At 47.2% G+C, this 288,358-nt stretch overlaps 1 protein-coding gene across 1 annotated transcript; it reads left to right on the plus strand.

Annotated features, from left to right (window-relative positions):
• The first annotated feature begins 56,049 nt into the window (after positions 1–56,049).
• On the plus strand, positions 56,050–240,480 carry BIN3 (bridging integrator 3). The gene is made up of 9 exons (XM_078666276.1): positions 56,050–56,162; positions 136,418–136,466; positions 140,049–140,089; positions 147,413–147,474; positions 161,895–162,031; positions 180,038–180,078; positions 180,884–181,025; positions 190,618–190,752; positions 237,461–240,480. Exons 1-9 carry the CDS (start codon positions 56,155–56,157, stop codon positions 237,605–237,607), a joined length of 762 nt encoding a protein of 253 aa, XP_078522402.1. The 5' UTR covers positions 56,050–56,154; the 3' UTR covers positions 237,608–240,480.
• Positions 240,481–288,358: the final 47,878 nt, after the last annotated feature.

Consider the following 288,358-nt stretch of genomic DNA (forward strand, 5'->3'; position numbering starts at 1 on the left):
AGTCTACCTGAGCCCACTAAAGAGGACTTGCTAGTGGTCCTCCCTATCCACTAGACATTAGTTGTGACCTCATATCACCCGCTCTCTATGCTCAACATGGACAAAAAAATCCGGAGTAAGATTGTGGTCTCCAAAGAGTTTAGACTCTTGCCGACCTTTGTGCATCGTGATCAATCGGGATTTGGGCATAAACAAAATACATCCCTTAACTTAAAATTGCTGCTTCACATAAGAAGGTGCAAAAACTACAGTTAATGGATAGAATGCAGAACAATGTCACACATTCACCCCAGTACAGCGATCTGGGCCTAAATCAATTGTTTTTGCTCACCATGCCATTCCAGTTTAACCCAGCCATATCCAAATCTGTCTTGACCCTGTGCCTCATGGGAACAGTCCAGCCAGAACTGCCAAGCCAGGTCCTCCCTAGACTGGAAACAAGCATCCTAGGACCAGTTTCGGGGTTTTCTTCAGCCAGGACAGATTGATTCCAGTGGCATGGAGAGCACCGGACCCACGCCTGGGCATACCCGTACCACTCGGGGTGACAAATGCAACAACAACAGTTGATGGACAGAATGCAGAACAATGTCATACATTCACCCCAGTAAAGAGATCTGGCCCTAAATCCATCGTTTTTTTGCTCACCATGCCTTTCCAGTTTGAACCCAGCCATATGCAAATCAGTTGTGACCCTGTGCCTAATGGGAACAGTCCAGCCCGAACTGCCAAGCCAGGTCTTCCCTGGACTGGAAAAAAGAATCCTAGGACCGGTTTCATCCCCTTTGGTTTTGCTTGTTCGCCCTAAGTTGGCAGGGTATGCCCAGACGTGGGTCCCTTGCTCACTTTGCCACTGGGTTCAAGCTAGCCTGGCTGATGACGGCTGATCAGCCAGAACCCGGTCCCAGGATGCTTATTTCCTGTACAGGGAAGACATGGCTTGGCAGTTCGGGATGGGCTGTTCCCATGAGGCACAGGGTCAGACTGATTTGCAGATGGCCATGTCTGAACTTGGGTGGCGGAGTGAGCTAAAGAATGAGAATGGATTAAACCCAGATCAGTTGACTGGGGGTGAGTGCTTGCAATGTTCAACACTCCGTCCATCATCCCCTTCGGTTTTGCTTGTTCGCCCCAAGTTGGCAGGGTATGCCCAGACGTGGGTCCCTCGCTCACTTTGCCACTGGATTCAAGCTAGCCTGGCTGATGACGGCTGATTAGCCATAAACCGGTCCCAGGATGCCTGTTTCCGGTCCAGGGAAGACATGGCTTGGCAGTTCGGGCTGGACTGTTCCCATGAGGCACAGGGTCCGACTGATTTGCATATGGCCATGTCTGAACTGGGGCGGCGGAGTGAGCTAAAGAATGATGATGTATTAAACCCAGATCAGTTGACTGGGGGTGAGTTCTTGAAATGTTCAACACTCCGTCCATCATCCCCTTTGGTTTTGCTCACATAAGAAGGTGGCAGTGTATCTGTTGTTGCATCAATAGACATAGAGAAAGTATTCAAACCTTTTGGCTGGAACTTCATCTATACCACCCTGACCTACATGTCCGAAATGATGTCCTACATGATAAATCAACGTAAAAGGTCAATTTTCAGGTCCCAACTACTCATACTGATAGTCACAACTAGTAATAGGCTGGGTCGTCATGACAAAAATAATAGTAATCACGAAATTCCAACGTTACTTTGCTGATATACCTATGATTCTACTTATTTAAAAAGTTGATATATTAGTCAGCATAATGTGGGGTAAGGGGAAAACAGTCGCCCTATAACAACTGATGATTCCAGTGGTGGAAAGCAGGGGTGTAGCTTGGGCAGAAAGTTTGGGGGGGGGTGGAGGGGGGGGGGGGGGGAGTGTGTGCTTCAGATTTTCCAACAATGGCGCTGGCATATAATTTTAAAATACATTATACGGCAAGCAGGGCTCATGAGAGGGGCTAAAGGGGCAATGGAAAGGGAGACTAATGCGGGTTTGTAGGCGTACTAAGTGAGATAAAACACATTATTTTGTGAAGTAACCAACATTGTTGAAGACTTTCAAAACAGAGAGGGAAAAGTGTGTGCGCGTTTTTGTCAGTGTGTAGGCAAAAATTGCTGTTGAAATCAGACAGACACCGCACTATACCCGCCTGAAATCACCCGTACCCAACTATTTAGCAGAAAATACATTTAATAGGAGGGTGCAACACCCCAAGTGCCCCCCTCCCCCTCCCCATTAAAGCTACACCTCAGGTGGAAAGAAAATGCCAGTTTCTGACTTAGAAATCTACTACCTGGCGGCACAATTGTCGTGGTTAGCCAAACAACTGCCAAAATCTATCACTGTCATAAACATACATAACCATCTCACTTTCCATGGCGATTTGGAGGACAATTGACATGAAAAGGAAACTGCTATTGTTGGTTAGACTTGCAAGATTCTGTTACTCTGTGTGTGTTTAAAAAACAAGCTGGACAGACCAATGCAGCAGAAGAACATTGGGCAGATGGCGACGAGAATAGCTTAGATAGAGATTTGGCAAGCTATATAAGGCTGGGAAAATGAAGTCATTTAGGGACATTATGGAAGAATACGGACTATCAACGTGGGAATTCATCATTTCCAATAGGCTAACACATGATATATGCCAGAACTGGAACACTGAGTCAAATGAACGCCCAACAGATAAGGCGGAGCAATTGCTGCTCACACTAGGAATGGAATATAAAATGCTTCAGACAGGAATTGAACTGACCACACCAAATCGAGATGGGAAACACGAATGAATAAGACATTCACAGAAAAATAATGACATAGAATCAAAACTTGCCCAAAGGTGGCATCTAGTAAGAGCAGATTTAGTCAGTCAGCTATTATTCTTTATTCGGCTGAAACACCATAAAATTAATACATCACATAACAAAATATAACCACCAATGTGTGAGGGCCAGCATAGTACCAGGGATTACTCTCAATGTGCTATTGCCAGCATGTTACCAGGAATGACCTACACTGTGCCAGGGCCACCATATTGCCAGGGTTGTCACCATTGTACCAAGCTCATCATGCTGCCAGAGATTACTACCATTGTGCTAGAATTTTACTAGGAATTATCTATGTTGTGGGAGGTCCACCATGCTTCCAGGAATTGCCAAAATTGTGCCAAGACCAAGATGTTGCCAGGGAATACCACCATTGTTCCAGGCACCACGTTCCAGGTCCATCATGTTGGCATGGATTCTCATCATTGTGCCAAGGCGAGTACTTTATCAGGAATTACCACCATTATCGCAGGGCCAGCATGTTGCTAGGGATTACCACCATAGTGCCAGGACCAGTATTTTACCAGGAATTATTACCTATGTAATAGGGCCAGCAGCATTTTTTTGTTCAAATTGGTTTATTGATTTTAGTGTTTACAGATCTTTCAAACAGGTATGCAGGGATAACAAATTTCAAGGTATAACTTTACATTTAGAATTAGCTTGTGAATATTGTAATTGTTCATTTTCAGTTCTTGTGCTACCTGCGTGATGTACGGAATTGTGCCATGTAACCGGGGAACTAAGGGAAAGGTGGTGGGAGGGGGTGAATAGGTATGTGTGCTATTGACGCTTGTGCCATACAGTGTTCCCAACTACTTGTCATCACGCCACCTTGTCTTCAATTCTTGAGTAATCTGGTTTGCCCGTGTGTTGTCGGTGATGCCTTACATGACAGGAGGATTGCGATATATTTTGGGTGCGCGCACAGGGCAGTGTAGGTTTCTTCATTGTTCATGGCCTTTGGCATGTAGTGCTGTTTATTGTGTGGTCTGTTCGCCGTGTGCTCTTATGTTTCGTCCGTACCTTGGGAGGTCTTGGTTGTGCTTGTGCTTGCTTGCCAGGATGTGCGAAGCTCTGCTAAAATGGTGTCTTATGCTGCCACCATTGGCAGTTTTCTCAGGCCTAGTGTATTTTCTCGATGAAGTGCTACGCTTTCCGCATGGGACCATCATACTAGTGATTGGAACCAGGCTCTCTTAACAGGTGGTTCTGGAGATTTCCAGATTTCCAGTGTCTAGTGATTAAGCGTTTCGCTACTATCAACCCGAGGTCTATGAATCTAGTTGTTGCCTTGTGTTTTTTGGATCATTGGAACAGCCCAAGCGGTACACCTCCCAGACCTGCTCCAAGGTGTGGCTCGTGCATGACATTAACTGTGTTGTTACTATGCCCTAGTATGTGGGGAGGGTAGAGTAGGTCCGTAACATATGTAGCAGGTCTCCATCTGTCAGCCCGCATCCGATATACTTGTGGATCTTGGCAGGCGTCATATAGGGCCTTGTACTATGAAGTATTGCGTTAGGCGGAACCTAGCGTTCCTCTGAACATATTTTGGTCCCCTGAGTATGGCTGCCCCCTTGGTGTCTGTGCTTTGTCTCTGTAAGTCAGCGTCCCAGTGGTGTCATAGTGGTGCCAGTGTGTGTGCCGTGTGAGTCCTTTGTGAGTCCGCAAGACATTTTGTGAGGTACCTACCGGTGCCTATTATGTGTAAGTATTGGATCGTGAGGTGCATTGTGGATTCTTGGGTTACATCTCCCCATAGAGTACGCAGTGACCGCGTCAATGAGGCGTGTAATAAGACCTGTCCTCGTGGTAGATCACGCACTGCTACTAGTGTGTCAAAGAGTATGAGCTGACGCTCATGGTATTGGTCTCCTAGGGATTGTATGTCTGCTTCTTCCCATAAAATAAGTTCTGTGGTGGTGATCGCAGTATGCTGTCTGGGTGCTCTGAGTATTGGTAAAGAAGGTGCGTACGGGACCGTAGTTTTTGTGAGTCGCAAGCTTTGGCGGAAGCATTTGTAAGCTACTGTCAGCATTGGTTGGGTGGGTGCTGCTCCACTACTGTTAGGGTGGAACAGTGTTATGATTTGGGTATGTGTATACCCCAGCAGGTGTGTAGCAGTGTCAGCTAAGTACATTTTGCTGATCCAGCAGGTCACCCACTGTAACTCTGCCGCCAGGTAGTAGTGCTCCGTGTAAGGCACAGCCAGTCCTCCTTCTCCTGCGGGTAGATACACTTTGGAAAGAGCCACCCTGTTACGCGAACCATGCCAGATGAAGTGCCGCATATCTTGTTCGAGCGAGTGGAAGACTGAGGGCTTAATATGAGGGTAAGTTCAAGAAGTGATAAAGCAGCCGTGGGAGTACCACCATTTTCAGGAACCCGATTCGAGGGCCAGTAGCATGTTATGCAGAATTACCACCATTGTGCCAGTGACAACACTATACCAGGAATTACCAGTATATTGCTAGGGATTACTGCAGACGCCAGGAGCAGCAGTTTGCCAGGGTTATGACTATTGTGGGAATGCCAGGATGGTGCCAGGGATTGCCAAAACTGTGGCAGTGCCAACTTTTTACCAGTGATTATCACCATTATGGCAGGGCCAGCATGTTACCAAGTATTACCACATTGAGCCAGACAATCTTTTCCCCCAATATTACTACTATTGTTTCCAGGCCAGTATGTTGGTAAGGGATTAGCACCATTGTGCGAGGGTCAGAAGACTGTCAGGAATTGGAACTATTGTGCTAGTGCCTGCATGATGGCAGGAAATATCACCATGGTGCCATGAGCAGCAGATTACAAAGAATTATCACATATGTACCAGGCTCAGCATTTCATAGCAAGGTAGTGGGTAAAAAATCACCCCTAACAAACACACAAATATGGACATCGTACCCAAAATATCACGAGACAGTAATCTTGTGGTTTAATTACTGGGATTTCAAAAGTATTATGGGACAAAATCTTGTTTTCATGTTTATAAAAGTATCAATGTTCAAAGTATTAGATACTTAAATAATGTATACAATTGGATTTTTATATAATTGTGTATTCAAATGTGTAAATGAATATATGTTAAATTGTTTTTATGTATGTTTGTTGGGTTTGTTGAGGGAGTGTGTGGATAATGGAATGTTTATATTTTTGTATATGTAATCTGTTAGTAGCCAAGCAATTATTGGGGGGGATTTAATTGCTCATTGAATGCATATAAACACTTATTAGTTTTACCTTTGTTATAAGTTGTAGAGTTCCCTCAGTGATTGGGTTATTAGCGCTGTATAATAATTTGTGCAATCAATTTAATAATGATTAAATAATTCTTAAAATATATTTTTTTTTTCAATAACATTTATATGGGATATCGGATAATTTACATACCTATTTGGGTATATATGATGATTTACCTAAAAACATATTGTGTTATATATTTTAATTTTTCATTGCAAATCTTAATATTAATTGGGTTCTGAAGTGGTATCCTGGTCTGACAGGGACTCGTTACAACACATTCCGCCATTACAACAGGTAAGCCATTCACTCTCTGTCTGCCTATAGGTGTTAACCTACTATGTTCATTTTACTTCAGACTTCTAACAGTCTCTGAGGATGGGTGTTTAAATAGTTTTGCCTTCTGAATCCCGGGTGCAAACTGTCTTTATGGTGGAGATTTAGACAAAACCACTGTCAGTTCTAGGCTTTGTAATCAGAGTTTTCAATAGACACCTCTTGCAACCCCCTGATGTTTTCCTTCTTCCTTCTTTTTTCTCCCTCTAAGCCGGTGGTCCCTGGAACAAACAACAACAAAAAACACCCTGGTAAGTATGTTAAAGGAAGAAAAAATATATATATTACTTCTACTATAATTGAGTGATTCATTTATTTCTCTCTCTGGTGTCTTTTGACTTCTCACAGGTATGTATTGACAAAGCATCATAGTAATAAAAATGCATGACTCTCCACCGTGTTACTTGCCCGTTTTTCCTAGATACATTCCTCCACCTTCTGTTTTTGGATATTGGGGTTTTTATTATTCCATCTCGCGCTCCACTAAACTGGTAAATAATAAAGGAGAATAGACTCATAATTGACTGGATTATTGTGGCTACTTTCCCTTCTGACACATTCATTTGTATGGAAAGTGACCCTCAAACAGTGAAAGTCCTTTCAATGGATTCCTCTGAGGTTTTTTACCTCCTGCCCTTTACCCCCAAACACCCAATATTCTTTTGGTAGTCTGACCTTCGGACAGCATTCCTTTTTTCTTGTGATCCCCACCTGGCACTGCCACAGCCCTCCTGGACTGTGGCAGGCTTAGGCTTGACCGAAGTGGTGGTGCCTGCAGATGACACCCGCCACTCTTCGATCCAGTCCTCTGCATCCTCCAGGTCCTCGGGATGAGTGGTATGTCTACTCCTGGCTGCAGAAATTGACCCTCTCTTCCTCGCCTCTGGTACTGCTTCTTGCTTTCCTTGATGATTCAACAGTTGTCTCCTTCCTCTGTCTCCCTAAATCTCACGTTCTCCTGACCTGCCTTGGAAAAATTCCTTTTATTTGTCCTTTATATTGGTCCTTCTTTTCTGTCTGTTCTTTCTGCATCTCTGCTCAATATTCTTTGTAGCCTTTTTTCAATTTTACTTTCTTGTGTTGTCCTTTTTCGGCACACTGCGGGATCCCTTTGTCATGTAAGTTGACACAGTTTCAATGTCACCTTCTCCTTAAATATAGCAGGTACCCAATTCCTCAATATCTCTGAAGCTCTGGCACCACCATCTAAGACTAATCCACCTAGAGAGCGTATCCAGTTCTGGTTTTCTGATACTTCTTTCCCTTTTTTGTCCCAGTTTCCTCCAATGGCTCTAGCCGCAAACTGATACCCTGGGCATGGACTTAGGGACATCAAGTCTTGGAGGGCCTGATCTTTTTGTACCCTGAAAGTTTCCCAGGCCACATGAACTTGTCCAAAATCCTTCAAGCCATAGGGCCAGTCATTAATAAAATTGAGATGAGTTACATACTGCCAATAAAGGGCTTTTATGTGTAAATCAAATGGTCGCTTTGCAAATTACTACAATCAACCTTAGTAGAGCCACTAACACTGCCCCTGCTGCAATCATTTGTAATCTTCCTCAACAGAATGTTATGATAGGAGTAATAGAAAATACAACCCCAGCACAAAAAAGGATAACTGCGTATCACTAAAGATTTTGAATTGACTACAATCAACACATCTGGCTGATTAATAATTACGCTTGGAAAGTCTTTTCTATTTGATATTTGTTTTTATTACTAAACATTACTTGCACTACATTGGCTATATATACAAAAATACGATTTTCTCGGGTGCAGGGTCAGTTTGGAATTTATGTTTCAAAGACCTGGACTGGACTCTTTGAGTTACTGGATGACCCAGCATCAAAGTAGCAAGTTAAGGAGCACATCTTATCTGTCAAGATAGAAAGACAGAACCCAGTATGCATATGGTGATAAAAGGTTTCTCAAATAATAAAGATTCATCATGAAGGCCAGGAACCCTTACCCTTTGAACCGAGGAGCTACACTGAAAATAGCCTTCAGAAAACCTGAAATATTGCCTGACAACTAAAGTTGGGAAGACGTCCATAGCACTGTGAAACAACATTGAGCTAGATACACAGAAGGGATCCCAAAGCAAGAGCACAACACACTGGTTAAATAAAAAGGGCTCCATAAATTGAGAAAGAGAAACATGGGGAGACTGAGGAAGCTGACAAGGGAAAAACAACAAAGGTGAGGGTCATAAATACAGGTGTAAACTGGTACGATATGCATAGTCGAAACAACCAATGTTACTAGACAATAGTCTCTGGGTCAGCTGAACCTTTTTAGGGCTCTGCCTCATGTGATCCTGGCAGTCAAATTCTAGCCCTTAGTGGCTGGGGCCGCGTGCCTTGAACCCACCTTAGGAAGTTACTGTCCTCCATGATTGAACATTCCATTGCTCTGTCCACCACCTCTTCCAGGTATGATGTTTCTGAACTCCTTGATGAATGTTTTCCCAGAGACCAGAGAACATCCAGTACAGAATTTCACAATGTGTTCAGTAAAAAGGAAGCAGGCGCTCTTCCTCTTCAAAGAGAGTAATTGACATAGTTCCTGTGAAGCCCATGCCACATGGAAGAATATGCCCGCTAACAATGAAAGAGGATGAGTTGAAATCTCAATATCTGAAGGAAAACTTTGACAAAGGCTTTATATGGCTTTCTACATTGCTAGCAGGGGGGAACAATGTTCTTTATACTGAAATTGAATGGGGAATTTTGACTGTGTATTAACTATCAAGATATTAGTGCAATCACCAGCCGAAACAAGTACCCTCTTGTCCTCATCTCAGCGGTGTTGGACCAGTTTGAAATCTCCAAAGATCGGACCAGTATGGATGCTTCTAAATAAGAGCTGTCCTTGAATGGCCTTCCCCGGGCTCAATAAAAGAAGTATAGTGGTTTCTAAAATATGCCATATTTATGTAGACAATTCAAACAAGATTTTTCAATCCTAACGCTAGCCAAGTAAGGAAAACCATTTCTTTGGGATCAATTACATGTTTTTCAAAGGTTGAAGATTGCATTCACTGTAGATTGTGACAGACATCCTAACATTATGTTAGCATTCATAGTCAAGATAGATGCCTCTTCATTTTCCATTGGAGTAGTTTTGTCCCAGCGAGATGGGCAAACTCGAGCATTGTATTTGATGGCCTACTTCGCCAGGACTCTCTCAGAAACAGAACATGATCTATGATAGAGAATGAATGCTTATAAAGGAGGCTTTACTTGGAAGGAGCACATTACCAGATCACAATATTGGCTGATCACAAGAACCTAACCTACTAACATCTATGAAATGTGCAAATGTTCGGCATATTAGATGGACATTATCCTTCTTTAGGTGTAACTACTCAGTCAGTCAAGAATCTTTATTCGATTTAGTTAAAAATCATACAAAGAGATAAAAACATTAATATAGAAATAAAGACTATTTACAATATCATACAGATCAGTGCATACAATGGGGTACAGTTCCGGGCTATATATGAAAAGGGCGAATTAATTCATTTTATACAAAGTTTAAAAATAATAAAACTCATTTAGGGGGGCCCATTACTATGTTGCATTTTTTTTAGTTCTAACTGCCGCCACCAAGAAATTTGCCATGCAAAATGTAATACGGATGTTGTTCAGTGATTGAAGATAGAGTAGAGCTGGTCTCACCTACGTGAAGCCAGCCTCCTTTAAAACACGCAACAGATATTTTTTCCTAGGCTCTAAAAAGAAACCACAAAACATAACGAAATGCATGGTATCTTGAACAGAAAAATTATCACACCAACAAGGAGGGGCTAATTCTGGTTTTTCCCAAGTTTTGAAGTTACCCAAATAAAAATGTAACAAATTGAACCTACTCAATCACTATTGAATTGGTACAGACTGAAGTCACCGATGTTCCCGTTGCTCCTTTAAACATTCTGTCTGCTACAACAGTGAAAGTTAATGAATTTGCCACATTCTTAAACTTCGTAAAAAATTACCCAATCTTTTATAAACAAGAACCAGATTACAGGATTGTGCAGAATCAGCTATGCTATTAAAAATAAAGCCCTCTACATTCCTAACACTGAAATGCAACAAAAAGTAATGAAGTGGTGGAATCAGGACACCCAGGATTGAGGAAAATGCAATAAATAATCAGTAGACACTTTTGTTGACCACACTTAAGTTCAGCGGTGTGCAGCAATGTTCAGTATGTGCACAAGCCAAAGCCAGCTGGCCTACTTCCGCCTTTACCGACTCCCAAAAAGCCATGCAGTATATCTCTTAGTTTTACTGTATGCCTATCATCCTCAAATGGGTACACCACATTGCTAGTACTTTATTTTACACTTATGCTTTACTAAGTAGGCTACTTTACTAAAATGGGACACGTAATTCCAATCCGAAGTTACCTGAAGTGGTGGAATTAGCAGGAATATTTTTAGGCTACATCTGCTGTTTGCATGGATTCTCTGACACCCTTATAACACACTAGCACATCCATTTTAGAGCTTTATTCTTAAATGAAATATTGAATAGACTAGGTATAGAAAGCTGGTTCTTTATATAGCGAACAAAATTAGGTACCCTGTGTAAAGAGTCCAGGCAAACCCCAATTTGCTGACAGAGGCACAAATGATAACCTAAATGCTCTCTTTTGTGGTAGTATGGGCTAGCAGGTATACTTATTAGAGGGTAGTGCTAAGCATTTATTGCACACACAAAGGTGAGTAAGTGAGACAGACACTCAATAATGAAATCCAACACCAATTTATAAAAATTCCACTTCTTTTTTATATGAATTTAGATAGCAAGATTATAGGAATCAGGTAAGTACTTTTCGAGTTATGAATTTTTATACATTTCAAAAGCTGACAGTGCAATTTCTGGAGCGGTATGGTATCCTATGGGGGAAAACATATTGCATTCGGGCACATGTCAGCGACTTACGGGACCCTTCTTCTGGACTTAAGGTGAGTATCTGGCAAGGTCCAAGGCCACACCAACAGGTCACCTTGGGAGGCTCTGGGGCATCCAGGGGCAGAGGTGTGTTTTGGAGTCGGGTCCCCTGTTCACCTCAATAGGGAACAGTCCAATCAGATAGAGCCTACAAGCTCGGACTGGGGCAGTCCGAGTGAACCCACAGGGGGGCTCGAACCTTCAGAGGCTTGGGCACATAGCAACACCATTGGCCCACGTCTCCTCATGATTTGGGGCTTGGGTGCAGTGGTATCTTTTGGCGTCGGGCCAAGTGCTGGAATCACTCACGTTTGGAGCGGATCTGCAGAAAGAGGCTACAGGAGGCGACTGGAAGTCCACCCTGGCCAGACACAAGGTTGATGCTTGACTTTCTCAAAGGTTGCTCTGGCGTACATTTATCCCTGTTTTGTCACTACGAGGGCGCTAGTAGAATTAGAAATGTATTTTGTGAATATCAATTATCTTTAGACATTATGGAACTTAAGAATGCTATAAATGTGAAAGGTATAGTTTCAATTGTATATGTTATCAATAGGGTGAGACTGTTTTTAACTGACATACTTACATTTTCTTTGCCTTTTTCAGAAGTTAAATGTCGTCTATTACCAATTTTGGATATTTTCACTAAATTTAATTAGACGTGTTGCAATTTTCTTTTGTAGGAGTCTGCATTGGGAGTATAATATGTATACATAACTATTTATGAATATTTGTATCAATGGACTTCATGTGTTTATTTGACTTTTAAATAATTGTAACGTTTGTGTGCTTACTTTTTAGTGAGATGGAGGTAGAATGATGCTCTCCTTTTACCTTAGGCAGCCACACAACAGTTTGTTTGCCGCGTCCGCTATTTTTACCTATTATTATTTAGTTGCCATTTTCTGTTTGTTAACTATTTTGCTTTTAAATTTCATTGGTTAATGTTTGATTTTTTAATGTATTTTTGTGGCTTACCCTTTTATGGTACTACATTAATTAATATAAAATATGGATTTTAATGTATAAGCATACGTTTATTTTTACGACTTTATGTAAGAAAACGTTTTGGGTGAATGTTTATGTGTTCATTTATTTATTTTATTTTTCTTAGATATGTAAAATATTGATCATTTTGTTGAGCTTATTTTGCCTATTTTATTTTCAACTTCACAATATTTCCAATTTCTACACTTTTCACAATATTTCCGAATTCTAGATTTTTGCAGTTGATGTTTTTTGAACAATAGAGTACATAGCACTTTTTGTCAATATTATTGCCTTATACAAAGAGTATTTAAAAAGTCAATGTTTTTCTAGCTGTATGCTTGCAGCAATATTTTTGCACCACAATATTTTTCTGGCTAGTATTGTGAAATATAATCCAGAGATGGACTAACACACACATATACACACACACACACACACGCACGTGCACACAAACATAAACGTACACAGAAAGGCACACATGCACTTGTGTACACACACATACAAAGCTTTCTTCTTAGCTTACCTCTCTTTGCTGCTCTTGCAGGACTTTTTCTTCTCTGCTCTTTCTCACACACATCCTGATTGTCTCCCCCAGGAGGGAGAGAGAAGTGCTACGAACACCTCAGGCAGTGTGCAGTGGCTATGAATGTGTAGCAGGGCTGAGGGTAGGGAGCAATGGGAACCCAACTGGAATGTGGGGTGGGGGGCAGGGAATTAAATACAGGAATGTGAGGAGAGTGAGCAGGTAGGAGGGTAAGAGAGTGTCTGGCTGGGCCCAGGGAGCCAACAGAAGTGAAAAGGTAGGTTAATAAAGTGGGGGTGAGGGAATAGGAGAGGGGAATGGACGATTTTCGTTGTAAATTCATGCATGGTAAGCACATAATCTTGGTAAAGGTTATTCCCCCACCCCTAAACCCTTCTTACAAATACCCCTCCCCTGCCCTTAACCCTAAAATCGGACCCCTGCGTTCTTTTTTAAAATCTAAAATTCCCCTTACCTCTCCACGTCTTCTTGCCTCCATGATCTTCCGAGTTGACGTTTCCAGCGTAAAGAGGAAACGGAAGTGTCTTTCCGTTTCCTCTAACAACGCTGATTGCCTCCACAGCGCTACTTAAGCAGGTGCCCCTTTTTTTTGCACACATTTTTTGGGGGGGGTGACCCCCCTAGCCTCCTTTTTTAATTGTAGCCTTTAACACACATGCCTTTACTATGTATCTCGTAGTAAAGGTATGCATGGTTAAGGCTATTCGTGGTAACCACGCATGCGTTGTAATGCATGCGTGGTTAAGTTATGCGTGGAAACGGCCGCGTTGTAGTTACCGTTTCCCCTCTCTGCTATGCAAGCAGAAGAATACACTTTCTGATGGATGCTTTTTACCGCAGAGTCCACACCATGAGAATATTCCCTGGGCCTCAGACTGGATCCAGAAGGCTTAACAGCGTTGCTCCCACATGCCGCCACGATGTGCAGCTCCGGGTTGGCCTAATTCTGCCCCAAAAGTGATGGAGCAGAGCTACATGTAAGCACCACCTATACCCGCTGACATCCGTGCCTTACTTTCTTGCCATCAAAGGTGGATCCAGAGCTCGGCTCCTGTTTTTTCACCAGTTGATGAATTCTTCCAAATTACTTTTCCAATGTGCAGGGGAATGATGTCCGAACCGCAGACTACAGGGCTCAAACTGTGCCGTGGCTGTCAGAAATAGATGTCGGTGGAGGACCTGCCTGAGATGTACATTTGGTGTTTGTGCTCGGGACATGACACCAAGTTGTATAAAGAATGTGACCTCAAGCACAAGAAGGTGATCTGGGATGGTGAAGCAAAGCTCTATGTTGCGGAACACTGAAAAAATTAATAGGTCTCACATAAATCCTCCTCTAAGCTGAGGGTGTGGACCCATTCCCGCTCACAAGACCGCTCTTGCAATAGGTCTTCTTTGCTGTCGAAGTCGTCCAGTAAGTCGAAGTTCAACTCAAAGAAGCATAAGGAATCAAGGTGGGACTCAACCACATCCCATCACTCTCTGCCCAAAGAAAAGCCGGAGGGTATCGGGGTGCCAATAGATCTCACTCTGGATCTCCAATCAAGGGGCCTGTTATACAACTGGTCCCGCTGTGTGCTGAAGTTTCTAGGTGATCAGCAACACATGCAGCAGGTCGTGGCCTTTAAGGAGGCCACCCTGCTTAGTTTTGTTACTCTATGGCTCCCTCTGGCACGCATTTGGGCTCCAGGGATTCACAGGAAACTTTAGTCAGGTTACCGCTGTGCTGGCGGATCTGCCCTCTGAGCCCCTACACCCCATTTCAGGTTCTGTACCGATGCAGGTGACTTCAAGACCTGCATCCTGAACAAGCCTCACCTGAGCCCTTACTTCCATTTAATGAAGGCCTGACCTACATCCTTCTGGGACTTTGTGCTAAGTCTGCTTTGCTCTGGACCATCAATAATGAAATGAAATGAAAATTATTTTTGTAAAGCGCACGTAGCTGCCCTGAGGCGTCCAAGTGCTGAGACTGAAACAAAAGAATACAGTTTAGATGAGAGTCGTATAGGCCAGAGGCAGTCCTATTTATTGAACAAAAACGTTTTTAATTGCTTACGGATAAACAACATCCTACCCCTGAGAGTTTGGTGGTCCGGTCTTCCACCAGTAAAGTGAATCCTAAGTCATTCCCCAAGGCTCCTCCAGATAGTGAGTCGAAAAGGATTAATGCATTCGGGAAGCAAATATTCCCTTCAGCCAGTTTGGCATTGAGGTCCGTCAATGCAGAATGCCTATTTGCCATTACATGCATGCACTCTTGGACTTGGCTGCAAGATCTTGCCTGGCTCAAACCATTCAAGAGGACCAGGATCCAACCAAAGACCTAATTTAGACTGGCCTGGAGGCTATTGTTTGTTTTGGGACTAGCAGTCAGCATTAGTGTGGTGATCCCCTCTCACACATGAATGCAATCCACACGCTTTTGCAGAGTCATGCAGATATCCCTCATGGATATATCCTTTGATGGGTATCTCCTAAAGGATGATGCTGCTCAAAACACTTTAAGAAAAGCAGGACCAAAGCACGTTTGTTGGGCCTTTCTATCCCTGTCAGACAGTTCCCTCATCAGTTTCGACCCTCCCATGGCTACTCCAAAGCATTGGTGTATAAACAATGGCAAGCCCCACTACCAGTACAAAAGTCACCCCCAGTCCTTTTGGGATCGGGGACGGGTATTAAGCTAGCATAGCATAGGTTATCAGGGACAACATTCTTCTCAGTTTCCCTCCCCTGCAGCATCTGCAACCAAGCTTTTAGAGGCACACAACACCCTGGGTGGCAGTCTGTCACGTCCAACCAATGAGTCCTGCAGATCGCCCAGCAGAGTTATGTCCTGTTTCTTTCTGATCCCCTGTAGCTTCCTTCCACATCTGAGCTACTTTCAGATGAGGCCCTATCCAGCTTTCTGCAAGAGGTTCAAGCTCCACTGGCCAAAGGGGCCAATGAGAGGGAGTTGGCCTTGGAAGTAGGTACGGTTGTTACACCTGCTTTTTCCTTGTGCCAAAGAAGTATTGAGGACTTCATCCTATTTTAGATTTTCACCCTCTGAATTCCCTGCTACATAAGGATAAATTCAAAATGTTCAGACTGGCCAAACTTCTGTCTGCCCTGGATCCAGGTGACTGGTGGTAGTCTTGGACTTACAGGAGTCATACATTAATGTACCTAGCCTGCAGTCCCAAAGACACTGCCTGAGGTTCAAGGTTGACCAGGAACATTTCAGTTTGCTGTGTTCCCTTCGGCATTACCAATGGTCCTCAGGTGTTCATGAACATTATTGTGGTGGTTGCTGCAGATCTTCAGACAATGTGGATACCAGTTTTTCCTTACCTCGACAACTGGCTGTTGAAGGTGTGCTCGCCACAGTTGGTCATAGACCTCTCCCAGGCCCCACCAAAACTTGTGACCTTGTTGTGTTGTTTGTCAATGTACCAACGTCACCTAACTCCTTTGGAAAAACTACCTTTTATAGGAACTGTCTTGGACACAGTGCTGTTCAGTGTCTATCCTCCTTCATGACGAGTCCAGGACATTTCAGCTAAAATCCCAATGTTTCAACCTCGATACTGATCTTGGTGAGAGCAGCTCTGAGACTTCTTGGCCTTACGCATACTGCTACTCCACTTTGCCAGGTGGCATATGTGTTCTCTGCAGTGATAGCTGAAGTTTCTGTGGGCCTGGCACCAAGGAAATGTGCTGGATATCATCCAGGTGTAGGATGAGACTGCACAGAATCTGAAGTGGCGGATGCTGAACCGCAACCTAACCATCTGCAGATCCCTCTCTTTTCCCCACCCAGACCTAACTGTGGGGATAGATTTGTTACTACTGGGAGGCCATCACGAGGAGGTGAACATCAGAACACTGTGATCTGTAGTGGAAACCTGGCTCCGCACCAGCTTGTTGGAGTTGAGGGCCATTTGCCTACAATCCATCAATGGAAAGCTGGTGCAGGTCCTTGCAGACAACAATGCTGCTATGTACTATTGCAGCTAGCAGGGCGGAGTGAGTTACTGCCTCCTGGTCTAAGACCTACTGCTCCTCTGGAATTGGTTAAAACGTCAGGGCATTTTCCGAATCATAAAACCACCTGGTGAGAATGTTCGACACAAGGGCAGATGAGCTCAGCTAATGACACCTGGGAGATCACAAAGGTAGTTGCACCCCAAGGTAGTGCATGGTATCTTCCAACAGTTGGGAGAATCCTGGATGGATCTTTTCAGCACTGTAGAATACACAGTGTCAAAATGTGTGCACACGCGTGTTTCCAAGAACGCTTTCTCTCAGTGACACATTAAGGCTAGAGTGAGGCAGGGGATTCCTGTATTCCTTTCCGCTTATGCCTCTCCTGCCCTGAGTTCTGAAGAGGGTCAGGAATAACTGGGCCCCAGTCATCCTTGTGGCACTGGATTGTGCCAGGAGAGTGTGGTGTCAGAAATTCTGGGCATGAGCATCTGTCCTCTGATCAGGCTGCCACTTCAGGAGGATCTTCTGTCACAGCAGCAGGACAGGGCTCTGCACCTGACCTACGCAATCTACACTTTCATGATTGAAGATTGAAAGATGGAAGTTGACTGCGTTCGATCTAACACCCGAGGTTGTGGATGTCATCCTTGCTTCCAGGTGAGCATCTACCAAGTCTGTTTATGCCAGGTACTGGGAAAATTTGTGGCCGGATGTGGTCTTCTCAAAGCAGACACTTTGAAGGCCAAACTGTTAAAGATGTTATTGTTAATTTTGTCCTTGGCCAAGCAAGGCCTTGCAGTTGGCACTATTAAAAGCTATTTGTTGGCCCTATTGACCTTTCTGTGTTTGCCAGGCCAACCATCTTAAATTCCCTGTTGTGATGTGGTTTATTAAAGGTTTGACACACGCCTGCTTCCTTCCTCACTGTCCACGATGTCACTGGGGAACTTAATTTGGTCCTGATCTTCCTCATGTGCATCCACTTTGAGCCAATGCACAGCTGCTCATTACTTCTTTTGACTCCTAAAACTGCCTTCCTCATTGACATCACTTTGGCTTGAGCTTCAGGCTCTCTGTGTGCAGCGCCCTTCATCACTTTTCCCCCAGACAATCTGGTATTGAGGACTAGGACAGCCTTTTTACTGAAAGTCATGACTCCATTTCACTACAGTCCATCACCCTCCCAATTTTCTTTGTTCCACTGAACTACTCCAAAGAGGAGGTGAGACTCCATTGGTTGGACCCCAAAAGAGCCTTAAGTGTTTACATCAATTGCACCAAGATCAGCGGGTGGACACTTAGCTTTTTGTGGGGTTCTTGGGCGCAAGATAATGTAAAGCTATGCAGTAAAGGACTTTGTCAAGGTGGATAGTCCTTTGCATTATAGTCTGCTGTGCACTGACCAAGAAGAGAAATCCAGATGAACTGAGGGTTTATTCCACCAGGGCCAAGGTTGCTACTGCTGTATTTGCACACAGAGTGCCTGTTCTTGCCCTCTGCCATGAGTGCCAGTGCACACATTAACAAAACACTATTGCCTTGACAGCCAGGTATGATGAGAAGGGCATTTCACCAATTCAGTCCTGCAGGATTTTTGGTATGAGTCCACTTCACAAACCCTCCACCTTTTGGAGGTATCTATTCTAAAGGTGAGGAACCTGTGGCTAGAAGTATCCATCATAAGAACAAATTACTAACCTTTGGTAACGCTCTTTTTGGTGGATACTCTATCTAACCACAGAGTCCTTGATGCCCTCCTGCCTCCACGTTCTCTGGAGTAGCCTCCTCTTTATCATCTAAAAAGGTCCCAAATTAGAGATCTGAACACTGGTACAGACCATTCTTTTGTGCACCATGTCCGGGGAGCGGACAGAGTCAAGCAAGAAACTGAAGTCTGACACTGACGTCATTCGCTTATATGCTGCTCCACTTCGTCACTTCCGGGGTGGAATGAAGCCAATGCGAAGGCACACAACACAACTTGCGGCACACTGGAGCACTTCTGTAACAGCTTCCAAATTCACTCTGTGGCCTGGGGAATATTCTAAAAGCAAAGAATGTGTGGTTAGATAGGGTATCCACCAGAAAGCGTATTACAAAAGCTAAGTAACTTTTTCTTTCAGCCCGCAATGCAACAAGCTTTGTGGTATGCCTAGCTATGTGCCAAATTCATGGATGTCATTTACGGATCTCCAGGGATTGCAGATGCAACCCCTGGCTTTCTGCTTGTGACCCCTAGCACTTTATTTGCGACCCCTGGCCTCGGAGGTGGCAAAATTAAAACCAACAATCAAGGGGCATTAAAGATTCGCTCTCCCTTTTTCGCTTCCTATTTGTTATTATACTAATAGCAAATACTTTTTTACTATTCACTATTAGTGTAATTTGAAAAACTAGATCACACTTAGCTGTAACAGAACATTTATTGGCAGCTGAGGTTAGTAACAAATATTTTAAATGTATGGTGTGTGCATGTTTGTGGGTGAGAATGTATTTACGAGAGACAACTTGTGTTTGAGTGAGCATGGTGTCTCTGTGTAGGCATGTGTGTGTGGCTCAGAGTGAGCAGTAGTGAGAGAGAATCAGTGAAACTGAGTGTCGACAGGCAACATGTTGTATTAGGAGGTCACAGGGAGTAGAATGAGTTAGTTAAAGTTATAGAGTGACCGCAAGTGAGTGAGAATAAATAAGAATGAGTCTGAGTGACAGTAAATATATAATGGAATGAGAATAAGTGAGTCAGTGAGAATTATTGAGGAGAGTTAGTGACTGCAAGTGAGAAAGTGCAAGTGAGAGAGTAAATGAATTAGTGAGAAAGAGAGAGTGGCAATAAGTGAGATTGAGGGAGTGAGTAAGAGTGAGTGTAAGTGCGTATGAGTGAATGAGAAACTTTAAGTTAGTGCAGAGTAAGAATTATTGAGAGTGAATGTGAGCAAGTGAATGAGTGTAAGAGAGTGAGTGAGAATGAATAAAATGCTTCCCTGCACATAAAGAGGACATTTGTGGCAAAGGATCACCCTTGGTATGTGGACAGCATTCACAGCAAAATTCTGGCACTGGCATATTGTATGTATGCATGGGGGGGCATCTATGATTAAATGATGGCCCAGGCACAATCAGAGTAATTTTAACAGGGGGGAACCCATAGCACATTTTGATAAAATGGGACCAAGTCCTGGAAAGGGTCAAGTAACAGGTGGTTTCACTGGCTTGTCATGCCATGAAAGGACTTGAATAGCTAATATGTGTTATTTCTGATAGAGACTTCTAGCTGTAGGTTCCTCACCTTCTGAATATTGGCCAGGCTTCAAACTGGATCCCGAAATGTTTCTGTAGTACCTCTGCATGCCGGAAGGTGGCGCTTTGCGGTTCCCCACTGATGTTGTTCCGCTGCAGAAATGACTTGCGGGCCTATATGAGCGCCACCCCATGTACTGATGTCTGTTGATCTAACACCAGAGGTTGTGGATGTCAACCTTGCTGTCAGGTGAACTTCTACCAAGTCTGTTTATGCCAGGCACTGGGGGAAAAAGTCCTGCAGGGACTGTTGCAAACAGATTTCGGTGACGGACCCCATCAGGTGTACCGGTGGTGCCTGGGGTTGAGCCATGGCTCCAAGTTCTGGAGGGACTCATCATCTAACCTAAATGCCATCAGGCAAGGCAAGGTGAAACACTATGTTGCCAAGCATAAGAAGACTCTGCGACTGGACTGTTCCAAGTTCTGCTCCATGTCCAAAGTTTGCTCTTGGTCCTATTCCTGGAGTCGTCTGAGCCGCTCCCGAGATAGGTCTTACTCGTGCTCCAAGTCCTCAGGGAAGAGTAAAAAACACAAATAGTCAAGGCAGGATTTTTCTCCCTCGCGCCACTAACATTTGCCTGAACTGGCGTATGGGGTTGCGTCACCCTTCTCGATCTCAATTCAGAGTCGATTCCTCAGCTGTTTCCAGCACAACAAGAGCTTCCTGGGACTTCAGCCATGCCACATCAGATCGAAGAGTAAAGTGCAGCAGATTGTTGGGAAGATACTTACTCCCTTTGAGATTCAGTGGCACAAGTCCTCTCTGGTGTATATTCTTAGGCAATCAACACTGGTGTGGATGCTGCCAAGTTCATGATTAATTGTGGCTTGGACACCACTGATTCCATCGGGCGGGCCACAGGAATCAGCATTGAAATTCGCTGTGATCAGCTGGGTTCTCGGGTGATGTCCAGTCAACCTTGATGGATGTACCCTTTGATGGGACTCGCCTATTCAGGGAAAAAGCTGATTCTGCTCTTGAGCGCTTTAAGGATATCAGGGCTGCTATTTGCTCTCTGGACCTTTCCAGGCAGTATCGCCAACCACAAGACTTCCACAATTCCTTTTGCACCTTTGAACGAGGCTTCCTTTACCATCCAGCCCCCAAATGGAAACCCAGTGGTTTAGCCACAGTGGCCGTGGGGCTTACGGCTTCAGCAGCCAAGATGAGCAGCTGACCTGCCCAGCTCACCGCCCGCCCCTGCAGTCCAACTGCCAAACCTCTTTAGAATGCCTCTTCAAGGACACAGCCACTTGGCAGTAGGTAGGATCCACTCATTCTTACTGGGCTGGCAGATGATCATGTGGGAAAGGTGGGTCCTACAGATTGTTCGCATAGGGTACACCTTGCCATCTCTCTCTTCTCTGTCACACCATCCACCTTTCCCTCAGTGATGGAGGTTACTTCTCCACTTTGCAGCAGGATGTGCAAGCCAATATAGTTGTCAAGATGGTGCTGATGCCAGAAGTAGGGAGTGGTTGGTATTCTTGTAACTTTCTGCGGCCCAAGAAAGATGGAGGTCTTCAGCCCATTATAGATATGAACCCTAACAGCGCCTTCCACCAGAAGGAGAATTTCAAAATGTTTACCATGGCCCAAGTCTTGCCTGCCTCTACCCTGAGGACTGGATGGTAGTGTTGGACCAGCAGGACAGTGATTTCCATATTCCTGTCCTGCCGGAGCACTGGTGCTACCTGTGGTTTGTGGTGGTAGATTAATATTTTCAGTTCACTGTGCTCCCCTTTGGTCTCACCAGTGCCCCTCGGGTGTTCACAAAAGTGATCGCGGGGATGGCATCACACCTTTACAGGTCAGTGGTGCTAGTCTTCCCCTTCCTTGATGACTGGCTGTTGAAGACAGGCTAACCCCCAGGCAGTCATCAACCACCTCCAGACTACGGCTGACTTCCTGTCATCTTTGGGGTTAACTATAAACATTCCGAAGTCACACCTAACTCCTTCTCAGATGCTCCCCTTCATCTGAGCCATTCTGGACATTGTTCAGTTTCATGCCTTTTCCACAGGAAAGAGAGTCCAGGACATTCAGGCTATGATCCCGATCTTTCAGTCTTGGTCCTGGATTTCAGTGAGTAAGACTCTGAGGCTGAGCAAAAGATCTGCAGTGGTGGTTACAGGACCACGATTGGGTCAGCAGCAGGCCTCTCTCTGTACCCCACCCAGAGCTCAACGTGATGACTGATGCATCACTTCTGAGCTGGAGCAGCCTTCTGGGAGAGGTGGAGATTACCGACAACACCACAGTCACGTGGCCGATAGGAACATTGTGAACATCGCTAAGTTAGCATGAGCCCGGCAGCCATGATGCAGCTTTTGCGCATGTAAATACATGGCTTTACTTTGGTAAGTGTCTGTTTATGCAAAAACAACAATTGATGGACGGAATGTTGCACAATGGCAAAACATTCACCCCCAGTCACAGATCTGGGTTTAATCCATTGTTATTTTGCTCACCACACCACCCCAGTTCAGACATGGCCATATGCAAATCAGTCTTGACCCTGTGCCTCATGGGAACAGTCCAGCCCGAACTGCCAAGCCGGTGTCTGTTTATGCCTTTCACGTGAGAACCGCCTGCTTTGTTCGTTCTCTGCCTGTTCCTGGAGTTTAGTCTGAACACTGTGAGCAAGGTCGATAAATAATGCTCATTGTTATTCTGTTCTGGTCAGTCCCTAGCACCTGGACAAAACATGCTAATGCAGCTGCAGCTGGAAACTCGTACTGTGATGTTATGGGGATGTATGTTTAGGTGAAACACACTTGGAGAGGGAGGTTTCCATGGAGAAGAGCAATGTTCCTATGATGTAGATATACCATCTAATCACTAAGGTATGGGGTCTGCTGACAAAACCCAGAGATCTTCTATTATATCATAATACTTCTTACCAAGGGGAGGGTGGTTAGGCTGCAAAGTCCATTTTCCATTGTCCTTATAAGATGACATCTCCCTGTATGATATATGGCCTAGCGTTAATGCTAACTGTATTAGCTTTATGCGTTTTTCTGCTATTTGTGGCTCGTATACTGCATTTTAGAGCAGAATACTTATAATAAACATTTTAAACTATACTTGTGTTTCAGTCAGTTCTTATTGTGCAACACCACTGCCACGTGGTACAACAAGCAAACACAGCAAGGTTGGGTCACGGAACCTGCGCCAGTAGGTCTTGTACCTCTGGAAATGGCTGGACCAACAGGGAATTTTCCTGGTGGTAAACAAGCTGGCTGGCTCTTTGAATGTCTAGGCAGACAAACTCAACTGCTGATCATAAACGGCAGCTTCACCCAGAGTTGGTGCAAAGTCTCTTCTGTGAGTGGGGAGAACCATGGCTCAAACTTTTTGCCAATGCCAAGAACACACAATGTCATCGCTTCTGTGCGTTGGAGTTTCCAAGGCATCTTTGGCTCAGAGATGCATTCCACCTCAATTGGAATTCAGCACTCTTGTATGCCTTACCTCCGATACCACTCCAGCCCCAAGTTCTCAAGGAGATCAGGACGGACCAAGCCCAAGTCATTCTAGTGGCTCCAGACTGGGTACGATGAGTATGGTTGGTATCTAAAACTCCTTGGCTTGAGCATATGTCCTTTTAATCAAGCTGCTTCTCTCAGAGGACCTATTGTCACAGCAACAAGGCAGGTTCTGCACTCGGGCCTTCACAATCTCCACCTTTGTGCTTGGAGATTGAGCGCCTATAGCTGACCACCTTCAACCTTACTCCGGAGGGGGTTTATGTCATGCTGGCTGCTAGGCATTGCTCAACGTAGACTGTATGCGCCTGTTGTTCAGATAAATGTGTGGCTTGGTGCTGCACACTGTAAAAACCAAAGGGTAACTGTGGGTCTAAACACGCTATCCGTTGAACAGTGTCTGACATACAACTCAAAACTAAATGTAACTGTAAATCAAAACCGATGTGATTCAAGCACAACAAGATACCTCCATGTTATGAAAGTACCCATCAGTTATCGTCCTGTACCGCCCTTGTCATCATCTGGGCCTCCTCACACAAAGGAGAGCATTCTTGCAACCACTTGAGAACTATAAGGTGGATGCCCCAGTGTGTTGAAGGTGTACGGCAGGTGACCGTGAAAAGATAACTGAAAAAGCAGTGCGTGAAGAGAAAGGATGACGAGTGTGTGAATAAAGTGAGGAATGTAAAATTGGAGAACCAGGAGGAAAATAATTTATTAGGTACCTCCCATGTTTCCAAGATTTAAAAATCAGTGCGGGAATATAGTAGGTTAAAACAACTAGCTACTATTTAGATCGTAACGGTTGACATGTTTGTGCAGTCTATGGACCCAACCAGGTGCCCGCTGCTTTAATCAGGACCACATCTCGCTACTGCTTCAAATCAAAAGTGAGTAAAAAAGTGTTTTTACTTTACGTGATATTAATGTAACCAGGACGTCCCTTGATAAGTACAGGTCCTCCTTGGTGCTGCACACACCAAATTGAACCCCTCCAGGGCAAGTTATATGACGTTCAGCTATTTGTTCTGTCTCTTGCCAGGCAAGGATTTACTTTAGGTGCAGTTAAGGGTTATCTTTCAGCCCTTTCGGCCTTCCTATGGTTGCCAGATCAGCCCTTATTGTTTAAGTCACCAGCTGTGATGCCGTTTTTGAAAGGGCTACAACATATGTTTACCCCTTCTCCCTTTGTCACAGACCAATGGGACCTTAATCTAGTCCTGACTTATCTGACGTGCACTTCATTTGAGCCGCTTCACAGCTGCCCCTTACAACTCTTCAATATCAAGACTGTGTTCCTCATTGCCATCGCTTCAGTATGTGAGCTTCAGGCTCTGTGTGTTAATCTACCATACACTTCCTTCTTCCCAGACAAACTGGTACTGCGGCCTTAGGCATCCTTCCTGCTGAAAGTTGTGATGCCGTTCCATGTTGATCAAACCATCACCCTGCTGGTGTGCTATGCTCCACCTCACCCCTTAAAAGGAGGAGGAGAGTCTTTATTACAGACTCCAAGAGAGAGCTGGGCTTTTAAATAGATCATACCAGAGACCACCGGGTGGCCAATCAGCTCTTTGTGGGCTTCTCTGGAGCAAAAAAAGGCAAGGCAGTGCAGCAGAGAGTCATCTCCTGCTGGGTCATGCTCTGCATTAAGATCTGCTATGGATTGGCCAAAAAGTAGCCTCTGGAAGGACTGTGTGCTCATTCTACCAGGGCCAAAGCTCCTACCATTGCATTGGCAAGTCCCGGTCCTAGAGATTTGTCAGGCGGCTACGTGGACGTCTCACCATATGTTCACAAAGTATTAATGCCTGGACAGCCGGGTTCACTAAGAGGGGCATTTCGCCTGATGAGTCCGGCAGGACTTTCTGTTTTGAGTCCATTGACAGACCCGGCTCGAAATAGGTATTGCTTTGTGTAGGAGAGTAGGGTCTGCTATCCTATGGTCACCCCAAATTTTTGCTTTTTGCTTCACTGGTTTTCGACTACTGAGGCTGTGGGCCTGCTGATCAGACCCCCAGCCTGCTGTTCTCTCACTAAATTAATGACACATGTGCTATAGGCACATACCAATTGGAAATGGACTCCTTGTCAGCCCCTGTAGAATGCACTATAGGTGCACAGGGCATAGGGGCCACCAAGGCCTACCAGGGGCTGCAGCATATCTTTTGCCACCCCTGGCTGATTCTTAAATTGACACAACTGGCTGATCACTCAGCTGGGGTAAGGTGGTGTACACACCCCTTGCTTAGATATAGTATACCTATGTCTAAACCTATATCTGGACACGTGTAAACCTGTGAGCCACTCCTATAGTCAGGCCTCACCAATCCTGGAGGCTGGGTGCATGGTTTTATGTGAGATGGAGCTCTAGCATGAGCTGAGCCTGTCTGCAGCCGTCGGGAACAAATCCCTAAGCTGTTTCAGGATAATGCCATACCATATACTATTAAGTGCCTTATAATCCTCGCGGTTATTTAGCAACTTTGGTTTGGCTTTATCAAAACATGTCGTGTAAGGTGTCATACGCTTTGGAATACCATCCCCTCGCCAGTTCTGGCGACGGGGATGGCATTCCACCCCTCTAGAGGGGTAAGACATGTTCCTTTACTAAATGCGGTTAATTTCTCCAAAGACCTTAAGATCCACAAAATGGATGCCTCTGCCACAGACAAATGTCTGGACCCCTGCAGTTGACCGAAACTCGACCAAATGGGTCCTGGACAAAGGGTTTCCTGTCACAGGAGGGTGTCACCGCCCTCCAGACAGGAGATAGTGTATTGTAGCAGGGAGGTTTGAAAGAAACCAGACACTGCCTGGGGCGCACAAGGCTGCCCCTTGCATAATCCGGCCAAACCGGTTCTGGGGCACTCCAGCCCTCGTGCCAGGGCGGCCTGGATCAAAGGAAGGGGGTGTATCCACCCACTTCCTGGGTCCCACCCATAGGAGGGGACCTAGCAGGTAATCACGCCCCCCAGATTGGAATAAGAGTGGGAGCAGTGCCAATGCACATCAGATTTCCTGGAAGAAACATTTGAAACGAAACTCTGGACCCTTGGACCTCCATCTCATCGTGGAAGCCCGAAGAATCTCCCTTGTGGTCAAGGAGTGACCACCCTGCAGCAGCAGGCACCATCCAGCCCTCGACGTCTACTTAGTTGCAGTTCCCGCCGGAACTCGAGCGACTGAGATCGACGAGATCAAGCTTGCCTGCCTTCCAACAGCCCGATCCACAGTCCCTGCAGAGCTGAGACCCGTGGAGGCGACCGGAAGCGTGGGGCACGCCATCTTGAATTGACCACGAGACGCTGACCGTGCAGCCCACGAGTGATCCTCGAAGCTGTGCACCGGGGTTTGAGAAGCCCCCACCCTGAGCTACTCCTGAGCCGAAGTTCAGCCCTCCACACTCGACGAGTGCTGCGTGGGGCCCTTTGGCACTATTTGGCTCAACGCGTTGGCCCGGTCACTTGCCAGCTGGCTAGTGGTCCCTGTGCCGACGAACTACCTAAGAAGACTCGTGAATCTGGTTGCTCCAGATCCACACCAGCTCCCCTGAAAAGGAGCCCCGACTCTGACCTTCCTGGTCCGAGTGAGAAGCAATCTTCCGATCCTGCGTGGATTGCTCTTACCAAGGCTTGTTTGCTCCAAACTTGAAGCCGACTGCACCAACGGTGAGAGTCTGCGTGGGACAGATCGTGACCTGCTCCTGGACGTCGCAGATGCCCCAGAGCCCACGTGACAGCGGAGAGAAGCTCCTCGACGACCACCTGATTGCGCCCGACATTGCCTGGTTCCGTCCTGGTTCCACCCTGGTCACTGCTGAGTGACCCAGACTCTGTCCCCTCTGCTTTCAGGTACTCTACAACTTGAGTCCACCCTTGGACTCCACCGGACACTTCATCTTTAACCCGCCTGCAGCCCTTTCAGCTTCAAGCACCAAGAGCCTGCGTGTCAAAACCCAACGCCACTTCGACCCTGTGCACCCACTTCCTGTGGGTGAGGTAACTTTGCTCCGCCGGTGTTCCCACACTGGTGCACACCTCTAGGGTCTGTGTGTTAAGTTTTGTTCCTCTAGGTTCAGCGGAAGTGTCCTTAAACTTTAACTCTATGACTTTTACGCACCATTGGTTAACATTGGTGCATGCGTGCGCTTTCCGCACATCTCCCGAATCCCGAGGGCCATTCCCGACTTCAGCATTGCTTGTCCTGACTGCTCCCAGCGATTCCCTAGGCCCTAGGCCTAACCACTGCTCGAGTGGCCTCTCTTATACCACTTGTTTAGTATATGGTTTGAGTGGCCACCCGCCCTCATCCATAATTGTGCAACTTGTATGTTTAAACAGTGCTTTTGATTTAACGCTTGTGCCCCTTTATTCATAAAGAATACTGGGGATTGTTTTTAGTAATAAACACATATATTTTTATAATATATACTTGTGTGGTGTCCTTTCATTTGGTATTACAGGATTGTATGTGGTAAAACAGCTCGCTTAACACGACCTCTTAAGTTAAGCCTTTAGGCTGCTTAGTCCATGCTACCCCTAGGATAGCTTGTCTAATAAGGTTGACTTACAACCAGACACCATAAGGGATTGTTTGGTCAGGTAGTAGGTGGTTCCAGAATTGGAAACATCCCCTACCAGGCCAACTTCTCACATTGGTGGCAGCGGTGGGATTTGAGCTTGCTGTTGTTTTACCATTGCAATCTTTATATCAAATTGAAAGATCACATCAAGTACCTATAGGTACATATAAATCAAAAGCTTAGCATATTAAGTTCTACTGAACTTAGTAGTTGTAGGTTGAAGGGATTAGCACGCCCTGACTACAACTAACTAGCAAGGTACAGTAGGAAAACACTTAGTGTAGGTAAGTGCACCACTTACACCTCACTAGTAACCATGTCTGACACAGGAAAAGCCTCAGGGTCTGCTCCTGTGACAGTTGACCCTACCCAGGCAACTTTTGGATATGACAAACTAACCCGCAGAGACTTGATTGCCTTGTGCAAAGCAAGAGGGTTAAAAAGGGGCAGAAGCCCCACCTGCCTAATCCTGGTAGAAATCCTAGAACAGGATGACTTAGAGAAGGCAAAAGCAGCTTCCCTAGACACAGGAAATGGAGAGAACCCCCCTGTAGTTGATCCCCCTGAAGAGGAGGATGATGATGACTTGGATGAGGACTCAGATGTTGAGGACTTAGAAGTACAGGATCAGGGTAGCCAGGTTCCAGTTGGTAGGCTTAGCCAGGCCAACTTGGACCTACTGGGGAATGGAGAGGGCCAGCACCTCCCCAGAACCCAACATGTTATTCTCCCAGGCAACAGAAGAGTGAGATCTCCCTCAGGGGACTCTCATATTTCTAGTGCCTCCAGAGAATCACAGAGAGGCATGAATGCTTCTCAAAAGCTAGAACATAGGGCCAGAATGAGGGCTGTCAAACTCCAGATAGAGAGGGAGGAGGTAGCCTTGGCTCAAGCTAGACTTGCCTTGGCAAGAGAGCAGAAATTAAGTGGCTTAGATGTCACTGGTGGCAGCAATTTTCCAAGAGAAAAAGACAGGGCCTATGATAATAGAAACCTGACCAAAATTGTGCCCCCCTTTAAAGAAGGGGATGACATCCACAAATGGATGACTGCTCTTGAGAGAGCCTGCATGGTACAGCAGGTTCCTGAGAATCAGTGGGCTGCAATTTTGTGGTACTCCTTTTCTGAGAAAGGGAGAGACAGGCTCCTCACAGTTAGACCTGAGGATGCCAAAAACTACTCTGTTTTGAAGAGTGCTCTTATTGAAGGGTATGGCCTAACCACTGAGCAATACAGGTTGTTGTTCAGAGACACCCAAAAAGCACAGACTCAAGACTGGACTGATTTTGTGGAGTGTGCCACTAAGGCTTTGGAGGGTTGGTTACAGGGAAGTAAAGTTTCAGACTATACAGGATTGTACAATCTTATGATGAGAGAACAGATCCTTAATAACTGTACAAACCAGCTGTTGCATCAATACCTTATTGACTCTGATCTGACCTCTCCCCAAGAATTGGGAAAGAAGGCAGACAAATGGGTCAGAACAAGGATTAAGCAGAAACCCCAGAACCAAGGTGGTGACCAGAAGAAAACAGACCAGAAGGGTGGTAACCAGAATCAGAAAGATAAAGAAAAAGACCAGAAGTCTTCAGGCCCCCAAACTAATAGTAAGGAGGGTGGTTCCCAAAATGGTAACAAGAAGAAGAAGAACAAAGGTCCAAAGACACCTTGGTGTAATACCTGCAAATCAGTTTCACACTGGGGCAGTGAGTGCACCAAGGCAAATCCAGTTCCCACCACTACAGCTCCTAAAGCAACTGCAACCCCAAGTACAGTAAGCAGTGGTGGAACACAGTCCAAGGGTGTAGCTGGGTTGACCCTGGGTATTGAAGTAGGATCTGGCCTAGTCAGAGTCCCTACACAGGCAGTTCTCCTGTATGATGTGGACATTGAGTTGCCCACTGCAGTAAGCCCCACTAACCTGGGCAAATACAGGCAGACTCCCTTAATTAATGAGAAACTGGCTCAAGCATACAGGGACACATGTGCCAGTGTCACCATGGTGACACCTGACTTTGTGGACCCTGGACAGATTGTACTAGGAGAGAGCTACCTAGTAACCAACGCCAGCAACTCCACTACCTCCCATAGTGTGGCAGTTGTGAACTTCTCCTGGGGAGGGGTTGATGGCCTAAAGAAAGTTGTGGTGAGTGCAGACCTACCAGTAGACTGTCTGTTAGGCAATGACCTTGAAAGCTCAGCATGGTCAGAAGTGGAGTACAGGACTCATGCAGAAATGCTAGGGATTTCAGAGCATGTCCTTGCCATGACAAGGGCTCAGGCTAAGAAGTGCCTTCCTGAACCAGTGGTGGATCTTGAGACAATAGACCAGCCACAACCCAAGAGAAGGAGCAAGAGAGGAAAGGCCCAGCCTTCCACCTTGCCCCAGGTTGAGGATCAAGTTTCAGAGGAAACTGATTCTGCAGTCCAAGAGGAGACTGTCTCTGAGGAGCTTGAACCTGACCAGGTTGAGTTTCTGGGGACAGGGGGACCCTCAAGGGCAGACCTGAGGCAGGCTCAATTAGATTGCCCTTCCCTTGAACCCCTCAGACAGCAGGCTGCTGCTGAGGCTGCTGGGGATGCCAAAGGTACCCATACTGTGTATTGGGATGAGGGACTCCTTTACTCAGAGGCTAGAGACCCCAAGCCTGGCATGACCAGGAGGTTGGTCATACCTCTGCAGTTTAGGGGGTTCCTTCTTACCTTGGCCCATGATATTCCCCTTGCAGGACACTTAGGCCAGAACAAGACGTGGGACAGGCTTGTTCCACACTTTCACTGGCCTCACATGTCAGAGGATGTCAAGGAGTTTTGTCGCTCCTGTGTCACTTGCCAAGCCAGTGGTAAGTCAGGTGGCACAACAAAGGCCCCCCTAATACCACTACCTGTGGTGGGGGTCCCCTTTGAGAGAGTTGGAATTGATATTGTGGGTCCAATGGACCCCCAAACAGCATCTGGGAACAGATTCATACTGGTGGTAGTGGATCATGCCACCAGGTATCCAGAGGCTATTCCCCTAAGGACCACCACAGCACCTGTGGTGGCAAAAGCCCTCATTGCAGTTTTCTCAAGAGTGGGCTTTCCTAAGGAGGTACTATCAGATAGAGGGACGAATTTTATGTCCAGCTATCTGAAAGCAATGTGGAAGGAATGTGGAGTAAACTATAAGTTTACCACCCCATATCATCCACAATGCAATGGGCTTGTGGAGAGATTTAACAAGACCCTTAAAGGCATGATAAAAGGATTACCAGAGAAGCTCAGGCGGAAATGGGACATTCTTTTACCCTGCCTGCTCTTTGCTTACAGAGAGGTCCCACAGAAGGGGGTTGGCTACAGCCCTTTTGAACTTTTGTTTGGCCACCCTGTGAGAGGTCCATTGTGTTTGGTGAAGGAAGGATGGGAGTTACCTCTCAAAAAGCCCAAACTAGACATAGTGGACTATGTACTTGGTCTCCGCTCCAGGATGGCTGAGTACATGGAAAGAGCATCCAAAAACCTGGAGGCCAGCCAAGAATTACAGAAAGCTTGGCATGACCAAAAGGCTGTGCTGGTAGAGTTCCAACCAGGACAGAAGGTATGGGTACTGGAGCCAGTGGCTCCAGCAGCACTCCAAGACAAATGGAGTGGACCCTATCCTATTATTGAGAAGAAGGGGGAAGTCACCTACTTGGTAGACTTTGGAACACCCAGGAGCCCTCACAGGGTAATCCATGTGAATCGCTTGAAAGCATTTGTGGACAGGGAGGACATGAGCTTGCTCATGGCCACAGATGGGGAACAGGAGGAAGAGAGTGACCCTCTCCCAGACCTGCTTTCTCAGAACCCTGATGATGGTTCAGTTGATGGAGTAGCCTTGGCAGGCAGCCTCACTGACCAAAAACAGAGGGACTGCAGACAAGTTTTGCAGGCTCACAGGCAAATGTTTTCACTCACACCCAGCCAGACTGACTGGTGTACCCATGTTGTGGACACTGGTGACAGTCTGCCTGTCAAGAATAAGATCTACAGGCAACCTGATCATGTCAGGGATTGCATCAAGGCTGAGGTGCAAAAGATGTTGGAGCTTGGAGTGATTGAGCCATCAGAGAGCCCATGGGCCAGCCCAGTAGTCCTGGTGCCAAAACCTCATACCCAAGATGGAAAGAGAGAAATGAGGTTTTGCGTGGATTACAGGGGTCTCAATGCTGTCACTAGGACAGATGCTCACCTGTTGCAGGGTTTCTGTACTCACACAGAACTGTGCACAGAGGAGTGGAACCTCGGCAAATTAGGGTGTCCCAAAACTTACCTTAGCAACCAACTCACCCCTTACCGAGCTAGCTACAGTGTCTCATTGGACATATCAAACACCCAATGTTTAGACAAACCAGAACATGAACTTACAGTACCTCAGGGTACGTGGGACTCATGAACACTCTTTCGTTATATTATCATTACAAACCAGAACATGGAGTAAAGAAGACACATGTGCATTTGAAATGTTTATTTACTAATGCCGTCTTCTCAGGCGCAGTATCTTAGATAATACAAGTACACTTATTATCAGTAGCAAAATTATCAGCATAGTTACTAAGACATAAAAAGCGAATGGTGACAGCATGTTAACATGCTGTAATGAATAAGAGTTAACAACACTTATATCTCACCCTCCCTAACACATATATTATATTATTATCTAAGAAGGTCTCTTTGGGTTGTTTTAGGGCGGGCCCATACCTTAGTGTCCTAGCATGAAGGAATCACATCAGCATACACCAGCTCTCTCTGCATGTGCACCGCATCAAGTGTGTTAACAATTCTCGTGCAAAGCAATATCAATCCCGCCTCAAGCCCAAGTTGGCAAAGGCTGCACTTGTGTTATGACTATGAAGGCGTGGAGATCAGACCTCATAACAATTCCATATCGTGTTGCTCCTGAAACTTCAGCACTCTCCGTGCAGACATGGTTTATTAAACAAAACTGATATCAGAGCAATAACATATTATTCTCACATACACCACGGCAAACCACTAGGTTGAAAGCTAAGTCAACAATTAAGGGTCGTGTGCAGAAGTTGCAAGAAAGGAAAAATGGCGTTTAAATCCGAAATGTACCTATGCTAACTTAACACGATATAAGGATATATAGGAGCTATACAACACCCCCCCATGATCCGAGAACGGACTAAATAAGGTAACAGAAGTGCCATCACATGAGAGCAGAATCCATGTATAAACGAGCATGAATAAAAATTCAATTATAAAAATTAATGCCAAAAAATAGCCCACAAATATAATGTGGCTCAAGCCAATAGGCAAGCAAAAAATAAAATGTCTTGACCAAAAGTCAATAAAATCAAGGAAATGCTATCAATCAGCATGTCAATTTGAGGCAGTGTCTATGATAAGACTGTATATGAAAAGTAAGCTGCAACAGCCTCCAGGAGGAAGTCACTGTCCTCATCCGAAAACAGTTCAGCCATCCAATTTAAAAGATGAAAGGAACATACGTGATCTTCCAGCACCGCATCCTCTATAACCATCAGAGGACAGCTCGGTGGGTTGTCAAGAAAACTCCGTTCCAAGAAATTTTGCGCTGCCGACAACACATCCCAGGGACCCATTAGTCCATGTGCCACCGCCAAGGCCATAATCCTTTCGTCAGAACAAACCAACTCGTGAGCAATGATAGGACTCATCAGTTGATCAAAATCGACGTCAGAAGATATTGGTCCGCAGAGACACAAATCAATGGCCCAAAGGAAATCACAGGTCAGGCAGTGAAATACAGGCTGGACACAGGTGAAATAGGAGAACCGAAAAGATAATCCAAACGCCGTGCTTAGAGTCGCCAACGGCAGTGTGCCATAATAATCAAGCATGCGGTTGCGAAACCGCGTCAGTAGTAACTGTGCGTGGTCTTGCACAGGAAGGGCATCCATACTTAAAAAGGCAGAAAACCACCAATGCGCCAGCCGCTAATGCAAGCAAAAACGGGAACCCTCCAAACAAGGATGAAAAAATAGAATGGAAGAAAGCAGGGATGACTCCAAAAATCTTCTCAAAGGAAGTCACGAGACCACCGCTAACAACTTTAAAAAAATGTGCTAGGCCCGTTGTGGAGGATGCGTTAAAGATAGAACGGACCATGGCTCCGAAATGCAAGGGCAAATCAGTGTTTAAAAGAGCCTGAACCTCCGTGCGGGTGTTAGCAATGTGAAGCACGAAAGTTTCACGGGCCGAGCTCAAGGCCACCTCTTTCTGGGACAATAGAGCTCTTATTCTAGCCATGCCGCTGAATTCTGCTCCCAAGGTCGGTATCTGTGGCCAAATGGAAGACTCCCTATGTTCACGTGTGGGAGGATAAAGAACATTTCTGCAGCAAATAACTCGCTCACTAACCGTTACTATGAAAGCTATACCTTTAATTAAACCACAGCAGTTTTCATTATTGAGCATTAAATAACTACCATTCTCTAACAATTTAAACGTGGGGATGATAGCAGGAACTGGCGTGCCCTGTAAAACGCAAGCCATATTCGGTCGGTCCTTGTTACATGAACCGTGTAACTGTATGTGTCTGCACATTAAAGAATGATCTGGCGTCTCAGTACACTCATCCCCTGTTAGATAAACCTCTTGTTCATCCTTGAAACATCTGTATGTGTATGGGAGTGACCAGACCTCATGAAGAAAACCGCTACCTAAGGGTTCAAAACGACCTATTGGCACATATTTCATACAATTTGAAAACTTATATAAAGCAAAAGGCAGCGTTATTAAACCGTGGATAAGCCACGTAGCAGCAGTGGTCTCTGCCACAGAAAAAGGTAAAGATTCCAATCTTTCAATATGGAGCATAGAAAAGGAAGCATCACGCATTGAAAGCAAGCGTTGTTTGTCTGTCAAATTAAATGGTGCAAATAAAGAGGAAACGTTCATGTATCCCCAGGGAACTTTACCCATTTTTAGAGTCTGTAGTGTCCATGCAAACTGCATGATTGAACGTAATTGATTTTGACCATGGTATAATACAGACACTTCATCATGCACAATATCAACAACAGACGACACAATATTATCTAATGTGTAAATTCTAGAGGAAAGCACGTTAATGCTATTGTCAACCACTGCAAGCACTTTCTCAAGATTTGCCTGATCAATAGCCCTAAGGCGTGAAGCAGCCTCAATCTGTGAGAGTTTCCAAATTTCATTGTAAACACCATATAACCACCTTTTCGACCTGCCACTAGCTGGGCCCTTAATGAAATCATTCAAATCCACGTCTGCATTCAGTTTGGAAAGGTGATACTTAACCGCAGGTAAAGTTGAATGTTTCAGCCAAGCTTGACACAACTTGCCAACAGAGTAAGAGGTGACAGTATGACTCAAATCAAAACGGGGATCAGATCTAACAGTCTTAAACCCGTCAGTTATATTTAAAAATCTTTTTTGGCAAGAATCAGCACTACGGTGCCAAAGCAGCCAACCCTTGGGAGTCATACTGGAAATGTCAAAGGAGGAATTCAGAAGCAGAGCCTGTATATCTCTAATGGACAATTTAGTAAAATTACTCCAATTCTCATATTCCTCCAACTCCGGGAAAGACGGGGTGTTTAACCTTTTAGATGTAGCCAATCCAAAGCACGTGGTCTGGGAAATGGTTTCATTTAAAAACCACATATGATTTGGGATGAGACATGCACGGTGCAAAGCCTCAGTGCCTTGTACCTGCCAGGCCCTTGAGCCCCAAACTGATTTAAGGTCTATGGTATCCTTCCATAACTCATACCCTCCAGTAACTAATTGATCCAGGAAGGCCTTTGAAAATAACAATTTTGTATTTGTAAGTCGAACCTTGGACAGTGGCTGTTTGTGAAATTTAAAATAAAAGGACCCCGGATTGGACTGATTAAAGTCAGTGAAATAAGTATACTTTTTAAGAAACGTTTCTGAACTCCCTTGTGTTGGTGCTGGGCAATGTTCCCACTGAGTAAAATTAACCGCATCCCTTCGGGAAGATGTCTTGTGTAAGAAGTGATTGCCATAATGTTGGTAACAGAACAATTCACCATAATTAGCAGATTCTAAATATAAATCCTCAGCATCAAAAGCAGCATAATATTTCAAATCAGAAAACAAACTTTCCACAGCATTAACATCCCAATCATCAGAACGAATGTTTTGTTTCACCACATCCCCCATATTAACTCTTAGTACATTAGGGACATTAACGACTTCCGTTGGACCATGAATCTGAAAACGAACTGCATCCCACGCGATTCCATCCAGAACAGGCCACGCTGTGATGTTAACCAAAGTCAAGTCTCTTTTTAATCTGTGTGTAGAATGTGAAGAGGAAAGTGGGGCCAAAGTTCCATTCAAATGAGTAATGCAAGTTCTCTCCTCGACATAGTGTCCATTCATAATCCGAAAAAAATAAAACACAAAACCAATTGACATAAAAAGGTAAACTGAAAAAAGGACCAGCCAAATGTATATCCAAGGAGGTATCAAAAAATGTTTTTTAAACAGGCTAGCATATAATGCAATTTTAGAGGGTTTTTTCGAGGCAAGGGAAGCAGAGTCAAATGAAAACCTGGATTCCGTGGCTAAACGAGCTTGCAGGTCAGGCATGGATAAATCAGTGGGGTATGTATAGTCTGTCTCATCAAGGTTAGTTCCTGGTAAAGTATTCAATAATGGAGTGGAAACAGCAGGTAATTCGATGGCCACCTCAGGTTCATTATTAGAAGCAGTGGGCATAATTGAATTTCTCACAATGGAAGGACAGGAAACAGCCGGTGTCATGCTAAGAAGAATCGGCCACTCTGTGTATCTTGACATTGTCAATAGAAATAAACCTGTTTTCCTTACGACCTGGAAGTGGTGGTAAAATGACTGTTCTTGTGCCCTTCACTCCAAGCACTGGGACCGGAGCGCGATAGGAGGGACCAAACTCTTTCTTGTTGTCGATCTTCTCTCGAACCAGTTCTCCAACTTGGGGTAGCCAGCCAACTACCGGGATCTGCAACGCATCATCCGATGTGGAGGGCAAATGTTCCTTTGCAAGAGTGTCTCTCGTCTTTTGTAGATTCTGTAAAACATTGCAATGTTCATCTGCGTCAAAGGAAGTGGCGCGAACCACCGAGTCTAGACCGTCAAGGTCAGGGACGAACATCTTGATGCCAAAGAGCATTTCGTATGGGGTCCGCCCACCCAGAGACCTTCTAGGGAGATTATTAAGAGCACGCTGCACGCCATAGAGGTGAGCCAGCCAATTTCTGCCAGTGCCTATAACTCGGGCTGTCAAAGATTGCTTTAAATCACGGTTCATTCGTTCAACTACACTATTACCCTCGGGTCTGTAGGGTGACGAAAACTTGACTTGGACCCCCATCGAAGTCATGGCATCCTTATACGCCTTAGAGGCGAAAGCCGGACCCTGATCCGAATGGAAGGTACCACAGGCAAAAATCCCTATAAAGATACGCAAATCTCTGATGACAGTCCGGGAATCAGCGCTGCGATGTGGCCATAACCACACAAAGCGTGTGCATGAGTCAACTGCTACTAAGATGTATTTATACGCAGTATCAGATGAAAATGGACCGCAGTGATCTAAATAAACACAGCCTAGTGGTTTATTAGAAATGTACAACTGAGTCTGAGGCGGACGCGTAGCAGTCGAAGGTTTAATCTGCTGGCATATGTCACAAAGAAGGACATAATCACGCGTCTGTTTGTACAGTCCCCGCCACCAGAAACGTTGTTGTAGTTGCGTTACAGTGGCTGAGACGCCCGCATGCGCAGACGCCACACCTTCATGAGCCGCTGTAATCAAGTCTGTTCTGCGATCAGAGTTGGGAATCAGCCGTTCCCCAACATCAGGTATTGTCACAAAAGGAACCTTTTCGGGACTTAAGTGGTATTTATACTTCGAAGGGAATCCCGAAGGATGTTTACTTCCCTTCTCAGAGGCAGCAATCGCTGCCAAGATGTCGCTATCAATCTTGGTTTTCGACCTAGTAACTGCTGCAACTAAGTATGTAGATACTGCTGATTTCGCTGCTTCATCAGCAAGCGAGTTGCCAACAGCGTGAACTCCCACGCGCTGATGACCGAGAGTATGAATCACATAAACGAGTGGCAACACAGCCTTAAGCTCTGCCACTCGAACCCAGATCTTTTTATGTTTTATTGTGCTACCCTTGGAATCATGAAAATCATTTTGAATCCAAAAGAACAAGTTTTCATTGTAAGACTGGACACAGTAGTAAGAATCACTTACAATTAGAGTAGTAACACTTGGATCTGCGTACTCCAAAGCTAGTAAGAGAGCACGAAGCTCTGCTAATTGTGCGGTGCAATCGCCCAGGGGCAACGTGTGTACCTCCCTGGAAATGAACTCATCATTCAACATAGCACCGACCACAATGGCGCAAGCGGAAACGTAGGCATGTTTAGAGCCATGCGCAACCTGCGCCGACCCATCAGTGTAAATGATGCAATGGAAGTCCTCCAAAGGTCGCATCGCCAGAGGAGCAGGGTGAACGAATTCATACTGCAAGAACTCCTGCGACCGTAAGGAAGCGTCAAAAATAAACATGACATCCGAGGATGACAATGACGCAGCCCACTGAATCCACCGAGGGTGCAAAGCTTTTGAATTTGGTACACTCGCTTTCGTGACTGCCTCCAAATGAGGACAGGGTGTTACCACTAGCATGCGTTTCCCCTGTGACAGAGCACGTTCCTTTAGAATAGCCATCTGTACAGCAGTTAAAACCTTTTCTATGGTGGGAAACCGCATCTCAGCCGAGGTGTACAAGTGTGACTTGCAAGCAATAGGTACTGTGTCACCTTCATTAAAAGTGAGGTAAGTGAAACCCACCGTCCCAGGAATTATTCTTATGACCAGGTTGGTGTGGTTATCACGAGTCAGTAAATATTTAGAAGCGAGCAGATCAGCCTGCAAGGATTGCAAAATGGCTGAATGCTCAGGCAGCCAGCAAGATTTTGAGAAAGTTGGTTGTATCAAAGCATACAAAGGCTTGATACGCTGGGCATATTCCGGAATGTAAGTTCTGCCGAAATTCAAAAAGCCCAGTAAGGATTGTAATTTTTTCAGAGTTGTTGGTGCGCGCAAATGTGCGCACTTCTCCAAGAAGTGAGGAGCCAAACCTCTACCTTCATTGTTGAGCTCATAGCCCAAAAACAACACTGTGTGTTCAGCAATGTGCGATTTTGCAAAGTTGAATTTGTAACCCATGTCTGCGAAGTTGCAAACAAGAGAATTTACTCGACACAGATGCTCCCAAATATCGTCGTCTGTGAGATATATGTCATCCACATACGAAAAAGCATCAGGGTCGAGTGCCTCCAGAATAGAGACAATTCGAGCGGTAAATACACCAGGACTATTCTTGTAGCCCATTGGAAGACGCCGGAATTGCTTTTGGACTCCAGCGCTTGTAAAACTGGTCCATTGGGAGCTAAAGCTGTCCAATCTGTGGGCATAAAAACCATTGGATATGTCAAGCGTTGTCTTGAAACGCTTACGCACGAGACTATCCACTAGGGCAGAGCCGTGGGTATTCTGTACTGCACAGTTACGGCAATGCGAGTTTAAATGCCGGTAATCCAAAACCAAACGATATGATCCGTCAGGTTTATTCACAGTAAAAAGGGGATTATTCATCGGTGACACACACGTTTCAATAACTCCCTGATATTCCAATTGTTCAAGGATTTCCGCGACGGAAGATTTTGCTTCACGCCGAATGGGATATTGAGGTTGAGGCTGCGGCTGAGACCGCAACGGAATTTCGTGGCAAGGCGACAATTTATCCCAACCACATTGGTTACGGTACAGAGCCGGCGCGAGAGCCCGAGCCCACTCCTCTGCAAAATGCTGCGCATGCTCTTTCGAGACAGTGTTCGCGAAACTGGGTAGGATTACCTCCTCCCCTCGCGGCGCCGCGAGCACAAAAGGTGGGGGCCAGTCAGCCTCCGAAAGTAAAATATCATATGTAGAAGACAGATTCTCCCAAAATACACCTTTAACGGTACGCTGTATGTCACCTTCAATTAACAGGACAATTTCATATAGTCTTTCAGGGGGAGCAAGTCTCGTATCCGCTGTTTCTATCACAACGTAGACATCAGTCGCTGTCACCCTCAGTAGTGGACGCAGCGCCTCTCTGACTATGGTTATCTCCGCCGCGCTGTCCAGCAAGGTCAGAGCCCACGTCAGATTCCGAAGCCGCGTTCTCACTATCTGTGGCATATCGATGCGCTGTTAAGGCTGCGACTTTCTTTTTCGCAAACTGCGGACGCCTAGGCGTAGAATCCTCCTGCTTCACTGCGCCGTCCGTCTGGCGGGACTGGCCACGTCCCTGTTGGCCACCACGTCCACGTCCACCCCCTCCTCCTCCACCGGTCTTCGGGGCCGATGTGTCCTGAAAGGAACGAGGAGAGCGTTGATCAGAACCCTGAAAACGATCAGGCGATTTAATCATCGCGCGGTCGCGCAAATCATAAACTTTTTCGGGTGGCGCAGGAGCTTGTATTGCAGGAAAAGTACCCTGAGTCTGCGTTGTCTGCTTCCCCTGTGTCTGTTTTTTAGGCCAATTTTGTTTCTTGGACTTGGGCTGGGCATCTGTCACTGCAGATTGTCCCTGTGGTTGTTTTTTCTCCTTCACTGGAAAATATTTCAGACCCCTACTTGTGCGGCCAATCGTTTTATAAGCGGCCACCACAATTTTTGCTAACTGGCGGGGTTTGTCGGCATCGGGCAGAGCAGCCAAAGCATTCGACACCTGAAAGTTAACTGCATCTCCTTTAACATTGGAGAGAATGAGATCACTTACAATCTCAAAAGAACCACACAGGCGCATACCCAATTCAACCGCTGCCTCTGGACCGTGATCATTCTGAACACGTCTAACGATTTCAGGCAGGGCAGTCATAGACGGGGTGCCGAAACACCTTGTATAAACTGCCGCAAATGTTTTTCCCCAGCTGTCACAGTCAGCAAGTTCAGGAGTAATATCCTTCGGTAGAGTAATCGTTAACATTCTATGTTTATCAGCAGGAGTAGAATTCGGAAAAACCGCCTCCAGTTGATCAAACTTCTCTGCTAGCCAGAATGGGAAGTCATCGTTGTCAACAGGACGCGCACCAAAAACCGAATTTACCATCACTGGATTGAGACGCATACCGCCTCGTTCCATGGGAGCGGCCGCACCCCCCTGGGGACCACCAGGAAGATGTCGACCGATGTATTGCACTAAAGCACGAATCACGGAAATGGAAACTACATGCAGCCTGCGAATTTCAGCCAGGGTGCAAGCCCCGTGATTCGGGTGCGGGGTAAAGCCACCCAACGCAGGCCAATTAGTACCTGGAATTGAGAGTGGACCTAACCTCGCAGGGGACATAGAGTGGGGGAGGGCGCCATCAAACCAAACTCGATGCTGCCAATGATCAATAGGTATTTCCAATGCCCTGTACGGCGTATATTCAGCTGGGACATCTGAGGCGGTGTAGGAGTGGAACAAACCAGAATTAGCGTCCACAGCCGGAAACGTAACCCAAGAGTAAAACAACTCGTAAGGAAACGCCGGATCTGCACATACCACGAAAATCACAGCCATCCCATCTACTGGGACCTGGTACGTCTGAAGATGGTTGCGTACCGCTACGCGACTATGCTGCGCAATAGCCACCGCTGCCGCCATTACAGAACTGGAAACAAGAAAAAACAAAGAATACTTTGTAGCACAACTGGGTAGTAATCCAAAGAAACCGTTTAGGTAAGAATCAAGCTTGAATAAAGACCTATTCCAAGAAATAGGTAGGTTTCACCAACACCCCGTTTTCCGGAAACGGAAGTGAAGGGGTTAAGGCATGAACGATAAACTACTCGAGTGTCATGATATAAGACCACCGAAACCGTTGGGCGCCATGTTGCAGGGTTTCTGTACTCACACAGAACTGTGCACAGAGGAGTGGAACCTCGGCAAATTAGGGTGTCCCAAAACTTACCTTAGCAACCAACTCACCCCTTACCGAGCTAGCTACAGTGTCTCATTGGACATATCAAACACCCAATGTTTAGACAAACCAGAACATGAACTTACAGTACCTCAGGGTACGTGGGACTCATGAACACTCTTTCGTTATATTATCATTACAAACCAGAACATGGAGTAAAGAAGACACATGTGCATTTGAAATGTTTATTTACTAATGCCGTCTTCTCAGGCGCAGTATCTTAGATAATACAAGTACACTTATTATCAGTAGCAAAATTATCAGCATAGTTACTAAGACATAAAAAGCGAATGGTGACAGCATGTTAACATGCTGTAATGAATAAGAGTTAACAACACTTATATCTCACCCTCCCTAACACATATATTATATTATTATCTAAGAAGGTCTCTTTGGGTTGTTTTAGGGCGGGCCCATACCTTAGTGTCCTAGCATGAAGGAATCACATCAGCATACACCAGCTCTCTCTGCATGTGCACCGCATCAAGTGTGTTAACAATTCTCGTGCAAAGCAATATCAATCCCGCCTCAAGCCCAAGTTGGCAAAGGCTGCACTTGTGTTATGACTATGAAGGCGTGGAGATCAGACCTCATAACAATTCCATATCGTGTTGCTCCTGAAACTTCAGCACTCTCCGTGCAGACATGGTTTATTAAACAAAACTGATATCAGAGCAATAACATATTATTCTCACATACACCACGGCAAACCACTAGGTTGAAAGCTAAGTCAACAATTAAGGGTCGTGTGCAGAAGTTGCAAGAAAGGAAAAATGGCGTTTAAATCCGAAATGTACCTATGCTAACTTAACACGATATAAGGATATATAGGAGCTATACAACACACCCCATTCCAAGAGCAGATGAGCTCATTGACAGATTGGCTTCTGCCAAGTTTCTGAGCACATTTGATCTGACAGCTGGCTACTGGCAAATCAGACTAGCTGAGGAGTCAAAAGCCAAAACAGCATTCTCTACCCCTAGTGGACATTATCAGTTTGTGGTAATGCCCTTTGGTTTGAAGAATGCACCTGCCACTTTCCAAAGGTTGGTGAACCAAGTCCTTACTGGGTTGGATGACTTTTGTGCAGCTTATCTAGATGATATTGCTGTCTTTAGCTCCACCTGGGAGGATCACCTGATCCACCTGAAGAAAGTTTTGGAGGCCCTGCAAAAGGCAGGCCTAACTATCAAGGCCACTAAGTGCCAGATAGGGCAGAGTAAGGTTGTATACCTGGGCCACCTAGTAGGTGGAGGCCAGGTTCAGCCACTGGAAAGCAAAATCCAGGCCATACAGGACTGGGCTCCTCCAGTTACCCAGACACAAGTCAGAGCCTTCTTGGGCCTGACTGGGTATTACAGGAAGTTTGTGAAGAACTATGGGTCTATAGTGACACCATTAAATGACTTGACATCCAAGAAGATGCCAAAAAAGGTTCAGTGGACAGTTAGCTGTCAGAAGGCATTTGAAGACCTGAAGAAGGCCATGTGCTCTGCACCTATCCTAAAGAGTCCTGACTACTCCAAACAGTTCATTGTTCAGACAGATGCTTCTGAGTTGGGGGTGGGAGCTGTGCTCTCACAACTTAATCAAGATGGTCAAGACCAGCCTATTGCTTTCATTAGCAGGAGGCTGACTCCCAGAGAGAAACGTTGGTCAGCCATTGAGAGGGAGGCCTTTGCTGTGGTTTGGGCATTAAAGAAGTTGAGGTCCTACTTGTTTGGAACTCACTTCCTGGTGCAGACAGACCATAAGCCCCTCTTATGGCTTAATCAGATGAAGGGTGAAAATCCCAAACTACTCAGGTGGTCCATTTCCCTACAGGGGATGGACTTTACAGTGGAGCACCGCCCAGGGACTGACCATGGTAATGCAGATGGTCTCTCCAGGTACTTCCACTTAGAACATGAAGACTTATCTGGTCAAGGTTAGTTTAATGTCCCTGCGTTTGGGGGGGGGGTTGTGTAGGAGAGTAGGGTCTGCTATCCTATGGTCACCCCAAATTTTTGCTTTTTGCTTCACTGGTTTTTGACTACTGAGGCTGTGGGCCTGCTGATCAGACCCCCAGCCTGCTGTTCTCTCACTAAATTAATGACACATGTGCTATATGCACATACCAATTGGAAATGGACTCCTTGTCAGCCCCTGTAGAATGCACTATAGGTGCACAGGGCATAGGGGCCACCAAGGCCTACCAGGGGCTGCAGCATATCTTTTGCCACCCCTGGCTGGTTCTTAAATTGACACAACTGGCTGATCACTCAGCTGGGGTAAGGTGGTGTACACACCCCTTGCTTAGATATAGTATACCTATGTCTAAACCTATATCTGGACACGTGTAAACCTGTGAGCCACTCCTATAGTCAGGCCTCACCAATCCTGGAGGCTGGGTGCATGGTTTTATGTGAGATGGAGCTCTAGCATGAGCTGAGCCTGTCTGCAGCCGTCGGGAACAAATCCCTAAGCTGTTTCAGGATAATGCCATACCATATACTATTAAGTGCCTTATAATCCTCGCGGTTATTTAGCAACTTTGGTTTGGCTTTATCAAAACATGTCGTGTAAGGTGTCATACGCTTTGGAATACCATCCCCTCGCCAGTTCTGGCGACGGGGATGGCATTCCACCCCTCTAGAGGGGTAAGACATGTTCCTTTACTAAATGCGGTTAATTTCTCCAAAGACCTTAAGATCCACAAAATGGATGCCTCTGCCACAGACAAATTTCTGGACCCCTGCAGTTGACCGAAACTCGACCAAATGGGTCCTGGACAAAGGGTTTCCTGTCACAGGAGGGTGTCACCGCCCTCCAGACAGGAGATAGTGTATTGTAGCAGGGAGGTTTGAAAGAAACCAGACCCTGCCTGGGGCGCACAAGGCTGCCCCTTGCATAATCCGGCCAAACCGGTTCTGGGGCACTCCAGCCCTCGTGCCAGGGCGGCCTGGATCAAAGGAAGGGGGTGTATCCACCCACTTCCTGGGTCCCACCCATAGGAGGGGACCTAGCAGGTAATCACGCCCCCCAGATTGGAATAAGAGTGGGAGCAGTGCCAATGCACATCAGATTTCCTGGAAGAAACATTTGAAACGAAACTCTGGACCCTTGGACCTCCATCTCATCGTGGAAGCCCGAAGAATCTCCCTTGTGGTCAAGGAGTGACCACCCTGCAGCAGCAGGCACCATCCAGCCCTCGACGTCTACTTAGTTGCAGTTCCCGCCGGAACTCGAGCGACTGAGATCGACGAGATCAAGCTTGCCTGCCTTCCAACAGCCCGATCCACAGTCCCTGCAGAGCTGAGACCCGTGGAGGCGACCGGAAGCGTGGGGCACGCCATCTTGAATTGACCACGAGACGCTGACCGTGCAGCCCACGAGTGATCCTCGAAGCTGTGCACCGGGGTTTGAGAAGCCCCCACCCTGAGCTACTCCTGAGCCGAAGTTCAGCCCTCCACACTCGACGAGTGCTGCGTGGGGCCCTTTGGCACTATTTGGCTCAACGCGTTGGCCCGGTCACTTGCCAGCTGGCTAGTGGTCCCTGTGCCGACGAACTACCTAAGAAGACTCGTGAATCTGGTTGCTCCAGATCCACACCAGCTCCCCTGAAAAGGAGCCCCGACTCTGACCTTCCTGGTCCGAGTGAGAAGCAATCTTCCGATCCTGCGTGGATTGCTCTTACCAAGGCTTGTTTGCTCCAAACTTGAAGCCGACTGCACCGACGGTGAGAGCCTGCGTGGGACAGATCGTGACCTGCTCCTGGACGTCGCAGATGCCCCAGAGCCCACGTGACAGCGGAGAGAAGCTCCTCGACGACCACCTGATTGCGCCCGACATTGCCTGGTTCCGTCCTGGTTCCACCCTGGTCACTGCTGAGTGACCCAGACTCTGTCCCCTCTGCTTTCAGGTACCCTACAACTTGAGTCCACCCTTGGACTCCACCGGACACTTCATCTTTAACCCGCCTGCAGCCCTTTCAGCTTCAAGCACCAAGAGCCTGCGTGTCAAAACCCAACGCCACTTCGACCCTGTGCACCCACTTCCTGTGGGTGAGGTAACTTTGCTCCGCCGGTGTTCCCACACTGGTGCACACCTCTAGGGTCTGTGTGTTAAGTTTTGTTCCTCTAGGTTCAGCGGAAGTGTCCTTAAACTTTAACTCTATGACTTTTACGCACCATTGGTTAACATTGGTGCATGCGTGCGCTTTCCGCACATCTCCCGAATCCCGAGGGCCATTCCCGACTTCAGCATTGCTTGTCCTGACTGCTCCCAGCGATTCCCTAGGCCCTAGGCCTAACCACTGCTCGAGTGGCCTCTCTTATACCACTTGTTTAGTATATGGTTTGAGTGGCCACCCGCCCTCATCCATAATTGTGCAACTTGTATGTTTAAACAGTGCTTTTGATTTAACGCTTGTGCCCCTTTATTCATAAAGAATACTGGGGATTGTTTTTAGTAATAAACACATATATTTTTATAATATATACTTGTGTGGTGTCCTTTCATTTGGTATTACAGGATTGTATGTGGTAAAACAGCTCGCTTAACACGACCTCTTAAGTTAAGCCTTTAGGCTGCTTAGTCCATGCTACCCCTAGGATAGCTTGTCTAATAAGGTTGACTTACAACCAGACACCATAAGGGATTGTTTGGTCAGGTAGTAGGTGGTTCCAGAATTGGAAACATCCCCTACCAGGCCAACTTCTCACACTTTGGTATCTGTTTAATAGGTGGAATCGGTGAGGAATCTACAACTAGGAGTCTCTATTAGAAGAACAACTAACTTACCTTCGGTAATGCTCTTTCTTGTAGACATTCTATCTAATCGCAAATTTCTCACCACTCCTCCCATGCTCTCTGTTCTGTGATTGGACTCTATCCATTAATAAGATCCAAAGTCTAGAAATCTACACACTGTCTACCAATTTGCTTTTAGAGTTCTGCATCTGGGGGCGCAGACAGTCTCGAAAGCAGCTTACGTCAGCAGCAGTAGAGTTCTGTGCAGGTAAGCGTGGTGGGGCAGGATGGGGGGATGTCGACAGACGACGGAATAGGAATTCTTTATTTAATTTTCCCTATTCCATCGTCTGTTGACTTGCCCCCCTCCTGCCCAACTCCGCCCCGCCCCACCACTTCTCCACACTTACCTGCATGGAACGCTGCTGGTCAGCACACAAGAGCAGCGCAAATATAGGCCCAGCACGTCACTTCTGGAGAGGACCGACATCCATGCAGAGGCACAAGGCACCACCTTCCGGCGCAGAGGTACTACTGAAAAGTTTCCGCATCCAGTCTGATGCCTGAGGAATATTCAAAAAGTGAGGAGTCTGTAGCCTGTTAGACTCTATCAGAAAGAGGGTTACCAAAGGTAAGTAGCTTGTTCTTCAGAGCCTATGGCGTATTAGAAAATTGATGTGAAAATTGTGCTTGTAATATGCACATTTGCCCCCATTTTTTAAGAGATTCTCTGGGAAAGATCCCACAAACACCTATATAAAAGCTTCTAGCTCACTCACTTCACTCACTAACAACAATTCAGGGCAGTATTACACATGAGTGCTTTCAAGGGTCTTGCACCCTAAAATCGGTGGTATCTAAAATAGATATTGGTCTGTATTGTGTTGTTTTGTTAATCATGCAGTTATTATATAACTTCAATTATATCAATTATGTTGATGTCATCAGGTGTAGGTTCATGTAATTATTTTGTGGGAAGTTTCGGGGTCAAAGATCATGATGTCCCTTCCTGTGATATCATTAGGTTCAAAGGGTGTGTGATGTCACTTCTGCTATCCCTGACATTTTGGTGAATTCACTTCCATGGCTGAATGCCTATTTTCCTCTTCCTTGACAATAGTTTGGTCTTCAATTTACAGCTGCTCCCTGACATTGAGACAAAACCTAAAAATGGGGAGGGAATATTAAAGTTATGGAGCAAAAGTGATGGAGAACTTGCAGTAACAACAGTCTGTAACAGGAAAAGAGGAAAGCAAATTGGAGAAGGAAAAGCAAAAAAGAAGAATGGCATTGCAACCTAATTGGTTTTAAGGCACAAGGACCAGGGACATGGTCTAGGCAAGAACAAAGTGCTCTTCATTGCAATATTCTTTCCTCCAAATGGAAACTAATGAAAACTGGTTAATATTAGATGCCATAATCTGCTAAATGAACATTATAACTGATAATATATATATTTTAATGTCTGTGTATACAAATTGTACATGGACTAATTATTTATGTCCCTAGTGTAATGATATATTTTTAACATTATTAATGTTATCTGATACACTTGTACATCAGTGAACACCGGGAATTCAACAACTTCGCAACAGGGTATTTCTATCATCCAGGAAGCTCCCGAAGTCCATGCTCACCTTAGATCATGGGGTGGTGCAGGGAATGATGATTGGTGCTGGAGCTTCTGGGCGGCCAGTGAGTTGACATGTGAGACATTGTTGCACTAGCTCATCCACCACAGCATCAAGGTTTGGGAACCACACCTTCTTCCACATCCGTGAATTAATCTTCGCTGTTCCTTGATGCCCTCTAAGGGCGAGCGTTGCTACTAGGTGCTGTAGACTCTTGGGGATCACTAAGCTGCAGCCTCGCAATATGAGGCACTCTTGGGTGGCTCTGAGTTTGTCATGAACCATCTATAATTGGGTGAGTCTTTCTTTGTCTGGGCCATGCCAATTGTTGGCATTGCATAGGAAGTTATGCCATGAGCCACGCTGTACAATTTCCATCACATTTGTGAGCACTGCGTTAACAGCAGTGGCTTCTTCTATCTCACACAGACTTAAAGCTCATGGGAAAACCCTTTGGGACACCATGCAGATGTACTTCTCTGTTGGACCTGTCTCTTCTTCTGCCTGTCCTGATGCTTGCGGCGGGTGACATGTAAGGAAGTCTGCCAGGTTGTTGGACCCTTGTCGGTAAACTACTTCGAAGCAGTCGTTTTGTAGCTGGATAGCCCAGTGTTTGATGGGAGGCGGTGAATGGTGTGCCATGCCACGGAACAATGGGATTAGTGGATGGTGATATGTGACTATCCTGAAGGGTCTCCCACAGAGGTATAGGTAAAAATGCTGACATGCCTATTCGATAGCTAGGACTTTCCTTTTGATTTGGACATACCTTGCTTTAGTTGGTGTGAGTGCCTTGCCGGCAAACACTAGTGGCATCCACCTCCCCAGTTCTTCCTCTTGGGAGAGTTCTGCACCTAGGCCTCCTGGGCTTGTGTAGACGAGCAACTCCTTTCTCTTCTTCAGATGAAAGTACGCCATTGTTGTTTTGCACAAGAGGGCTATCTTTACCTTTTGGAATGCTTCTTCCTCACCTGGGCCCCACAGCCATCAGGCTTCCACCTTTGTTAGGGCTCTCAAGGGTTCAGCAATCGTCGCTAGGCTGGGGATGAATCGTCCACAATGAGTGGCCATCCTAGGAAGCTTCCCACTTCTATGGGGTTGGTCGATGCTGGAACCTGTTTGATGACTTGAAATTTCCTGGGGTTGACCTGCACCCCTTCTTGAGTGAAGACGTATCCAAAGAACTCTATTGAAGCATGGAAAAAAGAAAATAATTCTTGTGAATGATGAAACTGTGTTCTCACAGACATTTCAGAGTGGCTCACAGGCACCTGTGAAGTTCCTCTGCGTTTGCTGAATCGATCAGAATATCATCACTCACATTCAAAATGCCTTGCAACCCTGAAAATGTCTCTCTTATGGCATCCTGGAACTATTCAGCGGCTGAGGAAATTCCGAAGTTCAGTCGTTTATATCTACGTACCCCTAAGTGTGTGGAAAATATCATCATGTATCTGCTTTCCTCAGATAGTTGCAGTTGGTGATAAACAGCATTAAGATCTAAGTTGGAGAGCCACCTGGCTACGTTTAGGTCAGAAATAATAATGTCCATTGTGGGCATAAAGTGCCGATCTCGTTAAATGGCCTTATTTGGGAAGAGTATGTCAAAGCACAGATGCACTTTTCCAGGCTTTTTTGGCTTTTCAGCTATAACCCTGGGAGACACCCAGGGAGCTGGTCAGGATACCTTCTCGATTACTCCCAGGCTTTCGAGTTTGTCTAATTCTTGCTCAACCAGTGGCCTCAGGTGGAATGGCACATGTTGGTGACGGAGGGTTACAGGCTTGACTAATTTTGTGATATATAGCTTACCCGGTGGGGCTCGCAGGCATCCTAGGCCCTTGAATAGTTTGCGGAATTGGCTTAGCAGTTCATCGACCTGATAGGCTTTGATGTTTTGGGTCAATGACACTAGCCCCAGATCTTCTGCGGTGTGACTTCCTGGTAAAATGTCAGTTTCTCTGTCCACCACATGGAACATTGTCACAACCTTTTGATCATTGAATTGTACACATACTGTCATGTAGCCTTTGAGGGACAGCAGGGACTGTTCTCCATATGTGAACATGTTGGTGTGGGATGGGGGTAATGTGGGCTTTGGCAGAAGGCATTGGTATTGCTGCATGCCCATCACATTTACTGACGCTCCTGTTTCTATGAGGGCTTTGACCCCTGATCCTGCAATTTCTACCACACATGTGGGCTGCGGCCTCCTATGTTTCTTCAAGTCGCCTGTGAATGAGATGAGGAAGACTTTTTTTTGTTTTGTTTTATATCGCGTGAACTCAACCGCAATGGTATCAGAGTGCTTACATGAGCACCAGTTGCATTACAGATGGACACATAAATTTTTTGGCCACAGGGAGATTACGTGATTTGCCCAGATTCACAAGAAATTTGAACCTCCTGCCAGACTCAAACCTGGTTCCCCAGCTTTAAAGTGGGCCGCCCTAGCTGTTAAGCTACTTCCTCTTTGTCCTCTGAGGGTGAGTTTTCTAGCTAGTGCCAGCTCCACTGCGGGTGCCTGGCAACTCCTTGTGGCTGAGGACCCGCTGTGACAGCTGCCTCACTGCTCTTTACGGGTTCCTTCTTCTTTGGGTACCTCTTCCCTTTTCACCACCTCGACACAGTGTTGCAAAGTGGTTGATCTTGCCGCAGTTTGAGCTGGTGCGTCCTTGGGCTGGACAGGCTTCGAAGGGGTGTTTGTCGTAGACACGGTATTTGCAGTGGCTCCCTTGTGGCGGGGGAGCTGGCGCTCTGGGCCTGTTTGTCTTCCCTCTCATGTACACTGCGTCAGCGTGTACCAGCTTCTTGTTGGGGGCCTCTTCTGGTGTCTGAGTTATTGCAATGTTTATTTCGGTGTCCCTGGCTGTGAACTGGTCCTAACATCTGGCCATGATGAGGATGTCATCTAGGCTAATATTGGTTGTCTGAGGATCAGGCCTTGGAGTGCCTTGTTCTGGTACCTCTGGATGATCTGCGCACTTATTTCTTTTGGCTGGTCGTAAGCTGTACACGTGCTGGCTAATTCCTGGGGGCGTTCATAAAATGCGTGGATGGATTAACCCTCTCTCTGACGAGCTTGGCAGAGTTTAAATAGTTCAGAATCTAGATTTAGTTATGGATCAAAATACATGTTGAGGACCCTCACAGCTGCATCATAGTCATTTGCTGCACCTGTATCGGGGAGGTGTTCAAATAACATATATATTTCTTCTGGAGCATAGTGCAGCAACAGGGGGTATTTGACTGCTCCGTTATTTTCTCGGATAGCAACGAAGTAATTGTCCAGCCTCCTCACCAATGTTTTCCATCGAGGCGCAGCCATGGCAGGAACAACTAGCTGACTGAAGATTTGCAACACATCTACCAGTGAGTGATGTTTTGGTATTTGCCCTTGTCGTGGCCCTTGTGGGCGTGCTGCATTGGGATAATCTGGTACAAAAGGGGGTGGTGATGGACGGAGCATCTGAACCAATCAAACACTCACACCCAGTCAACAGATCTGGGTTTAATCCATCACCGTTCTTTAGCTCACTCTGCCACCCCAGTTCAAACATGGCCATATGCAAATCAGTCTGACCCTGTGCCTCACGGGAACAGTCCAGCCCGAACTGCCAAGCCATGCCTTCCCAGGACCGGAAACAAGCTTCCGAGGACCTGTTTCTGGCATGTCAACCGTCTTCAGCCCGGCTTGCTTGAATCCAGTGGCAAGGTGAGCAAGGGACTCACGTCTGAGCATACCCTCCCAACTTATGGCGAACAAAGTGGTACAAAAGGGGGTGGTGATGGATGGAGCATCTGAACCAATCAAACACTCACACCCAGTCAACAGATCTGGGTTTAATCCATCACCGTTCTTTAGCCCACTCTGCCACCCCAGTTCAGACATGGCCATCACCACCCCCTTTTGTACCGCATTGGGATAATCTGCCATTGTTGTGTCAGAAAGCTGGGTTGGCACTTCACTCCATAAAGCGCTTTGAGTTACTTAGATGCACATTCTAGGCCTTGAGTGCAGCTGGGTTTAGACTGTAGGCCAGTGTTTGCTTCCGATTTTCAGACTGTGTAGTCTGGTCAGTGAATTCATCCCCTCGCGCCTACATAAGGTGTGAAGAGTGCAATGAGCTGGGTCAAATGTTGTGTTACTTTTATGTATTTTCCTTCTATTCACCTTAATATTCTGATATTTCTTGTTTTCTCCTGTTCAGAATGGGGCCGGTACCATACTCTGGCCCGTCAGCAGCTGCAGTAGTGTGGGGTCACTGGGAGCGCTGGGCCAGTGTGCATTGCAAGCCCTCCTGCACTTCACCTGGGCCGCGGATCACGTTGCTGGAGGTGTTGCCAGGGAAGCGAGGCATTAACGCCTCACACAGTCTGCCAAAGAAGTCAGGGTGTGGCTGCACTCTTCAGGGCAGGTCTACACCGTGGCACGCGGTAGTCAGTGCCAGCGTGCGGGTATTAGCGCAGACGGCAGGAGTCCTGCAAACGGGGAGGGTCTCTTCAGTGTGACGGCCGGCAGCTTGAAACATGGCACAGGGGCACATCGCTGGTCACCATGTGACTACCACACCCTGGGGAAGGGGGAGTTGCGTACTTGGCAGTGATCAGCAGCAGAGGGGGTCGAGAGGGCACTTCTGCCTGGTGTTCATCGACCTTGAATGGGGAGCACACGTAGTGAGTCCTGTTATGTTTCATACAGGTACCCCGATATAGGCTCAGGTAGTAACTAAACCTTTCACCTATATTTCCCCTGCCATTACACTACATAACGGTTCTTGGTACTGACCTTTTACCTAGTTATGGTACTGCCTAAAGGACGTGGGGTTTTCTCCGAAAACTAGCCTCATTCATTATGCATGAGGATTTTTGGACTCTTAGAATCTCATCAGGACTACCATCTCCTGCATAATAACTATGTATAAGGGGCATTCCTTCCGTTTTTCTAGTCCGACATGACACAGCAAGGTAGATCCGCTGAGAGTATCACTTTGGGTTGATAAACACCATATATTTGCTGAGGCAGAGAGAGAGGAGAAGAAGGACTTCCATGCTGACACACGGACGCGAGACGCTGAGGTTCCTGCTTGCAGACACTCCAGCTCGCAGTGGTCTGACATCCCTCATGGGGTGTCCATCTCAAGACCAATACGGTGTCCCACAGTCTCTCAATTCAGGTAATGGGGTTCGCTTTATCCTAGGGTGATTCTTGACTCTACACCTACATACATGTTAGATACACTTAGGTACATAGTTAGGGTTGCATCATAGGAGTACACATTATTACTATCATGGATTTTAATTCTTGCCTATATTAATTGTCTTAGCACTATGGTAGGAATCTACCATCCTTTTACTTTGTTGGTGCTTACAATAATCTATATCTGTTTCTGTCTTATGGTTGTTTCAGTACACCTATTTTACATTAGGATGACGCAAGTTCAATAAATGTTCACTGAAAAACGTCCCCACCGTTTATTCTGTGTATTTCTCTGAGACGAAGTGAGCACGAGTGACTGAGCGAAAAGTACTGCACTGTTTCCACGATCCCTGATGGGACAGAATTGTCATTTTCGATAGTTGCCAAGAACTATTCTCTCCTTGGCAAGAAGGGTTTATAGTGGCACTGTGAGCTAGCTGCTATACAGGCTAACATATTCGGTGGGGATGTCTGGAATCAGTCTGGACACCAATCCTGCAGTGCATGTTGTCTAAACGCGCAGATTCCATATAGGTTTATAGGAACTACACGACAGTCCTCGTCGCCATTGTGCAGTGTAACCTAATCACACCCCTGGCCTATGTTGCACAGCGCCCACACAGTGAGAATAATCACACCCACACAGTATAATGGTACGGGCGCATACCCCGAGTGGTCTACGACCCCTTTATTATATAGCCTCTAACCATGCCTGGCCAGAGGATGTAGAACCTGAACATCCAGGGCAGTGAGCTACCACAGAGGTAAACATTCCAACCCTCCCGATTTAGGCGGGAGACTACCAATTTCAAGACCAGTCTCCTGGATCCCGATTCCTGCATGCAAAAAAAACGATTCCTCTGAGGGCTTCATTTGACAGGACCAGGTATTGTGTAACTCAGTGTTTGCACCGCCAGTAACCTCTTCCTGCAGGCCACTGCACAGCACTTGCATCACGCTCTCTCTGCCTGCCATATTCGTTTCTCCGTACTTCTGACAGGTAAGGAAAAAAAAGTACATTTGCGTTTCTAATATCCGTTTGTGCAGCAGCAGACTTGTAAAGCACATACATGATGGTAACAGGATTCAGGCCCCACTAGAAGCCAATGAGGGAAATACATCCTCCCGATTTATTTATTTTTTCTCTTCTAAAATGTTGCCATTTATGCATAGGAGTCAATGTGGCTCACTACAGAAAGGGCCTAGACAGGCTAGAAAGACCCTGTTGCAGGGCTTTAAGTGGGATTAGAACACTGGGGGTAGGTCTCTCAAAGGGGAGTGGCCGAGGGAAGTAGGGCGTGGCTTAAAAACACAAAAGCTAAAAATGTGTGCTTAGCATAGTGTGCCGCCCTACTGGTACTTTGCTACTTCTGTCATTGCATCCAGATATATATAATACAAGTGACATTACACCTACAACAAGCCAGAGCTATTGGCTTTGACAATGGTTTGTTAGTTGCATAAGCTAAACAGGCATCAACTATGACTTCATTGTATGGAATAAGAAAAATGCTTCAGTTCTGAAATGCTGAAACTGAAAGATCTATAACGAGTCTCTTTGAAGTTACATCAAATGCAGAGAAAATCGGTCAAGCTGCAGAGTTAAGATTTTTTTTCATCCTGACGGTGAGGGCAAAAATGGAGAGCCGGGTAGGGACCCTTCTCAGCACCAGCTTTTTAGAACTGCCGATGCTGGGCACCGGCAGGAGCCGGCCCACTCAAAGCCCTGCCCTATTATGTCTATCCAGGACAGATAAAATAGTAAACAGTGCACACGCTGGTTACTAGCAGACTTCATAAGTGTTCTATAGCGTCCTCCAAGGAACAGCCATCGGCATGTACTGAATACAAGGTTTTTATTTGAAATAAGATTGAACGTTTTTTAACATAATAAATATATTGATACTGAAAGGAAACGCGAGGCACGCCTTAAATTTTAATTGAGTTCTACTGGGGGAAAAAAACACACTAGTTATAACTTTCCATGAGAAAGAAGGATGGGCAGATTAACATTTTTACGGACAGCAACAGCGGTGTAAGATTGCTAGTACCACTAGATGCTAGAGAGCTTTAACGAGTAACCCGGGCCCTCTGGTGTAAAATACACTAATGTTTCTGTGCGGCTCTATTTACACACCACCTCCTCCTTCGCACCGTGTGGCCAGGTTTCCATAGAGACGGGTCATGGGCTCCTCCCTTACTGATGTGGGAAGCCAGCTGTGTGTTACGTCACTTCCGGTGTGGGTGGCACTAGTAGAGAAATTGTTGTATAGAACTCAGGAAGAGTCGGAGGCGGAAGTGCAGGGGCTCCGGATCGACATGAGCTGGTGAGGAGGGAGAACCGCCCCCCCTGGGGAAGACTCGTGATCACTGGGAGGGTTTGGTGCAGTTTAATGACAGACTCCAGTTATCAGCCACAGAAATACATCCGAATGACCACTCCATTTTCTGTTTCACGGCCGCATTTGGCGATAGGCTCCCACTGACTTCCTATAGGCTCCCACTGACTTCATATCGGTCACAAGCCACAGTTATCCTCATACTACCCGAGTCACCAACCCTGTCCCAAAGACCCGGAACCTAACAGCCATTTACTCCAGGTCACTAGTGCCACCCCCAGGTCACTAGTGCCCCTAACACACGTACCACCCCCACGTACCTGTGATTAGCCACCTTGATTACCCATTGATCACTAATACCCTGCCCACTTCCTGGTCAGCACTACCCGACCCTCGATTCACCACCCCACGGCACAGTACCTAACAGCCTTTCGTTTTTGTTGTGATCCTGAATGTATCTGTAACTTGTTGATATGTAAATTCCACCAGGTGTACCTATAAGACTCTCTCCTTATTTAACTTTCTTCTTTCTATCGTAAAGCGCTGTGACACCTCTGGATAAAGTTCGCGCTTTATACAAATGCATAAAATAGAAATAAATAACAGCCATTTAATCCCGATAACTAGTTCCTCCACCCCCTCCGAGCAGAGGCATAGCTTGGCCAATAAGATTGGGGGTGCAAGCTTCAGATTTCTCAACAATCAAGCTGAGGGAGACTTAAGTGAGAGTGGGAAAAAAGACGAGAGCAGATGGTTAATGGCATTTCAAACAAAAATGTTTGGAACTAATCCTCATTTTGTACGGCCTTCAAAACAGAGACAGAGCGAGTGTTTGTTTGTCAGGGTGGGAATGTAAAAATCCCAGGTGACTTCCGATAGACACTTTTCCATACCCGACTGAAAGCACCTGCGCCCAACTATTTACGATGAAATAAAAAATTTTAAGGGGGTGTAACCAGTGCTTTAAATGGACCGGGACTGTCCGGTACAGAGTACCTGCACTTCTATTTTTACATTTCAAGCTCTGGGTGTAACACCCCAAACACCCCCATAAATCTACTCCCCGACCCAGAGGATACAAACGTAAGAGGTCGTAGGTCTGGGATGAAGTAGAGCAGTGAAGTCGGGTAAATGTTGCGGCACACAGTGGTACTTTGTATTGAAGGAGACTATATTTGTTGTATACAATGCCCTTTTGGTGCCCTATGTTAAATCCGAACAAGTATACTTAAAACTGCACGAAAGTGGCAAAAGGAAACCTGCGTTTTGCACTCATCAGTCTCTGTGAAAAGTACTTTTATGTCATTTATTTTTATGTGAGGAGTTGGGATATTGGTACAAACCATTATGTTTTCTAACGTAGCAGACACTGCAATCAGACTTCATACCAGGCATTAATAAAAATAATGTTTACAGTGTATGGACCCGAACTGCAGGGACATAGTATTTAGCAAAATTACACATTTTCATAAACTTTTGAAGATGGAGTTAAAACCTAGAATATATCCATCTCCTGATTCCAAAGTATGTAAAGTAGACCACATCTCTTTCCCAAATGAACCACCCTAAGGATTACTAGTGCACACAGCTTTTAACATTTATTTTAGCGCTTACTATCCCATGTGGGTTGCTGAAGTGTTTGCCTACTTTGATAGTATGCAGTACTGTTTCGGGTGTGTGATTGAAAGAGCAAAGTATTTGTTTTGATTATATGTGGAATTGTTTGTGTCACTCGTGATGACCCTCGAGCTGCAGTTATGGTATTTGACGCTTAGCAGTGTGATGGTTAAGAAGTGTGAGATAGGAGCTTTGGTTATGGGTTTCAGTAAATTTGCAGCTTTGAAGAGCTTTGCAGGCCCCCTTATGCTATTTCTTATGATCTTAGGACACTTAACTAATTACTACACTGAGTTGTCCATTCTGAATTTTTAGTTTAAAGTTTATGGTCCTGAGCAGGCATAGATTTGAGGGAAAGATTGTGGGGAGAGCTACTGGGAGGGACGTTAATCATCTTATATATTATTTTCATTGTGAGATGTCAAGAGACATCATAGTATCTAGCTAGTTGGGACCCAGAGTGGCAGACTAAATTAGAGGCCTTCATGGACCAGCAGTATGTGGCAGATCTCTTCAGTTATTCCATACCTGCTCACCTGCTGATGGGTCATTTATTGCTGTGGACTGGTACAGTACTGGGTTATCAACATAAACCTTATGGGTTCTGTGAGTGTAATAGGGTCAAGCAGGATTAAGAAAATGATTATGCAGCCTGTTTGAACTACTTTGTTCGTACCTTCCCTTGATTTTGATTTTCTTCTCTGTAAGTGACTTTGGGGTCGATTAGGATGGCGGACGGACAAAGTCCGTCCGCCTTCCTGTCTAGGGCAGGTACCGTCCGCCACAAGGGCGGAGGAACCGTGCCCCCAATTAGGATGCACCCGCCACAGTGGCGGGTGCATCCCGCATTTTTAACATTGCGGCGGACGGTGCATAAAGCACCGGCCGCCGCAATGTGAAAAATGCATGTTGTGCGTTTCACAGCACAACATGACATGCACCGTGCGGTGCCTGCCATGTTGTGCTTTGAAACGGGGGGTACCATAGGTACCCCCCATGTGCACCCCCCTTCACCCTGGGGGCCCGCAATGGGCCCCCAAAGCAGGAACCGTATGCCTTTTCGTGGCGGCATTGCCGCCACGGAAAGGCATTCCCCTCAGGCCATCCTAATATGGCTGGCAGTGTCTGATAGACACCGCCACTATATTAGAGCTTTTCAGCCACGGTCGCAAGCCGTCTGCGGCGGAAAAGCGGTGGACGATCTTCCCGTCCGCCACGGTCCCTGCCGCCATTGTAATATGGCGGGGGGAAAAAAGGTGGCGGACGGGCAAGGATTGCGGACGGATCGCCACTGCCTGCATGGCGGTGGCGATCCGTCCGCCATCCTAATGGACCCCTAAGTTTGTTCAATTGTTTGGGTTAAAGTCTCTCAGTGCGTTGTTTTTCGATAAGTTTAGTTAAGTTGTGTGATCAATGTGGTTGCTGCTGGCAACTTAATGGTGATAGTGATTTGGGGTGTTTTCTTTCCTTGTGTAATTGGAGGTGGGTTGACCCTAGACTGATTTTCTCATTAGTTGATGTATGTGTAATTTAGCCAAGCGGCTAGTAGTTGTTTAATGGTTAGGTGTGATTGTGCAGTCTGTTTGAACTACAGGCGGCTACCTGACTGCTGAGTGTTATGTATTAGTGAAGGCCAGAGAGGCTCTGTATGAATTTATTAAATAATTCCCAGGATATGGCAGAACATCCAATATTATTTGAAAATAGAAAATTGTGTGCAAGTTTGGCTGTTCCATATATTCGGACTGTAGATTGTACAGAAAGGCACAATTATTATTCATGGTTCTATCACACGGTTACGAGTTGATGTAGTTAACTTAAAAATAGGCACGTTTTCACTTCTCTTCAGACGCTCAAATGCTCCTCAATGCTTTGAAATGTGGCTGATAGTGAATTGCAGAGCACAGGGGCTTGCACTGAGAAAGTGGTGCCTTCTAGGGATTTCTTAAAGTTAGATGGTAGGATGGACCTTGGTGCAAACTGTAGTGCAGTGCCCTATTTTGTTTGTATTGCTTGAATTTAACATTTTAAGTATAATAATCCTTTTCCTTAGGAGCCTCCATTGATGAGGCAGAGTGCCTTGAGCATTGTTCTAACTGCTGGTTGGCAGTGCAGTGATTACAGGGCTGGAATCATGCGTTCTTTTCAGTGGAGGTGGGGAAGGAGTCTTGGGGAAGGAGTCTTGTGGCAGCGTTTTGGATTAGCTGTATTTTGTTTATGAGGAAACTGAGAGCACTATGGGCTGTTGGCATAGTCCAGCTGGGAGATCACAAGTATAAGAGTATCTTGTCGCAGTTGGTATCCAAGGTACGGGATGATGCATCTGCGTTTTCATTGTGTTTAACCCATTTAACGTGGCAGCAATTCCACCGCGGTGCGGACGTTCCATTGCGCGGGCGGGGCCGCGTCGGCCAATGGACGTGCACAGCATGACCGGGGTAGTGCTCGCGACGGCCGTTGGCCGACGAACGCACACAAGGGGTACGTGATTACTTTAATGTAATTATGGCGCAAAGGCACTCACCAAATATTGATTGGTAGAGATTGTCTGGACGACCCATTTTTAGAATGATTTGCATAGGTGTAACAAGTGAGGTTAATGTATAAATTTAAAAACTTTTGAATTTACAGAATTTAAGCTACTAAAGGTCAATCTGTTATTTTTTATTTGGGATCACTCACTTTTAATATTCAACTACTGTGAATTGTGGCAGTCCCACAGTGGTGAATCTGCAACATTTCTGCAAAAGGTAATTTATATTACATCAGCAATTGTTTGTATCCTTGATATGTGAACAATGTATATTAGCTGAAAGGCATTTTAAAGGGAACAACAGTTTTGTGACACTGCTCTGCTTGCATTTAGTAAAGTACAGCACCCATTGTCTGGTGGGCAGTAGGCCATTGTAACAATTTATTTTCATCACCATTCCCAGCAAATAATGTGCTAAAATCATTATAAACTGACTTTTCAGAAAAGTGGAACAGAAAAGCTAGAAAAAGTCCTAAAACATGTACTTGTTCAACTTGATGTGTGTTCTGTTCTCATAGCTTTGCTATGGCACACCACATAGCAAATCTTTGGAACTTGAATTCTCCTGGTGATCCCTTTATCAATCCCTTCACCTGTTCCCTAGGCTGACCTGAAGGTTTTCTACTCGATCAATCAATCAGAGTTGGTTAAGCGTAATTATCCGACAGGGTCTCAAGGCGCTGGGGGGAATGCAGCTCCTGGACGTTCACGGTCATTTGTCTACTCATCTTGGGGCCCGCTTGAAAACTTCCATAGTAACCCTGCTGTCAAGGGAAAGGTTTCATCATTTACAGTCTTGAGTCAGCACAGGACTTTGAAACTGTGGCTGCAGAAGTGGTCTACCCGAGGGTAAGTGAGGGTGGGATGGACATTTTAGTAAGGACAAGGCTGTGGGAGGAGAAGAGGGGACATAGCGGTTGTGTCCCACTTAACTAGTGGTTGCTCCCATGCCCCTGAGGGCCCACTGTGCTTAGCCACCCCCTGATCTTTGGTGCTCAGCTTCTCCATACTTCCCATTGGAACAGCTGCCCCTGTTTTCCCCAGGGAGCAACTACCTCTTCCAACAACACAAATTGGCCTGTCACTTCTCAACACCCCAATTGGTTAGATTCCGCCATCCGGTAACATGACAACTGAGCCTGAATAATCAGCCACAGCTTCTCCGCCATTGATCAGCCAGAGGCACCCACTCATCCCCTGTCACTGAATGCTCTTCTCCACTGATCAGTTGTGTGCTTCCAAGTGACCCCACCCTACGAAGTGGTCAGTTGATATTGCCTCACTGTAGTTATCAGTCATGTTCTGGGCCCCCACTAACAAGCCCCAATCTGAGCCTCCCAGTGGTCAGACCCTCTCGCAGAGACCCCTCCTAGTGATAGAACCTTAAAGGATGCATGTCTCGCCATAAAATAGACAATTTGAGAGTCTTGGGCATCAGGCACCTAGCGAGGACGTTGTCCATAAATCTTCCCTCATGTATTTATTCACAGTTGCTTCATAAAATATTTTGTCAAGCTGATTGCCTCTGAAGTAGGCAGATAGATTTGTTGTAACAGCCACAGCAGTTTCATGTTCTCAAATTTTACATCCTTCAAATGTTCCTGACAAGCAGCAATCTGTAATCTGAGTGTTAAAGCTCAGACTAACTACGAAGGTAGAGAGTCTCAAAGATATGCCCAGGTGGATTGTGATACACTCTTCCAAATTGATGATCGTTTTAGGGTGACCAACGAAGGTCACAGCATAATAGCTAGTTGGGCTTTGAGCTAAGTTAAAAGTTCTCCTCTTGGCCAGCATTGTTTGGCAGACGCTTCTATAGAATGCTTTCTTTCGTAGTCTAGTTGTCGAGTTGCCGGATGGTAGTTACAGTGTTTTGGGTAGAACACTTGCTCATAGAGCCATTCTGAGGTAGTTCCATCTCATGTCTATTTATCTGTGCTATTAAGGAATGGGTGTGTATCCTGTAGCCTGTCTTAGTTACACAGGGATATGAGACCCCTGGTGTTTAACAGAGCAGCAGGCCGTAAGGAGAGGTAGGTTTCCTGGGGTATGTATGTATTATTGAATTTGTGTAGTGCTACCTAACCCTATGTGGGGTGCCAAAGCGCTTTTCCACAGGGTTAGCATGCTACACCATGTGGGTGTGAGGTTGAAGGTGTGTTGTGTATGTGGGAATGTGAGAAAGTGGCTCTATATATATATACTGGACGAAAGTAAGGTACAGTGTGTATAGAGGCAACCAACCCCAGAGGTATAACGGAGGTTAAAGTCAGGGCTGACCTTACTCTCAAAAGTGGTAGCTTGGTCGAGCAGTAAGGCAGTACCAGAGGACAGTGTAAAGCATTTGTTGTACACACTCAGTCAGCAAAAGGTTTCACACACTCAAAGACTGCACTCCAGGCCAATTGTTTTTATATCAAAAGATATAGTTGTTTTATTTTTAGAACCAACAGGTATCAAAATATACTTTTCTCGAATACGAGTGATCTCCGGTAATTACTTTGCAGAAAGGAAATAACTTTGTACACAACATGTACAGGGGTTGCAGTAGGCAACACAATCTAACATTGAGTTCAATGGGTTGTGCTACAAAAAATGCAGTTGATTACTTTGTAAATTACTTTTGTGAATCCTAGATTCAATCCTGGGTTCTAAGCTGAAAACAGTTTAGTAAAAATGTTTTGGTTATTACGAGGATTTTTAAGAAATATAAAGGTATTTTAAAAGTTCACACTTAAAGACTTTTCAGTGAGAATCTAGCAATGTTATCCAATGGGAGAAAATTCAGGTTGCAGGTTAAGTATGTTCTTGCTACTTTTGTAATCCAGTACTGGGCTCCTAGGTCCAGCACTAAGATCTCCACTTAAGACAGGTAATTACGTTTCAGTAGTATGTACGATTTTTAAAGAATATATCAAGTTTTCAAAAGTAGACACTTAGAAGAAATTTCATAGAAAAGCAGACAATAGATTCCTATGGAGAAAATACAGGTTACTAGTAGACCCGGTTCGGATTACTTTGGCTGTTCAGTACTGGGCTACAAGGTACAGTACTGACTTCTTTCCTGATCACAGGGGAGTACTTCGGTATGCGGCTGATTTTATAGGAATATTTTAGAGTTTCAAAACTTCACACTTAGAAGATTTTTCGAGTCAAACCAGTCAATGTTATCCTAAGTAACCCTGGGCGAAGAACTACGCTCCGTTCGCGGAGCTTGCGGAGTTTCGGCAACTCCGCGTTCTATGGAGAACGCGAAGCTGTCGATTACTCCGCGATCCGGTGCGTAGCGTAGTTCTCGCGCCCTGAATAACATTATCGCGTGCGCGGCAATGGCTTACCTTGGCCCGTCGCGACCGCCTGGGTAGGTTCGCGCGATATTTGACGCGCTCACGCACTTTTGTAGTGCGAACGAGAAGATGAGTTCCCGAACATGTCTTACACAACGCGAACACGTTACTTGTGACCCGGAACAGGAAATAAGGGAACGCAAGCGGGCGGGACAAACCTCTTGGGTAACTTAGCGCGCTAGCTATCTCGAGCATGCAGGCAGCGCCCCGAACACGCGCACCGCGCTCCCGAAGACGAAAAACGGCGCGCGAACGGGTCTAGCAAGCAACTACGCATGTCCGCAGAGCTACGCGTAGGTCGCGGAGTGCAAGTGCGTCTTCGCGTAGCTCCGCGGAGTGCCGCTCCGCGAACTACGCCCAGGGTTAATCCTAAGGCAGGAAAGTGAGTTATCGGTTTCCAGTTGAGGACTCGACCATGAAGTTAAGGTTCTGAGCATAGACTCAGGGATCCCCCAGGGTCAGGTAGGTACAGTTGGTACACCCTCAGCGGCACATGGGAAGCCGGGTGCAGAGGTAGTTAGGCCCAATGTTATCCAATGAGAGGCAGGGGGCTTTCATTTGGTGGCTGCTGGCTAGCAGGCACGCGGCTGTGGGAGCTGGGCTCCTGGTCACTTGCTCAGGGCAAAGGGGGAAGTAGGATAGGACACAGGGTGCACGGCCAGAGGCACTCGGGCGACTGGGTGCAGGGTGCTTTTGAGCCGTCGGGCGCTCAATGGTATTCAATGGGATAGGTAACAAGCATTTGCAATGCAATAGGTCTCGCAATAATTAAGTTTGAGCTATTGGCATTGCGAAATATTGCAACACCAATTGCAACAAAAGTCTATAAATTGTAGACCAAAAAAATGTGTATTTATTTTTGTAGCAATGGTGGCATGATGTGCTTTAGATGAATATGTTTAAAAGTAAAGTGCGCCATACTGCGATTGCTACAATAGTTAATTGTGGATACGTTAACAATTGATGTGTGCACTGATGGCTGGTGGTGTGTGTGCCTGGTGAAAGCGTGCACTGACGGCTGGTGGTGTGTGTGTGTGTACCTGTAGAAATTGTGCACTGACGGCTGGTGGTGTGTGTGCCTGGTGAAAGCATGCACTGACGGCTGGTGGTGTGTGCCTGGTGAAAACGGGCACTGATGGCTGGTGGTGTGTGTGTGTGTGTGCCTGTAGAAATTGTGCACTGATGGCTGGTGGTGTGGCTGGTGGTGTGTGTGCCTGGTGAGTATACAAGGACGGCCGGTGGTGTGTATGCCTGGTAAAAGCATGCACTGACGGCTGGTGCTGTTTGTGTGCCTGTTGAAAGCGTGCACTGACGGCTGGTGGTGTCGAAAGTGATCAGCAGGCGGACAAATGGTGTGCGTGCCCTGTGCACATGCACTGTACCCGATCCGCACTTCGGGAGCATTTTTAAAAGCCCCTACTTTATATCTCGCCAAAGCATCCCTAACGGGATGGTTTAGGCCGACACCTAAAAATGGTCAAACATTTTCATGCATTCCACTTGGAAACTAGATCTGGTCATGTAGCAAACAGAAATATGTATCCATTATTTTCATGCATGAAAATAATGAACTGTTATAAAAACTTCGCTATGAATAAATGATTCAATGAACATTCAAAAAGTGTATGGAATTATATGAAAGTTTGGAAAGGAGTGCATGAGTGGAATGCATCTTGTGTCACAGGATACATATTTCTATTTCAATATACTCTAATCTTGGAAGCCCAGCAAGATTACCATTCAGTGCACCAACGACAGTATTACCACCCTAAAATCAACCTAAGTTTAAACTATTTACCAGGAGTGCGGAACCGACAATAAATAGCATGTAGCAAACAGAACATCCTCTGAAGGGAGAGAGAGAGAGATATATCTCCTCATCCTCAAAATCAAAGAATTATCGGGTGCCTCTCCACAGCTGGCAGGTTGCCATCACAGAGGAAATCAACGTGTCTTGATCATTTATTTGGTGACTAACTCTAGCACTGAATGGTCGCTTCTGGTGGATGCTCTGGACAGGCATGTCAGCCATCTGGCATCTACTGGCTAGCCATCATAATTAGCCAGTGTAGGTCTGCGGAAGCCACCCTAGCACCATCAACATCCGGTGGCCAGATTCCTTTAATCAGCCTCCTGTTTCTAGAATTAGTGCATTTAAGTTAAAAGCCAACAAAGCTAAACAAAATTAAAAAAAAGGACAACTATGTGCTGATAATAGGGTGGTTTCTGGTGGGGAGTACTAGGTCTTGAATAAAGAAGAAAATCGGGACTGTCAATGTTATGTTCATTAGACAATGAAAACTTGAGAGCCCTGAGGCCAGAGGAAGGTGTCTGAGAAAATTAGAAGGGGCCATAAGGTACAATATGTGCCTAAACAAAAGACCACAGTGCAGTCAAGTGAAACTCAGCAGATGTTTCCCAGCACCTTTTTAGAGGGTTTGAGAAAGTGGAAATGGAGGACATGCTTGCCTCCATGATGGAGGTGCTCAAAAGGAACAAGATTTGGAACAAAGTTTTGTGTGCCATCAAGTAGGTCCCAAGTACATGATCGTAAAGACATCCGGACTAGGGTTATCTGTCCTGAGGGGCCCACGTATAAATGCAGAACATATAACAAATGCATCTTAGACTGTCAGCCAAACTAGTGACTGCAGCAGTGGAGGAAAAGGGAGGGAACCACCCTGAAGCAATCATTCAGAAGCTCTAGAACATATTACCAACAGAGGAGACCACACACGTTTTGAACTCTGGCCATATCATCTGTGATAATTTTCAATGGGTCCTCGACTTTATGAATAAAGGTAATGCAGCCCTTTCTAGCTTTATTAGACTACGGGCAAAACAGGATTCTTACCATGTGGAGCTGAAGGTGACCTGTAGACTGGGTGGATGGGTACATGGCGGCCCTCATTGGTGGTCCTCCCGCAAGGGCCTATGAACAACGTTTTTGTGAGGGAGAGGACTTTAGGGAATTTATAGAGAAAAGCAAATATACTAAACGCCTTTTGGACCGGAGGAACAAATACTATAGGATATAACATTTTAATTTTTGGACCTTTGAAATTCTTTTATATCATAAGATGTCTTTTAGAGCTGGCAAAGTACTAGGAATGTTTCTATTGACCCCGATTTAATGCTAATAAATAGCTTTCAAACAAACATCACTTTAAGAACACACACCCTGCAAAGCTGGTAGACTCATCCAGAACCCAAGGAATATACACTCAGGGGAAAAGCCTGACAAGTGTAAGGATACAGCAGGCACGGCATACTACGTAAGGACAGTGCAGCAGTGTGAAGCGCCTAAACACAAAACAGCACCACCTCCCCAGGAACCGCTCAACGCATTTTTTTTAGATGGGTGGAATGTAAATAACAGCGAGATGGGAAAGAGAAAGGGGTACTTTTCTTCATTAGCACCACAGGATGAGCCTTAATAATTGATGGCGAGTTACATTTATTGCACAGCCTAAGCCGTCTAGAAAATTTGAATTGCCAAATAATTAGATTTTAGCAGTTCCATGTGTGAGTAATTAATCCGGCTCATGTTTTTTTGTTGCATGCTGGGATTTGTAGTCCTGTCTAAAATCCTTATAAAAACTACGACACCCAGAATGCATATACAATACCTTGGGCTGGGTGAGCTACTAACGCACGGCCCTTCCCGCGTGTATGTGCATCTGCCTTCATGACGCACCGTGCAGCGTTCGCACTGCAGTCTGTCTGTACAGAGCACAGTTAACCGTCTGTAGCCATGGCGCGCTAAGCGAGGAACCAATCGCAGCCTCTGTCCGGCTGACCTAGGAGCGGGCTGCAAACAGTGCAGTGCCTACAGCACATCTGTGTATGTGGCTGCACCAAGACAAACCGAGAAAGAAACACGCGGTGCTTGCAATTTACTAATCCTTCCATGAAATATAATGAGAACAATAAAATAAATAAGCATACAAAACAAGCTCTGCATTGCGTGGTGGGGGCGGGGGAGCGGCATTGCGTGGCGGCGGAGGGGACTTATTTCCAGGAGAGCGCTTTAGAGTGTAATCACGGAGTTTCAGTAAAGCCCAGCTGTAACTACTAAAAGAGAACTGAAAGACGTGTAGCGCAACCTCGGGCTGAGTTACTGGGATTCAAGAAGCCACACAAAAAAGAACTGAAGTAAACAAACCTTCTGCCTCTGCCTGTCATGTCTGCAGGGGCTGTGGGGATCTCGGCACTTTGTCCAGGCAACACAACATCGCCAACTTAGTCACGTAGGGAAAGTGGGCGAAAATGTTAGAAGACGCCAAACTGCTGACAATGGACGAACGGGCGCCATTGTTGGAGTGCGGCAATTTGGTTTTGCTAAAAGAAAAACAAGCTCTCAGGATTGCGTGGTGGGGGCGGGGGAGCGGCATTGCGTGGCGGGGGCGAGGAGCGGCTTCCTTTGAAGTCTGATGCCGAGGCTCAGACAAATGGTTTGGGATGTGGCTGGCGATGTGCACGCGCATGGCTCACATGAACTGTACCCGATCCGCAGTTTTGGGTAGACTTTTGAAAGCCTTACTATAATCTAGACAAACGAGCATTGCTAAAGCAATGCTGTAGTCGAGACCTAAAAAGGGAACAAAGGCTGCAGACTTGGGGACGGTGATTCTTCATGTGCGACCACCACTCCGAGAGGTAAGTTGGGATCCGGGAGAAGAGGTAGGAACCACAAAGGGAGGCACAGGGGGCGTCAGGGCACCGGTTGCAGGGGTGTCTTTGAGCGTCAGGAAATCTTACCCTCAGCTGGTCGTGGTTGGAGGGGCCCCTGGTTCTGAGGCTGCAGGCGGCGTCTGGTTCATCGAGGAGGGTCTTTGGGCACTGGACTTCGGGTCCCAGTCGCCGGGGGGACGCCCTCGTGGTCTTGGATCACTCTGGCTCGGCGGGTGCAGAGTGGGTTGGTCTTGTGATTCCTGGCTGGCACCAGGGGTATGGTTGTTGAAGCAGTGCCTCTGCTTATGGGAGTCCCAGTCTTTAAGAGGATCATGGCAGGCAGGTCCTCCGGGGGTCTCAAGGTCGCTGTCCGCAGGAGTCACCGGGATTAAGCAGGAGCAGGTTCCAGGATCGACAGGCCGGTAGGGCTGGGGCCAAGTCAGTTGCTGTCGTCCTGTTGTTAGCAGCTGCACGGCGGGTCGTCTTCTTCTTGATCTTATTTTCTTTTCGGGATCTGAGGAAGGAAGGTTCATGGAGCCCCTAAATACTGAATATAGGGGTGTTACAGGTAGGGCAAGGACAGGGACCAAGAGGTCCCTGTCCTGGGGTGGGTACACCCCCTAGTCTGCTCCTCTCCAGTGGGAGGGTGGTAGGAGTCTGGCTGTGATTGGGCAGGGCTCCCCATCTTCAAGATGGTCGGAGCCCTGGGTCGTGCTTCACCTCGCCTCTTCCACCTGAGGGGTGGGGTTGGCACAGGCTGGCACCCCCCCCATCCTGGCGTAGGGTTTCCTGCCAGTCTTCCCGCCAGAGTTGGGGTCAGAACCGGTGGGGGCCAGTTGCTGGGTACAGCAAATGGTCTGGAGAAGCTCACAGAGGCGGCAGGCCTTTGAAGCTTCCCCCTGCCCATCCTGGAGGAGGAAACCTAGCACCTCGCCCAGGATGTGCATTGTTGCAGGCCCAGGAGTGCGGGGGACTCTCCACCCAGGGGTCCAGCAACATGTCTGCTGTGTGTCAGCCTAGGCAGCCTCTCAGTCCAGACGTGGATTGTAGGTTAGGTTTCAGGGGGCATCTCTAAGATGCCCTCTGGTGAATTTTACATTACATCTCGCACTGGCATCAGTGTGGGTTTAATGTTTAATGTGGGTTTAATGTGCTGAGAAGTTTGATACCAAACTTCTCAGTCTTCAGTGAGGCCATCATGGTGCTGTTGAGTTCGTAATGTCGACCTCCCAGCACCATATAATCTTAATGGCAGCAATGCACTTACAGTGCCCAGGAATGGCCCTAGGTACTGTAGGGTCACAGGGCTCATGCTCCTGTGCCCACACCACTGGCATAGGGCACCCAGCTAGAGGGGTGACTGAAGTTATGCTAGGGCAGTGGGTTCTGTGAGCATGGCTCACAGGGATGTGGGCCATGTCGATTCTTGGTTTAGTTCTGTACTTAGGCACTCAGCCTGCAACTGCAGTGTGTGGGTGGCACAATAAGTGCTGCAGCTCTTAGGTGTCTTCTTTGGTCACCATGCCCTGGGTACCTAGGGTACCATTTACTAGGGGCTGATAGGTGGCCAGAGATGCCAATTTGGGTTTTAGTTTCAACACAGTTTTAGGGAAGGAACACAGGCCTGGGTACCTGGTTGGCAGGAGCCCAGGGCACACACAGTCAAAGCACATCAGCAGTTCAGCAAAAAGTGGGGGCATACTAATGAAAGAAAGATGGCACTTTCTCACAGGGAAGTGTTTCCATGTCATATATGATGACCACCTAGATGTGGTAGAGTTATGGGGCACCAGGCTTGGTAGTGTGATAAATGAGGAAGTATGAGAGAAACACACATATTTTGTATAGTTTGTGGTATTCTTGCAGCTCCGACTACCTCTGTTGATCTCTGTATTGGTTGGTCTTTTCTAGGTCTCGCCTGTGTTGCAGCGCATGCGTTGCTCGCTGGCGAGAAATTTTGTGAGCGAGGGATTTCAGAAAAGGGCTTTAAGCCCCGCCCCTCATTTCCGTTGGCTGGCGTCACCGTTTATGCTAAACGGGTGGCCTGCCATTGGAAATTAAGGTTTTTTGTGGACGCCCTTTCGCTATGATCCGACTGGGTCACCTGCTTTGCTGCTGTCGCAAAGCACTTTCTTATCTTTATGGGGCCATGTGTTTCTAATTCACGCTAATTAGAAACACATGGCCCCATAAAGCTAAGAGATCGATGCTTGTTAATTTAGCTAGAGAGATTGCTGTGTGGGTTAAGAAGACGTTGGATATATTTTTATGCTCCCTGAAAATCACCATTTTGAAACTCAGTAAGAATTCACTCTTTTGTTCTTTTTAAATTGATAAAAATCTGTGTCATTAAGTAATGATGTCACATATTTTTCAAGTGCAAAGTAAGCATTCGGTTTTCGGAGTTCCCTGTAGTATCTGCCAGGCGCTAAGAGGCAAAGAGAAGTGAAAATGCTTTTCCACGTGCTCCAATCACTGAATCCACCCCAGGTGGTTTTCCCTGACTCTGTCGTCGTTTTAGCTGTTGAGATAGCTCAGTGGGTTCGGGTCCTGTTGCCGAACACTTTGTGTCATTTGAGCGGCTGTGTCTTTCCCTGTCCCCGAGTAAGGGAGCAGCGTCTTCATAGGTTTCTTGCGAGGAGCGAGCAATGCTGACTTTATTCCATACGCCTCAGTGCCTGAATCTCTGCCCTTGTGCGTTCACCTCCCCTTGCACGTCCGGTTGTTGGCTGGTAAAATAGCTCAGTGAGTCCCTCTGCAGATAACTTCACGTAGCGTGAAGGTCAGAGGTCGACATCACAGCCGGGATAACTCGTGCTGTCTTTGTTCCAAGATTGATAAAAAGAATGCCATTGGGTTAAGAAATTATGACAAGTAACATAAAAGTGACAAAAGATTAAAACATTTGAGCGTGAAAAGAACACTAACCCGCGTTACTTAAGGCGCTTAGAAGCCACATATCCTGGAGGTGAAGCGCAATAAAAACATATACACATTGCATCTGTTACTATCACAGGTTAAAGGAATGTCCTGTCTTGGTGGTTTGCACCGTGGCAATCCAGCTGGCAGAGAGCAGGAGAATGCCCAGCAGGGCCGCTCTGTGCCCCTCCATCAAGCGCAGTGCCACCGCTCAGTGCCGTTTTTGGACGTCGAGGTCACCTGTGAGGAGGGTAAACTTAAAACATCACTGTTTAAAAAAGCGACCAACAAGAATACCATCCTCCACCATAAAAGCTACCACCCAAGAAGTCTGAAGGCCAATTTGCCCTATGGGCAAATGCTACGCATCCGAAGGAATTGCTCGGAGCTTGGCGATTATGACCATCATGCCCAGACATTTTGTAATGAAATGATTCATAGAGGCTACCCTAGGAAGCTCCTTAGGAATTCATTTAAGAGGGCACGCTGTACCCCACGTGAAACCCTTTTTCAAACAAATGAGAAAAAGGAATTGGACAGGTTGGTGTGCGTGACCACCTTTGGGCCTGATACTCATAAGCTGAGGCAGACAGTCCTCAAGAACTGGCATCTGCTAGAGGAGCTAGAATGCCCTTTTCAACGCCCAATTTTTGCATACAAAAAGAACCGCAGTTTGGGTCAACATATTGTGCGAGCAGATCTCCCTAGGCCACAACCGAAACAAGATCTTCGAGCCCTATGGGATATGAAACCGTTAGAGGGACACCATAGGTGCGGGAACTGTGTTTCATGCAGTAGCACCATTGAGGGTAGCGAATTTGATCATCAAGGAACAAAATGGAAACATCCAGGTTTTTCAAATTGTAAAACCAAAAATGTGGTTTACGCCCTCATCTGTCCCTGCCCAAGGCTATATATAGGGAAAACAAACCAGCAGGTAAATCTTCGAATGGGACAGCACCGATCAAGAATCAAAAAAAGAATACTAACAGCCCCAGTAATAGAACATTTCATCGAAATGTCCCACAACGAAAATGATTTCAAGTGGACTGTTTTACACACCATGAGTCACGTACAGCGTCCTGCTGACATTGATAAAATGTTACTGACAAAAGAAGCATATCTAATTTTGATATTTAATTGTATCATGACTGGCCTCAACAACATGTCTGAACTGTCAAGAATTTGAGACTTTGTGTCACACTGCAGCGTTGTCACGCTCTTGCTCCCTTCATGAATAACAACATTGGAAAATCATGTACCTTTTAGCATTATACAGACTAAATTCATTTGGTGTTTGCCATAAAATGAGGTACCTTGCAGTACTGTACAGACTGAATTCACTTTTTGTGTGCCATAAAATCCACCCCGGACTGACCCCAGTTCATGAGAATGGGCTTTGCACCGCAAATCCCAGAATGCACCTTGGACCCAGAAGGGCGCTTCTGCGGTGTTACTTTAAGAATGTAAAAATGGCCGCCGCCACTTGTAGCTAGCAGCGAGTGAGAAGCGCCGGTCCCAATTTGTGTACAGAGGTTGGAGGTAAGCGTTACTTGGGAGGTCGACTTATCCACCAAGAGACTGCTGCGGGCCGGGCAATCCACATACCAATCCCCCGCGCGTCTTTACAGATCACGACGGTACGTGACTGTTGAATACAGAGCGGAATCGAGTCACTGTGCTCCACGAGTGCCCCGGCTGGGGTCCTTTGACTGGAAGCGCGGCGAGCGGATAATAACAACAAATAAAGGTACATTCCTGTCTGGCACACCTAAAAGGTCATGAATTATGCCATAACGTTATGTGTAGCTTTGACAAAAACTAAAAGCGCGCATTGATTCAGTCCATTGCTTTTACAGATACAGGGTAGAAATTCCTGCCGCCTCATATCAGAAAATCGTGAAAGGTATGATAACACGATTTTCCGTTTTTGCTTTAAGAAAAAGACACTTTTACGCATTTGTATTTATGTTAAATGGGTACATATTCCCCATGCAGGATCAAAAGAAGAGATAATCCTCTGCCTCCCAGAAAATCCCCCCTCCCTTTTTGTGGCTACAAATTTGAACCACTAAAGGTATGACAATATGCTTTTCAATATTATTATTATGTTGGAAAGAGAATGCAGGATGATATTCTATTCCTAAGGGACCTCATGTTAAATAAAGGCAACACCTCTTTTCCCAGGTTGGTGCTGCCACTGAAATTATCCTGGTTGTGTCCTGAATAAAGGATTTGGTCCAGTTATAGAAACCTACACAGGCCAACCGTTCACTAACGTTCAGGTACTTTTAACCCCATTCAAACGGTTCTTCTTTCAGAAGAGGCCATTTGGTTGTATTTATACAGTTTTTTTTTTTTACATTCCAACAGAAAAATCACAAGAGCCCTGATGATAGTTTGGAAACTTCACGGCCAAACTTGAAACGCGTCGGCAATCCAGCAAGAGTTAATGATATACATTAATTGTGTATTATGAATTATACCTGCCTCACGCTTTTTCTCTTGTATTGAATTGGCTCTTTCCATGTTTTCTGATTCGTCTGAATTTTTGATTTGGCTGTATGAAATTGTTTAGTGATGATGGTTATAGTTTAGTATTGTATTGTCATTGGGATGTCACATTTAAATATTTTTCACAGAGTGTGTTAGTAGTATTGTATCAATTTAGTTTAGCTTTATTTGTAAATAATTGTGTATGTTGTATTCTCCTGTTGCCATATGAAATATTTTTTGAAATAATCAGTCATAAAAGGTATAAATAAAGATACCGGACCAGATTTAATGTTCATGTTTATTTGGTCCTGAAATAATATTCAAGTGATTGAGTGAGGGGGCACATTTTGTCGGTTCGCAATATATAGGGTCCAGCCCTCCCTCAGCCCCGCTAAGGACCTAACTCCTTTCTGTTTACCGCTCAGTGCCAGGCAGGAGGGTGAGGCGTGGGCAGAGATGTTTCGCCTTGTACCGAGAAGGGCAGAGGTGTAACGTGTTCCTCAACCCTCCAGATCCGTACTGGTATCTGCCACCAGGAGGAGGAAGCGGTGCGAGGTGCCTGGTGTAACCAGTCCGACTGCCCCTAAGTCAAGAGAACCGCACCTTGTCCCACGCCTGAGCCCCCATCAACCTGCTGCTCACAGAACAATGCGGCCCGGTGGTGACACACTACATGGGCACTTTCAGCATTCGTGAACCCAGACTCAGCACATTTCACTACAGCTGAGGTACTGGGGAGGTTGTGACTGGTGCCCTATAACCAGGGACACGGAAAATACGCGATTGATTCTTGTGCGGCCGCCGCGATTTATGCATAATTGCAGAATTACCGTATTTGCCACATAGTCCATCATTTGCTGCGTAATTCCCAGATTTAAAGATAATAAATTGTTTCTAGCTCAGACGGTTGAAAAGCTACTAAAGGTGCAGCAACACTTGCTGAAAGAACTCTGCAAAGCTGGACTGGCCTCCTTTCTGTTGCTTACTGCTATATTTGGGTGTTTAACTGGTACCAGTGAGGTGCAACCAATATTCAGACAGTGTTACCAAGTTCAACAAGCATTTGCAATGCAATAAGTCTCGCATTTACGCAAGTTTAAGCTATTGGCATTGTAAATGACAATGCCTATTATTTTTGTTTTTTAAAACATAAATAAAAGGCATTGTTATTTACAATGCCAATAGCTTAAACTTGCGTAAATGCGCGACCTATTGCATTGCAAATGCTTGTTCTTTTATGTTCTTTATCTGATTTCCTATGCTGGATGTGGCAAAAGGTCATCCACTCTGTGATCTCGGGCTCTGCTGAGGACCGGCATTGTCATGAGTTTCTGGCCCCAGGCCAACCTTACCAGGCCCAAACAGGCACCAGCCTTAACCTGTCATCCTTTACCTGTATTGTAAGTTCATTATATATCACTGATCGCAATGGAGGGATGGCATCGAATTAAATGGCTAAGGGATGTTAAGAGCCTATTGGGGGAGCTGGGGTTGGATGACTCTTGGGTTACCCGTTCTGCTCCTCCCAAAGCCACCCTGAAGAAACTATACTGGGAGTGGGTATCGTCCAAACTCATTGGCAATCCTTGTCACTGCAATTCGACCGCAGCATTCCTAAGAATCAAAGATGTGGTTGCATATGAGCCTTATCTGGACCTCATTTCTATTCCATTGGACAGGGCTCTCTACTTTAAGCTCAGAGTGGGTATTTTACCTTTAGGCAACCTGGTCTCCAGGTGGAAATCATCTTCCCAGTCCTCACTCTTCTGTGCTCTGTGTTCAACACGGGTGGAGACGGTGGCACACATCCTTTTTGAATGCCCGGACTATTGTGCTCCAAGGAGGCGCTGGCTCACACCAGTGTGCAGACTTTTAGGTACACGACCGCATTTGGTGGCCCACCGTATTTTACTGACTGATACATCGTCCCCCATTGTTTGTGGTGTTACTAAATTTTTTAAATGGGTATGGGTGATCCGCTCTAAAAGGCTTTCCATTTCAATTTAATTCTTTTTTTAATTATTTATCACAACAGTGTTGATTGTTTTATCTTTTTTTTTTTTTTTATAAAATTTTTTATTGTTGCACCATGTCATCATATGTATTAGTTCAAGCATTCAGATACGTGGCGTCAACATTCCGCCATAATCAGTGCGAATCGCAACATTTCTTTTTCCGTAACGTTAAACAACAAACAACATTCAGGTGAATAACTTGGTCTTACAGAAGCATGGTAGGTATTCGTAAGCTTTCTAGTTGCGTCAGGCCGGCTGCCGGTATGCACCACCCACACGTACCCAGTATCATCCCTTACGCCAGAAGGGCGAGACAGTATCTAGGCAATCCGCCCCCCTGCCACCCCACCCCGCCCGCAGTCCCATTTTACGCTACATCCTCCTCCTCCTCTGAACTATCTATGTCTTCTTCTTCCTGTAGAGGTTCACAAGGTTCCCCCCTGTAAACATTCCATGGCAGCCATAGTCTGTTCCATTTACGTGGATTGGCCCTCTGCTGATACACCGCCCGTTCCACCATCATGAGCATATCCATATTTTTGCACCACTGTGTCAAAGTCGGTGTCTCTGATGCCCCCCATCTTTGCGCTATGTCTCGCTTCGCTAACATCACCCCTATGACCACCCACTTCCGCCCATGTGATGTCAGGTCGTTCGGGCCCCATATATTTAACAGGCAAATTCTAGGGTCAGGATTGAACGGGAGCTGCAGCGTCTGGGCGATCGTGCGTGCCACACGCTTCCAGTATTCTAGTATGATCGGACATGACCAAAGGGTATGGAACAGCGTTCCCTCCTCCCCACAATTCCGTAGACAATATGGGTGATCTGCCCTCTGGATTTTGTGTAGTGTGGTGCGTGTGTAGTACACTCGATGCAATATCTTGAGCTGTACCAATCGGAACCTTGCTGATATACCCGCCTCTCTAGGCGATGCCATTGCGGCATTCCATTCTGCCTCATCCAGTGCACCCACATCATCCTCCCAATTCTCTTTCAATTTCTGTAACGGGTCAGGCAAATTATTCACTAGTTTACGATACGTTAGGGATGTAGCGCTAGCTTCCATGTAATTAGTGAGTAGTCGGTCCTCTAAAGGGGCCGATTCCGGGACCTGAGTACCTGGTGTCAGTGCGCCCAGTAGTGCATGTCTAATTTGTATGTATCGATATGTCTCAGAGGTGTTCAGCTCATACTGTTCTCTCAGAGCGGCAAACGGAACCACCCCCTCCCTTGTCCACAGATCTCCCACAGTGGAAATCCCTATAGTGTCCCAGCGGTCAAAACCTTTACTACGTCTCAAGTTTCCCAGCGCCCTAGAGTCCCACAAGGGTGTGAGTTGTGTAATCACCCCCCCCCCCCCACTTCAGTCGGGATTGAGCCCTATGCCATAGCGTTACGGTGTGCTTAGTTGGGCCTATCAATTTTGCCATTAGGCCTTTATTGTAGAGCGGGGCCAAAAGTGTATTCGTGCCAAGCTGCCGTCTGTCCGCTAAGTACGCCGGGTCCTCCTGCGGTGCGTGTAACCACTGGTTAATCACCTTGAGGTGTGCCGCCCAATAGTATAATTCCAGGTTTGGGAGTGCAATCCCTCCACTGTACCAATCCCTAATCAGTTTCACCTGTGCTATCCTTGCCGGACTATCTCCCCACAACAGTCCTGACAGTTGCCCCGATATCTGTTTGAAAAAGGAAGGTGGAACCAGTGCCGGTGTATTCTCCAAAACATAGAGGAACCGGGGCAGCGCCATCATTTTGAAAAGCGCCGCTCTGCCCAATAACGTCAGCGGGAGTGTCTTCCAGTGGCGCACGTCCGCTTTCAATCTGTTGAGCAGTGGTTTCAGATTCATTTCCTGAAAGGTCACATGATCGCGGGTGATCTGAATCCCTAAGTATTTGAAGGAAACTTCCTCTACCACCAAGGGGCAATCCGCCTCCAGACGTGGCGGGGTGCCATGCAGCATGTAGAGCACCGATTTCGTCCAGTTAATCTTGTAACCCGATGCAACACCCTGCCGCTCACACAATGCCAGTAAGACTGGAATCCCTTCTGCCGGGTTAGTCAGGTATATTAGCATATCATCAGCATATAAGGACACTCTGTCCTCCCAGCCATCACCCCAGTTGATGCCCCGCATCAGTGGCGTGGTCCTAATGATAGTCGCCAATGGCTCCAACACCAGGGCAAACAGTAGTGGGGAGAGCGGGCAGCCTTGTCTCGTCCCCCTCGCCAATGAAATGACTCTCGAGACATGTCCGTTTGCAGTCACCCGCACCACCGGTTTCTCGTACAGTAGCTTGACCCACCCTATGAATTTCGGGCCGAAGCCCATATGGTGCAGGACTGCGAAGAGGTACCGCCACTCCACCAAGTCGAACGCCATTGTGGCGTCCAGTGAGAGGATCGCTGCATCGGTTGTCAACAACGGGGCTCTCGCCATAACCCCATGCAGGCGCCTGAGATTCAGCGCCGTATTTCTGTGCGGCATGAATCCCGATTGGTCCGGATGTATGAGGTGGCTAAGGTGAGGTAGCAGTCTGTTGGCTAATAACTTCGCCAGGATTTTGCTTTCTGCATTGAGGAGGGAAATCGGCCGGTAGGAGCCGCAATCCTCTGGGGGCTTGCCAGGTTTCAGGATCGCCACGATGGTGGCCATGCACTGATCAGGTGGCAAGCGTCCTCGTTCTAAGCTGTCTACGTACATATTGAGTAGCGGTGTTGCGAGCGTTTCCGACATGGTTTTGTACCATTCAATCGGGATTCCGTTGGGGCCCATGGCTTTTCCCGGGTGTAACGCCGCAATAGCCGATGTTATCTCTTCGGCCGACAAGTCCGACTCTAGGTCCTCAACGCTGTCCTGCAGTAGTGTGCGGGTGGGCACTCCCACGAGCGCCGTCGCCGCCATTTCCCGGGAAACCTCTATGTCAGAGGTATACACCGCCTGGAAGTGATCAGCCAGGAGTTCGACTATCCGGGCCGGGCGGGTGTGCATCGCCCCTACAGAGTCCCTCAGTTGCAAGATAGTCCTCTGTCCCTCCCGCTTTTTCTCTAGCCAGGCTAGGAGCTTACTTGCCTTATCCCCTACGTCGTAAATCCTATTTTAGTGGCCGTTATGTGTTCAATCACTCTACTGCGTAGAAGATCAGTATGACGTTGCTGACACAGCCGCAGTGCGTGGAGCGTGTCCCCGGTCGGGTTAGCCATATGAACTTCATTTGCCTTGGCTAGTTTGTCCTCTAGGTCTAGTAGTTCCATTTTCTGGGAGCGCTTATAACTCGTTATTGTGGAGATGGCTTGGCCTCGGAGGACCGTTTTATAGGCTTCCCATAGAACCGATGGGGACGAGACCGAGCCAGTATTCTCCGTGAGGTAGCATGTTGTCGCTGATTTGAGAGCCTTGGTCACTTGTGGGACCCTAAGGTATCCCGGGAATATCGGGTATATGCGCTCTTGGGACCGTTCCGGGTTGGAAAGGGTGAGCGCCAACGGGGAATGGTCCGAGATACCCCTCGGTTTAATTTGGACGTCTTCGACAGTGAGCCGCCCATGCCCCGGTGTCAGGAAATAGTCGATCCGTGATAGACTGTCATGGACCGCTGAGTGGTAGGTGTAGTGCTGGTCAGTCGGGTGTAAGCGCCTCCAAAGGTCTATCAGGCCTTGCGCCTCTAGGAAGTCATGTAGCCGGGAGGGCCCTGGAGCCTGTGTTCGTGTCGGGAACCTATCTAGTGTGTTATGTGCCACTGCATTGAAATCCCCCCCTACAATGAGGTCCCCGTCCGGGAGCCCCAACAGAAATTTTCCAAGCTCTGGGAGAACTATTGTGTGTAGCGCCGGTGGAACGTACACCGAACCTATATTCAGCTGTCTCCCTTCCCATTGTCCGAGCGCTGCAGCGAAGCGGCCTTGCGTATCTACCTTCGTGGACTGAAGTATAAATCGGGAGGATCGGTGCATTAGAATTCCCGTCCCACGGGACCCCCTTGTGAATTCCGAATGAGCGATCATACGGTAGCCTTTCCTGTCTAAGGCGTGTGTGGCTGTGCCTGTGAAATGTGTCTCCTGCAGCAGGACTAGGGCTGGGTTGGACCTTTTTATACTGTGTAGCACCAAACCTCGTTTGACTTTGTCCCCCAGACCTCTCACGTTCCAGGACATAATTTGCAGAGGTGCCATGCACCCTACCCCACGTTCCTCCCTCCCGATGTCACTCCGTGTGGTGCGTGCCATTGCTTCTGCGGTTGAGAAAGTCTATGTACCATAGAAAGTGCGATCTAATAACTCGACATGAGCCCGCCATAGGTAATGTGTGTGCCTCGTGGTTCCAATCTACACCTGTAAAGTAACTCAAAACAATCAAACACCCCCCCTCCCCAACTCCCCCCCTCCCTGCCCCCCTGCTAGACGGACCCTGAACTGCCCGCCCCCCCAACTTAGCAGAGTGCCTGATCCAAACCCCAAACACAGTACTTGCTCGTTGGGGTGAGGGACTCTCCGGAGTCGGCGGCCTCCCTCCATGTCCACGGAGGACCTCCGCCCGGTGTCCTTGACGGCCCGCCCGGCCAATGCTACTTTCGCACTATGTTAGGAAGCTCGGGAATTCACTGTTCGTCGTTGTTCTCAGTTTCATGTGCCTCGCTCAGTGGGGATTGTGGATCCACGTCTCCTCCGGATACCTGGGAGCCTGATCAGGAGCCAGTAGTACGGTTCTTGTGTGGTCTTGTGGAGCGGCGCGGTAGCCCCGTCTGTCTCCATCCTTCCAGCCAGTCGTGTGCAGCCTCCGGAGTGTCGAAGAACCACGTTTTGTTTTCAGCCACAACTCTCAACTTGGCTGGGAAGAGCATGGCATAGGGAAGTTCTCTCGCCCTCAATTCTTTCTTGACTTCAAAGAAAGTTCTCCTCCTACGTGCGACCTCTGCCGTGTAGTCTGGAAAGAACGCCACGGTGGAATTTTGAATCCTGACTGGGGGAGAGTTTCTCGCCGCCTGCAAGATCGCATCTCTGTCTCTAAAATTGAAGAGTCGTGCAACGATCGGTCGTGGTGCCACGCCTTGCTTCGGACGACCCCCCGGGACTCGGTGCGCTCTTTCTACGGAGAAAAAGGCGGATAGACCCTTGGGTTTGAGTTCTTGTTCGATCAGTTTTTCCACATAGAGGTCCATCGCTCTCGTGTCCTCCGACTCCGGAACCCCTATGATGCGGATGTTGTTCCGCCTTGAGCGCCCTTCCTGCTCGTCCAGCTTTGCACGCAGGTCTTTGTTCTCTTTTGAGATTCGCTCAACACTAATCTGGAGCTCTGATACATCCTCCACCAAAGATTTGGTCACCACCTCCATCGATGAAACTTTTTCCGACATCTTGTGGAAGTCGGCCCTAATCAATGTTATTTCTGTCGAGATCGACCCCACCGTAGCCTGTACCTGCGACAGAGCTCGCATGACGTCTTCCAGGGTTGCTTTCTTCCCTCCCGCCGTGTCGGTCGTCTTGCTGGCCTGCGTTTTAGCATCTGGTGGGGAGGCGGACGATCTGTCATATGCGTACCTCTCGAGTCGTGTCTGCGCATTTCCACCCTTCGGTCCCTTGCCCGCCATGGCAGTTGTAGTGTCACTAAAGTGTTCGCGGTGAGCAGTGTGTTACAGGGAGCTAGGACTCACCAGGAAGAGCCCCGTTAGTGGCCCTCCGTCGCCTCTGCAGTCCTCGAATGTGGTGGGGCCGTAGGCGCTATTATTGTTGTCCCCGTCGCCTGGTGGGGCCAGCGGGCGAGGTCGAGCCGCCGCTTTGTTCGTCGGGCCCGTAGGTCCTCGCCTCTGAGGAGGTGGAAACAGCCCGTGGTCGGGGCGGAGTATTAGTTCGTTGGCTCGGGGGGGGGGCGCCTGAACCGGCCCACCCGCGGCCTCCGGATGCCTGATGGAGACCCTGATGTTACCAAGCCCCAGCCGGGTACGTGCCAGTCTCACCCAGGGGGGGCGCCCACCGATCTGTGGAGCAGCGGGGACACCTCTGTGCCCACCGCGGATCAGGTCCCTTCTCTGTGGCGTCGGAGTTTCGGCTGGGCCGTCCCCCAGCAGTCAAACCAATTAATTCGGACAACAAGGGGGGGGGCGAGGGTGTCCAGGCCGGTCTGAGCCGACACGCTAGTTGCGCGGCTGTGTGCCCTGTGTGGTCGCGCTCCGGCGCGTCAGTGGCAGCCCCGGTGACTCTCCTCAAAGAATCAGCGCCCCCCGTGCCAGGTCCCCCGCAGTCCGGGTGGCGGCTGTTGCAGCCCTCAGAGTGGCAGGCTCGGCACCCCCGCAAGGTAGAGCTCCGGTCCCTCCGGTGAATCGACAAGATGGCGGTCTTGGGCCCGGCACAGGTCTGGCCGTCTCCGTGCAAAGTTCTACAGCGTTCTCTGCGCCCACCGGCCGCGGGCGGCGACGGTCAGTCTCTCACCCTCAGTCCACATATGCGCCGGTGGTCGCGCCAGGTCGCAAGTCACTCTCGGCACTGGCGCTCCGTCGCGAGCAACCGCTTCCGGCTCCTCTACGCCGCGGCCACTGCACTTCCTGTCGGCTCGAACTCTCCAGGCGGATCCCGGGCTCCAGTTCCTCCCCAAGGCCAGAGCGGGCAATACGGGCAACTTCACTTCCCGCCGTCGGATTTTGAGTCTGATTGCTGTCGGGCGTGCCGCCCGGTCCCGGGCTTCAGTCCCTGCCCGTGGGGTGAAATTCAGCGTCGGATTGTTAGTCGGATAGGTCTGGAGGCCGCTTCAACCGCGGAGCTCGCCCTCTAGGCTGCCACCATCTTAGGCTGCTAGCCACGCCCCTTGTTTTATCCTTTTTTAAACTTATAATGTATTTTATCTTTGCCGTAAGAATGTAATTTCTAATGTATGTACTGCTTTTAAGATATCTATGTATCGAAATAAGGCATATATCACTCACTTACAGGCCCCTATGAGGCATTGAAGCAATTTACGGCAAGTAGCCCACTTCTCCAGTACCCATGGTTAGTTGTTCATCCAGTGGGTATCGGTTATTGTTTGTTACAGGTATTAGTCATGTGCTCGCAAGTAAATTTATACCATGCATTTATTCCAGCTTTTTTGTGTTAGATTACATTTATAGGAGTTTGGCCTGATCGATAGTGGGGGCCATGTGAGTTCAATAAAAGGGTTGACAGTATGAATAGATAGGCTACAAGAGATTGAGTATTATTAGACAGCAGGGATATGGTTTCTGGACAGAGAGGATTTGATCTATGAAATGGGGTGTGTGCAATTTGCAGAAATACAGTAATAGAGAATAAGGCATGCAACATAGGTGAGGCTGTACACCAACAGATGGATCACCCAGAGGATGGAAGGTAAGGAGAGGGTCATTTGATAGAAAGTAGAGGAAACAATAGTTTTAAGTCAATCTTTCATGCAGGTTTTAGAAATCTAGTGGGAGAAGGAGTTTTTAAGAGAGCATGTAATCTGCAGGAGAAAACTGTTGATAGAGACCGTATTCTCTGTTTGTGTGAGAGCGTATTTTATTGTAACATTTGTATAGTGCTTATTATCACCATGTGGTGTGTTCAGTTTCTGGTCCACCTAGATGGCACTCTACACCGTGTGGGTGGAGGTCTGTTGTTAATGCATTGAACCTATGTGGAAAGTGTTTCGATGTCATGCTTGATGACCCCGGAGTATGATTATTATAATGTGTGTCATGCTTACAGCTCTGATTAACTCTGTAGGTCTCTTTATGGTGATGGAAATGCTTTTTGTAAGTCCTCAGTCTGAATTCCTGAGTTATATGAGTGAAGTGGTCGTTCACTCCGAGATCTTACGGATCTGGGAGAGGTAGCATGTGTAGTAAAAGAGTAAAGGGCTTATGACAGCAAAAGGTTAGTGCCTTTTCAGCAAAGACTTTGCCTTTGCACGCATCTTGTCTCCTTGAACTATTGTAATGCATTGCAGTTGTGCGTTTTAGGAAGATGGGGCAGGGTTTGTGTCAAGGTATTGTGTTTAGATCACTGGTGTCATGATCTGAAGGCAGTAGATGCTGTGGAGAATTTATGGAGTTCAGTGGAGCTACGACTCATTCTCGATAACATTCCGTTTAGCAGACTTGTGGTGGACAGGTACATTTATAGGTAACTTGTGAACTATGGATGGTTTGAGAGCTGCCAATGAGAGTTTCTTCTGGATGTGTCTCGACAGAACAGCAGATAAGTGTTAAATAAAAGTGCGTAGTATGCCAACGTTTTCTCCATAGCTAAAGTATGCACGGTGCAGCCTCAAGGTTCTAACCATAGACTAGACCAGAGTTTCTTATGCTGAAGAGATTTAAGCCAACATCTTCGGAGGACCGCCTTGACTTCAACTTCTACTACCTAAGTGCACCCTGACACAGCCATCGCCTTCAGATGCAAATATGAATAGAGGCGATATGGGCAGAATCCTTCAGTGCAGTGGTGTGCTGTGCAGACTACCCTATTGCTTCCAAGGGAACTGTGGCCCTACTGGATGACCGATCCCCAGAGAAACCAACATTGATTGCGTTAATCAAGTGGTCTAGGGAGAATGTCACTTGTAATAGCTCACATTCAACAGGACAAAAGACACACCCTGAGCCCAAAATCATACTCTGATGTCAAAACAGGTACCCGTTACTTGAAGTCAGAACAGGCCACATGATTGTACCTGGAGCCTTTTCACATGGCAGACATTTTCAACCACCTCTGACATCACCCGAGCGGGACAATGTGCAATATGAGGGTAGGCAATGGTACCAGAACCACTGACCAAATGATTGCACATAGACAATCTGTGACTACTCTAGAGCTGTAACACTGCTTCTTTGTGCTGATTTGGTGGAAGACACAGCCCTTTTTTTTATTAGAACACTGCACTGCTGTGGCTGGATTCTAGTGCCTCGTACTAACCAGAATGCGTATAGCTGTTATAATTTTGCCATGCTGCTTTCCCAGGCATATGATACAACTAATGTGTTATAGAGAGCATGGTCTGCATTCAAGAGTCTGGAGCCATTCAGGTAGAAGATATGTTCTTTATTACAAGTTAGACCCTAATGTGACAGCAAGATAAGGTGGATCTTGTCAGGGCTTCATCCTCCCTCAACTGCCCCCATCTCTTCCACTGGAGACCACACACCAACATTCTGTTACATCACTCAGTCTCGGCATTCCAGACACCAGCTCAGGCGTAAAGGGAAGGGGGTCACACTGGATATTACACAACTCCCTTTCTTACAAAACAACGAAAAGCCGTTCCCTTGGATGTAAAAGAAAGGGACAATCATTCATAATTACTCAGTATCAAATATGTCTAGCTTTACACATTCCCCATACAGCAATAACCTGTAAACTCCCCAGCTTTCATTGCAGACACACAAAGGCAACGAATAGCAGTCGCTGAAACTGCAACAGATCAAAACTTGAGGCTACCCACACTTCATGTCAAAGAAAATGAGACAACTAGGTTGTGACTACCACTGCACAATGGTCCATGATGTGCAAGTCTTGCGACCTCCTCTCGCATGAGACCCAACCCACCTTATGCCGGCAAATTTATAAAGACACTATACAACATTTATGCATGGAGGACATATAGTCACAGACTCATTCATGTGACAGCCAGGGCATAGAACACACTGGCTTCGATCTACAAAGGGTTCCCCTCCCATCCCTTAGTCTTCACATTCCAGCTGACAAACAAAACCTAAAAAGTTTAATCGTACATCACCATGACCAGTCTCAAAAACAGAAGCTATCATCACAACAACACTCATAGTCAAAGTTCTCAGACTTCCACATCACACTACTAAACTAGGCAGGTGACACAAAAACAACACACTCTCTCACACTTTCTCTAGCGTCAACAAGCAACAGACGGAAAACACGCTGCACCATATACTCATGCTTCTAAGAACTTTTAAAATGTTGCTAGACCTGCAGGTCTACTGACTCAGAGGATCTACTTGCCCTATCTGTAATTCCCTTGACTCACGATGTGGTCACAAACTTGTATTTTAAATTAGCTACCCAGCATCGCCACCGCTAAAATCCGTGACCCTTCATACTGCTGCCCAACAGAAAAATGTAATTGATCCCTACTGTAACTCCGCTAGGAATGACCCATATGTCTCAGAGGTAATGAGAGACTTGACAGGATTCCAACAACTTAGATGCACACAAAAACCGCAAACACCGGTTGATGAAGCAACACCTCAGTGCACAAATTCGGGCACTTACCTGTTAGTTTTGCTGCTTTTAAGAAACTCTGTAAATGAGTATTACGGTTATCCAATTTAGAACTAAATTTACCGATTTTTTTTGTTGTTGTAAAAATGAAAGGCCTAGTCGCCATCTTTGGATTGGAGTATCTTTCGATTACTGCGTGTTATTATCACGGACTATTCAACTCGTTGTAGCCTAAATAAGTGTCACAGATCACTTAACTGCCTAACAGTTACTTCACAAACCCTCAAAACGGAGCATTAAACATAGTAAAAGTGGAGCAAGTGATACATTTTGATGCGAAATTGTAACATGGCTTAATCAACACAGATCAGTTGTCTCACTGAGTATCACCAGTGACCAGCCCCCCTCATGGCAAAAGTATACACATCAGCCATTCACATGATCAGCAGGTCAAAATAGTTGTGGGTTATATGATTGATACACCTCATAAACTGCACAGTGCCTGCCCTGCACAGCTCCTGTAGCACACAGTCATCTTTTCCAACCCAGCTCACCCCCACCCTCACCCAGCTCAGATTCTGCCCAGTTCACACCTGGCACGAGTCTTGCTGCATGCACAGCCCATGGCAGGAATGCAAAGCTCAGACTCCTGCCATGTACAACTCATTCAAACGTTATTGTCCTCGACAGTGCAGCTCATATTCTGCATAGTTCACTAATGCACAGCTCCTCCCCTTCAATGTATGACATTCCTGGCAGCTGATATTGGCTAGCTCATGTCTATTGATCAGCTCCTATCCAACAAGTGGTTCTCAAGAGCATACTTTCCTTAGTTTTAGAGACCGGCAAGCCAGCAAATTAACAGGGGCCCTGAACCAGTGGTCTGGAATGGCTGTGAGAACAAAAGCACTAACTGAGCCTTTAAGTAATCTGGTATGTAAATTACGTATCAAACAAATATAAAAATATGATACTTAAAATGTTAGCAAAAGTTATATCTTTAACATTTGGAAGTGTTTGATTGTGGTAATATTATGTATAAAACCGGGTGAATTAAAGTTTTCTAAACCTTCATGAAGCTCACCTTGACATGGATGGCAAGACTGAACTCAAAAAGTGTATGCCCTTTAATGCCAAATATTGTCATTCTAGATGAAGCAGCATTATAGTCTATGAAACCATTTACAAGAAAGATTTTTTATACAGGGCACACCCTGAAGTGAATGACTTAAACGTGCTTTCAATGTGATGCTCAAGAAAAGTGAGGGAAAGGGAAGTAATGTGGTTTGTCAAGGATCACACAAGTGATAAGCTAGGTTTAGAACAGCTGAGCCACTTGATTGGGATCTTCTTTTTCTTTCTTTTTTTTTTTTTAATCCTGTTTAATACCACTGCTTTTTGTTCAGTTTTATCAGGAAATACATAGTAACTAGTAAACATATTTTAATTCAGGGGTGTCTAAAGTAGGTCCAAGAGGGATGAATCTGTGCTCGATTTTCATAAAACGGTATCCTGCCTTCATAGATACCCTTGAATTAAATCGATCTGACGTGTAGTCTTTAAAAAAAAAAAAAAGTTCCCTTAAGGAAGGGCAGAGCACTGTTTAAATGTTAATATTGCTGGTATCTCCTGTCCTACAGCACAAATTGAGATATAATGGAAGGCAAAGGGTAGAGCAGCTCCGGCCTTGTGCACCGCACCGACATGTACATAGAGCCCTCGAAAAAAACATAAAAATGTTACCAGACCTGCAGGTCTAGTGACTCGAATAATCTACTTGACCACCTGTAATGTGCTTGACCTGTAAACTGGTCTCCGGTTATGTGATCCTAGGCAGGTATTTTATTTTAGTCCCCTTTTTCTTCATCATCATATCAGAGCACCTTCAAATATATGAGCTCAGCAGTTCTGCTCTACAAAAAAAACAATGTTGCTTTTGCTCCATGCATAATAGTAATCTAGCCCACATCTGGGGTACATATGCCCCTCTGACTTCACTAAACGGACAATCATTACATACACCGCAAACTGTGAAGATGTGGTTGAGGGTCTCCGAGATGCTATCCCTGAGACTTTGGAATTCAGGCCTATGTGGTATATTCTCTCCCCTTTTTCGATTGGAGTTGAATATAGTTTGGAAGCTGAACGAACCTCTGCTTCTTACTCCCTCCATTGTTTGATTTGAGATTATACTTTATACTTGTGTTTGTAATTGACATGCAATAGATAGAGAATGACACTGCTCTCATTGTGAGAGTTAGGGAATGAAGGACCATTCTCAATATTACATATTGTGAGACCCATACAGACTTTATAGGTATTTACAAGTAAGCACATATCTGCAGTGACCACTGCACTGTACAGCAGTAAGACAATAATGACACACAAATGAATCCCTTGAGAGATTGCTTTAGGGAGCCAGGCACTCTTTAACAAAGGAAGAAGGGGAAGAAAGAAAACCGTGAATAATGGAAAAGAAAGGAAAATGGAGCCAAATAAAGAAATAGAAGAAGTGAAACTAGCTCATGAAAGGGGTAGAAAGAGATGAGAACAGGGAAAAAGCAAGTCGGAAACAAAAATGAGAAGTAAAGGGAAAAGGAGAGCAAATATAGTACCAGCTGAGAAGGAAAGTGAGGAAGAAGAAAGTTAGAAATAAATAGTCCACGAAGAGGAAGAAAGAAGATTAAAAGAAAGAAGCAAAAACCAGGAAAGAAAAAGCATAAAGAAAGAAAGAGAAAAACGGGAAAGAAGGGTAAAGAGAGAAAGGAGGGAATGAAAGAGAAGAAAAAAGAAAGTACAAAGAAACAGAAAGGAAAGAAAAGTGATGGAAGTAGGGTGAAAAAAGAGCAAAAGAAACGAGAGTAACAGGAAGACAGCAAGATATTGCAAAAGGAAGAATAAAGAAAAGACAAATCGGAGAATTTGAGAAAGCAATTGAGAATGAAAAAACGAAGGAGAAACTGGTAAGAAAAAGGAGAAAAGGAGTGAAGGGAAGCAGAAAAAAGAAAACTAGGAAATATTTAAAAGGTAAAGACAAAAAGAAAGAAATAGTTGAAACAGGAAACATGTAGTGATAGAAAGAAAGTGAAACAAAAACTAGTTTTTCAAAAGAGAGCTGGCTATATGTTGGAGCATTGTCAGATTTCTAGGCTCCACAGAACACAATGCACTGTGTTTAACGTTCTGCCTTAGCATTTGGGCAGCTGGGTATTGTCAAAACAACTGACCATTTTGTGTGAGCTACTCAGAAGCAGCCTGAGAGCTACTGGTAGCTTGTGATCGACCTGTTGGAAACCCCTATTCTACTGACTGCATTCCCCAGTTTGCAGCAACACACACACATATACTACAATTGCATCCCTTGCAACAGGGAACTACCCTTCCCCACATCTGCCACACTTAAATATGCACAACCAGCATGTATCTACACAACAAAAAGATGGGTTCTGGACCCTTTTTCCAAACTGCTACCTAGGCTCCATACGTAGTTGAAGGTGAATGCTCACACAGTACTCTCAAAACAGCCTACAGGTGGAGTACTTAAACTTTCCAAACGTGTCTCGCAGCACTAAGCATTCGGCGGACCTCAACCATTAACATAAACTCCAATTTCCCAACAAAAAAGTCAACTCGCACTAAACTTACTATATACAGCGTATTGGTAATGCATGTGTCAGGTAAGAAAGTCAATACTCCAGAATCACCAACCAGCCTGTTCTCCAACCTAATGAACCTCGTAGTTACTGGGAAACAAAGCAGATTTTTTAATGAAAGCACATGGATTATTATGAACTACATGAGTGTCAAATAACCCCACTATTTGATTGACTGAATGTCATTTCTTAACATCTCAGTTAGACAAAAGCCAAGCAGCCATTGTTTCGACTTCTATTACTTCAGTGCGCACTAGACTCTTGAATAATACTCTCATGTCTACCCCTAATGTCCTTGGATAAAGGTATTCTTCTCTTTCTAAATTAACCATGAGGCCTTCAACCCCTCCAGGCATCTCCCAATCAAACATCAGCTTATGTTATATTATTAGGACTTATATAGCGTGCAGCTGCCCCAGCAAAGGAGCGTCCCAGAGCTTCCAGCATCAGAAAACGGGCCTAAACACCATAACAGAACAACGCCAAAGAAAAGAGAAAGGGGCCAAGAAGACTAAATTGAAGGAAAGAGAAAGGTTTTGATGGCTTTTCTAAAGTCCAGCAGACACTCCATTCTACATATCTGAACAGGCAGGGAGTTCCATACCTTGGCCGCCAAGCTACGAAAGGGTTGGCCCCCCCCGCACAACAGCGTTTTACACGGGGAACAGTAACCAAGTGCTGCCCCAAGGAACGCAACTGGCGGGTGGGAACATAAGGGGTAAGTAGGTTACCAAGCAGGCTAGGCGTGGCGAGCTTCAGAATCTTGAAAGAAAGACAGTGTCTTAAATTGGATGCGCTCCACCATGGGAAGCCAGTGAAGTTTCCGGATGGCGCCAGCAACGGGGCAGGACCGCAGGAGCCCCAACCAGGCTCTAGCAGCGGCGTTTTGAACCCGCTGCATCCGAGTTATTTCAGCCTGATTTGCCCCCAAAAGGAGAGAACTGGCATAGTCCAATCGAGATAGAATAGCCGACTGAACAATCAGCTGGCACGTAGGTGGATCAAAAAACCTCAAAAGAGGCTTAAGACCCCGTAAGAGGCTAAAGCACGTGCCGACAACTTTTTTGGTATGGTCTTGAAAGCTGAGAGAGAAATCCATCCATACCCCCAGGTTCTTAACCACTTCCTTCGGGTTAGGAGTGCTACCCAGGACACTCGGCCACCAGCGCTGGCTCCACAGACTTGCGTTCTTTCCTACTAACAAAACCTCGGTTTTGCTAGCATTCATCTGCAAGCAGTTAGTGGTTATCCATTCTGCAACGGCCGCCAGGCCACCTCTAAACCTAGAGTCATTCAGAGTGGAACCTTCAGCCAGGACCACCACTAGCTGCGTGTCATCTGCATAGGAGACCATGGTGAGGTCCCACTGCCTGGCGACCGCTGCCACGGGCTGGACGTACAGATTGAATAGTGAGGGACTCAGCGATGAGCCCTGGGGCAACCCCTCGGCCGATGGAATGGGCCTGAGAAAGTAATGGGGGGGGGTGCAGACACTCGGAAAGATCTTTTGGTCAGAAATGATCTGAACCATTCCAGAGCCAAGCCAGTCACACCCGACTCCTCCAGCCGCAGTAGCAGAATACCATGCGAGACCGTGTCAAAGGCGGCACTAATATCCAGCAGGATCAGTGCCGCCGTCTGACCGTAATCGAGGATGGTCCGCAGATTTTCAGTCATGGCCTGGAGAGCAGTCTCAGTGCTGTGGCCCGAGCGGAAACCATTTTGCGATTTATCCCAGATGTTGTTGGAGTTCAAAAAATTTGTTGGTGTGTTATTAACATGCGCCTCTGCTATTTTAGCCACCCAAGGGAGGAGAGATATAGGCCTGAAGTTTTTGAGTTTGGCCGGGTCAAGCGATGGTTTCTTAAGAATGGCGGATACCCATGCCTGTTTCCACAGCACCGGAACAATTGCTGTGGAAAAGGAGGAGTTCACTATGATGTCAAAATCTACATAGTCAGCTCTTCCACTTCACATCCAGGTCTGAAACTCAAGACATTGGTGAGGCTCTCTCTCAAGCCACTTGTGATGCTATGCCCCCAACACCAAACTCTTCTTCCAGTGTCAACTGGCTTGTGCCGCAGAGGAAAGTCTCTATTTTCTTGGAACTTCGCATTGTCACAAGATCTTTGCCCATGCCTTCATAAAAGTGCTAGCAAGAGCCGCATCATCTTTGGTTAATTTGTGCTCGGCTCCTTAAAATGTGCACAATGCACACAGGGCCCTCCAAACATATGGGCTAGCCTGAGGCACAGTCCTCATCATTGAGAAAGTATATTGCATACTTAGCGACGCTGTTCCTTGTGTCACCCACCGTTGAATGTATTACTGCTTGAGGTTCCTTGGGTCATTTCTTAGTTAAGCTTACTGTAAAGAAATTTACCTGCCTCTACTCACTGTCTCCATAGCATTTTCCTTAAGCTTCGGTCTATTCTCTGGGGCACGTTGCCTCCGGTTAAAACTCCTCTCAGCTGGTTCTTCTCCTTACCAGACTGCCCACCCTCCTGATTGGGCTCTTCCTGCTCAGCAGCAAGTGCTGACACCAACTGACGATGGACTTGAAGGTGGGCAGCCCTAGACTAGTCCTCCAACATCACAGGGCCATCTTCCTTCTCACAACCGCCCTCATCCTCGGCCACAAATGGCTCCCAACTGCCACCAGAGTCTTGCTGCATTTTAATTAAGTTCTCGATTAACTCATTGCTAAAAATGTTGACGTTGGAGGGCAGCTTCTTCATACAAGAGTCTGTGGCCATTCACGTTGGTGGTAAGTTCTCTGTTACAATGTAGGCCCTTATGTTACAGAAAGAGCAGGTAGGTCCTGCCAGGGCTCCACCCTCCCTCCAACTGTCCCTGTGACCTAGCTACCACTGCGCGTCTTAAGTACCACTCCACACCAACATTCTATTACATCATTCACTCTCGTCATTCCAGACACCAGCTCGGGTATATGGAGAATGGGGGCACACCAGGGCTTTAAGTGGGCCGGATCTCACCGGTGCTGAGCACCAGCAGTTTTTTAAAGGGAGCCTCGAAATGGGTCTCTATCTGTCTCTGTTTTGTGCCCTGGCACAGGTGATCCGTTTTTCCCTGACAGCAGGGACAGCAGGCACATCGATGTGCGGTGCTTACACTGCTCACTTCTCACTAGTGGAGAAGTTGCGGCATGACGTCATGCCAGGTAAGCGTTGTAGGGGAGGGGAAATCCTTTAAAGAGAGTCATTTTCTCTCTGGATGTCCCTTCTCTTTTTGAAACTCAAGAGCAGCAACATTGTCGTGGTGTCACCAGGGCTTTAAGTGGAAGCTTTTTCAATATGATATACAAGCCATAGTTGCTGCTTATTTATCTTATGCAACTAACAACCAACTAACAACCATTGACAAAGCCAATAGTCCTGACTTGTTGAAGGTATGATATTTCTGGTTGTATCATTTATCTGGATGCCATGACAGAAACAGCAAAATACAAGTCGGGCGGCACACTATGCGAAGCACAGATTTCTAGCTTATGTGTTTTAAGCCACGCCCTTAATTACATTGAACACGCCCCTTTGAGAGACCCCCCCCCCCCATTTTTTTCATCCCACTTAAAGCCCTGGGGCACACCATATACTACAAGATGTTATAGTGAAGCCACGCCTAACATCCATCTTATCACCAGTTACCTTACAGTACCTGGATTTCACTCTGTCTCGATGTAAAAATATGGGCCAAACGTACCTGTCCCCCAGCGGCCCCGGCCCACTCAAACCATACAAAAACTATTTCCATGACGTGCAAAGCGCCCCATTAAAGATTTGTAGTGACTGGAGTTAAATGCTATGGCTAATTGGGATACAGTGCATTAAACGGCCACAAACGCTTTCTTGGGTTTACAGATTGTGTGTCTGTAAAGACCCGAGCTGTGCTCGCCCAGTCATGCCCAGGCGGCAGTTCTGACTGTCGAGCTGCTCTCCTTGCTATGATAATTAGAAAAGAGAAGTATGTTATTTATGTATTTACCTAGCTTATCAAACAGATTTTCTTTCGGTTGCTGCCAACGTAGTTTGATTTTTAGAAAACACGAAAAATAGACATTTCTGAGCCCGTAAAGCATTAATTTTTTTGTTTAAGTTTATATAGCGCTAGCTTGACCCGTAGGTATCAGAGCGCTTTACATACACACTGTAAAAAACAGAAGGACATTACATTACATAGTAGGCCGGCAGTAAGGAAGCAAACCAGAGATAGAAAAAATACATTGCACTTGTAAACCATGAAAGCCTTATAGACGCGCTCGAAAACAGGCAGCATCTCGTAGTCATGGCAACTAGAATGTATGGAAGGGAATTAATCTAATAAAGGCCTTCGTTTAGACATAAGCCGCCCTGCCACCCCACTGGCGCCTGCTCGCTTGTGTGGAGACAACCTTAGTGCAACCGACTGCAGATAGTGAAACTAAGAAAAACGATAGTAGTAAACTGAAAGCACAGCCTAGAAATGTGTGCTTTTGGTCTGTCTTATAGTTATAATAACCTCTGATTAGGTGCGCCTCCCAGAGTAACTGACTGGCCTTCTGGCAAGCTAAAATTATTGTATGGGAATTTCGGTTTTCTGCGTAGATTGCTTAAGAACATTAGAACGGAAGCATCCCGCCGTGCGATCACGTACACCATTTCCGTAGCCGGAAGTAGCTGAAAACTTGCTCCTAATAACACATGCATGAGCACATCGAGATGTCTGCAGTGAAGTGACCAATATTATATAAAAACTGTAAGGAAATGGGTTATCATGAGAGAATGTTGGGGCAATAGGTATGATGATATGATGTAAGATACAGATGTTAATCATTGATGTATGATTGCCATGCGTTGTTTTGCAAAATAATAAAAACAGATTAAAAAAAATGTCTCTAGCCGAAAAAAGATAAGCGTTGCCATTGTACTCTGAATATACAAGGAGAAAAGCCATGTAAAACATTTGGCTGTGCTCGAAAGCAGTAGTACCTTTTAGTCCTGAAAACATTAGCATTTACAGAAAGCAAACACGGACAGCAATCAGCCGTGCTTATCAGCAGCTGAGCCTCACGTTCATGGCTATGTTGACGTGGTAAAATTATCAGCTGCTGGCACCCCCACATTCAGTAATGGGCGCGGCCGAGTGCGGGCGAATCCAATCCATAAAAGAATGTCGTCTATTAATGGAAAATGTTTGAAAACAATGAAACGTACAGACGTGCTCTCTTATATTCCGAAATCGAGCAGACAACCATGCGTCTCATAGCGCATGTGCTCCACAAAGCGCTTCGACGCCTGGTCAGGGGGCGTGAGCGCTATGTAGATACAATGCAATACAAGACGGGGACACCCCCTTAACGCCGTGAGGTGCAGGGCTACTTCGCCACACCCCAGCGAGTGCCCAGCTCACCACCTCGGCTGTGGTGCCCGAGACTTGAGGCTTGAGGCCTGCCAGGCACTGAAAATCCCTCTCTGGGGTCCTTGAGATCTGCAGTGTGGCTGCGCCATTCAAGGACCCGCTGTAACTGTAAGCACGAGTGGGATTCCTGCAGAACTCTGCTGCGAGGGCCACAGGCTCCCCAGAAGCTCCTACAAAACTCTGTTGCTCTCTGAGGTTTGTTGTAACCCCAACCCATCCAGAGTTCTATCTACTGAGGACTCCTCCTCGCATCTCTCTCTCTCTCTCTCTCTCTCTCTCTCTCTCCCTCTCCCTCTCCCTCTCCCTCTCTCTCTCTCTCTCTCTCTCTCTCTCTCTCCCTCCCCCTCCCTCTCTCTCTCTCTCTCTTTCTTTCGTTCTCTCTCTCATGCTTTCTCTTTCTTACTTTCTCTCTCTTCCTTTCTCTCTCTCTCTTCTTCTCTCTCTTTCCCTTTCTCTTTTTCTTTCTTTCTTTCTTTCTTTCTCTTTCTTTCTCTCTCTCTCTCTTTCTTTCTTTCTCTCTTTCTTTCTCTTTCTTTCTCTCTCTCTCTCTCTCTTTCTCTTCCCTCTCTCTCTCTCTCTTTCTTTCTTTCCCTCCCTCCCTCTCTCTCTTTCTTTCCCCCTCTCTCTCTTTTTTTTTCCCCTCTCTCTCTTTTTTCCCTCTCTCTCTTTCTCTCTCTTTTTTCCCCTCTCTCTCTTTCTCTCTCTATCATTTCCTCCCTTTCCGCTGCTCCTCGCCCTCCCTCCCCTCAATCGAGAACAAGCATTTTTGGTTAACAGGAGGCAGATAATCTGCAAGAAACCCTTTCTCGGACTAGGGAGTGCTCAATATTTGTGGCGACCCCCATACTTCATTTGCATGCCATCGTCACGCAGGGGCACCCGACGCCTGTAGGACGCTCCCTGTGCCCCCAGCTCTCACTTCTGGTCATTTATGCAGGGGCTGCCAGCGTAGCTCTGCCGGGCACTATGAATTGTTCCATTCACACAAGTCCGGAACGAGCTTTTTTTTTTAGACAGTAGGGGCTGGGCACAGAACGCCGCCGAATCCGCACGCCGAAGAATGCCAAAGGTCGTGCCCAGAGACCGTCCAGCCCATCGTCCAAGGAGCTACAGGAAGGCCCGAAATCAAGACATCTGGGCAGAGTGGAGACATTGTTCACAAGTGACCCACGTCAGAGCTGAGGCTATCGTCGCATCTTTGAGCCTGGACGGTCAGAGGGCATCTACTGTTCCCCAGTGACCTCCGACGTCATCACTGCGGCTATCGTCATATCTCTGTGTCCGGCCTGCCGCACTGAGAGGGTGCATTGTTCCCAAGTGACCCTAGCTCACAACTGAGGCTATCACTGCATCTCCATGTATAGCGTGGGGCCAGGCCGTAAACATTGTCCATGTGCAATCCCTACGTCAGCACTTAGTTTGTCACATCTCCGTGCCAGGCTGGGCGCGACTCTTGGCCCACAGGACCCTTCAATGGGTCCATTGTGAGACTCCGTCTTCTCCCTGCCTCTCAATGAGCTCTCGGGAGCTCCCCTTCCAAACCACTGGCTATAAAGCACCCAATCCTTTTAGAAGCTGATGAACTCGGTTTCATTGACTGTTATCCTTACTCAGGAGTCAATCACGTTGACTCTTCTTACTACTGCCCGTAGTTCAGTTGCCGCTGCAGTGTGGCATCTTAGTGCAGTCTTCCAGTTAAGCCAGTGTAGCGCCAGGTTACTGACTTCATGCTGGCTTATAGAATTGCTTAAAAGACCATCTATTTCGGAGCCTGTCGCCCATTTCAGGGTACAGGCCTTGCATATCTAGATTAAAACCATTCTTGACCAATTTTGGTCTGTATATTGTAGTCATAAGCAGTGTTTCTTTCAGCGTTTAAGTAAAGGTCTGGCAACTTCTGCTTGTGTTAAGGTATGTGACCTACATTCACAAGACACTGCGTTGGGCAGGCAAACTTAAGTAGACATATCACAGTTCATGGTCAAGAGTTCAACTGTAGCTCCTTATTTTGCAAGTCTCGCAACTTCATTTAGGGAAGAACAGGATCCTGCTACCTCTGAATTGTAGCAATTTGTTTTCTTCGCAGTGACTCTTGTTTCCACTTTACTCTGGGTCTGACTGCTCAGGTCTAGCCAGATTGTGACTCCATCAGGTGCCCTCACTCTGGCCCTTTTTAGGGCTCGGACTCCTCCCCACTGTAAGTGGGGGAGGAGTTTCGAGATCCTAATGTTATAAGAAAAACAAGCATTAGAAATGCAATCGGGCTCGGATTTATTTGAGTTTGAGCTAATGGCATTGTAAATGGTAATGTATTTTTGCTAAGTGTTATGGAGTGTGTTAATGTGATTGGTGGTGGTAGTGGTAGTACTGGTGGTGGTAGTACTGGTAGTACTGATGGTGGTAGTACTGGTAGTACTGGTGGTGGTGGTGGTACTGGTAGTGTTAGTACTGGTGGTGGTGGCTCGGATTTATTTAATTTTGAGCTAATGGCATTGTAAATGGCAATGTGTTTTCGTCATGTGTGAAGGAGTGTGTGCATGTGGTGTGTAGTGGTATTATGTGAGTTGTATTGTGTAATGCTGTGCTTTAGATGAATATGTTTAAAAGTAAAGTGTACCATACTGCGATTGCTACAAAAGTTAATTGTGGATGTGTTAACAATTGATGCGTGCACTGATGGCTGGTGGTGTGTGTGCTTGGTGGAAAAGTGCACTATCGCCTGGAGGTGTGTGTGCCTAGTGGAAGGGTGGTGTGTGTGTGCGTGCTTAGTAGAACAGTGCACACATGGCTGATGTTGTGTGTGTTTGGTGAAAGATTGCACTAACGGTTGCTGGTGCGTGAGCCTTGTAAAAGAATGCAAGATAGCTGCCTGGTAGCAGTAGCATTGGTGGTAGTGGTACTGCTGCCCGTAATACTTCTACCACTCTGCACTCTGCACTACCACTCTGCACTCTGCACTACCACTCTGCACTCTGCACTCTCAATCTGCACTCTGCACTACCAATCTGCACTCTGCACTACCAATCTGCACTCTGCACTACCAATCTGCACTCTGCACTACCAATCTGCACTCTGCACTCTCAATCTGCACTCTGCACTACCACTCGCACTCTCAATCTGCGCTCTGCACTACCACTCTGCGCTCTGCACTACCACTCTGCGCTCTGCACTACCACTCTGCGCTCTGCACTACAACTCTGCGCTCTGCACTACCACTCTGCGCTACCACTCTGCGCTCTGCACTACCACTCTGCGCTCTGCACTCTGCACTACCACTCTGCGCTCTGCACTCTACACTACCACTCTGCGCTCTGCACTCTGCACTACCACTCTGCGCTCTGCACTCTGCACTACCACTCTGCGCTCTGCACTCTGCACTACCACTCTGCGCTCTGCACTCTGCACTACCACTCTGCGCTCTGCACTCTGCACTACCACTCTGCGCTCTGCACTACCACTCTGCACTACCACTCTGCGCTCTGCACTCTGCACTACCACTCTGCGCTCTGCACTACCACTCTGCGCTCTGCACTCTGCACTACCACTCTGCACTACCACTCGTCGCTCTGCACTACCACTCGTCGCTCTGCACTACCACTCGTCGCTCTGCACTACCACTCGTCGATCTGCACTCTGCACTCTGCACTACCACTCTGCACTCTGCACTACCACTCTGCACTCTGCACTACCACTCTGCACTCTGCACTACCACTCTGCACTACCACTCTGCACTCTGCACTACCACTCTGCACTCTGCACTACCACTCTGCACTCTGCACTACCACTCTGCACTCTGCACTACCACTCTGCACTCTGCACTACCACTCTGCACTCTGCACTACCACTCTGCACTACCACTCTGCACTCTGCACTTGCACTCTGCACTACCACTCTGCACTCTGCACTACCACTCTGCACTCTGCACTACCACTCTGCACTCTGCACTACCACTCTGCACTCTGCACTCTGCACTACCACTCTGCACTCTGCACTACCACTCTGCACTCTGCACTACCACTCTGCGCTCTGCACTACCACTCTGCGCTCTGCACTACCACTCTGCGCTCTGCACTACCACTCTGCACTCTGCACTACCACTCTGCACTCTGCACTACCACTCTGCACTCTGCACTACCACTCTGCACTCTGCACTACCACTCTGCACTACCACTCTGCACTACCACTCTGCACTACCACTCTGCACTAGCACTCTGCACTACCACTCTGCACTACCACTCTGTACTACCACTCTGCACTACCACTCTGCACTACCACTCTGCACTACCACTCTGCACTCTGCACTACCACTCTGCACTACCAATCTGCACTCTGCACTCTCAATCTGCACTCTGCACTACCACTCGCACTCTCAATCTGCACTCTGCACTACCACTCGCACTCTAAATCTGCACTACCACTCTGCACTCTGCACTACCACTCTGCACTCTGCACTACCACTCTGCACTCTGCACTACCACTCTGCACTCTGCACTACCACTCTGCATTACCACTCTGCACTACCACTCTGCACTACCACTCTGCACTCTGCACTACCACTCTGCACTCTGCACTACCACTCTGCGCTCTGCACTACCACTCTGCACTACCAATCTGCACTCTGCACTAGCACTCTGCGCTCTGCACTAGCACTCTGCGCTCTGCACTAGCACTCTGCGCTCTGCACTACCACTCTGCGCTCTGCACTAGCACTCTGCGCTCTGCACTAGCACTCTGCGCTCTGCACTACCACTCTGCGCTCTGCACTACAACTCTGCACTCTGCACTACCACTCTGCACTCTGCACTACCACTCTGCACTACCACTCTGCACTCTGCACTCTGCACTTGCACTCTGCACTCTGCACTACCACTCTGCACTCTGCACTACCACTCTGCACTCTGCACTACCACTCTGCACTCTGCCCTCTGCACTACCACTCTGCACTCTGCACTACCACTCTGCACTACCACTCTGCACTCTGCACTCTGCACTTGCACTCTGCACTACCACTCTGCACTCTGCACTACCACTCTGCACTCTGCACTACCACTCTGCACTCTGCACTACCACTCTGCACTCTGCCCTCTGCACTACCACTCTGCACTCTGCACTACCACTCTGCGCTCTGCACTACCACTCTGCACTCTGCACTACCACTCTGCGCTCTGCACTACCACTCTGCGCTCTGCACTACCACTCTGCGCTCTGCACTACCACTCTGCACTACCACTCTGCACTACCACTCTGCACTACCACTCTGCACTACCACTCTGCACTACCACTCTGCACTACCACTCTGCACTACCACTCTGCACTACCACTCTGCACTACCACTCTGCACTACCACTCTGCACTCTGCACTACCACTCTGCACTACCAATCTGCACTCTGCACTCTCAATCTGCACTCTGCACTACCACTCGCACTCTCAATCTGCACTCTGCACTACCACTCGCACTCTCAATCTGCACTCTGCACTACCACTCTGCACTCTGCACTACCACTCTGCACTCTGCACTACCACTCTGCACTCTGCACTACCACTCTGCACTCTGCACTACTACTCTGCACTACCACTCTGCACTACCACTCTGCACTACCACTCTGCACTCTGCACTACCACTCTGCGCTTTGCACTACCACTCTGCACTACCAATCTGCACTCTGCACTACCACTCTGCACTCTGCACTAGCACTCTGCGCTCTGCACTACCACTCTGCGCTCTGCACTACCACTTTGCACTCTGCACTACCACTCTGCACTCTGCACTACCACTCTGCACTACCACTCTGCACTACCACTCTGCACTACCACTCTGCACTACCACTCTGCACTACCACTCTGCACTCTGCACTACCACTCTGCACTACCAATCTGCACTCTGCACTCTCAATCTGCACTCTGCACTACCACTCGCACTCTTAATCTGCACTACCACTCGCACTCTCAATCTGCACTCTGCACTACCACTCTGCACTCTGCACTACCACTCTGCACTCTGCACTACCACTCTGCACTCTGCACTAGCACTCTGCATTAGCACTCTGCACTACCACTCTGCACTACCACTCTGCACTACCACTCTGCACTACCACTCTGCACTCTGCACTACCACTCTGCACTCTGCACTACCACTCTGCACTACCACTCTGCACTACCACTCTGCACTCTGCACTACCAATGTGCACTCTGCACTACCACTCTGCACTACCACTCTGCACTACCACTCTGCACTACCACTCTGCACTACCAAACTGCACTCTGCACTCTCACTCTGCACTCTCACTCTGCACTCTGCACTACCACTCGCACTCTGCACTCTGCACTACCACTCTGCACTCTGCACTACCACTCTGCACTCTGCACTACCACTCGCACTCTGCACTACCACTCTGCACTCTGCACTGCCATTCGCACTCTCACTCTGCACTACCACTCTGCACTACCACTCGCACTCTCACTCTGCACTACCACTCTGCACACTGCACTACCACTCTGCACTCTGCACTACCACTCTGCACTACCACTCTGCACTCTCACTCTGCACTCTGCACTACCACTCGCACTCTCACTCTGCACTACCACTCTGCACTCTGCACTCTGCACTACCACTCTGCACTCTGCACTACCACTCGCACTCTCACTCTGCACTACCACTCTGCACTCTGCACTACCACTCTGCACTACCACTCACACTCTGCACTACCACTCGCACTACCACTCTGCACTACCACTCTGCACTACCACTCGCACTCTCACTCTGCACTACCACTCTGCACACTGCACTACCACTCTGCACTCTGCACTACACTCTGCACTCTGCACTACCACTCTGCACTACCACTTGCACTCTCACTCTGCACTACCACTCTGCACTCTGCACTACCACTCTGCACTCTGCACTACCACTCTGCACTCTGCACTACCACTCTGCACTCTGCACTACCACTCTGCACTCTGTACTACCACTCTGCACTCTGCACTACCACACTGCACTCTGCACTACCACTCTGCACTCTGCACTACCACTCTGCACTACCAATCTGCACTCTGCACTCTCAATCTGCACTCTGCACTACCACTCTGCACTACCACTCGTCACTACCTCTCTGCACTAGCACTCTGCACTCTGCACTACCTCTCTGCACTACCACTCTGCACTCTGCACTAGCACTCTGCACTAGCACTCTGCACTCTGCACTAGCACTCTGCACTACCACTTTGCACTACCACTCTGCACTCTGCACCAACTCTCTGCACTCTGCACTACCAATCTGCACTCTGCACTCTCAATCTGCACTCTGCACTACCAATCAGCACTCTGCACTACCACTCGCACTCTCAATCTGCACTCTGCACTCTCACTCTGCACTAGCACTCTGCACTCTGCACTACCACTCTGCACTTCCACTCTGCACTCTGCACTACCACTCTGCACTACCACTCTGCACTACCGCTCTGCACTACCACTCTGCACTCTGCACTACCACTCTGCACTCTGCACTACCAATCTGCACTCGCCACCAGACACGGCGGACTCGTGGAAAATTAATGAAGTGACCTAGAGGGTGAGGATGGGATACTCCGCTACCATCGAGTTCGTAGAACAACAAGATTACATACGAAAAACAAGCAGCACAGAAAGCATCACTTTCGCGATCGCAATTGTTTAAACAAGCAGCACAGAAAGAGATCACTTTCGCGATCGCAATTGTTTAAAAAAACAAGATCTGATGCATGTGATTCTCTACATTGTTGGCCGGCTGTTCATGCGCGCACACAGAGCTGAAGGGAAAAAAAACACAGCAGTGCACACGCTCCCAGCACCATCTGCCTTCAATTACCGGCACCTCGGACAGCTGGTAATTGAGGATTTATGTATTCTTCTGCGCGTGTCCGAACACTTTATGCAGGAAGTGGACATTGACAAATTCCTAAGGCCTATAGCGTGCTGCCTTACTTAAACACAGCTTTGCCTGGACCAATCACTAGGCAGATGCCATAAAAAACGCGCGCGCACTAAGGAATGTGGCAGCCTGGACCCCTAAAGTAACTTTTTTTTTTTCTATTACATAAGAGCTCGGAGCTCCGCCCCACTTCGTGGTGACGTAGGCCCGAGCCCTAAAAAGAAGTATCCTTAGGGCCTTGGCGAGAGGAATTCCACACATTCCTTAGCGTTTTCTGTCATCTGGTCAGTGATTCGTCTTCCTTGTGTTTTCGTTTTAATAGGCTTGAAGTGATAGGGTAAATGTAGTTTTGTTCCGCCATTTTGGGCATATTTCGTTCGTGCTCGCGCAAAGAAGTACATTAATTATAATTAGGAGCTGTCAGGGTGCCTCCGTAAGTGAATCCAGATGTCCGGGCGCGTTCACCATTCAGCAGCGCTCAGCGCGCAGCTCCCTTTGTTTGATTTCGTAGTTGTTTTAGTTAAGCAGCTTGAAAAAATTTCACAGTGCACTTTCGTTTAAGTACGACTTCAGGCAACAGTGTGCCTTTGTTAATTGTATTCACAGTATTATTTTATTTGTTTCTTCTCCAAATAATGCGTGCCATGATAGTGCTTTCCCCGGTGAAATGTAAAATTAATATTACGTATGGATCGGTTTCACTTCGCAACACACAGCAACCCTTTAGCTACCCTCATGCATTCTGCAAATGCATACATATTGTACCAAATAATGTGTTGCAAGATAACACTCACTGAAAACAATTTGAGCATGATAAACCAACCATGTCTTCTAAAAGCCTGGTATGACTAGACAGCTACCTTTCACCAGCCAGAATTGCCTATATGCGTGCTGTTTCCAAGCCAGGTTTATACTGACATTGCGGCCAAACAAATGACAGCAGAACACATTATGATCTGCAGGAAACAAGTCTAGCCCACGATAATCAGCGCATTCGTAAACAAACAATATATGAAACACAAAGTATAATCCTGGTATAGGTGACTCGGGAAGTCAAAATAGAAGAGCTCAACACAGATGCGAACTGTTAAGACCCATCCTCACAAGCACCTTGTGCAAAACGAGGCTAACACGATATTTAATTATGCATGTAACTTGCGTTTCCGAGAGGGGAGTGCGCGCGCAAGCCTCCACTGATCTACTGCTTCCGATGGTGTCTGCCATCTGTGCTGTGTAAATCAAGGCTCAGACAACAGGCAACGCGGGAGGGGGCACCTCTGTAAACATTACGTGCTGGATGAGGCAGCCACATCCAATGTGGAGGAGGAGCCCCACCTCTGTAAACAGAACGTAAATGAGGCTACCGCAAACCAACGGAGAGAAATGAAGGACCCTTCTTAACCCCCAATATTTTAAACACTGTGTTTAAAGGGTGCATATGCAAAACCTACCAGGAGGGATAATCCTGAGCCGGTAATCTCAAGGCTCCCAAGCGAACATACTGTGCACGGCACCCGTCTGTCGTTTACGTTAAAGAGCAGCGCTACGGTGCTGTTGGGGGCAGAGTGCTGTTGAGTGCAGAGTGCTGTGTGCTGTTGAGTGCAGAGTGGTGTGTGCTGTTGGGTGCAGAGTGCAGTGCTGTGTGCTGTTGAGTGCTGTGTGCTGTTGAGTGCTGTGTGCTGTTGAGGGCAGAGTGCTGTTGAGGGCAGAGTGCTGTTGAGGGCAGAGTGCTGTTGAGGGCAGAGTGCTGTTGAGGGCAGAGTGCTGTTGAGGGCAGAGTGCTGTTGAGGGCAGAGTGCTGTTGAGGGCAGAGTGCTGTTGAGGGCCGAGTGCTGTTGAGGGCCGAGTGCTGTTGAGGGCCGAGTGCTGTTGAGGGCCGAGTGCTGTTGAGGGCCGAGTGCTGTTGAGGGCCGAGTGCTGTTGAGGGCCGAGTGCTGTTGAGGGCCGAGTGCTGTGTGCTGTGTGTGACATTGGGAGTGTGCGGGTGAGCAGTGTGTGAATGTTACGGGGCAGTGTGTGTGTGTGCAGAAAACACCACACACACATACACCACACACACATAACGCACACACAAACCACACACCTCAGTCTCTCAACACCACACACTTGTCACCACTCAACACAACACACTCACCACCACACTCACTCCCCAGGCTCACCCCCACAGACTCACCAGCACACACTCACCAGCACACAGAAAACAACACACACAACAACACACCCCCAGCCGTCAATGAATGCTTTCACCATGCACAAACACCAACAGCCATCATCCATCTGTGCACGCTTTTACCAAGCACACACCCACCAGCCGTCAGTGCACCCTTCCACCAGGCACACACACCTCCAGCCGGCAGTGCACTTTTCCACCAAGCAATCGCAGTATGGTACACTTTACTTTTAAACATATTCATATAAAGCACAGCATGCCACCATTGGTAAAATTACAATTCAACCAACATACTTCCACTACACACCACATGCACACACTCCATAACACATGGCAAAAAGACATTGGCATTTACAATGCCATTAGCTCAAACTCAAATAAATCCGAGCCCGATTGCATTTCTAATGCTTGTTTTGGTAACCTGGTAGCCCTGCAAGTGTCCAGTGCAACCCGGTTTTTGAGCCCCTCTACCTCGGGATTAAAAAACTCAAATGTTTCATCATTTTTGCGGGTGCAAATAGGTGACACACCCTCCCCAACAATCTCAACTCGGCAGCCCACACCATGTTTTCCCAGAGTTCATCTTGCTGAAACAGGTGCATAATGGTGGGCACTGGACAGTCTTTCATCTTGAACTGGTCTGCCATAGTAGACTTATGTTTTCACTTCCAGCTCATCCACATGCTTTTCCAGACAGGCAAGCTTCTTAGTTTCATGCAATATCCCTTTCATCTCCTCCAAAGATTTCTCCATCAATGACAACTTAGGGTCAGTACTCTCTGTGGTGTTCATCAAGGTGTTCTAATAGCAGGATTTTCCCATGTCATAACATGTATATCACCTACTTGTAAACATGACAACATCACCCAAGTGCTGCTGATTCCAATTAAGTCATCTGATGGAATGATCCAAAAAAAGGACGATAAAAAAATAGTTACGGCAGCGCAGGTTAGAGTGTTAAAAGGTGCGTCAGGCCCATCTACGGAATTAAACTTGTCATATGGTATCAAGATTAGAAAAATGTGAGTCTGGTTTACGAACGTGTGAGGAGCTAAAGAAAGTTCCAGAATCAGTAGATGATTGGAGCTGGCTTCCAAGAATTTTAACAAATGTAAAACATGGAAAGAAGGATTGATGCCGACCTTTTTACGAAGAAAATTCAAATTCTTTGAAACTTTGTTCCTGGAACTCTAATGGTCTAAAATCATTAATTGAGGACCCAAATGTAATAGATTTCTTGAAAACTTTTAGTAGATTCATTTTCCAAGAAACCTGGAACACGTGTAGTGAACCCTTTATTGGTTATTTTGAATACTGTAATGTTGCAACACGTGAAGCTTATCCGGGTCGCCCATGTGGTGGTCTTTCTATACATGTTTCTTTGAACCTTAAGGTGGAACATTTTGAAATTGACCTCCAGGTAAAATGGCTGCAGTGCATTAAGTTAATAGCTGGTCATTCGATTATTCTTTTAAATGTTTATTTAAGTTGTAAAAAAAAGGTTAGATCCACACAAATTACTCCGTTATGGGGATTGGTGAAAACATTATATTTTGATCATTTAGATTCAGTATTTATTATCTCAGGCTATTTTAACATGCATTTTGTTACTTCTAAAAAGCAGACAACTAATTTAAAATGTTTAGCTCAATGGACAGATTGTGAGTTTAAAAAATACACTCTAAAGATTTTGCATGATTTGGATAATATCCCGACTTTTAACAAAGTAGCTAGTCCCTCCGTAATAGACTATACAATAATGTCTGAAGAATTATATAATTCAGTAAAAAGTTATCAGATAGTCCCGAGGATTAAAAGTGATCACAATCCTCAAGTGGTCCTTTTTGACTTAGCTTTTGACAATCTGCCTGAAACCAGAATTTTGTAAACCGCTTCTACAGCTTTTAACCTTAAAAGGTTAATATGGAATGAAAAAACAGAGGATAGTATTTTGGGAGTCCTTTCCCGTTTAATACAGGATGTGCAGTCTGCTTATGGTGAAGGGAAATCCATGGTTAATTTATGGCCACAGCTATGTGACAAAATGTTGGCTACATTTGCTAGGGACAAGCCCTCTAGGGGTATAACATTGAACCCTAAGAAACCAGGGTGGTATTCTTTTCACCTACTATATCTAAAAAAAGGCTTAATAAAGCAATTACATTGCTGTACAGGAACAAAAACAAGCTATCATTTTTTATTATATCTTTTAAAATTAGAGAATTAAAACAGGGATATAAGAAAGAAATTTGGAAGGCAAAGCAAGCCCATTATGAATCTATATGGACTAAGATACACTATGCTTGTAAATCCAAAGATCTGCAGTTATTTTAGAGCATAATCAATAACATTGAGAATGGTAATAATAGAAGCAACAGTGCTAATGTAGACAAAGCAAGTTGGGTGACCTTTTTTAATCTGAAAATTGATACTCAAAGCCCACTGTATGATAAGGGTAAAGGTAATGGTCCTACCTGCATGTATAAAATAATAAATGGAGGGACTCAGGTTAGTACTCATCAACTTCAATGCAGTTTGGATATTGAGCCTTGGACGGTCGATAAAGTAAAAAAAGCGATCAATAAGATTAGATCCAATGGGGCGCCAGGTCCAAATGGTATTCCGAATGCCATATTTAAAGCTAAATTAAGGAATTGGCCAGAATTATTAACGCTACTGTTCAATGATGTACTTAAATCAGGCCATATCCCATTATCATGGCATGGAAGTATCATTCAACCAATATAAAAATGTGGCCCCCAGGATAACCCGGCAAATTATCGCTTAATTACACTTACAGATGTAGAGGCAAGCATTTTTGCTGGTTGTCTGCTAGAGGAGTTAGCGGTATGGGCTATAAAAGAGGAGTTGATTCCTAATTTTCAAACCGGTTTTAAAAAGGGTGAATCGACTAATACTAACTTGATTTTATTAACACTATTAGGCGAAAGAGCCAAAATTAGGAAACAAAGATTGTATGTGTGTTTTATTGATTTAAAAGCCGCTTTTGATTCTGTGCCGCAAAATATTCTTTGGTGGAAATTAAGGAATTGGGGTATATCTGAAACACTTTTAAAAATGATTATACTATTATACTCCGATACCTGGGTACAGATCAAAATTGGCGACGGTAAACACACGACCCGTCGTTTGGCTACTAATGTTGGATTGAAACAAGGTTGTGTTTTGGCTCCTTGCCTTTTTAATCTTTTTATGGCAGATCTCCCAGTTCATTTTAAAAATGTCAACTCGCACTCTCCTTCGATTTTTGGTACAGAGATTAAATATCTGCAATATGCAGACGATATCATTTTAATGAGCCAAACAGTTATAGGGTTAAAAAGATTAATTGATTCTTTTAACTCTTATGTCACACAAAATGGACTAACAATTAATACAAAAAAGACAAAAATAATGACTATGGGTAAAGGCAAAACGAGAATCAAAGAATGGAATATCAATGGCCTGGTAATTGAAAATGTTAAATCATACAAATATCTGGGAATTACTTTTGATGACGGATTGATATTTAGGCAGCATTTTAATAATCTTGAAGCCAGAGGTTCTTCTCTTGCATTTGCCTTTAGAAAATTGAGGGACAAACTATCATGCCCTAATTATGATCACCTAATGAGGGTGATGAGAGCGAAGTTAATTCCATCTTTGGACTACTGCTCCATCATCTTTAGGGGCAAAGATGCGAAACCGCTAGACGATATAGAAATTAAGACATATAAAGCTGTTTTTAAGATTCCTAAATATATTAGTCGTGCGAATATAAGATTAGAGTTTGGGCTGAAGAACCAATTACTGGCACGTCAATCCTCATTTCTAAAGTCCTTATTATCATTAGTTCGATCAGCTGACGGATCTTTAGCAAAGCTGTGCTGGCTCGAAATCTCAGAAGGTGAATATTCGAGGAATTGGCAGCTTTATTTTAATGAATGCCTAGGCAATTTTGAATGTTAAAAATTAGAAGACGAAATGAGGAGTAAAATAGTTTTTAAGAAAGAAATTAATCAAACGGCTGCATTATTAACTATTATAGCGGCTAAGGAGGACTTAAGGAAAAAAAATAATTTCTGGTCAATAGCTAACTCTTTTGGCAGGTTGTCGCCCCAACCCTATCTGTCATATCATTTAAGACCTTTGATTAAGAATACATTTATGCTCTTAAGGTTGGGAAGATATCCGACAAAAGATGGAACAAATGGTCATCGAGTATTTGCAGGCTCTGTGGGCTAAGTGAGGAAACCTTGATGCATAGTGTAACTTTATGCCCAGCCCTGGCAGACGCTCGGAAGTCTATCCTTAAACCGACTTTTAACGAACTGGGAATTAGAACATGCAGGAATGCAATTGTTGCCTGTTTAAGTGGGGGCAAAATTAAACGTATTCATCTTTTTGTTAGAATTTTTAAATAATGTTCACGGAACTTAAATTCTTTTGTAAGGATTGTATTTTAGATTGTAAAATGCATTTTGTTCTAGATGCAATGGTCATAGGTTGTTCGAAGAACAATGTTATATGAGCTTAGGGTGTCAGTAGCATAATCTAATCTAAGGAGCCTGTTGATAATTATTGAAGAAATTGCTTTTGTTTTTGGGCGTGAATTGTTGATGGCTAATTACTGAAATTATGAAAGGTGTTGTTAATATAAGCCATTTTAGCTTATAGATGATATTATATGAATTGCTGTTGACGAAAGGTATATTAATATGACGTTGTTTTATAATGCTTCCTAATTTGTTTTGATGTGGAACTATTTTATTGAATAGATTGAATTGGCCGCAAAACCTGGGTATTGAATGCACACTGCACTTTACTTTGGTGTGTGATCTGTTACTAACTAATCTTTGAAGCTATAAAACCGGCGACAAGTAGAAGTTAGCTTAGCACTGTGGTCGCATGTATAATATCTATAAATCAACCTTGGTAGTGATGCACATCGCACTTTATTATTGCTTGTGAATGGATAATAGAAAAACAACTGCAATTATAATACCTGCTGCTAATACATGTCTCTTTAGTTAGATGCTGCTAAAATAGTACTTGCTGCTAGCATAAGGCACCTTAGTAAGCACAAAGCACTTTAATTATTTCTATGTAAGGTTTTAAATATTCTGTTAAAATGCCATTCATTAACTTATAATCAGTGGATCTTTCCGAGTATGTTAAAAAGCTTTGTGTATATTTGTTTGTTTTTTCATGCTTTTCTTGCTTGTAATATTTTTAATTAATCAACAAATAAAATTACTAAAAAAACAAAAAAACAAAAACAAGTTCGACCAGTACCCTGTAATAGCGAATGTACCTATATAGACAACTCGATAAAAAACTTTGAAATAAAAAAAAGATGCAAAGTGAAGATCCTCCCTGACCTTGTGTTTGGGGCCCAAAGTGTCCTTTGTGTTCTTCGTCCCCTTTTTGTTTACATTATTTTAGTGGCATAGTGTCATGAAGATCAACCCACATTGGCTGTTAGAACGCATTGAGTTTACCCACGCAAGTATGGTGGGTATTATGGGCCCTTTCCTTTGGGTGAGGTCTTGCTGCACTACAGGAAATGGGTCAAAAAAGTAGCTCTGTGCTGGCCCTCCAGTCCTCTGGAGACCTCCCACTGTGCTGCTGCACCACACCAACAAGGCCTTGTGAGGTCCAACCCTGCAGCCCAGTAACCCATACGCGTCATGGTACCTTTTCTGCTTGGGACACTATCCGTGTACGGCACAGTGCCCTGCCAATACCCAACCGTGTTCTCCATGGTGCCATTTTGGTTTCGTGCTTCCAGTGTATGAGATGTGCAGTCCACCACTGGTTTCTGGGTCCAACAGAGCAGGCTTCTCCAACGAGTAGCTCGTGAGCTACTGGTAGCTCTCCAGCTACTTGTAAGTAGCTTTCCTGTGTGCAGCCCAGCCTACTGACTTAGAACGTTTTGCTTGGGTGAATTTATATATGTATGCCAAGTTGAAAATTGCGCTTTCCGAAAAGATAAGCTGATGTTTGGAGAAAAATTGTTGAATTTCTAAAATCTATTTATAGCTGATATTTGAGTGCTAAATCATGTGGTTTAGGGGAGGCTTATTTGTAATATTTTCTTGGGGCCAATGGCATTGCAGCTATGGCTTGGGTAAAGACATTCTAATTTGACAAAGCATTTTTTTCACTATTGTTGGCAACTCTGCCTGATGCACCGAGGGGGGCACTGCTGGTAATCTTGCATAGGGTGGGCACTAACATAATCTTGCCTACGACACTAATAATAGTGGATCAGGATAATTTCCACAGAGCATAGGTAGCTCTTACTACACAAAAGTTGGAGACCCCATGCTCCAGAGCCTCAATAGCGGCCGCCGGGAAAGGGGATGACTCTGAAAACTTCCCCTCCCTCATCCAGTCCCACTCGCCCTCGAGCCCCACAACAGAAGGGCGTGATCACGGCAAATTCCTTCCTCTCGCTTTTGTATTTTTAATTTGTCTCATGTTGAAATAATTCAGGTACATTTTCTCTGTCAGAAAGAATCCTTTTTTCCTGTGATATGCATTAAAACTAAAAACTAAAAATCGTTTCTATAGCCTGTTCTTATTACTACTATCTGTAGAAATCACCCTTAAGTTTTGTTAAAATAGATTTTTTTGGGTAATTTAAACTTTTATAGAAAGCATATGGCTACCACATTTGTGGCAGCAAGCTTTGTGTTTTTGCGTACATTCAGGCAGCATGTTTTTTTTTTAATGTATTTTTGTGGCACGTACTGGCAATAAAACATACTAAAAATAACTGCACTAGTTTACCAAGATTAGACATAATAGCTTTGCCAGTGCTTGTTTTTGTCTGTGGTTTCCTTCAAGTGCCCTGTTCACAAAGATTGGCCTGTAATTTCACTATTAATTTCTCATCTCTTGTCGATTTCTCTACTGAGCGCAGAGAAAGAGGTGGTGGGGACGAGGGTGTGTTGTACACAGGGCTTTAAGTGGGCCAAGTCTCACAGGTTCTGAGCACCAGCAGTTTTTAGGTCGAGCAGACGTACCCTCAATGCGTGAGCATTGAAGGTGTCTGCTTCAGACCTAATGTTACCCGTATTTAGGAATGTGGACAGCAATGTGCCACGCGCTTTTTCGTTTCCAGTTTTCACCGCGGGAGCGCGCTCCTAGCTACTTGCTGTGTGTGCGTCGTCAGTTTCACTTTCGAGCCAGTGCCCCTGGGCAGCCTCGTGGGCTCTGGAGAGATGCCGGCACTATCGTTCGGAGTCCCACACTGGGGACTCCAAATACCATGGCCCCCGCAGCCCTCAACATGCCCCGAGTACCTCCTGTCCCCAGAAACGCAAGCACGGAGCCCCACTCAACGGGACTTCTCCTCCGCAGGACTCTTCCGGGGAGACAACGTGCCCAGCCAGGTCGCGCTCCGGGGCTGCTCCCTCCGGCGTCAATGGGCACAGGGACACTGGCACTCCGCTCCTTGGCTTCCTGGGCGGACGCCGGCTGCACGCAGGGCTCTCCTCTCTCTGCTCCGGAGCCTTGCGCCAGCCATTGCAGCCTGCCTCCTGGGAAGCTCCGGTCGCGCTCGACTTCCTGCTTCTGGTCAGGCCCCGCCTCTGTCTCGAGGAGGGCTGCCTGACTTCCGCCCAGCCCGGGCTGCTTTCTTGTTTTTTTAATGCAGGTTTGTGTTTTGCCCGTTTGTCGTTTTGTTATTCTTTGCAGCTTATTATCTCGTCCAGGTCTTGTGGCAGAGATGACCTGGCAAGCAGCCCTCCCTTCTGAGATAACAGGGTCATTATCCGGTCCTGCGTCACTTAGGGTATACTTGTTAGTTTAATGGATCGGGTGTTGTGATTGCATAGCGGTGTCATGTGCAGCCCTTCATTGGCCTGCGCAATGCCACTGTTCGCCGTATTCACATAACCATTTTTTTGTGCCTCCAACCTAACCTGAGGAATTGCACTTTATTTCACGAGCATTTATTCTGCTTACCTTCCCGCTGTCAGTTCTTCGAGGTGAGGCTCCCCTGACATTGTATTCTTTTACTATTTAACTATAATTGATCACTCGCATGCAGCGGCGGACAAACAAGCGCCCGCGCGCGCACCAGTCCTGGGCTTGTTTTTAAAGGACACCCATGGCGCACTTTCAGTTTAATGGCGCGGGTGCCGTGATTGCTTTGAGGTGTCATGCGCAGCCCTTCTCTGGCACACGCAATGCTGCAGTTCGCCTTATTTCAATTGACAATGTATTTTTTTAAACGCACCCATGCCGCCCTTTCTTAGGGCCCCTGCATCTCCACTCTGCCTTTTTTTAGTAGCCCCCCTCCCCCCCCCGAAATTTGGCTAGAGTTGCGCCTCTGTGCCCCACTGCACAGCATCCATGCCCCCCTCCTTCGGTGAGTGCCAGGTGTGGTGCTCAGAGAATGGGATTCATGAAAGCTGCAGGGGACGCCTGCGCTCCTCGTGGTACTCTGTGTCAATCTAGAAGAGGATGCTCTTTGTGAGTGGTGTGTGTGGCTTGCAGCTTGTTGCCTGGCTACAGGATTACACCTGGTAATGGTGCTGAGTCTTGTTTTCCGACATTGGTGGGTGCATTTGTTTTACTTATGCACCTGTTTTGCAGCGCTACAAACCCCATTTAGGATTGCTTTTTGGTGTAAACCCTTGTTCCCCACTGCTAGCCCCATCATGCACTCAATGCAACATACACTCCCAATCCCACTCAGTGCCACGTAATTACACGCCACATAATTACACAGCACTCAATGCAACATACACCAAATACCACTCAGTGTCACATAATTACACGCCACATAATTACACAGCACTCAATGCAACATACACTCCAAATACCACTCCGTGCCACATAATTACACGCCACATAATTACACTACGCTCAATGCAACATACACTCCAAATACCACTCAGTGCCATATAGTTCCACACCACAGAATTACACTGCGCTCAATGCAACATACACTCCAAATACTACTCAGTACCACATAATTACACGCCACACAATTACACTCTACTGAATACAACATACACTCCAAATCCCACTCAGTGCCACATAATTACACAGCACTCAATGCAACATACACTCCAAATACCATTCAGTGCCACATAATTACACGCCACATAAGTACACAGCAATCAATGGAACATACACTCCAAATACCACTCAGTGCCGCATAATACACGCCACATAATTACACTGCACTCAATGCAACATACACTCCAAATCCCACTCAGTGCCACACAATTACACGCCACATAATTACACTGCACTCAATGCAAGATACAATCCAAGTACCACTCAGTGCCACATAATTACACTCCACATTATTACACAGCACTCAATGCAACATACACTCCAAATCCCACTCATTGCCACATAATTACAAGCCACATAATTACACAGCACTTAATGCAACATACACTCCAAATACCACTCAGTGACACATAATTACACGCCACATAATTACACAGCACTCAATGCAACATACACTCCAAATCCCACTCAGTGCCACATAAGTACACGCCACATAATTACACTGCACTCAATGCAACATACACTCCAAATCCCACTCAGTGCCACATAATTACACACTACATAATTACACAGCACTCGATGCAACATACACTCCAAATACCGCTCAGTGCCACATAATTACACGCCATATCATTACACTGCACTCAATGGAACATACACTCCAAATACCACTCAGTGCCACATAATTACACGCCACATAATTACACTGCACTCAATGCAACATACACTCCAAATACCACACAGTGCCACATAATTACACGCCACATAATAACACTGCACTCAATGCAACATACACTCCCAAATACCACACAGTGCCACATAATTACACCCCACATAATTACACTGCACTCAATGCAACATACACCAAATACCACTCAGTGCCACATAATTACACGCCACATAATTACAAAGGACTCAATGCAACGTACACTCCAAATACCACTAAGTGCCACGTGGTTATATGCATCATAACCGCATCGATGCTGATGACGGAACCGCTCCGTCATCAGCCGCGGTGGCGCTGTGCTGATGACGGAGCGGTTCCGTCATGCCCCACCCAACGCGCCTGCGCGTCGCTGATTTCGCACCTGCGCGGCGCGTTCTATTGAGCGGGTGGGGCCATGACGGAACTGCTCCGTCATCAGCACAGCTCACCCGAGGCTGGTGACGGAGCGGTTCCATCACCAGCGTGTGAGTGCCGCACGGCCCCCCGCCCCCTCAGCGCTGCGGCGGAATAGCCGCCGCAGCGAAGGTGATAATTACACTGCACTCAATGCAACATACACTCCAAATAACACTCAGTGACACATAATTACACACCACATAATTACACTATACTGAATGCAACACGCACTCCACACAATACCACTCTATCTATCTACCGCCCTCACTCTATCTATCTATCTATCGCCCTCCCTCTATCTATCGGCCTCACTCTATCTCTATCTATTTATCGGCCTCACTCTATCTATTTATCGGCCTGACTCTATCTATCTATCGCCCTCACTCTATCTATCTATGTATCGCCCTCACTCTATCTATCTATCTATGTAATGCCCTCACTCTATCTATGTATCGCCCTCACTCTATCTATCTATGTATCGCCCTCACTCTATTTATCTATGTATCGCCCTCACTCTCTCTATCGCCCTCCCTCTATCTAGCGCACTCACGAAACCTATCTATCACATCACCACAGCATCACTCAGCACCACCACAACATCACTCAGCACCACCACAACATCACTCAGCACCACCACAACATCACTCAGGGGCACCACAACATCACTATGCACTACCACAGCATCACTGAACTCCACAGCATCACTCGTCGCCACAACATCACTCAGCACCACCACAGCATCAATCTGTGCAATCATTCAACAACAACTGGTTCAAATATGTTCTCTCAATGTTTCAAGCTTTATTACAAATGTCACAAAAAGATGTTAATATTTCACTTCTGTTCTTCGATTTTCTTCATAATAACATACAATGAACATAATCTTTACAAAAGTTATTCACAAAAGTTTAAGCTATTGCCATTATAAATTACAATAACTTTTTTTAAAGTATTAATTATTTTAAAAAAAATACAAGCCATTGTTATTTGTAATATCAATACATCTAAGTCATGTAAATACAACACATATTGCGTTACAAATGCTATAGGTGTCACATTTGCGAAAGTTAAAACTATTGGCATTGAAAATGACAAAGCTATTAATTTCGCTATTTTCAAAACCAACACATAAATAACAAATGTGTCATTTACAATACCAATAGCTCAAACTTTCCTAATTCGAGACCTATTGCATTGCAAATGCTTGTTTAAAGGGGGCCTCGAAACTGGTCTCTATCGGGCTCTGTTTTGTGGTTGGCACAGGCGGTTCGTTTTTTCACATCGATGTGCGCATGCTCACACTGCTCACTTCTCAATAGTGGAGAAGTTACGGCATGATGTCATGCCAGAGGAGCATTGTAGGATAGGGAAATCCTTTAAAGAGTAATTTTCTCTCTGGATTTCCCTTCTCTTTTTTGACACTCAGGAGCAGCAACATTGTCAGGTGTCACCAGGGCTTTAAGTGGAAGCTTGTTCAATATTATATACAAGTCATACTTGCTGCTTATTTATCTTATGCAACTAATAACCATTGACAAAGCCAATAGTCCTGACTTCTTGTAGATATGATGTTACTTGTTGTATCATACATCTGGATGCAATGACAGAAACAACAAAATAAAAGTCCGGCGGCACACTATGTTAAGTACAGGTTTTTAGCATGTGTGTATAAGCCACGCCCTGAATTACATTGGCCACGCCCCTTTTAGAGCCCCCCCCCCAGTTTTTTCATCCCACTTAAAACCCTGGTTGTACATTACACAAAGAAAAGCCCAGTGTCTCCACAAAGCCCATTTTTCTTGAGAATGGTGATGTGTATCTTCCTAGGCCCTATCCTGTTCAGTCAAGCTAACTTAAATACCCTAAAGCATGAAGTCGTTCACATAAGAAGACGGTGACTGAATGTGAACACAAATTAATGTGGAAAAATATGTATTTGTTGTAAGCAATGATCACTGATAACATTTTGGGAACACTAACCGTGGGAAGAAGATATCCTCAGCTACCAAGGGCTTAAAAATCACTTTACATTTCAGCCACCCCTCTCTCATCAACTCTTTTTCATTTTTCACAAAGAGGGAGGGAACACCCTTGCAAATACCCCATGAAACAAGTGTTTGAGAAGGCATTTTCCAAAAGAAGGATTCCATTTCAAATTCTCCCTCAAATCTGTTACATCCTCTAGCAGATATATCGTTACATTTTAACGTAACAGAGAAAGTCAATATCTTTAAAGTTTTATAATTGATTATTGTTTTGGTAAATACACATTTTTGTTAGCAAAAAGTCAAATTCCTCCTAAAGAGAAGCCCTTTGTTCCTGTGGGTCTTCACGTTAAATTTAAATTGCGCACCTTTAATGAGCCCCATTTCATAGAACATGGTGTAGGTGGTTATATACCACTATTCTGAAGAAAACATAATTTTGTGGTGCGATTGTGGTCTTTTCTTTATGCAATTTGTGGAGCCCTCACTTCCCCCATATGGGTAATTCTTGCCTTTTTTTGTTTTGCCCATTTTATGCCCACACACTTGAAACTAGAACCACCATCTTCGCTCTCACAGCATGTAACAAAGAAAGTCCAAATTAAAAATGCAACATAATCGGGCAGGAGGGAAAGAAAACGACGATGTGATTGTCATCGGAGTCCAAAATTAGCAGCTCACACAGAAGGGATACTTCGAGGAGAGAGATACATGACTAGGAAGCCATCAGCAACTTGGTACCCTTGTGAGTGTATCTAGCACATACTCTTGTCCCCAGAGGACGACTGCAAACATCCATCCTCCTGCGATAGAGGTTTGCAAAGTCCCCACCAAGCTTCAGAAAGGAATCTGTGCAGGATTCAGGGAGATCAAATTCATCAGCTTTGCCTTCTAGAGCTAGTACCTGTGGTACCATCAGTGAGGAGGATGTCCTGTGAGGATCGGAAGAAAAAAGAGGTTTAATTGTGATTCTATGTAGAGGCCTAGATGAGGTCACTGCGTCCCCACAGCATCCTTTCCAGATATGGTTCTCAGTCATCAGTTGTTACGTGGTAGCTCGAAGGGCCACAGTGATCTGAGTTGGTCTTCTTCAATATGGAAATTGCATTGCCGTGCAGAATCACGGTCACTGGTTCTCAGTCGGGAGTGTCACATTCACAGTGGTAGGACATAACCAAACACTCTCCTGAGCATATCTTAACTTGCCCTCATTTGTAGACTGTCACCTTCTCCCTGGAGTCGCTTTTACTGCCCAGACCAGCAAAAAGCCCCATAAAGACTTTACCTGCCCTGAAAATCTTCAGAACCCTATTGGTTTTTTTTTTTTTTTGGTTTTTTTTTATTTAAATCCACATTGAGTTCAATGGGCTCTCCATCTAAACCACTTAATTGGACTGTCCTTGGTGGCTTAATAGGTTGAGAGATATGTCTCCTTGAGGTCACTGGCCTCCAAATGCTTTGAGAAGCCTGGGATCAGATGGGCAGTCTGCGCACTTAGCAGGTTGAAAGACTCTGGGTACTCCGAGAGGTGTTGTAGATGTAGAAAGTAAACTGCCTTGGATGCACCTGGAATGGGGAAAATAATAGACTGCAAAGGTGAAAACTAAGTGGCCCTGTTGCAAGTTGGCTTTCATGAGTCTGGACAAACCTACATCTAAAGTTTCAAGACATGCCTCTAAGTGTATTCCTTTCTCCATATTTTGCACTGTACAAGCGACCCTGTGTTAGATGGACAATGTGTGCATGTATATTCATGGATCCTTTCTACAAAACCAGTGGTGGCTGGCATCTACGGGAAGGGGGAGGCAGGAGCGCACACATTTAAAATAAACTATTAAACATACTTACCGAACATGTCCTCCGCTCTGGATCTCGTACCTCTTCTTTTTCGACTGCAGTGCGGGCACCAGCAAACTCCCTTGACCAATCTGACTAAGACAGCTGGGTTGAAGGGTTTAAAGTGCACCTGCCTGGCTGGGCGTCACAAGTTGGCCGGCCATAGAGACATTCGCACTTTAAACAGTGCACAGGCATCCCTCTGCCCACTTCTCCTCCCTGCTGCCACTCAGCAGGCCCTGCGCCGTTTTGACACTTGGTTCAGGACAGACCATGAAAAATCTGGGGCTTTGAGGGGCATTTAAATGGGACGATGCTCCCTCGCTGTAACGTAGGTGCCACCCCTAACCATATTACTCAATAGGAAGTCTGTGATCATTAGAAAGTCCATAAAGTAAGGATTCGTATTGATGATTCAATTGCATGGTTTATTGAAGAAAAGAGTTTTCTGTAAGCTTCATTAAATTAATATTGAAACAGACAATCTTCATTGTGTTTAATATTGGATAACAGCCGACACGTGTTTCGGCACAAAGTGACTTTTTCAAGGCTGACAATAGGTACGTAAGGTTGTAAATGTGAAGGCTCCAATGGAAGTCGGTCTGTAGTAAGGTGACATGTCTATGATGAGCCAAGCGGAAGATTGTTATTGGTTAAGATGCCTGTCTAGGTATATCGACACAAAAGGTAATGACATATGTGGCCCTTAAAGTGGTGCACCAATCATTAATCAGAGCCTACAGCTCAAGGTATGTCCATGGCAATTATTGAAAATTCCAAAAATAGGTCATCTAGCCTAAGTATTCGGCAGTGTGCTAATGTTCCCTCTGTCATAAGAAAAAATATTGTAATTGAAAAAGGAAGTCTATTAACCCCTTCCACGCTGATGACGAGCTGGGCTCGTCATGGCGTAGCCTCCTCGCACGCTGATGACGAGCCCAGCTCGTCACGTAACATGCGCTTTGAAAAATCTCAGCGTACGAGCGGAATTCCGCCCGCACGCATGCGGTTAAGGAGAAGTCTTCTGCTTGGCTTATCGTAGACATGTCACCTTACTACGGGTCGACTTCCATTGGAGCCTGCGCATTTACAAACTTGCTTACCAATTGAGAAAGTCACTTTGGGACAAAAGACAAGTTGGCTGTTATCCAATATTGAACACACTGAAGATTGTCTGTTTCAATATGAATATACTGAATGTTACAGAAACCTCTTTTCTTCAATAAACATTCAATTGAATCACCAATACAAATCCTTTCTTTATGGACTTTCTAATGTTCACAGACTTCCTATTGAGTGCTGTGATATCTTTTGTTGTTGTTTAATGTACACAGTGGATCTTGTGGTCTGGTGTGATCTTGCACGCATGGTAGTAAGGTGTTGGATACCTATAGAGTACCAACCCAAAATACTTCCAAGTGTTTAATATTATACTATAACCACATAGAGGTGTGTATTTAGAGGTGCAATTGTAAACCACTACTACCAAGTTTGTATTATATAGCTTCTGGGTTTAGTCCGGAGTAAGGTAGCCTTCCAGATGTGAGACTCTATAGCTCCTTTGAGATTGGATGAGAATGAGACTGCCTTGCAATGTGGGTGTGAGACTATGTTCAGTTGAATGCGATCCTGAAAGCGGGACGTGAGTGAGACAATTCTCCAAGGTGGGTGCTGAACCACATGACTGTTGGATCACTCAGTTAAACAGAATGTTCTTATGTGTGAGAATCCTCAATGTCAAGGAGTCCATAGAAGCTGAACAAGAGGGAAACTAATTTTCAATGTGTGAGATTAATAAAAGTATTTATACCATACGAGCTAGAGACAGTGAAACTAACTTCACGGAGCTGACACTCTAAGAAGGTGGGTGGGGTTATTTTGGTTATATTCGGATAAAACTAAATTTGACCATGTGGGACTTAATTGAAACTTATGGGACCAAGGTGTAGCACTTTCTTAAAATGAGTCACATCATGGAGGCTGTGCTTGAGTCAGATCGCCCTATACAGTGCGTGCCTATTGATCTCTTTGTGGTCAGCTAGGTTTGAGAGGAATATGGGGCGTGTTCCAATCTATATGGTCATTGAAGCTGGCTAGGAATGGGACTTTTTCCCCAGAAAGTTAAACTTGATTGAATTTTCATTTTTTTTGTTTTGTTCGTGACGTAGCAGAGAATGAGGCTATCTTGCAATCCGATGACTTGCATGTGTTCATCGTTCATGGCAAGAAGTAATATTTCTTTCCAAGTGTTGAGAGTCTATTGACCTTTAAAGGGCCTTTGATGCTGCAGGGTGACTGGGACACTACATTACATTTTCTGTGGGACGCTTTGAATACGCGCCTCACTTCCAGTGAGCGAGACTTTGTTTCTTTCCTCAGTGTATGGTGTGCCTCTGAATCCTCCTTGCAGCTCAAAGACTAGTCTCGTATATAATAGCATTGTTTCCACATCCAAAACGTCCCTGCCAGATTACCTTTAAAAAGACAAACCACATCCCCTGCACCCTCCCTGCGGCTGCACGTCTGGGCTGGAGGTAACCAAAGCCTGTTATTAGACGCCACAATTACACACTGACCACACACTGACCGCACGTGGTGACTCACGGCTCCTGCGGAAGGGATGTCACCGGTCTCATAATCCAACGCTCATCAAGGTCGGACCACAACAACACACAGGAAGGCCGCATTCAGAGAGGACGCCACCACGGAGAGGCCCCGCGCCAAGGCAAGCTCCCCTGGGCTATTATTGGCCACTGATTAGACGCCCGCCACAGCACCCCCTTGATGCGGGCAGCTGGGCCCTGGGCTGCGGTTTTGGGTCGGCACAGGCTGTCTGCAAGGAGGGAAGGGACCTGCAAGACAGCACCGAAGGGACAAGAAAGGAGGCGTTTGGAGAGGAAGGGTGTGTGTGTCTGTGTGTATGTCTTTCTCTTCCTCTCCTGCTCAGCTGCCTCTGTGTGTCTGGCTCGTGGGACTCCTTGTTCTCCTGACCGACCTACCAGAAAAACAAAAGAAGGACATAGTGTTTTTCCAGTGAGGCACACGTGGGGCTCATACAATATTGTGAATGAAGTTTGGAGAGTATATATGCTAAACCCTCCCTGCAACGGACACCTGATTACAATCTACTGTTCGACTGTGAAACAGTAGGTAATGCTGTGTATCCTCGTGAATGGCAGAATTCAGACAAGCAACCCCTCATTCATTTTCTGGTGACCTCACATGAAGGAAAGGGGAATCGGGATTCTTTATTGTGACAAAATAAGGGTTGTGGGGTTGTCCATGTGCTGTAAGGCAATGTGATCGACACTCACTAGCCATGACAGTGCAATCTAGCTTTAATGAGAAACTGGGATACACTTGGAATGCTGAGACCAGCTATGGAGGCCATGTTTGAGGCATGCGGCATTGTTGACGTCTCCTTCATGCCAAACTGGGGGTGAATGTCCATTCTTGGGTTTACAGTGCCCTGGGCCGAGCCTTCAGTTGTCTATTAAGGCTGTTTGCCCATCCTTATGTGGCGTCCTCCTACCTAAGGCCAAAGTATGGAGTCACCTTTTCTACCCTACCTACCCACCCGCAGAGTTTCTACTACATGGCATCATTCTCATCATGGCCCCAGTTGCTTAGTTTATGAGACCTCTTTCTTCCTACCCATGTTCCTGGTCATGTCTACCCCTTCATAGAGGGACAGTTTAATCCCAGTGGTTACTGTTCCTTATACCATAGAAGCCTCCCGGAATCCTATCCCACTCTTCCCCAGCGATTGGACAACCCAAAAGTATGCTCAGGCCTTGCAGAAGGGGCTGCCCCCTCAAGACGAGTCATCAGTGAAGCCCACTTTTGAATGTGGTGTGTTTAAACTTGTGCTGTAGGCTTCTCCTGAACGAATTGAAACTCGATCAATTAAAGGCACCCCCAATGCAAACTGACATCCAGACAGACTCTAGCTCCCTCCCTTTGCTCATATCAACCTGCCCTTGGAAGTGAAGCCGTATCGCCAGCAGGAGATGGATACGTATCGCATCCACCCTCCTATACCGATGTGCTTATAGCCTGCAGACAGCATACATCCTTACTCTCTCAAGCAAAGGTTATGCCGGAGGAGGAGCTTTACCTGTGGGATACGAGTTTTAACAGCGGGATACGAGTTTTAACAGCAAGGGAAGAACAGATTGTTCTGTATGGCACTACCCTGTGTTACTTTATATGATATTTAATTATTTATTTAGAGCTTTATACAGTTCGTAAGCTGCCACTAACCAGGGTTGGCAAGCGAAATGGAAAAGAATGACTTGGAGAGTAGACAGGAGAGTGAGGGAGGAAGCAGCCCTAAGATCACGTGGACTTCTCCCAAAACCGTAGTATCTCACAGGACTCTGCAGTAGCTGGTCATGGCAGGCCGGCCGTATGTGTTTAATCGACCAATAGTGAGCAGCAGGACCATCTAGGGAAAGAAGTCCGAGAGGTGGATTAGGGGGTGAATGGGAAGAATCCTGGGTCTGACAGAATCCTAGTCCTTGGTGACGCAGGACTGTAGGTCAGCTCACTATCCGTGGTAGAACAAGGCAACCTTACTTTCACAGCTCTCCTATGTTGGTGTCTCGAGCTCGAGGCAAATGCCTTATGAAAGCAGTTACGTTGGTCTGAGTTGGAGAGTGACGCAAAGGGGCACACTCTTGAACAAGGGAACAGGCCAACTGTGCATGTATTGAAAACTGATATTCTTTTGGCTAAAGAAGAAATTAGCTAACCCACAAGGGGCTATCTATTCCCCTGAGGTAATCAAACAACAATAGCAGTAGATGAGAATACAATAAAAAAAATCCATAATAATTTTACACACAAGTACTTGGTAGGATACAGGCACCCTTCTCAACTTGTATTCCTTGGTTTTTTTTGATGAGGCAGTGTAAGTATTTGAGAAATTGTCTACAGGCCAGCTGAAAATGTTCGAATCCACTTATAAAGGATTTCAACAGCACCCCGATTCTAGCTCATACTCACCAAATGGTTACCCAGGTGCTGGGGGTATTTGCGGGATGACGATTTGCAGTTAGGCCTTTTTTCTGGAGAAGTGGCCAGCAAATGGGCTTTAGCAATGCAAGTTCTCAAGATGTCTCTGTGGGAGTGGACCATTAAAGGAAGGCTGCCAAAATTAGCAGGACTTTCTTCATGGAGCCCAAATGTAGCTCCTCCAACTCTACTCTGTGACAAATCGTGCCACCACAGCTTAATGTATCTCCGACGGAGGCACCACAAAGAAGTGAGAGCTGGCGCTGTCAGGCAGGGCAAGGCCAATTTCTGACGACCTAGAGCTCATTCTTAAGAAGACTGCAATCTTGGAACGCTCTTGAGGTCAATGGATTCCCACAGGTTTGCCCAGCTGTAGAGGTTAGGCTACAGGACCTATTTATGAGATCTCCTTAAGAAAAAAATTACAAAAAATCATCATAAAATATGAGACATTGCAAAGCAAGTTTTATTCAATATGTTCAATTCTAAGAATTACCTTAATAAAGATGGGAAGAACACTTTTTTTATACCAAGTAGGACGTGGATGAGTGAAAAATCCAGTGAATTTATAGTTTTAAAAGGAACATCCTCCCTCGGAATGAGAATGAATCATAAAAAGGTCTGCTTCGTTAGTCGTTGACTTATTAAAGTAATGATGTTCAATAGTGTACCCTACTTCTTTCAAAAGAGCAATACTGTACATAATGTAGTACCATCTTCTCTGCCATTAGGATTAAAGTGGACCAGTCGGTGCCAGGTACCTTGAGACCGGAGAGCTCTGAATACCACTGTTGTCTGCTCAGAGAGTCTGCATAATAAAAAGTTAGGATAGTTGATTAATGTTGGAAGAAAGCAAGGAAATATGAAGAACATATGCTCTTATGCCCTTACAGTTAACCTGTGGTACTTTGACATGTTTGTGTCTTCTCCACATGTTTTTTAGGCTTGTTTCAGTCCCTTCTTTTCTTCCCTTAAGAAGTATTTGTGCATATCGACCTTAAAACCAGTCTAAAGAGCAATCCAATGAGATGGAAGAGAAACGCATCCAGAATGTAACCCAAGTCCATTTGGGGCTATATTGTGTTACACATCTGTATGACGTTCTGTTGTGCTGATCACCTCTCACAACTCCGCATCTATGTGCAAATGTTCAAATCATCTTCTCCAGTTTGTTCTCTACCACAACTATTTACCTCCTCTGCCCTGATCTACAATCAATCAGTGCTTCAAATGTCAGTGTGCTCTTGTCAAATGAATAAATATCTTCATGAATGAGCAGAGCAGTCCAGGAAAGTCCTGAGAGCGAGTCTGGTGAGACAATACGATTGTCACAATTATCCTTGGTGGGTAATGTGAGGGACATACTAAACACAAGTCCTTACTCGGCACACACTGTGGAAGAGGCTGACAGGTTTTTACAATACCTGCCAAAATTGCCTTCAGCAAAATGCCATGGCTTCTTTAAAAAAAAAATGTTTAGTTAATTTTCACAGGACAAGTATGTCATCATGAAAAACATCAACATGTCCACCAACATTGTGTACAATAAAATGAACAATTTCCGAACAGTTCCACTCCGCCCAATTGTACATAATAAACCGTCGACTGCTACCCAGTGAGATCGCAACAAGCTATAGCAATCCTGCCCCAAAAGATTCTGGTTTGAGAACGGAAGGAGAGACCGGTGTGGAACTGATCCCTTAACCTAGACTGAGCTGGCTTCTGGATGAATGAAAAATGACGTCCACTTGGGAGACTGAACAGAGTTTTACACAGCAGAGACCATTACATGAAAACCAGTGTATGATTTGTGTGTGATTCAAGCCTGCCCAGGGCGGGAGCTACGAGCAATGTATGAGGTACCTGTTTAGAGCCTAGAATCTGGGGTATCTTGGAAATCAGCTAACATTACCACCCACACAGACCAATCATCCATTAGTTTTTCACCTCGCCTCACACGTTTCATTTGCACTTCTTCTGCCACTGCCCGTTCTGACTTATTCCAACGCCAAAATACCTTGAGGGAGAGGACTCCAGCCATTTTATGGCGATACGTCCTTTTGCGAGTAGGAGACCCAATATCAGTACCTTCCTACTTAGGACCTGATTTAGATCTTGGCAGACGGGTTACTCCATCACAATGCTGACGAATACCCCATCTGCTGAAATATAAATCCTATTATATCGTATGGAATTTGTATTTCGGCGGACGGGATATTTCACTGTTGTGACTGAGTAACCCATCTGCCAAGATCTAAATCAGTCCCTTAGTTTCTTGTTTTTCAGAATGGCAATCAGGCCTTACCGTGTAGGGTGTAGGGTCTTTGTCCCAACCGGTGGCCGCATTAAGACTTGTGACTATATCTTTCCAGTACTGCGCCAGTAAGGGGCAGTGCCACACCACATGTTGAAAATCTGACATAGGTTGTCCACAGCGGGGCAGTCAGCCGATCGGGTGGTGTAAATATTATGTAAGATTTTTAGGGAGAGGTATGCCTGGTGCGTGTAGTTACATTGGATCAATTTAAACTGTGCGTTTTAGCTAACTATTTGTACGCCTGTGTGTACTTTTTCCCTTGTCCGAGCGGACATGGGTTCTCCTAGGACTGCCTCCCATCTAGTGTGGACTTTTGGTATTTTGGGAAAATCAATCTGAAGAGCTCGGTAGAGCAGTGAAATCGGTCTCCGCCCCCCTGCTAGTGCTAAGGGTCCATGCATAGCCGTGGTTAAGGCAGTGCACGGTCTAGATGTGCGGATGGGCAGACACAGGAAGAGGAAGGATCGTGAGACGTGGACATGGTCTGGACATTTTTTGTTGTGGTTTTGGGGATGTGGAGGGTAGTTTTTATGGGTAGAGGTAGGTTTCAGTGCTGGAAGGGTTGGTTTATTTTTAGGGCTCAGAGGGTTGAGTTATTTTCAGGGCTCAGGGGGCAAATCTGGGTTGTTTTTAGGGCTTGGGGGTTGTCAGATGTTTTTAGGGTGGGGGTTGGGGTTGTTTTTAGGGGTCAAGGGGCCGGGGTTGTGTTTAAGGATCAGAGGTGTCTGGTTGTTTTTAGGGTTATGGGGGGTCTGGTTGTTTTTAGGGCTCAGGGGGGCTGGGTTGTGATCTTTACCACACATATCCCTTTACCAGTCATGCCTTTACCTCAAAAGTGAGTGGTAAAGGCATGTGCGGTAAATGAATGCATTGTTAAAATGCATTAATTGTTTGGACAGCGTTGTAGAGGCACGGACATTACATCCGCAATGTGTGCATACGGTTCAAGATTCCATAACAGCATGTCCCTCGCATCCAGGGCACAATGCACTACACTCTTGACTGTTAGTTCCCATATTCAGCATACCTGTCGTATGATAAAGGGCATATCTGGTGGGACTCGAGCCCCGCTCATGAGTAGAAAGGTAAGCGGCTGTCCCCCATGGGAGCCACTCAGTAGCCTCTTCTCCCAGTTATCTGTTGGTTCTAGCTAGTGGATGGCATGTTGTAAATGAGCTTGCAAGTAGTAAAATTCTTTATTCGGTATCTCCATTTCTCCCCATCCCAGGTCTGCTTAAGCATAGCCAGTCCCACTCGCATCTCTTTCTGGGCCACAGGAGGTCTACACTCAGTTGGTCAAGTTCAATAAAGTAATGCCATGGGATGTCATAGAACATGGCCTGTGTTGCATACCGACACCTGGGGAGGACCACCATTTTTACAACTGCAGCCCTGCCCATCAAGGATAGAGGGAGATCTCTCTAAAAAAGGAACCGAGGCCGTGAGTTCTTCCAATACCCTTCCAAAATTGAACTCCAGAAAAGTTTGTTCCACATAGGCTAACTGGACCCGCAAATAGCGTATCCCCTTCGTTCCCCAAGGGGAGCCCCATCTGTGAAAGCAAGCCAACAATCCCAACAAGGGGAGCAGGGACTTTTTATTTTTGACATACAGGCCCGATTCCTCTCCAAATATTTTTTAGGACATTTAGAACTAAAAGAACAGAATATTCTGTGCTCCTCAGAAATACTACGGCTTAGTCTGCATATAAGGAGATCCCAGTGATAACGTCTCCAACCACAGTAGCCCAGGGTTACAGTACCTGCCTTGTCAACACTGCCAGAGGCTCCATAACTAGTGCAAATAGGAGGGGTGATAGAGGGCAGCTCTGGCGTGTGTCTATACAATGGGAATTTGCCAGTGATGATATCCCCCATATTTTCCCTGACTCCCAGATCTGTATAAAGTAGTTGAATCCCGGCCATATATTGGGGGGCCGAGCCCTACTTTAATGAGTTCTTGCCATAGGTATTCCTAGTTTACAGAATCGAACGCCTAAAAAACCAGAGCATAGTTGCTGTTTTTCCGGTGTGTAGCATGGTATATATGGGGCAGGCGCCTAATGTTGTATATAGTGCTTCTCCGTGGTATGAAAACACATAAGTCATCATGGGTTAAGGCTGGGAGGTGTGGTAATAATCGGGCTGGTAAGATGCTTCTTAGTATTGCTACATCAATATTTAAAAGTGAGATCAGCCAGTAGGAGGAGTCGTCCAGTGGGTCCTTTCTCGGCTTGGGGATCAGCATTACAAGGGTTTCTCTCAGAGAGAAGCATCCCTTCTGAAGAGCTTCCTGCTATACCTCCAATAACTTGTACGTGGCCAGGACTTTAAATTTTTTATAAAATCCCACGTCCACCACCCCCACGTCCACCACCCCCACCACGTCCATCACCACCATGTCTACAACCACCATGTCCACCACCACCACGTCCACCACACCCACCACCACCACATCTACCACCACTACGTCCACCACCGCTATGTCCACCACCGCTATGTCCACCACGTCCACCATCACCACAACAACCACCACCACAACATCCACCACCACCTCGTCCAACACCACCACGTCCACCACCACCACATCCACAATCACTTCCACCACCACCACAAACACCTCCTCCACCACCACCACATCCACTACGTCCACCACCACCACGTCCACCACCACCTCATCCACCACCACACCCAGCACCACCACATCCACCACCATCACGCCCACCACCACATCCACCACCACCACGTCCACCACCACGTCCACCACCACCACCACGTCCACCACCACCACCACGTCCACCACCACCATGTCCACCACCACCATGTCCACCACCACCATGTCCACCACCACCATGTCCATCACCACCACACCCACCACCACGTCCACCACCACCACGTCCACCACCACGTCCACCACCATGTCCACCACCACATCCACCACCACTACATCCACCACCACTACATCCAGCACCACCACACCCACCTCCACCACCCACCACAACCACATCCACCACCACCACATCCACCACCACCACATCCACGACCACCATGTCCACCACCACCACGTCCACCACCACCACCACCACGTCCACCACCACCACGTCCACCACCTCCACGTCCACCACCTCCACATCGTCCACCACCATGTCCCCCACCCCTACATCCACCACCACCACGTCCACAATCACCACCACCACAATCACCACCACCACATCCACAATCACCACCACCACATCCACAATCACCACCACCACATCCACAACCACCACATCCACCACCACTACGTCCACCACCACTACGTCCACCACCACTACGTCCAGCACCACCACGTCCACCACCACCACCACACCCACCTCCACCACCACCCACCACATCCACCACCACCACATCCACCACCACCACGTCCACCACCACCACGTCCACCACCACCACCACGTCCACCACCACCACCACGTCCACCATGTCCACCAACACCACGTCCACCACCACTACATCCACCAACACCATGTCCACCACCACGTCCCCCACCACCACAACACCAACCTCCACCACCACTACCACCTCCACCACGTCCACCACCACCACGTCCACCACCACCACGTCCACCACCACCACGTCCACCACCACCACGTCCACCACGTCCACCACCACCACGTCCACCCCCAACCTCGTTTCCCACCAACCTCGTTTCCCACCAACCACGTTTCCCACCAACCACGTTTCCCACCAACCACGTTTCCCACCAACCACGTTTCCCACCAACCACGTTTCCCACCAACCACGTTTCCCACCAACCACGTTTCCCACCAACCACGTCCCCCACCAACCACGTCCCCCACCAACCACGTCCACCACCAACCACGTCCACCACCAACCACGTCCACCACCCCCACGTCCACCACCCCCACGTCCACCACCACCACGTCCACCACCACCACGTCCACCACCACCACGTCCACCACCATGTCCACCACCACCATGTCCACCACCACACCCACCTCCACCACGCCTACCACCACCATGTCCACCACATCCACCATGTCCACCACCACGGCCACCACCACGAGGCCACTACCATGTCCACCACCACCACGTCTACCTTTACGTCCACCACCAAGTCCACCACTACATCCACCACCACCACGTCCACCACCACGTCTACCACCCCCACCACGTCCACCACCTCCACCTACACGTCCTCCATCACGTTCACTACCACCACGTCCACCACCACCACCACCATGTCCACCTTCACATCCACCACCACCACGTCCACCACCACCCCCATCACCACATCCACCACCATCACCACCATGTCCAACACCACCACACCCACCACCACCATGTCCAACACCACCACATCCACCACCACCACGTCCACAACCACCACCTTCACCCCCACTCCAAATACTACTCCGTGCCACATAATTATATGCCACATAATTACACTCTACTGAATGCAACACAGACTCCACACAATACCACTCAATGCCACATAATGATATGCTATATAATTACACTGCACTCAATGCAACATACACTCCACACAATGCCACTGTGCCACATAATTATATGCTACATAATTACAATGCAACAAACACTCCAAACAATACCACTCAGTGCCACATAATTACATGCCACACAATTACACTCTACTGAATACAAGATACACTCCTCATAATACCACTCAGTGCCACATAATTATATGCTACATAATTACACTGCACTCAACGCAACATACACTCCAAATACCACTCAGTGCCACATAATTACACGCCACATAATTACTTTATCTATCTATCTATCTATCTATCGCCCTCACTCTATCGCCCTAACTCTATCTATCGCCCTAACTCTATCTATCGCCCTCACTCTATCTATCGCCCTCACTCTATCTATCGCCCTCACTCTATCTATCGCCCTCACTCTATCTATCTATCGCCCTCACTCTATCTATCGATCGCCCCTCACTCTATCGCCCCTCACTCTATCTATCGCCCCTCACTCTATCTATCGCCCCTCACTCTATCTATCGCCCCTCACTCTATCTATCGCCCCTCACTCTATCTATCGCCCCTCACTCTATCTATCGCCCCTCACTCTATCGCCCCTCACTCTATCCTTCGCCCCTCACTCTATCAATCTTTCTATCTATTGCTCTCACTCTATTACCCTCACTCTATCGCCCTCACTCTATCGATCGCCCTCACTCTATCGATCGCCCTCACTCTATCTATCGATCGCCCTCACTCTATCTATCGATCGCCCTCACTCTATCTATCGATCGCCCTCACTCTATCTATCGATCGCCCTCACTCTATCTATCGATCGCCCTCACTCTATCTATCGATCGCCCTCACTCTATCTATCGATCGCCCTCACTCTATCTATCGATCGCCCCTCACTCTATCTATCGCCCCTCACTCTATCTATCGCCCCTCACTCTATCTATCGCCCCTCACTCTATCTATCGCCCCTCACTCTATCTATCGCCCCTCACTCTATCTATCGCCCCTCACTCTATCGCCCCTCACTCTATCCTTCGCCCCTCACTCTATCAATCTTTCTATCTATTGCTCTCACTCTATTACCCTCACTCTATCGCCCTCACTTTATCTATCACCCTCACTCTATCACCCTCACTCTATCTATCTATCGCCTTCACTCTATCAATCTATCTATCGCCCTCACTCTATCAATCTATCTATTGCTCTCACTCTATCGCCCTCACTTTATCTATCACCCTCACTCTATCGCCCTCACTCTATCGCCGCTCACTCTCTATCTATCTATCTATCTATCTATCTATCGCCCCTCACTCTATCGATCTATCGCCCCTCACTCTATCTATCTATCTATCGCCCTCACTCTACCTATCTATCGCCCTCACTCTACCTATCTATCGCCCTCGCTCTACCTATCTATCGCCCTCACTCTACCTATCTATCGCCCTCACTCTATCTATCTATCTATCTATCTATCGATCGATCGCCCTCACTCTATCGGTCTATCTATCTATCGCCCTCACTCTATCTATCGAACTATCTATCTGTCTATCTATCTATCTATCTATCTATCTATCTCCCTCACTCTATCTATCTATCGCCCTCCCTCTATCTATCACCCTCCCTCTATCACCCTCCCTCTATCTATCGCAATCACTCTATCTATCGCATCACCACAGCATCACTCAGCACCCCCACATCGTCACTCAGGGGTACCACAACATCACTATGCGCTACCACAGCGTCACTGAACGCCACAGCATCACTCGTCGCCACCACAACATCACTCAGCGCCACCACAACGTCAATCGGTGCAACCATTCAACAACAACTGGTTCAAATATGTTCTCTCAATGTTTCAAGCTTTATTACAAATGTCACAAAAAGATGTTAATATTTCACTTCTGTTCTTGGATTTTCGTCACAATAAAATACACTGAACATAGTCTTCACAAAAGTTATTTACAAAAGTTTAAGCTATTGCCATTGTAAATTACAATAACATTTTTATTTAGGTATTAATTATTAAAAAAAAATAAAAGCCATTGTTATTTGTAATATCAATACATCTAAGTCACGTAAATACAACACATTGCATTACAAATGCTATAGGTGTCACATTTGCGAAAGTTATAGCTATTGGCATTTTAAATGACAGCTATTAATTTAGCTATTTTCAAAACCAACACATAAATAAAAAAATGGTCATTTACAATAGCAACAGCTCAAACTTTCCTAATGCGAGACTTATTGCATTGCAAATGCTTGTTCTAATTGGGACAGGCCCCTGACATTCCAACTGGGGTGGCATGGTGAGCAAAGGAATGATGGATGTAAGCCAGATCTCTTGACTGGGGGTGAAAGTTTTGATTTGTTCTGCTTTCAATGTGTCTTTTGCATTCTCGCCTTAAGTGGGCCAGGTATGCGCTGGCGTGGGTCCTGGGCTCACTGTGCCACTGGAATCCAGCTATCCTGGCTGAAGAGGGGTGAAACCCCGAAACCGGTCCTAGGATGCTTGTTTCCGGTCCAGGGAGGACCTGGCTTGGCAGTTCGGCTGGACTGTTCCCATGAGGCCCATGGTCAAGACTGATTTGCATAGGGCCAGGTCTAACCTGGGCTGGCATGGTGAGCAAAAGGCTGATGGATTTAACCAAGATCTCTTGACTGGGGTGAATGTTTTGATTTGTTCTGCATTCCGTCCATCAATTGTGTGTCTTTAGCCCTGACATTCCATGTCATGAATTTAAACACATCATCGGCCATTGTCATGCAAAACCAGATCCCATCACCTATCAGACCCCCAGAACGAATTTGTGCTTAGCACTCTCAGAGGGCACCGCAAAGGGGGATACCAGGTCAACATATGAGGACAGTGATCAAGTTCCTGAACATTTGAAACTGTAAAAACGTAATTTCCCTCCCACACCCCCATCCGGTGGGCAGTAGCGCTTACTTGTCTTGCCCAGAACGAGGCAGGTCGTAAACTTTCATCTGTGACCCCTTGCCCAGAAGAATAAAGAATATTCAATCCAAATTCAATCATGTAAAATCGAAAAACTCTCCTTTCAAGCCTTGCTAGAGGCCGAATCCCAGTGGGTGCTATGAGCCTAAAGCACTCAAGCAGCCCCTCCAGCGCTCGGACCCCTTTTCCGCCCTACTGCCCCTGCCGGTTGATGGAACATTCCATACACAGTAAACCCATGCCCATTTACACAGTATTATCTACAATCTGTAAAGAAAAGATCATCAAAAAGCAATAAAGCAACTGATGGAAACAACATTTATGCAATGCCAGTCCCCATCCCCCCCAAAATGATTAAATACTACCAGTTTCTGGGAAGTTCAAAGCAGCAGGAGCATCTTCCCTTCATGCTCCAGCCAACCATCCGCGCCCTGCTGACACTCGGACAGTACTCACAGTTCCACAAAGGCCCACCAGGAGAAACCCATGATGGTGCTGTAGGTTCCCGTGCCGAGGTCACTCTGACGATGGATGCCGAAACTGGCCACTGGGACTCAGCAACCCACCCGCATCCATGAGGGGGCTGTCCGGGCAGGCCATACTCTTTCCTCTCAGATTTGGGGTCTCATGGTCCACTGAATGTTTCTTCCATTTTTTCAGCCGGGCTGTGTGTCAAGTGCCATGGCTTCTGATTCAATGTTGATGGCCAACTTGTTTGAGTACTGAACAGAGTTAAGTGCCGCAGTCATGACCAAGTGAGAAGAGTCACTGCCAATTTGTCCTCCTATGCTGCACCGCCAGTCTCAATCCATTTAGGTATTAAAGATCAGAATCATCATGAATTTCAAGTGTTGTTAATGTGTGGTGCCAGGAATTGAAAATAACTTCTTGCTGTGTGCTTCAGGAGTCTTTGGGCACCACAGGCCCTTATTGTTAACCTGGAGTAAAGGTTAAACATTGTAAAAAAAAAACTAGTATCCTCCTTTGCTCCTCTACTATGCTCTTTACCGGCTCCAGTTATAGTTCCATCTTGAGATGTAGAGGTAAATCTCAGCTGATTGCTAGGAATCCTACCCAGAGGGCATAATAAAAGGATAAAGGGTGGCACTTGTGGAAAATTCAGGCTCTACTTCTAAGCCAACTTGAGCCCTCATTTATGCACTTCGCCTTAATGGTTCAGAGAAGCTAAGAAAGTGTGATCATTGTGAGTTTTCTTTTTTTATTATTATTATTATTTTTTTCTGGATTTTTTCCCCTCCGTCTACTTGAGGATACAAACACATTAATCCCAGGAAAATTTGCATGAAGGATACTATATTGCATATATGTAACTGAGCAAAATTTATGAGGCAACAGGATAAAGGGCGCACTGCTACAAGTGTTCTTAGGCCAAAGTAAATAATACAAATCGTCACTGGTGCTCTAAGTGAGAGAGGGAAGGTCACCTCACTCCCCAAATTACCCAAGAACAGAGCTCTTGATGTATAAAAGTCAAAGATTTTCTCACTGAGCACTCAAAAGAAAGATCCTTATTTCAAAGTTCAATCCACTGTAAATATAGTCACAAGTCCATTCTTAGTCCATTTCCAAGTAAGACCCCGGAATTCTCAGAATTCCGGGGTCTTACTTGGAAATGGACTAAGAATGGACTTGTGACTATATTTACACACTATTGAACTTTGAAATAAGGATCTTTCTTTTGAGTGCTCAGTGAGAAAATCTTTGACCTATGTAACTGAGCACTTTGCATATGTGTAAAACAGTCTCTGCATGTCTGAGCCTAGCCCATAAGATCAGTTAACTCACTGTCCCTGTATTAAACAAAAACACTTATTAACCCAGCAGATCATGTCGGTTTTTGTTTGTACAAAGACTACCTGCCCTTCCCAAATGGAATTTCCTAATCTGCTCCAATCGGTATCTCCTCTGTACCCCACCCAGTCTTCCATGGAATGTTAGCTGTAAAAACCCACCTGTTACATCTATAAGAGACGCTGATTCGATTGTTTCCTCAATCAATCAGGGGGTTTCTAAAGCAGGCTACTCCCCCGTGAAGGTCTCCAGGTGCTAGCGGGGGAGGGGGGGGCAGCTCCGTATCATTTGAAGAGCCAGGTCTTGAGGCTCTTCCTGAAGGTGTGCAGAGTAGGGGAGCGTCTGATGTTTCATGATCAGAAAGTGTTAAGCACCTCTTTGAAGACTTTGGTGTTGCTCCTGACCCCTGTGTAGAGTAGTGGAGGGCCCCAGAAACTGGACACACGAGTTTTGGAGAAGTGGGGTGACCTTAGAACATACAGTATTGCAAGCGTATTGGAGCAGAATCCATGAAGGTAAGTAAGCTCCAATCTCCTGTTTACACTGTTATGCTCGGCCTCTCATTTCGGCCAGTATCTGCTTTGGGGGATTGTTTGTTTTTTATAAGATCCATTGCATTTATTTATTTAATTTACCACTTGTTTGAAAATTATATTTCCATAAAATGAAATATGACTTATAAATCACGTTTAAAAAAATACTTTCTTTCCCTTCTTTCTTAGGATTCCGTTTAAGATCGGGCAGCCAAAGAAGCAGATTGTGCCCAAGAATGTAAGTATATCTGTCCTGGCTTGTATCCCTTCTCTGGTGAAGTGCCATTAACCTGCTGTGATTTTTTTTGTGTGGTTTGTCCTGCTTTCAGCTGTGCTTCTACCTTGGTTTCTGCTCCTCCGATTGGGACGGTGTCCCTGGTGTGTCGTGTTTTTGGTGAGACAGCCTTGGATAAGTTGCATCTTTGCTGGTAGTGCCGCCCCTGTAAGGTGGTGTGCTTGAAAAGGTATTGGACTCGGTTACATCTCTGGTGTTTCAGAGTGTCCCTTACCTTCTGCTTGTGTGCTTTAAAACAACCTGAATTTGAATGTGCCACAGTGATTTTAGGTGGTCCTACAGCTGTGAGGGTGGCCTTTGATTGTGTGTGTGTTGCATCTCTGATATAGATGGGCCCTCGTGCATCTAACAGTGTGTCATGTGAGTCCTGTTGTAGATGGTGCGAGGCTCATTTGAGCTCTTGCTCTGATTGCTTTCTCTGCTGCTGGCTCCTGAAAATGCTAGATTGTCTTTGACCTTTTGTATGCTGTTGAATGGCATGGGATTCTTTAGCACCTTACTTTGACCTGACACTGCTGCATCTGCCATCTAATTCTTTGTTTACTGTGGATTTTGCCTCTCCTGTGGGTTGGTCCTCATGCCAGGTGGCAGGGTGTTGTCCTGGATTGGCTTGTCTGCTTGCTCTTGTTGCTCCCCCTGTATTAGCTCTTGAACAATGCAAGAAGTCGTGGATTTACTGTATGCGACTACGGTTGGATGGTCTTAATTATATTGCCCCTGTGCACAGAGCTGCCTATTCACTGCGTTGTCAGTAAGGTACAACCCTGGCCTTTTGTGTCTGCTTTCAGTTTCCTGTTCTTCTTCCCTAGACCTGAGAACCTTGGTGAGTGCATGTCTCCATATTTGTTAGTTACATTTGGCTGTTCTGTTTCTGGCCTAAGCGTTGTTGCTTTATGGCATCCCTTACATGTTTTGGTGTTAGCTGTGCAAAAATGTTTTCCGACCTCGCTCACATGTCTTAGCCCTTGTTGTTTCAGAGAATGTCTGCAGGGTCCTTGACTAACAGTTCTACTGGAGCAGGACCAAAACTCTTATATCCATATGGCTAGTCTCCTATTTAAAGTGGAATAGTGGGCAAAAAAAGATGGCTAGATTGCATTTTTCATTGACCGAGAGTGAGTTCAGCATCCTGCCCATCACTTTTTAGGTCCCACCATAGACCGCCCATGCGCTGTCTTTTGCAAGATATTTTGTTTCTATACAGTAGGCTTAGAGGTCGCCCGTTGCTTACTATTAGTTGGTTTCACTGTCACTCTTATTTGCTTGCTTTTTATTGGTCAGCTGCTGTAGGATACCTTCCTCTGTGTAGTTGTCTCTCCCTTGAATCATTGATGCATTACTTGTGTCCTTCCATTGCTCTTTTTGTTAAGCACTACTTTTTAATTGGTGTTTAAGCAGAGTACATCTTTTTCAGATGACTCCCTCGTGTACTTCTCCCCCTCCATGCTCCTCCTTCCCTCACACTCGAGCGTTGCTACTTCCCCCCACCCTCCCTCGTGTTGCTGCTTGCTTCCACCCACCCTCCCTCCCCTGTGTTGCTGCTTCCACCCACCCTCCCTCCCCTGTGTTGCTGCTTCCACCCACCCTCCCTCCCCTGTGTTGCTGCTTCCACCCACCCTCCTTCCCCTGTGTTGCTGCTTCCCCCTCCCTTGTGTTGCTGCTTCCCCCTCCCTTGTGTTGCTGCTTCCCCCCACCCTCCCTCCCTTGTGTTGCTGCTTCCCCACACTCTCCCTCCCTCCCTTGTGTTATGCTTACCCCACCCTCCCTTTTGTTGCTGTTCCCCCCACCCTCCCTCCCCTGTGTTGCTGCTTCCCCCACCCTCCCTCCCCTGTGTTGCTGCTTCCCCCACCCTCCCTCCCCTGTGTTGCTGCTTCCCCCACCCTCCCTCCCCTGTGTTGCTGCTTCCCCCACCCTCCCTCCCCTGTGTTGCTGCTTCCCCCACCCTCCCTACCCTATGTTGCTGCTTCCCGCCACCCTCCCTCCCCTGTGTTGCTGCTTCCACCCACCCTCCCCTGTGTTGCTGCTTCCACACACCCTCCCTCCCCAGTGTTGCTGCTTCCCCCACCCTCCCTCCCTTGTGTTGCTGCTTCCCCCACCCTCCCTCCCTTGTTATGCTTCCCCCACCCTCCCTCCCTTTTGTTGCTGCTTCCCCCCCACCCTTCCTCCCCTGTGTTGCTGCTTCCCCCCCTCCCTCCCCTGTGTTGCTACTTCCCGCCGCCCTCCCTCCCCTGTGTTGCTGCTTCCCGCCGCCCTCCCTCCCCTGTGTTGCTGCTTCCCGCCGCCCTCCCTCCCCTGTGTTGCTGCTTCTCCCCGCCCTACCTCCCCGGTGTTGCAGCTTCTCCCCCCCTCCTTCCCTGTGTTGCAGCTTCTCCCCGCCTTCCCTCCCCGGTGTTGCAGCTTCTCCCCGCCCTCCCTTCCCTGTGTTGCAGCTGCTCCCCGCCCTCCCTCCCCTGTGTTGCAGCTTCTCCCCGCCCTTCCTCCCTTGTATTGCTGATTCCCCCACCCTCCCTCCCCTGTGATCCTGCTTCTCCCCACCCTCCCTCTCCCGTGTTACTGCTTGCCCCATAGCCTTCCTCCCCAGTGTTACTGCTTGCCCCCCACCCTCCATCCCTCCCTCGGCTGGGTTGCCCCAATCCTCCATCCTTCCCTCGTCCGTGTTGCTGCTTGCTTGGCTCCCCACCCCACCCCACCCCAACCCACCCCAACCCATCTCCCTTCCTCTCTCGGCTATGTTGCTTGCCTCTCAACATTCCTCCATAACAAAAAAAAGCATTACGATGTGGACACCAGTAGCTACGTCGTATTCTTTGTTTCTCCATAGTTATGCTTTACGGCAGCCAAACTGCAATATGACATGGCTATACATTGACAAATTTCTGTTCACACAAATCCTGAGGAGTGTACAAAGGCACTCTCTAGACAGGGGGGAGCTTTTTCAAAACCAAGAAGGTATCACAGGTTACCATCTCCCTAATCATACACTGCTATCCATAACTACTCGAGTCAGGGTACAGGATACTCATTGGTGAGACGTATTGGTTTTACCAGTGCTTGGTTTTTAAGTGGAGCGTACTAAGGCCCCCGAGCTTAAATGCCCGTGCTGTCAACTGCAGTTGGAGCTTCTAGGTGCTATATTACATTGCTGATTTGAGTCCCTAAGCACATCACACTGACATCTTTTAGCTGGAAAGTACACCTACATTTCTCCAGTGTACACATTTGGGTATGCACAAAAACCTCTCATTACCCACCTCCTGGTCGTTTCAGGAGTCTATGGGTCCCTGCAGATGTCTTTCATAGCCACTCTTGAATCTTCAAGGCAATTCTTAAATATTCCGTTCCCAAATACTGGAAAAGTTAGAAAAAAGATATTTCCACTTGGGAAACCATAACTATGCAAAATTTGTAGTGGTGCCTGATAGCTTTCCAGCCACAGTTCTGCAGTCGGCAGGATCCCAGATTAGTGGGGCATAGACAACAACGTTGAGGTCACACACTGACTGCATCTTCCCTTTCTCATTGTAGGTTGAGTTGGACTTCGAGCGGGAGTATGGAAAGCTTCAGCAGTAAGTATTATCCCGGGTATGAGGATGAAGACTTGTTGATTGGCTGGTTGATTGACTACAATATTTCTAAGGCACATTCTTACCTTGATGTGTCTTGGCATTAGAACCTAAAGTTGCTTTGCAGATGATTGAGCGAGAAATTATGCTCTCAAAAAAATCTTCAATTGCTTATTTAAGAGCAAGTGATGTGAGCTGCTGTGTAGTGACATACAAAGGTTGTTGCAGTGAGTGAATGCTGAATAGGGAAGGGAGCTGCCACAAATCGAGGATCACACACCCAGGAGACTTATGAAGTGCTCTTAAAAGTACATAGAGGAGCTTGTGAGGGTATATATTGGGAAACAATGCCAATAAAAGAATTCATTTCACAAACACTGCCCTATGCAGAGAGAATTGAAGAATGTCCTGTGTTGACAAGTAGCCAGTGACTAGAGGCTAGATAGGTGTGGGGGGTGAGTGACAATGTTCTGAGCACAGGAGCAGGTGAGCTGCCACTTTCTGGGTTTTGAAATTGGATATAAGATATTTAGGAAAGTCAAGATCAATGGCGTTAAGGTAATCCATGCTGGGAGAGATGGCTGCTTGGATGACTGTCAGACCTCTTTCAGGGAAGGAGGGGACGCACAGGTCGGACTGGAGCTACTCTGCAACATCCATGGTGGTTGACATAGTTTTGCTCTAGTAACCTGGGTTTCATCCTTCTGTGGCTCTGCAAACTGGGTCGGGTACAACCCTTTCTGCACTTGACTCAAGGCTGCAAGGGTGAACAGTCACGGGCTTCTTGGGGAGTTAGTGTTGGTGGCATGAAATAAAAACTCAGCAATCAACAAAAAGGCATACTAAATTGCGATGAAGCCCAGCGATTGTCTTTTTGAAAAAGGAGGTACTTTTAATCACAAGGCAGAACTAAATACTACAAAATACAATGTGTGAATGCACGGTGGTACCCCTGATCACGATTCCTCTGTGGATGCTACACCCCCACTTCTCTGTGTTGTCTTCCACCCCACCTGACCAATCCTGGTTGTTGTAGTTCACAAGTAATCTTGGGTAAAGGCATTAATTTAGGTGCAGATAACATTCCCACAAGAACGGTCATGCAATCAGTTCACTTTGTTCTTACCCCATTGTTGTAATGTGCATAAGTAGACTCAAGTTCTTGCGCTTCATTTCATCGTGTTCTAGCTAAAACAACCCTAACATTTGAATATTTCCCCCACCCCCCAGCCCCCAACTCCTCTGATATAGAGGACTGTTCCCTCCTCGCATTTTCTCAGTTCAAAGTCTCACCATTGGCAAACTCTGGGGCCTTCCTGTTCATTCTCCAGAACATGACCATTGATGCTTTTTTTTTAGTTCTCTTTAGCTCCTACTACCTGTAAGTCTGAGCAGTGGAAGATACTTGTAGCATTTTAATTCTCTGAATTTCTGAGCAAATAATGTAATGTATGGGTCTCACAGCTCCTCAAACCATCATAATTTGTGATCTAATGCGGATTAGATCTTCATACACAACCGCTCTCAGCCTTATTATCCGCTCCAGTGCTCCTGCACTTTATCTGTTCTCCACAGTGCTGTAATGGTTTGTTTAGCTGCGCACAGCATAAGTGAAATAGCCATCTCGCCAGTGAATCACAGAGGATATGTTTCTTTTGTTAGGGAAGCATACAATTATATATGCTGGAACTGTGGGATAGTGGTTTCAAACATTGTGTTTATATCATCTAACACTTCTTGCCAGTACCTTTTCAGTTAAGGGCAGTGCCATAATAAGTGTAGTAAGGTACCTGCCCCACCACACTTCCTCTAGCACTCCGCTATTTTCAGGGGTTCCAATTGTGGATTTGTGCTGTGGCACAGCACTAGTATGATATTGTTTTTATAGTTGTTTCTCTGCCTGAGACGCTTGTTTGTGATACCTTTATTCCAAAGAATACACTTGCCTATTCCTTAACAGTACGTTTATGTTCCAGTTCCTCTTCCCACCTCCTCTGTGCTGGTGATTTCTCTGGTTGTACGTTATGTGTGATAAACTTTTAGATTTCAGAAAGTAGCCTTTTGTCATCGTATTTACCCATTTCTCAAATGCTGTGAATTATCTACTGGCATGTGGCTTAATAGTTTCCCTGTGTAACACACTGCCTTATCTGAAGATATCTCCTCTTTTCCCTTCCTAAGGTCCCAAGGTAATTTTTGATCTGTTCAGTGGATCAGAGCCCCTCATGACCGTAAATGTGTGCCCTATTCTTTCACAACTTGCTTTTTTACAATCTGTGTATGCCTTCCTTGATAGAGCTGGTGAGAAATCGGAGTTGCCAGTCATAGGGGTATGGATCTCACTTTTATACACATTTAGTAGACCACGGATGCAAAGCCTCTGTCTCAAACTTCAGAACTAGGTTGGCATGGTTCCATTTCAAGTGTCCTACTCGTCTGCTCTCCAGACTCAGCTTTTGTGTAAAGTGATACTTCTCACTGAAGGTAGCACTGAGGCCCCCTCGAACCTGGAGCACCTAAAACACAGGCACAATGAAGTGTGAGGTTTCTGCACCTGGTTGTCATTGGCCTTCTTGAGCTGTAATCTGGGACAGATAAAAGGGCAGGCCTGACCAACAAACATCCTCACCTTGAGCAACAGAAAACGGCAGTTCCATCCTCACTCCTACCTGAGCTGGGATACATTATCGTTAAAAAGGGTGAGGCTAAGGCAAGACCATAGTGGAACTCAACATTGAAGAGTATGGAAGGTAGACCGAAAAGGAGGCAGGGAGACAACCTGGGCTCTTAAGATTTGAAAAGAAAATGATTGCATCCAGCTAAGGGATAAATAACCTATTCCCTACTTGCAGAGCCTACTGATTATTTTGTATGGTCGACAGTGTTAAAAGCAGCAGACAGATCAAGTAAAAGCTATACTGCAAAACCTCCTCAATCCAAGGTTATCCATATCTCATCCAAGAAGTCTGCGTGTACCATTTCAGTGTCATGAGCCTGCCTAAATTTGGAATGAAATGACCAAAGTGGATTCAAGAAAGTTGCTACTTTGGCGGTGGGGTGGTTATGTATGTTCTGGTCCAAGGGGTTTTGCTCAGTCTGGCATATTGCAGGAAAAGATGTGTTGTGCTCTAGCCTCTTTTTGAGCACTCACAAAAACTAAAGGTGTTGAGAAAATACAGGCTCTGGAAACCATATCCTTGTTTGTTTTCTTAGCTACTCTCTCTTAGAAGTATGTACGATTGTTTCAGCTTCTCCTTTAGCCCCACACTCACTTCCTCTAAAGTCTCTGCCCTTCTTTGTTGGCTGCTCTCTTTTCAGCTGTTGGTGCTCTCCAGTGTGACAGTGAGCCCCTCGGCACCAATTGCCCTCCAAATTAAGCCTCTCTCCTCTCATTAACGCGTTAACTGTACTCCAGAGTCGTCTTCTCTCTCTGCTGAAGTCACTATCTGCCAGTTTTTACCCTTTCCCATTTATTCATTGCCCACTGTGTTATTCCATCTCCTCGGCTGCCAGTGACCTGCAGTGATTTCGCCTTTCTCCTTGGCAATTGTTGTCTTCCAGTGTCTGTGCTTCTTTCATCAGTCGCTGTCTCCCCCTCTTCCCTCTGGAGCCATTGCTCTCCAGTTGTAAGCCCTCATTTTAAATGTTATTGGCCTATGGTGTTTTCCCCTCTCCACGTATTTACTGCTGGCCCCATCTTAGGGGCTATTGCCCTCCCTTGTCTCACTCTTTGCCTGCAGGCACTGCCCCACAATCTGTGCAAGCTTCCCAGTTTCTGCCTGCAAGCTATCTTCCAGTGACTCCCCTCTCCTCTGTAGGACCTGCCCTCCAGAGCCTAACAGTGTGCTACATTTGTGAATATACATCCTTGCATGGATTGGAAAAGCTGTGCTGTCTTGCCCCTTTACCTTTTTGTGGCCTGGCCTATGTTTTTCCTTTTGTGAACATAACAGCCTGTGAGTGCACTGGAGATGCTCCAGTGTTTTTAATCTTGCTCTGGGCCAGCAGAACACAGAAGCGTACAAGTGGTCAACCCAAAATAAATCCCCGCCTTTAGAAAGGGTGGATTCTGTCCACTCATTCCAGGGTAGGAGGTGATTAGCGGTCATTGCAATGCCATTCTGATCTGGAGCACAGGCTTTTTTAAAAAATCTGTAACCCTGAGGGAACACAACCTACCAGCTCATCCCTGGACTGGTCGAGCCAGACAGCCATAACGGAAGTCTTTTGCATATCTTGTATGCGGGACTCACCCAGGGTGGTATTTGTCTGTTGCATATGCATGTTTGTATGATAGTAGCCATTAGATTCCACATAGAATGTCACTGAACAGGGTGGACTTGGCGTTTTATTGCACTGCCCTTTTGTTCTGAATGCCCTTTCTCATGGTTCAGAGTATTTTTTACCTACTCTGGTGAAACTCGCTCTTCCTTTACAGCCAGCTATCACCCAGTAGTTGTGGTCTTCTCTTGGGTGTTGTCTAATAATAACCCACATCCACACCTTCGCCAGTTCGAACTGGCCTGACCTTGAGTTCTATACTCTAAAAGCCAGTGGCAACCAAAGGATAAAGAAGAAGATGAACTTTGACAAGACTGACTGCAGTTTGATTGACTCAGCATTCCTGCCTGTCCTCCCAAAGTAGAGTCAATACTTGACCTTTAGAAACAGTAAGGTTTACATTATTTGAGCATTCAGCGGTCAGGGGCGGCTCTAGGCTCATGGCGGCCCTGGGCGAGGAGCGTAGGTAGGGGGCCCCGGAAGAGGGGGTCCGAGCAGGGTGGAGCCCCCCGGAGCTCAGGAAGGTACCAGTGGGCCAGCAGTGGGTAGGGAAAAAAAGAAGCCAATCAGGAACCAGGAGGAACGCAGGAGCGGAGGCCAGTGAAGAGTGGGGGGGTCAGGGTGTTTGGAAGTGGAACAGAGCCGGAGGCCGCCAAATCCCGGCCAGGGGCCACCACGCAAATATGTATCCATCCTCAGAGGATTAAGGATATATATTGGCGTGGTGGCCCCTGCGGTTTGGTGGCCCTGTGCAGGTGCACAGCTTGCACATCCCTAAGGCCGCCCCTGCAGCGGTATATGTCCACCAGCTCAGACCGAAAACATTGCCTGACCGCGAACCTCTGCTGGGTTAGCCTGCACTCTTTGACAATGCCAAGCTGCTGAGACCTGCTTATAGAAGATGATCTGATCTGACCTGCAAGGAGAGCTGATGCACTGCTACTGTCAGAATGGAAGTTTTTAATCATGTGAAAAATCTGCATGCGGCCCATCTAAGTAAGAATATGCCTGGAGGACGCTTCAAGGAGTAGAAACTACCAGTGAGCCAGAGACAAAGACCACAGACTAGCACTGCCAGGATCATGACCCTGCAAAGAAACATTTCGGAAATTGAGCCAATGACCGTGTGCTTTCCCATAATGTACCTGTACATTCATTTCAGGGTGTGCCTGTATTTCCCCCTTCCGCACTCCCAGTTGGACCAGCAGTTCCATTGACAGAAAGCAGTTACTTGATGCTGGAACCATTTGAACCATCTCTCATGCCCATATACCTTTGCAAATATAATTGTTTATAATCCTTTTTGTTCCTTAACACCAAAGTCCAATTCTCAGTGGGAACAATTCAAGCCTTTGAGTGCATCTAGGGCCCCAAGTTAAGGAGGCGTCCATGCCACTTGGAAATTTCAACCATTTAGGTTTGAATTCGTCTTAAAGAATCACTCTGATTATGTCCTGCCAGAACACTGGCAGATGAACACCTGGTTACTTTGAACTCCTCTATGGGGAGGAGACATACCTGGCAGCCAAGACCTGGAACTCCCTCCCCATCCACCTCCGTCTCACCCAAGACCACCTCTCCTTCAGGAAGCAACTCAAGACCTGGCTGTTCGAGCAGTAGCGGACCCCCCCCCCCCCCAGCGCCTTGAGACCCTCCGGGTGAGTAGTGCGCTATACAAATTTCTTGATTGATTGATTGATTGATCTCCTTGGTGCTGACAGGTTGGTAAGACAACCTCAGGGTGTGATGGACATTGTGCAGTGTCACTTTAAAATTATGCCACATGCTTCCGCTTCCACGAAAGACTGAGGGGTCCTGATCTTAAAGCAAATCTGGCCCGTTATGCAGACTTGCAGTCCGAGCCTTTAAAAGTGTGTGACTGTGATCTCATAGCAAGGTGACTGTGTTACATCAATTTTGTCTGGCGTCTGAGTCTTTTGACTAAAACATCAAAAGACTTTTTATGAACTGTAGATGGCCTAGAAAATCTAGCGTCTAATGTGTAGATGCTATAGAAACGCACAGAACAGTGTTTTCTGTATATTTGTGTATCATACCATAAAGTAATGTTTTTCTTACCTGTAAATAAGTCCTAGTCATATTTGATCTGACTGTACATAAGCCCTCATTACAAGTTTGGTACAATAGAGAGAAAGAGAGAATTACTACACTTGGTAACTACCATTAAGCCAGGGTTAGGTTTTTACCACGTGAGATAAATAACTCCTATTCTAGGTTTTCATCTTCAAAGGCTTAACATGCAGAATAACTACTAAACACACAGTTCTGCATATTTTGTCTTTTTTATGGGCCTTTTTCCCATTATACATTTTGGCATATTTCACCTGCCTTCAATTATTGGGGAAAAACTACAATGGTGCGATAATTATCACACAACTTGTAATTCCGTCACCTGTGTAAAATCATGTTTGCACAGGGAGTGAAATTTAGCCCTCCGCTTGCAACAAGGGCCATTGTGATGTGCTGTACCTGAGTTTCTAACCCGAACCGCAACCATGAGTAAGCCTTAGGTGTTCGATTTACTAAGGAGAGCAATAGCCTGAACTGAGAAACGTGATTATCCAATTGGAGTGCAGTAGTATTGGTGCCCCTGGAAGATCAGTGATCCATGGCCATAGCCGCATGGAACCGCTGCCTGTCCTCTGTTTGTGCAGGGCTTTGATTTGACAAGAGATCTAGAAGATTAGATTGATGGTGCAGTATTTAGGGTAGAACACATTCTGTCTTTGTTCAAATGTTCCTCACTAGTCAGTAATTCCAGTGCCCCTTTACGATGCTGCAGAATAGCTGCGCACCCGCATGGTGTGATGATTCCTATGGGCCCTTAACCTGTCCAACCAAAAACTAGGTGGGTTGAGCTCCTTCCTGGTACATGTGTGTAATTTTCAGTGACTAAATCTGTGTGGAGAATGATCTCCGCTTTCATTGTACGGTGGTTGATAAATTACGACAGTAGAAATCTAATTTGTGGTGTGTGTGCTATATAACTGGTCAATATTAATCTTTAGCATTAACATTTTTTAGGCTGGAAGATCAGACCAAGAAGCTGCAGAAAGACATGAAGAAGAGCACAGAGGCCGATTTGGGTAGGTGGTGGAGAGTGGTGACCTGGTTGAAGGGTGGTATGCACCCATACCAGAGAAGTATTCCTGAGAATTGAAGCACACCTTTTGTGCCGCGGTAGACACCACTCATGTGCAATTCTCGTGTGTGTCTCTGTGTCTCACTTCCGCTTGTGTTTATGCCTCCTGCCCCTTGCTCTTCTGACTCTTTGCACATTATTTCTAACCTTGGTCTCATGACTGCACTCTGATAGCTTCTACATTTATCGCCCTGACCTTTTATGGATGTCATTTATTGCTAATTTCCTTGTCCTTCACTTTACCTTCATGTGCATCACCCTGCTCCCTTGATTGTCTTGTCCTGTTCCATTAGTATTATTTTATACCTCATTTAGGTGATTTTTCCTGCCCCTTCTTTGTTTTTCTGCCCATGATCTCGTGTGATAATCCGTGGATACCCTCTGTTGTGTACCTGCTTCTATCTCTGTGCATGTACCTCTTTCCCACTGCATTAGTATTTTCCCAGCCCTGTGTAGCTCACTCTCCACCTCTTACGCGTGTCTCACCAAGGCCAACCGCGTGTGTCCCTGCATGTGTTTCCCTCCATGGCCCCAGTGGATGTTCCTTCCTACCCCTTCCTTGTGTGTCTAGGTACCCTCTTGTGTTCCTTGCTGCTGCCCGGATTCTCTCCTGTCCTCGCCTCCCTTCCCATCCCCTCCCTATGCATCCTATCATTGTTCCTTCACACCATTTCTGTCCCACTGCGTCCCTTGTGTCTATTCCCCCTTCGCACCCCTTCTTCGGCCTTTGTGTCCCTCCCTTTCTGTTCCACCTTGCTTTACTCACTCCCCCATTCAGTCTTCTTGCTCCATCTGTTTTACTTCCTGCCCCACTTATGTCATTCCCTGCATCCCCTGTACGTATTCTGCCCAGCCCCTTATGCACACCCCTCCACTCCTCCACCTTTGCATGTCCTTTTGGTTAAATGCATGCCACTTCTGTGCACCCTAGGTACCCTTAGGCCATTAAATGCCCACACCCTCGCTGCCTCTTAAGCGACTTTTTTGGTTGCCCCCATATTCGTGAGCCTCCTTCCTTCCTCCGGGGGTCACCCGCTAACTACCATCTCAGTGTCGACAGCACTTCTGAAAACCATTAACAGTGTTGAAGCGAGAGCCACCCACAAGGGTACAAGACCAGGCACTGCTCAGCAGTGTGCGGAGAGAGCCGCACGAAAGTAGGGTCTGACAGCTCGCGATATTCAATGTAGAGTGGTGGAGGAGGAGCGATGAGTCACCAGAAGACAACCTAAACATTTAGAAATACTATAAAGACTCAGCAGCGCGTAGGAATAGAGGGCGACCCTTCCTACTGAATTTAAGAGAAGATAGGGATACACTACAAAGAAGCAGGATAAAAGAATGCATATAACTTGTAATTCACTTATGAAAGCAAGAAAAATAAAATAATATGCACAAAGTCTTCAGGCTGGAAAAATAAATTGTGGAACCGCGCGTTGGGGTTAGAGTGCTGAAGCCTAATGTCTTGGCCTTTCCCATCATGGGATCTTTACTGATACTCATGAACAATGTCTAGCTCCACCCAAGTGTGGGGCCCCGGAACACTTTACAAGTGATATCATTTTAAAGATGTAGGCCTACCAAAGGCATATTTACTTTTTTTTTTTAATGCCAATTAAAGACTTACACCTACAATGTGGAGACGGTATCTTCCATGCTTTTCTAGTGATCCGCTATTTCAGCCAAAACGTTTAGAATGTGGGGCAAAAAACTGCACTGCACCTTTTAAGGCCGATGCTCCAGTCCTAGAGGGCTTTGTTATTGTAGTTGGTTGGCAGGTCAGGCTTTCACTTTACAGTTGGGATTATTGAACACATAGCTTGCCATTTGTTTCTTAAATGTATCTAACTTTGGTTCAATATTGACCGATGTCCCTCTTCGACTACCATTAGCGTAAGCAGGCATTTAGCTTTCATTCACCACAAGCAGATGCTATGCGGTTGGAAGAACTCGATAAATGATCCCATCACTTGTGTGTCCTGTGCTTTCCTGACCACCACACTGTCCATGAGTGATGGATATGTCACAAAACGTGCTGGAGGACGTCCATGTCTGACCATGAATTCTGTAATAATAGGTATCATTCCAGACCTTCATCTTTGTCCTCAACTGGGGTTCTCAGTCAACAAAAACCAGGATTTCCTTTGCTTATACCTTTGTGTTGTCAGCACCGATTTTTACCCTTCTGGAGGAAAGGGCACAGGAAAGTCAAAGGGGACACATCACTCAATTTCCACTGTTCCCTTTGAATGTTGACTTGTGTGAAATAAAAGTTATTGAAGAAACTGTTGCCATCACAACTTTGCATGTGAGCACTCAAAGTCAGTGTGTTAGATGTTAAAAATCAGATCCTGTCCCCTTTGACGTGGAGACACACACTGATTGAAGACGCGCTGTGGAGACACACACTGATTGAAGACGCGCTATCAAACTTGAGGATCCAATAGAGAGGGAAGTGTGGAGGTACATGACACGGTCATTTCACTCGGATGAATGTCTGATAGAAGCAAGAAACCTGTAGATGATTCCTTCTGCAGAGCACATGTGACTCCTTTGGGTGAAGCTGTCTACCAGAACTCCTCCGCATGAAGGCCTCTATCCCCAGATTCACTTAGTTTAGATGTAAATTTACTGGTCCTCTGTGGAATGTGATCCCAAATCTTTAGTGCTGGTGATCGCTCGCTTTATCGTTACTAAAATGTAAAGATCTTCGAGCCAGATTTAACATGTCCTCTGATCTTAAATGTCATCTGATACACTCTGCCAGCATGATTATAAGTGGACTCGGTGGAGGTGTTTCTACTTGTATTGGCGGAGCCTCTTTACCTCCATTTTACTCCTCTTTCGGAATGGTCTGTTTTACACTGAAGTGCCGCCTGTGTACTGTTCTTGTCTACTTTTTTTGTTTTGGAGTGAAGGTATCCGTTACATTTTTCGGAAAGATCTTCTTAATGCAGTAAATTGGAATAATATGTATGAGTAAATATGTGGGAGTAAAATAGGATGAAATGAAATCGATTAAAATTGAGTAAGGACGGGAATGTTCCGTTTTTATTTTATATACCGGTTATACCTTCACAAAATTAAATTGTATGTCACCATTCTGCATCCACTATATCGGACACGTCCAACATAGGTCCTGGAGGGCTCGCCAGATCTCCAGGAGGATCTCCCCATAAGACACAAACACATAACGTGAATCTAAATGGCGCTCATTATAGCCTCCTGGACTTGAGTTTTACACCTCGGAACGGTGGAGTTTGTCATGTTTCAGCGCTTCTTTATCAAAGAGATTCAGCGCTTTCTACAGGACTTGGATTGGCTTTGATTATCTGGGAGCCTCGTGCCAACAATGCTCTTTACTTGAAAATACAACAATCAGACGTATAACATCCGCAGGATCTAGGCAATTTCATCTGAGACGGCTGAGGAGCAGACGATCGAACAAGCACCAGTACCTCATGCATACTTTTAATCTAGGTTCTTCAGCAGTGCAGAAGGGTCCTAGAGCACAGTATAGACCCTCTTTTGGGCCTAAAAACTGCAATGGAGCAGTTATGAAAAGGAGCATGGATTATGTTGTGTTTTTCCACTGAATATTCTTGCAATTTAAACATGGAATTGAATGTGAGCCACAGAGCTATGATAAGTATTTCCCTATCCCTTTCTGCACAGGAAATTTCTAAGATTGACTGTAATGGAACACTTACATTTCAAGATACTGCCTTTCTGCCATGTCTGCTTGAGCGCCTTCTCCAAGTGTGTAATGGTAGTGTCATACTGTCTTAATCTGCCTTTTAGCTGGATGACTGGTTCCTGATGCTAGTTTACAATGCAAAGTCTTTTTTTCAAATGACATTTTTCAAAGTGTTTTTCACATAACAGCGACAGCTGTGTCTATCTCTTCCATTGGTTTTCCACTGGAAAAGTCACTGTTCGGGGGCACGGACAATCGCAAACCAAACAAAAGTGCATCCTTCAGAAGATATACAATGATTGCCTTAAAAGGTGTGTAGGTCTCTCCGTGTAACACTTCTTCCAATGATCCCATTTGCATATTTGTAGTCCTGAAGTTGACACTTTGTAGGAGTTCTCCGGAAACTGGAAATTCAACACGAGGCTTTTGTTATTAAGTTACCGTCTTTACCACATTGGACTCAAGGTGAGGATATGATGAGTAGAGTTCTGTTTTAGCAGCCATTCCCACTTCACACAGGAAACCGATGACTCTGCTAGGGTGGGAGCGCACTTGGGTGATCTATGGATTCCAGGGCTGTGGTTGCAAAGTGAGTTGATGTACATAAACATGCTGCAAACAAGCACTGTTCCTCTCAACATAAAGTGATTTAGACCACATTGAAGACCTTATTGCCAATACAAAAGAGAAGAACAGCTGCTACATTCTACCTAGTTACGAGATTAAGAATCTTTGGGGAGGGGGAGTTTATATAGCGCGAACGTGACCCGAAGGTATCAGAGCGCTTTACAGGAGCACTAGTGGCGTTACAGACGGACATATAATTTTTTTTCATTTTGTTAGGCACGGGGAGATTAAGGCCCAGATGCATGAAAGGAAAATCTGGTCGCAAAGGGGCAGATTCTCAGAATCTGCCCCTTTGCGACCTGTATTTTTGCATTTGGGATGCATCATCCCAAATGCAAAAATCGCAATTTAAGGAATTTCTAAATTGAGATTCCTTAAATTGCGATTGCATTTAAGGAATCCCAAATTGAGATTCCTTAAATGCAATGCAACAAAGTAAAAAAAATTGCGATTTCGCTAATAGGGGGAGCAAATTACCATGAAGTTGAACTTCATGGTAATTTGCAAAAACTTTTAAAAATGCACTTTTGTGCATTTTTCAAAGTTTCATGTTGCGCACACACATGCCCTTAGGGCATGTGTGTGCCAACATATGTGCACAGATTAATTTCAGGGGTGCAACAGGGTGTCCTTTGGACACCCCTGCACCCTTGATATTGCATTCTCAATTTGCGATTCGCTAATTGCTAATCGCAAATTGAGGATGTCTTCCCATTCATTCCTTTGGGCCTCTAGGCCCATAGAAATGAATGGGGAGGTATTCCTTAATTGCGACTCGCAATTAAGAGATATTAAGAAATCGCAATTTTCTTAGCGATTTCTTGATGCATAGCATTTTGCTATTCCTTATTAGCGAATCCTTATTTTTCGCTAATAAGGAATCGCAAAATGGATGCTTGATGCATCTGGGGGTATGTGATTTGCCCAGAATCACAGGATGTTGGGCGTCCCTTCAAAGAATCAAACTCTGTTCCCGAGCTTCGAGGTCGCCCACTCTAGCCGTTAGTGGTTGCAGGGTTGCTTATTGGGATGAACGCTTTCTGCTGAGACTTGGTGATCTACCTGTCACTAAATCAAATCCAAGGCCGAGCTACCCTTCCATTCTTTTGAGTATCTTTCAGTTGAGCACCATTAAATTGGGCAGTAGCAACATCTGTCATTTACAGTGCTTAAGTGTGGAATGAAGCACTATGTTAAAAAAAGGTTCTAATGAAAATAACAATTACCATCCCTCTTTAACTGGCAATCACTTGTTCTAAGAAACCTTTCCATCAGATCAGTTCACTTACTCAGAATACAAACTGAGCAAGCATGTGACCTAAGCAGAATCGGTGCAGCAAATCATGAATGTGTCATCTGCAGTGATCTTCCAAACAGATGGTCCATCACAAGGGAATACCATAGATGCACATTTTTACAAAGTGCACTACGACACCAGGAGACAAATCCACGAGGAATGGATCTTTAATGAACAGGTTGATGACGTTTCTTCAGTTTTGTTTTATCAATTTCCCTGATTCAAGATCATCAAGCTGAAATAGGCCACGAAAGGGCTGATCTTATTGTTTGAGGTAGGCTTTGTGACTGGAAGTTCACATAAGTGCTCACAGGAGCCTGTCGTGCAGATTGTGTCTTCCATGAATGATTCAAGCCTAAATCCTGCACTACAACTTACAATTACTGAACTAAGTGGCCTGGCGTCTGATTTCCTTCAGTACGGATGTAAGAAACCAGGTTGCTCGGTGCCAGCTGATAAAATGGCAAACAATGGTTGCCTAAAATATCCGTGTCTACCCCTTAGTGGCAGGGAACTAAGAAGTCTATTACAGCCAATGCATGCTTGCGATCAGCAGCACCATCGCAGCACTTAAATCAAAAAATCTCTCATGCTACTAACCTATTTTATGAATAAAATAAGACAAAAATTACAAAATGGATCAGTTGTTGCAGAATTTTAGAGTTTCAAAGTAGCAGTTCCATTCTACACTTCTTCTCCGCTCTACATGGACATTCAGTGAAAGTTCCTGCTCTTTTCACGTGTCCACTAGAAGTTTCCTCCTCTGCCAGTAACGGAGCACAATGCCCATCTTCGGGTTGTCTCTTGCCTTCGGTCATTCCCTAGGGGTTCGTTGAGTCTGTCACCTTGTACAGTCAGACACCGTTCCTCCGAACTTCACAGAGGTCCTTAGGGTGTGTCTCTGGTTTGCTTCTTCACACCAGGTAGAGTTTCATTCCAGTCCGTCTGCCTAGTCCAGTAAATGATGCAGCTACATTTGCTGTCAGCTCCAAGAATTGATCTTAAAGTTCTCTCCTTGCACTGAAGAGTTCCCTTCCTTGATACCAGCTTAGAGTGAGCGGGTGTCACTCTCTTTCCAGCTCTAGCAAAGAATCTTCACAAAGAGCAGTTGGGACTGGTCAACTTGTTGTCTTTGCAGGAAGAATCCCTTTCAGTGCCATTTTTGTGTCCGATGGGCCACCACCACGAGATCCGCTCACTCTGATCATCTGATAGAACATATAGTTCTTGGTAGGGGTAGACCCGATTCTCGCTCACAATTCGCTAGTCTCTCTGCTTCCAACTTCTCCTCTAAATATGTCCATGGTCTGACTGCCCAACTTCCAGCTATGTTCTGTCTCTGAGTCTCTGGGGAGCACTCCAAAGGCTTGGCTCCAGTGGCTAACATGCCACACATGGCCTCCACCCTTTTCCTTTGTTTGGGGTTTGAAACCAGGACTTGCCCTGCATGTGTCAGGCAGACCACTTCACTATATGGAGTATGCCAGTGCAAATCTAAAGCTTACATTTCAAACACCCTCGGATATAGGGTTCGCGGTAGAGGCTGCGCCTCTCACCAGGCCGGGTCACCCCCTTGCTCCTCCTGCCGCCTCATGCTCCTGACAAGCCAGCCTTTTGCCGCATTTTCCGCCGCTGACGCCCCCTGCCCCCCCGAGCGGCCCAGCCACAGCAGAGCCGCCCGCTCGCCAGTTTTTCCCGCCGCAGCTCCACACAGGCCCCGCCCACCACCGGCCCATTGGCCGAACCGCGACCGACGCCCAGCTGACCCGCCCTCCCGTCCCCCTTCTTATGACGCCCCCAGAGCGACCGCGCAGCGGACGCGCGCAGCGGGAGCACCGATTGAGCGCCGAAGGTGCGCCAAAGGTAAGCCCGTCTGCGCCCGTCCGCGCCTGGACCCCTGGCCCCCGCAGAAACCAGCCCACCCGCCGGACCTACGACGCCACCGAACTCTACGCACTCAACGCCGGTAGATTCCCGGGCTGCTACCGAGCCACCCCGAGACGCACCCACGGACCCTTCTGCTGCCACTCCTGCAAGTTCACCTGCATCCGGACCTGCACCTCTCCAGCACCGACCAAGACCAAGACGAGCAACAGCAGCAGCCACCTGAAATGCATCCTGCTCAACACCCGCTCCGTCCACAGACACGCCGTCGAGCTCTGGAACCTGCTCGACACAACTTCACCAGACGTCGCCTTCCTCACGGAAACCTGGATGAACGCCTCTTCAGCGCCCGACATCGCCATTGCCATCCCAGACGGCTACAAGATCATCCGTAGGGACCGTATCAACCAGACCGGAGGAGGCATCGCCATCATCCACAAGAACACGATCCGCATCACGACCAACACCGACGACTCCCTCGCACCCGCCGAGCACCTGCACTTCCAGGTCCACATCAACCCCAAGACCACCCTCAGAGGCACCCTCCTCTACAGACCCCCGGGACCACGCACACAATTCAGCGAGGACATCGCCGACTTCATCAGCCCACACGCCCTCCTCTCCGCTGACTACATCCTCCTCGGGGACCTCAACTTCCACCTGGAGAACAACAACGACTGCAACACCACCACCCTGCTGGACAACCTCGCCAACCTGGGACTCAAGCAGCTGGTGACCACCCCCACCCACTACGCCGGACACACACTCGACCCCGTCTTCTCATCCAACAAGGACATCACCTTCAGCCACGCCACCGGACTCCACTGGACGGACCACAGCTGCGTCCACTTCAGCTTCAGAAGGACCACGATCCACCACCACCAGCAACAGGTTACACGCAGAAACTGGAACAGGATCTCAGCCGACCAGCTCGCGACTTCCCTGAGCAAGAACCCACCCACCAGCGCAACGAACCCCAGCCAAGCGGCCAACAACCTCACGCAGTGGATCAGCGACTGCGCAGACGACCTCGCCCCCCTGAGGACCCCGCCCAGCAGACCCGGCAGCAAGAAAGCCCCATGGTTCACCGACGAACTCAAGAGCTCCAAGAAGAACTGCCGAGACCTCGAGAGAACCTGGCGCAGAGACCCAACACCGGACCACATGACTGCCCTCAAGCTCGCCACCCGAAAACACCACCAACTCATCCGCGCCACCAAGAAAACTGCTTTCAAGGAACGACTGGACTACAACGCCCACAACAGCAAGGAACTCTTCAACATCGTTAAAGAGCTCTCCAACCCCAACGCCGGAAACAACGACATCACCCCTTCGCAAGACCTCTGCAACTCCCTCGCCTCCTACTTCCACAACAAGATCGCGGACATACACAACAGCTCCAGCACTCAACCAACGCACGCCATGACCGAAACCACCGCCCCCCACCACCACCCTACGCGCCTGGACCCCGATCAGCACCGAAGACACCGTCCGCACGATGAACTCCATCCACTCCGGATCTCCGACCGACCCCTGCCCCCACCACGTCTTCAACAAGGTCGACGCTGTCATCGCACCCCACCTGCGGGACATCATCAACACCTCCTTCGACACCGCTACCTTCCCGGAGAGCTGGAAGCACGCCGAACTCAGCGCTCTTCTCAAGAAGCCATCAGCCGACCCCACCGACCTCAAGAACTACCGCCCCATCTCGCTGCTCCCGTTCCCTGCAAAAGTCATCGATAAGACCGTCAACAAGCAGCTGCCCGCCTTCCTCGAGACGAACTGATCCCTCGACCTCTCGCAGTCTGGATTCCGGGCCAACCACAGCACCGAGACCGCCCTGATCGCAGCCACCGATGACATCCGAGCACTGCTCGACAACGGAGAAACAGCAGCCCTCATCCTCCTAGACCTCTCCGCGGCCTTCGACATTGTCTGCCACTGTACACTAGTACAGCGTCTCAGCAACGTCGGAATCCAGGAGAAGGCACTGGAGTGGATCACCTCCTTCCTCGCCGGAAGGACACAGAGAGTCCGCCTCCCCCCGTTCAGATCTGAAGCCACCGAAGTCATCTGCGGCGTTCCCCAAGGCTCCTCGCTCAGCCCTACCCTCTTCAACGTCTACATGAGCCCCCTCGCAGCCATCGCACGCCAGCACAACCTCAACATCATCTCCTACGCCGATGACACCCAGCTGATCCTCTCCCTCACCAACGACCCTGCCACCGCCAGAGCCAACCTTCACGAAGGGATGAAAGAGGTAGCCGAATGGATGAAGAACAGCCGCCTGAAACTGAACTCGGACAAGACGGAAGTCCTCATCCTGGGATCCTCACCCTCCGCCTGGGACGACTCCTGGTGGCCCCCCGCCCTAGGCAGCGTACCCAAACCAACAGACCACGCACGCAACCTGGGATTCATCCTGGACTCCTCCCTCTCCATGACCAGACAAGTCAACGCCGTCTCCTCGTCGTGCTTCAACATCCTGCGCATGCTACGTAAGATCTTCCGGTGGATCCCCACCGAGACCAGGAAGACGGTCACCCAGGCCCTCGTCACCAGCCGCCTGGACTACGGCAACTCCCTCTACGCCGGAACCACCGCCAAACTCCAGAAAAGACTCCAGCAGATCCAGAACGCCTCAGCACGACTCATCCTGGACATCCCCCGTCGCAGCCACATCTCCGGACACCTGAGAGACCTGCACTGGCTCCCGGTCAACAAGAGAATCACCTTCCGTCTCCTCACCCACGCACACAAAGCCCTACAGAACCAAGGCCCAGGGTACCTCAACAGTCGCCTCAACTTCTACGCTCCCAAACGCCAGCTCCGATCGACCGGCCACGCCCTCGCTGCCGTCCCCCGCATCCGAAGAGCCACCACAGGGGGACGGTCCTTCTCCTACCTCGCCGCCAAGACATGGAACTCCCTCCCGACCCACCTCCGCCTGACCCAGGACCACCTCGCCTTCAGGAAGCAACTCAAGACCTGGCTGTTCGAGCAGTAGCGGACCCCCCTCCCCTAGCGCCTTGAGACCCTCTGGGTGAGTAGTGCGCTATATAAATGCTTTGACTGATTGATTGATTGATTGAATGATGCCCCTAATCTGGTCCTTCAGCCCCATCACTCCCTACATTACTATAGGTTTCTCACATTTGACTAAAACTCAGTTCAATGAGTGGTCAGTTGGAAGCTTACACCATGCCCCTAATGTTAACAGTAATTGGTGCCCACGCCCGCTTTAAGCTGCAGGAGACCTCTGTGGGTTTGATCAGACCCAGCTGTTCTGTATCCACCCCTCCTCCCCACACCCAATGCAAAGAAGAGGCAAGCGGCGCACCTGCGGTTGAGAAACTATATAGCCTAGCCTTCATTTACATGTAATTACAAGTACTCACATAATGAGTCTTTCATTTTCTGGTTAGGTTTTAAAGGAAGCACATGCAGTGAGAAACCAGCTAGTGATTTCTCAATTCCCAGAGTCAAAATATCAGCTGTAACTAGCAGAGGAAAAAGGAGAGGAATCTTTTGAAAAGTAGAAAGGCTTCTTCTCAATCCGAAACCCTGCTGCACTCTGGGAACTGTACATTATATATTGTGAAATCTTATGGGTCTTTCTGTGTAAACTAACACACAAATCCATTTTGAGACATCAGGAAAAGATTTCCCCCAGATACCCTCGATGTGCGAATAGTGAGATATGGTCTCTGATAAACCTTATATGTTACTCCTTAGGAGCACAGTTGTTTTAAGATCCCAGTGAATCTTTCTTCTCGAATTCATGTTTGAGTGCCATATACGTCGGAGTTTTTGCACTCCCGAGTTTGCTTCAGAATCGTTCCTTACTTGTAGAAATGTCCCATGCACACCTTTTGATTGGAAAATGGATATCGGATGTTACCTAGACAAGGCAATAGGGATTAGAAAAATGTAAACCATTGTTTGCCAATTGCTGCCCGATCTGTGCTGGGTTAAATACTTCTTGCCAGCTTCCGGCAGCTGGCAGATTCTGGCAGGATTCAACCACCGCCACCATGAGCTTTTACATTGATGTGTAACCCCTGAATGACCTAGCCCGTTTTGTTGTGTTTTAAAGCACTCTGGGATGCACAATCGGATGGTATGATAATTCGTATTAAGAATTGGGTGCCAATACCCTCGTGGCCTCAGCTGTGACTTTTTTTTAAAGCTTTTCAGATACCATCACAGGGTTACAGAAGAACGAAAGTAAATGCATATCTAAGTTTTACTACATGTGACGCAATGAAAGCATGTCGGTCTATAACATAGTCCTGTTTCCTGATCATGTTGTTCACCTGTAACACCGGTTTTATAGCTAGCTTGCCATGTTCATGTATCCGCATCCAGCCGTCCCATCTACCCACGTGAAAAATGTGTTGTGACGAGAATCTTTTGCGCGATGACTCATGGACCTCACTGGGAGGCTATTTTTTACATTCTTAAACACTTTGTGCAGGGTGCCACCTAGTGGTCCGTGATGGAAAAACAAAAAAGCTGGAAGTTTTATAAATAGGACAAGCTACAGAGCTAGTGTTATAGGCAAGGAGATTTTCCAGTATTGCACCTTTTATAGATTCACATGCATTTTTGACATACCGGTTTGTAAAACGAGAACGTTAGATAGAAGTGCATTTAATAACTCATTCAGTCATGGTACACTACTGAGTTGGGGCTTTTTTTTTCTCCCGATGCCCACTGACTGGTCTCATTACTGCACCTGTTGGGATTATTTTATCATAAGATGCCCAACCTTATCTTAGCGCGAAGGAGTCTTCACCCCAAGAAAGTGCTTTGTCCGAAGTAAACATCTTAATCAAGTTTTTCACAAGGAGAAAGCTAAAAATGTTCACTGTTTGCAAGAATATTTTTCAGGTTCCATAGCTTGACGACCGTTGCTCTCCTGAAAGTATATCACAACGTAAAGAAAGGCTTCTTTTCAAAGCTTCCTCTGTGGCAGTTAAGGAGCTACATAAAGAACTCTCCCATTGCTTGTACCACATTTCATTGTATTGTGATATCTGCAGTTGTCTCTCTACTAAGAAAAGGACTGAGAGAGCCATGAAAGTGCTGTACGGAAAACGAGCTTTGTGGACATGCAGAATAAAGATCAAAACCCCAGAGTACAGGAGATGGGCTTTCCTCGCAGCAAAAAACTCAGGAAGGCAACAAGGTTGATGTCCTTCTCCATGGGGATAAAGTACTTCCGGGTCACAGACTGGCTAGATGGTGACATAGTGTCTAAAGTTCTTTTGGACCAAAGTTAGACCTGCTGTTGCCACATCATCCTGAAAGGCTTCTATAACATTCCTATTATGCCTGTACCGTTGTCATTTTGCCAGGTACTTATGTGGAAAGCCTTGCATAAATTCTCAAGACATTGCTGTTTTGAAGTGGACCCCATAGCAGGTACTCAAGTCAGCTAAGCAGTCGTAAACATCCTGTTGAAGGGGAGAGATCATTTTATTCGCACTCATTACAACAATGTCATTAAGTGCAGCAGCAAATACTGCTCAGAGCAAGGTACATTTGCGCCAGGCTGATAGTAATATTTGCAGCTGATGTACTCCCAGGGCCGGCTTTAGTGCTGGTGGCGCCCGGTGTGAAAATCATTTTTGGCGTTCCCACACCCCATGACACCTCCTCGGATTCTCTCACTACCACCGGGCAAAAGTGCCACTCATCTCTCCAATCATAAGTTATTGAGAAACACAGCGCCCCCGAGGTCGGTGCCCCCTCCACAGGTCAGCGCCCAGTGCGGCTGCACCAGTCGCACTGCCCTAAAGCCGGCTCTGTGTACGCCTATTAGTAAGAAAATGGGAATTATCATTGTTCAATGTTGTTTGCTCCTGTTTTTAATAATGTTATCATCCCTTGCACCATTTTATGCACCACGAGGTACCACAAAATAGGACCTGGTGATAAGTACAGATGTAAAACGCAAAAGTGAGTGGCATCTCCACTCTTCTTATTTCGTAAGGCCTTGAAGAACTGGCTTTTCACCTGTCCTGACCTGTGATCCCTGAAAACCTTGGACTTCTCTGACTCTGTCTGCAGCGCCTTGATGCCCCTGGGCTAAGTTCGTGCTTTACAAAATGTATATTCATTCATTCATGAGTTTTACAGCTTGCCTTGCAAGTGCTAAGATGGACAGATGCCATTAGTTGTGTTTTTGGGCCTAAATAACTCTGCTGGTGTTAGATTTAACTAATCATGTAAATATATGAAATATACAGTGTTGTGACTGCAATTCTCCAGCTTTTCTATCTCTTCTGTATGCTCATGTGATTTTTCTCTTTGTCTCGTGACAAGCTGAAGACTGATTATTAGGCATGTCAGTGTTCAGGTTTTGATCTTAAAGTGTCTGCATGTAGTGGAGCTACAGTAGTACAGTTAATAAGCAGGTTATTGGTTTAAAAATCTCTTTTTAATGTAGAAAACATTGGTCATGAATGGACTGATTATTAGAAACGTGTTTGTATCTAAAATTGTCAAGTACACCCTGCCTGATGATTGGAAATATCAGGCAATATAGGCGAATTAAGAATCCAATTAGGTAACCCATTTGTATTCCTGCTCGCCGATAGCCACCAACTTCCCTGTTTGTTTCTCTTCCTACACTACCTGTCTGCTCTGGCCAGTAGTGGCTCTGAAACCCTTTGAATCCTCTTTTGTGGCAGGCCCCATGTATTACTCAGCACTACTCCCACCCACTTAACACCCAACCCCCTTGACCACACAATCACCTCTTTTGCTTCTGACAGGGCTTTGCAGATGAGCTGTCTTTATGTAGTGGTTTTCTCACTGATGCTCTTGCTTTCTTCACGCCCTCCTATAGCTATGTCCAAGTCGGCTGTGAAGATTTCCTCAGACCTGCAGGGAAACCCTCTGTGTGAACAGGACATAGCTTTTCAACAGATGGTGACTGCTCTGGACACCGCGATGAAGAGGATGGATTCCTTCAACCAGGAGAAGGTGGGTGCTGGCCTTTAGTCTTCTTACAGTCTGAGGGCCTGAGCCCTCCTAGTCCGCCATGTTGCTGGGCATTGAGAGTCTGAGGACGCGCACACCTGTGAGGTGATAGAGGTGTCTGAAGCTGGTAAGGACTAGGTCGGATCCTTTTTAGGAAGTAGACAGGAATCGAATATGGTAAATGTTTTAAACATCAGTGTTCTACTTCTTCCTAAACTTCTTTGGCGGTGGGTGTGCAGTTTTATATTTGCAGGGATGAGATTCCAGGAATTGTTAAGCTCAGTGGATTGGCTAGACTGCTAGAACATACTATAAATTCTTCATTGTGAGGTCCTTTTTTGGAGTTAGGGTAACAGGCAGCTTTTTGTGTGGGCGATAAAGAATAATGAATAAATATCGGTACATAAAAATAATTTATTTGAAGAACTAGGACAGGCAGAAAGCTGAGTGTTATGTACTGCGTGAAGCAGCAACTCAGCTTCTAACCCCTGTCACCACCTAGATTAAGCCTTGCATCCTCTTGATTTTTTGTGACCATTAGGTCGCACCCATGTGGCAACAGTGTATGCACTAATCTGCTGAGCTATCTCTTGCTCTGACAGTGTGGACATTAGGGGTTGTTATGAGATTGTAAACAAAGATTGAGGTTCTCTCACTTTTTTAAACTCCTCCAAAAAAGAAATAAAGGTTTTGTTTCTGCCTGGCACCTCACTGACCCTGCTCATTTTCCCCAGATAACATAATTACAGCATCCTCAGCCAGATGCCCAGGGGTACCCTACAAACAGTCTGTGAATATAGAAACACTCATAACTAAAAGCCACACCTGTCAGATTTCAATGACTGAATATATGTAAAACGCGTAAACATTTCCTTGTGTTTAACAACGACTAATCTATTATATTGGGGACCTTTGGAGAATTCCTTACTTTTAAGTTTTTCTGCCCCTCATTCTTCTTGTGGGACCCCTGACCACCCTTGTGGGAGTGCCCCATGATACATTCTTTGGACACTCTGGTGCTAGCCCAGAAGTCCACCTCCTCAGCAAGCTTCCAGGGGTCAGTCAGCTTGCCGTCAACTTGGTGCTGGCACAGCTCTGGAAAAGAAATACAGGGCATGGGCTGTCTCATAATCTGATTGTTGTAATCATTAACTTTGCTGCCCGCACCCTACCATGCAGTGCCTTGCTGGAGTAATTCACAAATCTACCCAGGACTGGTTGGGGATCTTCTGACTCCCTGAACCTTTGGCAGTAATTTTCCGGGGTCAGTCGAAACTTCGCAATCGGAATGCCTTACATGGAAGTTGAAAAACAGCACAGGGATGGCAGTAAGGGATTACATGTTGCACAACCTACATATACACCTAGGTACAACTAAATTCCTGTATAGAAGTTGCCCACCTCCTGAGTCCACTGCCACAGGACTACAACTAAATAAATACAGAACAAGCAAATGGAGAGGCAACTAAAAAAATAATGAATGGAATATATCAAAGCAACAAATTGCAACACATGTCCTTCAACAATGAGAAAAAAAGTCCAGTTTTAATGAGTCTTCTTGATATGATGGCAAAGTAAACATCCAGTGTTCACAATATAAGATGACCAGCAAAACAGCCCATTACGGGCTTCCTCAGGGCAGAATTGATTGGTGTAGATTGTGGTCTTGCTATTTTAGACCTGTGCTGATATGATAAGCCAGCAACTAAGCTTGTTATTACATGTATCCTATGTGAAAACCAATAAGATGAACAGAGAATGGAGAACGAAATTAGGTCAGGATCAGGATCCAATGACTGGAGTTCAAAAAACACTATACTATCTGTTTAGATCTTTCATTTCATTTCGAAAGGAAATTAAAGATCTAAACAGATAGTATAGTGTTTTTTTAACTCCAGTCATTGGATCCCGATCCTGTCCTAATTTCTCTTGTACTGTTAATCTGGGTTTAGACAGTACCTGATATTTGCTCAGGAGGTGACCCTTCCCTTTCTGAGATTCTTCTCTCATCTGCTACTTGATTGATCTGAGAGAGAAGAACGAGAATAACATTACCCTAGTACCACATTCCATTGGTCCCCTTACTCATACACCACCCAGAACCCATACGTACCAAAAACAACACGCTCACAAGTTCCAAAAAAGAAATACAGGTGCTACCATCTCTCAATTCTCCTTGAACAGGTAAGTTTACTTTTCTCAAATCAGCACCAAAGTTATGTACAAGGATAGCCAGTCATCTGCTACCTCCCTGGTTGGCGTTGAGCGTAGCTCCCCCAAGATGTCAGGCAAAACGAAAGGGCAAGAATTATGAAAACAAGATCGCCTTACCGGCAGGTCCGCGGCTAATAAGGGCTATATCGGGGGGGCGTGGCTACGAGCCGACCGTGATGGCTGCGTAGCGAGAGTGCTCTGACACCGAGGCAGCTCCTTAGCAATAATCCGCTACAGAATCCGAGTTAAGTGTATCACCGGCGACGGATTCGACTTGAGACACTTCAGCGACGCCGGCTGGCGCTTCCCCGGTCGGAATTGGACCCGGTTACTTGGTGCGACGTGTGCGGTCCGGTGGAGGCCCTGCCGGGTGGAAAAGCACCGGCCTGCCGTACCACTGCTCCCCGCCCGGAAGTGGCCGCGAGACGGACGGCTGTACCGGAAGTGGGCGCTGATGACGGCGATCATCCCCTGCAGTGTCTGATGGTCCCCTGAAGGTGCTGAGCCGTGACAAGCGGGGGTTCCCCGACGGAGTGTCCCTCCTGAACGTCCGAACTGCCTGGGGGCGTGGAGGCTCCGTGTGCGCACTGTGACCGGCTCGGCAAAAGGTACGAGGCCAGGACGGGGAGAGCGTGGGCGGAGTGCGCCATTAACTGTTGGAGCTGTGGGGCTGAGTACTCGGTGGGCATTGGGCGCACTGCCACACCTGCATAATAGACTGCCTACGACAGAGGGTGCAATAGCCTCGCAGTGCGGAGGTGCGTGGGGGGCCCCTGACCCCCAGGGCTGTGAGTAAAGACCATCCCTGGCGCTGAGCCGGAGTCCCGGACTTTTGGCCACGAGAGCAGCACCCCCTGACCTGCGCCACAAGACTTGGTGCGTCCCCGAGGCTTCAGCACCTGCAACTGATCGGCTCTGACTCTGGCCGTGTAGGGGAGGAGGCTGTGACGACGTCTGCCACCTAGGGCGACACAGGAGCCTGGGTTTCGAGGTCCACTAAAGGCCCTCGCACGCCGGAGGAGACCGCTCTGACCGCTGCCCCCTGCCCGTCGGCGTTCTTGTGCAGTGTACCAAGAGGATTGAGGGAGCTTTCAGTTCGGCGCCATTTTCTGACTCGAGGGTCCTCTGGAGCGGCCCCCCCGCGTGCTGAAGACCTGAAGTCATGGCAAACAGAGGTAACAGAAGCGCGGCTGCGCAGGCGAAGCTGGAAAAATACGCCTTCGAAAAAAGTGCCGCAAATCTCTCGGAGAGTCGTCCCTCGGGGGGCAAGAGTCCGGTAGGTGAGGGCACCAAGAAAGTGACGTTGGAGGACCTGATGAAGATGCTTACGAGTTTGCAGGCGACAGTGGGGGCAATCTCTACTGATGTTGGGCTGCTGAGGGCGGATTTCCACAAAATGACGGAGCGGGTGGCCCAGGTGGAAGTGGTCACTAAATCGCTGGTGGAGGACACCTCTGAACTACAGCTGGCCACTGAGCGATTGAAAGCGATTGCCAAGAAGCTACAAGACCGCCTGGATGATCAAGAAGGGAGGTCACGACGGAAAAACGTCCGCATCTTGGGCATTCCGGAATCTGAAGGCAAGCGTTCAATGGATTTGTATGTGGAGGAGCTCATCACGACGAAACTGCAGCCGAAGGGCCTCTCCCGATTCTTCTCTGTCGAAAGGGCGCATAGAGTCCCGGGGGGGACGCCGAAACCTGGGGCGGCGCCACGGCCAGTGCTGGCTAGACTCTTTAACTTTAGGGATAGGGATGCCATACTCCAATCGGCCAGAAATTCCGCCCCAATCAAGGTGCTGAACTCCACTATAGCGTTCTTTCCTGATTACACAGCTGAGGTGGCCCGAAGACGTAAGACATTTATCGATGTCAAGAAGAGCCTGCGGGACAGGGACATACCATACTCTATGTTATTTCCGGCACGATTGAGGGTCGTGGACAATCACAGGGCATGGTTCTTCGACACACCTGAAGCGGCGAGGGAGTGGCTGGACGGCTGGAGGCGTGTGGAGGCACCTAGGCGAGATGGTAGATTTCACCGCGACAGAGGCTCACAGCAACAACCGGACCAGGAGCCATCCCAGGGCCATAGCCAAGACCTATTTGCAGAACCGGGTCTGGAGGAGAGAGAGTATTCCGAGGAGTGAGGGCCGGCGTTCGTGTATCAGGCATTGCCCGTGGACACTTGGGCCCTGCACAGGGCCGGGCGGCTGAGGTCGCTTGGAGCTGCCGTCGGGTTGAAGAGCTACACACCCCCGACAAGCAAGTACACTGGGTTGGAATGGGACTAAGCGCTCTGCTAAGTTGGGGGAGGCGGGCGGTTTCAGACCCGTACAGCAGGGAGGCAGGGAGGGGGGTGGGGGGGTTTGGTTGGTTGTTTTAGCTCTAGGTTTTTTGTTTACCTGTTGTTTTGTTTGGCACAGCACAAGCTACACTGCACTGAATGAGGGTGACCTGTTCATAGGTGACGTTGCTCAACTACGTTCATTCCTCCTGGACTCATACCACACCCTGACAGATGGCGACACACTCACGGGATACACCTGAGTTCCACGTGACACGCCCCTCCCGCTCTATAACACTGACGGCACTCACATGGAATGTTCGGGGATTGGGTGATAAGGTGAAGCGAGGCCTAGTGTTACAATATTTGAAACGCTGTAAACCGGCGATAGTTATGCTGCAGGAGACCCATTTAGTGGGCACGGCCTCTAGAGCGATGGACAGGTGGGGATACAAATTCGTCACTCATGCGGACTTCTCGTCCGGTTCTAGAGGGACTGGAATCCTTATACGCAAAAATTTCCCATTGATATGCACACAATCTAGGGTGGACACTCAGGGCCGCTTCGCAGCGGTAACGGTACAGTGGGAAGGCCAGCTCTTTAATTTCGTGTCAGTATACATCCCGCCTAACTTACACACCGAAGCTCACACTGCACTAGCCTCCTTCCTCCTTGCATTACCGACAGCGACACTGGTTGTAGGGGGAGATTTCAATGACGTGGTGGACCATACCCTTGATAGACACCCACTGGCTGCGACGGTGCGGGGAGGCGGGCGACTCTCCGGTCTGTTAGACGCCTTGGGATTGACGGACTGCTGGCGATACAAACACCCCCTCGACAGAAATTACACATACTACTCAGCAACACATAATTGCCTCTCACGGATTGACCATGTGTTCATGTCCGGTGAAGGGCTTAGTGGGGTCGAAGAAGTGGCCATCTGCCCCAGAGGTATCTCCGACCACTCCCCTCTCCTGCTCACATACACGAGTCGCCGCGCGCACAGATGCCGTACGTTTCCGATCCATGCGAGTTATTTGCAACATGCCCCTTTGAAAAAATCACTCACCACTACTGCCGAGCGCTATTTTCGGGAGAATGTGGGCTCAGTGGACTCCCAGAGTACTCTGTGGGAAGCGTTTAAAAGAGTGCTGCGGGGGCAAGCGATTGCGTCGGTGACGGCCCACAAGAGAACACAACAGCAAGAACTCAGCGCCCTGGAGGAGGCCCTCACAGTGGCCATCTCTAGACAGGAATCTAATCCATCTCTGGGAGCCGCCCAGGCGGTCCGGCTGTGCCGCGTAGAATGGATGGCGTACCAGAGGGAATCGGTTAAGACGTCACTCCAGGCCACCCGCCATAGAGTATACGAACTGGGCGATAAAGCCGGAAAGATGTTGGCCTGGCTCGATAAAAAGGAGAGGGCTGGCAGGGTTATTGCTCAACTGACACTGCCTGACGGACGGGCGACCTCTGACCCCGGGGTTATTGTCAACCTGCTGGCGGATCATTACGAAGCTATCTACGCTCCTCAGGCGGGGTTCTCGACGGAGGAGGCCTATGACTACATCAAGGATCTGACGATCCCCTGTCTCTCTCCAGAGGAGGCACTCTTGTTGGAGGCCGACGTTACCGTGCAGGAAGTAAGGGACGCGACAGAGGCGTTGGCGTCTGGGAAAGCCCTGGGACCCAACGGCATCCCGGTGGAATTGTACAAACAAACGTCCCAGACGACTGCCCCCCATCTTCTTAACATGCTCGAGGACAGCCTAGAATTGGGAATGCTGCCGAGTGAACAGCGCCTGGCCGCTATCATCCCGATCCATAAACCCGGTAAGGTGGCAGAGGAATGCACTTCCTACCGCCCCATTTCCCTGCTCAACGCGGAGCCGAAGATACTCGCCAAGTTATTGGCGTTGCGATTGACCCCCCACTTTGCCACTCTAATTCACCCGGACCAGTCCGGCTTTATGCATAATCGCAATACCTCGCATAATTTGCGGCGTTTACAGGCGGTCCTGGCTCGCAGGGAGAGTATACGGGAACCAGCGGTGCTGCTCTCCCTGGACGCCACTATGGCGTTCGACACGGTGGAGTGGCCTTATCTCTTCGCGGTGCTCCGACGCATGGGCTTTGGGCCCCGCTTTTGTGCGTGGGTCCGACTTCTGTATACTAGCCCCCTCGCGCAGGTTGTGGCAAATGGCCACATCTCTAGGACCTTCCCGCTTGGGCGTGGGACGAGACAAGGTTGTCCGTTATCTCCTCTATTGTTTACGTTAATCCTTGAGCCGTTGGCGATTTGGGTGAGATGGGAACCATCAATTAAGGGTATCCAGTGGTCACCAACGTGGGAAGATCGGATATCACTGTACGCCGACGATGTCCTGCTCTACCTCACCGCCCCGCGGAAATCGGTCCCGGAACTGCTCAATGTCTGCAAAAAGTTCGGGAGAGTATCCGGCTATAGAATTAACTGGGCGAAGTCGGTGCTATTCGTTCTTGTTGGCCACCCCCACCCCCCCCACTTCCGAAGGGCTGTCCGTTAGCGTACACTGCTGCCCCCTTTAAATATCTGGGGGTCTACATTACTCCAAGTCCGGACGTATTCCACGCGTTGAACCTGAGACCCCCCCTGGAGCGATTTGTTCGGGATGTCAGGGTGTGGCGCTCCCTTCCACTTACTCTTTTGGGCAAAGCTGCCCTGTTTAAAATGATGGCTCTGCCTCGTTTTTTGTACCTCCTGGAGAATACGCCGTTTCCGGTGCCCCCCGCCTACTTTAAGGCCATCTCGGCGGCAATTTCTAATCTGCTCTGGGATGGAAAACCGGCCCGCATTGCGCAGAACAAGCTGGTGAGGGACTGGTACGATGGGGGGATAGCACTCCCTAGTATTGAACTGTATTACTGGGCTGCCCACCTTAAACAGATCAACTACTGGTTACATGTCCCACACACGGACCCAGCCTACATGGCGGACAGGCAGAATATCGAACCCAGAGGTCTGCTGAGGAACTTATATAGCCGCAACGTCCCGTCTGAGCTACAGGGCCCGACACGTCATACGATCCAAATCTGGTATAAAGCACACAGGCACCTGCAATGCGCGCACACTGTTACACAGATGACACCCCTATGGGACTCACACAGGTTGGGCTACATGGGCAATACCAAAGGGTTTAAGGCATGGGACGACATTGGAATTTCAGTGGTGGGGGACCTCTGGAAGAATCACAGAATCGTGGATTTTGGGTTCTTACAGGCCAAATATGGTATGGGAGAGTCCGAACGATACAGATTCATGCAGATACGGCACGCACTGGGGGCGGCCATTCCGGCAGATGCGACTCTGCAGGAATCTACCCCTCTTGAGGACCGCCTGCTGACCGAGCACATGCCCCAAAAAGCCACCTCATACACGTACCGGAAACTAGTTAACAATCTCCCTGACTTGTTGTCCAAATTGCGCTCCAGTTGGGTGGCGGACATAGGTGACCTTGATGACTCGGAGTGGCAGGAGGCTCTCTCATCACCTTGCGAGTCGGCGATTCCATCCAGGCTTAAGCTGGTGCAGTTGAAAGTCCTGCACCGTACGTACTATACCAGGACGGTTTTGTACAAAATAGGAAAGGCTGATCAGGAGTACTGCCTCCGCGGATGCGGAGAACGGGGGACATTCTACCACACCATTTGGGATTGCGGGAGGCTGGCAGGGTATTGGACAGCGGTGTTACGCACTATTTCTCAGACTGTGAATGTGTTTCCCTGCGGTTAGACCCGCGCTGCTGCTTGCTGAACATTTGGGAGGCCACGGACTTGACCCATCGACAGCGGGACTGGGTGGTGTTGGGCCTGATGGTTGCGAAGCGCAATGTGGCTAAACTGTGGGGATCACCTGTGGTGCCCAGGCTGAGAGATTGGTGCAGCGATATGGATGACGCAATGGTGGCGGAGAAGGCGGTGTTTGTCCGGAGGGGTTGCCCCAGGAAATGGGGTCTGATCTGGGGGGCATGGAACACGTACAGAGGAGACATCTGCGAACCTCCGGGAGAAGATTTGGATGAGGGTTTGTTGGATTGAGTTTTAGAATTTTACCGAGGGAATGTGTGCTGATGAGTTCTCTAGCCTTGGTGGACGCCTGACTGTTGCATGAAAGGGAGGAGCCGGGAGGGGTCCTGGACTACGTCACTTATGTTAAGATGATTTGATGATGGCTATGGGTCTGTCTACCCTCTGGGAACACTTTGTGGTTTTATTCGATGGCTGTGCTCTTGTTGTTTGGTACTGTTTGGTTCTACGGTTAAAAGCAGACCTTTGTAACTTCCGACAAAATTGCCAAAGTAAAGATGCACGCAAGGAATGGTTGCCGCCGGGCCTCAGGGATGCCGGCTAAACGACTGTGTAAATTTCCACTTTCCACCTTTATCGCTGAAATGTTTGAGGCCGGCCCCAGAGGTTGTAGGCACTCAATTGTGTCTTGATTTAAGTGTGTAATAAAGGTCTTTTAAAAAAAAAAAAGAATAAAATAAGGGCTATATCGCTGCTTCTCCGCGATATAGGTTGATGCAAGCCTCTAAACTCTGAGAACTATCTAAGAGTCCCAGGAGTGTGCAATCCCGCGTCTCCCGACTCTCAGTTCCCTGAATCCAACAACACTGGCAAGCAGACTGCTTGATGGGGTCAGGGAGGGGGCAATCCTGCGTCTCCCGACCGAATCTCAAGCCAAACAAAGAACAATCCTCCCCTGAATATCCGGGGTAACACTCAGCCGAGTGTTTGATGCTTTCTATCCTTGTGAGGGCGCGGAGGGGGAAATCCAGCGTCTCCTAGGGCCTCACATGAAATACAGTCGCTATACCAGCCGGTACAGCTTCAGCCGAATTGGCTCTTTTGAGCACTCCTGGACCTACGCTTCGCAGCCGCAAAGCGTACACCACGAACACACTCCGCACCACAACGAACTCCGCTGCAGTTCCGCGGAAAACAGGACGTCCACTTACAGCAGACTCCAGGGGACAAATCACGTGCAAGATCCGCTGCCTCTCCACTAACCATATGCTTTCCCGGTCCGTCCCTTACCGCTATGCAGCATGGGAGATGTAGTCCTCCCTTAATTATACCTTCGGTAGGCACATACGCCGGTTCCTGATAGTACGCCCCCCTTCCCTGTGCCTCCTAGCGCCCGGCTTATGAGGGTGACGGGCATAAAACATGCGGATCAATCGCGCGGCATGGACATCCTCACACGGTTCCCATGAATCATTCTCCGGCTGATACCCCTTCCATGAGATCAAAAACCACAGCTTCCCATGGCGAAACCTGGAATCCTGGATGCGACGCACCTCGTATTCCGATTGATCACCCACCTGGATAGGAGGAGCGGCCTTGCGCCGTGCTGAACCGGCGGGTTTTAACAGACTGCAGTGGAACACCGGATGTATTCTCATGGAGGCAGGCAACTTCAGCTTGTACGCCACCGGATTGATTTTTCGGCTTATGGCATATGGACCGATGAAACGCGGATGAAAAATGCTACGGTAACGGAAACTGATGTTCTTCGTAGACAGCCAAACCTTGTCTCCCACTTCATACTGAGGGCCTTCTTGTCTGTGTCTATCGGCCCATTTTTTGTAAGTGGTCTTGGCATGGCCCAACGATTTTCGGATACGCTTGTGTGTTGCCAGAAGAGCCTTCACGTGTGCGGCCACCATAGGATGATTTTGCACTTCCTCAGGTACAGTTAATGGCAGAGTGTTCGCATGAAAACCTGTGTTTGCTTTTAACGGTGTTTCCCCTATCGAACTATGCCAGGCATTATTATAGGACAGTTCCGCAAGTCATAGCATAGAGACCCATGACTGACTAGCCTCCTCCGAATAACACCGCAGATATTGCTTGAGCGTTTGGTTCAGTCGCTCGGTCTGTCCGTCGGTCTGTGGATGGAAGCTGGTGGATAGGGCGTCTTCCACCTGTAGAGCTTTACACCACATGTGCCAAAACTGTGCCACAAACTGTGGTCTGAGATGATCACCCTTGGAATACCGTGGATCCACACCACATGGTTGAGTAACAACTGGGCTGTTTGACTGGCCGTTGGCAGATTTTTGCAAGGGATGAAATGGCCCATTTTTGTTAAGCTGTCCACCACTACCATAATGGCATTGCACCCTTGGTCTGTTGGAAGGCCCACGACAAAGTCCATGCTGATTGTGTGCCAGGGACGAGATGGAGTGGGTAGAGGCATGAGTTTTCCTCGGCTTTTAGAGTGATCCCTTTTTGCCCGTGCACAGGTGTCACATTGATTTATCCAGCTCACCACATCTTTCGTCATGGTCTCCCACCAAAAATGACGTTTTGCTAGATGCAGTGTTTTTCTGCTTCCTGGGTGTCCCGCAAGTACGTCATTATGGCACCAATTGAAGGCCTTCATCCTCAGTTCGTGTGTGGGAAGATATAATTTCCCGTCATGCAATGGTATACCGTGTTTAATACTTCGGAGTCCGTTCATGTTTGCCCACACCTGCCACTGAGCCTGACTCCGTTCTCCTTGGACATGTTCGATGAGGTGTTCAGCTGTCACCAGGCACACAACTTTCTCCGGTGCAATGATAGCTCGATGCTCCTCCTGGGATTCAAGCGCTTCACCCCCTTGCCGAGAGAGGGAATCCGCCTTCCTGTTCTCTGATCCTGGACGGAAGGTCACTATGAAGTTGTACTCCACGAAGAACAACATCCACCTCATCTGGCGGTGGGAGAGGTGTTGAGCGGTCTTCATGAACTGCAAGTTCCGGTGATCAGAATAAACCGTGATTGGGTGTTGTGTTCCCCACAAGTAATGCCTCCACTCCTGGAATGCCCGTTTTATAGCTAGCAGTTCTTTTTCAGAGATAGTATAATTAGTCTCTGCGGAGTTGAGTTTTTTAGACAGAAATGCAACAGGATGCAATTGTCCCGTCTCTTTGTGATAAGACGGCCCCCACCGCCGAGTCGGATGCATCCGATTCCACCACAAACGGTAGTTCCAAGTGAGGATGTTTCAGGATTGGAGCCGTAACAAACGCCTGTTTCAAACGTTCAAAAGCCTCCATGGCTTCGGAATTCCATCTGAAGGGCACCCCTTTCCTCAGTAATTTAGTTATAGGGGCGGCTAACAAGGAGAACTGAGAGATGAACCGTCTATAATAGTTGGCGAAACCAAGGAAACACTGCACCTCCTTCACACTTGTAGGCACCGGCCACGATCGTACTGCTTCTATTTTTCTTTCAGCCATACTGAAACCCTTCGGAGTCAATATAACACCGAGAAACTCTACTGTGACTACGCTGAACTTGCACTTGCTGAGTTTACAGTAGAGACTGTTCTCCAACAGTTTCTTCAGAATCAGAACGACATGGCTGACGTGTTGGGCCCGGGAGACAGAATAGACCAGGATGTCATCAATGTATACGATGACAAACTGGTCTATGTACTCTTTCAACACGTTGTTGAGGAAATACTGGAATGCCGCCGGGGCGTTACACAACCCGAACGGCATTACTAGATATTCGAAGAGACCGTATCGGGTTTTGAATGCAGTCTTCCACTCATCCCCCTCACGTATCCTGACCAAGTGATAGGCGCCACGGAGGTCCAACCGTGTGTAGATCACTGCCTCCCTCACCTGATCCAACAATACCGGGATGAGTGGAAGTGGGTAACGATTCCGAATGGTCTGTTTGTTCAGTTGGCGATAGTCAATACATGTTCTCAGTTCCCCATTGGCTTTCGACGTGAAAAACAGGGGCGAGGCCGCCGGGGATCTGGATGGTCGGATAAAACCAATAGCACTAAAATGCGTCAGATATTCCTGTAGATGTTTAGTTTCTAAGTCTGATAACGCATATACCCTACAGGCAGGGACTATAGCACCATCGATCAGATCTATCCGACAGTCGTACTCCCGATGGGGAGGGAGTACTTCGGCCTTGATCTCGCTGAACACTTCTCTATACTTTTCGTAGGCTGTGGGCAGGATAGTATCTTTTTCAACTGCAGTGGCAAGATGCAAAACCCGAGCCAATGCTAGCGTATGCGATGGAGGTGTGCTGTTGCAGGTATCCTGGCACTCCTCAGAAACAAAACTCACGTTGTTTGTCCTCCAGTCAACGGATGGGTTGTGCCGTTCTAACCAGGGTATCCCCAAATTGATCTCATATTGGGGAGCCTCTATGATATTTAGCACAATACTTTCCACATGTTTTATCGTGCTGCCTTCTAGGATCAACACAACTTCTTCCGTACGTTCGGTTATGGGACCAGACTTCAACGGGGTACCGTCCACCGCCAATACCGTCTCAGGATTCGTGTGTGGAACCCGTCCCAAACCCAAACGACGCACCAATCCCTCGTCTACGAAATTCCCTGTAGCCCCAGAATCTATCATGCTCCACACTGTATGCTGTTGCTGTTTAGTTTGCAGTAAAGTGGATAATAAAATATGAGTGACTGCTGGTTTAACTTTGGTAGTCGCTAAGGAAGTCAGCCTCCATTCTTTACTGGCTATTTCTGTCTCTTCGGTCTTTCCTAGCTCTCCGGATGTGAGTGCTACCTTTTTTCCTGAAAAGTATGCCCTAGGTTTTTTCAGTTTCACAGGACACTCCTTAACGTAGTGCCCTCTCTTTCCACAGTACATACAGAGCCCCTGTGTACGGCGGTTCTCTCTTTCTGCCCTAGACAACGGCGCGCGTATCGCACCTACATCCATAGGTTCGGGGGCGCTGTCTCTCGCTACAGTAGTTGGTTGAAGCATCGGCCCCATGCTCCCTGAGTTCCTATTGTGTTTCCGACGATCGCCTCTTCTTTCTGCTAAACGATGGTCGAGGCTGAGGGTGAGATTGATCAGATCGACACAGGTCGAAGGTTGGGGGTCAATCTGAGCAAGCACATCCTTCAAGTTGTCAGACAGACCTTGATAGTGCAACGCCATCCTTTTTTCTTCCGGCTAGGCGGTTTCAGCCACCAACCGGTTGAAGGTGGTCATGTAGGTAACCAGATCTTTTCTTCCTTGACGAAGCTCTAAAAGCTCCCGGTCTGCACTGAGAGTGGTTGCTCTTCGGTCGAACACCCGCTCAAACTCCTTACGGAAAGCAGACCAGTCATTAAGAATAGGATCGTCGTTTCTGACGAACGGCACCGCCCAATTGGCAGCATCTCCTGACAAATAAGAAATGGCAAATGCCACCCGAGACAGATTCGTGGGGAATGAGGCTGGCCTACACGAGAATGAAGAGTGATCTGTGTCCGAAAAGCCTGTATTTTCTGCGGATCCCCCGAATATCTTTCGGGGCTGGCCAATGGTATAGGGGGAGGGACTGTCACCTGAATCTGACGAGCCCCTGCTGACGCATCAAACGGGTTCCCTTTTGACGGTCTATTTTTTCTCGTAATGCTGCGGTCTCTACTTTTGACGTAGCCAGGTCCTGCTGTACTAGCAGCAGGGCCTGGAGCACGTCATCCATCGTGGCCATATTTGAGGATCCTTCCGACCGGGAGGAGATGTTTACGTGGGCACGTGATTCTGTCACGGCTGCTGGCTCCTCGAGGTCGGAACGATGCTCAAAAGGGGTCCACCTCCTGACGTCCCTGCACTCTGACTTTCTAAAACATCCAGAGCACAAAGGCAGTCAGGCGAGGGATAGGTAGGGGTAGGAGCAGCAGGGATAGGGAAACCTGTAACAAAAGAGGACATACGTTAATACACACTCCTTCTCTTCCTGCTCTCTTGTACTGTTAATCTGGGTTTAGACAGTACCTGATATTTGCTCAGGAGGTGACCCTTCCCTTTCTGAGATTCTTCTCTCATCTGCTACTTGATTGATCTGAGAGAGAAGAGCGAGAATAACATTACCCTAGTACCACATTCCATTGGTCCCATTACTCATACACGACCCAGAACCCATACGTACCAAAAACAACACGCTCACAAGTTCCAAAAAATAAATACGGGTGCTACCATCTCTCAATTCTCCTTGAACAGGTAAGTTTACTTTTCTCCAATCAGCACCAAAGTTATGTACAAGGATAGCCAGTCATCTGCTACCTCCCTGGTTGGCGTTGAGCGTAGCTCCCCCAAGATGTCTGGCAAAAAAAAAGGGCAAGAATTAAGAAAACAAGATTGCCTTACCGCAGGTCCGCGGCTATTAAGGGCTATATCGCTGCTTCTCCGCGATATAGGTTGATGCAAGCCTCTAAACTCAGAGAACTATCTAAGAGTCCCAGGAGGGTGCCATCCCGCGTCTCCCGACTCTCAGTTCCCTGAATCCAACAACACTGGCAAGCAGACTGCTTGATGAGGTCAGGGAGGGGGCAATCCTGCATCTCCCGACCGAATCTCAAGCCAAACAAAGAACAATCCTCCCCTGAATATCCGGGGTAACACTCAGCCGAGTGTTTGATGCTTTCTATCCTTGTGAGGGCGCGGAGGGGGAAATCCAGCGTCTCCTAGGGCCTCACATGAAATACAGTCGCTATACCAGCCGGTACAGCTTCAGCCGAATTGGCTCCTTTGAGCACTCCCGGACCTACGCTTCGCAGCCGCAAAGCGTACACCACGAACACACTCCGCACCACAACGAACTCTGCTGCAGTTCCGCGGAAAACAGGACGTCCACTTACAGCAGACTCCAGGGGACAAATCACGTGCAAGATCCACTGCCTCTCCACTAACCATATGCTTTCCCGGTCCGTCCCCTTACCGCTATGCAGCATGGGAGATGTAGTCCTCCCTTAATTATACCTTCGGTAGGCACATACGCCGGTTCCTGACAGTGTCCAGTCACCACACAAAGAGCTGCATACCCCCTGTAGAGTCTGGAACCAGGGAAGGCAGGGCATTGGTGTACTTCAAAGGGATGCCTCTAGAAGTTTTTCCCCAAGCCAAAGGCACAACTGTGTATAAAAGAAGAATATATGATGTTACAACACAAACAATTACAACACATGCCTCTACAATGCGGTTTTTACATCGCAGCTACCTTTACAATGCACGATTTTACAACGCATGCCATTACAACGCATTTTTAAAAACTACCTTTACAGCGCATACCATTACAACACATAATACGTCTAGGGTAACAGTGGGGTATGTTTTGGATAGTGTAAGGGTAAAATGACTATTCCCACTCCAGTGAGTGCAACAGTAGGGTAAGTGTTGGATAGTGTCGGGGTAAAAAGTCCTATTCCCACTCCAGTGAGTGCAACAGTAGGGTAAGTGTTGGATAGTGTAGGGGTACAAATTACTATCCCCATGTACCCCCAAACCCATACACACCCTAAAACAAAAAAACCTCCATTACTTACCTTATAATGCGTTGTAATGGTATGCGCTGTAATGGTATGCGCTGTAATGGTATGCGCGGTAATGGTATGCGCTGTAATGGTATGTGCTGTAATGATGTGCGCTGTAATGGTATGTGCTGTAATGATGTGCGCTGTAATGGCATGCGCTGTAATGGCATGCGCTGTAATGGCATGCGCTGTAATGGCATGCGCTGTAATGGCATGCGCTGTAATGGCATGCGCTGTTATGGCATGCGCTGTTATGGCATGCGCTGTCATTGCATGCATTGTCATGGCATGCATTGTCATGGCATGCGTTGTAATGCATGTATTGTAATGGCATGCAATGTAAATGCAGTCACGTTGTAATGACTGCGTTGTAATGGTTGTTTCCCATGAAAGAAAGACCGCAGACACCACCACTTCAGGACACTTCTGGATCTGTGGATACTCTGCCAGGAAGAAGGGCTTTTGTGCTTCTGAAGGACTGCCACTCTGCTGGACTCTTGCTTTGGTGTGCGGACATGCTACCTGCTGCCCTCTTGCCTGGGTGAGAACGACTGGACCGGCATCTGTTGAACCCAGATCGAAGAGTGACTCCAAGATCTAGTTGACTACCCTCCTGATCTGAAGGCTCAGGGACATAACCGGCTTTCAAACACCTTGCACCTGTACCTGGACTGTGCCATCTGTGAGTCTACCCTGCCAAGTTGTGCCATCCCAGTCCTGGACCCTTGGAAGTAGACCAAAGGTGTTTGCCAGCGTAACGGATGCCACTCCTCTGCTGAGCGATTCATCCCCTAGCAGAACCAACGCTTCACTGCTGCTGCATGGATTGGGTTGGCACAAAGAACCTTATCTCCCACCACAGTTCTCCGAACTGACACATCACCCAGACGGTGTGGCGCATCCACAGCCCAGGTCCTTGTATCCCTCTTGGAGCCACGCATCACAAGCTGTGCCCTGCATACCAGACGCTGGACTTGGCATCGCAAGCCCTGTCGGCCGGCCCTGCGACGACGACTCATCCGGACGTCTCACCGCAGCCTCGCCACATCTTGGACCTGAAGCATCGCTTCGGCTGCATGGCTCATCATCGACCCGGATCCACGCAATGTTCCGCAACCAGTATTTAAGGAGCTAGGCCATGCTCCATCGTGGTCAGCCTGAACTTGTGACTTGGTCCCGGTCCAATGCGACCAGATATCCCCAATTGGCGTTTTGGGCTTCTTGGCGCTATTTTTTCGAAAAACTCTAAAATCAAATATCTTCAGTTCTACTAATCAGATTTCTGTCGGTTTCTTCCTGTTTTATTTATTAAAAATTGCTCTATTTTTGTAAGTCTGTTGTGGGGTCCATTTGTGGTGTGTTTTCTCTGTTTTACTGTTTGAAGCGTTGCACAAATACTTTACACATTGCCTCTTAGTTAAGCCTGACTGCTCTGTGCCAAGCTACCAATGAGGTGAGCACGGATTAATTTTGAGTTTGTTTGTGCCTTACTATGACGAGGATTGTGGTTGCTGCTTGACCTTGGCTCACTCCCCGGTCAACCAGCAACCCAATTTCTTACATTTTCTGTATGGGAAGATCTGTCATTCTGTCCCTAGAAGTGCATATTTTGGTTTAGGGCCCTGATTACGAGTTAGGCAGCGCAGATTTCCTGTATGGAATTCCTCTCTGCCTGATCCCAACTGACCCGCTCTTCCTGCAGCCAGGTCTCAGGACCTGGCCTCACCCAACCTACCTTTGCCTTGCCTCCCGTACTCCTCTCACCCTTCTCCCTCCAAACAGAATTCCATGCACACATTTACCACCTGCTTAGAGCGTGCATTAAACGCCTCAGAATAGAGAGTGCATTGCAGAATACCGGTGGAGAGTTCTTTGTCTGCACATTAATTCGTCAATCCAAGAGGTTTAACTCCTATTTGCACGCTACTGGTGTGGTGTTATCCCACAGTAACAGTAATTACATGTGCAGAGATTGCATCCTGCTGGTACCTTGCGCTCTTAATTCTGGCCTAGGCGTCTGCTTTTTGTACTGTCATCCACTGCTGTCCTGGTGTAGTGAACCATTCCATCTGTAGGCAATGTGATTTAACAAGTGCATGTATACCACAGTTTTAGTTGGATGCTGTCAGTACTATGTTCTATACCTGCACACAGTGCCTAAAGCAGTTATCTTTTTCCACAGGTGAACCAAATCCAGAAAACAGTCTTGGAGCCACTGAAAAAGTAGGTGATAGTACTTCAAATCATTTCCCAGTGGACCTATGGGGGCCACATCCACAAGCTAATACAGAGGGGTCTGAGATCAAGATACTCAGAGTATTTGCAGGACCTGCTAGATATTATATGAGCTAGTTGTATCAACCTTACAATAAGAAGAAAATTAGCATAGGTCCAGGGGTCCACGAACCAAAGGTTAAGAACCTCTGATCTCCTGCTGCTGATGTTGCTGTTCTCTGTGTGGATGTATCTTGCAATACTGTCACAACTTCTCTAGGCGAAACAGAATAATTCACTGCTGCTGACTCTAGTCATTTTCTGTCTGTCTATCTGTATGTCTTTCTTTCTTTTTCTTTTTCTGTCTTTTTCTTTCTGTCTTTATCTTCCTTCTTTCCGTTCTTTCTGTCTTTGTCTTTCTTTCTTAATGTCTTTCTTTCCCTGTTGTCTGAGTAACAGTAGCTTGCACTGTTTGAGAGCTTAACTACTGCACATTACATCAGCTGTGTACAAGAGAGGTTGGCACTGATTATTCACCTGTGCTATGTGTAAGATAAACCTACACTGCTCCGGCTGGTGCTGTACTTCTGCTGTGTGTGAGTGTGTTTGCACTACTGCTTTCTGTAGTGTACCTGTTCTGTGTCTGAGGGAATTTTGCACTGCTGCTGCTGCTGCTGGTGTTGTATCTGTCATCTGTGGACAGGAGTCTTGCCCTTCAGTTTCAGACCATTGATTGCAGGAACGCTGTAGCACACTTGAGCTGACCACATTTCCTGCCACTTTCTTCATGCTTTGCTCTCTTCTGCTCTGCCAGGTATAGCAGCGTCTTCCCCAGTCTCAACATGGCGGTGAAGAGACGTGAGCAGACTCTGCAAGACTACAAACGCCTTCAGTCCAAGGTGGAAAAATATGAAGAAAAGGAGAAGACCGGACCCGTCCTTGCCAAACTTCATCAGGTGTGGAATCTGCACAAGAAGTTGTTTATATGTTGTGACACACATGGGACTGATCATATCTGCAACATGGCACACCTGGGCATAAATATTGTTATATTGTAGTAAACCCTGGCCTGATTACCTGTTGTTGTGAAATTCTGTGGCCTGACTACTTGTATTCAATGGCAGAATCAGTTAACATTTTGCAGGCAAAGGCAGCAAAACAAAACTGAAAAATTTCAGGATTTGTGCCCCAGCCAAACCGGGGGGGGGGGGGAGATGAGGAAAATTAGCATACACGTTCTGTTTCTTTTTCTTCTCAACTGGTTGGAAATTGTCTGAGATTGTTCAGAAAAAACTGATGGCACCTTAAAAAAAATTTGGCAGCATCCATGTAGTGAATGTCGGAAAGTGCCCCTTTGTGACATGGTCACCTCCATTTTTTGCCTGGCAATTGATGCAATTTTGACAGACATGTACTGGGTTCCTGCTGTCCAGGTCCCCGGTGCCAGTTCTATTTCCCTAAAACTGTACAATTGTTCCCTCAGTTGGCAATATCTTTAGCACCCCCTGTAAGTCCCAAGTAAAGGGTACCCCTGGTACCTAAGGCAGGGGGACTAAAGAAGGCCCCGAAGGGCTGCAGCATGTATTGTGGAATCCTGAGAGACCCTTCACTCCACTCATGCATACTACCATTGCAGGCTGCGTGACATGGTTCTGAGAAAAGTGAAGATAAGACATGGCACAACTCCTGTGTGCCACGTTTGCAGACACTGCATGTAATATAAGTAAGTCACCCCTACAGCAGACCTTAAAGCCCTAAGGCAGGGTGCATTATATTACGTGTGAGGACATATCGGCATGAGCAGATATGCCCCTGTGATGTTCATGTCGATTCTTGGACATTGCCAGTGAACAGGGAAGCCATCTTGAGTATATGTACTGGGCACTGGTGATTATGAGTTCCCCAGCTACACGATGGCTTCACTGAAACTAAAGAGGTTTGCTATCACACCTCTCGTATTAATAAGCCCACACTGTTTCCAGTGATGCATTTATTAATACATGACCCAGGGGGCACTTTAGAGGTGCACCTTGAAAATCTAGCAGTCACTAGTGTACTGGCTGGCTGATGCCTGCCATCACAGAAAGGTTTCTATCCCCCTGCAGGTGAGAGCTCGTACTCTGAGGGCAGACACAATGCCTGCTCCGGCCGAAGGTGTCCCCTCCTCCAAGTAGGATGGCTAAGTAAACAGCGTATCAAGACAGGATGCTTCAAAGGCCTCTGCCGCCATTGATATGCGACCTGCTTCCAGTAAACATCCTTTACGACTGCGTTACAATGTAGTCCATTACCCCCCATATTTTACTCCGCAAAATATTTTACAACGCAGGGCTTTACACCGCAAACCATTACAACATATTCCCCATTACAGCGCCCCGGTAGAGCTAGAATAGTAAATTGCGTTGTAATGGAATGCGTCTTCAAGCCATGCATTGTAACCGATTTTGCGGTGTAAAAAATGCAGGGTAATAGCACGCGCTGTAAACGTGTGCCGAGTAAAGTGACATATTCCCCGCTTCCCCTAGACTTGAGAGATTCCGCCTCCCTGCCCTGAGGCCTATTTGACACCAGGGCAGGTGGGGAAATTAGCTAGTCAGAAGGAGCATTCCCAGTCAGGCTGGTACCACCCCTAAGGTGGGCTACCTGATGTGAACATGAAAACTATAATTCCACCATCTTGGTTTTTGATGGAATTTGGCTCACTGGGTCAGGGTTATGCCCACTTTCCACAGGAATTGGTCATATAGAGGGTGTAGTCACCCTAACGGTAAGAAGCCCATTGGCTACTACCTGTCACTCCCCTTAATGCCTCTAAATTGAGTATTTAGGGGCACCCTAATGCCAGGAACTTGGATTTGACTGATCCAAAAGAAGAGGACAAAGGGGGGCCACAGTAACTGAAGACTACTGTGGACTTTTGGAGCCAAACCCTGCCTGCCTGCACCAGTCTCGACAGTCATGACCAAGTGACTCGTCCTGTAGCTAAGTATCTGCAAGAACCCCAGTAGACTGCCAGTCATTCGCAAATTTTCAGCAATGTCCCTTGGAGTAGAGGAGCTACTCCGCTGCCGTCCACAGGCACAGACGAAGCAAAGTCTGGTTTCCTGTGTTGCAGCTTCCCGGTTAGCCCGACTCAGCAGCCACCCAGGAAGAGGTACCTGTGCTCCTGAAGATCAGATCTTTCCCTTCACTGAGTGACAGGACCAAGGACTGACCGGAGCTTCACAGAACGAATACCTGGGTTACCGGTCACTTGCAGCAAACAAAACCCATGAGAGGCCAATTTGGACTCACACTGCAATGAGACCAAGCAGCCATCGATGGACATCAGCCCGCAGAGACCCACTTACAGAGTGGTTCAGCTGTCCTGATTCCTGCACCTTCAACCGGGGAGTCCTGATTCCTGCACCTTCAACCGACGAGGCCAACTACCGTGAGGGCCTTTAACGCACACATCCCAGCTGACCTGTCTACTCTGCATCTGAGCCCCCCAGCTCGGGTACCCGAGAATCTACTGTACTTTCTTCTTCCCAGGACCCTGATGCCCGAGCCCTCTATTGGAGCTCCCAGACTTGTCCCAATGTCCCCCTCTGCCGCCTGTTTTTAGGTGACCCCCATTCTTTCTATAGCTAGCAGAGCTACACACCTGACTAGCACTTCTGCCCCAGGGCAAGTAATGAGTAACTGCTGGTGGTACCTTGGACCATGGGCCCCTACAACCCTAAGTTCAAAAGGAGACACCCAGAAACCGACTGAAAATAACAGAATGCACCATATGCCCTTTCCCCCCCATAGGAAAACAGTGCTACGTTAAGACTCATTTAAGTGAACATTTTACTTACTTTTAAAAATAGATATTTTAAAAAAAGGACTTCCTTGATAACGAAGTCTTTGGTATCAAAAATTACATAAAAATACGACTTCGTTTTCTAAATTGGTCTCTGATTTATTGTTGAGGGTGTTTCATTTATTGTCTCTGTGAGTACAGCAAATGCTTATCACTACCTTCTGATGAGCCTAAACTGCTTGCCCACACTACTGCAAAAGAGCTCATTAAGTGATATAATTTTTTGCTCTGTAAACCAATAAGAGTTACCTGGACTCTACACAGTGTACCTCATTTTGGTCCACTATATAGAGCGCCAGCTTCCTACATTGGAGGTTCAGCTGTGGGATACAAGACTTTGCATTTGCTGATACCACTTGTCCAATAGGTGACTTCATGATAGATTAAACCCAGATCTGTGACTGGGGTTGAGTGTTTGAAAAGTTTCAACGCTCCGTCCATCATTTTATTTTGTGATGTTGCTATGTGCGTCCTAAGTGGCTAAGGGTGTGCCCAGGCGTGGGCTCCTTGCTCGCTGCACCATTGGATTGAAGCTAGCCTGGCTGATGAAGGGTGATTCCCCCACACCAGTCCGGGATGCTTGTTTCCGGTCCAAGGAGGACCTGGCTTGGCAGTACAGGCTGGACTGTTCCCATGGGAAGCAGGGTCAAGATGGATTTGCATATGGCTGGGTCCAAACTGGGGCGACTTGGCGAGCAAAATAACAGTGGATGAAACCCAGATCTGTGACTGGGGTGAGTGTTTGAAAATTTTCAACACTCCGTCCATCATTTTATTTTGTGATGCTACTATATAGAGCGCCAGCTTCCTACTTTGGTGGTTCAACGGTGGGATACAAGACTTTGCATTTGCTGATACCACTTAGTTAATAGGTGACTCCACAAAGTAAATCCACAAATGACATTAGTTGAAAAATTATTTTATAAAAATGTATTTCTTTTTCTGAATTAGCTGTGAGAAAGTGCTTTTTTTGCAGGATAAGTCCCACCACTTTTCGCCTGGTTTTGATGTGGTTTCAAATGTTGTGCACAGAGTCCCTGTCAACAAGGTTCCTTGGGCCAGCGCTTCTTCCCTAAAAAAAAAAAAAAAAAACAATTGGTACTTCTGCCCACTGTAAGTCCCTAGTAAATGGTGCCCTGGGTACCTAGGGCCTGGGGGCAGAAGAGGGTCCCTTGGGACCCCCCTCACTGTGAGAATGTCACTGCCTCTGCAGCATGCATGCCCACTGTGAGGGAGAAAATGACAGTCAACTTGGCACCCTGCCTGGGTGCCATCCAGCTACCACTGCCTGACAGCATAGGTAAGTCAACCGCTTAGCAGGCCTCACAGCCCTAAGGCATGGTGCACTATACTACAGATGAGGACATATGTGCATGAACAGATATGCCCCTACAATATGGGCACCATTTCCTGATATTGTAAGTGCCAGTGCAGCCATGAAGAGTACATGAGCTAGGAACTGAACAACTCAAGTTTCACAGCACCATGATGGCTTCACTGAATACAAGAGTGATTGGTACCAAACTTCTCCTTTTAATAAATCCCCACTGATGCCAGTGTGGGATTTATTGTACCATGTACCCAGACATCACCTCAGTGGTGTCTCCTGAATCCCTACCAACCCTTGTGTGGTCTCTGACCAGCTGTAGGCAGCTAGCCACCACCAGATATGTTTCTGGACCCCTGGGTAGAGAGCCCTTGCTCTCTGAGACCAGAAACAATTCACATCCTGGGCCCAGGATGGGCCAGCCCTCGAAGAGGGGAGCTTCAAAGGCCTGCTGCCTTTGTAATGTGACCCCCAGCTTTTGCTGCTAGCAGCAGATGGCAGCCCCGGGTTTACCCCCCAATTTGGACAGGAAAACGTAGGAAGAGTAGGTGTGCCCTCCTCTGCCAACTCCACCCCGAAGTTAGGAGAGGTGAGGTGAGGTGAAGCACATCTTTCAGTCCCTGCCATCTTGAAGATGGGGAGACCCCTCTAATCAGGGCTAGGTCTATGCCACCCTCCCTCAGGAGGGTGGCATAATAGAGGTTGTAGTCAACCCAGACAAGGTGCCCATTGGCCCTACCTGCTACTCACCTAAAACCCAGCTAAATAGTTTTTAGATGGCCCCCTACACCTGGAAACTAAATCTGTAACAACCTACGAAGAAAGAAGACAGCCCTGCAGAGTAGACTGAAGATGATGACTGCCTTGGCCCCAGCCCTATTGGTCTGGCTCCAGCGTTGATGAACCTGCGACCTGTCTTGCAGCCAGCGATCTCTGAAACCTCTTGGAGGGCTCCTGCCTTCAAAAAAGACTTTCATCCCCCATGGACAGCGGACCTGTCCAGAAGAAACCAACAACAAAGGCTCCAGATCCAGACGAATCCGTGACTTGTGCCCACTCTGCACCAGACACCCATGGCAAAAACTGAGTGGCCCAACTGCCCAGTGAAGTCTCCCCAGCGACCAGGACCCCTAATCCAGCGTTGGCCGACCTCTCCTGAACCCCACAAAAGCACTTGCAGAGTGAACCTGAAGGGTCCCCACCCACTGCGACCAGCCCTGTAAGAAGATTTCCAATGTCTAAAGGCACCCCTGCACCCGCAGCCACTTGGCTTTGGTGAGCTCGACCAGCGGGGCCCCTGTGACCACCAACACCTCAACTTACCTAAGCTGTCGCTGGTGTTCTGGCTAGACCCTCTGGTTCGACGCCTGCAGCCTGTTTCCAAAAAGAAGAAACTCCATAGGATTGCATTGGGCGCCCAACATTATGTCTGCAACCTGTGCTGCTGCATGTGTATGTTTGGTGCTGCTTTGTGCCCCCGCCCCCACCCATGCCGCCCCCTGTGCTGCTCCTAACATCCAAAGCTTGATCCCTGCAACTGTTCCACTTACTTGCAAGCAGTGTGGCTCCAAGAACCCCCAGCCTCTATTGAAACGCATTGGGCCAAACTCCGATTTTGACCTCCGCACCGGGCCGCCCCTGTGCCGATGGTGGTGCAGTGTTGGTTTTTGCCTACTCCTTGTCCACTGCTGACCTTTGGTCCCGAAGACTGGAACTGTAAGTCGTGTACTTACCTGATGACCGCAAAACTATTTTCCCTATAGGATAACATTGAACCGTTCTGAAAATATTCCAAGTGTCGATTTTTCAAAGTGCAAAGTATTTTGTAATTAAAAACGAACTTACCTTATTACGAAGATTTTAGTCTTAAAACAAAGTACCGTCAAAGTATGTTTTTCTACTATTGGTCTGGATCTACTTATTTGAGTTGTGTGTCCATTATTGATCACTGTTTTGCAATAAATGTCTTACACAACAACCACTATGAAAAAAACTCCCTCGTGTCCTCTCTATTTCCTTGAGGGTTTTAGCCTCTAAATTCAAACATGGGCATAACCAAAATATCAATTCACATATCTTTTTATTTTCATTTTCTTTTTTTATTTAAATTAGTTTTTCATTATTATTTCTTTTCACATTATTTTCAGCTTAAAAAGTTCATCAAAAAGCACATTTCTTGTATACACAGTTTAGCAACAATAAACCATGATATACAGTTCATAATTCATGTAATATTCTATTCATTACCAGGTAGAGAACCAACACATGTCTTACACTTCTTTGTGTTGGACCTAAGGCTGCTCGCCCACACTACCACTAATACAGCTTTTGGGGGTTTTCAGTTAGCCCTGTACACTTTTGGGGATCCCCTGGACTCTGTGCACGGTATAACCACCTAGTGGCAATATCATATACAGAGACCGCTTCCTACATTCATGACCATCAAAATACTTTATTCGGTTTGAAATACCAAAACCATTAAAAGTCAAGTGCAGTTAAAACTGCAACAATATACAAACAAGACATTGTAAAACATTTAATCTGTTTTCATTAATCATAGAATTCCTTAGTCTGACGGCGCAGTGTAAAAAACAGGCCGCAGACTAACAAGTAGAACATTGTAAAACATTTAATCAGTAATCCTTAATCATTAAAATTCCTTAATACTGCACAGTTTTAAAAAACAGGCCACGGATCAACAAATAAAATGATCACACCTATTAACTGTAAAAACAGTAAAGCAGGCATGGCCTGAGTACAATTTCTTCCAGGTAAAAGGGGCCTTAGAAATGCTTGTAGATTGGGCAAAATTAAGTGCATAGTGTCTTCTTTAGATGTGTCACTATAAACCAGCTTGTCTGCACAAGTATATACGGTCTAACTGAGGAAGGATTCCCTCTCCTCATGTCACTGCCTAACAAATGCATCCTTTACCTAGGTGAGGTCTGCTTTCAAAATGCTCTTGGGATTTCTGAAAAGATTAGGTCGACCTATTTTTTTTTTTTTAAAACTCTTCCTGACATAAGAAATCCACAATTTACGTAAAGCATGGTCCTGTCCTAGACGATCCTTTAAAAACTTCCTATTGAGCGCCAACTCATGTTTGAGCCAGATGGACAACCAAAGAATGAGAGGCCGCTATCAAATCCTGTCTCACAAAAAGCTCTAGCTCAGCTCTTCATGGATGATAAAAGTATTTGAGCTGCTGGGGAGTGCAAGATACCTTCTCAAAAATATGTTCTTGCCACATTTTAAGGTGGTTATGTTGGCATACCCCAAAATATCGCAGGACTCTATGTGCACACATTTAGCTTTATAAATCTCGAACATGGCCCCCACCGACTTATGCCCTAACCGCGGCAATACTTCTGGCAAAGAAGTGCCTCCTTTCCCTAATCAGTCGTGACTAGGTTATGGGGGATTCAAACAGAATTTCGACTTTAATGCGTATGTTACCCTAACATAGGTGGGTTTTGTATTTGGTGTTTCTGGGACCTATAAATATAGTGTGGGATTTAATGGAGTTAATACTTAGATCAAGTATGTCCATGTAAATACTAAAATGGTCCAGTAAAAGTTGGAGACCTTGGGCCATCCTGGAAACTAAGACGGCATCATCTACATATAGGAGAACTGGGACTGGCTGGCTGGCCACCTAACAAAGGCAGGTGACAGCTCCCAGCTACTAAGACTTGCTCCAGCTTGTTTACATGTAGAGTGAATAAAAAGAGGGCCAGAATACAACCTTATACATTGAAACCCCATTAGAGCCAGAGGCCTCATTGCTAAGGAGAGCAAGAATAGCATCACTTCTTCACAGTTAAAGGAAAGAGAAAAGCCACTCTCGATGTCAAAACCGGGTGAGACTCAGTAGGACCAACAGTAGAGAAAGGCCTGTCATAGATGGCTTCAAAAGGTTTAACAGGCAGCCACTGATGCAGGGTAGGTGCGATTGAGCCGGCACCCGACACAACTCCAATAAGGTGCGGCCATCAGCCAGGACTAGCCGAGGGGCACTATTCCCCCACTTTGAGGGTCCTTCTTTTATTTAGGATAATCTACGAATCCAGATTTCAACCACTACAGCTAAGGCACTAGCCATGTGGTTAACCCTTGAGTACCTGTAATTCTAGTGGGTTACCGCCCTCTTTGGAACCCCCCTTTCTCGTGCACCACTTAACCTCATCTTAGTTCCTGAAGAAACGCCATTGATCCAGTAGTGGACACACGAGGCGTGAAACATGTCAACCTTTTAACAGTTTCTTGGGCACATTAAGACCCATAGTAACCCACTAACCTCTGTGTTTTTTTATCCTAATAAGGGTACCACGCTATTAAAGTCTCTCTGTGGATACCCTTAGGTATTTTTATATATTTTTACAGCACACACTTCACTCCCTCCACCCCTGGATCTAGCCCGCATACCCGCACTCGCCTGTCGGCTTTTCTCTTAAAAGATCTCCGTGAAAGTGACCCTTTCAATAGGTGTCCCGTCGGGCATTGCAGCTCCGGCCCGACGAGGAGCATAAACCCAGTGATGAAACATGACATCCTTCGGGAAGTGTGAGGGCTAACAAAAGAGGCAAGACCTTACCCTCCCCTTCGGGACAAGTTCCTTGATACTGGGGATACACATCTGCTTCTCTTCTTTTTCTCGAAACTCTCTATTTCACTCCTACTCTCCCCTCTTGATGAGTGGGTGATAATTCCCACCCTACTCTTGGAACAGTGTCCCCCCTTGATATACGTTCAAAAGGTTTAACCCACAAGTCTGCTGACATTTGATGTGATAATGGACTTCCCTAGTCCGGAATGAATAATGGACGATTAACGATCTCCCAAAAATGAGTGCTAGACCTGGAGGTGCAGGCAATGGGAAGCTCCTGCCAGGCCTCATGTTTTTCATGATGCGCTTCATATGCTGTAAAGTGGGTTTGTACGATGCTCTAAGGATAGCAACTTCACATCTATCCCTGGGTCTTTTCCTGAGAGCCATCAGTAGGTCACCATGGGCCCTCGTACAAGAGTGGTCAAACCATTTGACAGAGAGAGGCGAGCGAGGCCGAGCAGAGGTGTGTAGTTACCATTGTGTTGTAATTCACATGGGCCTGACCGCTATATCATGACACACCTGATCATCTCCGTTTTGATGCATCTAGGCCTGATACACAGTGTGTCTTGACTCACCCTGGCCTAATTACCTCTTTAACGCAATGTAAACTGGCATTGTTAGTGGTGCAGTATGACACATCTCTGCCTACTGATGTCGTGAGCCTGCTTACCCCTGTGCTATGCCCATTAGGCCTTCTTTCCGTGGCCATTTGATACCTGTTTCTTCATAGCGTGAATGATCATTCTGTCTCTTCTTCTCCAGGCTCGGGAAGAATTGAGACCTGTGAAGGAGGACTTTGAAGCCAAAAACAGACAGCTGCTGGACGAGATGCCCAAATTTTACAACAGCCGAACGGATTACTTCAAGCCCAGTTTTGAGGCCTTAATAAGGGCCCAGGTGAGTTTAAGTTTGGAAAAAAGTCTTGCAACATGCTTGGTTGTGATGTCTCATGCTGATGGTCCTCCTGGTATGCTAAGGAATGAATATTCCTTACTGTAGCTCAACAACGTGGTATCATTTGTGGCGTTCAGTGCATTTATATACTTAGTTTGCTCTTTTGGTAGCTTGTGGTGGAGGTTTCAATCTTGTTGGGAAAGTTTATTTTCTATGTTTTTACTGTTGGTTACAATTGCCTGGTCCCTACCATCCCTAGGTCAACAATCATTCCACCTGTCGGTCGGTGCTGCTTTGCTTGTTCCAAAATTAATTACTTCATGTATTTTAGCTGAGTCAAGCCATTGCTAATAAAGGTTAACGTCTCTCCATCAGCACCAATTCATATTTACACAACCACGTTCCAACCCACCTTCCTTCAAATTTGTTGGGCATATGACTTTAATGAGCGGTAACTGGCACTCATTTGCATAGAGTAATGGAAGATGAGTTTGGATGCATTGGCACTTGCACAATCTCTATGGCTCCTAGACTTGGGCCCTAATGCGCTGAGTGTCCTACTGATCATGTCCTTTTTTTCCCCAGTTTATCTCAGATACTGCTTTTTTACATCTTTTGTTTGTTCCAATGTGCACATCATTTTTCCAGCACAAATGTGCTTTTTCTGCCTGGGAGATTTTTCTACTAATTTTTGTGTTTCCACTTAACTCACCAAGTTAAAATAAACTCTGGCCTGTAGTTCACTGAAGCTAATTCATCTAGGTGTATTAATAGCCATTGAGGTGTACTGTCAGGTAGGTAACTTCTTTGCTGGCTAAATCTTAACCTACACTCTGCTCACCGCCAGTTTCTAAGAGAAGCTTAGCACAGCAGCAAGAAGAAAGACATGGTGTATACCCTCCAAGTTACCACAAGGCTGTCTAGGACTAAGGTGACCAATGTAGCCTGGTCCCCTGTTTACAATTCCCAGTGTCCACTGTAGAATGGGAAACAGCCTTAACATCGCAGTCAGTACACCGCGATGCTGTTGCACGCTATGCCATTACAACGCAAGTCTTTACATCTACTTGCGCTAGATGGCGTGCTAACATTGCAAATCGTGTACTTTACTATCCAAACACCTTCCCTACTGTTAAGTGGACTGGAGTTAGAATAGTAAATTACACTTTTCTAATGTTAGCACGCCATCTAGCACAAGTCAATGTAAAGACTTGCGTTGTAATGGCATAGCGTGGTAACATCACAGTCGTTGGAACGACCTAGATGTAACGGCACGCGATGTACTAACTCGCGTTGTATTGTCATACATCCCTGTAGAACAGCCTTGAGACAGTGACTTGGCAAGGAGTTTGTAGTGGTCTTAATATAATAACATACAGTTTATAACATACAGTTTATGAGACACATTAGATCCTGTTGTTGCCTTTAATATTGAGTAACTCGACTACTTTGTAGAAATAACCAGTATGTGTCAGATATGCCCTCTTCGATGCTTGAGGCACCTTTAACTACTTAAAGCATCCTTGGTGGACAAGGTAGGCTACAGGTGCACTGAAATGTAGTTGAGATGGTGGTGATAAGATTTTATTTTTTGTGGCAGAGTTAATACTAGTTGAATATGTTCTGATCTTCCAGTCTCTTAGTGTGTGATGTCACCCTGCTCACACCAATTTTGGCTCCGTGAATATTTATTACACAGGCTGTCTATCTAGTAAGGGTTCTGGTGATTCATCTACTCCAGTTATGCAGATAATTTACTCAAGTCAATAGAATAATCTAAGTCATCCATCCCCATAGAGAGTTTAACTTGCAGAAGGCAAGTTAGGAAGACATTACTTGCATGAAACACAGGCTTTGTAGCTTAGTGTTGTAGATTTGCATGCTGTGCCCTCTCCTGCTATCTAGTGTTGGCTGCGGAGCATTGTACGTTGTGTTTCTTCGGAGTCCGAATTTTATCTATATACATGTTACGCATGTTGACATTCATTAAATCCATAACACACAGGGAAATAGACTTCTCCTTAGATTATATTCCCACCCCACAACCCCAAATGGAGAAGCACAGTTTGTTGGGCTCTAGAACCAGTGACTGTAGCATGATGAGTAATAACTTGACTACCCAGTCCTTTCCGCTTTTCATGACTGTATCAAATATTTGGATGTATACCTTCCACGTGTTTTTTAATATGAGGGAAACCTCTTTTAATCACCTTACATCTCCAAACACTTTCATTCTCCTTTCTATGTTATTGTGGCAGTCCAGCGCCCTTCATACTAAGTTTACCTGAACATCCTAACAAAGATTTCTGTCCAGCCCGAGCACTCCCAAACAGAATTCACAAAGTGCGCTTTTACATTTTAAATAGGATGCTGCATGCCAAGTCCACCCGAGAAATCCTTTTGCAGTCTGACTCCCAACATCCCCAACCAAAAAAATAAACAGTTGTAGACCAGCCATCATAAATTCCACAGGAATATAGCCTTTTAATTGATAAACACATTTTACAGTGTTTTTTTCTTTTTGTACTACTGAGGTAATTTCCATGCTCGTATATACTGAGCTTTCTGGGGTTTTTTTCCCCCATACTTTTTAGGTTGAGTCTAGAGCCAGCGCGCATGAGCTACTCTGCAAGACTTGTTGTGGTAGAGTAGCGAATAGAAGCTCCATGCTTTTTAGGTCTCGCCTGTCGATGCGCATGCGCATCGAGCTTGCGAGACTATGGGGGCTTATCCACTCTTTGTCCAACTTGCAAGGAATCGTGGCGATTCCTTGCAGTGCCCGTGACTTTTAAGCTCAATGCGCATGAGCATTGAGCTTAAAAGCGCGTGCACATGCCCCCAGCCGCCTGCCTTGCCTACTCTCCCGCCCCCTCACTTCTTGATTGCACGGCCGCTAGGCCGTGCCTCCCCTACTCTCCTCCCCCCTCCTCCTCCTACTCTCCTCCCCTGTCTGCCTGCCGTGTCGCACCTCTCCCCTCTCCGCCCCCTCCCCTGCCCGCCGTGCTCTCCCCTCCTCTCCTTTCCCACGCTCGCCTCCTGAAAGTCGTCTTCGTTTTGTCTCACCGCTCTCCGTTTACTTTCCTGCCTCCCCCTCTTTCACCCCTTTCTATTTTATATCCCCAATTTTCTCCTTTTTAGTTTTTATTTATTCCACTTCCCCAGCAGCACCGCACACACGCCCCTCCCCCGCTGTCCCCTGGAGCAGCGCGCAGACACCCGCTCCCTCCCCCGGTGACATGTCTCTCGCTGCCTCTGTTTGTGTTGGTGCAGCGAGAAATGTTCTGTCACAATCCCGTCCGTCAAATCCGGCTTCGTATCCTCACTCACAATGTCACGGGCACCGCGGCCTGTGCCCTCACACCTCCGACGACCACTCGGTGCAAATACGGACTCTCTCCCTCAGTACTGCGTCATCAGTGCCTCCCACGGCGACCCCCTCTTCCAACAGACCACCCTCCCAGACCAGCAGCCCTCCTCTCCCTTTCACCCCACAGAAACCGTGCCCGCACTCATGACGTACACGCCGTCCTTTCCTACCCACACACCTGCACTCACACTGCCTCTCATCTTCTGCATCTCACAGCGACAGTCTCTCCTATCCCAGGCGTCCCACGCTGAGTCTATTTCAACTCCGGCTTCCCACAATGACCGTTTCTCCCGCCTCATTGACAGTCTCTCGTTTCCAGTGTCTCTATCTCCTGCATCCCACACTGACAGTCTCTCTCGTATCCTGCACGCCACACTGACAATCTCTCTCATTTGCTGCACCCACCCTACATGACAGTCTCCCACGCCTCGTACACCCAGCAATTACAATATCTTACGTCCCCTGCACGCCACACCGACGGTCTCTCTCGCCTCCTGCACTCCATACTGACAAGTCTCTCTCTCATCCTGCACGCCACACTGACGGTCTCTCTCGCCTCCTGCACTCCACACTGACAAGTCTCTCTCGAATCCTGCACGCCACACTGACGCTCTCTCTCATTCCTATACTCCACACTGACAGTCTCTCTCGAATACTGCATGCCACACTGACGCTCTCTCATTCCTATACTCCACACTGACAGTCTCTCTCGAATACTGCACGCCACACTGACGCTCTCTCTCATTCCTATACTCCACACTGACAGTCTCTCTCGAATCCTGCACTCCACACTGACGGTCTTTCTCGCCTCCTGGATCTTAGGCTGGCAGTCCCTCTCATCTCCAGCATTCTACAGTGACACTCCTCTTTCATCCTGCATGTCTCAGCTGCCTTTTAAATCATCTACGCTCCGCGCTCCACCAGACAAAGGCACCACGAAGCTTTGCTGAGCGGCTATAACTGTCAATGCCTAGAGCGTGGAAACAAATGTCTGGAGCTCGTGTTACAAACACCCTACAGTTGTAGCTAACATGGCATAGCCTCGGGCAACTAATGGTATAATATTGTGCTCTCCATAGCTACACAGTCCTGGACGGCTGCATTGCCCATTGTTGCTCCACCGGGGCAAGAGCTGTGCCACCCTTTGAAGATCCCAGCTGGCTTTGTAAATAAGCCCCGTCTGGGTTATATATATGCCATTTGGCTATCATTAACATCGAGCAGAAGACCTTTCTGTGCCTCCCCTACTCTCCTCCCCCCTCCTCCTCCTACTCTCCTCCCCTGCCTGCCGTGTCGCACCTCTCCCCTCTCCGCCCCACCCCTGCCCGCCGTGCTCTCCCCTCCTCTCCTTTCCCGCGCTCGCCTCATGAAAGTCGTCTTCGTTTTGTCTTACCGCTCTCCGTTTACTTTCCTGCCTCCCCCTCTTTCACCCCTTTCTATTTAATATCCCCAATTTTCTACTTTTTAGTTTTATTTATTCCAGTTCGTGTGTCACCTCTTTCTTCCTTTGCCCATCCAACCTCCGTTTTTGTTCTGCCTTTGTCCCTGCTCAGCAGCCCCGCATGCCTTCCCCAGCAGCACCGCACACACGCCCCTCCCCCGCTGTCCCCGGAGCAGCGCGCAGACACCCGCCCCCTCCCCCGGTGACATGTCTCTCGCTGCCTCTGTTTGTGTTGGTGCAGCGAGAAATGTTCTGTCACAATCCCGGGAAATATCACCACCTCCGGGGATTATTTATTAACAAGCGGGCTCCTGCCCCGCCTCTCTCCTCATTCGATCTCTCTCATTCGGCTTCTTCTGCTGCTCTCCCCTCCTCTCCTTTCCCACGCTCGCCTGGGAGCCCTAATGAAATGTATTGACGCGGGGGCTTAAAAAGTTTGAAGACTAGGGCTCTAGGGCCTATTGGCTTAGCCTGTGGCCAATGTTAAGCTCCAAACTCCTACGAAAGGTGATGTCACCCATCAAATACAGGTAGCCCCGCCCACACTCCACAAACACCCTCTGCCTAACAGCTGAACAAAGCCACACTTGCGTCGAAGTGGAAAGTCCCCGACGATCTCTGTTCGATCTTTAGTCTGCTTTGCTTTCACTTTCTTTTAAGACAGTAAAGTTAGCATTTCCAGGAAAGGAAGGACACCCACGCGCAGTACATGTGAATGCCCTCACCCTCACTCACCCTCAACCCCTCACCCTCACTCACCCTCAACCCCTCACCCTCAAACCCTCACTCACCCTCACCCTCACTCACCCTCACCCTCACTCCCCCTCACTCACCCTCAACCCCTCACTCACCCTCACTCACCCTCACTCACCCTCAACCCCTCACTCTCACTCATCCTCACTCACCCTCAACCCCTCACCCTCACTCACCCTCACCCACCCTCAACCCCTCACCCTCACCCTCACTCACCCTCACCCTCACTCACCCTCACCCTCACTCACCCTCACCCTCAACCCCTCACCCTCAATCACCCTCAACCCCTCACCCTCACTCACCCTCACTCACACTCACCCTCACTCACCCTCACCCTCACTCACCCTCACCCACCCTCAACACCTCATCCTCACTCACCCTCACCCTCACTCACCCTCAACCCCTCACCCTCACTCACCCTCACCCTCCCTCACCCTCACTCACCCTCAACCCCTCACCCTCAATCCCTCACCCTCACTCACCCTCAACCCCTCACCCTCACTCACACTCAACCCCTCACCCTCACTCACCCTCACCCACCCTCACCCTCACTCACCCTCAACCCCTCACCCTCACTCACCCTCACTCACCCTCACTCACCCTTACTCACCTCAACCCCTCACCCACCCTCACTCACCCTCAACCCCTCACCCTCACTCACCCTCAACCCCTCACTCACCCTCACTCACACTCACCCTCACCCACCCTCACGCTCACCCTCACTCACCCTCAACACCTCACCCTCACACAGTGCAATAGCTCTCAGACCATTTCAGTTACAGCTTTTATAAATATTTATGGCTTTTTTTATTTGTAATTCTTTAGCATTGGCTACAGGAAACAAAAATGCTAAACATTTACAAAAAAAACCCATAAACAATTCTAAAAGCACTAACTCTAATGGTGCGAGACCTATTGCATTTCCAATGCTTGTTTAAGTTGAGCCTAGAGTCAAAGCGCATGCGCTGCTCTGCAAGACTTGTGGTGGTAGAGTAGTGAATAGAAGCCCTGCCCACTCTCCGCCCATATTTGCAATTGGCTTTTGTGATTGTCTGTCCTAAATGCTGGCTGCTGATTCGTAAATAGGCTCGTTAGTCCCTCCTTAGTACCGCCTCCTCTTCATTTGTCACCTCCCGTGGTGACAGGCCTCTTTACTTCGGTTGTTACTCGTACGTGTTATTTAGACTTTGAGCACTATTTTCTTTAATGGGTTTGTCCTACTGCAGGCACAACATGCTTTTGGTGCCTTCTTTACCCCACCCACCCTCTTCCCCCGCACAACATCCCTCCTGTTGTCCTTGCCTTCTCCCCGCCCTCCCTCCCGTTGTCCGTGTCTTCTCCCCGCCCTCCCTCCCATTGTCCATGCCTTCTCCCCGCCCTCCCTCCCATTGTCCGTGCCTTCTCCCCGCCCTCCTTCCCCATTGTCCGTGCCTTCTCCCTGCCCTCCCTCCCCATTGTCCGTGCCTTCTCCCCCCTCCCTCCCATTGTCCGTGCCTTCTCCCCCCCTCCCTCCCATTGTCCGTGCCTTCTCCCCCCCTCCCTCCCATTGTCCGTGCCTTCTCCCCACCCTCCCTCCCATTGTCCGTGCCTTCTCCCCACCCTCCCTCCCATTGTCCGTGCCTTCTCCCCACCCTCCCTCCCATTGTCCGTGCCTTCTCCCCACCCTCCCTCCCATTGTCCGTGCCTTCTCCCCACCCTCCCTCCCATTGTCCGTGCCTTCTCCCCACCCTCCCTCCCATTGTCCGTGCCTTCTCCCCACCCTCCCTCCCATTGTCCGTGCCTTCTGACCCACCCTCCCTCCCATTGTCCGTGCCTTCTCCCCACCCTCCCTCCCATTGTCCGTGCCTTCTCCCCACCCTCCCTCCCATTGTCCGTGCCTTCTCCCCACCCTCCCTCCCATTGTCCGTGCCTTCTCCCCACCCTCCCTCCCATTGTCCGTGCCTTCTCCCCACCCTCCCTCCCATTGTCCGTGCCTTCTCCCCACCCTCCCTCCCATTGTCCGTGCCTTCTCCCCACCCTCCCTCCCATTGTCCGTGCCTTCTCCCCACCCTCCCTCCCATTGTCCGTGCCTTCTCCCCCACCCTCCCTCCCATTGTCCGTGCCTTCTCCCCCACCCTCCCTCCCATTGTCCGTGCCTTCTCCCCCACCCTCCCTCCCATTGTCCGTGCCTTCTCCCCCACCCTCCCTCCCATTGTCCGTGCCTTCTCCCCAACCTCCCTCCCATTGTCTGTGCCTTCTACCCACCCTCCCTCCCATTGTCTGTGCCTTCTACCCACCCTCCCTCCCATTGTCCGTGCCTTCTCCCCACCCTCCCTCCCATTGTCCGTGCCTTCTTCCCACTCCCCCGCCCTCCCTCCCGTTCTCCGTGCCTTCTCTCCTCCCCCCCCCATCCACCCTCCCACCCATTGTCCAAGATGCCAACCATTTCCAGTGCAATAGGTCTTGTGGGGAATTTATTTTGAGGGATTCTTACTTTATTTGATCTTATGACCTAATTACTACTTAAGGAAGGGCGTTTTATCTTCTATTCTCCCCACCAGAGCCAGTTTGACCTTGTCCATTCTCATGAAAAGTATGACCATTTCCACCAAGTCACTGTGCGGTCTCCCTGGCTGAAAGTAATGGTTCTTGTTTTCTAACTTGATTATGGTCACTCACTATATATCTGTGCTGCTGTATATGTTCTTGCCACATTAGTGACAGTTGAGAATGCGGCAGCCTGTTTAATTCTTTAACATCCTTGCCACCTGCATATGACTGTTAATGAAAATTTGCCTAGCCTTCGTGCTGGTAAGTTTCAATTCTATTAAGGACTAGGAGGCGAGGATTATGCCTTCTTCCTTCGCTTTATTCTTACACAGCAGCAAGAAACAGCACAAAAAAGAACTACATTTCCCATGAACACTTGGGAAAAACAAAAGTCTTATCATTAGTCCTTTGTCAGTACCAACACTCTGGCCAGCTCCCATCATGCCCTGCTGCTGTTTCCTCTTCCTTCGCGCGAAGCTCATGTTCCAGCATTCTCACACATCCGGTTTGGCAACGTCATTTCCTGCAAAAAACGCAGTGTCAGAGACCGAACTACAACCAGCACGAAAATGCCACATAGAGAAAACAGTGCAAAGCATCAACAGCCATAAATAAGCAGAAAAAAAATCCATGAATGAATTACTTACATTCCTTACGGGGAGGGTCCACTTCTTGGAAGTCATTGGGGGAGATAATCCTCGCCTCCGAGTCCTTAATAGAATTGAAACTTACCAGCACGAAGGCTAGGCAAATTTTCATTCTATGGCAGGACCGGAGGCTTCGAATTATGCCAGTTCAAAGCTTGTCGACAACTAGCCGTGCCACCTCTAACACTGGTTTGAAATAAAACCTCTTAAAAGTGGAATCTGAGGACCAATCGGCCGCTCGCATCAGATCCTCCAATCTGGCCCCAAGGGCGACCGCTTTAGAGGCCATCGCCCCTCTCGCTGAATGAGCATCAAATTGCTTGGTATCAATCCCCGCCTCCTGCATCACCAACGCACCCACCTGGCAATTGTTGGGGATGAAACAGCCTTGTACGGTTTACGTAGGGCAATGAGAAGTTGTCTTTCGCCGGGAGGGCGGGTATCATCAGTCATATCCTCATAAGCATGGAGGCACTGTATCACACACAGTTTAGATGAATCTGGAAAAGCCGGGTACGAAATAACCCTTATGTTGGACTTAGTTGCCCTACTCACCGTGAAGGAAACCCCCTCCGGGGGAAAAACTCTGGCTGAAACGTCTAGTGCCCGTACATCCGAGACTCGCCTGCAGGAAATCAGGCACAACAGCATTGCCAATTTAGCAGTGAGCTCCTTACGGGAAAGAAACCTATTCGGCTGCCAAGACAGAAACAAGTTCAAAACCCTGTTCACGTCCCAAAGGACGGAATAGCGCGGTTCCGGGGGCAGCGAGAGGCGGATCCCTCTCAGGAGTCTGCATACCAAGGGGTGCTCCCCAATCGGGGAACCTTGCACCAGATCATGACCAGCCGAGATTGCGGATCGGAAAGTGTTGATTGACCGGTAGGCTAGGCCATCCTCCGCCAAACTGGCCAGAAAATTAAGCACGTGGACTACATCTGCCCCCACGGGATCAAAACTCCGTCGCACACACCAACAACGCCATCTATGCCAGGCTGACCGGTATCTCCTGGCCATGCCATCAGCCCATGCCCTGGAGAGCAGGTCCTCAGCCTTTCCCAAAAGGCCTGGGAGCTTCCATCGACGCCGGAGATCCTCCAGGCCATCAATCTCAGCGATCCCTCCTGGACTAACCGGTGGGGAACCCTGTCTGGACTGAGCAGAATGTGAGGAGAGTGGGGGAGTAGGATTGGAAAATCCCAAGAAAGTTCCAGTAGAACCGCAAACCAAACTTGCGACCTCCACCATGGCGTGATCAGCACCACCTCTGCCAACTGACGACGCAGCAACTTACTCGCGTTATCATTGAAAACGGGGGGGGAACGCATACCCCTGCTCACCCGACCAATCCTGTAGGAAAGCATCCGTTGCTTCCTCCAATGGATCCGGGCGCCAACTGAAGAACCTCGGGAGTTGATGATCCAGGCGCGACGCAAACAGATCCACTGTGAAGGGATCCCACTTCGCCAACAAGGAGAACATTTGAGGGTCCAGCTTCCACACACTGGCATCCAGAAGGTGCCGGGAGTGCCAATCGGCCACCTCGTTCTGTTGACCCGGCAAATGTTCCGCCGTGACCGATACCTGATGATCCAGGCAAAAGTGGCAGAAGTCCCTCGCGAGGTCCGCTAGCATCTTGGATCTGGTACCCCCCAGATGGTTGATATACCTGACCGCCGAAACGTTGTCCATTCGGAGGAGGACACACAACTGCACTCTGTCCTTCGTCCAGCACTGAACCGCAAAGGACCCCGCCAGCAACTCCAAGCAGTTGATGTGTAACGACTGCTCGTGTGTGGACCAGGCGCCACCTGTGGAAAAATCCCCACACCTGGCTCCCCAGCCGGAACGAATGGCTTCTGATTCGATAACTATGTCCGGGGCTGAACCAAAACTTGCACGGCCATTCCAGGCCTCCATGTGCGTCAGCCACCACTGCATTTCATCTCTCACTTCCTCCGACAACGGGATCAGTTGAGAGTACGTCAGGCCCTTCCTGAGGCGGTACGTCTTCAGACGGTGCATGGCCCGATAATGAAGAGGATCTGGGTATATGGGCTGAATTGAAGATGATAGAAGACCTACCAACCGCGCCAATTGGCGGAGCGATATCCGTGGCTTCGCCAGTCTGGCGTAGTTCGTGTTTGATCTTCGCCATTTTCCTGGCTGGAAGACTCAAGAGTGGAAGACACCGAGTCTACGTTGAACCCCAAAAAGGTTGAACAATGGACTTCTTCTCATTGATAACAAAACCCAGTCCCTGAAGGAGATCGACCGCAACCTGCAGCTGGGACGATAGACGCTCCGGACACTGGTCCATGAACAGCATGTCGTCTAGGTAAACGATCATTCTCATACCCTGTGCACGCCAGGCCTCCACCACTGGTCGAAGCACCTTTGTGAAGCACCCCGGCGCCGAGGAGAGCCTGAAAGGAAGCGTGGTGACCTCGTAAACTTGACCGTCCCACCTGAACTGGAGGAAACATCGATAAGGAGGGAAAATTGGTACCGCTAAGTAAGCGTCTTTTAAGTCGAGCCTGACCATCCAATCGGAGGTGAATCCCCTACATTTTGAAATGGTGGTACACCAGCCACTCGTTGAATTCCTTCAAGTTGATGACTGGACGCCGGCCCCGTCTACCTTGTCGACCAAGAAGAGATTGCTGAGGAAACCCCCGGGGTGCTCGCGAGCGCAACAAATCGCCCCTTTTTGAATGAGGGCGGAAACCTCTTTGCGCACCAAATTTGCATCTCGCTGCAAGAAAGTAATGGAGCGGGGGCGATGTAGCTGACGCGGACGGCCTTGGAACGCCAGCTGGAAGCCCTGGACCGTTTGCAGCACCCAAGCGTCGCTTGTAAGAGAAACCCAAGCTGGGAAGAACTGCGCCAAGCGCCCCCCTACCCGCAAACCAGCTGAGGGTAGCACACTCACCTCTTCCAGCACCCTGTTGCTGGCCTCTCTGGCCCCCACGGCCACAGAACCTTTGTCCTTTCGTTGGATAGAAACTGTTACAGTGGGCGTTGTCTTGAAACTGACCGCGGCCGGAGCCTTGCCCCCAATTGGTGCTGTTGCCACGACTGAACGAGCGGCCCCTGCCACGTCCGTCCCTCTCAAAAACCAGTGGGGCAAAAACGTTCTTAATATTGGTTTGCACCCTGTCTAGGGAAGTAAATGTGGCTACAAATTTGCCCAACTCTTTGATGAACGGGTCCCCGAACAGGCCCCCTTGCGCAACCGCACCGGCCTCGGAAGAGCCGAGGTTACCCAGCTTAGGGTTGATCTTAATGAGGAGTGACCTCCTCCTCTCTGTTAAGAGGGCGCAATTGGCATTGCCAAGAAACACAATGGCCCGCTGGGCCCAGTTGGAAAGGACCTCCTGGGATATAAGATCCCCCAAGACTTTGGCCTCCTCCAGAATCTTGGTCATAGGCCCCACCGCGTCCAACAGCTTGTCCTGGCATGTACGCCAGGACCGATCTGTACCCTTCCTAGGGTCCTTCACAAACTTTGCTAAGAATGTGGCCATCTTCGGGTCAATATCCGGAGTCATGGTCACCTTCCCCTCTAAGGTGGGGCGAGGACACTCTGCCCTGAGACGGCTGCGGGCGTCTTTATCCACCGGCTTGCGCAGGTGGTTCACTGCATACTGGGCCACTTTCTCCCCGGGCACCCAGTCCGAAGATCGGGGGTGGACGATATCGTCCGGGTCTAACATGTCCGAAGGGCCCGCCGAGGAGGAAGCCTGGGATGGAAGTCACGATCGAGAGGAGCAGGCCTCTTCGTCCGTGTCTGGGGAGTCCCCATCATCCTGCGGCTCCGTGGACACAGTCCCAGGGGTTGGAGGGGGAACCTCCGCCGGGGGCAAAGGGTCGGGCTGGAGCCCTTGTGTGCCAAATATGCGCTCTTAACCCTTGCGAAAGCCTCATAGTCCATCCCCTCTTATTGGGGAGGGGGGGAGAAGGCGCAGGGGCCGGGACCGGGGACAGCGCTGGAATAAGGGCCGCCAACTTTGCGTAAGCCTCATCCATCCGAGCAGTAAGACGCTGTTCTAGGGGAATCGTGGCCTGATCTACGGCCCTATAAATAGTCATCGACCGCTTGGTAAAAGTCCTCATCCCAAGTGGCGTAATTCAGAGGGTCCTCCTCTGTGTACTGGCCTTGCTCCCCCTGCATCATGACATAAGTTAGGCACTGCAGGTGTACAAGAGCTGTGGCACAGAAGATTAATAAAGGACCCTCACGGGCACCAAATTGAAGCTGGGAGGGAGCCCAGGCAAATGTGTGCCTGTGTGCCCCCACAATTTAAGGGACTAGCCCTGGGGACGCTGCAGCCCTCTCAATCACTGGGCACCACCCGGAATAGCGCCCCACTGCACCAGCAGACCTGTGCTTATTGCGACTCCGCAGGGTGTTAAATAAACAAGGTACAGACCCACCAGGGCGTTCAGGGATAGCCAAAAAACTGGGAAATCAACCCCACCGGGTGTCAGGCAGGGGGCAGGACCAGCTATCTGTGGCAACGCGCGAAAAACGCTTTGAAAAAGCGTCCCTCACTCGCGCTGGGCACAGAGTGGAGTGCTCGCCCCCTAGAGGTAGGAGGACCACACCGCGCTCCAACTGGGCTCGAAAATCGCGTTAGGAGGGCTGAAAGCGTCCCGCGATTACCAGGGGGGATCTGTACCCTTCCTAGGGTCCTTCACAAACTTTGCTAAGAATGTGGCCATCTTCGGGTCAATATCCGGAGTCATGGTCACCTTCCCCTCTAAGGTGGGGCGAGGACACTCTGCCCTGAGACGGCTGCGGGCGTCTTTATCCACCGGCTTGCGCAGGTGGTTCACTGCATACTGGGCCACTTTCTCCCCGGGCACCCAGTCCGAAGATCGGGGGTGGACGATATCGTCCGGGTCTAACATGTCCGAAGGGCCCGCCGAGGAGGAAGCCTGGGATGGAAGTCACGATCGAGAGGAGCAGGCCTCTTCGTCCGTGTCTGGGGAGTCCCCATCATCCTGCGGCTCCGGGGACACAGTCCCAGGGGTTGGAGGGGGAACCTCCGCCGGGGGCAAAGGGTCGGGCTGGAGCCCCTCGTGCGCCAAATATGCGCTCTTAACCCTTGCGAAAGCCTCATAGTCCACCCCCTCTTATTGGGGAGGGGGGGAGAAGGCGCAGGGGCCGGGACCGGGGACAGCGCTGGAATAAGGGCCGCCAACTTTGCGTAAGCCTCATCCATCCGAGCAGTAAGACGCTGTTCTAGGGGAATCATGGCCTGATCTACGGCCCTATAAATAGTCATCGACCACTTGGTAAAAGTCCTCATCCCAAGTGGCGTAATTCAGAGGGTCCTCCTCTGTGTACTGGCCTTGCTCCCCCTGCATCATGACATAAGTTAGGCTCTGCAGGTGTACAAGAGCTGTGGCACAGAAGATTAATAAAGGACCCTCACGGGCACCAAATTGAAGCTGGGAGGGAGCCCAGGCAAATGTGTGCCTGTGTGCCCCCACAATTTAAGGGACTAGCCCTGGGGACGCTGCAGCCCTCTCAATCACCGGGCACCACCCGGAATAGCGCCCCACTGCACCAGCAGACCTGTGCTTATTGCAACCCCGCAGGGTGTTAAATAAACAAGGTACAGACCCACCAGGGCGTTCAGGGATAGCCAAAAAACTGGGAAATCAACCCCACTGGGTGTCAGGCAGGGGGCAGGACCAGCTATCTGTGGCAACGCGCGAAAAACGCTTTGAAAAAGCGTCCCTCACTCGCGCTGGGCACAGAGTGGAGTGCTCGCCCCCTAGCGGTGGGAGGACCACACCGCGCTCCAACTGGGCTCGAAAATCGCGTTAGGAGGGCTGAAAGCGTCCCGCGATTACCAGGGCGGATCTGCAAAGAGTAATAGACTAGCGCTTTACTGCCAATATCAAACGCTGCCACAACAAACCCCAAAACCCAGGAGAGAGAGAAAAAAACACTTAACTTGCTGCTGAGCAGTGAAGAAAGAGGAAGAGGAAACAGCAGCAGGGCATGATGGGAGCTGGCCGGAGTGCGGATACTGACAAAGGACTAATGATAAGACTTTTGTTTTTCCCCAAGTGTTCATGGGAAATGTAGTTGCTTTTTGTGCTGTTTCTTGCTCCTGTGTAAGAATAAAGCGAAGGAAGAAGGCATAATCCGAAGCCTCCGGTCCTGCCATAGAATTTGCTAGATCTTCACTGCTTTGCGATAGCCAAGACATCCATCTTCAAGAGCCTTTGTTTCTTCCATCGTGTCCTTGCTCAGAAAGTGCATATTTGCCTTCACTCTAAATTTCATCCTTAATGTCCATTCAGGTGTCTGCAGTCTTCGACCCTTCAGTTATTAATTGACCCTTGAATTTGCGAATGCAGAGCGGGTGTTGATCCTTTTCTTTTTTTGCTGTCAATTCCTGGAACAAGTTAATACCTACCCTATGTCTTCATGACAACCATCTACTGGTTTTTAGATTGTTGGCTTATCCTGAGGCGGAAGCCGGGAAAGCTAGTGGGAACATTTTTAAAACTTGTAATTTTGTGATCTTTATTGTGTTTTTAAACTCTCATTACCTGCGGTCACTCCTGCTTGAGTCCGCCTACCTCCTTACACCATCTGGCCCCTCGCAGCCGATTAGGTGCTGCCGCGGGCTACAGCGAAGTCTAGCCGCCATCTTGGGGGTAGTTCTCGGGTTGCGGTCCAGCTGCCTGGCCCCTCCCGCCCTCACCTGCTCATAAGTCGCGCTTGGAATTGCGCGCTGCGTTTAGATTGTTGGCTTATCCTGAGGGGAAGCCGGGAAAGCTAGTGGGAACATTTTTAAAACTTGTAATTTTGTGATCTTTATTGTGTTTTTAAGCTCTCATTACCTGCGGTCACTCCTGCTTGAGTCCGCCTACCTCCTTACACCATCTTGCCCCTCGCAGCCGATTAAGTGCTGCCGCGGGCTACAGCGAAGTCTAGCCGCCATCTTGGGGGTAGTTCCCGAGTTGCGGTCCAGCTGCCTGGCCCCTCCCACACTCACCTGCTTGATATGGCCACTCCCATTCGGCCGCGCAGCGGACGAGCGTAGCGAGCGCGCCAAAGGCAAGCCCGTCTGCGCCCGTCCGCGACCATTCCGCGGCCGGGGCCAGAGATGCTGCCCAAATTAATACCAGCGGCAGGAACATTTATAGCCGGCAAGAATTGTTTTCCTTAAGACCTGATGGAGGTTCCCACACCCTGTTCCATACTTCCGAAAATCTGAGTACGGACTCCTCATGTAAGGTCTGTGGTTTTTCCTGGGATAATATTTCTAGTAGAGATAGAATACCCTCATCGCATGCCGTGCCTCTGTCCCGTGGTCCCGGAGTGACAATGACTCTTATGGTCGGTTTGGTAAACTGTAGATCATTGGTAAAACATGCATTAGATATTTATCAATCCCTCAAGGACAACGATTGGGACCTCCTATTCCTGACAGAAACCTGGCTCAATGAGGTGACAAACCCTGCTCTGACCCTGGCCATCCCTGATAATTATAGCATACTATGTGCCAATCGCCAAAATGGCAAACATGGAGGAGGGGTAGCCATCATTTATAAATCTAGATGGACGATTACCTCACCTCTCTATGAACAAATTGGCGATATTGAGGGCCTCCCCTTCTGCATCAAACTGTCGGCGTTGGGCACTTGTTCTGGCCTTCTGATTTATCGACCCCCCTAACTCTAGTCCCTCATATTTACCTACATTAACGGACTTTATCATCCAAGCCTGTACGCGGTATTCTAATTTCAGGCTGCTTGGAGATTTGAATCTTCATGTAGAAGACGTCACCTGCTCCCTTAGTTCGAACTTTATTTCCACATTGGCAGCCGGTGATCTTCTTCAATTGGTAACTCTTCCCACTCATAAGGCCGGTCACACGCTGGATCTTATTTGTTCCAACCTTCCCGACATTTCGGTCAAAGACCCCAGACCAGTCATATGGTCTGATCACTATTTTATTCCTTTTACGGTCCACATGACCCATCGCGATAGACCTTGCTTCACTCCCAGGGAACTCGGCAGAAACTGGAGTAAAATCTCCCCAGAACTTCTGCTTGAGCATATTAAAGATTCCAATCCCCTTTTGAGCTCTGATCTCAACTTGCGCATCTCCAACTTTAATAAGTGGGTGACCAAAGCCATTGACGCATTGGCCCCTCTTAGACCAATTAAAACCTTTAGATCTGCTCCAGCGGCCCCCTGGTACTCCGAGGAACCGAGACAAAAAAGTCTGCGTGTAAATCTCTGGAACGCTGCTGGAGATTGAATTTCTCAGCAGAAAGTAAATCCAAGTACCGGACTGCCCTCAAAGAATATCTTAAACTGATTATCACACACAAAAGAAATTTTTTGTCGGACAGAATTAATAAAGCTAGCAATTCCTCAAGAGAGATTTTTAATATTGTTAAATCTTTTACTAATCCACCGGCCTTGAACTGTCGCCCACCTGTATCTCAATCTCTTTGTACTCAACTCTCTGGGTTCTTCGAAGAAAAAATTGCTCTCATCTACGCCTCCTTCCCTAAAACTGACTGTTTGGACAATGGGGGAGAACAGTTGGCTGATTCTGCCACGGCGTCAGTCTTTGCGGAATTTTCTGAAATACCGGAGGATCTCTCCCTTTGGGAACTTCTTAAGTGTAAATCCGGATCTCCTAGTGATCCATGGCCAGCAAAGCAATACAAAGACCTAGCATCGTTCCTAAATCCTCATCTTAATTCAATATGGAACACCTCCCTGAGCTCAGGCATCTTCGTTGATGCCCGCTCCTTTTCAATGTCTATTTTCTCCTCTGTCCGAATTGCTAACTCAGTCGGGAATTAAAATGACATTGTATGCTGATGACATTCAGATTCTATTTTCCTATAATGAGTCATCTCCTACAACGTTTGACCCCCTAAAAACATGTCTTAGGAACATTGCTAAGTGGATGGATCTCAAGTTTTTGAGACTCAATGCTGGTAAGACTGAGGTTATTTTTTTTAATCAACCCTCCCTTCTTGCCTCTAATCTTTGGTGGCCGGAAGACCTGAGTCTTGCCCCTTCCCCTAAGGACTCGGTCAGAAACCTAGGGGTTAGATGGGATAATCGCCTGTCTTTTGCCAATCAAGTCCACACAGTCTCTGCTGCCTGCTTCGGCAAAATTAAAATGATTAAAAAAACTCATCAACTATCTGCCCAGCAACACTCGAAAAATTATAGTCCAAGCGCTCATAACATCGCATCTGGACTATGCCAATGGACTATATCTGGGCCTGACAGTAGGACTGTGTCACAGACTCCAGATAGTTCAGAATGCCGCGGCCCGATTGGTCTGCGGCATTCCACTCGGGTACCACATCTCTCCGTATCTGCGGAAACTACATTGGCTGCCTATCCCTAAAAGGATTGTGTTCAAAACCATGACCCTAGCTTTCCGGACTACTAAAGGTTTAGGACCAGCCTACCTTACTTCCAGTCTTCGTCCATATAGTCATTCTAGAGCTCTCCGTTCCAATACCAAACAGTTATTAGTTACCCCCAGATTCAAAAAAGCCCGATCTGGAGGCAAAACCTTCCAAATATGTGCCACCAATCATTGGAATAAACTACCTCTTTCCCTCCGTCTGATTCAGTCAGAACCTGAATTTCGCAGATCCCTTAAAACGTATTTGTTCTACTAGGATTCTCTTTTTTGTTCCCACAACTTTCTTCTCACCAGCGCCGGGACAACCCGTTGGGGTAGCTGCGCGCTATATAAAATACACAAATAAATAAATACTGCTCTGTAGCTCCTTAACTCCTCTTCTCGTGCCAACTAGTCTGTTTCCAGTTTGTCATGTTAGACCAGGACACCCCACTTGGTATTTGTTCTATAAATTCTTAAACTCTCAATCATTCATGGGTAAGAAGGTCTACAAAGCTCCTGTGGCTATCTCCTGTAGACAAACGCTGAGTTAAAGCACTGTGAATGCAACCTTACGATAAGAAAGTAAATACCCAGGCTGTAGGAAGCTGAACATTCTTCTTCACAATGGGAATGTGCTTCGAGGTTTGCAAAAGGCAGGCAGCTGTCTGTTTATGCCACCATAGGATATGGCTGCTAGAGGGGACGGCGTTAGAAGTTTCTGTGCACAGGGAGGTCTTGCAGCTCACTTCTTACTATGAGTAAGAGGATCATGCGAAAGTGACGCCCCCCCCCCTGCGTGGGGAACTTTCTATAAAGGGTGCAACCTCGGATGAAATCTTGACTCCATGCAGAGCTACATTCCCTGCCTTGCCCCTCTCTAAGGCAGTTCAGCATCTGGTGGTACTGGGCACTATTGAACTAGTCCATCAAGTGGAGTTTAAATAAGGTGTCTAGGCAGAACGTTTTGCCATGAATGGTAGGACCGGGCATTTGCACTGGCATTTAATGCTTTCCCTGGTACATTTGGCCCAGATCTTATCTGCACTCCATCTAGAGACAGTTATAATGCCATGGACAGCGAGGAAGAGTACTTTCCTTTTTATGTCTGGAATACATAAATACATACATAAAATGTATGTGATTTGTCTGTAACCTTCAGTGCCACTTGACGGTGCTTTAACTCTGCTTCATTCCATCTCTTTGTGATTTTTACCAGATTCTTAACATCAGTTTCGAGGTACCATTGTTGCGAAGGGGTGCACTTCTACCACAGCCTACATGGCATACACCCATGCCTAAACGGCATGCCCCCTCCCTTAAATGAATAATACAAGGGTCTCTTTTCAAAGTGATGAGGCGGCTGCTAGGATTTTTGTTAAACAAGCCGCTGCCTTTTCCTACAGCAGGTCAATGCCCGACATTCATTTGACCAGGACTCGGGACAACAGTGGACTACACCTTCCTCCATTAGGAAAAAACTGATTTTACAGAATGCCTTCTACCTCTTTCTCTTCTACATCATGGTGATTTCAGAGCGCTCTTGTGGTTGTGGCTTCCGGTGTCTCTGTGGGGCTTTCTTCTCCATTCCAGAGACTCACCCAGGTTTAAATATCTAGGATTTAGAAGCCGGAGAGAGGCAGCAATCTATGCCGGCCCAACCTCTCAACCACTGGAGGACTGTCAAAGATGGCCCTAGACAAACATTTCTTTGGGACATAACATTGGTCTTTCCAATCTAGAGATTTTCACGACAACTGACTGTTTGATATTCAAGTTTGGATACTGTATATTCACGGTCTACTGTCAGGACAGTTAGCTTGACGTTATGGTGCTGAATTTGGCATTAAAACCTTTTTTCAGTTGTTGGGAAAGTGCTACTTGCAGCGGCAACGCATAAGGATCATTTTTATTTCAATAAAGAGGGTATATTCACTCTTTCAACCCTGCCTGCTTTCAGTAGGGTGGTGAAGGTTGGTGCTGAACAAAACAATGTACAAGTAAACAAGTCCTGAATCAGCAATATGGGTATGCATCAGTTCTACTTAGTAGACTGACGCATACCCCTGGGAGAGGGGTGAATGTCGATGATCTTCACCTCCTTGGATATATCTTGGTAGATCGCTTTGCCTTAATTAAAAACAGTGCTCTTTTTCTTGGGATATTGGATGGGGAATGGACCCCTTTCTCCGAGGACTGCACTCCTTATCAGTTTTCGACACAATTTTCTTTGTGTGCTCAGCTTTAGGCCATACATGTTGAGCAATCCGGGAGGTAACTCCAAAGTGCTCCTTCTGATGTGGGTTTTTTAGATCTATTGGAGCTACCCAGGCGACATACGACATACGTTTTTTATCTTCTCATAGTGGATCTTCTGACTCTGAAGAACTGTCAAGTTTTTCACCCTCACCATCGCTCGCAGGGCTTAGATATAAGGCTCTCAATAAATGAAGATTGGTCCTCTTGGGCACTTTTACCTGGCTGTAGAAGTTAAGGAGGCAGGAAACATTCCACTAGATGCCATTTCATAAGCATGCGGCTCCATTCTGTTCTTCTCTTTGCACCTGGTCAGAACATGTATCCAGTTAGCGTGATCAGGTCATGTCTGTCTCGAGCTGGCACCTACAGGAGCAAGAACAAAGGGTCCTTCTTTCTTCACAACTCTAAGGTGAAAATAGGCTTTATACTGTTCTTCCATTCATGCTTTCATCTTGCTTCTTATTTTGTGTGCTGGTTCGATGTCCCTCAAAATCCCCTGGATACTGGCTGAAGTCCAGTTGCCGCTGCACCACTGGTTGCTCAGTATCGCCGTCGCAGCCCAATTCTTCCTGGGTTGATAACTCATTCACTGGGGTCCCAGCTGCACTCCGATGACACTCCCGGGCTCTGCTAACTCAGATGCAACTTTGCGTATCTGGTCCTTGTCCCTGGTGCTACATGACAGCAGTCGGCGGCAGGTTGAAGACTTTAAGCTACCAATGTGTCCCAAAAGGCTTCTGAGATGTTATGTCCCTATACTGTGAACCGGAGGCCAGCTCACTGACGCTTGGAGTCTCTTGGTTGGGCTCTGGAGATGCCTTCTCTTCGAGCAGGACACAGCAGGCACAGTCCATGTCCTTTGCTAGCCACCAGGTTCAGCAGGTGCAGTCCACGTTGGTGTAGCCTCTCTTTGCTGGTTCCACAGTGCAGTTGGTGGAGTCCTTCTTCGGTCCTCTTCCAGTCCAGTCGAGATCTGAGTTCAGGGTGCCCTACTTTATGCTCAGAAAATGATTTCAAGACAGGATGCGGTTGGTAGCCAATGAGCAACAAAGTTCCCTTTTACCCGATGACCACTTCCTGCGAAGTGCACCATCCTGTCCACTACCAATAAGGCAGGACACCTTTCCCGGCATGTGGAGCTCCCTACTCAACTCAGAGAAGTGGCTACCAAGGGGGCTACACGCCTCTGGAAAACAGGTTTGGCAACTGGTTTCCCCTCTCCTATCCCTAGTTGCCAGCCTGTCTAACTGAACAGCAGCCCCTCTCCCAAGTGTTACCCATTTGCTCTTCAAAGGTGGCTTCTCCTTTTAAGCTCACCTTTTGGACCAACACCCGTGTGGCTTCCTGCAGGAGGGAAGTGACACTTCCTTCCAGAGCAAGCCCCTATTATATCCTTTACTGTGAGTAATTAGCACGTCTCCTCAGGAGGGCAGAAAGCTGTCTTGGCTACAGGACCCCGTGTGCAACCAGTACGGGCACAGGGGACTGAAGGCAACAAAGTGGCAACAGTGCATACTGCAACGTGTTACATTAATTTCGCACCTGAGAGTCAAGCCGGGCTTAATGTAAAGAGTTGTCTAATACCTTGGATGACCGTACAGTTGAAGAATTAGCACAGCTGAGAGGTCAGCGTATAACTTTGCACTCACCAATTAGGCGACTAAGCTTTTCCATATTAAAAAAACCATAGTTGACTGATTTTACTATCAGATCATGTAAAATACATTGTTGCACCCTGTCTTAGGACTCGCTAGGCCTGTCAGAGGAGTGACTTGCTCATATACCAGGGATTAGTGTTGTTTTGCCATTGCTTTAAATAGCAAATGCGAGCTAGCAGTTAAACTGCTCCTCCAGTCTGCAAGTGGCAGGCTGGGAGTCTCGTTTTACTGGTGTGCCACACAGGGTGGCCCAACCAGTGCTGCAGTCCCGGGGGGTGGGACTCTGTAACTTAAATGTTCTGGGTACCATTTACTAGGGACTTACAAGTAAGCTAGCTCAGCCAATTGGGTAGAAGCCAATTTGACATATCAGTTTAAGGATAAGGGCACAGGCACTGAGGCCTGGTTAGCAGGCTTCAGTGCACTATAAGAGTCGAAAACCAGCAACATCAGTCCAAAAAGTTCTAAGTTGTTAGAAACCTGAGAATGGGCTGCTCTTCCCTGTTCTGGCTCCACACTGTTCATCACCCTATTCCTAGGACATTAGTCCTCTCTTTTCCGACACTGGGCAGAGGGCCTATGTACCACTCACTCATTTGGATCTTAGATTACTAGGTTGCATTGGGGCAGCTGCATATAATACAAAGGATTTCTTATTGTATACGACGTGATAGTATGCTCATTAATGCAGGTATGGAAACAGCAGTTCTTTCCATTTTTCTTTTTTATTTTGACAGCCACTTTATGAAATGCTTTGGGTTTTTGATGGCCAAATGTTAATTTCGAAATCTCTGGCTTTTATTTGAAGTATTCATGCATTTTTACTAAGTCGAACAAGACATTTTAAATGCAGTCCTTCAAGCTTCTTCCATACCCTCCGATTGAGCAGAAAAGGCCAAATGAAAATATCTTTCCTGAACCATCGCTTATTACTCCATCATAGCATTTTGAAGCTACCCCGCGACACAAGGCGCATAGCTTAAACTAAATTCTAGGAGTTCAAACATCTATATGAGCGATCTCTTAGTCCAAGAAGAGTTCTGCAGTACCGTACGAGTTGGTTGAGACTTGAAGTTGGTTGTTTTATCATCAGGTGGTGCTGTGATACCCTGTCCACAACCATAGCCTCTGACAGAAGTGGGTGCTTCTTTTACCCCTGACAAAAACGAACGCTGAGAGCCGAAAAGGCTTCTGGTTCCTTTAGTGGTTCTGGATGAACCCCGTGTGGTGCCCAAGCAATAATTAAACAGACGCCCTTATTGCAGTAGTGGCTATTCAAGTGAATAACCACGCCTGTCTCACCCAGGCTATTTATTTCTTCCTTCTGGACGGACGTCAGACAATACTCACGCACATGGTGTTGATCCACACATCACCCCTGCACGGTTGGTGTTGCCGGAGTTATCTCAACACTACATTCGTCTCATGCCAATGAAAACATAACATAAACTTGAAAAAGTATCGGACATTTGAAACTTCAGATTTCTAGTCTGTCATCATCACAGAAAATTCTAAACAATTCACATTTTATTGTTACTCACGACCTTGGCACCTTCACCTTCTGCAAATCAGCTAGAAACAAAGTCTATGTACTTTTGGGATGGGTGTGGTCGCAACTGGTACCATCCTCGACCACCCCTGGCGTTGGATCCCTGCAAAGGTACCACTGGACTCAAACTTCTGCTGGTCTGTGGCTTCCCTGACCCCGTTTGGGGATGGGCTCGGCATAGGGGGTGGACATACTAGAGAAGGTGTCCCGAACAGCTCCTCTGAGTGGTCCTCGGTCTCTTGGTTTGACATAGTCTTTTTCTCATTCAGGTGACCCTCTCCTGTCATGCCTTCAAGCGGATCGATGGAGCTTGGCCTTGGTGCAACTTTCTTGAACTGAGAGATGTTGCACATCACCCTCTCTGTGCTCTTCTGAGCTGTCACTTGCATTCCGTTGATATGGGTAATGACCCACGGGTCAAGTTCAAAAGGCATTCTGAATTTTCCTCCAGGATCACTATCTTTCACCAGCACCTGGTCGCCCACTTTGAGGTGACTCTCCTTTGCCCTCCATTTACTGGGCGCGTACTAGTTGTTCCGGAGTTACCGGTAAGCGGATTAGTCTGAAAGACGGGGCACATACTCCCATGTTGGGTGGTGGGGAATGGTGTCCACCATGGATCTTCCAAAACACATCTTGCTGGGGAACACACCAGTTGTAGAATGGGGTGTTAATCTGTATTCTCCCAGGAATTGTTATAGGGCATGTTGATGCTAGTGCTCTCGGCTGTCGCAATTCGGTGAGGGTCCTCATCAAACGTTCCACCTCCCCGTTGGCTTGAGGCCAGCGAGGAGTGATGCTGCGGTCTTTGATGCTTAGGGAGTTCATGTGCTCAGCCCGCTCGTAGCTAGTGAAGAGGGGCCCATTGTCTGTGAGTTATTCTGCGAATAGCCAGTTGGTGGCTATGATTTTTTCCAACTTCATGATGACTTTGGCCAAGAGTTTCCTAGTTCGGGATGGCACGAATAGTCAACCATGACCACTGGCATGTGAGCTCCATTCGGAAGGCTGCCAAAGGCCGCGCTGACTCTGCCATGGGGCCTTCGGGCCAGCCTCAGTGATAGCAGGGGGTGGTGGATCAGGCTGGCTTGTCTCAAGGCAAACTGGGCATCCTCGCACCACTGCTTCCAATTTCTGTTCTAACCACAGAAACAAGACTTTTCTCTTGTTATGTTATGTTAAAAATGCTCTTTTATAGCGCACGGCTACTCCTAGGAGTGTCCCGGCGCTTTGGCAAAGAGCCCTAGGAATAATGAGTTGATTCTTGGATTTCACAATGCCTTGGTGCGCCCCGTGTGCAAGAAGAGCAGCTTTCTGCGTCAGACTCTCGGGCAGCACTAGGCGCAGACCTTATAATAGACATCCCTCGCTGGTGACTGACAGTTCTTGCTGTACGTTGTACAGTGCTCAAAGGACAGACTGGACTGCTTCTGTCCGGATGGGTGTCGGGCTCTGAAGCGGTCCCCAGTTGCCAGAGACCGTAGCCTCTTTGGCTATCTGCAGGCAGTCGTCACACTGCGTGGTGTCCACCACATCTGCCAAGGATATTGGCAGTAGTCGGGAGCAGTCTACAATGAGCCTGACCTATACTTTGGTTTCTTTGGCTTTGGCTGTCTCTGGAGGGGTGGCTGGCTGAGCGAGTCTGGATAAGACATCCTCCGGGTTCTGGGTACCTGGTTGTTAACTCACGGTGATCATGGGAGGAGGGCATGACGAGAAACCCTGGAATAACGAGACCAGAGGCTTGTGGTCTGTGATGACTGAGAATGGGTGCCCGTACAGGTAGATTTAGAAGTGCCTGCAGCCCCATAGGATGGAAATTGCTTCACGCTCAATTTGGGAGTAGTGCTGCTCCGTTGGTGTAAGTGTGCGGCTGGCATACGCTCCTGGGGCCCACTCACCACACTCCTGTTTCTGAGCCAATACCCCTTCCAGACTGGTGAGGCTGGCATCCACTACCAACTGTGACTCTCTCCGCGGGTCAAAGCATACCAAGGTGGTGTCTGCGGACAGAGTGACTTCTTGTTCTGGCCCCCAAACCCAAGAGCTGGATGACTTGATGAGCTCCCGAAGGGGGCTGATGACGTCTGAGAGATTTTTCAGGAAGCGTCTGCAGTATGTCATCATTCCATGGAAGCTGCAGACACCTGACACAGAAGAGGGGGCCAGAGCTTTTAGTATGTCTTTCACCTTCTCTGGATTGGGACCAATTCCTTTATCTGAAAAATGGTACCCTAAGAAACTGATGTCTCTGCGCAGAAAGTCACACTTCTCACGATAGAGCTTCATTTCCCGCTCTGCCAACCTTGCGAAAACAGCATGGAGGCGAGTCAGGTGTTCCTAATAGGGTAGCTGAATGAACAAGGATGTCATCGCTAACCTTCAGCACCCCGGATATTCCCTGCAGCACTTTCTTTATGATGTTCTGGAACACCTCCACTGCGCTGGAGATGCCGAAGTTCAGGTGAGTGTACCGTCACAGGCTGGGGTGTGTTGAGAAGGTGGTGATCGGACGAGAGTCCGGATGCAGCAGGATTTGGTGGTAGCCTGACCTAAGGTCGATCTTCGAAAATGACGTGGAACCTGACAACTCTCCGATAATGTTGTCTATGGTCGGCGTCAGATGCCTTTCACGCTTAATCGTCAGGTTTGGTATCCTCATGTCCACGCAGTTCCGGACTGCGTCTGGCTGCTTGGGCTTCTTTGCCACCACAACTGGGGACACCCACAGGGTGGGGGGCCCTTCACCCCCTCTATTATGCCGGCCTGCTACAAGAGTCTCAGTTCTGCTTCCTCCTTGGGCCGGAGGTGAAGGTCTACGTGACGTGCCTGAGGACGACTGGGACCATGGATTTGTCAATGTGAAGACGTATGGCTGGGCCGGGGAGGCAAATGATCCTGTTGAATGGGGCATGAAGTCCTGTAGAAGGCGTTCCGGGCTTTGTTCAAAGACACAGACTGCAAATTGTATGAGGTTAAGCTCTTGGGCGGTGCAGCAGCTGAGGTCGGAATCCTTACCCTTCCTGTGACACGTATACTTAGGCTTTCCGCCGGGTAGACTCATGAGCAAGGTCTGCATGGAACATGCCATGGAGCTGTAGTGGGGAGTGGTTGCCGAACGCATATACCTGCATGCAGGTGCACCGGAGCGTTGGAGGGTGTGGTAGACTTCTTCAGACATGAGGGTGATCTACGCCCCTATGTCTATTAGGGCAGAGATGGTATGGTTCTGCATCTCTACCTGGCACATGGGGGCCAACTGACGACTAGCTTAGAAGGTGTCCTGTGTCCTGACAATGTTGACGCCCTTGTGAGGATCGGCAGACCTTCACAACCTTAGCTCATGCCTTAGATTGAGCGACCTAGATTCAGTTTGTCCCTCATAAACATGTTGGGCTCCTGGAGGATTCTTTCTTTAAGCTTAGTGGACATGCACCCCTGTATGAATTGGGCGCGTACTTCATCGCCCTCTTCTGGGAGGGTACAGGTGCTAGCAAGCTCCCTCAGCAGAGCATGGAAAACCTCTATGGATTCCTCAGGAAGCTGCCGGGCTTGGCGTAGGAGGAATCATTCGTAGTCTGGATTGGTATAAGGTTCGAAAGTGAACTGTGATGGCGTCCCGTAAACCATAAAATTGAATGTATCATATGAATATACATTTGCAACGCAATGGGCATAAAGTGAATGATTGCTTAAATAGAATTCGCTCCAAGAACAGGCAGTTTAGTACTGATATATTAATCTTGGTGGATTATTTCCTTCAACTGAATTTCTTTGCAATCTGAGACAAAAATGTTATCGTCTGAGCGTTTCAAGTTGTGTTTGCCCAATTAAAACATGCAATTATTGCTTGGCTGCATGTACATACTCTCAGAGTGTTAAAACTTGGGCAGTTTGACCCAGCACTCATTCTGGAATGCTAAGGCAAGTACAGATTATGTGCGTGATAGTTTCTTGGGCTTGATTGCGGTCCTAAATGTCGAAAACCTTTTTAGGTCTCAGGCCTAGCGTCACACTGCGTAAGCAGTGTGTGCGGAGCCCGAGATTTAATGTTTTGGCTACAGTGGGGCTTGAGCCCGCCCCTCTTCTCCATTGGCTGGCCTCGTAAATGCTGGCCAGCCATTGGAGGAGAGGGGCGTCATTCAGTTCAGGCCCCGTCTTTTTCGGATTCGGGGGCGTGTTTTTTGCAGTTTTTAACTCTGTGACGTCATCTGTCACTCAACTGCTAAAACCACGCCCCCGAATCTGAAAAAAATACGATGCTTTCTCCGAGGCATTTCTGCCTCGCCTCTGAGAAAGATGGTGGTTCCCTGCTTGTGCGCTTATGTTTCTTAGCCCAGATGGTGGTTCCCTAACACTTGAAAAAGTAGGCCAAAAATATTCCCGTTTCCGAGCTCAGCATCAAGGCTCTGTGCCCCAACCTAACACAACGGCGTTTTTTGGCATTTTTTTGGTATATCTTGCAATTATCTGCGAAAACTAAAGTAAATTTTCTGGACTTTAAACTCGTCACCTGTTAAAAGGTCCGCTGCGTGCCCAACAGCGCTACCTAAGCACCTTTGTGGGGATTCAAAGAAACGATGAATTGCGTTTGTCAATTGCCTACATTTTAACACTGTGAGACTCTCTGGGGTGTGAGTTTAAACTGCTCAACCAGTGGGAATCCACACAAAGATGTATACGGAGGCTGCGTGGGGGCAAGACACAGCAATGCAGCTATGCACAAGGCAGCGCACGGGGGGATACTATGTGACCAACAACCATAAATGTATTTATACGAATATATGGGTTTGTTTTTAAGCTACTAGTAGCGCGAAACTCGTCGGGTAGCAAGTTTCGCTCTAATAACAAGGCAATAAACATTAAGTAGCAAATTTAATGCTGAAAATTAAGGAGGGGGGCACTTAAGAATAAGTCCACGTGTTTAACATTGTTCTCCTTGCTCGTACAAACGTCCCTGTTTTTAGAAGCGTTTCAGACCCAGATATGCCTGGTTGTGCTGGGGTGGGGTAAGAACTGCGGAGGGGGCTCAGAACATCTCCTCTGCCACTGCATGGAGCACTGCAGGACCACCCTGAGCCCTCACAAGCAGCCCCCAGACACTCTCCTAAGAGGAGGGGGGTGTCACACACTTCTCTCGCCAGGGACGCAGAGGGTCCAGTCACTTGGAGGGGGTGTGCGTAGCACACTGCACACCTGACACGCTGCACGGTGCCCAGCGTGAGGTAACACGGAGTGTTTCTTTCTTAAGCCGAGGGTGTCCTTTGTGCCCTGCCATTTATATCTGAAACTCTATAAACATGAGGAGGTAGGTCCTGGGACGTAGGGTCAGCTGGACCATATAATACTTTTTGAAAAACAAGGTGCTGGCCCTACTATTCGTTTTTTAGAGCTCGTGGATTTGAGCAACAAATCAGTCTTATTTCTAGATTTGTTCGGTATAGTTTATTTATACCCTTTACTTTTTTTACTTTTTCATTTGTTCGATAGAAATTAATTTGCATGAGAAAAACATTACATTTAGACATTACACATAAACATAATTCATGACATTATACATAAACGCAACAATTCATTCTGTGCACATTACATATACATTGCACCATTATTATGCAGCAAATATTCAATCTTTGCATTGTATTTCACCGAATATTTAAAGGATAAAGTCACGTTCAAAAGGAGATTGAAACAATTTTGATGAAGAAAAATATATTTGACTAAACGAATTGATCAATATTTAGTCAATCCAAAGGTAAATTAGCTCCTTTCTGTCAAAAGTTTATTTACTCCTTTCTGCCGACGCGTTTCGAACTCGTATATCTCATTCTACGGGTTCTCATCAGGGCTTTATCACTTGTTATCTGCAAGTTGTGTGCAAAAAAAAAGAAAAGAAAGATTGGAACTAAGTTGGTCTATATCTCATTACCGTCCCTTTCATATTGCACTATGCTACTTTGTAATAAGTGGTGTACCTTTGATGGAATTCGTAGCAGGTTACCGGGGTTCACTCTGTCTCTTTGTCTGTATTGGAAGTTCTGAAAAATGCCAATAGTCTAACTTTAGTCATTTGCTCAGGCGCGTCGCCTGTGGCGTGACGCTTTTAACACTCTTGGGTCCTACCTTTTAAATGTGGTCATTTCTGTCTCGATGTTGCTTCTCTTAGTGGTGTCAACACACCGTGTATGCACTTTTTACACGTCTGCCTTAAGTTCATAGGTGCCCACAAGACTCCTGTCCGTCTGTCTGAAAAGAATAATTTGTGTAACTGATGCGTTCCTGTTATATATTGAAACGCCTTGCCCCCAGCAGTAAGTATGTACCTTTGTCTCTAAGCGCAGTGTGCTTGCTCCGACTCTTCTTGGATACGGCGTGTTCTACACTGTGTCCCTTCCGTTCGTGGTCTAATCGCAATCCTGTCAAAGTTATAGACATGCGGTTAGCCGCCGAGCACTTCTCCCTCGCTGTTTTTAAACCATTATCGCGTTTTGTGCCCTACCCGTTGTCGTCCCACTCAGTGCTGCTACACCCAGTTACCGCGGCTCTCCGTCAGTACGCCATGTTTGAAAACACGTGGTATTTACCTACATCACGTGGTTGCTGGAATGCTGGGATATGTAGTCCCTCCATGTCGTGCTATGCTGATCTGGGATGGTGGGGTCTCTCGTGTGGAGCATCATACGCCTATTTTCGATGCAGTATATTGTTATAGTCGGGAGATTTCATACATGGTATTCAGACCAGTTTGCATGCTATTGAATCGCAATATTAAGTATGCCTCCTTTCTCAGTAACACATCATCCACATCTTTGGTGTATTTTGTGTGGGTCATTGTATATGAAACCGTCCATTTAAAATCGGTTTCTGTATGACCCTTTTCTGTGAAATGTTGGACCATTGGGGCATTCATCACTTTATTTTTTAATCGTGACCTGTGTTGCGTAATTCGAGTATTCACCTGCTGTTTGGTTTTTCCAATATACAATTTGTTGCAACCACAGAGAAGTGTGGCTCAGGGGTTAGAGGCAGCAGACCCGGAAGCTGAGATCGGTCCTGGACCAGGGTTCAATTCCCTGCCTCGGCGGGTCTTGGGCTAAAAATTCCACGGACTCGATAATTCTCGCCCCGGTGCCTCCTCGACTCACGGGTTCACACTCTGCGACTCTGGGCAATAGCTTGCTTAATCTCCACAACGGCCCCTCGCGGCGGGATGCCTGACTTTCACCTTGTGGATACCCTGCTATCTCACAGGGGAATATCAGGACGGGTTCCCTAAGCAAGCGCCGGGAAACCCACTGCGGGTAGCTGTGCGCTATATAAGCTCAACTACATTTACATTTACATTTACACAGATGATTGCGTACACAACGTTCCGGGTCCTACAGTTGGAGAACCCTTCATTTTTCCATCTTACATTCTTATGAAGGAATTCACTGCCCTCAATCGTTGTACCACAGGATACACAGTTTCCACATCTGTGATGTCCCCCAATCGGCTTCATGCCCTATTTTGAGAGTAAGTCATGTTTGGGTTTTACCACCATTACATCGGCGCGCACAATGTGTTGGCCAATGCTGCGATTTTTCTTATATGCGAAAATAGGTCGGGGAAGGGGCATTCTAGTTCTTCTAGTAGATGCCAGTTCTTCAATATCGTCTGTCGAATTTTATGAGTATGAGGGCCAAACGTTGTTACACATACCATTTGGTCCAGTTCTTGTTTTTCTTTACTTTGGAGTAGGCACTCCCGAGCAGTGTATCGCGCTCTTTTGTAAGAATGTTTCAGTAATTTCTTGGGGTAGCCTCTGGTGGTCATTTCCTCACAGAATGTATGTGCGTGTAAATCATAATCTTCTACGTCTGAGCAGTTTCTTTGAATTCGAAGTAGCTGCCCATAAGGTAGGTTGGTTTTCAGGTTTCTTGGGTGCGCACTTTGGTGGTGAAGTATGGTGTTTTTATCGGTCTTCTTTTTGAAGAGAGATGATTTTAGGTGACCATCGACACAACTGATCTCTACATCCAAAAAGGTCATTTTGGAGCTACTATGCTCCAAGGAGAATTTGATGTCCTGATGTTTGTTGTTCAGCCACTGATGGAATTCTACCAATTCGGTGTGGCTCCCCTGCCACAGGAGCCACACGTCGTCGATATACCTTAGCCATTGTTTGATGCATTTTTTTGTAGGGGTTATTATTTTCAACAAATCTATTTTCATATTCAGCCATAAACAATACGGCCATCTCTGGGGCATAAGGACAGCCCATTGCTGTCCCCTTGATTTGTACAAAGAACTCTTCATTGAAGCGAAAATAATTTTTCTTCAATGTCAGTTCTGCAAGTTCCAGAATAAATGTCGTGGGCACCCTATGCGGTCTATCTCTGGTTTCCAGGTACAGCTCCATTACCTCTAACGCCTCGTCTTGGGGAATTTGCGTATAGAGGGACGTAACGTCCATAGTGACCATAATTTCCGTGAGCGGGTTAAACTCTATACCCTCTATTTTGACCAAAAATCAGTTGTGTCTTTTAGATACGATTTCACATTACTCACAAAAGGCTTAAGGAAGTAATCCACATATATCTGAAACAGCATGGCATTTCGGGTAATTGCTAGGCGCACTGCTCGCTCCGGAGGCGGGAGGGCTAACTTAACAATGTTTCGGAGCAGGGCCGGGGAGGAGTTGGCTTGAGCCATATGGCGTCTTGATGGCAGCCGGGCGGCCTCCTCTGTGCTCAGGATTGCGGAGCTGCAGACGCTTCATCTACCTCTGCTGAGGTGACAGATGTGGAAGTGCCAAATTCCGCGTAGGCCAGAGCGGAGCAAGCTGAGAAAGTACATTGTGCGGATCGGAAAACCCCTTGAAAAGACACTGCAACCTGCTCCCTCATTCCACGGAGCAAACGGCACGGTGCAAGAGAGAGTGCAGCCCCAGAGTTCACTCTTGAGGTGAAAAGGACAAACACAAAACACGAGGAAGCATTTGTAAATGCAAGGTTAATAAAGCCTGCAACGTTGAAAACATTTACCCTATATTTTGTGGATCTTATTTGTGCCACACAAAAACAAATAAATATGGAGGACTGCGAGTCAAAGAAGCATAGACTCAAAATATGCTGAACAAGCCAGGCAGATGTAAGCATAGATGATCTCAAATGCCATCTGCAAGTAAAGCCATCTAAATCCAAATATTGCAGTGCATTTGGCTCTCAAATGGTGGTTGTATGTGTACTATCAACTATACTCTGTAACTCTGTTATGGGAGCTCTACTTGCACAGCATCCATCACCCTCTATTATTATGCACTCATCCGAAGTGCACGCCACAGTATCTTGAAAGCATTGCACGCGTCAGTGTCTTGAAAGCATTGCACGCCACGGTGTCTTGAAAGCATTGCACGCCACGGTGTCTTGAAAGAGCCTCAGCATTATGGGACACTATTGGAAGCAGTAAATACGTCTACAAGTCTGTTATCAGTGAATGACTGGAGGCAGTGAGAGAGACACACGCACACCCTACTGTTCTGTTTTCCCTTCATTACGGGCAGTTCCCACTAGCGAAAACCATTGATACTCGGCTCATAACGGAGCGAGTGCTAAACATGTACAAGTACATATTGTGCTCATTTTATCGCTGCCTCCCTCTAGGGACAACTTCGCCTTTCATCGTGCTGACATCGATTAAATGAGTGCCAGTAGCTTAGATGACCATAACAATTCTACAACAATATATTTGCTAGAATAGAGAATGTATGACTCCAGATGATATTGTTTAAAACACGACTTTAAAGCGAGTTGGGTGATATATTTGTCTTCCAAGAAAGCAAGGAGCCCTCTGTGGGGGCGGTATCAGGCTTTTGAAATGGAGACTGGGCAAGAGAAGTCCGAGGTAGAGAGGCCTGCTGAACTCATTCGAGACCTCAACTGTGAAAGGAAGGGCTTTTCCTGCGGCAGCACATAAGGCCTGGGAGGCTGCAGAAATGCTCTCCGAGCCAGAGAGTGGAACAGAGCCTGGAAAACTTCAAACTGCCTCCTTCCCATTCGAGCGGGGTGGGGTGGGTCTCTGGTCGTCACGCAGAATGACCCCTCTCTTCAAAGGGCTGATAGCTGCAAGTCAACTAGCCCCCAGAGCGGCCAGCGGATTGGGGGAAGGCAGCATCCATTTGGAAGTGCTTATGGATTCAAGTGTTAAAATGGCCGACTACTAAACTGCTGAAATACGCCGCAGTAAAACCCATGGGCAGTGTTTTAAGTAAACTCGACACTCTGGGAGGTTGCAGCGCAGCTTTAAGGCGTACACAATGAATTTTATGGTCAGTGTTGATACCTTTACTCTTGTACACTCTAGTTCTAACTTTACTAAAAAATACACCGAAGTCGCAGGGGAAAGGCCCCCGTTCTTCAATTCCGAGATTTGAGGCCTCCACTTAACCAGCTGAGGTGGGCCCACTTTGATGTGAACTAATTAATCCAGCACGGTTTTCATAGCTGGTCTGGCTTGGCTTCACCATGCGGAAGGACTCGTGACTTCTTCGCTAATCCATATCAAGGGTCCCTCTGGTGTGATCCAATAGTGATTCTGTTAGCCAACGTTGGACAGACAAGGGGTTGCATTGAATAAACATGGCTCAGCAGTTCAACTGGGCAAGGGAGGGTCTCTATTTAAAATGTACCGGTGGCCAAGATGGCGGAGTGAGCGGACGTGTCTCGTCTCAGCTCCTGCCACCGGCCCGAATTCTGCACCGGTTCTGGCGCCTCTCCCGACCGTAGTCGGTGCTCAGGGCTGCCGGAGCCGTCCCCGTACCAGAGCAGACCGTGCTGGGGAAGTTGGCGGTACCGCGGACGGAGGCGGCAGGGTGCAGCGGTCCGGAGGCGCCCATCCCCCCTCTGGCCTGGCCGGGAATCGAGGCCGGGGACGCAGCCGAGCGGAGCAGCCTTGGCGCGGCTTCAGTGCGGGGAGAGAGGTGCCCGGGCCCGGCCCCAGTTCAAGAAGCAGCGGAAGCAGCGGACCCCCCTAGAGAAGAGAGCCGGTCGGCCGGATTGGGGGCACCGAGTGAGGGCCCCGTGAGGCCTGGAGGACGATAGCCACCGGCGGAGGCGGGACGCGAGGTGAGAGCGGCCCGGCGCATTTGCCTGACTGTGGGCGGTGTTGGTGTGCCTCTGGCGGCGGGCCCCTCGGCGGGCGCATCGGCCCGAGGCCTGCAGTGCCCTGCGCGCCCGCCTCCCCTCCTTTGCCCGAATCTGGGTTGGAGCCCCGGCGGGGGGAGCCCCTTGTCCCCCGGGCATAGCACGCAGACGTCGGAGGTGACCGGGCGCTCTCCCCTCCTTGCCTGAGCAGCAGCGCCTGCAAAGAGACAGCGCCAGGGGGCCCGCAGTGACACATCGGAGGTCTATCCGGCCCCGGGGACCTGAAAGCGATTTCCCGCCCGCGTTGCCTGTGGCGGACCCGCCCCTGCGCACGCCGGGGCACGGCGGCACCGGCCCTCGCGGGCCCTCGTCGATCCCGGGGGGCCCCTGACTCCTGACGGCTGGACGCTGTGGCGAACGCTCGGCGGCCTATTGGTTGAGACGCTAGGGGGTCGTGTCGCCATATTTGCCTGGAATCTGCGGAGGTCCCCCGCTGAGAGGAGGGCTTGGTGGGCCCGCTCACACATTGACGTGCGCACGGCGACGTGCACCCGGTTGGCCGCGGAGTGGCAGCGAGGACGGAAGCGGCCGGACCACCGGGCGGAGGGATGACCTCGAGCAGGCCGCCCCGAGGCAAGACGGTGAAGGAAATGTTTGCCAAGACGCAATCCCCTCCCCAGAAGGAAGCTACGGGCCCTGCGACGAAGCAGACGGACAGAGCAGCGGAAGGGGGCGCGGAGCCCATTACGAAAGCCTTCCTAGAATCCCTTTTTGCCTCCCTGCGGGACGATATCCAAACCTTCAAGACCGAATTCACTAGCGAGATCCGCGAAGTGCGGCGCGAAATGGACAGTATAGGCGAACGAGTGGCGGACCTGGAGACCAAGGGCGACGAACGGGAGACAGAGCTCTCCACCCAACAGCAGGAAATCATCCGCCTGCACGATCAGCAAGTGGATCTACAACTCCACCTAGAGGACTTGGAGAATCGTTCTAGGAGACACAACATCCGCATTCGCAATGTTGCCACGTCGGATGCCACGCAGGATGTGTTTCGCTATGCCAGGGAACTTTTCAACCATGTGCTGGGAAGACCGCTAGACTCGCCGCTGCAGCTTGACAGGGCCCACAGGACGGGTCCTCCCCGCGCAGCCACAGCCCCCCCGCCTGACATCCTGGTGTGCGTCCAAGACTACCGAACCAAGGAAGAAATACTTCAGAAGGCGCACCAGACTCCGTCGATATCGTTCCAGGGCACTTCGCCCCAGCTATATCAGGACCTGGCGGCACTCACGCTGCACAAGCGCAGACTCTTCAAACCGGTCACCTCCTTCCTGCAGCAGAAAGGTATCCCGTACAGCTGGGGCCACCCCTTCCGCCTCGTCTTCAGATTGGAGAACAAGCAGTACCAGCTTCGTTCCGTCACTGAAGCCTGCTCCTTGCTGGGTATAGAGATGCCGAAAGAGGAGCTGGAGCCCCAGGGGTCGTCGCTGGAGACAGAGGGAAGGAAGCCGCAATGGACCCAGCAGCGGCGGAGGAGGCGGATCAAGAAGCCACAGGCGGTGGAGATTGCGGCGGGGCAGCGCGCTGCAGTAGAAGCAGTGGCCGCGGACGGCGGCGCCGGCCCCCCGGATGACAGCTTCAGGTTATAGCTTGATTTGGTCGTCTGCTCTGGCCATCGGGCCGCTGGCGGGATGACGATTCCCGAACTGACTAGTAAGACTACCTTACTTTACCTCCTATTCTTCTTTTCATCCGTGGATGAGAGACAATGGAACTCTTTGGGGTATGCATTGCCTGTTTGCAGTTGTGGGGGTGGGGGGTGGGGAGTTGGGAAGGGGGGGAGTTCACGGGGGTTGAGGGATCTGGGGGGGGTTCATGGTCCATGGTCGTAGGGTGGTGTTCTGGGTTGGCTCCCCTGGGGGAGGTAGAGCGGCACCTATGGGGAATGGGTGATTCTGTCAGTCGGGGTACGGGGCTTCGCCACACTAGCTATCTAGCATTCTTTCGCTCTCTAGATGGGGGGGGATGACATTGTTGTTCTCACACTGAATGTGAGGGGCCTGAACAATCCGGTGAAACGCAAAGCGGTGCTCCTGTCCTTAGAACACTCCAAGGCAGACATCTGCCTCTTGCAAGAGACACACCTTCTACCTAAAGACTGCCATCGCCTCCACTCACCCAGGTTCCCGCAGCAATTCTTCTCCTCCTGTACGGAGAAAAAAGCCGGGGTGGCTATCCTAGTAGCGCGCACCTTCAAGGGTAAGGTACTGGATAAGGTGGCGGAAATTAAGGGGCGGCTTCTGGTTTACAGGTTTACACTAGGGGACCTAAACTACACGATCGGCTCGATATACGGGCCGAACAAGGGTCAGGAGAAGTTCCTACACTCAGCGCTTACAGAGGCGACAGCGACACTGGACCGCCACATCTTGTTGGGGGGGGATTTGAATTTGGTTTTAGACAACTCACTCGACCGCTCCTGCCAGCGCGTTAGTCAAGTGGGTGCGCTGTCAGCGTCTGGATTAGCTCGCCTGAAAGACCTGGGGCTTGTAGATGTGTGGCGCGAGCTTCGCCCGGGTGTGGCGGAATACTCTCACTTCTCGGCAGCGCGTCAAACATATGCACGCTTAGATTACCTGCTTGTCTCCACTGCGGCGCGCACACTGGTCACCGGCGCTGAAATTGGTACGGCGTCCATATCCGACCACGCACCAGTCACGGGATGCGGTTGCCAGAATTCAGGGCGCCATTAAAGATTATCTGTCGCATAATGGTAACGGGGACACCTCACTGGCTACTCAGTGGGCCGCGCTCAAAGCTGTGTTGAGGGGGGAATTCATAGCGATCTCCGCCGCCGAAAACGCGGAACGCCAGGCCAAGAGGGACGAGCTCACCCACAAGACCAGGGAACTGGAGCTCATTCACAGACGGACGGGAGCCCCGAGGATCTGGCGACAATTACGAGCTGCCCGTCAACAGCTGGCGGCACTGGACTTCGACAGGGCGGAATACGCAGCACTGAGGCTGAAACACGCCTATTACACAGGGGGGGACAGATGCGGGCGCCTCTTAGCGCATAAACTGCGGACAGTTGCTCAGAAACGGGAGGTGAAAGAATTGAAACGACACGACGGTTCCGGTGTCACCGGTGATCGAGCGATAGCGGAGGCCTTTAGCGCCTTCTATGCCACTCTATACAGAGCAGACCCGCCTGACCCGGAGGCGGAGTCAGCCTTTCTCGACGACATCCCCCTACCAGCCCTGACTCCAGAGCAAATGGAAACTCTAGAGAGAGACATTCGTCCGGAGGACGTCATCTCTGCGATCTCGCGGCTCAAACCTGGGAAGGCGCCGGGGCCGGACGGCTTCCCGGCGTGCTTCTACAAAACCTTCTGTGTTCAGCTAGCACCGCTCCTTGCCAGACTCTTCACATCGTTTGCGGACGACGGGGCGATCTCCCGGGACCTGCTGGAGGCTTCCATTGCGGTTATACCCAAGCCAGGCAAAGACCATACCGACTGTGGGGCTTACATGCCCATATCCCTTTTAAACGTCGACCTTAAGCTCTATACAGGGATCCTCGCCGCCAAACTGGGCCCCTACATGGGAGGACTTATTCAACCGGACCAGTCGGGCTTCATCCCGGAGCGTCAGACCTCTGACAACACTAAATGGGCCCTCCACCTCATTGAGAAGGCGGCCCGTACACAGGGCGAATACATGATGCTGGCCATCGATGCAGAGAAGGCCTTTGATAGGGTTCATTGGCCCTATCTAGAGAAAGTCCTGCAGAAGGCTGGTATGGGACCCAAATTCCGGACAAGGGTACTGAACTGCTATAAATTTCCCTCAGCCTCGGTCAGGGTTAACGGCTTGTCCTCCACGCGTTTCCGGATTGAGAGAGGCACCAGGCAGGGATGCCCGTTGTCCCCCCTCCTGTTTGCCCTCTACATGGAACCGCTAGCACAGCTCATCCGAAACGACCCGGAGGTCAAAGGCATCAAATTCGGAGCAGACGTCCACGCCATCAGTCTCTATGCAGACGATGTCTTGCTGTCGCTCGCGGAACCCCGAAGTTCGCTCCCTGCTTGCATGGCCGACCTTGATAGGTTCGGCGCTGTGTCGGGCTTCAAGGTCAATCTGACGAAATCTGTGGCCCTTGAGCTGTCCCTAACGGTCGACACACGAGCTTCGTTGCAGTCCCAGTTCCCGCTGCAGTGGGCTACGGACGCGGTCCCCTACCTGGGAATTAAATTGGCTCCCTCCCTTCATACAACGGTGGACGTTAACTATGACCACCTCCGGCGAAGGGTGCGACAGGAGTTGGGGCAATGGAAACACTACCCGTTGTCCTGGCTAGGAAGGGTGGCGGCGATCAAAATGACGATCTTGCCCCAGATTCTCTATATCTTTCGCACTATACCTCTCGCCCCCCCTAAAGGATGGATTAAAATGATGCAGTCGGAACTTTCCCCGCTTTGTCTGGAACGGGAGGAAGCCGCGTCTGAAAGCTCAGATCGCGATGCTCTCGCCGGAGCGGGGTGGGATCGGGATTCCGAATCTGGCCGCATACTTCCAGGCGGCGCAACTACGCTTTCTGGCGGAGTGGGTCCAATGGGAATCCGGGAAGCACTGGTTATTTCAAGATCAGGCGGTGGCGGGGCGTACTCTGCAAGAGATCCCGTTCTTACGCAAGGCACATAGGCCCCGTAACCTGTACGCCTCCCTCATTACTAGAGTCCCTCTTGAGATCTGGGACCGGGTTGGCTTGGAGCTCGGCTTTACCACCCCCATTTCGCCTCTCACCCCCATCCTGGATAACCCTGACTTTCAGCCCGGGCTGGATGGGAAGGCCTTTGAACGATGGAAGTCTGCCGGCTGTCGATCTCTGTGCCACATGTATGATCCCGGAGGGATAATTCCCTTTCCACAACTACGTCAGGACTACGGCCTCCCGGAGACCGAGCGACTCCATTATTTCCAAATCAGACACTGGGCCCTCAACAAGTCAGTCAGAGCGGAGGCGGATAGGCGTCTGACAGAGTTTGAGTACTGGTTGATCACCCGCAAGTCAGACAAGCAGCTAATCTCGGATCTATACAAAATGCTCACACGCACACACGAGCACACCTATAGCGCGAGTAGGGCTCGATGGGAGAGGGAGGTGGGGAGGACCTTTACACACAAGGAGTGGGAGGGTATATACTATAGGGCAAGGCACTCGGCGTATCATATGGGGCTCACTGACACCCTCACGAAGGTGGTGACCTACTGGTATTACACACCTGAAAGACTTTATGAAATGGACAGCAGCAAGGATCCCCTCTGCTGGCGGGGCTGTGGACAACTAGGCTCCCTCACGCATACACTGTGGGATTGTAGTCTTCTACAGGATTACTGGGGTCGAGTTCTAGACGACGTAAATAAACACTTTGATACCGAAATCCCACGCTTCCCCTCCTACGTCGTCCTGGGGCTCCCGAATGCACTGACCTACCCATTACGATCGAGAAGGGGTCGCTTGATAGCAATAGCATTAGGTTCAGCGCTTCAAAACATCATAGCACACTGGCGCACGACCCACATACCCACATATCAAGGTTGGCTACATCGCCTCTGGATGGTCCTAGGTAAGGAAAGGCTCTCCCTGTACAAGGCGGGGGAAGGGGCAAAGTATGCTGAGCTTTGGCAGCCGTTTTTAACTCTCCTGTCCTCGGAGTTCATAGAAATTACCTGTCCGAGGTACCTCCGGCTGTTGAGACTGACGGAGCCAGTCCCGAAGGTGGGGAACAGCGATCCTACCCCTGACTCGGGGACTTGAGGGAATGTGAACAGCTGACATGAGACTGTGGACCATGGGGGGAGGGAGGGAGGTAGGTATGGGTCATGGGAGGGAGGGGGTTTGGATTTGTTGGGGTTGGGACGTTGGGGTGGGGGGGGTGTTGGGCATGGGTTGGGGTGAGTTGACATGGGAGAGGGTGGGCATGGGGGAAGTTCCAGAGGGTCCTGGCATCCTACAAACTTGACTTATGGGGACCAGCCATATTCTACGTCAGCGTGGGTCAGGATGGACTGGCAGGCAGACTCGGAGCTGCCTTGGAGGACATTGCATTGCTTGATACGCGCCCGGCCCGTTATGGGTTGTTGGCGGCTTGCTGGGTATAATCACGAGTTGCTATATACTGTGCACCCTGACCCCTTTGTTGCGATTGTAGCCAGGTATGGAATGACATATATGACAAGAGCTCTTGATTGTTGATGTCTGTATTGTGTTCAACTTTCTCAATAAAAATATTTAATACTAAAATGTACCAAAATACAGAAATAACCCCAAGGTGGTTGTTTATTTTAAGAGGTATCTCTTAGCACAGTCATGAGTAAAGCCATACTCCCTGGTGGCTGGGTGCAGATCCCCATTGGCTTTTATACAATACACACTGGGGCAAGTGATGCCACGGGCTATTTCCTGTCTGTGTGTGTGGCTCTCTGTCTGTGTGTTGGGCTCTGTGTGTGTGTGTGTGTGTGTGTGTGTGTGTTGGGCTCTGTGTGTGTGTGTGTGTGTGTGTGTGTGTGTGTCGGGCTGTGTGTGTGTGTGTGTGTGTTGGGCTCTGTGTGTGTCTGTGTTGGGCTCTGTGTGTGTGTGTGTGTTGGGCTCTGTGGGTGTGTGTGTGTTGGGCTCTGTGTGTGTGTGTGTGTGTTGGGCTCTGTGTGTGTGTGTGTGTTGGGCTGTGTGTGTGTGTTGGGCTGTGTGTGTGTGTGTGTGTGTTGGGCTCTGTGTGTGTGTGTGTTGGGCTCTGTGTGTGTGTTGGGCTCTGTGTGTGTGTTGGGCTCTGTGTGTGTGTTGGGCTCTGTGTGTGTGTTGGGCTGTGTGTGTGTGTTGGACTCTCTGTCTGTGTGTGTTGGTCTGTCTGTGTGTGTTGCTCTCTGTCTGTCTGTGTGTGTGGTTCTCTGTCTGTCTATGTGTGTGGCTCTCTTTGTGTGTGGCTCTCTGTCTGTGTGGCTCTCTGCCTGTGTGGCTCTCTGCCTGTGTGTGTGTGGCTCTCTGTCTGTGTGTGTGTGTGTGTGTGTGCCTCTCTGTCTGTGTGTGTGGCTCTCTGTGTGTGTGTGGCTCTCTGTCTCTGTGTGTGTGTGGCTCTCTGTCTGAGTGTGTGTGTCTCTGTGTGTGTGGCTCTGTGTGGGTAGCTTTTTTTGTAGGTGGCTCTCTATGTGGGTGGCTCTCTGTGTGAGGGTGGCTCTGTGTGTGTGTAAGTGGCTCTGTGTGTGTGGGTGGCTCTGTGTGGGTGGCTCTGTATGGGTGTGTGGGTGGCTTTGTGTGTGTGGGTCTGTGTGTGGGTCCAAATGCAATAGGTCTCGCATTTGCGAGAGATTAAGCTATTGGCAGTGTAAATGACAATGCCATTTATTTATATGTTTTAAAAACAAAAACATAAATAAAAATAATGTCATGAGCAATGCCAATAGCTCTAACTTTAACAATGCCGAGACCATTACATTGTAAATGCTTGTTAATGTTTTCTTTTTTACACCTGTGTGCAAAACGCTGTAATAATGTGCAAAACGTTGTACTGATGCCCCTGATAAGAGTTGGAATTTGTTTAGAGAGCCTGGACAGTGGTATCACATTGGTAGTCCAAGAGCAGCCATCCACTTGGTGTACATCTTCATTAGAACCCACCAGTACTATGACAGCATTTAGTGTCACCTATGCACATCTAGAGAACCTATGTGACATCAGAGTATGAATGGCATAATGGCCAAAGCTCTGAATGTACAGCAGAATTGGACCTTGACCCAAGCCTGTACTGTGACATCAGCACAGGAAAGCTACCAAAGCCCTTGGTGTACATCTGGATTAGAGTGGATTTGGTGGATGGGGACTGTGGCATCGCAGTGCAAATCAGTTTGCAGCCAGAACATTTTGCACATGTGGTTAAAGCACAACCAGAGAGCCGGGGCAGTGTGAATCTGGCTGAAGTTAGCACTTTTGAATGCATCTGAATTCGAGAATGGACTGTCATCATGGTGTGCATTTGAATGCTGCCAAATTCATGTACATCTGGATGAAACCATCTTAGAACCTGGATTGTTACATCTCTGTGAGGAATTGAAAGCAGCTAACCGTCTCTGAGTGCGTCTGGACTAGAATCAACCCAGAGATCAGTCCTGTGCCATCTCTGTGTGAATGTGAGAGCAGCCATCATGTTTTCTGTACATATAGACCAGAACAAGCCTGGAGACCCAGAGTTGTGACAGAATGTGAATCTGAGAGCAGCCGACGCTCTGGTATACATCTAGACCAGAGCACACCCAGAGATCCTGTGCTGTGAAATCACACTGTGAATCTGTTGAGCAGCCAACACTTTTGGTGTGCAGCTGGATGAAAACAGTGCAGCAAAAAGTGTACTGCAAAATAGACTTATTAGTAGGCAACCTAGGTGCACAACTGCTTATACTTTTAGTAGCACACTTGTAGTGGTAGTCACTTTAATCCAGTTCTGCCAAAGAATTGTTTTTGTACATTTATGGTTGTACTTTGTTTAGGCTGTCCTGTTTTACAGTGTTTATTTTTTGTGGGTTTCAGTGGTGCTTTCTCAGTGTTTTACAAAGCTTTTGGAAATCGGTGCTTATCGGTGTTTATTTAGCTGCCTAACCCACAAAATAGGCAAAAACTTTTTTCCCCAGAATTTACAAAACATGTTTCTGGCAGTGATTCTTATAAAGCAATATTTAATTTGAAGAAGTAATGAAGGGTATGGCAGTGTGTCCAGTGACCTTATGTTTGACTGTTTTAGGTATAGAAAGTCTGTGTATTGCATTGTCACTTACATCTATACATCTACCTCCCGCACGCACTCTGTCAGGACTCTATCTGGTTTACATGACTATTAATGGATTAAATAAGTAAGTGAGCTTTATTCAAATGTTTTATTAAAAAACATCCTGGACTCAGATGCAGGTAGCTCACCTACTCTAGTACTCTTTACTGAATATTGTGACATTTATAGAGGGGGGTTGACCCTGCTAACTGCATAGTATCTTGTAAAACCTTTTACATGCCAAGTGTGAGAAAATGAGTTTCTGTTGCAGTACCCCCCCCCCCCACACACACACACTTTTTGCCTGGCTTTGGATGCAACTTGGGCTGTATAGTAATCAATCCCTGTTGTCCAGTGCCAGTGTTCTTTCCCTAAAAACATATCCACAATTGGTACTTCTTCCCCTCTGTAAGTCCCTAATAAGTGGTACCCTAGGTACCTAGGGCCTGGAAACTGAAGAGGATCCCCTGGGACCCTCTCACAAGGACCATGCCACTGTCCCTGCAGCTGGCATGCATGCCCCTGTGAGGTGAAAGAATGACCACGTTGACATAGCACACTGCCTGTGTGCCATGCCAGGTAGCACTTCCTAAGATATAAGTCACCCGTCTAGTTGACCTTATCTCTAAGGCATAGTGCACTATATCATGTGTGTGAGCATATCTGCATGGGCAGATATTCCCCTACAGTATTAGGACCTATTCCTTGATATTAAGTGCCACCAGGGAAGCCATAGAGAGTACATGGGCTAGGAACTTGACAACTCTAGTTCCACAGCACCATGATGGCTTCACTAACCCCAGGAGTTTTAGGTACCAAATATCTTCTTATAATAAATCATCACTGATGCCAGTGTGAGATTTATTAAAACATGTATTCAGAGGGCACCTTGGAGGTGCTCCCTGAAAACCTACCAACCCTTGTGTGGTTTCTGACTGGCTGTAAGCAGCCTGCCACCACCAGACATGTTTCTGGACCCCTGGGTAGAACCCCTTCTCTCTAGGACCAGAAACAATGCACATCCTGGGCAGGGGTGGCAACCCCCCCCCCCCCCCCATTCTCCCAGGATGGCCCAGTGCTCGCTACTGCGGACAATACAAAATGTCCAGACTTCGCCTCCAGGTTCCCACACCCACTATTCAAAGGCAATGCTCTACGGATGAACTGGTCAGGAATATTTGCCTACGCTTTTCCACCCCTCCCTCTTATTCAGTTTGTGGTTCGGAAGCTCAGGCAAACCTATCTCACCCGCGTTCTAGTAGTTCCCACTTGAACTCGCCAGCCATGGTTCAGTACACTGCTCGATCGTTCTGTAGTTACCCACGAGAAGCTTCTTCCCCTCAACCCAGACCTTTTCACTCAGAACTATGGAGAAATCAGGCACCCAAATCCAAAGGAGTTCAACCTTGCAATTTGGCTCCTGAGGTCATAGAATTTGGTTACCTTAATCTCCCACCTCAATGTTTGACCATTCTTAAATAAACTTGTTGGCCTACAGCTAGTGCATGTTACCAGCGAAATGGAAATGATTTGTCTTCTACTATTGCAGTAAACAAATGAATCCATTTCATGCAACTTTACAAAACATTGTTTGTGACATTCTTCATTTGCAGACCTCTGGCCGCACTTGTACTTCAATATGTCTACATTTACCTGCAGTTCCAACCTATCTACTAAACAGGCAACACTTATCTTTGTTCAAGGTACCAGATATTAAGGCATTTATGGTTGGCCTTAGAAGTAGTAATTCCACCTAGAGTTCCACCTGCACCTGCATGGAATCTCGATATTGTACTAACCAGACTTATGGGTCCACCATTTGAACCATTGAATATCTGTCACCTCCAATTCCTATTTTGGAAGGTTGCTTTTTTGGTGGCCATTACCTCACTTAGGCGGGTTAGTGACCTGCAGGCATTATCCTTGGAAGAACCTTTCTTTCAGTTACACAGAGATAGGGTGGTCCTTAGAACCAACCCAAAATTCCTTCCAAAAGTGGTTTAATCTTTTTACCTCTATCAGTCAGTTGAACTACCTGTTTTCTTTTCGCAACTGGATTTAGTTGCAGAAAGGACTCTTCATGTGCTAGATGTCAGAAGAGCTCTAATGTATTACATTGACAGAACTCAAGAGTTCAGTAAGACTAAACAAATCTTTGTTGATTTTTCGCCCCCTCACAAAGGAAAGGCCATATCTAAATCAGGCATTTCTAGCTGGATAATTAAGATTATCAGACATTCAGACATGTTAGGCTAAAACTAAAAGGACATTGCCTACACCCCTATACTCTACTCGTAAGATACAAGCTTCCATGGCTTTCCTGGGCAATATTCCAATAGCTGACATTTGTAATGCAGCTACATGGTCTACACCACACACTTTCCCCAAATATTATTGTGTGGATGTCTTAGCACGACAACACGCCAATGTAGGTGAGGCAGTGCTATGTACTCTTTCGAACAACTGCAACACCCACATGCTTTTCGTGAAGGACTGCTTTGCAGTCTATGCGGAACATGTCAATCAATCAAGCATTTATATAGCGCACTACTCACCCGGAGGGTCTCAAGGCATCTACAGCCACACATGCCTCAAACAGAATATGTTACTTGCCCTGAAAGCAACAGTTTGTGGCATGTAGTGCTTTAGATTCACATGCGCCCACCCTCCTCCACAGACACCTGTGGTCTCTGCAGTTCCTTTACACTATTTTATTTACGTGGACTGTTGCTTACTCTCACTCCATTTTCACCCGCATGTGGGAAAACAGTCCTAACAATGGAGTCGATGCCCATGCTCTCCAAGAGGAGAAGTCACTTTGTCTTGTGACTCGAAAGACTTCTTTGAAGAAAAACAACTTGCTCACATCCGGACCCAACACTGAATGGTGGAAGTATGCAGACCATGTGAATCTACAGCACTACATGTCACAAACAGATGCTTACGGGGTAAGTAACATATTCCTTTTACTCATCAATACATCGATTTTACTCTCAGCATTTAAGACAAGAGCATGAAATAGGGTCCTTGGACAATCGTGTCTTGTGTCCTACCTTCTAAAAGTGTGTTACTTACAGATGCATGAGTAAGATGCTCCTTCATCCACCTTCCCCGGAGTACTTCCAGTCTCATTGACATTTCTCCACTTTTTTTTAGGTCATATACTACACTGAAATGTACAAGATCTTCGGAGACCTGACACAGCAGATTGATGAGCCGGGAATGACAGATGAGGAGAGGGAAAAGGAGAATGAGGCAAAGCTCAGTGAACTGCGATCTCTGTCAATTGTAGCTGAGGACTGACATGTGCCAACAGGATTTTGCTTACCATGAAGGTAGAAGAGCCCGCTGCTTGTCATCAGCACCACACACTACTAAGGACTCCTGCAACTACCTTATTCTTCTTCTTACACCCATCCTTACACTGAAGCTAAGAACATTGGCCTAGCCTCTTCCCATTCTCCCGTGGTAAGGCATAGGTCAATGGCCATCTTCTCCCACCTATCCATTTATTGAAACTGAATAAGTTTGCCTGTATTGTTCTCCAGCCACCCATGCCTTGTCACTGAAGTCAGGCGATGTAATTTATTTTTTCCATCCATCCCCTGAGACTCGGGTCTTGGGGCACCAATTGTTAGATCTGTTGTCATCTTCTCTATTGGTTCATACTCAAGCTGATTTCCATGGTCCATCCTCATTCTCTGTAGCTACGTATATACATGACATCAGGGCCACTTTTGCAATCTTTATTCTCCCCCACCATTTTGTGCTCTGGAAACAAGTTTGTTAGTATGTCTTCAGCTTTCCCAACCACTCACCCACTCCTTTTAACTTCGTTAATTTGCATCTTCTTTCTTCCTGATCCATTTATGTGAGGACATCTTAGGTCATTGGCTAGTTGCTTTTCTTTTGGTGTTTGTGTCTCCCTAGTTGCTCCTCATCTTTGAGGAGTATTGATTTTGAGGTAAGTTCTTTACCCCTCTAATATGGAGGACGTTGGGTGGGCCTTCCAGGGGCTGTTCACTTGTGGTTAAGGTGACACATTTGAGGGATTGCATTTAGTGTTGAAGTTCTCTGCTACATGAGCAGGGTTTGAGATGGTGACACTAGCAGAATGAGGAGATGATTTGAATTGAAAAGTCAGACATGTCTATCCATGTTTTGGAACCTGGATGTTCTATTGGAAAACTTTGATTCCTTCTAGGGATGCAGAACGGGTTTAAGATTTAGAATCCGGAAGGATGTGGTGTTTTGAGAAATTAGATCTTAGTTCTGACCAGTACGGTAAGGTGTTTCCAGAGATGAGGTCCTGTGTTTGAGGTTGAGGCTTTGGCTAACTACATTGCTTCCTGGACTGGGTTATCAGTTTTGAGCTATGGCACTAGAGGTAAAAGCATCTGCATAGTCTGAAGCTTCCAGTGAGATGGTGCTGGTTTTTAGATGGACATTTCGGTAGGAAACGGTATTCCAAGCACTAGGTCCTACTTTGAAGATGAAAACGGATGTATGCTGCTTCCAGGTTTTAGGGCCCTGGCTATGATTTGGAAAATTAAGCAAGCGTGTTTTTGCTTACTGGACTGATGTTTAGTGTGAAGGTTCATGGCAGGATTTCCAAAGGCTAGAGCTCTGACTTGAAGGGTGGAAGTTTGGGCAGGGTATCTGTCCACGTCTTGGGTGCCTTTGTGTGCAGGATCGCATTTGAAGCTTTTTCCTTTAGATCCCCAGCCTCGCCTTTATGTTTAGTTGCTGTATAATGAAGACCTTTCACCCCTGCAATTGGCATCACTGTGCATACTTGCTCCTTGCATCCAACCTTGCTTCCCAGATATCTTTTCTGCTAATTTCTGTAAACGACAGAGACATCTTGTAGCTAAGTGGGGAATTCTGTGAATCCACAGCCGTCCATGTTTGAAAGACGTGCATTAGGCTTCCTGTAGTTTTATCTGCTGTTTTTCAGTGCAGCACTGCTTTCCAATTTGTCTCCTTTTCGACTGTTGGTGTTTCCTTTCTTTTCCTGTTGTTTCCATCCATGCCATTTGCACCCTTATAGCTCCTTCTTAACCACGTGGGAGATGTCCCTTCGTTCTTCCTGTTTGTTCATGGTGCTGCATCATGTGTTCTCAGAGAGTTACTATTTCTTCCTGTGTAGCTCATCTGACCATTCTGTATGTGTTGCAACAATGGTGGTGAGAGCTAAAAGAAATCCTGAGAAACCAAGCTTTCCTATTTTCCACTTGGCAACGAAAGTGGCCTGTTCTCAGTCCATGCCTTATTTTTAGCACATCAGATTTAGGTTGATTCTGTGTTATGCTGTTTCACCTTAAATGGATGGGAATGAAGTTTGCGTGTGGGCAGCAGTACCGCACTAGCGGTGATCATGGTTATGGTTATAATGTGGCAGTGGCAGTCGCAGACCAGAAACATCCAAAATCTGATGGCACTGATGAATTTCACACTGCAGATGGCCAGGTTCTGTGGCTGTTATTCATGGTAGGTGGTCTTGTGCTTGTCATACAGAAGATCAAGATCCATAGTTAAAAAGTATCTGAACGGTTGAAGTCATACTGTTCACACTCAATAGAGGGAGTCTTGCACTGCTGATATTCTTGTATGGAATGGAGTCTCATGCTCCTCTACTTTGTAAATACCTTCAAAGCCCTGAAGTTGATCCTGACCATCCATTTGCTCTGAGCCACCTGGAATCTGACTCAAGTTACCAAAGACGTCCGCTTTAGCATTGCCACTTTGACCTCTGAATTTGGCAGCAGTTCATCAGCATTTCTTCAGCAAGCTACACTGAACTTTTATCTCTCCTTGGTCTCTGCAGCACCAATGCTGGTAGGTTTTAAAAAACGAAAAGTAGACCGCATTGCTTCAGTGTTGTGTGTGGAGCACCGCTACGTAAACCCAAACAAAGCACAGCAGCTCCAGTCACTCACCATCTCTTGTTATACAGTGGTAAAAGTACCCCATCATGCACTGACCAATCCTACCTCAGCTTATTATTATCAACGTGGGCCAGAGAAAACATCTTAGAAGCCTTTGCCATCTCTGTGTGTTTGTTCCTTTATTCGTTTGTGAAGGTTGGGCGGCCATGTGACTGGACCAAAAGGAAATTACTGAAACCACAGAAGGTGCTTTTATCAATAGTGTTTTAATAAAATAATTTAAATGCCTAACGTCTCCATGTGTTCTGTGAAAAAGAGAGGCCTTAAGTTCCATATTAAGATTGTGGGAGGAGAGCAAGGGAGTGTTCCGAGCACTTGAATGTGTGTATGTTAAAGGCGGGTATAGTGCTTTCATATACATGCGTGAAACTAGAGATGGTGGGTGACTATAGTGTTTGCCCACATGGGAATTGAAAAATTGGAAGTTGTGTACAAAACATGCACACACATGTGGAATGCAGTGTACTTGAAAGTTGTGTAGCGTACATGCTGGTATGCTACAGCCATTTTGACGTGTGCACAATAATTGCACACATCTTAGTTCTATAACCCTCCAGCTTTCAAATCATTAACAACAACAAATGTATTTCCTGTGTTAAATGGATTTTCTTAATTAATGCTGAAAAAAAATCTGGCCTAATCAATTTTCTTAATTTTGTATGTATTTAACAGGGTCAGCATCTTCTACATTACCATGTTTTACATTATCCCACTATCTAGTGGTTGGGTCTGGAAATAGCCTAGGTTATTAAAGGTTTTTCTTTTAGTGGTTAACCATAGGCAAAGTCTTTATGGTCAAGTTTCAGCCCAAAAAGTCCCTATGCCTCAACCCATCTTCAGATTTTGTTTTCAGCTTCTTGGTTTGAAGTAAAATGTCCTGCTGTACACCATGAGTCGAGAGTCGATGGAGGAAATCTGGAAAAGACTGTCAGGACCAAGGAAATTCCACAGATATCCCTGAAGAAATGGGTTTTCTTAGGAGGGTTGAAAATGTACTTTTCGAGGTCCTGGTGATATTTAGGTCAAATGTGTGCGTTTACTGTAGGGGGAAATGAAAAAAACTCATTTTTAAAATTTTACCAGCAGTGGAAAATGTTCTCAACAAGTGTCAAATAATCTGTATTCTCTTTCTAAAGGCTGTAAATCTTGTGATCACTTTAAGCCAAAGACTTCAAAGATAAGGGTAAAACAGCAGTGAGTGGACTATGCCATGGCCAACCAAAGCAGCACCATTTAGCTGAATATGGCTGGAAACTAGAGGGGTACAGTGTAGAAAAAAAGACAATTCTATGACTCGGATAGCAAAGACACACTAGTACACATGGAGGTAACCAAAACGCTACCTAAAGAAATTCCTTTGACACTGAAATAGCTAAAGCAAACAGTGCCTCATGAACTGAAGCCTTCAGAAAATGAAAATGTTGGAAGCCCACCATATCGCGATCATGACCCAAGTTGCTGATGACCTTGCTTCACTCAAACTAAAAGAAAGCAAAAGAGCTCCCAGTCTCATTAGTTCTCAAAAGACCTACATGAAGAAAGAAAACAAAGCAACTCTGAGGTTTAAGTGTCAAACCCCATCTTATCTTAACCTCTATGAGATCGAAGTGTAAAACCTACGGAAAACATATTTCAAGGCTTCATTTGTTAAATCTGACATCAACTTGGTAAAACATCGACCCAAGAAACTAATGGTTCGAGGCATATGAGCTGCAGATTACACACTGTGCATAGATGGCCACCTAGTGTTGGGCCCGGATGTTTGCAGTTTGTTTTGTCGTAGAAAAGTCTTTGGAAGTCACGGGATAGGTGACTCCTCCTTTGGATGATACTGCGCATGGGCATCGGCTCCATCCCCAGATAGTTTTTTTCCGCCACTGGCCTCGGATGTGTTTCCAGTTCTCCGTGTTGGAACCGATTTCCTTCGGCACGCAATCCTCACCAACTTACAGGAAATAAGTTTTGAACGCTTTTCTACTCGTCGCTATTCTTCAACATTGAATACTTCGATTCTGATCGTCGTTGACGGCCTTCGGGCCTAGCTAGGCCTCAACTCCAGCTCATGGAAAGGACGCCATTCAAGAGGTGTACTCGATGTCAGTCGAAGTTTCCCCACGCAGACCTTCATGAAGTGTGTAACCTTTGCCTTTCCCCAGAGCACGAGGCCAAAGACTATTCCGCTTGTGCCTCTTCCCGCTCCAAAAAGACGATTCGGGACCGACGAGCTCGAAGAACCATGGCTCAATCTTCGGCTTCCATTCCGGACGACATCTTTGAGGAAGGCGTCAACGTTCCAGAACAACACGACGTCGACAGCGGTTCCCAAGAGGAAGAAGATTCGGAAGGCGAGGAAATCACTCCAGCGCAGCGGGTCGTAAGTAAGACCGTCGACCCCGACCCTTCCTCGACACACCCAAAGAAGGCCCCGGTCTCGCCCTCGGGTGCACACCGACACTCTGCTTCTACTGCCCCACCTTCAGGCCCGGCTAAAAAGCCAATTAAGCCTTCAGGCGACTCGGGCTCGAGTCAGCCTTTGCACGGTGCCGGCGCACATTTACCGGCACCGAAAAAGACAACGATACCGGCTACGCCGACGTCCAAACAATCCGCGCCAAAACCCACCACTACTCCCTCGGCACCGAAACCCAGGTCGGAACCAAGCAAACCAGCTTCGGATTCGAAAAAACCACCGGAACCGAGAAAACCATCAGATCCGAAAAAAACGTCGGATCCAAAAGCAATACCGGAACCGAAAAAATCCTCTGAACCGAAAAAAGCTTTAGCGCCGAAAAAGACTCCTGCTTCCCTGGTAAAGGGCATTGTCAAAAAACTAAAACAAGCCGATTCGGTGTCGAAACCTTCCTCCGCACCAAAAGATCGGACTCCTGCAGAGGATTTACCTTATCCAGACCCTGCTCAAAAGACTCTAGCTAAGGGCCCAATCACTGGACAGTTGATTTTGGCCTAAAAAAAACGACCACTGGACACACCAGCTCCGCATTCAAAGAAGAAGGACATGGCTACCTCTCCCTTAAGACTGCCTTCCGCTTCTCCTCCACCTATGCCCTCACCACATCCTCCCATACCACAGCATTCCCCAGCATCCTCTATAGTACCAGACGATGACAACAGGGTTGATAGCTCTGGTGATATGGGGGGGTAACATACCTGATCCAGCCACTCCTACAGGATCACCTGACCCATGGGATGATTATACCACTCCAGATGTCCCAAATGTCCCTCAGGATGACTTATACCCCTCAAGGCCTTCCCCACCAGAAGACACTATAGGGTTTAACGAGTTAATACACAGGGCTGCACAATATCATGGGGTAGACATACATACAGATCCTGTAGAGGAAGACTTCCTAATGGATATCTTTGATAATACACAAAGGTCCTCATCCATTTTACCAATGCTTAAGGGAGTGATTAAGCACGCTCCTGAAGTCTTCAAGGACCCAGTCAGAACTCGGGTCATTAACCCTCGTATAGAGAAAAAATATAAAGCTACCCCCTCAGACCCAGCATATATTAAAGGTCCATTACCACTAGACTCACTTGTAGTTTCCAATGCACGCAAGAGAGCAAACTCACAAACATCAGTTGACGCTGCACCACCAGATAAGGAGTCTAAACTACTTGACGCATCAGGAAAAGAACAGCGTCTCAAGCAGAAAACATGTGGCGTATCGCCAATACAGTCATTATTAGCCAGATATGACTGGGCACATTATGATGAGCTAGAGTCATTAATGAGGCACCTCCCTGACAGGTACAAGGATAGAGCAAACAAGCTTATCCAAGAGGGGAAAACATCACAAACACCTCTATTCGGTGTGCCCTTGATGCAGCAGATGGAATAGTTTCTTACCTGTAACTCCAGTTCTGTAGTAGGGGTATCTCTGTTATAGTCATAATCTAGGGAATAGGCCCGCCCATGTGTGTGGACCCCGGAGCAATCAAAAAAAATCTCTTAAGCTGTCTTCATTGCAGTCCTGCATAGACACTTAAGAGAAAATTAAAGACAATAATGCAGCCTGAACCTACAAGGCTACACTGTCCAGTACTTCAACTAGAAATGACAAGGATATAACACCAATAACACATTTAATACAATCTGTCAAGTTTCACCCATAGAGAAACTTTCCTCCCCTCACCAAATCCTTGGAATGATAGAGAGGAAGGGATGGACAGACAAGCCGCCATAGGCTGCCATTATGTGTCTGGAAAAGGGATACCGTGCCTTTAAGGTACTCTCTAGAGACCCTCGGTATCCCAGCATACACAGCCCACTCCTTTTACTTTCAGTTCTTTTTGAAGGTGCATAAAGCAAGGCCTGTAGCATTCATCACAGTACCATTTTCTCCACCGGGGAGGAGGGCGGGCGCTTATGACTATAACAGAGATACCCCTACTACAGAACTGGAGTTACAGGTAAGAAACTACTCCTTCTGTAGTAGGGGATCTCTGTGTATAGTCATAATCTAGTGAATAGAATGGCAAGCCCATCCAAAAACAACCCGGCAGTGGAGAAAAAACAGACAACACCACTAGTGTGCGAACAGATTCCGCAGCGAAGCCTGTCCAACCTGAGCATCTGCCCTGGCATCAGAGTCTAGACAGTAATGCTTAGCAAAGGTGTGGACCGACTTCCAAGTGGCCGCCCTGCAGATCTCTGCAATGGGAACTTTTCGAAGCAAAGCTGTTGTAGCTGCTTTACCCCTGGTAGAATGACCTTAGGCTTACCCCCTAAGGTCTTAATCGCTTTCTGATAACAGAGCTGGATACATGACACAATCCACCTAGAGATGGACTGTTTCAAAGTAGCCAGACCAGTCCTAACCGACCCATAGTTGACAAGCAATTGGTCGGATCTACGAATACCCTTGGTCTTATCCAGATAGAATTTCAACACCCTTCTGACATCCAGGGAATGAAGAGACCGTTCCGCTGGAGTGGAAGGATTCTGGAGAAGTGTTGGTAAAGTTATAGGTATAGTCCGATTAACATGAAAATCAGAAATCACCTTGGGAAGGAACTTAGGGTGAGTACGCATAACAACCTTAGCAGCATGAAATACAGTATAAGGTTCCTGGCAACACAATGCCTGAACTTCACTCACCCCGCAGGCCGATGTAATGGCCACGAAGAACGCCGCCTTCCAAGACAGTGAAGCCTTATGAATAGGCTCGAAAGGTTCCTTCATCAGCCTGGACAGCACCACATTCAGTTCCCATGAAGGCGAAGGAAGCCGAACAGGAGGGAACACCTTCAACCCTTCCAAAAAATCCTTAATAACAGGAATCTGGAAGAAGGATGTCTGCAATGGGCATTTTCTGTAAGCAGTCGATGCAGCCAGATGAACCTTAATGAAATGGAAATTAAGGCCAGACTGAGCTAGATGCAGAAGGTATGGAAGGATAACATCCTCCTTGCAGGTCGTCGGATCATAGTTCTTAGAAATGCACCAGATGCAGAATCACTTCCACTTGTAAGCATAAGAGGTCCTAGTAGATGGCCTCTTAGCCTCCTTCAATATGTCCATGCACTCCTCAGGAAGATTCAAGTGGCCATATTGCACTATCTCAGGAGCCATGCCGCCAAACTCAATGATGAGAAGTTGGGGTGCACCATCTGGCCCCCGAACTTCGTCAGAAGGTCCGGCCGACACGGCAGCCGCCGATGAGGCAGGATCGACCGGTGAAGCAGGTCCGTGAACCACCACTGCCTGGGACATTCCGGCGCAATGAGGATCATCCGCGCCCGGGATCGGGCCAGCTTGATGAGCACCGCCGGAATCAGGGGAATGGGTAGAAAAACGTATAGAAAGCTGTTCGGCCAGCTGATCCATAAAGCGTTCCCCAGAGTCCCCGGCTGGTAATACCTCGAGGTGAAGTCGCGGCATATGCTGTTTTCGTCGGTGGCGAACAGATCTACGTCCGGAGTGCCCCACCTGTCGAAGATGTCTCCTAGCACTTCGTCGTTTAGAACCCACTCGTGGTTATCTTGCACCAGCCTGCTGAGTGCGTCCGCCTGAGCATTCTGCACACCTGGCAGATGGGTAGCCGTTATCGTCAGTCCTCTGGCTAGTAGCCAGTGCCAGATCGCCTGAGCTTCCTGCGACAGTGTGCGTGATCTCGAGCCCCCCTGCTTGTTAAGGTAATACATTGTGGTTGTATTGTCCTTCTGCACAAGCAAGGAGTTGGTCTGGAAGGACGGATGAAAGGCCTTCAGTGCCAAGTGCACATCTCTGAGTTCCAGGAAATTGATGTGATACGTGGATTCCGCCGGGGACCACGTTCCCTGGATCTGTAGATGGTCTGAATGCGCTCCCCAGCCCAGGATAGTCTGAGTCGGGATGTCCTTGTGGTAAGGAACCCCTCTGAGGAGATTCTCTGCTGAGCACCACCATCTCAGGGACTGTTGGGCGTGAAGAGACAACTGAAACCAGTCATCCCAACACCCTTTCCTCTGGTCCCACAGGTCCTCCAAACATTCCTGCAGCGGCCTCATGTGTAGGCGCGTGTGCGGAGTGAGGAAGATACAAGAGGCCATTGATCCCAGTAGAGAAGACACTCTCCTCACTGTTGTAGATGGAGCAGCTATGAGAGCCTGAGCCTTCCGAAGGATGGATAAGCGTCTCTCCTCCGAAGGAGACACGCTTGCCGACAGCGTATTGATGGAGGCTCCCAAGTACTGCAGGCACTGCACAGGAATCGGGACAGACTTGGACAGATTTATGTGCAACCCCAGACGGTTCAGCAGGACGGCCGTCCTGTTGAAGTGCAAGTGCTCTTCCTGGAAGGTGGAGGCTTTGATCAACCAATCGTACTGGTAGACAAACACCTTGTTCTTTCTCAGGTGCGCTGCTACCCATGCCATGCATTTCGAAAAAGTCCTGGGTGCAGACTTCAGTCCAAATGGTAGTACGGTGTACTGATAGTGATTGGTGCCGACGAGGAAGCGCAGGAACTTCCGATGTTTCCGTGCAATGGGCACATGGAAGTACGCATCGTGCAGATCTATCGCGCACAGCCAGTCTCCTCTCTGCAGCTGAGGATAAATCTGGTGCAAAGACAGCATGTGAAACTTTTCCCTGCGAATCCACTTGTTTGCTTGTCGCAAATCCAGAATGGGTCTGAACTCGTTCTTGTCCTTCTTCTGAACTAGGTAGAAGCGTGAATAAAGACCCTTTCCCCTTTGAGACAAAGGGACATCTTCTATCGCCCTTTTTCTTAACATCTGTCTGGAGCTCGCGCAGTTGGAACTGCGAGCCAACCGGTGGAATTGCTGGAGGCGGGCTGGTGAAACGAAGACTGTATCCATTGCAAACAATATTCAGCACCCACTTGTCCTGAGTAATGTTTTTCCACTCTGCCAGGTAATGTTGAATGCTTCCCCCCACCGGAGCGGGTAACGGATGAAGGGGAAGTAGCACCTCAGGGCCTAGACCCAGCCGGGCCTTTGGTCGCGGAGGAAGACTGTTGACCACCTCGGCCACTCTGGCGTTTTTTGAACGGTTTCCGCTGGAACTGCTGCTGTTGTTGTTGCTGTCCAGCCTGTCGACCTTGCCCCTCTGCCTTGCGCCCCGTACCGCCTCTGGAACGGGCGGAAGGTCTTTTTCTGTTCCTTCGGCTTTTCCAACCCGTCAGCCGTCAAGGTTTCCGCCTCCGCCTTCATGCGGGCCATCTCGTCGTCCGCATGTTTCCCGAAGAGGGTCTCGCCCGAAAAGGGTAGGTTGGCAACTCTCTGCTGCGTCTCGGGCTTCAAGGATGTAAGACGCAATCAGGCATGGCGCCTCAGGTTGACCCCATGGCAGAACCCGTGGGCTGCCAAGAGGGAAGAGTCCGCAGCCGAACTTATCACCTGGTTGGAAACCAGCAGACCTTCAGCAAGGATCTCTTGGAAATCTTCTCTTATTTCCCGGGGAAGGTGTTCTGAAAACTGTTGGAGGGACTCCCACAGAGCCCGATCGTAACGACCCAACAGTGCTGAGGCACTCGCGGCCTTCATCGATGTGGAGGCCGTCCCGCAAACCTTCCTGCCTGCCGAATCCATCCAGCGGCTCTCCTTGTCAGGAGGCACTGTCGATGATGGGGTGGTGGTGTGCTGTTTTCTTGCTGCCGTCACAATAACAGAGTCAGGCGTGGGATCCAACCAAAGGAACGCTGGGTCCGAGTCAGGAGCCTTATATTTCTTCTGCAGCCTTGAAGGTGCCGACCTCGTAGCGGCAGGAGTGAGGAACAGCTCCATGGCAGGTTCCACCAGCCCAGGCACCAAGGACAGCAAAGGGGGAGACAACTGCTTCTTGTGCAGAGTTTCGAAAATGACGTAAGTCAATGGCTTGGGCACAGTGAGCGTGATGCCCAGCTTAGTCGCCCCTCGCAGCAACACGTCCTGGAAGGAGACTATGTCGTCTACTGGAGACACCCTCGTCCGAGGATAGTCCGACAGGGTAGGTGAATAGTCCCTGGTACTGGAGGAATCCGTGTAGCGGGACCTTGACCGGTCCCTCCTGTGGCGCCGTCTGGATCTTGTAGAAGAGCGATGGCGACTCCTGGATCTATCCCTCCGTCTGGAGCGAAATCTCGACCTCTGCGGCCTCGGACGGTCCACGGGCCGTAGCGGAGGGAGCTGTGGAGGCCGAAACGGGAGCCTAGGTTGTGGTGGCCCCGTAGGCGGCGTCGGGAGATGTGGTAACGAGGCAGACCTCAGCGGAGGTGGTGGTGTAGGAGGCGGAGGACGATGAGGAGGAACAGGTGGCGGAGGAGGGGTCGGGTTACGTGGAGGAGGGTCCTTGGGTAACGGAGGAGGTGTAGGTGACCTGTGAGTGCTCCGAGCCCGGAGCCTCTTCCCCTCTCTTTCTTTTCTTCGCCTGACCTGAAGGGGGGGACCTAGAGGCCGTACCCCTGGTAGCCGAACGATGGCGCCGCCGCGACCGTGGACTTGTGGAAACCGAGGACACAGTCCTGGCTTTGGAACGCCTCCTGGAGGACGATGCTTTCCTCCTCGACGCTGAGCGCCTTTTCGACGTCGATGACCGTCGTCTCGACGTCGATGAATGCCTTCTCGACGTCGATGATCTCCTTCTCGACGTCGAGTCGACGTCGATGATCTCCTTCTCGACGTCGAGTCGACGTCGATGGTGAATGACTGTGACGCCTCGACGGCGAGCGCCTGCGCCTCCTTGAACCCTCTCGACGTCGATGATGGCTCGACGACGAAGCAGTCCTCGACGTCGACCTCGTCAGAGGTCTCGACTTCAATCCCCTCGACGTCGAACGTCGACGTCGCTTCGACCCAGAGCCCTGGGGAGACGGGGAGCAGACCGTGGTCATTCCTCTCGATGCCGACGTCGAGGCTATCGATGCCGACGGAGACCGGTGGCGGTTTCTGGCCTTCTCCTTACTGGGGAGCCCCCCAGAGGCCGCAGCACGGGCAGAGGAAGAAGCCCCTTCCTGCCCAGACCCACCTTGACCTTGCTGTTTTCTTTGCTCCAGTCCTTGGAGCCTGATCTTCTCTCGGTCCTTTAGAGTCCTACTGGAAAACTGCAGGCAGATCTCACAAGTCCCAGGAACATGAGAAGATGGGAGACACAGGATACACACCCTGTGTGGATCAGATCTTGCCTTCTTCCTGGCACACTCTGGGCATTTCTCAAATAAGGCAGGCCTATTTGACAAAAGAGCGGCCAAAACCACCAGAAACTCCAGTAAAGTGAAGAAGAAGCAAAAATATGTCGAGTGAACACACCCTAACACTTCAAAAGTGCCAAAAATTACACAAAACACCCAAAAAGGGAGAGCTCAATGCTCCAGGGTCCTGCTAGCAGGAGCCGGAAAAAAGAACTAAAAGGAGTGGGCTGTGCATGCTGGGATACCGAGGGTCTCTAGAGAGTTCCTTAAAGGCACGATATCCCTTTTCCAGACACATAATGGCAGCCTATGGAGGCTTGTCTGTCCATCCCTTCCTCTCCATCATTCCAAGGATTTGGTGAGGGGAGGAAAGTTTCTCTATGGGTGAAACTTGACAGATTGTATTAAATGTGTTATTGGTGTTATATCCTTGGCATTTCTAGTTGAAGTACTGGACAGTGTAGCCTTGTAGGTACAGGCTGCATTATTGTCTTTAATTTTCTCTTAAGTGTCTATGCAGGACTGCAATGAAGACAGCTTAAGAGATTATTTTTAATTGCTCCGGGGTCCACGCACATGGGCGGGACTATTCCCTAGATTATGACTATACACAGAGATCCCCTACTACAGAAACTGCCTCTAGGGCAGTTAACACCAGTGTTTTACTATGCAGACACGCCTGGCTACGTATATCAGGGTTCAAACCTGAGGTACAAAGTGCCATTCTTAATCAACCCTTTGATGAGCAACACCTATTTGGACCCAACGTAGATGTATCACTAGAGACAATGAAAAAGGATACAGACACTGCCAAATCTATGGGAGCGCCCCAGTCGCAGGCTCCCAGACGTACATTTGGTCGCTCATCCTACCGAGGTGCCACCAGGGGATATACTTCAGACACAACTTCCACCTCGTTCAAGGCCCCTACAGTCTACCTACAGTAAAGGCTACCAAAGGGGTGGTTACAGGGGTAACAATAACAAAGGCAGAGGCAAAAATAACAACTCACGCTCTACCTCTACCCCTGCCCAATGACTCCCTTCTCCTTCCCACATCCCATTCCACTCCTGTCGGGAGAAGACCTCAACAATACCTCCCAGCCTGGGAAAACATCACATCAGACAGGTGGGTGCTCCAAATAATTCAATCAGGTTATTGTCTGGAACTAACATCTACCCCCCCAAACATACCACCCAAGCAGCGTCCAATGTCACAAGAACATTTAACATTGCTCAGACAGGAGGTAATATCCCTCCTGCAGAAAAATGCAATAGAAATAGTTCCAGAGCATCAGAGAAACAAAGGAGTATACTCCCTATATTTCCTAATACCAAAAAAGGACAGATCTCTAAGACCCATCCTAGACCCCAGACCTCTAAACATTTACATACAGTCGGAACATTTTCATATGGTCACACTCCAACAAGTCCTTCCATTGCTGGTACTAAACAACTTCCTTGTCACTCTAGATCGCAAGGACGCCTACTTCCATATTCCCATTCACACAGCGCACAGAAAATATCTCAGATTAGTGCTAGACGGGCAGCCCTACCAGTTCAAGGTGCTCCCATTCGGAGTCACAACAGCGCCAAGGGTGTTTACTAAATGCCTAGCAGTAGTAGCAGCACACTTAAGAAGACAACACATTCATGTCTTCCCATACCTTGACGACTGGCTCATAAAAGCCAGCTCATACAGCCAGTGTGTGCAACATACTCACGCTACTATTCAACTGCTTCACGACTTGGGATTCACGGTAAATCACACCAAATCGCATCTCCAACCCTTGCACATACAACAGTATCTCGGCGCTACAATAAACACCCAACTAACACTAGCTTATCCCTCTCCAGCCAGGATAACAAGTGTACAAACTCTCCTAACAAAATTCAAACCGCAACACTCGCTACCAGCCCAAGTGTTCATGCAGCTCATAGGGATGATGGCATCTTGCATATTTGTAGTACCTCACGCAAGACTGCAAATGCGTCCACTTCAAGAGTGCCTAGCACGCCAATGGAACCAGGCTCAAGGTCAACTGACAGACCTAGTGTTGGTAGGCAGTCGGACTCCTCGTTCTCTGCAAAAATTGGAACACCAAAAACCTTTCCAAGGGGCGACTGTATCTAGAGCCAGTTCCTCAAATAGTCATGACAGCGGACGCATCGCTCTCCGGCTGGGGAGCTCATCTACTGCATCACACTATGCAAGTCAGGTGGACACCGCAACAAAAGCTACTCCACACCAACCACTTGGAGTTGCTAGCTGTGTTTCTAGCTCTAAAAACATTTCAAACATAAGTGTCAGGCAAAGCTGTCTTAGTCCGCACGGACAATATGACAGCTATGTACTACATAAACAAACAAAGAGGGACGTACTCTCTGCAGCTCTCTCAGTTAGCACAGCAAATATGGAGATGGGCTATACCGCTAAAGATCTTCCTCTTAGCCCAACACGTCCCAGGAGTACAAAACACTATCGCAGATCTGCTCAGTCAACAAACACAGCAGATCCACGAGTGGGAACTTCATCCGCAAGTTCTTCATCCGTTCTTTCTAATGTGGGGACAACCTCAGATAGACCTCTGTGCCACCCACGAAAACGCAAAATGCCCAAGTTTTGCCGCCAGATACCCACATCCATTGTCCAAAGGCAATGCGATATGGATGTACTGGTCAAAACTATTTGCGTACGCTTTTCCTCCTCTCCCACTACTTCCGTTAGTGGTACGCAAACTACAACAACATTCCCTAACGCTCATTCTAATCGCTCCAACTTGGGCCAGATAACGGTGGTACACCACACTGTTGCAGATGTCTGTAGTACCACTCCAAAAACTAAACCTATCTCCACACCTATTAACACAGAACCATGGAGAGATCAGACACCCGGACACAGCTCAGCTCAACCTAGCGATCTGGCTCCTGAGGTCTTACAGTATGGTTACCTCAACCTTCCTCCAGAATGCATGAATATCATTAAAGAAGCTAGACGTCCCACTACTAGAGCATGTTATGCTGCTAAGTGGAAACGCTTTGTCATATACTGCCAAAACAACCTAATCAATCCCTTAGACGTGTCTATTCAACAGATCATAGGATATCTATTACACCTTCAAAAGTGTAATTCAGCCTATATGTCTATCAGACTACACCTTGTTGCCATTGCAGCATACTTACAAAATAGACAACATCTATCTCTTTGTAGAGTACCAGCTATTAAAGCTTTCATGGAAGGACTCAAAAGAATAATTCCTCCCACAGCGCCACCTGCACCAGTGTGGAACTTGAACATTGTTCTTACAAGGCTAATGGGTCCTCCACTCGAACCATTACATAAATGTGAATTGCAATCCCTAACCTGGAAAGTAGCTTTCCTAGTAGCAATTACTTCTCTCAGAAGGGTTAGTGAACTACAAGCATTTACCATTCAAGAACCTTTTTTGCAAATGCATCATAACAAAGTAGTTCTTCGTACTAATACTAAATTCCTTCTTAGTCATTTCACCATTCCATCTAAATCAATCGGTTGAGCTGCCTGTATTTTTCTCACAGCCTCAAACAGTCGCAGAACGAGCTCTACACACCTTAGACGTCAAAAGAGCATTACTGTACTACATTGAAAGGACACAAGCTTTTCGTAAAACAAAACTACTTTTTGTGTCTTTCTCCCCACCACATAAAGGCAATCCCATGTCAAAATCAGGGATCGCTAGGTGGATTGTTAAATGCATACAAATATGTTCTCAAAAAGCCAAACGTACATTAACAATCCCTCAAAAAGCCCATTCTACAAGGAAGATAGGGACTTCAATGGCATTCTTAGGGAACATTCCCCTAGATGATATATGCAAAGCAGCTACGTGGTCTACACCGCACACATTCACAAAGCATTACTGTGTAGATGTGCAAACTAAACAACAAGCCACTGTGGGCCAGGCTGTACTAAAAATTCTGTTTCAAACAACTGCAACAGATACTGGTGGTCGCCACTAGGTGTGGGAACTGCTATGTAATCTATGCACAGTGTGTAATCTGCAGCTCATATGCCTCGAACGGAAAATGTTACTTACCAGTATGCATCTGTTCTTGGCATGTAGAGCTGCAGAGTTACACACGTCCACCCGCTTTCCCGGCTACCTTTATCTGTTCCAGTATTATCTTAATTAAGATACAAATCACATGGACATCACTATCTCTTGTACAGCTCCATCACTTCCCTAATGGCGAAAAACAATCTGGGGATGGAGCCGATGCCCATGCGCAGTATCATCCAAAGGAGTAGTCACCTATCCCGTGACTTCCAAAGACTTTTCTACAACAAAACAAACTGCAAACATCCGGGCCCAACACTAGGTGGCTATCTATGCACAGTGTGTAACTCTGCAGCCCTACATGCTAAGAACAGATGCATACTGGTAAGTATCATTTTCCTTATGCATGCCTAATTCAACAAAAAAGTGTTGGTAATGGCATTTCCGAAATAGTAGCTTTATGGTCAACCAGGGGCTTTTGTATTTTATTGAAAAAAAGGTGGGGCGCAGACCCACAAAGAGCTTAATGATTGATCTTGAATCTCCTTTTCAGTGCAAAAATCCTGGACAACTGTGTAACAAAACAATGTACACTCTTTAATAGAATCGAGTACCTTGATGATCTTCTGCAAGATTTCAGTTTGGGTTGCAGCACTGAGTTGAGCAGCGTAAATCTTTTCTGGATTCACATGCTGTGTCTTATTCTGCCATGTAGTGGTTGGGTCTAGAACTCTCCTTTTGTATAGTAGGCCTTTCTTGCTTTCCTCTTGGTTTATGTTGTTGTCAGGTGTCGAAGGTCCCCACCATGTGGTGCTTGTTCCCTCCTCCTCTGTTGTCAGACGTACTCCCCAGAAGTCTCCACACATGATCACCATCTTCAGATCATTTTTTCCGCCAGTGGGTCTGGGAGCATCATGAAGGTCTCCAATCACTGAGGGGAAGAACAGGAACAAAAACAGGTTATTAAACATAGCAAGGTGACAAAGAAATCTAAAAATTGCACTTTTCACTAAATAGATCTATTGATAGAAGAGGTTGAATATATTATTGTTAATAAAAGTCCAAGTAAAGAGGCTCTAGGGCCATCAAATAAGAAATAGAATCCAACTATTAACACACACCCCCGAAACCTATTTGTAGAAAGCTGGCTCTGTATATGGTATGCCCACTAGGTGATTATACCGTGCACAGAGTCCAGGGGTTCACCAAAAGTGTACTGGGCTCAATGTAAAACCCAAAGTGCTCTATTAGTTGTAGTGTGGGCAAGCAGCCTTAAGCCTAAGACAGAGGAGTGTAAAACATTTATTGCACAGCATTGACCAATAAGTGACACACTACTCCATTAGATCCACACCAATTTTGGAAAAATATACTTTGCATTTTAATTAAAAACAAAGATCTTGGGGGGAGGAGCCTAGCTCGCGACCGAGATGGCCGCGTTTTAGCTCGGCTCCGTTCAACCACCTGTTTTCTTCGATTATCCTGTATTTCTCCTGCCCCGGGAAGCCCTCCTTGCGGTGTTTCGGTACCGCGGGCACTTTGCGGACACTTACCCGTTGCTCCGGTGATCCTGGGTGCTGTCGATCCTGTGCGGTGGTCCCGCTCGGAGCCTTCGGGGCGGCCTGGCCTGGACCTCCTGGCAGCGACGGGCCGTGCCGGAGCGCGATGGTCGGCCCTTGCTGGCGCTGTGGATCTGGTTGCGGAGGCTGATGTGCGAATAGGCCGGCTGTGCCCGTTGGCGGACCCGACTGGCCTGGGCCTGGGGGTGCGGACGCTGCCTCCTGCGGGGGAGCCTCCTCATTTATCCGGCTTGGTCCCCCCCTTTGTTCCCCGGCCCGGCCATTTTGAATTTTCCGCCCGGGCTCGGAGAACGGGGCCGGCGGCACGAGGGGGCCGCCGAACGTCCTTCTTCTGGTGGGTCTCCTTCCTGCCTTGGGGCGCCCCGCCGCGGTTCGGCTGACCTCCTTTTGCTTTGGTGTTGCTCCGGCCGGGGCCCCCGACGACCGAGGGCTTGCTGGGCTCCTAAGATGGCGGCCGACCCTGAGAGTCTCGGCCGGGCCTGGGCGAGCACTGGGGGCCCGCCACACGGCCCGGATGTCGGATCTTGTGAAGGGTTTCCTGCACTTCAAGTTGTCCTGGATGCACTATACTCCTGGCGGACTTCCGTGGCTGCGCCTGTTTCCCCTGTGGAGGCGGACCCACTTTTTGATTTAGGCGGGCCCCCATCGTTGGATTTTGCTTCCTTGTTGCAGGGTACGGCTGGTGTGCTCCTGGTCTCTGTGCCTCCGGCGGAGACCGCATCCTTGAATTGGAGACTCTCCGACGCCCTTCGTCGTCCTGCTTTGTTGCCTCGGCCGCTGGTCTGCGGTCCGTTTGCATCCTGTCCAGGCCTCGATGATCCTTTCTGTTTCTCATCGTGTCGGCTCCCCGGCCGGGGCGCCTGTGCCGACCCAGCTGGGCTTGCCTCGTTGGACTTGTCCATAGAACTGTGCCTGCGGTGCGAAGATTGTACCGTAACTTTTTTATATTCTCCGTATTTTCTTTCACGTTTCTCCTCAGGACTGCCGCTGGATTTCCTCCTGAACCCTGTGTCCCTCGTCGTTTGGACTTTGTTTGTTTGGATGATTACAACCTTGGACAAAAGCGGACAGGGCTGAAATGACTTATTATATGCGGTAGTCTTGTTTTTGATCTATGACCGACATGTGCTGTTGTGATGTTGCGTAACTTCGTGGGACTCCTGAAACTTATCCTGATTTCGTTTAACTTCCCGTGGGCTCTGCCTCTCCCCTTTTCACAGGTGGTGGGATGGTTGCAGATTATCCTGTTTTTTGCCCTCTCCCGTGTGTAATGTTCCTTCTTTTCCCTGGCCCTTCTTTTTGCCTTTGTTTCTACCTTGTTTCTTCTCCTATATTTCGGGTTCCATTTTAGGGCGACAGGCACGCTGCTGGGGGGTTGGCCGTAGCCTTCTGCAGGGGTGTAGGGTGGGCTTGAGGGGTGGGTGGGGGGGTCTTTTGCTGTTTTTGGGGGATCTTTTTCCTCCTTTCTTCTCCCTTTTTGGTTCTATGGCCCTTGTGTATCCCTTCTTTCGGGGCTCTGTTTCGTCGTCTGTCCCCCTGGTGTCTTTCTGGGGTATTTTACCGGTATCACGATGATTCTGATTTGCTGGGTGTGTTTTCTGTATTTTCAATGTCTATTTTGTACCGGGTTATGGTTTTCCTGTTTCGTCGCCCGGGGGCGGGTGTTTGGATAAGAGTCCCTTCCTTTCCTTCTTCCCCCTTCCTTTCCCCCCCCCCCCTTATGTGGGGTTCCTTTCTTTTATTGGGGGTCCGTTTCGTATTGTTCTTGTATTTGGGTCTTTTTCTGTGCTGTTTGGTGGGATGGGTGGTAGCTGCGGTGGGCGGGCATTGGACGGTGTGTGCGATGGCCTTTCCTCATGTCTGTTGTTTTGACCGGTGCTTATTGGTATGCCTATTTCGTGTTTGTTTCTCCTGTGTTTTTTACGATCATTGTATTGCTGCCCGCCGCGGCCCCCCCCCCCTTTTGGATTGTCTCTTGGCCCGCCATACTCCTGTACTCCCTAACCCGTCCTTTAAAAATAAGAAAACTACCTTTCTAATTCTTATCTCCTGTGATCGCTCTAAGATGCTTGTTATTTCTCCTGTTTTTTTTGCCTTTGTATATTGTGATACTCTGTGCATTGCTCCTGACATTCGGCTCTGTGGTGGCCAGCCCGGTGGGTTGTAGGCCCGTATTTGTGAGCTCTTTCTGTACAATAAAGGTTTTCAAAAAAAAAAAAAAAAAAACAAAGATCTTTGCAATAAAGTAAGTATGTTTTCAAATAAAAATACTTTTCACTTTCAAAAGTCGACCGGTAGAATATTTTTGAAGCAGTTCAATGTTACCCTATGGGGAAAACAATAAAACGGTTTACCAGGTATCACACTTACAAATCCAGTCTTCGGGCCCAAAGGTCAGCAAGGAGCAAGGGTCAGGTGAGTACCAAAACTACACCAGCAGAAGCACAGGGGCGGACGGGTGCAGAGGTCGAAGTTAGAGTTCAGCCCAATGCGTTTTAATGGAGACTGGGGGTGCCTGCAGCCTCATTGCAACAGGTAGGTGGATCGGTTGCAGGGGCCAAGCTTTGGGTGTTACCACTACCACAACAGGGGGCCACAAAGCAGCACCAAACATAAACCACCAGCGGCACAGGGGCAGCCGGGTGCAGGATGCAAAATCAGCATTGGACGCCCAAACTGTTTCGATGGAGTTTCTTCTTTTGACAAACAAGCTGCAGGTGTTGCACCAGAAGTTGCAAGAGGGAGACCAACGACAGAAGATGTAAGTAGAGATGTAATGGGTCACTGTCTGTTCAGCTCACCAAGACCGGGGGGCTTAGGGTGCAGGGGTGCCTTTTGACGTCGGAGTCTTACTTACTGGAGCAGGTCGCGGTCAGTGGAAGCCTCTGAATTCAGTCTGCAGGCGTCGTTGTGGAGGTCCGGAGCGGTCAGCCAATGTTGGACTCTATGTCAGGATCACTAGGCTTGGTCCTAAGGAGGGGGTCCCAGGGGACCCTCTTCAGACTTCCAGGACCTAGGTACCCAGGGTACCAATTACCAGGGACTTACAGGAGGCAGAAGTACCAATTGTGGACATGTTTTTAGGAAAGGAACACTGGTACTGGGAACCTGGACAGCAGGGATCCAGTGTTCTACAGCCAAAGTTGCATCAAAAGCCAGGCAAAAGTGTGTGCGCGGGGGGGGGAAACAGCAACGGAACCCCATTTTCTCACATAAGCTACCCCCCCTAGCCAACAGGCCAGGAAGCTCAACCACCATCTGGGAGAGTCTACCTATTTGTCAGGCGCAGACAAGTAGGGAGAAAGGCTGGGTTCTTGAGGGCCTACTCTGCCTTAAATCCTTCTGTCCAGGTCAATCCCTTTGGGGAGCTGGTCAACCTCCGCAGCTTCAGGATCTAACTTCCAATGCTCCTTTCCTAACTCTTTAGTGTTTTCACCCAAGCTTTGTAATTTGTGATCAGTGGTGTCAACCTCTGCAAATTCTATCCTAGGCAGAGCAACAGCCAGCTTACCTAGAGAGGTTAGCCACAGCTTGACTAACCCCACCATGACCAACAGGGTAAGGGGGCCTAACTTGCTGTTTGCCATGGGGTCAAACCACCATGCCAAGAACAGGCAGCCATAAAGGCTAACACCCAGCAGAGGCCACTGACCACTCGCCATGCCCAGAACCACACCTTTAGCTCTTCACTGACCGGTGAAGGTGCTAACATACAGGCTTCTGTGGGTTCAGGTTGTCTGTCTGCTGTTTGGGAGTGCGGAGGTGGGGGGGGGGGGGTCACCCCTTCTATTAGTGAGCACCATGCTTCCACTCTTTCTTCTGGCTGCTGAAGAGCCACCAACTCAGGCAGAACAGTTATCTGACTATTTAGGTTGCCCACATTTCCTACACTTTCTCTGCTTTTTCTTTTGGGGCTTACATACACCAGTTGCAGGTTCACCTTCACCCCCCTCCCAATTTCTTGGGTGAGGCCTGGCACTGGCCCAGTGCCTCACTTGCCCAGACCAACCATTGGGGGTCATTCCCAAGGCGACAGTCAAGGGGGAGGTCTTTACTGACTATTAACCTTCTCCAACTAAGGGACCCGGCTATTTCTAGGGGCTCTACTGCCACAGGCCCAACTGTGACCGCCCCTGGGATAGCCCTTACTCTTTTTGTCTCCCTGGGTTTCAGAGTACCAACCTGTCATGCACCACAGTGTGACTGGCACAGGTATCTCTCAGGGCAGTGGCTAGGATTCCATTCACCAGTAGGTGGTGAAAGTGTCTACTCCCCTCTGGAATCTCCAACTCACCTTGTGGGCCCACTTTCCAGTTGAAGGCTAGGAGGACCTCCTCATCTGGAGAATTCCCCCATACGCTATACTGGCAACTCCTGGAGCTACACTAGGGGTTTTGATTTTAGGACAGAGTCCTTGGTGTGGTGCTCTTCAGTTGTGACACTGTGCCCTATTTCTTACCTTGGTACCCAGTTTGGTCTGTGAGTTGTCTGGGCCCACCCTCCTGGACAGGTGTATGGGGGCCTACTTGGGACTCCTTACTTTTATCTTTTTCAGAGTGGTACACCTTTTTCTTATAGGGGGAGATTTTTGGCCACTTTCTTTTGGTCTACCTCATAGCTTGTCTTGGATACTCGTTCTTACCCAATCATCAGTTTTCCTCCCATACTCTTGTGGAGAGACTTGCCCCAGGTCTACTAGGTATTGATGCAACTTTTGCTGCACACAATTACTTAACAGGTGTTCATTCATTATACAATTATGAAGCCCATCATAATCATGCACATTGTTACCATTTACCAATCTCCCAGTGTTTTAACTGAGCAGTCTACAAAACCCACTCAGGTCTGGCTTTGGTTATTTATTTTTAGCCTCCCTGAATCTGATCCTATGCTCCTCAGTGCTGAATCCAAAGCCCTCAATCAGGGTACCCTTTGTGTGGTCATGAGAAGTAGCATCTTTTTCATTTAGAGTTAGGAGTCTATCCCTGCAGTTCCTTGAGAACATTTCCCGATAGAATAGCACTCCACAGCTTTCTGTGGAAATGTCTGCCAAAGCAAGCTTTCTCAAATGCAATGAACCACTTAGTGATATCATCACCCTTACAGAATATAGGGACAATCCCTTTGGGGATCTTAGAGTGAAAGGATTCTACATGTTCCCTATTTATTATTTTGCTGCCGCCATTGATGGGCCCTAGGCCCAACTGAGCTTTTTTCGTTTTCTATGGTCAGGAGTTTAGCCTCTAAGGATATCCTCCTGGCCAGTTTCTGAAGATTTGCATCTTCAGTTCCTACCTCATCTGAGATATTACTGGGGTGGGTCCCTCCCGGGTGCGTCCCTCCCAGTGGTTTTATTATCTGAGAGGGTCATGATGGACTCAAGAGTCCCCTTCTACTTCTTGGGACTCATTATCCTCTTCCCCATTTGGGGACATTTTATTTGCCATGGCCCTGTTATTTGCGGCCAGCAACTGCTTGAGATGGTCTTTTGTGGGTCTGGGGCCATGGTAATGTTTTGTGCCTTGCATGAATGTTTAAGTTGAGTAAGTTTCATAGGGCGCCAGGTTGAGCTCCTGACTGGTCCCTGGAGTTTCAAACATGGCTTTTAAAGTAGTTGGGCACTTATAAGTATTTAAAAAAAATGCTTAGGATTTTTAAGGCCTAACTGACTTAACAGACTTTACAATTTTCTAAACATGAGGGACTTAGCCAAGGCCCTAAGATTAGTTTAATAAATTTGGTAAAAATCGAAAATCTATAAAAATCCTAACTAAAGGCAATTTTGGATTTCCTCTTGTGGAATCAATTATCAATCAAGTGGAACAACAAATGTCAAAGTCTTGAATTCCAACGCTGCACCACCAATGTAGGAAGATGGCTCTGTATATGGTATGCCCACTAGGTGGTTATACTGTGAACGGAGTCAAGGTGTTCCCCCAAAGTGTACAGGGCTCAATGTAAAACCCAAAGTGCTCTATTAGTGGTAGTGTGGGTGAGCAGCATTAGGCTTAACACAGAGGAGTTTTAAGACATTTATTGCACAACATTGACCATTAATGGACACAACTCAATAAGGAGATCCACACTTAGGGGCCTATCACGATTGCGCTTTTTCCGCATCCTCCGGGCCGGCGGAAGCCACCGCCGGCCCGGAGGATGCGGAAAAACCGCAGCAGACCCACCAAAGACCCACCGCCACCACATTAGGATGGCTGGTGGGTCCTGGTTTCCGTCCGCAGCTTTTCCGCCGCGGTTGGCTTACAACCGCGGCGGAAAAGCTCTAATATGGTGGCGGTGTCTCTCAGACACCGCCAGCCATATTAGGATGGGCTTTAAAAAATGCTTTTCCACGGTGGGTTTTCCGCTGTGGAAAAGCATGTGGAACTTCACTGCGGGGGCCCGTTGTGGGCCCCCTGAGTAAAGGGGAGGTGGGGGGTGCACATGGGGGTACCTATGGTACCACCCTGCATTTGTATGCAGAAATCGGCAGGCACCGCACGGTGCCTGCCACTTTCTGCATACAAATGCAATGTATGCATTTTTACCATTGCGGCGGGTGCAGCTTGAAGCCGCACCCGCCGCAATGGTAAAAATAGAGGATGTGACCGCCAGGGTGGCGGTCACATCCTAATTGGACAGGAGGGAACTCCGCAGGCCATGCGGAGGTTCCCTCCTCCTCTATGGTCGCGGACGGACTCAAGTCCGTCCGCGATCATAATGGGCCCCTAATTTTGGAAAATATACTCTGTTTTATTTTAATGTCAAGATCTTCGCAATAAGGTAAGTACTTTTTCAAATAAAAATACTTTTCACTTTTAAAAGTCGACACTTGGAATATTTTCGAAGCAGTTCAATATTTTCCTATGGAGAAAACAATAATGCGGTTAAAACAAGTAAGGACCACACTTACAAATCCAATCTTTGCCTCCTCCACCTGAGGGGTGGGTTGGCAAAGATGGGCAAACCTCCTAGCCCTTCTAGGTTTTCTCGCTGGTTTTCCCGTCCAAAGTGCGGGTGCCAACCGGGGCGCTGCCATCTGCTGCTAGCAACAGAGCCTGGGGTAGCATTACAAATGCTGCAGGACTTTGAAGCTTCCCCTTCGAGCACTGGCCCTTCATGGGGGAGGAGATGTGACACCTCTGCCCAGGATGTGCATTGTTTCTGAGGGAAGTAGTGTGGCTCACTGGTTAGAGGCGGCAGACCCGAGAGCAGAGGACGGCCCGGGACCAGGGTTCGATTCCCGGCGCGGCAGGTTTCTGGACCAGGGTCAGCGGACTCGATAATTCTCTCGCCTCGGTGCCCACTCTGATCAGCGATCACATTCGGCAACTCTGGGCATTAGCTTGCCTCATCTTCACTAACGGCCCCACCAGACCGCCGGGGATGCCTGGTCTCACCCTGGAGATACCCATTAAGGGACCATCTCTCAGGGAAGCCAGGAAGGGTTTTGCAGCAGTCGAAGCGCCTTGGGACCCTACGGGTAAGTAGTGCGCTATATAAATGCCTATGCATTTACATATACATTTACATTTTCTGGTCTCTGAGAGCTGAGGGTCTCCACCCAAGGGTGCAGAAATATTTGTTTGTGGCAGGCTGCCTAAAGACAGTCAGTACCCACACCAGGGTAGTCAGTAGGTTTTCAGGGGACACCTATGAGGTGCCCTATGAGTACACGTTTTAATCTCACATTGGATTGAGTGTTATTTTTATTACAAGTACCAAACACTCCTGGGTTCAGTGAAGCCATTATGGTGCTGTGTACTCATGCAGATATGGCCACACCTGGGATATAGTGCACCCTGCCTTGGGGCTGCCAAGGCCATCTAAGGGTGACTTACCTATATATAGGGTAGTGCTAGCTGGCATGGCGCACAGGCAGTGTGCCATCTCGACTTGGCTAGTTTCCCACCTTACAGGGGCAGTAGCATGGTTCTAGAGAGTGAATTCCAGGGGGACCTCTTCAGCCCTAGCTACCCAGGCTACCACCTACTAGGGACTTACAAGGGGGCAGAAGACCCAATTGTGGATATATTTTTAGGGGAAAACACTGGTACTGGGAACCTGGACATCACAAACCTAGTACTCCGCAGTCAAAGTTGCATCAAAAGCCAGGCAAAAAGTGGGAGGGTACTGCAACAGAACGCCATTTTCTCACACAATAAAAAAAGGCAGTTCCAAACTCTCTAGTTAAGGGAAACCTATGCGCCAAACACTATTCCAGCTAATCCCACTTGTGACTCAAACCACACAGATCCACCACGAGAACCCCCACCTCCAGAGTCTACCATAGTCTGCAGTAACTGTTTTCTGCCCCTTGAAGTGCAAACAAGAACCCCAGACGATCATGAATTGCCCCATGAGATGGGCAGCCAAAAAGCTTTGACAGACAACCCTGATCCACATCTAGACCACCACTTGGTGCTTTTAAAGGAGATGAAAGCAGAGCTAGGTGGATCTGAAGACTATGATATTGTAGTGTAGTTCCTATATTCCCAATAGGCTCTGCGCATTGGAATAATATAAACAGCAGTGTAGACGTAGGACTGAGGTCGACTAGGTCTCTACTGACTATATTAGACTTAATTAGTTTTGCCAGCTAGCTCAGAGGTCACTAGAAACTTTCTCAAATGTTCAGGAAGGAGTTAACTTTCCTGATTAGACAAGAAGGGATTAGTTTCTGACAACCATAAAACATGACAACTTTTCTCCCTCAGAATAAGAGTGTATCTCTAGAGTCGTGTGAAAACAATAGACAGCTATTTTACTCAGTCAATCGTGCATACTTAGTTTCACCAGAGTGCAGAGAAAAGAGAGACCGGCGTTTTCAATAAAAGGTGTTATTTATTGAGCAGTCTTCTTTCTCATGTAAGAGAAATGAATTGCCACTATTGCAATACTTAACATAAAGTAAAGTGCATACAGTAAATGGAGTATTATAAAATAATACTGTAAAAGCATTGATATGGTTTCTTAGCCATATGATACTTTAAAATGGATAAAATATATACATACAAATATACATTGACTAACGTACTCAACTGGTGCTTCTAAATACGCCTACCCCGTGTACCTGACCTAAGCCTAATACGTGGGAAGGAGTAAGTAAGTAGCAGTTTAAGTTAAGTTGATTTTGCCAAGAATCTGAATCAAGAATTCTCTTTGAGGGTTTAGTCCGCTCCGTACCTGGGTAATAGAAAGCAGGAGGTCTGGTATCTCTCTCTCAGGACTCGATATCCCAGCAACCCGCGAGGGCGGCTGGAAACACCGGAGCTGGATTTCTCGGCAGGAGAAAAGACAGCGTCTCTCTCAGTGCGTCAAAAGGGAGGGGCGGCGTCCGTGGGCTCTCGCATCAGCTGGGCTCTCGGGCAAGTGGATAGCCGCTCTGCTCCAAACCACCGTGTGTTTGCTTAAGGCAACGTTGGTATATTTATACCTGAAAGGTGCCGGGTTTGACGTAAGGTTGGACATAAGACATCAATAAAGATGTCACTAAGAACTGGCCGTTCTTAAAGTGCTCACAGGAGTTCTAGGACAAATCAAAACAAAAGCCATGGGGATTTCCCAGGTTGCTGGAGGTTTGTTTTGTTTAGAGAACTCGTTGTACTTTCTAGGAGTCTGGGGAAGTAGCCTTTGCTTAATGTGGACCGCATGGGCTACGACTAAATATGGATATGACTCTTATGCCTTTATGAGGACATTATTTATTATAACCACATAAGGGCATAAATCAGGAATATCGAATTAGGGTCCTAGATAGAATTACAACACCCACTCCAGGATCTAATGTCCCTCATTACTAAAACTAAGCAATAGTAAACATATAATGGTGCATGTGTTTTCCAACCCACCGCAAAATACATAATCTGCATTTGAAATGGTGTAAATACACGAAAATGAGTATTGGTACTGTACGCTTTTCAAGCAGTGGTATCATTCAGTTAAAAAATGCATTTATATATCAGCTGAATGAATTGCGAAAATTTACACATGAAATGGCTCTTAATACAGAAGAGAAGGTCGAGACCATTCCATCACATAATAATACAAGCTGTACATGTGCTAGAGGCTGAGGTAAGATATTGTCTCTAGAGTCCCTAAAATAGAAGCTCTGTTCTCTAAGAATAGTTCTACTTTAAGCAGAGTACTCTGTGCCAGAAAAAGGTAAATATTTTGGAAGTGGAAAAAAAATAATTTCGCTTTCAGGGGAAAAAATAATTCCAAATGTTTTCAGTAGCTTTTGTTTATCAAAGCTGAAGGCCGAATTCAGAGTTCAGGGAACGCTGTGTGCTCGTTTCTTTAAAAAGTTATTCTTTCTGCTCAGGGGAGAACATCATTTCAGACAGACTCGCAAAAAATTGGTCTACCGCTTCAGGTGAAAGTTCGACCAAGTTTGAAAAAGCCGCAACAGTGCAGTCGTGAGCATGATTGCTATCATCGATGTCAGGATCAGCAATGCTCACTGAAGGTTGTACCTGGGTGATGCTGCTCTCATCTCGTACTTCACCGCCACATATTTGTAGTGGTGAAGTCTCAACGAATTCAGTCATCAGAATCGGTAGCCGCTGGGGACAACACGATGCATGAGTCGTTACCAGACCTAGCAAGGTATCTGTATCCATTGGTACTGCTGATGGTAGTGTAAGACAGACGTCCAACACGCATTCTTCTCCGCATAGCATACATCGAAGCACAGGTAAGATGCAATTTTGCCAGATTGGTCTGAATGAAAGAAACCAGGTCATATTCAGATCTCTTAGCCGGGCTAATCCGAGGACTTTAGTTATGCGGTCCCGGTAGCGTACTGCTAAGATCGTTTCTTCCATCGTTGCTGGAATCTTGTCTGCGACTTGGCTTGCCATATTGGAGCAGAAGAACCAAAAATAAAATTCCTGCTACGAGTCCCAAAAGTAGTGGTAGGCCACCAAAAACAGAATGGACAAAATTGGGAATAAATGCCCAGAACTGTTTCGAAGGGTGCTAACAGTCCCGAAAAAATTGTCTTAAATACATGTGAGATGCCACTGGTATCTGACATATTTAGGATTTGGCGTAGCATTTCTGCGAAATGCACGGGGCAATTTGTTGATAAAAGGGTATGTATCTCTGCCGTTGTCTTTGCGACTTGCAGATCATACGTTTCTCTGGACGAGGTCAAAGGCACAGTCGTCTGTAAAAGAATAGACTTCATTCTGTTTAAAGTATCAATTCGAATAGAAGAGATATTCAAACGAGGCCATATTGCCGCCTCCATATCTGGATTGCTGTTTGGATACAATACTTGCATACAGCAAGTGACCATGGAACTAACGCTGACGAGATAGGCTTTCCCTGGCACCATGCCACAACAGCTGTGGTCCACTATTAGAATATAGCTCCCGTTAGAAAGCTGTCTAAAGAATGGCTCTATCTGTGTTGCAGGTGTGCCGTGCTGGTGACATGAAAGGTTATTTGAAGACCCTTCGCAGGCCCCATGCAAGTTAATGCGTTGACACAGAAGTGTACCGCTTAGTGACCGTTTACAATTTTTACCACTAAGAAATACATTCTTTTTCTTTTCACTGTAACATGTGTGTGTATAAGGTAAATTCCATGTTGACTTGATGTACCCTTTACCCAACCTTTCATACTGGCCCGCTGGTATATACTCTTGGCAGTATTTAAATTGGAAAGTTGTTATCGGAATTGTGATTATCCCGTGTATTATCCATTCAATGACAGGTCTTTCTGACATTGTCAATGGTAATCTCTCAAGTTTTTCAATGCTCAGAATCGTATAGTCTGCTCCTTTTTGTGCCAAACTGATTTGTTTATCAGTAAGGTTAAAGATAGAAAATAATGACGTTACGTTGATTAAACGCCATGGCACGTAGCCTGAACGCAGATTTTGCAACGTCCAGCCAAGCTGTACAATAGAACGTAATTGGGACTGACCATGTTGTAACATTAGTAAGTCTTGCTCTATTATATCAATAGGAGATGAGACAATACTGCCCAGTGAATATATTCTGGAGAACAGAGTCGTTAACCCATTGTCCACAACAGAAAGTGATTTTTCCAAATTAATCCAATCAATTTCTCATATTTTTTCTGCTGTTTCAATTTGTATTACTTTCCAAGCTTCGTTGTACGCAGCGTATATACCGGCCGCTATGAAACGTTTTTGACGCTGTTTGCGTGGTCCCAATATGAAATCACGCAAGTCAGCACCGTCTTTAAGTAAAGTCAAGTGTTGCTTAATTTCAGCCAGTGTGGATTTCTGTAGCCATTCGAGGTATAGTTTCCCTACACTGTATGTTGTAACTATCCCTGGATGTTTTCTCTGGGAGTATCTTGGGTCTGGCCTGGTCATTTTGAACCCCTGTATTTTGGTCAGGAATCTATCTTGACAGTTATTTGTGTCTGTGGGCCAGATCAACCATTTTTTCCAATCAGGATGTGTTCTGTTTTGGTTTAAAATATGGGATACGTCTATCTCCATATCAGTAGTGCTATTACTATCAGGTCTGGGCTTTGGAATGGACGGTTTGTTTAAGTCCTTAATTTTGGCTAGGCCAAGACAGGTAGTCTGTTGAATGGTGTCATTCAAGAATATTAATTGTTCTGGGATCATGCAGGCTCTAAATAATGCTTCTAGACCTTGGACTTGCCATTCTTTTGTACCCCAGATGGTTTTTGTTTCAATGTTGTTTTTCCAGAATTCAAAACCAATTGTAATTCATTTTTTCATAAAAATGTTTCAGAATAAATCAATTTAGTATTTGTCAACATTGTTTTCATTCCTGTCTTATTCAACATTTTAAAATAGAACGTTTCTGCATCACTTGTGTTAAACCCTGAGAAGTATGGGAATTTCTCATAGAATGTTTTTGAGCTGCTTTTAAGCGGAGTTGCACAATGTTCTCATTGGTTGTAATTAAAAACATTTCTAGGCTGTGCATATTTATGCAAATAGTGATGGCCAAAGTGATTATAACCGTACAATTCTTCATAATTTGATGAACCCTGTAAGTAATCATGTTCTGTAAATTTTGCTGACATTACTAAATCTGACATCATATTATTTATATTTTCAAAGTCCCAATCATCAGAGAAAGTACTTGGTTTTACAAAGTCACTTAATGAAACTTTAAACTGATGTGGATATTTCAAGAGCTCAATCGGGCCAAAAATGTCAAAATCAGTTCTGTCCCATGCTACCCCGCCGGGTATTGGATTGGCTGTGACGTTCACTGATGATAGTTCTCTTTTCTCGATGTGAGATGACTTGTGAGGTTTAAGGACCAAGTTGATGTTCTGACTTGCTGTGTCCATTGTACTGTATTTTCCTTCAATGAATTTTCCTAAACAAAGAACCATGATGAGCCAAAGCAGGAGGAAAAGTACACCTAACACAATCCAAAATTCAATCCATGGAGAAATCAGATAGGTTTCTTTGAGTTGATGAAAGAGTTCTGTTACTTTTTCTTTGAAAGTTTTTGTGGCTGGCATTTCTTCAGGCTCGCTTGGATCTTCAGAAAAGTCATCGAAATTGATGAAGTAGCCAGATGCAGTTCTGTCAATTGTTGGAATTGCTTCCGAATTTTCATTTGCCTTTGGATTTTTCTTTGTTTCATTAGCATAGTCTGTGGCTACATTGTTGTAGACTGGTGTTTCTTGAAGAACTGTTGCAATTTGGGTTTCAAGAGGCACAAGTTCCTTGGCATTGTTGCATAGTCCTTTTTTATTCACTGCAGGTTTATCGAATGTGATTAGTCTCTCAGTTTGAACCTCTTGTATTGTAGCAAATTTTGGTACTCTGCTATTTCTTGGGAGTCCACTTGGCCTACTACTTATTATTGGCCACGTGATTGTGGTTTTACCAGGTCGATGAATACAACTCGGTTCTCCTTTTTACCAGCAAGGGGCGGTAGTACAACTGATCTTGTTCCACTGACAGCTAAGACAGGTACTGCTTTTCTGTAAGAAGGCCCAAATTCCTTCTTCACCGCGATCTTCTCTCTGGCCAGATCCCCAATCTTTGGAATCCAGACAGGTCTTGCTGGGACAGGTGGTTTTTCTTCAGTGGCTGTTGGCTGCTGTTTTAACTTTATGTTGCTCAGGCTTTTTCTTGTTTCATTGAAGTCCTGTAAAACAGCCAAACGGTCTTTGATATCAAAGCATTTTTCTTCTACCACTGAAGTCCGACTACCAAGGTCTTGAATATGCATTCTAGTACCGAACAATAGTTCGTACGGACTGAAACCTTTTCGAGAATTTCTTGCCAGATTATTAAGACTACGTTGGACACTTGTTAAATGTTCCACCCATCACCCGAACCTAATACCCTCGCCGTTATAGATTGCTTTATGTCCCGGTTTTTTCTTTCCACTACCGCATTTCCCTCAGGATGGAAGGGACAAGAGTACCGCAATTCAATGCCCATGCTGGCCATGGCCTCCTTATAAGCTCAAGAGCTAAAAGCAGGACCCTGGTCAGAATGTAGCATGGCAATTGCGTATATGCCGATATGGACTCGCAAGTCTTTTATAACAGTTCTGGCGTCAGCCGAGCGCTGGTGTCTACATTTTAATTGAATCTAGTCTTAAACATAAATGGGACGCATTTTTGCGTATAGATAGCCTTATGCTTTCTAAAAGAAGGGTCCTGGCAATACTCCGGTCGGTTCGCCACTGCGATCTCTGTTGCAGTTTGGACAATTCATTGCAAATTTGTAGTTTTGCAGGCTCATCCCCGGCCACCAGTATTCTGATTGTAATTCTTTTAGAGATTTCAAGATCTCTTGGTGCCTTAGACCCAATCCCATATGTGCGTCTGCTATTAAAAAGACTCTCCTGTTCGTGTTTGGAATTACTCTATCCCCCACTCCAGGGATTCGAGCAAAAGGAACGGAGATTGCATCTATTATGTATGTATAATTGAGTGGATAGTTCACAGGTAATGCTGCACAGTTGCTTTGCACAGACGTTTTTACCGCCAGCATTGTTTCCCCGTCTATGTATTTTTCTGAATGCTTTTTTGTGGCTACGGAAGCCGGTTGAGCTGCTTCCGCTGTGGCTCTGTGGGCCAATGAATTCCCTGCAACGTGAACGCCATCACGTTGATGACTCAGTGTATGTATCACGTGAGTCTTTTGTAGTTATTTCTGTAAAAGAACTACTTGTTCCCAAAGCTTTTTATGCTTGATTGTGGCACCTGTGTCATCTTTGTAATCGTTTTGAACCCAGGTCTGCAAGTCATTATTGTAAGATTTGACGCAGTGATGCGAATCGTACACTATTAAAGATCTAATTTCAGCTCGCTGAGTTGAACAGTTACTGAGTGATTCAGTTTTGGTAATTAACGGTCTGAATTTACCCAAGCACCAGCGACTTTTAACAATCCCGCACGCTGCGTTGTAGGATTTTTTCTCTACCTCGTAGTGTTGTGCAAATCTGTCCATGTAGATTACACATTTGTATTGTTCGAGAGGCAGAATTTCGATTGGCAGAGGATATTCTTCTTCATATTCTAGATTTTCTAGTTTTTTCATTTTCGGGTCAAAATAGTATTTCAGCAAGCAGCAAGAGAATTTTTCCATTGTATCCATTTTGGATCTAATGCCACAGCAATCAAATTGCGTGGGCTTGTTAATGCCTCGAGGGCTGATTCTGCTGTTAAAACAGTTATCCTTCTGCCTTGTGCTTGGGCTCTTTCTTTTGCTACAGCAGTTTGAACCGCATTTACAATATTTTCAATAAGAGTGAATTTCATTTCAGCTTGTGTGTACAAGTGTGATTTGTAAGCTATTGGTACCTTTTCTCCCTCATTAGAGGTCAGGTACGTGAATCCGCATCTTCCTGGGATGACTCGGATTACAAGGTTGCGTGTGTTTTCGCGAGTTTGCAATTTAGTTTTAGTTAACATGTCTGTTTGCAATGATCTTAAAATTTCTGTATGTTTCTGAGTCCAATTGATTGGTTTGAAATCAGGTTTAATTAATTCATAGAGAGGTTTAACCCTCTCCGCATAATTTAGAATGTATGTTCTTCCGAAATTCAGGAAACCTAGTATTGATTGTAAGTTCTTCAGCGTTTTAGGTGCTTGAAGTACAGCGCACTTCTCTAAGAAGTTGTCTGCTAGGCTTTTGCCTTCACTTGATAATTCATATCCTAAAAATAGGACAGTTAGATGGGCAATTCGTGACTTTTTAAAGTTGAATTTGTAACCCTCTGCTGCGAACCCAAGTATTATGGTGTTCACTCTTTTCAAGTGAGTATCCAGGTCATCATCTGTTAGATAGATGTCATCGACATAAGATAATGCTTCATCATCATATATTTGTAGTAACTCTGTTACCCTTGCTGAGAATAATCCTGGGCTATTCTTGAATCCCTGTGGGAGTCGACAGAAATTTACTGTGACCCCATTATTGAGAAAGCGGTCAAATACCTGCTTTCAGGTGCAATGTTTTGACAAAAGAATCCATTAGAGATGTCAAATGTCGTTCCGTATTTTTGCGCACAATGTTATTCATTAGTGCTGCACTGTGTGAGTTTTGTACTGCAAATGTTTTGCAACATGAGTTCAGGTGTCTGTAGTCCAAAACTAGACGATATGAATCGTCTGGCTTGGAGACAGAAAACAAAGGATTGTTCATTTGTGAGGTGCATGTTTCAATCACCCCCTGATATTCAAGTTGATCTAAGATCTCCCTGACTTGCTTTTTAGCTTCTTGTTTAATTGGGTACTGCCTTTGTGCAGTGGGTTGACATTCTAACTGGATTTTGTGAGAAGGAGAGTCCTCATCCCATCCTACATGATTTGTATATAATGCTGGAGCTTGGGCCACTGCCCATTTTCTTGCAAGTGTATATTTTTTATGAATTGGAATATGATTTGAGAAGGCAGGCATAATCATTTCTTCGCCATGAGGGCACTCTCTGACAAACTCTGGTAGCCAGTCTTTCTCAGCTAAAAGGATGTCATAGCCTTTCGAAAGGTTATCCCAAAAGAGACCCCTTACTTTCCTAGTCTTATCTCCCTCTATACGCAGTGTTATTTCGTATATTTTATGAGGTTTGCTAACTCTGATATCTGCAGTTTACACTTGAATGTATTCATTCGTGTCCACTGTCTCCAGAAGATTCATCAGGATCTTGCGAGCTATGGTCACTTCTGCTGTGCTGTCTAGCATTGTCTGGGCCCACACTCCGTTTTTCAGTTGTGTCCTCAGTATCCTCGGCATGTTTAATTATTTTAATACTGGCTACCTTTTTTCTTGGAAATTGTAATTTTTTACTTTGATGAGCAGGTTCCTTGTCTTTGGACTTGACGTGCTCTTCCTTGTGTTCTGACCGTCCTCTTCTTTCCGATTTCTGTGAGGAAGTCTGAAAAGATCGAGAGGGACGTGTATCAATATCTTGATATCGATCAGGTTTTTTCAGATTATCCCTAATTCTAAGGTTGTATCTTTTCTCAGAGGGCTCCCTCTGGGGAGACTTGTTTCCTTGGTCCGGAGAGCTTTCTGTCCGTCGAGGAAACCTTCCTCTGGACTGGAATCGTTTTTCTTTGGGAGTGGATTGTTTATTTCCATCCCAGCTCTTTTTTGGAGTGTTTAGATTATTTTTAATAAACGTTTTTTCAGGATTTTCAGTTAGTTGGGGTTTTACTGGTTTCCCACCCAAACTATCTCTACCTAGTTCTTCATAGGATTTTTCTATGATTCTGGCAAGTTCAAAAGGTTGTTCTGCTATATCTGTTTCTTTCAATTTCTGGAGGTATGTTATGTCCTCCATCGCCAATTGAACTAATTCTCTATATGCCTTTGTTAATTCTTTTATTTTAACTAGAAGTTCTTCACTTTACATTTTTCCAATGTCGGGATGTGGTGTGTAGCTGGCTAGAACCGGCCACGTTGCTCCTGGTCTACCTAGTGGACCGAACCTGGTGATGTGATTTTTATGTTTTAGGGCGCCTTTAAACCAGAGCGGGCGCTCTTGGTAATTTAATGGGATTTCAATCTCCTCGAAAGGAGTGTATTCCTCTGAAGGTTCCTCTATTTTGTAATAGTGGAAGTCCTTTGTTACAGCGTTTGCTGCTGGAAAGTGTATCCATGAATAGAATACCTCTGTCTGCCGATATTCATGGGCCTCTACCACGAATATGACTGTACCACCTCGTGATGTCAGTCCATTTTCTATAAGTTTAATAGTTATAGTTCTTCTTATGTTGACCAGAATGAATATAGCATTCGGGTCATTATCTTGGATTGCTGTGTCATCCGCTACGAGTTGGGCTGCTATTTTAGCTGCCTCCCTTTCGTCTTCACTTTCCGTCATTTTTACTAACAGAAAGGTTTTTGTTGCAGATCAAGTTTCAAGGAAACAAAGATTAGGTGCACAATAATTTGGAACACTGTATCCTTCAACGTTGACTAAACCAAAAACTATACATAGGATTCTCATCCTACTAAGTTACGGCGAATTTTAACCTTTTACCCACTCCAGACGTCTTTTGGAGTATTTACGGGAAAAGGGGTTCTGTGTGAAAAAGCACGACTGAGATACTCTAGTGTCTTGCGTTAGATTATCGCCTTACCAAACGTTGGGCGCCATGTAGTGTAGTTCCTATAGTCCCAATAGGCTCTGCGCATTGGAATAATATAAACAGCAGTGTAGACGTAGGACTGAGGTCGACTAGGTCTCTACTGACTATATTAGACTTAATTAGTTTTGCCAGCTAGCTCAGAGGTCACTAGAAACTTTCTCGAATGTTCAAGAAGGAGTTAACTTTCCTGATTAGACAAGAAGGGATTCGTTTCTGACAACCATAAAACATGACAACTTTTCTCCCTCAGAATAAGAGTGTATCTCTAGAGTCGTGTGAAAACAATAGACAGCTATTTTACTCAGTCAATCGTGCATACTTAGATTCACCAGAGTGCAGGGAAAAGAGAGACGGGCGTTTTCAATAAAAGGTGTTATTTATTGAGCAGTCTTCTTTCTCATGCAAGAGAAATGAATTGCCACAAATGCAATACTTAACATAAAGTAAAGTGCGTACAGTAAAAGGAGTATTATAAAATAATACTGTAAAAGCATTGATATGGTTTCTTAGCCATATGATACTTTAAAATGGATAAAATATATACATACAAATATACATTGACTAACGTACTCAACTGGTGCTTCTAAATACGCCTACCCCGGTGTACCTGGCCTAAGCCTAATACGTGGGAAGGAGTAAGTAAGTAGCAGTTTAAGTTAAGTTGGTTTTGCCAAGAATCTGAATCAAGAATTCTCTTTAAGGGTTTAGTCAGCTCCGTACCTGGGTAATAGAAAGCAGGAGGTCTGGTATCTCTCTCTCAGGACTCGATATCCCAGCAACCCGCGAGGGCGGCTGGAAACACCGGAGCTGGATTTCTCGGCAGGAGAAAAGACAGCGTCTCTCTCAGTGCGTCAAAAGGGAGGGGCGGCGTCCGTGGGCTCTCGCATCAGCTGGGCTCTCGGGCAAGTAGATAGCCGCTCTGCTCCAAACCACCGTGTGTTTGCTTACGGCAACGTTGGTATATTTATACCTGAAAGGTGCCGGGTTTGACGTAAGGTTGGACATAAGACGTCAATAAAGATGTCACTAAGAACTGGCCGTTCTTACAGTGCTCACAGGAGTTCTAGGACAAATCAAAACAAAAGCCATGGGGATTTCCCAGGTTGCTGGAAGTTTGTTTTGTTTAGAGAACTCGTTGTACTTTCTAGGAGTCTGGGGAAGTAGCCTTTGCTTAATGTGGACCGCATGGGCTACGACTAAATATGGATATGATTCTTATGCCTTTATGAGGACATTATTTATTATGACCACATAAGGGCATAAATCAGGAATATCGAATTAGGGTCCTAGATAGAATTACAACAATATCACATCTAATCAAGGTGGTAAAACGTCTCGCAGCAGCTGCAATCGATCCTAGCATAGCCGTAAGACGCAACTGTTTGAATAAGAATCATGGTAATTCCTCAAAGCCTCATACTTTACCTAGGTATTCTAGAGGGTGTGAGGAGCCTTTCAGGGGAATAGCAAGCAGGCCTTTGTTAGAGGGATCTCCATTGGCTGCCAGTTCATCAGAGAATACAATTTAAATCTCTTTGTATCGTCTTTAGAGCAGTCCATGGCCTGGGACCTAAACCACTTCAGAAAAAAGTCTTGTGGTATGCTCCCTCAAGTAATCTTCGCTCAGCAACAACAAATCTGGTGAATATCATGAGATTTAACAGATCTAGGATAGGAGGTAGAGCTTTTAGTCCTGCAGCCACGCAGCTATGGCACGCTCTCCCCCTCAATATCAGACAAACTCAGGGTCTGCTTCAATTTAAGAAGAAGATGAAAACGTGGGTGTTCCCTAGGGAGGAGAATAACACAGAAACGCACTTGGGATTTGGAATTCTTCAGATACCTTCTTTTTCCTTTCTTCTTTTCTTGCCTTTTCTAATCTTGGGGATAGTTGTCTCTAATTCTGGTACACTGACATCTCGGTAACTCGCAGCGCCAGGATTCCCTTTGGGTGACAGTTGCACTATATAAATACTGTTTACATTACATTACATACTGTTTACAAATAGGGAAACAGGGCACTAGGCCATGATTAGAAACCATCCCCCACATAAATCTGGCTTTTATAAATCGGGGGTTAGGGTGCCAGGCACTAGCACCGACTATTGACAAATAACGCCCAGTATAGTGCACGTAACTTAAGAACAATGTAAATTAGACACCTATCTGCATCAAATTACATGGCAAAAAGTAGTGAACAGTCTGTTCTACAAGCTGACAGAAAGGGCTTGCTACCACCAGCACAGATGTATGTGGCTAACATACTCAAACTCTTCCCTCCTTTAAAATCTGATGATTCTTTAGAAAAAAGGTTATCCACTGAATAAGACCCGTTAGGCACAGCAGATTGGTGGGGTTTCTTAACACTTAAGATGTCCTCCCTAATCCCCAATGGTTCATTTTGATTGCATTGACATAACTGAGGAACCAAGCTGACAGTCTGGTCACACTGGATGCCAAGACTAGTCCACCATTCAGTTCAAATATCCTCGAGAAGAGGAACACAAAGCTTATAATCACCATACACTGCCCTCTCGACTTGAGCATGACTCCACCCTGATGGACTGTGACTGACTACAAGGAGAGAATACTCCTCCCGTATCTATACACCCTGTACTATTTTTAGGAAGCTGGATTTCTGTTGCAGTAACCCCCCCCCCACCCTTTAGCCAGACTACAGATGCACTTTGACTTTTATGTGCCCTGGGTCCCTGCCAATCATGTTCCGAATGCATGTGTTCTTTCCCCAAACTGTACCTTGTACCCCCAACTGGCACCTCTCTGTCCGCATGTCAGTCCCTTGTGAAAGGTACCAAGGGCACTGTTGCCGGGGCCTTGAAGGGCTGCAGCACTTATTGTACCACTCTTCGAGGCCCTGGACCTTTACAGACACACACAGTCAGTCAGTCAGTCTCTCTCTCTCTCTCTCTCTCTCTCTCTCTCTCTCTTTTCTCTCTTTTCTCCCTCTTTTCTCCCTCTTTTCTCTCTCTCTTCTCTCTCTCTCTTCTCTCTCTTTTCTCTCTCTTTTCTCTCTCTCTCTTTTCTCTCTCTTTTTTCTCTCTCTCTCTCTCTCTCTCTCTCTCTCTCTCTCTTCCCTCCCCCCCGTGTTTTGGTGCAGAACCCACTGCCCTTGCATAGATCCGCCACCCCTATAGCTGCGTGCAATATACCAGTGGTGAGGGTACAAGTGCATGACCAATTCTTAGACATTGTAAGTGCAGTAATACCCTGACTGGTACACACCAGCCTGCCGCCACAAGAATTGCTTCTTGACCCCTGGGGTGGGAGCCTTCGCTCCCTGAGCCCGGACACAAAGTCTTTCCTCGGCAGAAGTGGTCACATCTACCACAGGCCAGGAAGATCCATCTATGGCAGGAAAACTTCAAAGGCCTTGCCGCCTTTGTAACACGACCCCCAGCCTCTCCTTCTATCAGGAGCAGGCCCCCTTCCTGTCTCCCACTCCTTTTCAGTGGAAAGACAGGCGGGAAAAACTAGCACAGCCCAGAGGGTCTGCCCACCTCTGCCAACCCCACCCCTCAGGTGGGGGAGACGAGGTGCAGCCCACTCTTCAGTGTCTGCCATCTTGCAGAAGGCAGACACTCTCCAATCAGGCTTAGGGATTGTGCCCACTCCCCCACGTGGGGTGAGCACACCAAGGGTGTAGTCACCTTTAGGTCAGGAGCCGATTGGCAAATGACCTCGAGACCTCTAAAACGCCCCCTAAATACAGTATTTAGGGGGCAGCCCTGAACCAAGAAGACAGATTACCGCAACCTAAGAAGAAGAAAGATGAAAGAAGACGCCCAGCAGAGGACACCGCAGAGAAGAACTGACTGTTCCCCAGCCCTACCGGCCCGTCTGCAGTTTCCAGAGATCCTGTGCCAAAAGTCACCTTGTGCTGCAGCCAGCGACCTCAGAACACCTGGGAGGACTGACTGTGTTCAGCAAAGAACGGATCTCCTGTGAATAGCAGCTCTGTTCAAAAGAAACAGGCAAGAAAGACTCAGAGCCTGCTGAGGACTAAGTAATCCAATGCCTGGAACCACCACTGCACCCAACATATACATCCCAAGTCCGAGTGGTCCACTGGTCCCAGTGAGGTCCCAGAGCGCTCCAGAGTTCGAGTTCACCATGTGTTGACCCTTCCAGGACCCTGTCGCTGCCGGCAGCCTCTGCAAAGAGACCCCCAACCGGCTCAGTAAGGTGAAATACAACCTCAAATGAAACCCCTGCATCCAGCCACCCTGCGCCTGGAGAAGAGAACCTGAGGTGCACCTACATCCCTTAGCCCTCCAACTTACCTGCCCAGCTGTTGGTTCTTTCTAAAAGACTTCCTGAACCGAGCCTGCAACTAAAAAAACAAAACTGGCCATCTCCTTTGAAAACAACAGGGCACCCAACGCCAAAACAGCACCCTGCACCCAGCCTCAGCTGCGGGTGCACCTTGTGTGCTAACTCGGATCCCCCTTTGCCCTGAGCCTAATACCAGAAGCTTTGCTCTCACAGCCTTGTGACCTGCTAGTGAGGAGCCACCAACCGGAGGCCTCCTATACCTCCAATTGGATAACATTGGGAGTCCGCACTCTGCACCCGGCCACCCTAGTGCCGCTGAGGGTGTTCTAAAAGAGCATCCACGAACCTGGGGGAACCCTGGTTCTAACCCCAGAATACCAACTCCCACAAACAAGTGCTTACCTGTAAACCAATAACTTCATTTCCTCCTGTAGGATTGCATTGACTGCTTTTCTTTCAAAATTCTTTCAAGTGTGGAGTTAGTCTGTATGACAACTTGAAAAACTGCAAATGCACCAAAAGTGAATGACTTACCTTTTGTCTAGGAAATCTCTCAGTGTGATATCTAGGCATATCACACTGATTAGCAAAAGTAACTTTAAAAGTAATCCAAGAAGGAATGAGTATTGTAATATACAAAGTAACTGAAAAGTAATTCTGATTATTGACCTACCTGTAATTCAACCAACTTGCATTTGAACCTGCATTCAACTGTAAATCACTACATACGTTTTCGCAAAGTATTATTTCACTTACCTGCATCAGGCTTGGCTTGGTTCTAGAAATAAAATAACTAAATAATATTTTTTTCATACAGACACATTTGTCTAAGTTCAGTTTTTGAGTGTGTGACATCATTTCTTGCCTGAGTGTGTAAAACAAATGCCTAACACTACCCTCTGATAAAGCCTCACTGCTCACCCACAAAACAACAAATAGAGAGTAAGGTGCTATTTACTTTTACCTCTGCCTACCTATGGGGTTCCACTGGACTCTGTGCACACTACACCTCATTTTGATATAGTATATACAGAACCAGTTTCCTACACTATTTGAGAATATTTGCAGACACCTGAGGCATATTCTGAGAGGAGGAACATCCCCCCTGGAGTCGACTAATTTATCCCTTATCCCAGCACCTAGGAAGACGACCTCACAGCCCACCAATTACATGTTACAAACTGCTCAGGATAATGTTGCTCTTAATACTAATATGATTCAACCTTTTCAGACATTTACACTCCTAGACACTTCAAACGTAAGGCACTTGATAAGCTACTAGTGGTCTCCTGGAATGTGGCAGGTCAAAAGTTCAAAATTTAACTACCGGAATGGAAAGAGTTAATCGAGCAATTCAATATATGTATATTCCAGGGAACCTGGTGCATAGAGCCTGTGTTTAGGGCGGGGTTCTGGATTACGGCCAAAGCCAACTCATGGCCAGACATAGGGGGGGCTGTTGAAATCAGCTAGAGTCTCTCAACTGCACAATATGAACACTTGACTGTGCTGATATTTTGGGATTACAATAAAGGACAAACATGAACCCTAATGGTGACATTTTACAGCATCTGTGTGAGAGGGATCAAGAGAGGTTAGCCATCAGATATACTTTAAAAAAATAAATTTGAAAGCCACTGGCAGAAAAGGAACTATCCATCACAGGCCATCCTGGCCGCGGATTTCAATACCACGTTTGAACCCCTGGACAGGAATGACATTAATTTGGCTAGGGAAGACGATGAGAAATGGGGTATTCTCTCACTTGGCCTACTTCCTGGCAAAGAAAATGAAGCCAAGTAGCACTCCAATGAAAGGCCCTTTTACTGGAATAGGGGCTTAGGGCAACGAATGGTGGAACAAAGTCGGACTGTATGGGGGCCTCCACATACAACAAGCCTAATTGCTTGAGTCACATTAACTACATTCTGATTGATCTTAGACTTTGGTATAAAGTGTGGGATATGATAGTTAAGGAGAGGACTGAGAGTGACCACAATCCTTTATGCAATTACGTGTCGTCACCCTGGGAAAAAACTGCCCTCTGATGGTCATCTGTGAAGATCAACCATGGACTTTCAGCTAGCGTACAACAAGCACACCACACTTAAATGGCACCAGCTAGTTGGAAATACATGATGAGCTGTCTTCTGTCACTTTAAATTTATGAAGTTCTACATTGACCTTAGATTATCTACTGTTCAAAAGTAGCAATATAAAGAAAGCAACATGCATATCTTCATTCAAACTTTTTCAATTGTTGCAGGGATTCTGCTCCATAACAGAACTATGCTTGGGACCATTTAACATCAGCATTTAGGGACTGAGTCATCATACTACCTCAGTATCCATCAGCCCGAGTTCGGCTAGCTATAGTGCCTCACATGCCCTCCTAAACATACCATAGAAACATGTGAATTGGCACCCCTGAACACAACCACTCTCGACCCTCTCTGGGATCGCGGTAATGGGACAAAGCCTTTCGCACTCTCACTTATACTTATCCACAATAAGATAAACAAGAAACATGAAGGAAGTTTAGAATATTTATTAAACTATGGTGCTCTGAAATGCAGTATACATGCCACAATTGGAAATCAAATGCATAAAAAAATACTGTTAGCATGGTCAATAATCCACATACCATGAAACGTGCTGTCATTTTATAAGACAGAATAGCCTAACCCCACCTGCGAGTAAAGCTAAATGATTATATGAAAGATATCTGGGATTATCGGCAGACCCCGTACCTTAGCATAGACAGGTGAATGCTCTACATCTCAGGGGAAGAAGTGTTCTAGTCTCAGAAGTCTCATTCAATGTGTCTGTTTTTGGCTCATGCACTCATCTATATGCTCGAACATGTATGCACATAAACACCAGCTGCATTCTTTTGTTATGTCTAGTTGCTAGTGCCAGGCCAGAAAGAATAACGAAGGACATTGTTTGACCTTGTCTGTGGTGCTCAGACTAAATCCCAGGAAAAGAACAGAATGCCAAAACATGTGCACTTTGCGTATGAAAGTACAATGTGGCACAAAAGCAAGTGTGTTTTGCTAGTAACGCGTGCAAGGGAAAATACGTACACAGCTAGGCAAATGCAGGGAAAATTAAAATGGGCTATGCAGAAAACATGCGACACAATTACCTAGCCTCCTATTTCTTCGCCCCTAATACTTAACTGAAAAATAATTTTCGGAACAATAACACAGGTGCAACAAGGAGAGTTGACAGGCCAGAAGACAGCATTGGATTACAGATCCATGGATCTGGGAAAGATAAAGTCCTCAAGGAAGATATATAAACAAGTACAATACAAAGCTAAAAGAGATTGGGATGAGAAGAGATGGTGCGACTTACTCCAATTATGTTTTGAGAATGATTACCACAAATTTGGTCTTTGGTGGTATTGGGGTCCAAAGTGGCAGGATCACAGCCCCTAAACCACATCTTGACACAACTGGCTCAATCGTTTTAAGGCCTTATATACAAATGACCTTCAAACCCCCTACTGTGATGCTCAGCTGACCTGGGTAGACTTGAAGCAAGATGCTCTGGTGTCGATTTAAAGGATATAAAATCAGGCCTTAATGACATTGTACACAGGAAAGTACCAGGCCCTGATGGTGTGTACTGGGCCACATCTTCATCCATGATAAAGAAAACCGGGCTAAGTACATTCTAGCGCTGTCCAATGCAATAGCAAGTAAAGCGCCTATCTCAAGCTCCAGGAAAGGAGCAGAGGTCGTCCCAATCTATAACAAGTATTGCCAAAGCCAATAGGTCTCACCTATGTAAGAGCTATTGGCTTTGCCAATGTGTTTTAACCTTGTTGTACATCAGCGTGGCTGCTGTTCAGCATGGCTAATAGTGACGTAGAGTGGGCTGGTGTAGAGTGCATTTGCATGGAATGTTGCAGAGTATAGTGGCGTAGAACGCAGTGGCGTACAATGCAGCATCGTAGAACGCAGTGGCGTAGATTACAGTGGTACATAGTAGAGTGCAGTGGTGCAGAGTGGAGTGGCGTAGAGATGAGTGATGCAGAGGGCAGTGATACAGAGGGCAGTGGTGTAGTGTGTAGTAGCAGAGTGGAGTAGTACAGAGTAGAGTGGCGCACAGTTAAGTGGCAGAGAGTGCAGTGTTGCAGAGTAGAGTGTCAGAGTGGAGTAGAGTACAGTGATGCAGAGAAAAGTGCATTGGCATAGAGCTGATTGTTTCAAAGTAGGGTAAAGTAGAGTAGTACAGGGCAGAGTGCCGTTGTGTAGAGTGGCATAGAGTAAAATGGTGTAAAGTGGTGGAGGGTGCAGTGGCATTGAGTGGAATTGTGCAGAGTAGATTGGTGTGGCCAAGATTGGAGTGGTGAAGAGTGCAGTAATGAACAGTGCATTGGCATAGAGTAGAATGGTACAGGGTAGAGTGGAGAGGCATAGCGTGCAGTTGGGTAGAGTGGAATGATGCAGAGTAGAGTGGGGTGGCATAGTGTGGAGTATTCATGGTGTGGTAGCACATTTCCATTACAGACAGCACATTTTCACGTGTAATGGCCATTTCATTTGCACAGACTTTAACTTTTACTAATGAAACCATAAAGTGCACCGATGAAAACGTGTGAAAATTGCATCGTAGAGTGTAATGATTTTTGTACATATTAAAGTATTTGTTTCCAGCACACTGTAGAGCAGTGCAAGTGTAAGGTGAAAAAAGTGACCTTATCTAAAGATTAGTGGTTATAGTTTCAAGCAACTACTGTTGCACACATTTTATTGATTTGGGAGTATTAAGGTGTTTAATAAAGTTTCTTATCCTTTCTACTACCCAATTTTATTGTTCATATCACGTTTCACTTTTTTCACCGTACACTTGCACTGCTCTACAGTTGTCTCCTCACACCCTAGTATATGATAACACCAACTGGGTTCCACTGTTTAGAAATAGGTGTGAGCTCTTGCTGTCTACAGTGGATATCTGAAAAACTTACCTTCCCGGTGTGAAGGAACCCAAATGATGAACAGGGCGCTCAGGATCGATAACTGATGGATATTTTTCCACATAAGAAAGATACTCACTCTGAGATAGCATCACTTCACTCACTATTATTTGCGGGTTGTCCTTCCTTACAGATACATAATTCGAACGAACTTAACTAACGAATGACCCATTGCTACTCTTTGTTGGTATATTAATATAAGTCTTCACAAGGACAATTTTGCCAAGAGGGGGTGAGCAGGGACAACTAAAAAACTCAATTCCTGTTAGTAAGGGCGACTGCCAGGGCTGCGTTCTGGCTCACACTCTGTTTTCTCTGTATTTGAACGATGTTCAGTTCCTTTCACTGCATTTCTCTGATGCCCCTTCTTTGTCTAAAGAAAAAATACCTACCCTGCTTTTTGCTCACTACACTCTACTAGTGCCCCTAACTTCAGGCGGATTGCAGTGCTTGCTGAACCGCTTTGAAGAATTCTGCTCCCTGCGAGGCTTAGTAGTAAACACAGTTAAAACTAACCATATGACTATCAACCAGCACAGATAGTATAAAGGGAGGATGACTGGGAGATGTAGAGCTCGAAAAAGTAGATGCCTTTGACTACCTAGGAATCAAGTAAACATCCTAAAACACAAATAGGTTGTAGGAACCATACTGAAAGAACATTGCGTCACATAGCAAGACATTCACCCCAGCACTCCAGCTCTATGACTCGAAGGCTGTTGGTACTGCCCTTTATGGTACAGAACTCTGGGGCTTTCAAAACCTAGCAGACTTGATCAGACCTGGAAATAAGTTTCTAAGAAATCTAGAAGCACATTTATGAGAGGACTTGTGTCATGCAAGCATGACACAGGACCAAAATGCAATTTATGAAGGCACACAAGGCCACCTTGCATTGCCTTAAGTGGCTTCAAAAATCTGGCGTAACGCAATGCAGTGCAAATCGTTGAGTTAGTCTGTCCTGGGAAGGCGTTCCATGGGCATTGCGTGAATGGTCCCACGCAACTCCCATGATTTTTTATGCATTCCCAGGTTCACCGAAATTGGTAAACCTAGGAATGCAACATATCAAAGGCGAATGGATCACTTGTACCTGAGTAACCAGGGTTCAATGTTCTTGCCGTCTTTCAATGAAACCCTCACTCACGTATACAGGCCGTGAGGCGGTATATCTTGGTTCTTTGCCTTGTTACAAATGTGACATTGGGTTTCTTTTTGTCGTATGCTATCCTCCATCTGGAGGAGTAACCACTGGTTATTGCAGTAGCGATCAGTGATGAAAAATGAAAGTGCTCAAGTGAGGTGCGTTTTTTTTTTTTTAAAAAGGCCACAAATTACCTGCACTTTACCTTTATTCAGTTCGGAATGGAGGCAGCTAAAAACTGTGTTCTGCGTAGGAAGACGAGTTACCTGTCTAACGCACTGGAGTGTCTATGTGAAGGGTCGACATGTTTCAGCCCCATAAATTGCCCAGAAGGGGCGGGGGTCTTCTTCAGGACCTTTAAAAAGTGGAGGTTGCAGGTTGTCGCAGCCAAGGTGAGTACAGTATTAGTTCACCTAAATGGTCAAGGTCAATAAGTACCTGTAAATGTGAAGAAAAGAAACAACAAACATAAAGAAAATTTTGTTTTGCTTTAAAAGATACTCTCAAAGTAATGTGTGCCATCACAATGCTCACGTTGTCTACAGAAAGAAAGATGTCTACAGAGAAGAGTAATCCTAGTAGAATTGTGCAATTTAAAATGACAAGCAACTGAAAAAATGGCAATTCTCTACCCCCGTTGGTACTAGTAATGTCAAGGGTGCCACGGAGTTAACATCCCTGTATTAGAAGTCATGTTTTCAAAATGACAAAAATTTTGATGTGTAGTCTTGTTGGAGCGATTAAGTACGTACATGATTCCTTAGAGTAGTACTGATTCATCATGATGTGAGGGCTGCACATAATTTAATGCCCCCATATAGGTCTAAACTTTGTTATAAACTTTTCAGAGCAAATGTAGTCTCCAAAGTGGAGTATGCAAGCAGGGAGTGGTGCGCGTAATGATATTCCCTGGAGAATGCAGAGCAGCTGCAGGCTGAGAATGGAGAGCACACACGTTGTGGTTTAAATGCTGTCGCTCAATTGTACGAAACAGCTCTGTATACCAAAGCCCATCTCATATCTGTGGGGAACGTACGATTTAACTCTCCGTGCCCCCAAAATGTATTAGACGATGAGTAATAATTATTAGTGCTAGTTTAGTGCGAAAGTGATTCAGCGCGTTTAAAGAATGTAAAATTGTGCTTTAAAGTTATTTACGGTGTTTAGACTAGACATGCCCCTCCATGGTGTGTGAGGAAGGACTGGTCAGTGAATAAGTGCTAATGGCATACCTTTCAGTCCCTTTTTTTATGTTTGAAAGCTTTATTGAAAGAAAGGATATATAACAACAATGTGACATCAGTAGATAAGCAAAAATGCAGAGAAGAAACATATGTAAAAACCAAAGACTACCGATGACAACACTAAGAAACCAAGCATTTTCTAAAATTTTAGGGGGGAGGTAGGGAGAGGGAGAAATAGGAAATAGAGACCTGTTATGACAAATTATGCTTACATAAAGGTATCGGCAGATAAAACAATTGCACAAGAGAAGGAAAAAGGTACACTATATCTAAAAATCTTATATTATAAATAAAACTGTGAACTGTAAGAAATAACACTTATAAGCGAGAGTAATGATCCTTCAAGGAGGTTTAACTTTTTCAGAGGAGAAAGAAGTGTAAGTCCGTTTGGCAGATTGATCTAAGTATATGGTAAGGGGTAACCAATAAAAATCAACATTGCTAAGGGGTTTACAGGAGGAGGCAAAAGCAACATCAAGTCTATAGAAATTGCATAGTAAATTCCACCAACAACGTATGGAAACTTTGGTAAGGGACTTCCAATTAGAGGCAATATGTTGAAACGCAAGGGCCAGCATAAGGCCAAAAAGACCAAGTGAGTGTGACGGGAGATTTAAAGATTCCGAGAGACTCCCCAAAAACACAAGGGCATAGGAGTAAGGAACAGAGAGTGTAAAAATGCGTGAAATGTAAGACCAGACCTGCCTCCAGAATGCTGCTACAGAAGGACACAAAAAAAGGTGAAGGAGATCAGCATCAGGTGCACTACATGTCCAGCAATTAGAATTAGAGGGAGAAATAAAGCGAGAAAGAGAAAAGGGAGAAAGATAAAGTCTATGATAAAGGAAGAAAAGGGATTGAGTAAGGGAAGCAGAACGAGAGGTCTTCAGAGTTTTAGACCATAACTTATCCGAGAGAGGAACAGGCCATGAGCAACCAAAATCTGATTCCCAAGAGAGCTCTAGTTTAGTTTTGGCACGTTCGGGATTGGGGGCAGAGAAGAAACGGTAAATAAGAGAAGCTTTAGGAAGAGTGGCAAGTATAACGAGAAGAGGGGAAGGAGAGAGAGGTGAGTCGGAAGAAGGGAGAGAATAATAACGGTCAAGAATAATTTCCATAAGAATATAATATTTCTGGGGAAACAATTGAGGGCAACGATACCGCGTTTGAAATTGGGGGAAGGAGCAAGGCAAGGAACCGTCGAAGAGTACCTTTCAGTCCCTAACTACGGACTCACTCGGGTTGCCTGCGGGCGTTTTGGCCTGCTGGAAAAAAGTTAACATTTTAGACATAATTATTGAATGAAAGTAATACAATACGTGTCTTCCAGATGATACCTAAAGCCGTACGCATTCTCCTCATGTAGTACCTTGCTTGGATGCAGTGCACAACTTGTGCTCGCTCTCCTTTCGGTGCCCCGGGTGACGCGGGCATGTTAGGAACAGTCATATTGTACTGGTTGGGGAGTGGCCACGGTAAACAGACTATGTTAGCAGCACTAATGTCAAAAGAAGAAATATGAATACTTATATTTGTGTTATTTTAATCGTATTGCAAATAAACGGTTATCCCATTCCAGTAATGCTTGTTCTGGGCTGATTTTGGTTAGCGTGATGGAGACCCTACAAAAAATATTAAAGAAAATGATGAATGAGTAATACTACGAAGGTTTAAAAATACTGTGGTCTTTCACTATGATAACATTGCTATTGTTTCCAGTGTGTTCGCCGTGGTGTAGTTGTGTTATCTCTGATAGATGTTAGGCTTGGAAGAGGGTAGTTTTTAGGTCTCGCATAGGCAGCGCATGCGCTACCTCTATGAGGCATCAACTAATCTGTATGTGTTGGCAAGCGGCCGGTAGTTTCTCCTGCCGCTTGCCATTTGATGAATGTTTGCACAGCTCCTGTTAGCTAGCTTTTTACTGGCTGTTGATGTCACACTGACTTCCGTGTAGTCCGGAAGCAGCGGTCACTAACTACAGTTTCTGTCCGCCAGATCGCACTTTTTTTTGTTGCGCATCTCTGCCTGACGTAAACATGGGAGCGGCGCATGCGCAAGGGGCGGGCAGCGCATGCTGCTTGTTTAACTATGTGAATCACAGAAATGTAATTTAAGCCACGCCCTTTATTACATAGATCACTCCCCTTCTAGAGAACTTCCACTTTGTTCGTCCCACTGAAAGTCCTGCATTTAAAGAGTAATGCTCTGAAGCCTGAGAACCCTGCGAGCAGTCCATTATCCGGTCATGGTTGTCACTTGGGTTTCGTTAACAAGAAATGTATGTATCTTATTTTAAGTTTTGCTTAGCGTGGAGATCATCTGTCGAGCTCAGAGCGCTTTACAACTGGTAGAACAAACAAAACTGGCCGCAGGCTCCGCCCCAGGCCAGGCAGACGTGCCTGACTTCCTGGTCGTGCTGCTGCGGCCGGGAGAAGACTTCTTCAGCGGCCCGGGCCCCGACGGTGAAATGCAGGGTGGGCACCCACCATTACAGTAAAGCGCAAGCAGTGTTGGCACCCGCCATTTTCAGTAATAATAAAGCAGGGTGGGCACCCGCTCGCCTCATAAGCATAAATGCGGCAAAAAACGAGGGGTGGGC

The sequence above is a fragment of the Lissotriton helveticus genome, chromosome 11, assembly GCF_964261635.1.
Source record: "Lissotriton helveticus chromosome 11, aLisHel1.1, whole genome shotgun sequence".
In the NCBI taxonomy this organism is placed as follows: Eukaryota; Metazoa; Chordata; class Amphibia; order Caudata; family Salamandridae; genus Lissotriton; species Lissotriton helveticus.

Excerpts from the sequence above, each read along its gene's own strand:
- BIN3 (XM_078666276.1), top strand. Across the intron at positions 140,090-147,412 it reads GAGTATGGAAAGCTTCAGCA|GCTGGAAGATCAGACCAAGA; the intron begins GTAAGTATTATC and ends AACATTTTTTAG. Across the intron at positions 147,475-161,894 it reads GAGCACAGAGGCCGATTTGG|CTATGTCCAAGTCGGCTGTG; the intron begins GTAGGTGGTGGA and ends GCCCTCCTATAG.